Source organism: Mytilus galloprovincialis, chromosome 12 (genome assembly GCF_965363235.1).
Source record: "Mytilus galloprovincialis chromosome 12, xbMytGall1.hap1.1, whole genome shotgun sequence".
NCBI classification, from domain to species: domain Eukaryota; kingdom Metazoa; phylum Mollusca; class Bivalvia; order Mytilida; family Mytilidae; genus Mytilus; species Mytilus galloprovincialis.
Window position 1 is genome coordinate 24,296,335 of NC_134849.1, and position 264,076 is coordinate 24,560,410.

Consider the following 264,076-nt stretch of genomic DNA (forward strand, 5'->3'; position numbering starts at 1 on the left):
TAGCACTCACCAGTTTTCCTAAAAACCCAACTTCGGGCTGAAACAGTTGGCATTTCTTCGGTTTCAGCTTCAGGGTATACTGTCTAAATCTTTCAAATGCAGCCCTCAAATTAATGAGACCATCCTCGAAGTTGCAACCGAGAACCACGACATCATCAAGATAAACTAACACCTGTGTCCAAGTAAGTCCTCTTAAAACGAGTTGCATGGCCCGCTGAAATGTTGCTGGAGCGTTGCAAAGGCCCATTCCCATTCTGGTGTGCTCGAACAACCCATATCTTGTAATGAATGCTGTTTTCTTTCGGTCTTCTGGCTCAAGCTCAATCTGATAATAGCCACTGGCAAGGTCCAATGTACAGAACGTGGTAGTGCCTTGGAGTGAGTCCAAGCAATCCTCAATAATAGGAATAGGGAAGCAATCTTTTATTGTTCTGTCATTTAAAGCTCTGTAGTCAATGCACCAGCGCACGGTTCCATCTTTCTTTCTTACCAGCACTGGAGCTGAGGCCCATTCAGAAGATGATGGCTCAATTACACCTGCTTGTAACATCTTGTCAAGGTGTTGCTGTTCGAGATCTTGGAATCCAAGAGGTGTTCTTCGCATCCGGTGTTTAACTGGAGCGTGGTCTTTTGTATCTATTTTATGCCGGACAGCTGTAAGGCAACCGAGATCTAGGTCGTGCTGTGCAAATACATCCTGGTATTCGATTAATAACTTCTTGAGTTTTAACTTATCTTCTTGACTAATCACATGCTTTATAGAACGTTCATACAGGTCTGTTAAATGGGATGGCAACGTAGACGATTTTTCTTGGCTTAAACCTGGTGCCGTGGGCACCTGGGTTTGTGTTTCTACGATGCCACGACGGACATCTGGAGTTCGATTTTCACTTTCTTCCGAAGTCTCCTCCATTATACTGTCAATCTCTTCTAAATGACCTATCGGTGTACCCTTTTTAATACGTATGTAACGATTCCCATCATTACAGGGCAAGATTTGCCTTTTCCGACAACATGCGAAACTAAAACTCCACTAGCAAGGGAGCATGGCTCCAAAATAAACTCTTGTTCAGATCCTCTGTGTGTATCAATGCTAAGGATCATTTTTGAATTTGGCGGGACTGTGATTGTACGCTTAATACAGACTTGTTGAGAAGCACTATCATCAGATCCAGTAACGAATGATGCAGGTATAACTCTGTTGTTAACTGTAAGTGATGGAGTGCTGAGGTTTATGACTGCACCAAGCGTATCCAGGATATCTAGACCTAGAATGACATCATCTGTAAGTGGTGCCCTGCACACGTCCCATCTTATGTCTAACCCATCTATATTCAGGAGTGTGTTCCTAATGATCTTGCCAATGACTAGTTGCTCGCCCAAACCACGTAGCGTCACTGTTTCGGAACATTCTATATTCTCAGGTATTAATTTCTCGTTGACGAGTGTAATCATAGCTGCTGTATCAACAATCATACTTGCATTTTGTTGAAACACTGCTCCCCTAACTGCCAAACTTTTCCCAATCGTACGTCTTGTCGGGTGGTATTTTCCCTTGGCCATGTGATTTAAGAGTCGAGTGTTGGCCTACCGGCTCGACCCGTTGGCATTTAACGACTCAGTTGTTGGATTAGAGCTAGGATAAGCTCTGTCGCCAGGTGAAGGAGACCGTTGTTTAAAGTAGCCTGGATTTCTAGAATTTGGACGTGGCGATGGTGAACGTTGACGTTGAGGACTAAATGACCTCTGTTGAGGACTATATGACCTTTGTTGGGGACAATATGAACTTTGATTAGGAGGTGGTGTAGGTGATCGATACGCATTGTACTTAGGTGGTGTATATCTTTCCGGAGACCTACCGCGTGTATGTTGATCAGAAGAAAGCATCACCTCTGTCAATTTGGTCACAAGTTGAGTCAAGTTCCTTACTTCCTTTTCCAATGGACTATTAACAGTACTAGCACTTTCTTTGTCCTGTGATTTACCAGCGCTATCAGCAAATGAGACCTGTCTGTGAGCAAAATTTGGACTTCTAGATCCATAAATAGCCTTCTGATTTGCTATGGACGTTTTCATGATTTTCAACGCCTTATTGATGGACTCTGGCTTCCTTTCTATCACGTGACGGGCAGCCTCCTTGTCCTTGCAACCTCTGAGGAATGCCTCTGTGCCAATTTGATCAATGACAGAATTGTCACATTTATCATACCCATCCATTGCAATAAAATGGACCCGTTCAGCAAACTCCTCCAGTGTTTCACTGTCTTGCTGCCTCACATACTGCAACTGACGTATTGCTGATACAGGTTCGTCCTTTTTGCTGAAACGCTGTTTCAGTGCTTTCCTTAAAGCCATCATCGATGTTGACCTTTCTTGCATATTCTAAAGCCACATCAGCTAGACAGTCCAATAGTCGCAAACTTTCTTCCTATTTTCCCATTGTCTCCTTCCTGCTGTTCTTTCAAACTGATAGATAAAGGCTTCCCACGTAAGAAAACCTCTTCCTGTGAAAACTTGCATTTTAGGAAGCTGGGGACTTCTACTCCTGTCTCTCGCCCCAGAGTTTTCCTGCCATCTAGAGTACTCCCTATCAAGAGAGGAGTCTGACGAAGAGCTGTGACTTCTTTCCTTTTGCTTTTTAGTGCGTGATCTTGATGACCTGCTAGTGTCAATTTGCATTGGTGACGGGCCTCTCGATGCGACTGTTGTCATCACAGGGGTCATAAACGCAGGCGGAGGTTGTTGTATCATTGATCCTATATGAGGGTACAGAGCTGGTCTCTTCTGTACTAAAGACGCTGCATATGATTCGCTACTTGTAGGTGGTGCAACGTGTAAAGGTGTACTAATATTGATACCCTGAGATACATATGGCGTACCAACATAGGACGGTGCAAAAGTAGCCGTTGCTGGAGTTGTGTCATGTTGGGGTTTATATGCAGTGGATGCTCCTTCTATGTCTTTGAATGGATGCTGTGTTACCATACCTGAGGTTGTCCCGTGCAGAGCCGAGAGCCCTGGCACGCTTCCCTTGTCACTCAGTAGTGGCAACGAACCTTGTATATGATAAATCTCCTGCTCACTAACAAAAATTTCTGGCATACCTTTGCCCTGAGACTGTTGAAACAACACTGTGTTGTGCAGAGCCGAGGGCCCTAACACATTACCTTTGGCACTCGATACTGGAGTTGTACCTGCCTTAGATTCAGGCTGTGTAGTGTGATCAAATGACATAATTGGTGAGAGACCAAATGTTGGAGGCTTATTTTGCAGTAATGGAGTACTGGCAATATACGGAATAGCTTCAGATTTCTGTTTAACAGGAGTATCCATAGAAGGGAGCTTAACTTCCTTATTCCTCTTGTCAATCAAAGTGCTAACACTTGATGCCATCTGCTGAAATGAACCTGGGTGTTCAAATGCGCTCTTAAATTGCACAGTACTTGCCTCATCATTAGCAGCAGCCATCTTGTCTAGCCGTCTTCCCAAGGCATTAAACTTATCCGATGTTAACTCTTCCAAACGTTTACCGTTAGCATCAATCTTCTCGTCAATTCTCTGTTCTGACCGTTGCACTTGTTGGGATATTGCCACTATGTTTTCTGAACTGATTTTTGTTGCTTCTTTTTGTTCGGCTTGAATATTTAACAAACCGTGAAAAATCTGTTCAATGCGATCCTCACTTTGTTTCACTCTGTTTTCAGTCTCAACAGCTCTTATTGCATTTTCTTTTCTATCCGCCTGAAACTCTTGGTATAGCTGTTCCAATGACATTTTGGTATTTTCAGCTTGTTCTGTTAAAGTATTATCAGCTATATGTTCTTTTGTGAATATGTCATCGTGTATCAACTCCTCTGTTTCAATGTTTTCCTTCAGTTCATTATCATCCCCAATTCCTGACATGTTGTCTTTATTTCAAATTACAATATTCTTAAATATTTCAAATTACAATATTATGCAACTCAAAACAATATGACAATATGCACTGAGTAATTACTCAAGGCAAATAAATCTCAAAATCACAACTTTTATGTGCGACTCAAGACATAAACAATGCAGCTTTTTTATAAAAGCTACTACTTTTACAATTTCAAAAATGCAGGCAACAAAATAGGGCAGAACTGGAACAGAGACTCAGCTAACACACTGTACTTTATTATACGGTGTATAATATGTTGCTCATAAATATTTATGAGTGTATATACCTTCTTTAATATAAAATATCAGTCCAAGTTCAGTATAAAATATTATACGAAACCAATCTACTGAAATGAAGACTGTTTCCGGTTTGCGTCTGCGCAATGGAGTTTTGCAGACAAATGACTTCCGTGAAGAAGGACCTAATGGCGATAACCGGAAGTTCCTAACCTTATCTGATGAAAAATATAAAATATGAAGATTTCATACGTGCTAAACTGTAAAAATTTGATGAAATTTAATCTACAATCAATCTGATGTAAATTTATGGTAATGCGCACGTAATGAATTTACAAAAAATGAAGTATTAAAAGTTTTCAAATCTGCAAAGGCGCCCTCGTGGAGTCCGCCTCACTTGCTAAAAATGTATTCGTTCTTTGTCGTACGACGCCAATGTTGTGCCGATATGGTACAAATAAGTAAAGTGTATGTGTAATAAACAGAATACCTTTAATATCTGTAAATCTCTGTATATCTGATGAATCAGTAGACAGCAATATAATAATACATGTGGTTAATACAGTAAACGGAAGTAGAAACGGATCCTCGTGACGTCAGTCGTCCAGAGGTATTGCTTGGCATACTGTAAGATATGGACTGGTTCTTCTATGTATACATAAGCGGCACCACATCTGCATATGATAGAAAAAGAGGATTTTGTGGCAAATAAATCAAGATTTTTATAGAAAATCCACAGCCTTAAATACAGAGATTTTTGTTATAAAATTTGAAACATAAATTACTCACTTGATTTTCTATGATGTGCTAGTGTTTATTTTTTACAAAAAGTTCTAAGTAACCTGTAAATTCCAAAGCACCTCGTGCTGAGTCACTAAAGTCGAGCGCACCTTAAAAGGTGTACTTGATTTTAGCCATATTTATACTTGTCTTAACCAATAACTACATTTATAAACTTGTTTCAAGGAAATCAATGCTAGCACTGCATGCAATAATCCTATATCTATCAGTCATCAAATTGCCAAATATGAGAGTACAAGGATAAAGGCTGTGGATTTTCTATAAAAATCTTGATTTATTTGCCACAAAGTCCTCTTTTTCGATTAAATGCAATGGAACAGTAAAAAATAATGCTTTGCATCAAGTTTCCCCTTGGAATATGTACAAAATGGCCTATCTCTATTATTCATTATATCTGTAGTTTTGATACAATTGAAGTTTGAAAAGTTCGTACAAAAATGGCTACAGAAGGGTACATAAACCTTAATTAGAAGGATTGTTAACATGCGGGGTAGTCAATATGAACAACACAGATGCACCGTCCTTTTGATACAAGAGATCTTAGCTCCTATTCATTCCCTAGGATATGATATGTCAGGAGGGGGATGTAATTGCATGTTCCTTTAACATGAAATACAACAAGAAAGTGATAAGAATTGAGAAATCATAAACATTGGTTACAAAGTCAAGCTAAAATTATCTCTAATGGACGGAAGTGTTGGCTTTGGGTGGATTAAAAGAAATCTATTCATGGCGCAACAAAATGGGGTTTCTATTGCGTTACACCAGTGGAACACTACAAAATAGTTTGGTGAATATTCCTTTGTTCAACAAATTGACAATTTTACTGATTTTAAAAATTTTAACAATTTTGTCCAAATAAAGGCAACAGTATTATACCGTAACTCGTAAATCCATTGGACAAAAAACAAAATCGGGGTAACAAACTAAAACCGAGGGAAACGCATTAAATATAAGAGGAGAACAACGACACAACACTAATATGTAACACACACAGAAACGGACCAAGCATCAGACAAAATCCCACGAGAATAAAAAGAGAACACAAGAAAAGAAGCAAATACAGACATCGCAAATTCTATGCAGAAACTAATATCATTAAGCATAGGTGAACCAGAAGACTAATTGGTTTTTTCAAAGAAATTTGTCTTTTTATATTCAACACAGCATTTTTACATACATAAAATTGAGAAAGGAAATGGGGAATGTGTCAAATTATATTCTGCACATTATTCATCACACGTCTGTTTAGATAAAATCAATTCTAGTTAAAATACGTTTTGGTTTGGTTTTTTTTAGTTTTTTTATTCAAATAGCAGTTCTGTCAGTTGATAAAACTACAAGAATTGTCTAATGCAACGAAATTTTACAAGTATCACTCTTTGCTGCACAACAATGGATATCTCTGAAATTATAGACTTTGATCAATATCACTCCGATTTGATATATCTCGTATCAATAAAATTGGATCCATATGTTCAAGAGGATTAAATACACAAGAGGTCAGACGGAAAAAAATCGAGTCTGATGAGTAAGTTATTTCCTCCTTAAATAAAGGCAACAGTAGTTTACCGCTGTTCGAACTGTTCCCCATAACACCAAACAAAGTACGGACCCACGAGAGGCGTTCCTCTCCTTTAATTGACAAAAACACCAAAAAAAACATCAGATTTTAGTAAAGATTGTTCAAATATAAAATTCATTTATTATCTCGCATTTTCTGTGAAGCTTTTTTTTTTAACTTTTAGATGATTCAAGATAACTTAGTGTCAAGAGGAATATGAGTACAAAGAGAAAGAGTAAAAGAATCTCTTAAACGTTTTGATACACCATGTACACTAGGAAGTGTTAAAAGATGGTCTACGACAGTACACAGAAGGTACAGCGTATCAACTACTCATCATCTATTGCACATGGACGGACAAGTTGCATCATCTATTGCACATGGACGGACACGTGCAACTTATCAGGATTATTTTTTTTACACACATGCAAGTCTTGTAGAAATTTTTATATTCAAAGAGGCATTTAAATGCCATAACAATGTTATTATCAAGACTTTAATGACTTAGGCAGCAACCATTTGATTTTCTGGGGGCGGGGGGGGGGGGGGGGGCTATGGTTTTTTTTTGAAAAAAAAGTTTGTTTCCAGTTTTTGGAGAAAAAAATAATTTGTTTTTGATTCTGAGAAAAAAAAATTGTTTGCTTCACCCTCAGCTGCCACTATATGTAATGCTAAAATTGAAAGAAAATAATTGTTTTCGACTAGTCGCGAAAAAAAAAGTTTGCACAGAAAAAAAAACATAGCCCCCCCCCCCCCCCCCCCCAGAAAATCAAATGGTTGCTGCCTTACAAGATACTGATAGCTATTTCATTTACGCCTTTTTACAGTCTATTAACGTCTATTTTTCATAGTTTACTGCAACAGTTACAGATGTACGTTTTATCATTCATGCACAAAATATATTAATTAATCAAAAACTGAATAAAATGATGAGGGAAGACTTATCAAGTTAAAACCATCCGAAAGTAAGCTGCAATTCAGATAAAGAATTTGTATTGCAGAGCAGTATATCTTTTATTATTACCAAAGTCTATATAAAAAAAAGTAAAATCACAAAAATACTGAACTTACAGGATAATCAAATCGGAAAGTCCATAATCACATGGCAAAATCAAATAACAAAACACATAAAAGACGAATGGACAAGAACTGTCATATTCCCGACTTGCTACAGGCGTTTGCAAATATAGAAAATGGTGGATTAAAACCTGGTTTCATAGCGCTAACCTTCTCACTTTGATGACAGTCTCATCAAATTCCGTTATATTTACAATGATGAATGAACTGAACAGACATAATAAATAAAATAGTCAAAATATGGGTACAGCAGTCATCATCGTGCCGCAATTTTAAAAGGAACAATTTAACAGATGGGCCTTTTTCAAAAATGTGGATTTTCTTGTACATTCAATATTTCTAAAAAAGTGTAAATATTTTTATCCAATTTTTAGATACACCATTTAGTTTTTGGTGTGTGTAACAAGTTCCAGCAAATTCAGTATGAAATTTAGCTACAGAAATTGCTTCCAGTGGGTTTCAAAGTGTCCAAAAAACCCCAAAATTGCTTGTACGAAATTGAAAAACTAGTCTTTTTTAAATGCTGGTTTTAATACCCAGCGGAAATTATTATTTTTCTTTTGTTATTATGAATATATAGGTATCACTGCAGGTATGTAAACACACATACAGGAAATTATTAGATTTTATTAGCAATTTTTTTTACTTTTCATTTCGTACTTTAAAACATGTCAACTACATAACACAAATGAAATAATGTTGCCAATAAACAACTGATTATATCCCTTGTAACTAAGGAAGTGTTCTCTACTTACTCCTCATCCTCTGATGACGTGCTTAAAGTTACAGGATGACATCATTGATTCATTTCATTATAGATTAGTTTTGGTGAGTACGAATTACTCCGTAATATTATTCTATGTCAACTTTGTAACGGCAAAAACATTTATAAATTTCGGCATAAATATTTTTTTTATATAAATCATTCAAAGTCTATAATACTGACTCTAATTCAATAAAAAAAAAACATTTATCTGGTAGTATTAGGGTCAAGAAAAACATCCAAAAACCTCAAATAGGTCAACTACATAACGCAGTGAATCGTTATGTAGTTGACAAAAAGCGTTATGTAGTTGACAATGCTGAATTAAATTCACTTTAAAATATGTTTCTAAAAAGTGTTATTTTAACCATGTTAACTGTTTTGAAAAAAGTGTGATGATTTTAATGGAAATATATATCAAGCAAAATGTAAATATTATTAAAAAAAAATTAGGGACCGAAACTAAATCCGTTGTGTAGTTGACATATGTCCCATACTTGTTTCTATGTTATTTTTTAAAATATTTTTGTAGTAGCATTTAAGATTGCATATTTTTATTTCAGGTTGTATTGTTGTTAAACTATTCAATTCATATATTAAAGTTGAAAATTGAATATTTTTTTGTATTGTTATTTCACAACTGAAATATCCACATTTTTTGAAAATGACCCAGATCACAAAAACATCTATCTACAAACACATTCATTGATTCGCGTGTCTGACGTCAGAAAATTTTATACGTCACATATACTTGTAGTTCAATGTATATACAAACAATTTTAAAATTTCACATAGGCAATGTTAGCATACAGGGTTAAAATATCAAATGTATGTAAGAATATTGATTTCAGAAATAGGCCGAGATTTAAAATAGTCCAAAAGTTATATAGAATTTATAATAATCCACAAATGGTTCATTCCACTACGCGATTGAATAATTTTGACGTTTGTGGTTCAACGTATTTTGTAATTCATAGTAGAAGTAAATCATAATGACATAAAATAGAACAATATCATACTGACGGGATCTTTTAAAGAGGGTGGTAAAGGTTTTTTTTTTGTGCAACGTGATCGCCGTTATTTATTTCACGTTCAACGTGTTTTTACTTTTTTATTTGACGGTCAGTCGTGCAAGACAGGTCCCTCGTTCAACGTGTTCTGCTTATTTAATTAAACGTGCATCGATCGTGATTTCGCGGTATTTTTTCAAATAAAATCCACACTTGGCAGGGATCGTCCTGAAAAAAATAGATTTAATTTGATTTTTTAATCACGTGTTTTTAATAAAGCGGAAAGGCCTTTGATGTTGTTCCTTATCGATAGTGAAGCTTCCGATATACTTACTGGTTTCCAGTCTTGGTAAGCTATTCTATAAATTGGCCATCATATATAATGGCTCAATTACCAAACCAGTACAAAAGTTTCAAATGGCGGAAAATACAAATTCCGCCATCATTGAATGTGTCATATTTTATCAATGTCCTGAACGTTCAAACATAACATTAGCGAAAGACAAAAAGAGGATAAACGTCAACATTCTGAGGTAAATGAAGATGAAAATGCACAGCAGTCAGACTACGATTCATCTGATTCAGACGTAAGTGACATTGAAAGGGTAGAAACCACCAATCATGAAGAAAGTAATGACTTAAGTGACAGACCGGATTGTCTCACCTTTATGCTAGGATTTACATCACGAAATAGAAGATGTGTAAGAGTGTCGACAAAATTTGCCGATATGGACTAAACAAGCCATTATAAATACAATTATAGACTTGTTTATTTGGCCTTTCACATTGTTCATTTAAGAATTGAATGCTCTTTTTTGTAAATTTATTGGGGTGTAAAAGCGTTGACCGAAGTACATTTTGTATGAAGCTAAAATGTGCGCACGGTCAACGCTTTTACAACCCTATAAAGTTACAAAAAAAAGCATTCAATACTTATAATTACATTTTTACCTATATGATCATGAAAACCCGCCTTTTATCAAGTTTTTATTTCATTTACCTGCGCACTTTATTGTGGGACCTCGTGTCATCATGAATGAGAAGTTTTATTGAGTGATACAACTGCTTAAGGAATAACACATGATGTGCCGTTACCCAATCAGAATTACGTATTGTAATGAAACATACATCTAATGTAATTATTAAGTATTAAACTAAATCACACTGACATTGTTTTGTCTAAACGTATTAGTAACGGGCCATACATATTTATTTGTTCTATACTTTCGATTTGATTCAGTTTGCGATAAGTTCAAAATCGTTGTACCACTTGCTACTAGTCCTCTGGTATGAATATGTTGATGGATTGCTGTATTGCCATATATTTCTCTAGTTCATAACTGTAATATAAATTGAAAATTTAAAATAATAAAAGGACTAATGAGACCTGCATGGTATGAATTACTAGGGAATGCTGTGCATGGGATTAGGGATGTATTACAATTAACTTGTGCCTCTGTTGATTCTCTGTTCGTAAAGCCAACAAATATTTCCGCAAGATTTTTCTAAGAAACAACTTTACATAATGACTTTATATTAAGGTCAAATCTGATATTGTTTTTAACTTGTGAACACTTTTCGAATCTTCTTGATACAAACTTCCTCATTGCCGATTCTTTGATTTTTTTGGTTAAATGAAAAGAATGACTTTAAATAGGATCGACATCTTCACAGTGATGAGCTTTAGGGAGCTACCATTTGATTTTTATGGGGGGGCTAGGATGAAATTTGAAAAAAAATAGGCAGGACAGGAGTTTTGAGTAAAAAAAAAAGGCAGGATGAGACACTTTGCCAAAAAAAAAAGGCAGGATGACAATTTAGGTAAACAAAGTTAGGATAAACTAATAAAAAAAAAGGCAGGACCGAATAGAGTGAAAAATAAAAATGCAGGACAGAGATTACAACTAAAAAAAATGCAGGACAAAATTTTTCATCCTTTTTTCATTAATGGGTATACAAAATCGGGGATATCCAGTACAACAGAGAGTTTTCACATGCATTAAGACAGTGACTCAGTCACAAAAGGTTCACATCAAAGTCTTTATTTTTCGTGCAACGTTCATGACAGAAATTATTTTTTAGCGTTCAACGTGAATTGATGTCTTATTTTACGTTTTTTTTTCGTGCAAGAACTCCCCTCTCTTTACCACCCTCTTTAAAGTACAATCTAATTAGAGGGTGCACATTTGAATTACATGAACATGATTCAATATTAATAATGCATATACAAACACAACTATGCAAAAGGAACACCTCCTTACTTTTGATGCAGATTTCATTTCAAACTTAAAATGGAAATGATTCAGGATTTTTAAACTCAATTTGCCAGAAATTGGAAAAAAAAGTTTGTTTCCAGTTTTAAAAAAAAAAAAATAATTTGTTTTTGATTCTGAGAAAAAAAATGTTTGTTTCTCCCTTAGTGCCACTATATGTAATGCTAAAATTGAAAGAAAAAAATTGTTTTCGACTTGTCGCGAAAAAAAATAGATTGTTTTTCGGCGCAGGCGGAAAAAAAAATTTGTCCAGAAAAAAAAACCATAGCCCCCCCCCGAAAATCAAATGGTTGCTGCCTAATACACAGCTCTTCGTATGGTTTTCAACGTACTCATTTATTATTTCCTTCTTCATTTAAGTTTTTACAGAACTTTATCCACTTTTCAATCATCAGTTCCAATGAAACATCGTTTATCACGTTCATTTTATTTGTATAACGTCACCAATTTTCATGGACTCAAATCACAATTGATGCATTGAAAACATACGCTCAAGCTCGGACGACGTATGGTTGATATAAAATGTTTAATTTGGTGGGGGATTGTTTTGGTCGGTTTTACTAGAATGAAGATAACAATATTGTTTGTTAAGCTCCGATGGCATCAATTGGGGATTTGATGGTCGCAAATACCCATTTACTGGCTCCGACTTTTAGGAATTTCGGATCTTCAATGCTCTTCAACTTTGTACTTGTTTGGCTTTATAAATATTTTGATATGAGCGTCACTGATGAATCTAATGTAGACGAAACGCGCGTCTGGCGTACTAAATTATAATCCTGGTACCTTTGATAACTATTTACACCACTGGGTCGATGCCACTCTGTAGGACGTTTCGTCCCCGAGGGTATCACCAGCCCAGTAGTCAACACTTCGGTGTTTACATGAATATCAATAATGTGTTCATTTTTATAAATTTCCTGTTTACAAAACTTTGAATTTTTCGAAAAACTAAGTATTTTCTTATCCCAGGAATAGATGACCTTAGCCGTATTTGGCGCAACTTTTAGGAATTTCGGATCCTCAATGCTCTTCAACTTTGTACTTGCTTAGCTTTATCAATATTTTGATATGAGCGTCACTGACGAGTCTTATGTAGACGAAACGCGCGTCTGGCGTACTTAATAATAATCCTGGTACCTTTGATAACTATTTACACTACTGGGTCGATGCCACTGCTGGGGAACATTTCGTGCCCGAGGGTATCACCAGCCCAGTAGTCAACACATCGGTGTTGACATGAATATCAATAATGTGGTCATTTTTATAAATTTCCTGTTTACAAAACTTTGAATTTTTCGGAAAACTAAGGATTTTCTTATCCCAGGCATAGATTGATTACCTTAGCCGTATTTTACTTTTAGGAATTTCGGATCCTCAATGCTCTTCAACTTTGTCTTTGTTTGGCTTTAAAAATATTTTGATATGAGCGTCAAATGTATGCATAGAACTGAATCAAAAACTTATTGTTGATGAACTTTCAAAATTAAAAATAAAAAGATGTGATGTGATGTGATAGCCAATGAGACAACTATCCACCTGAAGCCCCAAACATATATGAAACAACTACAGATCTACTAATAACAGGCTCATCATAAGCGCATACAGAATGTAGCATTGTTAAATTAAAAATGCTTGTGAGCGATTTCCTCCGTTTTAAGAAGCAGCATTTCTTGTATTCCCTATTCCTTATTTTTAACTTAAAGATATGCTTTTTTCTACCTTTTGGTAAATTTTCTAATATCAACCATCACCCCCCAAAAAAATTAGAAATATAGGGGCACCCTTAGTATTCATTTGACCGGCAAGAAAATCCTCATTGCCAAAGTGGGTTGTCCTTTTTGCTTGTGAGGGATGTATAAGTACGCAGTCACGTCTATTAAAAACGGAGACGTTTAATCAAACGACTCTTAAAAATAGAATGCAACGCTCTGCGATCGTCAAAAACTATATGAAGGGTCTGAAATTGACCTGTTGCTAGAAAACAAAATTCTTTCCCAACTTATATCTCTGACGACCCATTTTACAATACATATCTAAAGTAATTAATTCTTGTCCTGAACATGAATAAAATATTTTCAACTGGACTTTAGCAACAAACAACTAATCAATCAATCTTGTAACTGCTGTAATAAAAGATATATATTTTTTATGTGACGCAATTAGTTTTTTTTTATAGAAGGGAAACTTTTTTCGAAAAACACAAAGTAGAGGCTCTCGAGAACCATATCCGTCAACTATTTCCTATGTTCTATAGTGGCGATGTACATTGGTCGACAGCTTCATTGGATTAAAAGAAGACATTTTAGGATGAGTGTGACGATTTGTTTTTAAAAGGTTTACAGATTTACAAAAAAATGTCTTCAACCCTTTATGCGTGTCAGTGTGCATTTATCTAAAAAAAAATTAAGTCTTAATGGTTCCTGATTGAATACACTCATTTTAAATTTTTCAACAAACTTGCCTACAATGTCGTCTAAGAAATCACGCCACAAAGAAAGAATCGCTGTCTCAGTTTAAAGGCATACGATACAGTTACAGGGGAGGTAATGACGTTGATAACGTAAATTGTTATTTTCGCGACGTCAAACTATAACTTGTCGGGAAAAGATTCAGTTTTCGACTGATTTTTATAATTCAAACTTATCTAACTTGTAAACGAGTTCAGGACCACTCTTTTATAAAATGCCATTTGGTTTGATTACGCGAGAAGATTATGTGTGCCAATTTCCATACCGTAAATAGTGCATTTTTTTTTAATTTGATAAATATGCAGCAAAAAATGTTGTTTTTTTACTACATTCATTATCATTTGATAAATATGAGTTATTTCTGAATAAATAATGTATAAATGTTTCGGATAGAATACAGAAATTACAAATTATTTAACAAAAAACAATTTGTGTTTGTCTTTTTTTCAAAAGAGAAAATACGGTCACAAATCCGAATTTTGAGCAAATACTATACAATTATCAAAATGTAAATACGGGATCAAAACTGTATTGTATGCCCTTAATGAACATAACTTCCTTCATTGGAAACACAATAGTGAAACAACTTCTAAAATGAATTCCTGTCCAGTGTTTTGTCCTCATCCAAGAATAGCAGCTCCCGAGACTCACAATTCTTTCCAACACACCTAATTTTCGGAGACCAGTTTTAAACCTGAAAAATAAAAGGCTATGAAATATATATATCACTAGGAAAATTAAAACAAACATGTCAGTTTGCAATATTTTATATATTCTACATTTTGTTCTAGATGAACTTTTCGTAGACTTTTAGTATAATAAATAAATAAATAAATTAGCACAAACTCATCAACAATAAATGGTTATGGCTCATGGTTGATCATATATAATAAGTATTGCAAATAATGACTAACCTTATATTAATATGTAATATTATAAACAGTGATTATGTTTTAGTGGTATTGACAATTTCATAGAGTTTGTTCTGCTTTGCGCAGGTTCAGACTGTCTGAAATGAAATATAGACAACCCGGGATAAATTGGATTTTTTTTTTATTTTCATATATTTTGTAGATCATGTGTACTATGTCAAGTAAGTAGATATAGTATGATTGCCAAATGAAATAACTATCAACCAAGGTTCAAATAAGTATAAATTAAGTGGATGTAAGCAATTTTAGGCAACCGTAATGAGAAAAATCAACACCGTATGGTCCGTATACACATGCCATACTCAGTATTTTTTAAACAAGTATTGATGTTATATTTGTTATTCTTGTGGGATTTTGTCTGATGCTTGGTCCGTTTCTGTGTGTGATACATTTTAGTGTTGTGTCGTTGTTCTCATCTTATATTTAATGTGTTTCCCTCGGATTTAGTTTGTTACCCCGATTTAGTTTTTTGTCCATGGATTTATGAGTTTTGAACAGCGGTATACTAATGTTGCCTTTATTTATTCTTTACCTTTCCCTCAAATGTGTCCGATTATCCCAAGCGCGTCCATATGACGTCAATGAACTGCTAAAATTTTAATATAAAAGGTCGCCAAAGCGTGTCATTTGCATTAACGCCTAAACATCTCCAATCCACCAAACGTTTTCAAAAACAAGCTTTTTATTTCTTTTACTGGACCTGTCATGCATCAAGTCGGCTATATATATTGTTACGATTAAGTGATCGTATTATTAAATTAATAGTACAAGTGTTCTCCATATTCTATAGTAGTAATTTTACGAGTCAGCTGTTTTTGTTTACGTTTTCGCATCGCTATTTTTACGATGGAATGTCACCTCGTACAGAATATTTACGGTTGGTTGGCAGGTATTTGTATTATCAATGATGAGTTAATGTGTTTACCTTATTTGCTCACCGATTTTCTTAATTTAATAACTTGTGTTTTAGTCGTAATCATCTAAATCCCAGCAGTGCCATAGTTTATTACTAGAGAAGCCATATTTATTTGTGTATTGGCGGCCTAATACACGAGATTGCCTGTGAACATAACAAGCGTTTTGATTGGTCGATCCATTGACCGGAAAATTATAAATAGAAGGTTGACGAAACGAACTTTAGAATTATTCACATCGTCTGCAAGAGCAGTCACATTTTTCGTAGCAATATATATATTTAGTAAACCTAAATCAGAATGTCCGAACCACAGTCAACCATAAGTATGGTACGCAGGTTTTAATTGTTTTGAAGAATTAAAGACTACTTTAATTAGTGAACCTATTTAACCTATTTTAGCCTACCCTATCAGGGAGGATTTATTTATTTAGGATACCGACGCGAGTAATGATTGTATGGGAGCAGTGCTATCCCAACTCCAGGATGAGTAGAAACACTTTAGTAAAACTTTCAGTAGATCTGAGAGAAAATATTGTTACCAGAAAAGAATTACTAGCTGTAGAAGCCTCTATTAAACATTTTCACCATTATTTATATGGTAAATACTTCAAGAAGTGACCATGGTGCATTAAGTTGGTTGTTTAATTTTAAGAATCTAGAAGGTCAGTTAGCTCGTTGGTTCGAGGTCCTGGCATCATATGATTTTAAAATTGAGCACAGAGCTGGAAGGTCCCGTAATAATGCAGACGCCCTAAGTAGACGTCCTTGCTATAACAAAGAATGTCCTCACTGTGCTAGAGCAGAAATAAATTATGAATTGGTTCCAACTCATAAAAACGTTTTAACGGTTGAAAAATGTAATGATAATGTCACTATGAATCTTGCAGAAATGTTCAAGATGTTAGTGTCAAACAATCAGTTACAACAACTAGTATTAGCGGTATAAATGAAGATTGGCCAAACATGACAAGTGACGAAACGTGCGACAAAGTAAAAAGTCTGTACTCCCTGTTCAGTCTAAGATAGTAGGAGTTTGTACCAGATATAAGGATTATGGTTGCAGTCAAAATGAGAAGGACGACCCAGTAAAAGAGATAAATTTTGAAAATGTTTCTGAATCTCAGTTATCTGATGATGTAATCAGTATAATTATCCAATGGAAAATAGATGAAGTTAAACCCATATGGGCAGATGTATCTTATATGAGTCCTGAAGTTAAATTTTATTGGTCAAGATTAAATTCTTTAATTCTTGTCAATGGATCATTTTATCCTCCCTCTGTCTTTGGAACAGAAGGAAGGAGCAGGACAAAGGGACAAAGAAACAGAGAACAGTGCTTATATAGAAAGTGGGAAAGCTATAATGGAAAACATTATGATATACATATTGTTCTTTAAAAGGTTCGTGTTGAACCAAGTACATAATGGTGTAAGAAAGACTTTATCAAAATTTAAACAGAGATATTTTTGGTATAAAATGAGACAGGATGTTAAATTTTGGTGTACCAAATGTGATAGTTGTGATTCTAAAAAAGCACCTTGTAAAAAACCTAAAGCCCCAATGAAGCAGTATCTTGTGGGTGCTCCTTGAGCAAGAATGGCTATTGACATTCTAGAACCTTTACCAATAAGTGTCAATAATAATCGCTATCTGATGGTAGTTCAGGATTATTTTTCAAAATAGACAGAAGCTATACCAATTCCTGACACTGAAGCAGTGACAGTGGCTAAGAAATTTGTGGAAAGAATAGTAACCATTTTAGGGGTTCCTCTTTCAATCCACTCAGACCAGGGGTCTAATTTTGAATCTAATGTGTTTAAAGAGATGTGTATTATTTTGGGTATCCATAAAACCCGTACAACACCATTCCGACCAAAATCGGATGGTATGGTTGAAAACTCGAATTCAACCATTGAGACGATGTTATCTGCTTTTGTAAGCAAACACCAGAGAGATTGGGACGAATATATTTATTTATTAATGTTGGCCTATCAGTCATCAGAACATGAGAGTTTGGGTACATCTCCATGTTCTATGTTATTTGGACGAGAAGTTAATCTTCCAGTAGATTTAATTCTGGGTAGACCAGAGACTGAAAAGTCACCTTTGTATTTAAAAACTGTTTATGCCCATGAATTATCCCAAAAATTGAAGGTAATTCATAAATTTGCACGAAATAAATTAAAGAGGGACGAAAGATACCAAAGGGACAGTAAAGCTCATAAATCTAAAACAAACTGACAACGCCATGGCTAAAAATGAAAAAGACAAACAGAAAAACAATAGTACACACTATTAAAACTGTCAAGCGACAGGATGAAAAGAAATTATGATGTTGGAACTAAGATGCAAACATTTGATGCAGGAGATCCAGTGTGGTTGCACAATCCTCGTCGTGTAAAAGGATTGTGTTCAAAGTTACAAAATAATTGGGAAGGCCCATATATTGTTGTAAATCAACTTAATGATGTAATATATAAAATACAGAAGGGACCAAAAACCAAACCTAAGGTGGTGCACCAAGATCGGTTGAAGCCCTATCTAGGGGGAAATGTTCCAATTTGGTTTAATTAGAGGTGTAAGGGGAAGTAAAACCCTTAAATTCCAGATATCTATCCAGTATAGTACAGTTTTAAATTTATTTATTTTATGAAAATATAAAAAAAATCCCAATAGTAAGCTTTTAAAGGAAATGTTCCTTTTTATAATTACAGGTCACAATGTATACTTGTGGTATCTGCAGTGATTTTACGTTTGATCAGTCTATAATCTGTAAGAGGCACATGACCGAGCAACACAGCGGGTTCGGCTGGAGATGCGAAGAATGAAGAGTCCTGGTGAGTCGCCGAGCAGCTCACAAGAAGTGTGAGGGAATTTTAAAACTTATAAATAGATCCACCATGACTTGCACCAAGGAGGGAGAAGATCAGTTCCTTCTGTTCCAAAGACAGAGGGATGATAAAATGATCACAGAGAAGGTTGATAAGAAAGAAAAGAAGGAATTACAGAAAAACAGCAAAAAGAGGTCACACAGGAAGGAGCTGGACCAAGGGACAAAGAAACAGAGAACAGTGCTGGGGAAATTGTATAAGAAGAAAATATGGTATTTGGAAATGTAGGAGAGAAAAAGAAGAGAACACCAGAGGAAGAAAGGGAGAAAGAGGAGAAAAGGAGAAGGAAGGAGGAAAAAGAAGTAGAGGAGAACAGAAAGAAGTCGGTAAAAAAAACAGAAGGAGGTACTTTCAAATTTATTGAAAGATATGGAAAACTCTTCAGTGGGAAGTATGGAGGAACATGAGGAAGTGTCACTATGTGATCCAGAGGAGAATGGTTTTTTTTTCATGATATTGTGGGTTTCACTTCGGCAGTGGAACCCATTTCTCCTCTGCCAAGTGATCCCTGCAATCCCAGCCCTGATCCGGTCATGCCATCTTTAGACGTCCCTGTTACAGCCTTCCCTATTATAACCATCCCTATTGATGCCCCCCTTGTAGAATCATCATCATTGGAAATACCACTCATCTCTACTAGTCTATGTCTTCCTATATCAACCCAACCTTGTCCTACATATTCCCCAACCCAAGAAATCCTCTCCCCGTCCGATCTACGACAAGCAGCCGCCATATACACCCCTATCTCAGTAAAGAAGTCGAAGCTAGAGCAGATGAACAAGAGCCATCAATCCCGTTTCTTCATAAATGTGGGCGGAACTAGGTTTGAAACTTCTGCTATTGCTATACAATCCTGCCCAGATTCCCTCTTTTCAGAGATGATAAAGGAAGATTCCATTGTGAAGCCTTATTTATTTGATGGACGCCACACATATTTTTTAGACAGAGATGCAAAACATTTTCACTTAATCCTTAATTATTTGAGGAACCAGGCCAAGATCCATTCAGATATGCTGCCTAGAGATGTACGCAGCTTGATGGAGTTATAGGTGGAGTGCAACTACTATGAGTTGCGACACCTGGAACTCGCTGTACAGAAGAAGATATTGGATTTACAGCAGTTAAGCTTGCTTTAAGAAGGAACATTGCGGGGTGGATTTCATTAAGACAATTTCGTTCATAGGATTATGTGAAAAACATTGGGGGGTGGATATTATGATATACCTGTGTGTTATTTAAATATCTCTTTTATGCATGGTGAGATTAGGTATTCCTAATACAGCTACAGTATTACCTTAGAAAAGCCCCATGATGTCTTTATGTCTGAGAAGTAATTTATCCTTTTCTTTTCTCAGGTTTTACTGTACAGTATTGGCTTATTTATTCACATATGGTAGAATGGTTTGTTAATTATGGATTTTGTATCCATTAATAGTGCTATTTGATATGTCATTATTTGACATAATTTGTTATGTTGAACTTTCATTACCCATTTACTGGTATGTGAATAGAGTGTATAGAATGAGCTTGTATTATAAGACAGGGTTGTCTTATTGGATTTTTGTTTTCGAGTTTTCATCCAACCAACCAATTTAATTAATGTATAGATAGTTTCTGTGCATTTGAGGACAAACGCCTGGTGGTTAGGGGGCTGTGTTACGATTTAGTGATCGTATTATCAAATTAATAGTACTCGTGTTCTTCATATTCTATAGTAGTAATTTTACGAGTCAGTTGTTTTTGTTTACGTTTTCGCATCGCTATTTTTACGATGGAATGTCACCTCGTACAGAATAATTACGGTTGGTTGGCAGGTATTTGTATTATAAATGATGAGGTAATGTGTTTACCTTACTTGCTTACTGTTTTTTCTTAATGTAATAACCGTAATCATCTAAATCCCAGCAGTGCCATAGTTTATTTACTAGAGAAGCCATATTTATTTGTGTATTGGCGGCCTAATACACGAGATTGCCTGTGAACATAACAAGCGTTTTGATTGGTCGATCCATTGACCGGAATATTATAAATAGAAGGTTGAAGAAACGATCTTTAGAATTCTCATCGTCTGCAAGAGCAGTCACATTTCTCGTAGCAATATATTTATTTAGTAAACCTAAATCAGAATGTCTGAACCACAGTCAACCATTAGTATGGTACGCAGGTTAGAATTGTTTTACGAAAAACTTAAACCTTCTAGCACATGGCTATTGTTTGTTTTGCAAAAGTCAACCTTCGACCTACGGGAAAGTCCCCTCAACCATCGTTCCACTTAGTCAACCTTCTATCGATGCAATAACATGAAAGAGGTTTTCTGGAAACCTACTTTCGTTTTAGGAAATAAGATATATGAATATTTTATTATAAACCAACCCTTTTAAGTATTTCATACTTTTGGAAATAGAAGGTTGAATTCAACCTTCTATAAAATCAACCTAGGGAAACAGTCAACCCTATAGAAATTTGAGGTCAACCTTCCTGACCTATATTAGGCTATAAATAAAGATTATTACGGCTAATTGTTTATAAATATGAATGTATGTTTTTATGATCAATTGTAAATATTGGATTATATAGATATTATATAAAATACCTATGAAATGTTACTTGACTTAGTTATTATTTCAACCATATACCAACTCAAAGGATCCATGCAAATTATGTACGATCGAGCCTCCTTATTCCATTTAACTTACCACTCGGTTTAAAGAGCGAAATCGTTACAATATATATATATTGGATGTACATGTAAGCAGCCATGATCAGTTACATTGTAGTTATTAAATCATATGCAACGTGTAATGAGAAAAAAGTAAAATCATAAAAATACTGAACTCCGAGGAAAATTTAAAACGAAAAAACCCTACTCAAAATGTCCCTTTCTCTTCGCATTAAAACCTTTGCAGCTATTCACTCTTTTGTGGTGCCATCAGATGTATGTTGGAGGGCAACATTATTTTTAATGATAACAAAACCTATCTATAGTATTTGTTGTTAGCATGATGTCGTTCAAATAATCTATGAAATATTTGGCACTGGACGTTATGTCTCTTGTTCGTGTTCGGGTCTTTAGTGAAGCACGAAGTTTAAAATTAAACTTTTAAAATACCAGAACTGTTAAAAAAAGTCTTTAAACGTTAACTTGTTCCATATTTTGACAGGACATTATGTTTTGTATATCAATATTCATTTCTTGTGTTGAATTTTTGATAAAAGTGGACCAAGTATAAATTCCTTAATGTATAACTTTCTTTTAGTAAAGGGTTTATGTTTTCAGTATTTAATCTAGCCCAATAAAGAACTGCTTGTGTTTTTATATATTTTTCTATTGGTTGTCTACCAAGTTCAGCTTTAACACTTAAATTAGCAGATGTTCTTTTAGTACCTATAATGAAAGACAAGAATACAATCATTTACCATAGCACCCCTTCGTCGTCAGTTATCAAAAGATGGATCGATACATTGAAGGCTGATATTGTGGTTTTGCGTGTAATTTTAGCTCATCTTACATTATACTTTCAATTGTAGCAATTGTTCTTTTGTAGTTTCTGATCGCATACCCATTTATATTATGGTTAGATTAATTTCTGCGATCTTGAAATAGATTTTGTATGCACCATATTTGCTTACTACAGAGAGTGAAGACGCAAATCGATATCACGTGTTGAATATGCAGGTTACCAAGTTACATTTCCTGCTAAAACTATATCAAAAGAGAAAGTAATAAAACAGCCATGTAGTAATATGATTTAAATTTTCCGTTTTGAATTTTCCTCGGAGTTCAGCGATTTTACTTTTCAGTATGGACCTCAAAGGCGCTTATTTCCGAAATGAGTCCATCGAGGCTGTTGTTTACACGTTGTGTGCCAAATCAGTCTTTATTCTACTGTGTTTGGTTCTTTATTGTTGGTTTATGATTATTTCTAAGGCTTTCTACCTTAGGAAAAGATTACCTGAGCTGTATTTGTCAAAGCTTATAGGAATTTTGGTCCTCAATGCTCTTTAACTTCATACTTTATTTGGCCTTTTGAGCTTTTTTGGATTCGAGTGTCACTGATGACTCTTTGGTAGATGAAACGCGAGTCTGGCGTATAAATACAAAATTTAATACTGGTATCTATGATGAGTTTATTTATAATAAAGTTGTGTTTATGACATTATTCCTCAACGTATTATATTTGTAATTACTTTTTAGTGTGCAGCACTTATGTCGTTGTTTTATGATGACTGTTATTTCTGATAAATATGTTATATTATGCAGATAAGAAAATATTTCTTGTGACAGTCCAAATTTCCCCGACCTTCATCCTTGTTGGCCTCTAAAACAGGCCCTACATAATGTATTCACTATAAATATGTTATCGTCCATAATGTGCGAGCAATATTTCGCACTTACCTATAAGCAACCAGCTGTCATCATCGTGCAATATTGGCGCGCCGCAAATTAAAAGTTTGTTGGATGTTTTGATGATCAAATGGAAGCATAATTGCGCTAAAATAACACACCGTTTTCATAATGCTTTAATCATGTGATTTTAATGGAAGATTATACCTTTCATCTGAGAACTAATTTCATAAATTGATTCTTTTGTTTTCTCTCTCTCTCTCTCTCTCGATGTTTTTATTTGGAATGCAGTGGCAAACTTTTGTAAACTTGTAAACTTTTTATTTCACTGAAGGCCTCACATGAGGCATAATAGTACAATAAATTTAACAAACAATGAATTTAACAAACAGTAGTAATGCATGAACTAACATATATACATATGAAGTAGGTGTATGCAGATGAAAGAGTAATATCCATATATTATCATTTAAATACAGACATAACAATTTTGCAAAATTTTGCCAATTCATTAAATTTGACAGGCTTACAGTATTTTTGTTTTTATATATATGATCAGATATAAACTTGAGTCTTTCTTGAGTAAAAAAGTTACAATTAAATATATAATGAAATTCATCACCCAGTACTTGCTTATTACAAAGATCACAAATTCCTTCAGCTCTATTGATACTAAAAAATCTACCAGCTTCAATTGGCAATTTATGGCTACCGCATCTAAATTTAATAAGATTATACATCAAGTCTGGTAGAAGTACATTGAGGTAATTCTCAAATTTAAAATCAGATTTATAAATACGGTAATTTATACACTTCGGTGAGTCATATACTTTTAATTTCAAAACTTCTACAAATTTTTCATGAAGAACTTGCTTAACATTTTTAGACAGGCTTATATTTCTTAATACAGATTGGTCATACCAATAATTTCCATAACCACATTCAATTAAAATATCTTTTATATATAATAACCATTTAGAATAGTACACATCACCTTCATTCAGTTTATGCAACATATCATACAATGTTCGAGATATTTTCTCTTTCTTGCCATTTAAAATTCGCTGCCAAAAAAACAACCATTCTAGCTTTAATACATATAGACATGGGTGTTCTACCAAGTTCGCCATATACAATATAGTTTGGCGTACATTTTTTAACCTTTAAAAGAGGGACGAAAGACACCTAAGGGACAGTCAAACTCATAAATCCAAAACAAACCGACAACGCCATGGCTAAAAATGAAAAAGACAAACAAACAACAGCACACACGACACAACATAGAAAACTAAAGAATAAACAACACGAACCCCACCTAAAAACTAGGGGTGAACTCAGGTGCTCCGGAAGGGTAAGCAGATCCTGCGTAATATATACTTGCAAAATTCTAAATGCAAAGACGCAATAATGTCATTATTTTCATAACCCTTTACTTCTGCACCATATAACAAAATAGGTGCCACCATTGCATCAAATAATTGTAACAAAATATCTATTGGCAAACTAAGCTTTCTCGCTTTACATAAAACATAGAACATAGCTTTTCTAGCTTGTTGTACAAGTCTAGCCTTATTTTTGTGAAAAGTACCTTTTCTAGAAAAAAAACTGTACCCAAATATAGAAAATCATCTGGTTCATTGTTATAGAACAATTGAGTGTTTTCACACTGTCTGTTTTTTGGAATATCACAATATTGGTTTTGGCTACATTAACACTAAGCTTCCATGTTTCACAATACAAATACATGGCATTTAATGCAGATTGTAATTCAGTAGCAGACTCAGCAAATATAACAGTATCATCAGCATATAATAACAAATACAATTTAAAGAAAACTTCAATATCATCATTATCAAATAATAAATGAGACATATTACATATATCAGAGAGACCATTATAACCATGTGACAAAAAATCTGTCAAATCATTTAGAAAAATTGAAAAGTTGCTACCAGATCCAACACAAGACTTAGCATTTTTATACAAGTTTTGTACAATAACAAGCATTTTACCGTCAATACCATTACGTAACAGTTTTTGCCATAATAATACCCTGTTTACAGAATCAAAAGCTTTTCGATAGTCTACAAAAGCACAGTAAAGTTTGTTTCCTTCTAAATAAATACATATCAATAAGGCATTTTAAGTTAAAAATATGGTCAACAGTACCATAGCCTTTCCGAAAACCGGCTTGCTCTTCACATAATAAACCCAAACATTCAAGGTAATAGAATAATCTGTTATTAAGAATACATGTAAATAGTTTTCCATAACAACTAAGTATAGTAATACCTCTATAATTGTCCGCACTTGCGAGGTCACCTTTGTTTTTGTATATTGGACATATAAAACCTCGAGACCAAGAATCTGGTACAATACCACTTTCAAAAATAATGTTAAAAATCTTGACATAAACCAGGCAATAATTTGACAGCTCCATGTTTCAAAAATTCACTTAGTATCATATTACTACAAGCTTTATCATTCTTTAATGTTTTTATAGCATCTACAACATCTTTTTCACTTATAGGCTCATTAATAACAGTATTATATTCTGTAACATTATCTGGTAAAACAAAATCAATATCATTTACAACATTGTTTAAATTTTTAAAATGTTCAAAAAATACATTCATAGCTACTTTTTGCTGGGTAGCTTTACCTTTTTCACAACCTTTATTTAGTAGTGACCAATATGATTTAGGATCTGAGGTACGCAGACCTCTGAGTTAACCTGCGGATCCAGTGGGTTCCGGGTGTCTTATCCCCCTTTCTTAAAGACTAACAATGCACTTGAAAGGGGACATATGGTTTGAACCCCTCTCCCTTTTTATCCTGATTTGGGAACCCCTAACCCCCTTTTTAAATGGAATGCATATAGACCCACCTTTTAAGTGCTACATGAAATTGAGTTGGAACATTATTACACACAGCTTTAAATGATGTTTGTATTACTGCCTAGTAACAAACATGACGACCTAAAACACCGTTTTCAGAAACACGCAATCTGTTTGTATACAATTCAACAAAAGTAAAGATAATTTTACTCTGTTATACTTTCATTTTTTAAATTTTAGCATAGTTTGAATGAACTATAATCCGTAAACATATTTTTTAAAGTTACGTAATTCACGGTCTAGTTCTTATCGTTACAAAATAAATGTTAACAAAATAGAAAATATCCATTAGGGAAAGACCCTTTAAACCGGTGGTAGACACACCCATTAATGATTATAAAGAACATGTAGTAGAAAGTAAAACAACAAAGAAATCCTTAGTACAATGAAAATTCAAAACAGAAAATCCCTTAATAAAAAGCTCAAACACATCAATCGTTACATGGAAAACAAAAGAGGGGCGAAAGATACCAAAGGGACAGTCAACTGTCATATTCCTGACTTGGTACAGGCATTTCGTTTACGTGTAGAAAATGGTGAATTGAACCTGACTTCGTGGCTAGCTTAACCTCTCACTTGTATGACCGTCGCGTAAAATTCCTAAGCTTTCTCATAATGTTCAAATTTCTGTAAAAAAAATCATCATGGGTTCCAGCATTAAAATCTGAACACGCCAGACGGACGCCTAATAATCATCAGTGTCGATCACATCAAAATGATATTGACCCTACAAATCTAATTGAATGTTTATAAACGCATTTCTGATGCGTAAAACTTTAAAAATCAACCAATCATTATAATAAAGCCAAATGAAGAAAAAAAAATGTATATTCCTTTTAATGGATGGTCCTTTCTTTAATAATCAGAATCCTATTTTTTCAATGGGTATCATTTTCAGCATGTAAAGAATACTTAAAATGATGACGGGAATAGAGATATAATCACTACATGTCTCCCAACCGACAGTAAAATTCGTCGTTCGGGATGTACAAGCACGCAGCTACGTCCGATCATAATGGGAACGCAAAATCTGATGCGTCGTTAAAGAGGGTCATATGCTGTATGCACATTTAGATCACTTCCAAAAAACTTTTTGAAGGTTTCGTAGGTGGCCTGTTGCATTGTAAAAATTCTGTCCCTATCCTATTAATCTCATTTCAAAGAAGTAGTCTAAATTTTTCAATTTTCATCCCGGATGGCCTTTATAAAGTACATACCTAATAAATATAAGAGATGTGGTAAGAGTGACAATGCAATGCTCAATCCAAGTCACATTTAATAATAAAAAAAAACAACATTAAAGGTCAAAGTACGGTTTTCAACACGAAGTCTTGGCTCACACCGAACAGCAAGCTATGAAGGGCCCCAAGAATTACTAGTGTAAAACCATTCTAACAGGAAAACAAACGGTCTTAGCAATAAAAAAGCGAGAAACACTAATGAACCACATCAACAAGCGACAACTACTAAACATCAGATTTCTGACTTTCGACAGGTATATTGCCTATTGAAATATCTTGAATTATGAAATATTTGCTACTAGACGTTCTGCAACCAACACTCAATTAATCATACATATAACATCTTCAAATGAACTACATTATAAAAAATAAATTAGAACTAGATAACACCTAGTGAATGGTTCTTATGCAAAGCCCTGATTCCTTTCACGGATTTGGCTATACTTTTTGGACCTTTTGGATTATAGCTCTTCATCTTTTATATAAGCTTTTGATTTCAAATATTTTGGCCACGAGCATCACTGAAGAGACATGTATTGTCGAAATGCGCATCTGGTGCAGGAATTGGTACCGTTAATTTTATTATCTTAACCGGTTGTATTATCGTGTAATTACTAACAAGGCAATCCAACACAATAGTATTTATAATACTTAATATTTTTAAGGACACTCAACCTATGCCAAGGTTATTTTACATATCATAATCAGTAAACATGTAAATTACTTACAGTCCATTGCCTTACCTTTAAAAAAAACCACTTAAATACATTTATGTGAATATTACTGTAAGTACCAAACTGGGAAATAACCTTTATAAAAAGGTTGTTGTCACCATTAATGTTTCGAGATAATTTAAAATTGTGGTTTATGAAATAATCTGTTTCGTATTCTCTCTCCCTATATGTAAATTTATTTCCAATATTCTCACATTTGTGATCAGACAAGAATTCGCAGGAAAAAAAGTATTGAGTGCAGAAAAAAGTAAAATTACAAAAATACTGAGATCCGAGGAAATTTAAAAACGGAAAGTCCCTAATCAAATGGCAAAATCAAAGGATAAAACACATCAAACGATTGGACAATAATTGTCATATTCCTGACTTGGTACAGGCATTTTCAAATGTAGAAAATGGTGGATTGAACCTGGTTTTATAGCGCTAAACCTCTCTTTTTTGTAATTATATTGCATTGTAACACACATTGCACATTACCAACACTTGTAAATGACAATGGTAAACGTTTCGCGGTTGCGTTAAATGATGAAAAGAGAAACCCTGCACCTTCAGATGTAATCAAACTTGTTGCTTTATCTTTATATCGTTTTTATGGCAAAAAGGGATATAGATGTCAACGAAGAAGTCAGATTTAGTTATAATGGAACATTTGAATGGAGGAATGAAGAGAAGGGTATTCGGAAGAAATCAATGGGATGGAGGAATCATACCAATCTACCTATGATATTCGAAACACTACCTAAAAATTAGGATCATAGGATCAGTTCAAAAACTTTAATTAATAGTTTTTGTCACTTGCATACTGGTCCGTGTACAGTGACATGCTTCTGTAGACTACATCGTTAAAAACTAGCATGTTAAACATCAGACACCGTCAATATTCATAGTTATCAAAAGTACCAGGATTATAATTTAGTACGTCAGACGCGCGTTTCGTCTACATAAGACTCATCAGTGACGCTCATATCAAAATAGTTACAAAGCCAAACAATACAAAGTTGAAGAGCATAGAGGATCATTGTTTTGAATATGTTTTTATTTTGCGCATTCAATAAATGTTTCAAAATAACATAACATTGGCAACTATTTGTAAAAACACATATTTGAATAACGGATGTTGATCTATATTCAGATGAGTCGATTTGTTTTTTTTTATTATTTTATGATATTAATTTGTTGATTTAAATATATTTTTCGGCATAAGCATTTTGATTACTTATTTAAAAACTTTTCAACAAAAAAAAAATCCACTGAAAACTTTCTTTTATTTAAGTTTGTTTGATAAATACTAACATTTTCCTCGCATTCGCATAATGTTTAAGTTATACGTTATATAAAACATGTTAAAAGAATAAGTTAATTTGAATATCTCTTCCTAGTCGGCGAATAAAATTGAAAAAGTAAATTAACAAAAAATGCCTCCAAGCAAAGTAGTATAGCAAGCTTAACCTCTCACTAGTATGACAGTCGCATAGAATTCATAATATTTTCAAACATGGATCTACAATCTGTCGACACCTGTATCTTGGCATTACACACAGTCATGTTTTTCTCGGACTGTTTATAACGTCTTTAAATCCATTGGATGCCGGATGTGTACGGATGGATAATTTAGTCTTGCATGCATGATTTGTTTTATTAGTTGTTAGTGGCTTTGAACTAGCTGTCTGTTGACTGCGAGTACTCTCATATCTGTATGTAGTGTCTTTTAGTTGTTGGGATGTACATGTAACTGCCCATGTCCACTTGTATTTATATCCATCTGATAAGTTAAGCCTTTTCCAACTGATTTCTATAGTTCATTCTTAAGTTGTACTGTTATACCACTGTCCCAGGTTAGGGGAGGGTTGGGATCCCGTTAACATGTTGAACCCCGCCACATTCTGTATGTATGTGCCTGTCCCAAGTCAGGAGCCTGTAATTCAGTGGTTGTCGTGTTAATGTGTTACATATTTGTTTTTCGTTAATTTTTTGTACATAGATTAAGCCGTGAGTTTTCTCGAATGGATTGTTTTTCAATGTCCTGTCAGGGCATTTTGTGGCTGGCTATGCGGTAAGGGCTTTGTTCATTGTGGAAGGCCGTACGATGACCTATAATTGTTAATTTCTGTGTCATTTTGGTCTCTTGTTGAGAGTTGTCTCATTGGCAATCATATCTCATCTTCTTTTTTCAGACATAATAAGTAAAAATGTCTAAATATTGGTGGTAAAACAATCAACATTGTGCAATGATTTTAATTGTTATTACTATAAAAAAAAAAAAAATACGTCAACAAAGAAACACAAAATCGCATATAGACAAAGCGCATAAGAGACAGTAAGGAGAAGACAAAAATGACCGTAGCCAATAATACAATGTTGGGATGAGGTATAAATACCGAGACACTTCAAAGGAATTTTGCTAAAAATAACTAAGTAGCAAAGACTATAGAATAAATCTATGATCGTTAACAATTTTGTACAATTTTCGGTGTTGATATGAATATCAATTATATGGTCAATTTTATAAATTTCCTGTTACGAAACTTTGAATTTTTCGAAAAACTTAAGGATTTTCATATCTCAGAAAAAAATTACCTTGGCGATATTAGGCACAACTTTTTGAAAATTTGGAATCTCAATGCTCTCCAACTTTATACTTGTTTGGCTTTATAAATATTTTGATCTGAGCGTCACTGATGAGTCTTATGTAGACGAAACGCTCGTCTGGCGTATTAAATTATAATCTTGGTACCTTTGATAACTATTATTACATTATTTTGGTGAAAATTTTCATTCGCAGTAAATATTGATCTGGCCTGAATTACATCTTTAGTTTATATCGTAGTCTCTTCAGTTGGAGGTTTAGCTAGCTATACAACCAGTTTTGTCCGACCAGACGTGACTACGTATTTATTCATCCTTCACTGTCAATGCGAGGCCTTTTCAGTTTAGTCTACATTGTCCGAAGAATACAGTAGAGGTTACCTTATTTCTTCGTAATATGTCTGTTCCAAATCTGTTTTTATACTCGTTATGTTGCATTGTGTTGGTTGTTAACGTTTTGATTTTGTCCGTTTATCATTTAGGCATCACTGGTTAGTCTTGTGTGGACGAAGCGCGAGTCTGTCTTATTAGATTTTTAACCCTTTACTTTTGCTCTCCAACTTAATACTTGTTTGGCTTTTTAAATATTTTGATCTGAGCGTCACTGATGAGTCTTATGTAGACGAAACGCGCGTCTGGCGTATTAAATTATAATTTTGGTACCTTTAATAATTATTGCAATTACTTTTAGCTCGGCAAAATGTCTTTAAAATTCATTATATGTAAACACTTTACTGTTAAAATGTTGTATTGTACATTTGTTTAAAGCCAGAGAGGACGAGAATGACATTTTCAGAGATCGCACTGTTTAATTTTGAACTTTTTAGATTTTACAGGAAACACTTTTAAAAATATTCTATTGCGTTTATAATAAAATTGTAAACAGATCTTATTTATAATATCTTAATATAAAGCTGCAACAAAATCGTGTGTCACTTGGGATTTGTATACGAGGACTTTAATGGGGAATTTTGTATTGGGGATTCCCCTGTTTATCAATAATTTATTCATGAAATGCACATTTATACCTTTATAAGGGTTTGAAGACATATATAAACAATACAATACAAATAGACACACAATACAGAAATTATAAAATATTAAACTTCATATATAGACTAGAGTATTAAAACTATTAATACGTATGCAAGTGTTGTGGTCCACTCCCCTCAGTGCAAATACTTTTTAATGAACGCGGAGTAAGCTGCACAATATCAATTAAATTAACGGTACCAATTTTCTTGCACCAGATGCGCATTTCGACAATACATGTCTCTTCAGTGATGCTCGATCGTGGTTAAAATATTTGAAATCCAAAGCTTATATAAAAGATGAAGAGCTAAAAAAAAGGTACAAAAAGTATAGTCAAATCCGTTAAGGAATGAGGATAGAAGTAATAGTAATCTATCTCTTTCGGACAATTTCAAGAATTCTGGAAATATATTATTTTATGTCTTTTTCAAGCTGATTACGTAAAGGTTTATCAATTTACAATTTTAAGAAAAAAAGTGGGTTTCATCTTCAAACTCATTTTTATTACTATATTATTTCAATTCTCTGTGAATTTTTTGTGAACTACTACATCAAATTGTGTCTTGATCACACACTTTTACTTCTTAAATGCATCATAAAATTCTATATTTTCTTCATTGACACTCTGAATGTCTTTCATAATTAATTGTGCAACATTCATTATTTCGGTTTCCTCTGATGCACCAAGAAAGTGAGCATTGCCCTTTAGATTGGAACAGACATATTACGAAGAAATAAGGTAACCTCTACTGTATTCTTCGGACAATGTAGACTAAACTGAAAAGGCCTCGCATTGACAGTGAAGGATGAATAACAAGTGAAACTGCGAGCTACTGCTCACTGATGATACCCCCGCCGCAAGTGGATAATATTAATAGTGTAAAAATATGCAAGTGTTCGGTAAACAGGAAGTTGTCAAGTGATGAATCTGAAAACGCATCACACGGTATAGCTGACTTATATAAATCCTGAAACCAAATTTCAGAAATCCTTGTATTGTAGTTCCTGAGAAAAATGTGACGAAAATTTTCAACTTGGCTATCAGTGTAAAATCATACAAGTGTTCGGTAAACAGGAAGTTGTCAAGTGATGAATCTGAAAACGCATCACACGGTATGGCTAACATATATAAATGTTGATACCAAATTACAGAAAGGGTGGATGTGTAGTTCCTGAGAAAAATGTGACGAAAATTTTCAACTTGGCTATCATGTGTAAAATCATACAAGTGTTCGGTAAACAGGAAGTTGTCAAGTGATGAATCTGAAAACGCATCACACGGTATGGCTAACATATATAAATGTTGATACCAAATTAAAGAAAGGGTGGATGTGTAGTTCCTGAGAAAAATGTGACGAAAGTTTCATGGGACGGACTGACTGATGGACGGACGGACTGATGGACGGACTGACGGACGGACTGACAGACAGAGGTAAAACAGTATACCCCCCCTTTTTTAAAGCGGGGGTATAAATACGTAGTCACGTCTGGTCGGACAAAACTGGTTGTATAGCTAGCTAAACCTCCAACTGAAGAGACTACGATATAAACTAAAGATGTAATTCAGGCCAGATCAATATTTACTGCGAATGAAAATTTTCACCAAAATAATGTAATAATAGTTATCAAAGGTACCAAGATAATAATTTAATACGCCAGACGAGCGTTTCGTCTACATAAGACTCATCAGTGACGCTCAGATCAAAATTGTGCCTATTAGATTGTGCCAATCTAATAATGGTAAACCTGCAAGATGCATTTGTATAAAATGCAATGCTAACCATCTTCTACTTTTGTTTGTTGATGTATCAACTAAAAACAAGTTGATGCGTACAGACAACACAGGCAAACTGGTCTCAAGGTTAACACAAGCTGTAAAATTCTCTTATTTCAGCTCTGTTTAAGATCCTCTGGAAATTCTGTAGGTTTGATTTATCTATAGTATTAAACGAGAAGACCTCATTTTGTGTGTCGCTTCTCTTCCTTCCACGATAAATTAATCATCATGTCTCTGTGTCATATAGGTAACATGCATAGTCGCATTTGTCATCCATTCTTATGATTATACAGTATGGGAGAAAAAAAAATAAAGGTGTCTGGATATTGGTTCCGTCATCAGACCAACTTTTCAGTCATAGACGAGACCTCCGGGTTTAAACTTACACATAAAGTCTACAAAGGAAGAAATTTTGTCGTTCAATGTTTAAACAAAACAATTTTATAATTTCACATGGGGAATGTTGGCATACAGGCTTAAAAATCAAAAGTATGTTAGAATTAATTTTAGAAATAGACCCGAGATTTAAAATTGTCCAGAAGTTCTTCAGAATTTCTAAGAATCCACAAATGGTCAATACCACTAAGCGATCAATGTAATTTTTTCGTTAGTCGTTCAACGTATTTTCTAATTTATAATAGAACAATAACATAATGACGGGATCTTTTAAAGTACTGTCACGTTATCAGAACCAATGAAACACAAAAAGTAGTTTAAACAAAACACACCAACAAAAGTGAAGGACAATGCAAACACGTTGACGGGATGTATAAGTACCGAGCCACGTCAAATGGATATAACAGAAAGCAATCCAAACATTTAAAGTAATATTAATAATAGAGCAAAGAAAAGACAATAAAACACGTTGTTAAGATGATGAACAACGTCAGTACACAGAATCGATACATCAAGACCATCATGTAATATTTGTGATGTTGAAACAGAAACTCGAAAATAATGGAATTTAACAGAAACAAAACATAACGAACTTTGGAAAAAAAGGAGAGGTCTTAAAAAAATACTTTTGATACCTTTTCTGAAATTCTCCAGACATAAAATTGATTACAAAAATTCATCCTACATCAGTTAATATACTTTTAACCAAGCTCTAAATGCTCGCGATTTCGCGGGTGTGATCTTAGTTATTTAATATCAGCTGGTTTCAAACAGGACACTATAATAATTTATAGCTTCTGCATTTTTCAAATAGAGATTAAAATGTATTCTTCAACATCTGTGTGATGTGACGCAATAATTATGGTCACCAAGACTTCAAAAACGGATGTCTGTAAGTTATCTCGGAACTCTTCAACCCTTCCATATACTGTATATAGGCCTTCTTGAATAAAATGAAATATCCTGTAACAAAGACATTTTGTTCATAGCTAGGCGTTTTGAAAAGAATGTCATATCTTCATTTTGGAGAATTAGAAGGGTGGACATTTTAATTGGACTGTTGGTGATGTCTGATCAATGACTTTGCAACATCTGGATGAGCAACAGATAATCTGACTACCTCATCAGTCATAATTACCTAGAAGGGAACATTTTCTGTGTCTGTATCTTTAGTTTCTAAATCTTATATTTATACAGGGTGTTCCTTTTTCGAGAATATGCACCATGGAATTCGTGCAAGAATTTGGTATAAAATTGTCTTAATTTACAAATTCTAAATAATATCTGGTTTTCCAGTTAAATATGATGTTATGTTTGAATGACCACAGAGATTACCTTAGCCGTATTTTGCACAACTTTTTAGATTTTGGATCCTCAATGCTCTTCAACGTTGTACTCGTTTGGCTTTATAACTATTTTGATATGAGCGTCATTGATGAGTCTTATGTAGACGAAACGCGCGTCTGGCGTACTAAATTATAATCCTGGTACCTTTAATAACTGACCCAAGTGTATAATTTGTATTGGCGCTGACCAAGAATTTCAACAGGAATTTGGGATGATGAATAAGGAACACAGACATTCACTTTTATATATATTGCCTCGGCAAGTCGCCCAACCATGAAACCCCTGTAATTGCCCGAATGGATCGGGTATTTGTTCCTTATCCTTTAAACGCAACACGACGAATTACTCTCCTGTTGTCAGATCCCAAGTATCCATGGTGCCACAAGTTGAACTGCCTGTATGCCGTATGCCTTTTCTCTCTGCTGTAATCGTCATCGTTCCCGACTCCAAAGACATTTTGACTATCGCTGGGCTAAACACTACCTGAGTTCTTAAAGTTTTCAATATAAAGTCAAATTTTTGCACTCTCTGTAACAAAGCTCAAGATAAGCTGCGTATTTGCGTGATCACGCAATACAAATAATAAAAAACTCAATGCAATTGCCCATTGCAGGGTTCAATAACCCAATTAATTCAAAGGAAAACCCAATTATATGCCAAAACCATGAGTTCTCAACCCTTTTATTGGCTACCATTTGCGTTATTTACCCTTATCTGTTTACAGTCATCGCGTAAACCATTTTTATAATATTTATAATTGGAAATTTCCTTTCGTTCTAAAAATAAATTCCTGCATCAAGTAGCTGAAATGGGTCCCTGTTAGAGTTTTCCGTTGCTCAATAGGTACACGTGTTTTTGAAAACATTTCGATCTTCTCGGCGTTCATCCAATTAGCGTGTTTCATGTTGTCATATTTCTTCGCATTGCTCGTGATTTATCATAGCATGCATTGAATTAAAACGAAAGTGAATGTCCGGTAAAAATATTGAATAGAAGCATGTTTTTTTCTGCTTCTTTTGAAAAGCTGAGGGAAAGTTATGATGATAACAAGACTCAGCCAGTGTTTTGAGGAAGCGTCCATCGAACACACAGGCGTGTGTGCGTACCTTAACGAGAACATTGCTTATAAAAACAGGGTTTCCTCAAAAATGAAATCAGTTGGAAAAAGTGAAAAGCCAAATCAATTATGACATGATAAAGCATCAGAAACCAAAAGTTCTGATAAAAGACAACTAAACCCAGATTTATGAAAATTGGAATAAAACAAAAACATTCAAGTATAATTAGAGTTTATATACTATTTTTTTTTTCATTTTACGGTCAATTAATGAATACACACACAGGCATGCACTGGTCTCAGAATTTATTATACAAAGGTATAAGACGAGTGCCTGTGAATACACATTTTTTACAGTTTACATGAGGAAAAACAAAACTGGCAGAAGGTTTGAAACGGAACACAAATTAAACCTACAATTGCTCCTCAGTGAATAAACCAAATAAAACAGCTAACAATAACCCTAACCCTAACCCTAAATCAAATAAAACAGCTGAACAAAGAAAGAAACATATTTAAGATGGAAAAAATCTGGGGTTGATATTGCCTAAACATTCAATATTGTGTTGATGAAAAAACACAATACATTAGGGAGCTTGGTGGTGAAAACCCCAATTTGATATTAACATGAGTGGTGAATTGGAATTGATAATGCAATTAAAAAACTTTATCACCCAATTGTATAAGAAAATGGTGGGTAAAAAAACCCAATTTGTGAATTCTTATCTGGAGCTCTGACTTTGTAAGCAGCAGCAGCAGTTATAAATGCTAATTGAACCTACACAATGTTGTAAAACTATATCAAAAAGCTCATGCAGAGAATTAATTTGGTAACGTAGATGTAACACTTATTGAATCTGCTGTACATGATTTGGGACATATATCCTAATGCATCTACCATACCGATCGCAGGTAAAAAGATGTGATAGTTCTGGTGATGATGTTCATTATTGTAAGCATAACCTCCTGAACCAAGGCCATTTTATAGATTTAAATGGAAGTTTACACAACATAATTCAATGCATAAAAAGGATTATCATTTGGAACACTTTCAAATAGCGACATTTCGAATCGACAATCCTCGGCTGAATCCGCTACTCTTCTATCGTTATATGAAGGTACGGAATCGGTCGATTTGTGACGAATGATTCAAGTGTACAGTATATTCAATTGGGTTTTTTTTTTAATTTTAACTTTAAAGTCATAAGAAACGATTGACCGGTGAAAAATAATGTTCTTCCAATTCTTGAACCAATGCATACAAACATCATAAACTTAGTCTTCTGTGCACGAATTTGTCATTTTTTTCGTGTAAATTTCGTATAATCGTCAATTTTTTTTTCAATCGGTCAGTGTTGTGAAAATATGGCAGGTAATTACAGTTCGTGTTTTGAAGCAGAAGTTTAACGATTGTCGCCTGTTTGTCAACAATCGACAAAAAATCAACATAAAAGCATGGAAATTGAGCACGTGTTTAACATGTAAATTCAGATAATAGTTTATTTTAAGGACTTCCATGCGTATTGTGATCACCGGATTTTTACGAGATCGGTCACACTGAGTTCACTTTGCATACGGAAAATATGTCGGGGGAAGCAATTAAAATAAAGTAAACTTCTTCTAAATATGAATAAATTTAAGAATTTTCTTCAGAAAAAAAGTATATGTACATAAGTTTTATAATGAAAACTATCCATTGAGTTATAAAAAAACATGCATTATTTTTTTTTTTTGTTTTTTTTTGTTTTGTTTTTTGTTTTTGTTTTGAGGTTTCTTATGACTTTAATATAACTCATTCTTACATAACTTTTATAAGAAAAAATAACACAATACAAGAACGTTGGAAAATTGTTGAATAAAGGTTATAAAAAGCATATATAAATGTCACAGATATGCATATCTATTTTTCGCTAAGGGAATGATCATTTAACATCCTTAAAAAATATTCTAATCCCCAATTTGATAAAATAAAAAAAATAAATTCTGAATCCATGTTTTTTCCTTAACCTTATAGTGTTTAATTTTTAAACAAAGTAAATTGATTGATAACGTTGAAAAACTAAATAGAATTGTTCAACTTCATTTTTGGTGAAGGATCACAATAACTAGTATGTTTTTTTTATGATTTTGTTTCCGAAATTAATGAGGGGCAGTCAAAGTCATAAATCGAAAATATACTGACAAAGCCATGACTAAAAATGAAAAAGACAAACAGACAAACAATAGTACACATGACACAACCTATCATGTATATGACGATTAAATTGGAAATCGTATAGACAACAATAGTACACATGACACAACCTATCATGTATATGACGATTAAATTGGAAATCGTATAGACAACAATAGTGCACATGACACAGCCTATCATATATATGACGATTAATTGGAAATCATATAGACAACAATAGTACACATGACACAACCTATCATGTATATGACGATTAAATTGGAAATCGTATAGACAACAATAGTACACATGACACAACCTATCATGTATATGACGATTAAATTAAAATCGTATAGACAACAATAGTGCACATGACACAACCTATCATATATATGACGATTAAATGGGAAATCGTATAGACAACAATAGTACACATGACACAACCTATCATGTATATGATGATTAAATGGGAAATCGTATAGACTGTCATATTTTTTTTTACAAACTGTGCATTATATCTTTAAATATTTTTTCTTGAATTCTGTGTGCCTGGTTGAATCAAATTATTATAGTTTATGAGTAAATATTCATTAATAAAGAAAGTCTTAATATATGTTTCTCTATTAAGTCCTAGGTAAAATGATATTCAAACTCCGACTGATTTATTCACTTTTCTTTTTGATGCACGAATAATAAAATCTTCAAAAAAAATAAAATCGTAAAATATCGTAAATAATTATGTCATTGATTATGCATGCACAATGCCTTTGAAATTGATAATATGTAAAGGCTATCCTGTTAAAACCTCATCGTATAATACATTTATGCACAATGTTCTCGACATTAATACAAAAAATATGTAATCGTATTATACCCAGTTGACAAGAAGACAGTTTCAAAGATCCGCACGATTGTAATAAAAGAGGGACGAAAGATACCAAAGGGACAGTCAAACTCATAAATCTTAAACAAACTGACAACGCCATGGCTAAAAATGAAAAAGACAAATAAACAACAGCACACACGACACAACATAGAAAACTAAAGAATAAACAACACGAACCCCACCGAAAAAACTAGGGGAGTTCTCAAAGCGGTTTAAGTTTTTTAAAGGAAACGTGTTTAAAATATTTCTTTTACGTTCCAAATATAAAATTGTATCATTCAGTTTACGTTATTTTATTGTATATTCTTTTATATCGCCGTAATAATAGAAGGTGTGTCACTGAGGAGTTGTATACAAGAAAGAATGAATGTTCGTACCATAAGACAGGAGAGGCAAAAGATACCAGAGGAACAGTCAAACTCATAGATCGAAAATAAACTGACAACGCCATGGCTTAAAAAAAAGACAAACAGACATATAATAGTACACAAAACACAACTAGCAAACTAAAGACTAAGCAACATAAACCCCACCAAAACTGTGGTGATCTCATGTGCTCCGGAAGGGTAAGCAGATCCTGCTTCACATGTGGCACCCGTCGTGTTGCTTATGTTATTACAAATCCGGTACATAGTCTCAAACAACATTTCAGGATTAGAATGATTTGCCCCGGAAAAATAAGCATTTCCTAATCTGTTCAATTCATTTACTAAACCAACTAGTACAAATGGAAGTTTTTTAACAACAAACAAGAAAGCAGAATTTTTTTTGGAGTGTTTTACGCTCAGTCTTATGCGCTCTTCTGTCACGTCTATCAGGAACTTGAAATAGATTTTTCAGTGTTTGAATTCACTAGTTTTATAACGTCGACAGAAGAAAGTTAAATGATGTAATGATAAATATAAGTTTTAAACGGAATTATAATTTTAAGATATAAATTGAAGCTGTATTTTTTTTTAAATTCCTCAAATTTGAGTTTTTTTATTTGTCTTCAACGGTTATAGAAATAATTTTGAACGTGAACGTAATGACTTGTCAATGACTTTTTTTTTCAAATGAAAGAAAAAAATATTTGTAAACATCAATGATTATGAAATGTGTAAACAGGTTAGAAATATAGGAAACAATATGATATAATCAAATAATTATGTATTATATTAAATCTCGAGAAAGAAATAATGTAATGTATTGTCTAGAAAAGGTTTTGAACAACTGAACATATCGATCCTTTTGATAACCAAAAGCAACCTGAAATTTTACGACTAAATAACATTCTAGTACCCGAGTACTATAATCATGCCTTTTCTTTGTACATACGACATTGAAATTTATTCCCATTCATTAAATAGTTTGACATTGGAAGCAAGTCACCCGTAACTTTAAAGTTTGCCCCCATTTACTTATAAAAAGTACCCAGTTAAAAACAGGTGAAGGTGTGTTTACAAGATTTAAAAAAAAAGTATTTCGCAATTTGGATGCAAAATTCAATTATATATATTACGCAGGATAAAAGGATTATGTATTAAATAGTGATAATTTGTGTATGACTTAACTCATTTTGTTGAAAATGGATAGACGCTCCCGATATGAGGTAAGTCTACTAATCTTTCCTTGGGTTTTGTCTGAGGTATAAATTCTTTATATTTTGTTCTTTGTCAGTGCAATTAAATCAGGTATGAAAGATAATAAATAAATGGTGCTTGCTGGCTTAAAAAAAATAATAAGAAACAGACCAAATATAAATAAATAAAAGAATAGAGCTGAATTATGTGTAGTGATTTTTAATATTTAAATATGTACATGTATATGTATAATCGATTCATCAAACAAAGCATTAATTATGTATTTTACCTCACGGACTCGTCATATTTTATCTACATATTAGCCTTATTACCAAAACCTGCAAGACGCTGACACAATTCCTTCATTTAGGTTTTGTAAGGGGTGTATTAAAATGTAATTGTTAATTTAATTATTCACAGTTTGTTCGTTTAAACGACATACAATGAAGATTTTAAAGCGAACAATTAGTAAATATAATGTCGGGGAAAAAACATGGCTTCTCAACTAGATGCACATAGCAATTTATGTTAATAAATGGTGTTGTATGAAATATTATTTCATACGCTAAAAAGGTCTCTTTTTGCATTTTATTGCTTGTTGTGTGTCTTTTTATTAGATACTTTATGTTCATGACGAGTAATGGGTAAAATTTTGACCTATTCCCTCAAAGTGATAAAAATACCTTGTAATAATTATCGTTCCCCAAAAAAAAACATAAACTTCTGCAAGTAAGGGTTGCAACACTTATCTTAAGATTAATGTAGGGTTAAACTTTATGGGCTAATATTTTTTTTAGAAAAAGGGAAAAAAATCTGAAATTGATAGCATTCTTGTTTTGAAGGATGACTTATAGGTTATATAGAAGAACACAAAAATGTGATATAAATGGGCGAAGGGAGAGAAGTGACAGTCCCAAATAAAATAAAAACCGCATGATTGTGAGGGAAATGTTTGTTTCTGGTCAAATTCTTACAATATGCAATCATACTCACCACTTTGCAATTTTGACCGTTGTACGCATTTTTAACTAGACCATGCATTAGAAAACGATTGTTAAAGTTGTGATCTCCAATTTTGACACCTTCCCTCAAATTTTGCAAATATTGTAGCTGTCTGAAATTTGGCCAGCATAACTTGTTTTTTTTTACAAATACAAATCATGAGTGAATATTCAAAAAATTGAAACTTGACCGATAATTCCAGATTTTTTGATTTTTTTTTTTTTTTTTTTTAATTGTCAGATGTGTTGCTTAACTTCTTCTTTTTAGTAATATACAATGGTTTGTACATGTATGTGTGGTACTGACTCTTCTACTATATCGGATGGCTCTAGCTCCTGTTGTAAATCAAGACTCGGAGAACCTTTTTTTCAAAAGTGCTCGTAAATGTAGACTAGATGTTTATTCTTTTTAATCAGCATGGGAGTGCTGATAAAATATATTAAATTCAAAGTGCTAGAACATTTGTTTCTGGATATTTTTATTTAATATAGAAATATGATAAAAAAAACCAGTAAAAATCACAAAAATATTGAACTTCAAAGAAAATTCAAAATGGAAAGTCCCTTATTAAATGACAAAAGCAAAAGCTCAAACACATCAAACGAATGGATAACTAAGTTTCATATTCCTGATTTGGTAAGGCATGCTTTTAAGTAGAAAATGGTGAATTAAACCTGGTTTTATAGCTAGCTTAACCTCTCACATGTAAAATTACCCATATTATGAATGCTGATTTCTTCTCTTTAATTCTTCCTTTTTTTTTATTAATCTGTGTGTTTCAATTATTTATTATGCATGTTCAATAGTTCATGTTTCTACATAACAAAACAAATATACATCAAAGTAAAAAGTCACAAAAAAATGTATTCCCGAATAAATCAGTATTTGTGATAAAATTATTGTCCAATTAAGTTTTCTTTAAAAATATATAGAAAGATATGGTCTATTAAACAGTGTGCTCATTTCCTGAGGTTTTGGAAGGGGGTTTACAGAATGGACTACTATGGGCAAAACATACAAACAATGAAGAAAAATGGACCAAACGAACAAAGAATAGTGAAAAATGGACCCAAAAAAAGAAATAATGAGGAGCTAAAATATAAAAAATAAAGTGCAAAAAGTACAAAGAAAAGAGAAAAATTGCACAATTAGTTAAAAATAACGAAATGAAGGACCCCCATAATATCTATATGTTTAACATAAATATGACGAAATAAGATAAGAAAATGGCTTTTTAATTTGAATTCCTCCATTTATGTATATTAACCTTTGTTAAGACACCTATGTATATATGGTCTTCAAAATTATAAAAAAAAAACTTAAACTTAAATTAAAAAGCCTATCAAAATCCTATCATTATCATTACCCTTTTTGCATGAGAATTGTTTTTGAAATTGGTCTTTAAACTTGTTTTTGAAGATCAGGCCTGTGTTTTAAAAGCTTTTGCAAAAAGAAATTATAAATCAATGTACTTTCACGTTTTTTAGCCCTATTATCTTATCTTGTTGGTCCATCGCACTTTGGCGTGATATACCATTGTACTTAAGAAAACAAAGAACCATCGTACTTTAGCGTAGACCATCACATTTTAGCTTGATCATCGCACTTTAGAGTCCTATATAATATATGTTTATGTGGGAAATGTTATCGTAAAAATTTAGCGAAAATATAACAAGAGTGCACACGCTGAAATGTCTCGCCTTCTATACTAATCATTGATATTATGTTGATAGTCCTAAGTATAAAGCTAAGCTTTAATACAACTGTCACATAAACTTAACATTAACAAAGATAACTAAACAAAGACCAATGAACCTTGAAAATGAGGTCAAGGTCAGATGAACCATGCCAGGCAGACATGTACAGCTAACAATGCTTCTATACAACATATATAGTTGACCTATTACTTATAGTTTATGAAAAATAGACCAAAACACAAAAACTTAACACTGTGCAATGAACCGTGAAAATGAGGTCACGGTCAAATAAAACCTGCGCGACTGACATAAAGATCATAAAATATTTCCATACACCAAATATAGATGACCTATGGCATATAGTATTAGATAAAAAGACCAAAACTCAAAAACTTAACTTTGACCACTGAACCATGAAAATGAGGTCAAGGTCACATGACATCTGCCCGCTAGATAGGTACACCTTACAATCATTCCATACAACAAATATAGTAGACCTATTGCATATAGTATGAGAAAAACAGACCAAAACACAAAAATTTAACTATAACCACTGAACCATGAAAATGAGGTCAAGGTCAGATGACACCTGCCAGTTGGACATGTACACCTTACAGTCCTTCCATACACCGAATGTACTAGCCCTATTGCTTGTAGTATCTGAGATATGGACTTAACCACCAAAACTTAACCTTGTTCACTGATCCATGAAATGAGGTCGAGGTAAAGTGAAAACTGTCTGACAGACATGAGGACTTTTCAAGGTACGCACATATCAAATATAGTTATCCTATTACTTATAATAAGAGAGAATTCAACATTACAAAAAATCTGAACTTTTTTTTCAAGTGGTCACTGAACCATGAAAATGAGGTCAAGGACATTGGACATGTGACTGACGGAAACTTCGTAACATGAGGCATCTATATACAAAGTATGAAGCATCCAGGTCTTCCACCTTCTAAAATATAAAGCTTTTAAGAAGTTAGCTAACACCGCCGCCGCCGCCGCCGCCGCCACCGCCGCCGCCGCCGGATCACTATCCCTATGTCGAGCTTTCTGCAACAAAAGTTGCAGGCTCGACAAAAAGTTAAGAAATGTAAATTGTGTGAGTAAAGAAGGTTGTTTGAACATGCCATACAATGATGGATAATAATTTAATGTTACAGTTAAATTTTACTTTACCAATGTATTAAATTTCTTTAAAAGGAATGCGATCCATTTCATCCTTTAAAAATCATATAATAAATTTCGATGTGAATTTTGTCAATTTATTGTGATTTTCAGTGTGAATTATTTACACAGTAATTGTATCGAAACATTCAGTTAATCTGTTTAATTTGTATTGACCAGAATATGTCATTTAAAAATTTAATGGCTTGTCTCGCATTTTTATAGTCTAGTGAAAACCTATTTAAGTTTAAAATATACAAAAGACTGTCCTTCACAGTTAACTATAGTTTACAAAACATCTATATACTAAACTTATAGGTATTATTGAGTAGTAACATAATATTTGCCACGGAACTTGTCGAAAAGTTTGCTTGCAATATTTAAAGTGTGTATTTCATTGATGAAAATATTGACCTTTACATTTTGTTTTTTTTTTAAATTGTATTAAATAAAGAAAATTAACCTGTTAATAAAATAAAAACTATTTTTTAAAGTAGGTATGAAGCTAACATATTCCCGTATTTCCTCTAAGCAAATATTTTCCCACTCTTTTTTAATGAAACTCTTACCCGGTATTTACTAGATATTCGAGGCAAGTTTATTGTACGCTCGATAATTAACACTGGTACATATTTACGCCTGTCCCAAGCTAGGAACCTCTAGCTTTTGCTAGTCTTGTGTACTTTATTTATTAATTTTGATCAATTTTGGTCATTTATATATTTCTGAGTTTAGTGTGGCTTCCTTTAGTCGGATCAGTGTGTCTGAACCATTTCTCGTTTCTATTCTCAATTCATATTATGCACCAACATGCATGCAAAAACCTTTATGTTGTCTAACATTGTACATGTCATTATGTATACTATACTATACTATTTAAGGTTTTTAATTATAACATGCATCTGTAACGCTGTATTATGTAAAAGGGCGTAGTTAATAAGATTTATTCATGATGACTTTCATAAGAACTTTAAATTATATAAAATTTGCTCACTGGGAAAACCGTCCAATTATTAAATATTTTAACACATGAATAAAGCTTATAAATGGTATTGACTGGAGTACTGTTATAATGGAAATTTGAGAATACTTCCGGGTTTTCTCGATTGAAATTTGAAAGAATCTGATAATAATAATACACGAATCACGTGATTTTTTTTGTCCATCAAGACTGGGACTATTATACTATAATAATTGTTAGTATAATAGTCCCAGATCAAGACAACTTTAAAATACTAGAATTAATCACAATTTTGCTACCGTTATAGTTGATATGCATATCGATTAATCCGATTAATTCACAAACCGAATAAAAATGTCATAAAATTATAACTTTAAACAGTTGTTTAATTTTCTTTCAATTTTTTACTTTCTTGGAAATCCTTTTTTTGATTTCGCCAGTGAAATCATCGTACTGGGGTTATAATATGTGACGAAAGTAGTTTTGGCAAAATGGCCAATCGAAGCGTAAACCAAGGAACGAAATTCGAATGGACCAATCACATAAAAGAATTTGAAGATATAAAAATCCTTTAAGGATTACAAAAAAAAATATGTGTGTATTAGGAATTGTTAAAACGCTATTTTTGTTTTATATACTTTAAGTCAAATGATCGATATTTAAAATGTGGAGTATTGAAATCTCAAAAAAATAGAATAACCCGGTCTCCCAATGCTCGTGTGCCTGTATCCATTTAATCCATTTGTGGACCCAGTAGTTACCAATGAAATAGAGAATGTAAATGAGGAATGTGTCAAGAGATAACCACCAGACCAAGAGCAGAAAACAGCCAGAGGACTCCTAGATGCATGATTTTTTCTTAATAATTGTTAGTGGATTTGCATTAGCTGTCAGTAACTACGAGTACTCTCAGATCATTACTAATTGTCTTTTTGGTGTTGGGATATACAAGTACCCGGCCCCGTCCACTCTGTGTTTTTGTTAGATATATTTCTATGTGTATCCATCTGATGAGTTATGTTTTTAACTGATTTTCAAAGTTCGTTCTTATGTTGTACAGTTACAACACTGTCCCAGGTTAGGAGTATGGTTTGGATCCCGCTAACATGTTTAACCCAGGCACATTCTGTATGTATGTGCCTGTCCCAAGTCAGGAGCCTGTAATTCAGTAGTTTTCGTTTGTTAATGAGTTATATATTTGTTTTGTTCATTTTTTTTAACATAAATTAGGCCGTTAGTTTTCTCGTTTGAATTGTTTTACATTTGCTATTTCGGGGTCTTTTATAGCTGACTATGTGGTATGGGCTTTGCTCATTGTTGAAGGCCTTACGGTGACCTCTAATCGTGAATTTTTGTGTCAATCGGTCGCTTGTGGACAGTTGTCTCATTGGCAATCATACCAAATTTATTTTTTATATCCATATCCAATAGGATTTCAACACAGCGAGAAAATTCCGCACCCGGAAACGGGCTTCAATTGACCCCTTAAAATACGTGTACTAAATCAATGAAAATGGAAGTCACACTAAACTTCAGTACATATGAATGAACTAAAATTTAAAAAAACAACATACAAGATTAACAAAAACCTAGTTTTTTGGTGGGGTTTGTGTTGCTTATTCTTTGGTTTTTATGTTGACGTATATTGTGTTCTACTGTTTGTCTTTTTCATTTTTATCCATGGAGTTGTCAGTTTATTTTCGATCTATGAGTTTCACTGTACCTTTGGTATCGTTCGTCCCTCTTTAAGAAACTTCAGTGGTTTTCCTATTGCATATCATAATGATTTTGTTGGTTGTTTAGATAATTTGTTTTTGATGAACTATCTTTGATAGTCATTACTAATTTAATAGTTATGCCCCGCCTCTTGGCGAAATGTGCATTACGTGTTACCATTGGCCGTCCATCGTTCTGTCCGTCTTTCCGTCCTTTATATAATCATTTTCACATAAATATAAGCAATCTTGAGTTAAGAACCAAAGAAATAGGCGTCGTTTGAAGATTTCTCGTTCCTATTCTGAAACATATTTGGGATTTACTCATTGCTGAAGGCCGTTCGCTGACATATGTTAAGCCTCGGTCACACCTTACCGGATAGCTCGAACGGACGCCTAACGGATAACTTTTTTTCAATCCGTTGATGTCCGTTAGACGTCCGTTCTTATCCGTTAGGCGTCCGTCCATATCCGTTGCGTGTCCGTTAAGCGTCCGTTTTATCCGTTGACGTCCGTTTTGTTCGGTGGAACATTTTGAGCATGTTCAAAACTTTGAATGGACGTCCAACGGATAAAATGTCCGTTGAACGTCCGTTAAGCGTCCGTTAGGCGTCCGTTTTGTACGGTACTCGTCCGTTTTGTATCCGTTACGTGTCCGTTATGCATCCGTTGGAGATCCGGTAGACCAATTCACCAACGAACGTCTACCGGACGCCTAACGGACGCCTAACGAATAAAACGGATGTGAAACGGACATTAACGGAAGGATAACGGATAAAACGGATGCCTACTGATAGTTTATTCTCATAAAACCATGCAAGTACAAAGGGTACAGAGAAGTTGAAAAATAATATACATCAAAAACATATATGCATTAGAAATGCATAAAATTCAAAAATACTAGATGTAAAACGGACAAATGCCAATTGAAATTTCGCGTCAGAAATGCCAATATATGGTATGTTAGATTTTCGTGAGTGTCATGACTATTTATTATTCGTTATGGATCTTGGAGTAAGAGCACGTCTTCGCTACCAAGCAGCTCTTATTCAGGCCAGACTCAACTTAAATGTAGCAAATATAACCCTTATAGCTGTCGAAAGGAGAAGACTAAGGAGATGGTGGACACGACCATGGCTTAGTCCTGAAAGACGACGCAGTTTTTGTCTATATGACCAACTCATGAAGAAACGTAAAATCAAATCGGATAAATTGTTCAATTTGTTTGGTACGTGTGACCTTGATAACTGTCCTACTGACCAGACTTTCCCAGAAGCAAATATTATAACATATATACTAGATACCATGTCCATCTGACGCGCCTTTAATTTTCAGATGGTTTATTTCTTTTAATTTTCAGATGGTTTATTGCCTTTAATTTTTAGATGGTTTATTGCCTTTAATTTTCAGATTATTTTGTTCATCCGTTTTATCCGTTACGCTTCCGTTAGGTGTCCGTTTTATCCGGTACTCGTCCGTTGGATGTACGTTCGACGTCCGTTCTGTCCGGTATGTATCCGTTTCACGTACGTTCAATGTTCGTTGTGTGTCCGTTAGGCATTCGTTACATGTCCGTTAGTACACCAACGGACTCCCAACGGATAAAAAATTTGTCAACGGATAACTTTTTTTTTATCCGTTAGGCGTCCGTTCGAGCTATCCGGTAAGGTGTGACCGAGGCTTTAAAAAAATATATACATAAAAATGATATCGATCTGTTTACACTATGTAATAACCGTACTGAAATTTATTGACGGTAAATATAATTTATAGACTGTAAATATATGTTTTTAAATATAATCATTCAAATTCTTTCAAGGTTGTCAATAAATGCACGACTTCTAAATCAAACAACACATGCAATGGACCGACTCAACAAAAATGTTTTGATTACTGAAAGGACACCATTCAATATTTTTTTAAATACAATATGATGTATGACTCGTTATTTAAAGATAGGAAAAATATGAATAAGGCCTTGAAATCAAATCCACGGTGACAATGACATTGACTTAATCACGTTAACATTGGTGTTTTTTTCTTTATCAAGCTACTGTTACCAGAGACATATATGCACGCTTCTGTTGTTACTTACCAAATGCAACATACTTTGAAAAATTCGAATATAAACAATATAATTGTTTTTTCCCCTTCGTGTATTTCAATTTCGCATGATAACAAAAAAAATGCAATAATAACGAGGATCGATTTGTTTTTCTTACACTGTGCAGTATTCCCTCGACTCTTATACAGCATTTTCATGTTAATGTCTTTTATAGATGAATATGTGATATACGTTTTATTCATTGTTGAAGGCCGTACGGTTGGACCTATAGTTGTCTTCTTGGTAGTTATACCACATTTTCTTGTTTTTATATCCAGAATAGTATAAAGTTTTCCCCCACATAGATAACGGCCGTATGTGTCGTTTGTGCCAATTTAGAGGGAAAAAATGAAACATTATTTTGTAATTGGCGCAACAAAAAATATTGAAGCATATAAAAACAACATCCATTTGAAGTAGACAACGGAACATCACCGTCAAAAAAAAGATAAAATCGTTTTGTTTATTACCGATTGTGTTATGGATGTCACCAAATGTAATTCTAATAGATTATTTTGGTGAAAATGAAATGACTGTAGACGACTACAGAAGAGACAAAATACATATATTGTACGTCTGTTAAAATTGAAGGAAGAAATACACAATGAACGACAGTTTCTCTTGATACATATACTTCAGCATGAGCATTGTTGTAAATAGTACAATCAAGATTATTCTATTGAAATGGACCTTTGTTGTTAGTCACGTTTGATAAATGATATGAAGACATATTTGTCTATACTCTTGAACTTTGTTACTTTAAATGACACATGAATTTTAAAGACTAGTAAATACTGGTAAAAATGTGACATCTACCCTAGCTGATACACTTCAAAACCAAAAAAAATATCTTGAGGGTTGAGTTGAGAATGGAAATGGGGAACGTGTCAAAGAGACAACATCCCGATCAAAGAGAAGACAACTCGTCTAGAGTGTTAAGTTTAGAATGGAAAAAGGGAACCAAAGAGGTAACAACCCGATCAAAGAGCCGAAAACTCATCAAATGCAAGTTGGGTATGGAAAAAGGGAACGTGACAAAGAAACAACCCGATCAAAGAGCAGATAACGGTCCAAGGACACCAACAGGTCTTCAACACAGCGAAAACATCCAGAAACCAGAGGCAAGCTTCAGCTGGCTCCTAAACAAATATGTACACTAGTTCAGTGTGACTGTTTAACTTACAGATGGAGACATTTTAAGGAAATGCCTGTACCAAGTCAGGAATATGACAGTTGTTATCCATTCTTTTGATGTGTTTGAGCTTTTGATTTTGCAACTTGATTTGGGACTTTTCTTTTTAAATTTTCCTCGGAGTTCAGTATTCAGTTTGTGACTTTACTTCTTATTATTTGAAATATTTAATACGACTGACGTATAAAAATCAGTTGAAATCGTTATAATCAACTTGACGATACAATTGTTCTGTCATGCCACGATTTTCTTTATTCGGTGATAATGAAAATTTGAGAATCACCGATGTACTTTAAATCATTTTTCGGAGAAATAAAAAAAAAAGCAATTAAAGTAACATTACCTACACGTACCCAGATGATTGTGAGGATGGGTTAGCTCAAGCACAATACTATACCATATGTAATTATATCCTTGTCTTACAAATAAGATATATATTAAGAACTGATTTTAAATTCCAAAAAATGCGTATTTATAAAGCTTATTTGAAATACTTCGCCGCAATATAGCCTTTTAAAACTGAGGCGACGTAAAGGGATTAAGTTTTTTCTTTGATCAATCAACCCTTTATTGATACATCTCGATCTGTGGAAATTACAACAGGTACAAATGTACATAAAACCATGTACACTAAAAACTATTACCGGAAAACTGAAAAATGTGCAAGGAAATACAATTTAATAAAAAAAAAATGAAACATCTTCTTCTGGGACTATTTTACTAAATTATAGTTCTAGTCTTCTACTTCTCTTTTATTTCCGCTATTACGCGGCCACTTGTAGTATTCCAATTTTTGGTGCGCATGTTAATATTTTACAAAAGACATATGCGAACATTCTACAGACAGTGAAGTAAAAAAAGGGTTATAACAAAATTCAAAGTGATAATCATGCTTTCATAGACTTTATTTGTTTTCGGCTGTACTTCCGATCCCACCCCTTTCCTTCCTTACAGACAACATCATTAACAACATTTACGTCATGCGCAGTACTAAAAGGCACAATTCTTGTCAGAATAAATTACAGAATTTCAATTTCAATTTTTATTTATAGCTATTATTAGTTGGGCTGTTAAGCCAAAACAGTAAGTGTTTACAAGACGATTTAAACGGATTAATGCAAAATCGTGTTGACTTACAGCAAAAGTAAAACAAAATAAACCACTCAAAATTTGAATAAATGAAGAATTTTGTTGATATAAAAACATAAAAAGGTACGCGGTAATAATAGTTTTATAGGTTGTATTTTATAACATTCTATTTATCATTTGGCTAATATGTCGTTTTATTATAGTTATGACAATTTACACTTACTTGAGCTATGACACAAACTACTTTATAAGTACTGGAAATTATTAGTTTATTACATCAAAAGGTGCATTTCAATTTTGTACTGTCGTGAAATAAAAGGTAAATAAATTCAGAATTTGCATCAGTACCGGTTTTTGATGGGATTCTTATTGCTCTATATATTTCTATATTGTGTATTGTGTACTTTTATTTGTCTGTTTTACTGTTTTTATTTTGAGCCATGGCGTTATCAGTTTATTTTCGACGTAGTTTGAATGTCCATCTGGTATCTTGCTTCCCTCTTTGTCAGGCCACGACTTTCTTAATTTGGCAAAAGTCTGAAAATCGAATGACAGATGTACTTCTAATTCTTTTTGGGGTAATGCAAAATCACTTCAACCTAGTTTGTAACATCTAAGTTACCCGGATTTAGCATAATCTACGTTATCAGATCTTTGTAGGGATGTTTTTGACCGTACACAACCATACATCAAGTGTAATATCAATTTTGTAGGTAGCAATTTTAAACTCCAATTACACTGTAGTCATACAAATGAGATCTATGTTAAGAACTTACTTCAATTTATTTTTAGAGCTTAATATATTTCTCAAGGTACCGAATCTGTACTATCATATGTGAATACTTGGGGTTCGTGTCAGATAAACAAGTCCACTAAAGACGAATTAAGGTTGCACGCCGTCTGTTTGGCTGTCTGGCCGTAAGGTCGGCAATACAGTTAGACGCACTTTCATTGATCTAACTATAAGTGTAGGTCAACCATCACGTAAACCTATTTTCGCGAGTATAAAAATATCGCGATATAATCGTCGCGAATATGTAAAACTTTGATTATTTCTTACTTAACTACATCAAGTAAATTTGAGAGTAGAAAGTGCTAAACGCGAAATAAAGTATCCGCGAAAATAAGTTGGTTTACAGTAAGTAGATATATATATATGTGTATATTTTGTATTGACATCAAATGAAACAATATTTTCATTATTCATTAATTTGATGAAAATTGAAATATATATTCATCACTCGACATATTATAGTAATCTAATTATGATAAACCATATGAAACATTTGATATAGGGTTCCTGGTTCTAAAAAGGTTCATAATTGCATGAAGAAAAATTCGAAAAAAACTTGCTAGTCTAGCTACAAAATATATACATAAACGAATGGTTTTTACACCACTCTCCCACCCCGGCAAATAAAAAGGCAAAAACAGACTTTGATTTAAGTGCCAGTCTTTGTAAGAATCAGGCAATTTAGGTAAAAATTAAAACATGATTAGAAAAAACCCACCGAGCTAATCATGCTATTTAATACTAACCATCCTCCTGAGTTAAAAAGTATTAGTCTTTCGTTTGTGTTTGTCTGGTAATATCAAATAACTTGATTAGAATGATAGCAAATTACAGAGTTATCTCCCCTTATTTGTTAATTTCTAGTGCATTTCAACCAAATTGTATCTTCTATTACCAGAACAGAAAATGGAAATGACTGTTATTTTTGTGCATAACTACATATTATGAACTTAAATTAATGTCAAATAGGGTGGGTTTTTTTGGTCATGTTTTCACCACTGCCTGATTCTTAGGCAGACTGGCACTTAATTCAACGACAACAATATTTGTATGGCCTTCGTCGGTAAAACTATAGCGTCAAACAGAAAGGTTTTAAGGGCGAGTAAATAGGATTATTGCTAAAGGTATATAAAAACACTCAAATCTGAATAAAATGTAGTTTTTTGTTGATAAACCATAAAAACGAATCATAGTACTACGTGGTAATAATGGTTTTATAGATTGTTTTCTGTACTATTCCGCTTAAGGATGTGGCTAACAACCGTTTTATAATGGGTATAAGAACTTAAAACTTTTTGGGGGTATAATATACTATTTAAAATGTACCGTTCATGTCTTAATTTTTGACCTCAGCAGGTGCATTTGCGAATAAGTTTAGTAAAAGTGCTATAATGATATACTACTCGAATTGTTTCTGTACTGGTTTAGGTGCGCTGTTGTCTGAATATTGTTAAATGAAGACCTGTTGGTGACCTTCTACTGTTGTCTGCTCTATGGTCGGGTTGTTGTCTCTTTGACACATTCCCCATTTCCATTCTCACTTTTGTTTTTTATACGTGTGTCATTTTATCAGATATCGTTTGTAAGAATGATCCTTATATCATCTTCGCTAGCCAAGAGTTAGAACCCACCCCACTTAGGGAGTGGGTCGTAACCCTTGGTTAGCGAAGATGCATTTTAAATAATACAGTAAAACGTGACATACATAAAAATTATCTAAAATTCCTCGATGAAGAAATAAGGTCTTTGTATCTAGACTAATGCTAATGTGGTTCCTAAGCAATTCGTGGCATGCTCGGTTTGCAGGTTTGATGTCGGTTTTGACTTTTGTTTTGAAATCGACCAAAATCAAATATGACGACTAAATTCTTACAAGTACTCGTATAGGTTAATCGACTGTAAATTTTCAATAACATATTTTTAGAATTTTTAATGTGAGTCGTGATTTAAACCACTTTATTTTTTAGTATCGCTTTATTATTTAATTTCTATAAATAAAGATTGTATACTGCAGCATATATATACATATACTAAGTGATTATAGCGAAGTAGATATAATTGTTTAATGTGAAACTAACGTTTTTTGTAAAAACTTGTTTGAATCTTGATAACATTATTATGAATTAATGGTATTAATAGGTTTCAATATTATTATTAGTTTAACTCCTCACATGCACCTGTCCTAGGTCATGAACCTTGTCAGTGGTGGTCTTTTGACATATTTTCATGTTGTTATTTTTTTTATTTATTTTTTTTTTGGGGGGGGGGATAAAGATAGTTTATAGTAAAATTGTAGCTGATGATATTATTGATTTATTTCAATTTCTTATCATGGCGGATAAAACCCTGACAGCCATATTATAAGGGCAGTGTGTATTGATCACTGGTTTTATTTTTATATGCTGTGTTAAAAACAGAAATATTTACCAGTCAATTTACTGCAAAACAAATATATACAATAACACACGCTATAAATCACTGGTCAGTGTAGAATTGGAATCAATTTAACAGAGACAACAAAATGACTGTCATCAGTACCAAAATCCTCAAAGAACTAATACCAAAATACTTATAGAACTAATACCAAAATCATTAAAGAACTAATACCAAAATCATTAAAGAACTAAATTAAATAGTATACCAAAATCATTAAAGAACTTATACCAAAATCATTAAAGAACTTATACCAAAATCATTAAAGAACTTATACCAAAATCATTAAAGACCAAATACCAAAATCCTTGAAGAACTAATACCAAAATACCAAAACCTTTAAAAGAGGGACGAAAGATAACAGAGTTACAGTCAAATTCATAAATCGAAAATAAACTGACAACACAATGGCTAAAAATGAAAAAGACATACAGAAAAACAATAGTACACATGACACAACATAGACAACTAAAGAATAAGCAACACGAACCCCATTTAAAGAACTAATACCAAAATCCTTAAAGAAATAATAAAAAAACAAGGGATAAGTATAGATTATCGGGTTTTCTATACATTGATATCGTAAAATATCAGTTGCGAGCCACAATGTGAATCTTTTTGGCGAGTGAGCGCAGCGAACGAGCTAAAAAGTTCCACATTGTGTCGAGCGGTTGGTATTTTACGATATATATACGAAGAAAACCCGATTATCTATTTATCGTATTACTGGTCTTTTCTATCTCCCTAAGACAGTTTTACGCTAGACGAATAAGCACGCTTGATAACGTCTCCTCTCGCATTGTGACGTCGCTGATAACTTCTCCTCTCAGATTGTGACGTCGATGATAATGTCTGGTCTCGTTTTGAAGCCTTGATACGAGAATTACGGAGCGACAGAGCAGGGTCATATTGGCGTAGGCTTTGTATTGGGGTCCTTGGGTTATGAGTTCAGCGTTTAGTTTTAGCTATTGCAAATTATTTTGTAATTTATAGTTATAACGGGTTTTATGTTTTTAATTTTTTTTATTTGCAATTATAAATTCTATTTATATTGTTTAGGAGGTCTCATCTCTCCTTTTTGGAATAGCTTCAAGACCAAAAATTACAAAATCATTAAAAGAACTAATACCAAAATCATTAAAGAACTAATACCAATATCGTTAAAAGAACTAATACCAAAATCATTAAAAGAACTAATACCAAAATCATTAAAGAACTAATACCAAAATCATTAAAAGAACTAATACCAAAATCATTAAAGAACTAGTACCAATATCGTTAAAAGAACTAATACCAAAATCATTAAAGAACTAATACCAATATCGTTAAAAGAACTAATACCAAAATCATTAAAAGAACTAATACCAAAATCATTAAAGAACTAATACCAAAATCATTAAAAGAACTAATACCAAAATCATTAAAGAACTATTATAAATACCAATATCGTTAAAAGAACTAATACCAAAATCATTAAAAGAACTTATACCAAAATAACTAAAGTAAAGAACTAAAAAAAAATTATTAAAGAACAAATAAAAAACCAAGGGATAATAAAACAACTTGGGACAGATACAATACACTTTATCGCTAATCCCGGCTGACCCGGCCGCTTGAACTTTTGACGCATACAACAATCACTTTTCCATTGTGGCGTCAGATATGTTGTATTGTGACGTCAAAATTTTACGGGAACCTGTGTGATATCCAGTAATGGCGGACAAATAGCGATAAGGTGTCTAGGGATTGAATTAGTTTTAAATTATCCTTTCCATGTAGAATTGTAAAGCAACAAAAGATACAGAAATTAGCACCAAATTATTGAGAAAAAAAAATTGAGTTACAAGACAAGAACAATCAAGTAAATCAAATCTCAATAAGGTCACGTGGCAAATTGTTCATATAAAAAAGAACATGTGGTATGATTGCCAATGAGACAACTATCCACAAAAGACCAACATGAAACAGACATCAACAACTATAGGTCACCGTACGGCCTTCAACAATGAGCAAAACCCATACCGCATAGTCAGCTATAAAAGACTCCGATAAGACAATGTAAAACAATTCAAACGAGAAAACTAACGGCCTTATTCATGTAAAAAAATGAATGTATGTATGTTCAGGACGATTTTAAGAAAGAAGACCATAGAACGTATGCGTTCAGCAATGTTCTGAAACTCAAAAATTGTTCTCCGTATTTAGAAGTACCATACACAGAAATTATACATTTTTAGAAAGTGTCTGTATGAGTTATAATTATACTTGATGACAGACAAGATTTTGACACATGAGCGGTCAATTTGAATAAGTAATGATTTAAGATAACAAATTTAGCGTATTGCTCTAAACTTCCGCGTTCTTTCGTCTCTTTAGGTATGTCAAATTACCGTAACATAATATATTAGGATGGATTTTCTTTCTTTAGATTTTAAAATAACAGGGACTTCGCTAGGGGTTATTTATTAAATCTATTTGTACATTACATACATGTATATACATATATGTACAGTAGTTGTCGTTTGTTTATGTAATTTATACCTGTTTCTCGTTTCTCGTTTTTTTTTTTACATAGATTAGACCGTTGGTTTTCCCGTTTGAATGGTTTTACACTTCTAGTAATTTCGGGGCCCTGTTTAGCTTAATTATTGTTCGGTGTGAGCCAGGGCTCCGTGTTTTTGAAGGTCGTACATTGACCTATATTGACTGGTTTACCTTTTAAATTGTTATTTGGATGGAGAGTTGTCTCATTGGCACTCATACCACATCTTCCTATATCTATATACATGAATTTTTTTTATATTAATTTTTTTTCTGTGTTTGTACTTGTCACAAGCATGTTCGAAGTTTATTTTGATTTTATTAGACATGTTTATTATAGTTTTCTGTTTTAATTGTATATTTTTATTTCTCTTCAGGGTTGGGCTTTGTAGGGGGTCCTTGTGTTATGAGTTCAGCGTTTAGTTTAAGCTGTTGCAAATGATTTAGTAATTAAAAGTAATTACTGTTTTGATTCTGACGTGAAAGTACGGGCGCTATAATTTATGACCTATATGAAAAATTTTTAAAGCAAAATGAGGTCTCATCTCGCCTTTTTGGAATAAAGACCAAAAATTAAAAATTAAATTTTGTTGACATAAAAAAGTTATATTACGGTATCACAAAGTAAGGTAAAATGCAATGAACGGAAAATTAATGCAAAGTTTGACATGGAAACTACCTGCCGACCTACCCTATATACAATATAGATTCGACTTACTATCGACTTTGAATAATATTGCACACAGCAACGATATTAATTTCAGGAAGACACAATTGTTCTTTATGACTACAGATATTAAGTAAATTGATAATCATTATGATGCAATGATTATTGGCCAAAACGAAGAACAACTTGATTTGACGTAATTGCTAGCAATAACGGATGGTACCCTTCCCAAATTGCCAGAGTAACGGCAGCTATTTTGACAATTTCAGTCAAAGAGCGCATGCACACATGCAAATTAACATTTTTGTAAAGTTTTATAAATTTTAGAGTATTTTGAAATTTTTGACATTTTTTCGGTTTTTATGGTAACAGTGGCCATTTTGGAAATTCCAGAGTCAAATGGGACATCTGCATATGCTTGTCAATATTTGTGTGAAGTTTCGTTCACTTTTGAGCACATTGATTTTTTAGACATTTTTGCTGTTTCCATGGTAACGGTGGCCATCTTGAAAGTGCCAACCCAAAAAAAGCAAATCTTCACATGGTGCTTAACATTATGGTATAGTTCCATCAACTTGGGTCCATTCAATTCTGAGATCCAGAGTTGACAAAAAAGTGTGGAAGAAAAAGACAAAAAAAAAGAAAAAGAAACGTAGAATAACAATACGTCACCCCAACTCCGTTGAGGGTGCCATAATTATTTAATATCTTATTTGCTTCACATAAAAATATTATCATTCAAAAGGTGTTTGTGAAATATCACATACTATTACATTCGTCAAGTGGAAGAATATTCCACAAGCATTTCTTAAATTAAAACGTAGAAGTGTTTGACCAATTTAAAGAATCCGTTTTACGTTTCAAGTAAATAAAGTGCACCTTTCAGTATGATTTTCTTTATGCTTTGTAAATTTCCTTTTCTTGTTTTGATTGTAGAAGAAGTGGGGCATTTTAACTCAAGTATCATTTAGGATCACTCGTCATTGTTAAGATTGAAATTAAGTCATTTTACCTTCCTTGTACTTATTTGAAAATCCATTGAATCAGATACAGTAAGTATCACTTAGGTACATTGAGGTCATTAGGCCGCCATTAGGTATTTCCATAGCAGCTACGTATCAGCAAATTTTTGGTATTTAGTCAACAAAATTGTAACCTGAACTTTGCTAATCGTTATATATCACGTACTCAACTGAAATGGTTTGACTCATGATATTGTTATTTGTTTGTCAAATGAAAAGAAAATCCATATATTTAAAAATGTATATAATTTGTTAATATATAATACATTTATATAGTAAATTATATTCTTCATTTGTTTGATTGAGTAAGAAACAAAAAAAGAACCAATGACATTGTGTGTTCTGATTTAGTGCTGAAGTGTGCATTGGAAATACCCCGAATAGATGACAAGCCTATACGATTATATGACATTAATCTTTCATAACATGTCATAATTTATTTCTTGGTACTACTATTACATGTACCCGCACGTTTAAAGTGCTGTTTTATTTCCTAATATCCATATACACCAATACCTGCACGTGCTTTGCTTGACAACGCTACACCGATGAGAAGTAATGGTTATATTTTGGTTTTAGCAATAAATGTTGATTTGAGCTTCACTGATTACTGAGTCGCTTGCATGCGAAATGGATCTGTGGCGTTCATTTTTTTTAAATCGTGGTATTTGTGATGAGTAAATGGATGTTTAGAGCTGGCATATATATGTTTCCATGTCAGGTCTATGAACATGTAAATAATGAAAAGTATGAACGAAACTGCATGTGTAACCTCTCGCTGAAAATTCCCCTTTTTTTGGACGAACAATAAATTTGAATGGGGACATATAGTTGGACCCCCCTTTTGTCCTGGGTGAAGACCCCCCCTTTTTTTAAATGGCTGGATCTGCCCCTGTATCTGATATCAATGTTTATATATTTCGCCTTAGTTATTTGGTTTAGGAAGAAATAACCCTGTTGTTGGGCTTTGGATTTATTTTTGGATATGTGCTATGGTCTTATCTTAAAAGATATTTCGCTACAAAATGTTTTATATAATTGGTGTTAATTGGGGAGGGGTAACTATCTTTAAGGGTTTATATATCCTATAATATCTACTTTTTGTTCATAGGTTTTAATATTAGTTATGTCATTCAGTATGATATAAATTAACTAAAAAAGACGAAAACAACAAAAAAAAAATGCACGAATACGATATATGTATACCTTAAAACCGCCGGAAAGACACACACGTATAAATTAAAAAAAAAACATACCTTTTAATCAAACATATCGTATACAGTTTGACTCATTTTTTAGAATCAAAATCATTCTTGCTGAAAAGACATATTGTATTTTGGCGCAAATGAAATGCCTATTGGCTCAAATGCAAAGCACAGAAAGGAGGAAATTTCAAACAAGTCTACGTGAACAATCTTTCTTAGATCTCAACGTATTATATATTTTTCAGCATCGACGAAACGGCAAAGACCAGTATCACCGTGATAACAATTCTTACGACAACCCAGGCTACCACAGGGAAGGCAATGATGGATATAGGCCAACTAATTATAGACAAAAAGACTATTTAAACCAAAATTTTAATGTTTGGGATCCTAAAACTTTCCCTCAACCACATCATGGATATCCAGCTAGTCATTACTTTATGGAAAATCAGAGAGCGGGTTCCGATCAGCCTCTTCACGGAAGTATATCTTCAGATTCAACATCAGAAACCAAGTCTCGGAAAGCTATAGCAATTGCTATAGGAATAGGACTTTTGATAGTTGTCGGCGGTGCAATAGCTGTAGCTGTTTATTTTACTAGTCTTAGTAAGTCTGAACAATTAATTTGTTGACTCTTAATGTGTATTATTTTGATTGATGTATTGTATTTCATTTACAAGCATTTTATTCGTCAAAAGAACTCTAACCTGTATCCGACTTTCAAAATATTTTAAAATATGTTATAGTGTAATGCAATACAGTAAAATAATGGCCAGTGTCTTGTTGGACAATGAATGACACACCTGATAAGGAAAATATCTCTAGATTTGCCGTACAACCGAGTTCCACCCATGCACACTTTTCATTTCATTAAGTCAAGAATATGCTATTAAATCACTCAATACATGTATTTACAAAAATAGTCGTTTGGCGTGTTTTTTTTTTTTTTATTGTTATGAATTGTACAGATCACGAATATACTTGAAAATTGGGATATTTTTTATATATCTGAGAGATTCTTTTATGAATTTGTGATTCATTTTTGTTAAAAGCACTTTTATATTTTACAACGGGTACGTTTAGACAAGTTTTAAGAATTAGGGACGGTTTGAGCATCAGACAAACGATAATATTTCTGTTTCCAACATAATGGAAACGTTTGAGTCTTCGAACTACAGCTTGATTATAAAAAAAAGAAGACGTGGTATGATTGTCATACCAATGACTCAACTCTTCACAAGAGACCAAATGACACAGACATTAACAACTATAGGTCACCATACGGTTATCAGCTTTAATAATGTTTTATTTGTATTTCTCATTTTACAGCTGATGTTCAGAGAACGACTGTCTCGACAATACCAACAACGACACCTGGTAAGTCAACAGACTGGTTCCTTGTTTAATGATTTGCTGGTTTAGTGCGGTTGACTGAGATTAAGGTATTTGTTGATTAGTTGGTTGGTGGGGAATTGAGATTGGTATATCTATTGATTGATTGGTTGTGCGAGAATTTGAGATAAGATATTTGTTTTTTGATTGTTTAGTAAGCAGTTGAGATTAGTATATCTATTATTTGATTGGTTGAGTGAGAAGTTGAGATTAGATATTTGTGTATTGATTGGTTAGTAAACAGTTGAGATTGGTATATCTATTGATTGATTGGTTGAGTGAGAAGTTGAGATAAGATATTTGTGTATTGATTGGTTAGTAAACAGTTGAGATTGGTATATCTATTGATTGATTGGTTGAGTTAGAAGTTGAGATAAGACATTTGTTTTTTGATTGGTTAGTAAACAGTTTAGATTGGCATATCTGTTGATTGATTGGTTGATTGAAAAGTTGAGATAAGATATTTGTGTATTGATTGGTTAGTAAACAGTTGAGATTGGTATAACTATTGATTGATTGATTCAGTGAAAAAGTGAGATAAAATATTTGTGTATTGATTGGTTAGTAAACAGTTTAGATTGGCATATCTATTGATTGATTGGTTGGTTGAGTGAAAAGTTGAGATACGTTATTTGTGTATTGATTGGTTATCAAACAGTTGAGATTGGTATATATATTGATTGATTGATTGGTTGATGATGAGTTCAATTAGATATATGGATTGATTGATTGGTTGCGCGAGATGTGGCATTCAGATTAGCATATATGCTGTTTGATAAGGTGGTAAAGAGTTGAGATTACGATATGTGTTGATTGATTGGTTAATGAAGAGTATGAAACATAATCATAGAATGATTGGTAAGTAAGGAGCTGAGATTTATATATCTTTTGATTGAATGGTTCCTGCGGAGTTAAGATTATGACATTTATTAATTGATTAATTGGTGAATAGTTGAGATAAACATTTCAATTGATTGATTGGTTGGTTGGTTGGTTGGTTGCCAAGAGGTTGAGATTAAGATATTTATTGATTAATTGGTTAGTAAGGAGTCAAGATTAAGATATGTGTTGATTAATTGGTTAGTGAGGAGTCAGGATTGAGATATCTATTGATTAATTGGTTAGTTAGGAGTCAAGTTAAGATATGTATTGATAAATAGGTTAGTGGGGAGTCAAGATTAAGATATTTATTGATTAATAGGTTAGTAAGGAGTTAAGATTAAGATATGTATTAATTAATTGGTTAGTGAGGAGTCAATATTAAGACATTATTGATTAATTGGTTAGTGATGAGTCAATATTAAGATATGCATTGATTAATCGGTTAGTGAGGAGTCAAGATTAAGATAATTATTGACTAATAGGTTAGTGAGGAGTCAGGATTAAGCAAGATTAAGATATTTATTGATTAATAGTTTAGTGAGGAGTCAGGATTAAGATATTTATTGATTAATAGTTTAGTAAGGAGTCAAGATTAAGATATTTATTGATTAATCGGTTAGTAAGGAGTCAAGATTAAGATATTTATTGATTAATTGATTAGTAAGGAGTCAAGATTAACATATTTATCATTTTCTTGGTTGCTTCTACAGGCGTTGAGAGTAACCTATTTATTGATTGATTGGCTAGTGGGGAGTTGAGTTTAATTAAACTAAACTATATTATTGATGATTGATTGATTGTTGGTTGGTTGATTGATTAACGTCCAGTGGCCTTAATTATTGAGTGTTGATGCTTGTTATGAAAAATATATGTCTCCTCTTATATTATTCACTCGTCGATTTTTTTAAAATAAATTAATACTACATTGAACTGTCTGCAGTTTGTTTTATATGTTTTATTTGTCCTATCAATGGTCATGGTGTCCTTTCTATAATATAAGTATACCTATCAATGGTCATGGTGTCCTTTCTATAATATAAGTATACCTATCAATGGTCATGGTGTCCTTTCTATGATATAAGTATACCTACTTATAATATGAAACGAGAGTAATAACACGACAACTGATGTGCATTTACGGATATAGAGGACTGAGGGAGCTGTCGGTTTACAAAGTGACATATAATGTCCGGCCGTTGGTTGATCATCCCCTGTGACTGCCAGTCATGCCTCAGTGATTTCCTATATAATTAAAAAATGTTCCCCAGAAAAGGGGGCACCCCCTGTACCCTTCTAAATCCGCCTCTGATCCTCACATATACCCTTTCCTCCAAAGAATTCGCATGTAACCTTTAATAATATTATGTCTATGTTATTCATTTTCAGTTTTTTTTCTTTTTTCTCAATTACCTCCTGATTTAGTAGAAACAAAAACCCGGTGATATATAGATGTGATATGATTTCCAATGAGACAACTGTCCATAAGAGACCAAAATGACACAGAAATTACTATAGGTCACCATACGGCCTTCAACAATGAGCCAGACACATACCGCATAGTCAGCTATAAAAGGCCCCGAAATGACAATGTAAAACAATTCAAACGAGAAAACTAACGGCCTTATTTATATAAAAAAATGAACGAAATGTATATTTTAGTCTGTGATCATAAATTGTTTGCTTTTTTTCAACAGTTCCACCTCAGGAGCTAAAGTTTCAAGGAAACATAACAATTGATAACAGCTGGGATGACGATTTAAAAAACTCTTCTTCGCCTGTTTACAAACAGAAAGCAGCAAATGTTTCAAGTATGGTGAGTACATACTCTTCGACTGTATCCAAATAGAAAGCAGCAAATGTTTCAAATATGATGAGGACATACTCTTCGTCTGTATACAAATAGAAAGCAGCAAATGTTTCAAATATGGTGAGTACATACTCTTCGCCTGTATACAAATAGAAAGCAGCAATTGTTTCGAATATGGTGAGTACATACTTTTCGCCTGTATACAAATAGAAAGCAGCAAATATTTCAAATATGGTGAGTATATACTCTTCGCCTGTATACAAATGGAAAGCAGCAAATGTTTCAAAAATTGTGAGTACATACTCTTCGCCTGTATACAAACAGAAAGCAGCAAATGTTTCAAATATGGTGAGTACATATCTTTAAACCTCAATTATGAATCCAAGATTCCATATTATCTCCAGAATCTACCATCATGGTTGTACGCAGGTTTCCTATATGTTTATTTTAGTTCTATTGGAGTCCTCACGGGATATTGATACTTTTTATCACGTGTGTTTGGCCAAATTATAGTCTAGACGCCAACTAATTAACTATCGAGTTGACCTCCGAAGACTGCCGACGGTCATGTAAGCAATTATAAACATATAGCTATAAAAAAAAAAGCAAACTTGTGCAATAGGATTTTTCTAGGTTAAAAAATATAGGGACGATTGATTCATAATATATATATGATGGATTATCACGTGAAATTACAGAATTTTTTCGTCTAGCAAATAATTATAACCCCTTATTGAAGTCCACCTATGAAATCTCAAACGACTAAATGTCGTTCTTAGGCTAAGTTTACACGTAATTCGAATTCGATTCGCATTAACTAATTCGAATTAGTTTAATTCGCATTTGAAACGTTTTACGTCCTAACGTCAATTCTAATTCGAATTCCAAACGACGTTAACTTTTAATTCGTATTAACAAAAATTGAATTCGAATCGAATGCAAATCGAATTCACTAATTGCGTTCACACACTCTTCTTTTTTTTTAGTAATGCGAATTCAACGTGCATTGCAATTCGAATTAGAATTTGACGTTAGGACGTAAAACGTTTTGAATGCGAATTAAACGAAACTTGAGCCGCACGGTGAAAAACACGAAATTTAGGTCACCTTCCGAAATTGGTTTGGAATTTATAAAAAGATTACTATACAAATCCTTGTTTCATCGTATACTGTATCCTTTATCATTTATGTAAGTCTTCATAAAACAAAAACTTCACAGACTGAACGAATACATAACTTAGGGGATCAAGTATTATTTTGGTCTGTGCGTTCGTCCATCTGTCTGTCTCTCTGTTCGTCTGTCTCTGATGTAGCATAGTCCAAATAAATATGACGTATATACAAAAAACAAAAAATGAGGAACAAATCATGGTAACAAATGATAAACAAATCGTATGATTTCTTTGTGATTTGAAAGTGATAAAATTTCACATTCAAATGAGCTAACAAATCACAATAACAAATCACGAACAAATTGCTTTCAATTCATAAGCAAATCATAAACAAATTGTCAAGAAATTGTTTTGAAATCATTAACAAATCAGAGGTTTTTGCTTTCCTACTTCAAGCAAATCAGAAACAAATTGTCAAGAAATTGTTTTGAAATCATTAACAAATCAGAGGTTTTTGCTTTCCTACTTCAAGCAAATCAGAAACAAATTGTCAAGAAATTGTTTTGAAATCATTAACAAATCAGAGGTTTTTGCTTTCCTTCTTCAAGCAAATCACAAACAAATTGTTTTCAAATCGTAAAGAAATTGTAAAGAAATTGTTATCAAATATTTAACAAATCAGAAGTAAATCATATTCCTACCTCAAGCAAATCATAAACAAATTGTTTTCAAATTATTAAGCAATTATAAACAAATTGTTATCAAATCTTTAACAAATCAGAAGTACATGTAAATCATATATTCCAATCCTACCTTAAGCAAATCATAAGCAAATCGTAAATGAATTGGCATCAATCAACAATTCACAGATTAAATCATTCACATCCAGATCAAACATATGTTCTTCCCCTGAAACCACTAAACTTTGAAGCGCAATTGTCTTCATTTTACCTGAAATAGCTTCTCCTCTAATTGTAAAAAGGAATACTATCATTGGTTGTGGTGGGGATGAATTGTTCACTCTGTTAGTTTCTCTTAGGGAGCTACCATTTGATTTTTATGGGGGGGCTAGGATGAAATTTGAAAAAAATAGGCAGGACAGGAGTTTTGAGTAAAAAAAAAGGCAGGATGAGACACTTTGCAAAAAAAAAAGGCAGGATGGCAATTAAGGTAAAAAAAGTCAGGATAAACTAATAAAAAAAAAGGCAGGACTGAATAGAGTGAAAAATAAAAAGGCAGGACAGAGATTACAACTAAAAAAAAAATGCAGGACAAAATTTTTCATCCTAGCCCCCCCATAAAAATCAAATGGTAGCTCCCTTACTTCTCTCCCGAATTTGACTATAACGAAATTTGAAAAAAAACATGGGCAACCACGTGTACTTAGTAGAATGATGTCGAATAGGTGATGGCTCTTAGTCTTGGTCCAAATCTGCTACATTGTAATATAGCTTTGCCCATTTTGCCCGGGACCTGGTCAGTAAACATCATGTTCAAAGAAAACATTAAACTTGCCAGTGTATTATGTCTGCTGGCTTTGGAAGCCAGTCTTTCAGTGAATGTTTCGATCTGTTTACTCATCTTTTACACATTTTTATTTTGAAAATTAATCATTATAGTACAAAATTATCATGTTTATAATGAGATACTGAAATGCACAGTTTCTAAATTTTAATGGTTAACGTTTAAATAGTATTAGTTGAATATGTGAAATTATAAATATAGAGATTCGATCCTTACCACCGTCATCTTTCATAGACTGAATAAAACTTCTCATCTTGCAACCTTCTTTGTTCAGTTAATATGGAACAGTATTTGAAATTTGAATTTGACCTCAACCGGAAGTTAGAGAGATAGATAAACAAAGAAAATTGGAATGCACTAACATTTTATATTTATTGAAGCAAATCATCAATGAATCACACCATGATAGCTAACAAAGTTAACAAATCATTTTCAAATCATTTCATATGATATTCTAAGTTATCAAATCAAAACGAAATCACACCATTCTAGCTTACAAAGTTAACAAATCTCTTTCAAATCATTTCATTCGATATTCTAAGTAAACAAATCATAAAGAAATCACACTAAAACAGAAACAAATTGCTTACAAATCATACAATAGAAAGAAATCGCAAAGAAATCAGTTTTAGGGAATTTGGAAAATCCAGATTTGTTTATGATTTGTTTAATGAATCGCAAGCAAATGGTACTAACAAATCGCAAAATCACGATTTGAAAGAGATTTGAATACGATTTGAAAGCAATTTGTTCATTTATTTTTCTGTTTGGGTATGTCTTGGAAGGCTATTTTGTGTTTTCCCTGAATTTTTGTTTAGTATCTGAATCTTATAATCTGTTTGGGTACAATTGAAGATTCCCTGGCCTATGTGCTTTAACAGTCGTGGGAAACATATGGTTCATTGAGAGGCATAAAGGGGGTATCTGCACAGAAGAATGGGGAAATAACATTGCCATTTCACGATGAACGAACAATTAAAAATGTTTGCACGTTGATCTTTTTACCCATGTTTCCTTATATACATGATATATATTTCACGAAACCTTTATCACGGTTGCACGTGAAATAAAAATGGCAAAACATGTTGCACAAAAATAACCCTTTACCACCCTCTTCATTGTTGAAATTGATTGAATGTGACTCGGTTATATCATGTTTAATGAGAATTAAATCAGCTATTCATAGATAGTTTATAAATATTAATGACTCAGCACAATGTTAAAGATCATCTGCTTTCATAATCAATTATTAAACAGCAACAAAACATCTCTTTACTTCATATACATGACATAGTTAGAATAATAGTTTCCTCTATAATCAAGTTTGATTTCTACTTGATAAACGTCAATAGGTATAGAGCAGGTTAAATTGAAAGGCTGTTGTAGATAGCTGCATTATTTTACAGTGTTGATTTACCCCAGGTGGCTTCCTGTCAATCAGACTATTTTAATTGACTTTGTTTAAAAATTATGTACATAGCTATAGACCCTTATAGTTTTGAAAGGACTATGGAACTACTGGATATATGTTTATCTTTCTCGAACACCTGAGATCACTTCCAGTTTTTGATATGTTTCTTGTTGGTCAGTCCTTAATTGCAGTGTTTTGTTGAATTATACAGTTTGTCTTTTATTTTTTTGCCATATACAGTACTACCAGTTTGTCTTTTATTTTTTTGCCATATACAGTACTACCAGTTTGTCTTTTATTTTTTTGCCATATACAAATGTACATGTACATGTAGTGTTCATTGTCAGTTTTTCTCTGCCAATGAGTGAGTTATGAATGACCCCTAGGTATCTTGACCACCTCTTGTTTAAGGTAAAACTTTTCACATATACATGTATGGAAATATTCAATTTTTAAAAAGTATTCCATTTAGTGGTTAGTATTTACAAAATGTATCACTACAATGTGTAATATCTTGAAATGATAAAAAAATGACACTGGTTTGTGTACAATTTCCAATATTTGGTTAACTAAGTCATATGTATTAAAGTGAAATAAGTTATTCTTATGTTTATTTCAGATAGACAAAGTCTACCAGTCTAGTGATCTGAAAGATATATATCTACGAAATGAGGTTGAAGGCTTCAGGTAATAGAATTAATTGTAATATATAAAATGCCAAACACATACTGCAGCATATAAACGTTGGAGAACTGAAATTGTGCTGTAGTATTTAGGACTTTTAGATCACTGTGTAGCCCATTACCACTGGATATAAAATGTTGGTACTCCTAAAGCAAAGAAACAATTATATAGCAAAAAAGTACCTACAAGTATTCCAATCCTTGTACAGTTTATCCGCTTTATTTATTAGAATTTCTCTGTGTAAAAAGTAGTATATTTTAAAATGCATTGTTGTTCAAGCTTACATGTGCCTTTGTTCAGTAAAACGTCAAATGAATAGTTGAAGGATAAATCAAGTATGAACTTGAACATGCTTTGTCATGTTTGTTGAACAGGTACGAACGGGGGTAACCACCCTATCTGATTTCTATTCTGACGATTTGAAGAAAGTGACAGCCAATTAAGGATCATAATCAGCACTAAAAAGTAGATTAGTGCGAATCACTATCCCAAAACTTTACCTGTCAGTAAAAAGTAGAATATATTGAAAATAGGAAGAATTTGACCTTTAACAACAAAGAAACTAAATTATCCTTCTTTTTCAGACAAGGTAGTACGGAGGCAATTATTGATATCATCTTCAAGAACCCTGCAGTAGTCAAGGAAGATGTTTCAATATCAACAGCAGCGCCACCTGTTGTGAAGCTAGATAACAAAAAAATTGCTGAAACATTTGTTGAAAGTGTTAAGAAGGGTGTTGTGGAAGAGTACAATGATGTGTTTGATATTGACACAAATTCAGTTTCATTTGCTGGTAATTATTTTCTTGCAGGGTTTCAAGTACTTTTTACTTTAAACTGTCTTGTCAGCCTTGTGGTAACTTGCTTGCCTGGACTGCCGAAGGTTGTTGGTGAAATCGACCTCTGTCAGGATAAAATAAAAGAGGGTAGAAATGCCCTTTACCGTCAGACATCAAACCATAATATTTGGTCAAATTGATTAAAATTTCACCTTGATTTGTCAAGATATCCTTCTGGGAGAATATATTTATCATCCTCAGATTGTCAATCTAACAACTGAAAATCTATTGCATTGAATCCCATGTCAATCTTTTCCAACAGGATATAAAAAAAAAATGTTCCCAAACTATTATTCGGGATAGTCGGTTTTGCCACTTTATAAATTACAGTCTTGCAAACTAAAATAATTGATCTGACCATTCACATGTGACTTAATGGCTTAGATATGTAAAGTTTAATATTAGCTTAGGTATGGCCCACATATTTTTGAAGCCATTTTAAATGACAATTAAGCACAAACATTCGAAACAAAATGTATTTCATTTACAAGTATAAATAATCAGTGATGCCATTATTTTTCAAAAGAGTAGTTCTCAATAAGATCAATTTTATATTTAAACAAGACAGCAATATTGTAATTGGAAACCAATTAGTCTACTATCATTTTGGTACTAGAAACTTCATACTATTGAGCTATACTTGAGTAGTCTACTAATAGGCCTTTTCAGAATCTAAAGAACTATAGGTAATCTCATTGTTCATACACCAAATTGAAAATAATGTAACGCCATTGGTCAAATTTTCATTGTTTAGAAAGTTTTAAACCAATCACATCATTTTGGTGTACACTTGAAAATATTACCAAGAATGCATTAGATTCTGAAACTGCAAATTGTTGACAGCTCTTATATTCAATGATAATTGCATCAGTTACCTGGTAAAATAAATGTATATTTGTTTTTATTACTTCAGATGTCACACCACCAGCCACTACAACATCACAAACAACCACAGCACCAACTACAAAAACACCAACTACTACTTCACAAACTACTACAGTACCAACTACTACTACACCAGCTACTACAGTACCAACTACTACATCAACTACTACAGTACCAACTACTACAGTACCAACTACTACGCCAACTACAACAGAACCAACTACTACACCAACTACTACTGTGCCAACTACTACACCAACTACTACAATACCAACTACTACAGTGCCAACTACTACAGTACCAACTACTACGCCAACTACAACAGAGCCAACTACTACACCAACTACTACAGTACCAACTACTACACCAACTACTACAGTACCAACTACTACAGTACCAACTACAACAGTACCAACTACTACACCAACTACTACAGTACCAACTACTACACCAACTACTACAGTACCAACTACTACACCAACTACTACAGTACCAACTACTACACCAACTACTAAAGTACCAACTACTACACCAACTACTACACCAACTACTACAGTACCAACTACTACAGTACCAACCACCACAATACCAACAACCACACCAACTACTATTCCCATAGAATCTCTTGTTGTGTTCTATATACAAGTTCTGATGAGAAACATGACCTGGATTCCTGCCTACAATGTCACTGGTTCAGCAGAGTATCAAAGCATACTTCAGACTGTTAACCAGGTAATTTGGATTTATCTCAGTAGATTTTGTATCTGTACTCAATATCTCATTTGTTTATTATGACAAATTTCTGACTTATGATTTTTAAATGGCACGTCCAGGAACTCTGTGTTTTCACTTTTTGTCTCACCCTGACAATGACAGAATCAAAAAGCGAGACATAGGTATGCTGTTTCTGGATTTTATTGGCAGTGTCAACAATGTTTAAGTTTCTAATTTTCTAATCTTGTTTGGTCCTGTTCCTTTAGTCATGGTTCATTGACTTTGAATATTTATCCTTATATACAGAAATAAAAAGATGTGATTTGAGTGCCACTGAGACAACTCTTCATCTAAGTCACAATTTGTAAAAAGTAAACCATAAAAGGTCAAAGTACAGCCCTCAACACAGAGCCTTGGCTAATACTGAACAGCAAGCTATAAAGGAACTCAAAAATGACTAGTTTTAAACCATTCGAACAGGAAAACCGAGGATATATATAAGAAACAAGAAACACTTATGAACCACATCAACAAACAACACTTTTGGAACAACAGGTTTCTGACTTAGGACAGTTGCAAACAAGGGCAACAGGTTTAAACGTTTTAACAGGCACCAACCTTCACCATAACCTGAATGTAACTTCACAACATAGAAAGACACAATTTAAAATATCAATTGAAATTACATGATTATATCTTAGAAGATCGATACATGACTATAAGTTAGAAAAGGACTCATATATAATTTGTCCATGATGGTTATTAATTTAATACATGTTATTCTGTTCTGTAGATGGAGGCCAACCTGAGACAACAAATGTTATCTATGGACAGCTCACCATCAATGTCTGACACATCACCAATAGCAGAAATCCTGTATCGACTTGTTTTCACAGGTGCCCGGTAAGTATTTCTACTATAAGAGAGGTGGAAATGTAGTTATTAAATTGAGAATAGAAATGGGGAATGTGTCAACGAGACAACAACCCGACCAAAGAGCAAATAACAGCTGAAGGCCACCAATGGGTCTTCAATGCAGTGAGAAAATCTCACACCTAGAGGCGTGCTTTAGCTTGCCCTTAAACAAAAATGTATACTAGGGCCACACCAATTTGATTCCTTGTTCGACGGACCCGCCCGACCTATTTTTTTCAAAACAGATTTTTAAATTTTTTTTTATCTTCCCGCATACGGAAATGTAATCATGTCCATTTCCCGCACCGTTTTTTTGTAAATATTATAAAAAAGATATCAACATTTGTTTTTAAAATCAGTCTAACCTGTATATAATGATTTTAAACATAAAAGCACCCCACCACACTGTAAATATCTGTGAGAATATCTGTTTCCGCATGAAACCTATGGAGTGCTCCGATATAAATTTATAACAGCGGAAATACCTGTAAAGAACAAAAACTTGGTTTCTTTCCTCCTTACTTATATTCCCTATCAAAAAATGTTCGTTGTTAGAATAAAGTACAAAGAACTTCTGAAGGATTTGCCTTCAACTGTAATTATATTGTATGCTGGCGAAACAAAACTATCCATAGCCGCTGCATGTTTATGCACCTGTCCTGATTGATTCAGGGGCCTGTCGTTCAGCAGTAATCGTTTGTTGATGTTGTTCATTGACATTTTCCTGTTTGGATATATTAATTAGATCTTTGGTTTTCCTGTTCGAATTGTGTACGCTAATAATTTTGGGGTCCTTTATAGCTTGCTGTTTGGTCTGTATCAAAGCCCTGTGTAAAAGGCTGTACTTTGACCTGTGTTTGTTATTATCAGGTTGAGAACAACCCTCCCTCAGACAAGGGGTAATTTTACTGATGTAGAAAAGAAAATAGAAATACCAAGGATTTGTATACAGTCAAACCTGATTAAACCGGACCCTGAATAAACCGGTTTCCTGTCCATTCCGGCCGAAAATGAAAGTCCCATGTTTTCCTCTTCAAAGTCTTTGTTAAAATACCCTTAGTATACCGGACCCTGTGTATTCCGAATTCCGGTCTAATTATGAAGTCCCAGTACTCTTAATTACATTAATTATTACCTGTCAAAACCGGTTTGTCTAATTAATTTCAATGATCGATATGCAATCAAAACATATTTGTTTATACAATATGGCTTTTTAGGATAATCAATTAGTCAGGTGTTAAACTGTGAACTTACAATTGTACAGGAGTGAGCTGTATTATTTATTAAAACATTATAAACGTGTCAGTTAAACGAAAAAAAAACACCGAATATATCTTGGATTGAACTTACGTTGTAACTTGGATAAACAAATTTAAATCGCAGAGTAAGAAATTTTCATCGTGATTTCGAAATCCTCGATTCCCTGTTGTGAACCCCTAAACACATGACCTTGATAATGAAAAACACCCAGATGACAACAATCAATGGGTATTGTACACTGTACGACAACGTTTCGATAGTGATGAATATTACGTTTGATATATTCTGGCTTTTTAATCGGCCATTTTAACATTTCAAATTAATAATCATGGAAGTAAATCGAAACTCTCGTCTCACAATCCAAACAACGCGAGCATTAGGATGCAAAGGCAAACAATGAAAAACGAAGTGAAAGTATTTTAATTTATCAGATATAATTCACAATCAGAGAGAACTTTTACAGGCAAAATATCGGACGTCACAAGTACTTAACTTCCGGTCAAAACGGAAACCTGAATAAACCGGCTCATTGTCCAAACCGGCCCTCTTTCATAGTCCCGTAGTCGGCCGGTTTATACAGGTTTTACTGTAGTTCTTCTATACAAAACCTTTGAAAACTTAGAATTTTGTACTCAAAAAGAGGAGAGTTACATCATATTTTAAACAACTTTTTCTAAACATGCTAAACAGCTAAAAAAGGGGTCCACTTATTTTGAATAATGTTAAACTGTTAAAGTAAATGTGTTAATTTAACATGCCATTGGTTAAAGTCCAGAAATATTACAAAATTCTTGGACATGTTTTGACCATTTAATACCAGATAGATATATAGTTCTTTGAGAAAATATGAGCCCTTTTGTACAAACAAATATATTATAACTTATATTGATCCCTCATAAAACATGAAAAAAGGATATTTATAACATTAAGGGGTTGCCCCCAAACTGATTATGACTTGGATGGAAAATTGTCTCATTGTCAGTCACACATACATAGACCAGATTTAATTATTTCTTGGTGAACAGGGAAAAAATACTTCAAAAATTAAAGAAATGTCAAATTACAAGTGATAAATCAAGTTTTGATATTGTCAAAACCTACTATTTTATGTTTACAAAAAAAAAATTATAATCGCTCGCCTTTACTTTTCAAGCTTCGCCTCAAAAATTTGCAAATTAAATATTTTTTTATTAAAATTTTCAAATCGCTCGCTCGCCCCAAATTTTGGAGTCCAAAAATTCATGGAACAAGAAATTAAATTGGTGTGGCCTAGTTCAGTGATAGTGGATGTCATACTTAACCCTGAAATATATAAAAGAAACTAAAATTAAAAATCAAACAAGACCAACAAAGGCTAGAGGCTCCTGACTAAGACTATATATATAAATACATTGTAGCTATGAAAAGTTCTTTTATATATACTGAATCTTATTTTAAAAAAATGAATAAACTATGAAAAGATTTTTTTACAATAGAAAAGTCAGCAACTGTCTAGGTTGCACTTCTGTAAATATAGCCAGTTAAAATGGTCACATAAGAACTCCTGCTAAAACTGTCCCACTTTTATTTTGAAGGTTCCAAAAAAATTATATCCTTGATTGAAAAGTTCATATGCATTTCCATATTTATCAAATGTCAAAACATAGGGCTGTGTGGCATATTTTCATATCCAGAACTTTCAAGAGTTTATAAACTTATTCTGTAAAAATCTGTACTACCCCTCCGTTCACTAATTGGGTCTTCCTCAAAATTCAATGTGTCCGATTTCCTTGTGTATTTATACATTTATACTGGTAACATTCCCAAGTTATGTCTCCATGAGGGTTGCAAGATAGAGATCATATCTGGGAACCAGTGCATAAACGAAACAACATATCTATGAAAAGTGTGTATCTCCCAAAAAGAGGTATGGTTTGTGAAACAGCTATTTTTACAAAGTGCAACCAATATAGTTACATTCAGTTGTTAATGAAAGATAGCAAACAAAGCCTTACAGTAGTCTTTGCTACCCAAAGGGTTATGATCCAGCCACTAGAAGGGGGCAGTGATAACCATTAGTGACTAGCAAAGATGCCTTACAATGAGACTTATCATTTAAGAATTAATATGTGGCCAAAAGAAAGCTAAATTGTTTGATGTTGCACCTAAAAAGCAGCGTACCCCAAAAAATGATGGCACAAATACATGCTTTTATGTCATTTTCTTGTCTAAAACATTTAACTTATTTTGTTGGCCAAAAAAAAATATCTACTTACCCAACTGGACAAGGCAAGGGTAAAGCAGTCAGCAACATCAAACAAATAATTCCTTAAGGCTGTGGCCTAACTTGCCTAATGCTCTCATACCTGTCAACCTCTGAAAATGAAAAGTCAGGTCATGACCTGCATTGAGAAAAAAAATCTCAGGTCATAACGCGTACGACTTTTTGCGGGCTCAATTGAAGAACAAAAATATGTTTACATATAATTTATATAGTCAATATGTATATGAAACAGTTAGAACATGTATACAAGTTTATTTCAGACTATTGTTATATTCCATAGTAGCAGACTTGGCATTCTTTAAAAGAACTGCACTTGGTTTCAGTTCATAGCAATGCAAATGTGTATTCATTTTACAAGAAAGAAGAGCACACAGTATATCCTTATTAAGATCAGCCCTACACTCTGTAGCTATTTTCTTTACTAAAGAAAATGCCCTCTCACTGTCTGCATTGCTGTTTGGCAAAACCAGTAATGTTTTAGCAAGTTTTGACAAAACAAAAAATCTTGGCTTGTTTTCAACTACCACTTTGTTATTTTCAACTGAAAGGGCCCTCTTTACTATTTGGGTGGTTTTAGTTTTTCCACAGGAATAACCTGAAGCTATTTCACAGCTCAGGTAAACAGTCCTACATTTTGACTTTTGGTTACATTGAAAAAGACCGATAAAACCGAAGGTCGCATTACTTCTAAATACCGGAAACAATTCCGGTCAGAAATCCGGGTGAAACGGGTAATGTTAGAAATTCCCGGGACCCGCCGGGTAAAGAAAAACTCCCGGGTGAGAGGTGAAAATAACGGGTGTCACCCGCAAAAAACGGGTGAGTTGACAGGTATGTGCTCTAAATAATTGAATTAAAGTCTTATATTAAAATGATTTTTTTTTATATTTCAGTCCATTGAATACAAATGTTGAAATAATGTTCAATCTGGAGTTCAAAGGTCGTTATGCTAAGAAATCAGATGGTTCTCAAATGATGTTGGACTGGTTGACCATTAAAGACATTTTATCAGCTGGTCTAAAAATAGATCGAGATGATTGCATCATCACAGGTTTGTTTTATGTGTATAATAAATTCAATAGGTACTATAATCAAAATTTGATAAATGGGTTTTAAATGGTAAGTTAATGAAATACAATTATACTTAGAAGCATTTTTTCAAAACTATGGAAAACTTTACATTTTAAGTTTTAAGTCATTTACTCCAATTTGTTATGTTTATCAAAAGGCTCAATAAAGACATGCTATGAAATTAAAATGAAAGTCATACTTTTACAAGCTGAAAGACATAGATTTCTTTCTTCCATTGTGATATTTAAAAAAAACCTTTTTATTTGAATAAACATGTATTTGCTATTTTTAAATTACTTTTGCTTTTTTTCAGATTTAACACCAATGTCAACAACAATTACAGCTGTCAAGGATTCACCAACCAATACGACAACAGCAACACTCAAAACAACATCTTCTCAACCACATAACATGTCTTCAACAACCAAATCTGGCAATTTTGTTACACCAACTACAACAGCTTTGCCAAACACAAACATAACACATTCGCAATCACACAACATGTCCTCAACAACCAAATTCGGCAACTTTTCACCAACAGCCATGCCAAACACAACACATTGGCAATCACACAACATGTCCACAACAACCAAATCTGGCAACTTTTCACCAACAGCCATGCCAAACACAACACATTGGCAACCACATAACATGTCCACAACAACCAAATCTGGCAACTTTTCACCAACAGCATTGCCAAACACAACACATTGGCAACCACATAACATTTCTACAACAACCTCCAGCTCTGTTCCCAATGGGACGGTGATTTTCTTTGTCCAACTTAGGATGATTAATATGAGCTGGACCCCTGCCTATAATGATACTGGTTCACCTGAGTATCAAATGTTAATGTTGGAAATACAACAGGTATTATCAATATTATACACAATATAATGCTAAATTGTTCAATGATATTTGAAACAAATGCAAAAATCATGGCAACTTGTACCACCACTTAGATAATAAATATTTGCTTTTATAAATTGTTAATTGGGTGGAGAGTTGTCTCATTGGCACTCATACCACATCTTCCTTTATCTATTAAAAAGGAGTAATAAAGATCCTTTGAATAAGGATGAGAACAACAGACCACATAGACCACTGACTCCACTGAATAAAATAAAAACAAGGGTTGAAAACAACTAACAACACATGGTTTAGAAAGCCTGACTTCTTTTCCACTTTTCATCATAATAACATCCCAATAAAAAAAAACCGAGATGTAGTATGGTTGCAAATAAGACAACTCTCCACAAAAGACCAAATGTCACAGAAATAACGACAGGTCACCATAAGGCCTTCAATGAGCACAACCCATACCTCAAAGTAAGCTTTAGTATGTAGACCTAGTTATATTTTAATCAGCATAGTTACATGTATTTCAATCTCAAAGTTTTAAAATTCCTTGTTTTTAAAAGTTATCAAACATACTTATGTTGTTATTTTCTTATTAAATTTTCTTTTCAATTTTAGATGGAAGTTAAAATGCAGCAATACATGTCATCAATGGATAATTCAACAACCATGTCTAGGTCTTTGTCCAGTTCTATGCCTGTGTCACAGATATATGAAGGTTTTCACTTTCATAAAATCAGGTATTGCACATGTAGACTACACTGTAAATTCTGTAAATATTGTGTTTATTTATTATTGCCATTTTGTCATCATGGACTAAAATGTGATTTTAATTTTTGCAGCATTGAGAAAAATCTCGTTTAATTTATATAAAAAAAATTGAGTGAAAAAGCAAATTTTTATTATTGCGAATATAACCCTATCCTATTTTTCGCAATTATAAAAATAATTCCTGAATTTACAGTAGTCCTTTTCTTGTTTCACAGATTTATGAGATAACAGTTTTGTTTTATCACATATTGGGACATCAATTGGTAATTTTCGTATTAAATAATTGAATAACTGGAGAAGTGCCAGTAAAGGTATTTCAAACCATAAAATTGAAAGTTAATTCTCATTAATGCATTCCTGTCAACTGACCTATAAATTGGCCCCTATAAATTTACTAGCTTACCTAATTTTTGTCTAGTGGTAATTACGTCAATGATATTTGGTATGCAGTTGTATTGGGTTATAAAATTCATTAAAAAAATTGAAGTTCATGCTTTCCCTCAGTTTCTGTTTGTTACAGGATTTGAATTTTGGTAAACAACTAGTACTGTAGTCTAAATTTACTAAGTTTTTTTCATTTATTTTGCAGTGAATTCTATGGTAATGTTATGATAATGTTTAACCTAGTATTTAGAGCTCGTCACGCTATGATGCCAGATGGTTCTATGATGACGATGGACAGCAACATGGTTGGAAATATTTTATCAGATGTAATTCATTTAAACCGAAGTCATATGCATATTAAAGGTAAGTGCATCTTAATTTTGCCAAAAATGTTTTGCTACCTACACTGTTTGTATTTATGACTTTTCCTGTTGCTGAGATTCAGGTAAACTTCAGTTAATATTTTGTACCTATTGTAGATTTAATGTATTTTTTGGGGTTTTTAAAAGCTTTTTTAAAAGTTGAAACTATTCATTTCCATTAATTCCTTCAGAATCAACAAATGCACAACAAATGTATTATGCATAGTAGTGCACAAAATGTGGTGAGCTGCGTCCCTTCATTATGGGCTAGTAAGGAATCTGTCTGGCATTGTTTACCTTTTTCAATCTTTGATTTAGCTCATATATCAGGTTTACTTTTGTCCATACAAAATAATATTATTGAACAATTTAGCATTATTTCACTTGTGTAAAAGAGTACTCATTACATTTTTAAGTGTATGCATTGCATTGCCTGTTGAGATGCCTAAACTATTGATAGAGAAAACAGTAAACCTTATTTAATAATGATAAATTTTATAAAGTAATTGACCACCACCAAATTTAAATTTATTTTCAAAGATTCGTCAAATTTCCTTATCCAATACTTTGATTAAAAAATTATCATCAACTAGCTAAAAAGTAAATGGCTAAAATACCAAACTCCATGGAAAATTCTAAATCGAAAGTTCTTTATCCATGTTATCAAATGGCAAAATTAAAAGCTCAATAACTAAACAAAAATGTGCTCAATTTAATGTTTTTGTAATATTTGATTTTTATAGATTTGATGTCTGAACCAGAGAGTACTACACATCCAAGTGCTGGAGATAACACCACTACAATGGCTCCACCAAGTAATACAACAATACAATCAGGTATTTACTGTACTGGGATAGTACTTGTACACCATTCTGCAATTTTTCTCCATAATACTCCACATTCTTCAAACCCCATTTACAAGTGCTGGCAGTAATACCACTACAATGCCTAACCCAAGTACCACAACACCATCATCACAAATTTAATAGTACTTTTACACCATAGGGTAGTAGTTTTTGTGAATAAAAGTTGTTCATCAGAATCATCCATTTAAATTGCAAAAAATATCCTTTGATATTTTGATTTAAATCCTGAAAGTAAAACTATGTACTCTGAAACTCCCAAATCAATAGAACTAAAAATTAACAAAGAAACTTAAACACCAATTTTATGGATATTTTTTCCACTGCATTGAGAAAGTTTCAATATATCTAGCTGCAATTGAGAAAGTAGAATTTTCAAATTGAATTAGTAGGCAGACATTTTTGACCTACAATAACATTTTCCCAGTTATTTGTTTAATTATTTTACTGAGGAGTGTATTAAAAAATTTGATCTGACAGTTTCCTTGTATCATGTCATTTAGATTGGTAAGAGTAAAACTCATGGGGAAATATCTGAAGGTTGTATGAGAATAACACGGCAAAACTTATGTTTTACTTTATAAATTGGAGTAAAATCCTTCAATCAAATTCTGAAAGCAGTTCTTAAATAAAGTAAAATGTTGATGTTATTATTAGTACTGTAGATTCATTTATTTTCGTGAGAACCAATTTTCCTGCATTAAGGAAAACTTGCATATTCGTGAATATTTATTTTTGCGGTTTTGCCGAAGTCTGCATACAAGCCTTTAGAAAACTTGCTATTTGTTGAACTTTTAATTTCATGGATCACCTGTATCCACAAAGTCCATGAAAAATTGGTATCCAATGAAAAATAATGAATCCACAGTATATTAATAAAGTGTTTTTTACTTCCTAAATTTGTCTTTGAAATAATCTTTTTTCCACAAAAAACATCAATTTTGAGAAAATATCCAAATTAGAAGATTGTTATCAATCCAAGTCTTATAAGCTTTCGCGCATGTTGATTTGACAAACATGCCTGCGAAATTTAATAACTCTTTGTATCAACACTTGCCCAATTGTACCACAATTTCGTGGGCATCTTCTAGAATTTAAAAAAATAAAATGTTATATTTGTTAATATTTGTGATATATTACAGCTGTTTGTATAGAGGCTACATCAGATTACCATAACTACATCTGTAAACCATTTGGCTTTAACTTAACATCATATCCTAACTTTGTGGGCCACCAATCAGAAGCAGAGGCTGGCAACATAGCATCAATCTTACTTAATTACCTGAACTGTACAGTAAATTCAAGCCCTGTACCAGTATATGTAATGATGTGCTCAGTTTTAACTCCCTCCTGTGAAGGAGGAAGAGTTATACCACCATGTTCAGAGCCATGCTTTGGTAAGTTCATATCTATAGCAATAACATAGGAATTTTCTTAACATGGAAATTAAGTTCTGATATTTATTTTCATGGATATTTGATTACATGGGTTTTCCTAAGTGTGCATATAGGCATAAAAAGTTATAGAAAATTGAAAAAAAAAATCTTAGATTTTGTTCTGGATGTGATGCTGTTTTTTCTTGTAACAATATTTATGACAAATGCCATGAATTCATTTATTTCAATGGATATTTGATTTCAAGGTTTCTACAAAGTGTGCATACAAGCCTATAGGCAAATTTAAAAAAAAAGAATGTTTTCCTAGATAATGTTCTGGATGTAATGCTGTAAATAAATATTCCTCCTTACAATTTTTATGATTAACCAGTTTTATACAAAATTTGTTTGAAGAACACTAGACCTCTGGAATAAAACTTCTAGAATCTGAATTCAAAATATTGTGCATGCTTTGTTATATCCTAATTGTTAAAAATAGCCAAAAAGTGCAGTTTTCACCCATCTGATTACAATTCATATACTGTGGTTTATTTTCTGTTCTGGTAATTATTACATCAGCCAATGAAACTTCAGCCTTCAACTTTTGAAGTTGTGTATCAATTAGACAAAACCAGAGGATCCCGAAGGACTTTATAACAGAACCTGTTAAGTTCCTTGTAAGCTTCGATGGCTTAGACACAGATTTGAATTTTAATCAGATTGAATTATCATTATCTTTAAAACATCGCAAAATTTTTGAATGTTCAGAATTGAAGTTTGCAAATTAAATGACAATAACTTTTGTTTTCAGAAGTAGCCATGGCTTGTGGATTACAGAATATACCAGGACTAGAAAATGTCCTTCAAATGTGTGGCTCATTTCCTTCCTACTATAGCAGTCAACAATGTATACATTATTTAGATCGAATTCCATCTAGTAAGTTTATGAGTGATGTAGTATTTTGTATAGGACTATTTCAGCAGAAAAAATATATGTGGGGTTTGAAGGCTCTTTAACTATTATTGTATGGGTTTGGGGATGGCAGAAAGATTAAACTTTGTGGTTATGTATGCAAATTGAAATGAAATTGTATGATTGATTTTAAAATTTTGGCGTACTTAATTATAATCCTGGTACCTTTGATAACTAGTAACGCTTTTTTTTAGCACCGCATTTAGATTATTTTGTGTTGGCCAGTTTTTATTGATAGAGCAAGACGCAGTGCCTTTAGAAAACCACAGACCTTCAATAGGAAAACTAACAGTCCTAGTCAATTAAGATTGGAGTGGAGTGTGCATGCACAAGCTGTGTTGGAACTCATCATCTCAGTGTTGACTGGCTAATAACTATTTAGCCCACTCTGCCACCGAGGCCCCTGAAATTTTATGGGTAGCGGCCATAAAAAGGTGCCTTCCAACCTCTGAAACTCATATATAATTGTGACCTGACGAATTTGGGGTATAAACATTGAAATAACACATCGTCCTTTAGATTTTGAAACAACCAATGTTTACATGCTCAATCTCACAACATATACTTGATATAATATTCTTTATGTGCCTTTCCCAAGTCAGGCGCCAGTAGTTCAGTGATTGTATGTTGATTGATTCATGTCACGCATATTTGTTTTTATACAACCGCAAAAATTATTGAAAATTTTTTGGTCATATATTGATATCACGTTAGCGTCGTTGGTGTTGTCGTTGTTGTCCAAAGACATTTGGTTTTCGCACTCTAACTTTAGTAAAAGTAAACAGAAATCTATGAAATTTAAACACAAGGTTTATGACCATAAAAGAAAGGTTGAGATTGATTTTGGGTGTTTTGGTCCCAACAGTTTAGGAATTAGGGGCCAAAATTGGTCCACATTGAGGTCTAAAGGGTCTAAAATTGAACATTACATTTTATTTGATTTCATCAAAAATTGAATTCTTGGGGTTCTATGATATGCTGAATCTAACCATGTATTTAGATTTTGGATATTGGACCATAATAGGTAAATGTCCATTTTAAAAATTTTAAGTTTTTAAGTTTAAGTTCTTAGACCACATTCATTCTGTGTCAGAAACCTATGTTGTGTCAAGTATTTAATCACAATCCAAATTCAGAGCTGTATCAAGCTTAAATGTTGTGTCCATACTTGCCTGAACTGTTCAGGGTTCGACCTCTGCGGTCGTATAAAGATGCCCCCTGTGGAGCATCTGGTTGTAAATTGTTTTGTTATAAATTAGGCCATTAGTTTTCTCAATCGAATTGTTTCATATTTTTCATTTGAGGGCCTTTTATAACCGACTGTACTGTATCAGTTTTTCTCATTGTTGAAGGCTGAACAGATGCCTATAATTGCTTACATCCACTTCATTAGAGTATTGACAATGATCCTCTCACATCTTCATATTTTTATAATTAAATGGAATATCATTTTATATTTCCAGCACCTGTGCCAACAATAAGTAATGCAACTACACCATCCACTGGGAATGGTAAGTCGATCTTTCCTAGGTTTTAGCTATACTTGCGAGAAGCTGGAATATAACTGATTTTATACTGCATCTAGTTGTGTTTATTTCCTAAATATAGTAACACAGTTATATTTTGTGCAATGTCAATTTCATCATGGACAACTTTTTCCACAATCAGAGGTTCATTAAGGGATTATTATAAGTTTGAAATTGAATTTACAATTTAAATAGCTATCAATTTATTAATTTAAGTTGCAGTATAAAAACAATATTAGGTCAATGTCAGAAAAATATAAACTTTTTTGTATTCTGCACAAAACTGGGGAAGGGCTTGGTACAACCTCTCCCTTCTCTAATTTCTCGGCCTTTTAAAAAAAAGTTTATATTTTTCTGACATCAACCTGATATTGTATATTTCAACAAAATATGTTTAATAATGCTATATTGTTAGTTTTATATTAAAAAAAGTGTGCTCAGAAAAACGAATTTGCGATAAGAATGGAATCACACATAGCTATATATGTTGTGTACAAGTTGCGATTTTGTACAGGTTATAACTTTTACAAAAATATTGTACATGTTATAACTTTTATAATGTAAAAATACAAGTTATAACATGTACAAAAATACGTCGTACATGTTATAACCTGTACAAAATATTGCTTAAAAATGGTTTTAACTTGTACAAATTTGAAAAATAAAGATGTTTCTATTATTGCGACAGATGTTATTAACCTCAATAATTTTTCATAACTTTTTTTATTATTCATTCATGCTAGTGTGTTTTGTCCTTCTCTGATACAGTTAATGTCCAGGGGTCTGTATGGCAAAGCATTCCTAAAACCTTCTTAGGACATGTCTTATGATCCTCTTATGACCATCTATGGACATATCTCAGACCTCGTCTTAAAGCTGTCTGAGGAATACTTTGTGAATCCAACTTAGGAGTAAGATATGTCATAAGACCATCATAAGACTAAGACAGCTTTGAGAAACAAATGCATATATTTAATTATTTTCTGTACCTTTTAAAACACACATTCAGTCAACAAATACCATAGATCCAAAGATATTCATAACGAAGCGTGGTCCAATGAACACAATTTCAGCTCTCTCTAGCTTTTACAGAGTAAGCATGTGAGACATTACTTTAGTTTGTGCATGCTATAAAATGAGAGGGAGGAATATTAAGCAAAATGTTAGGGCATTGTTCCCTAAAAATTTCGGATGAATTTGATAACTAGTATCTAATGTATTGTCATCAATGAATATTTAAAGAGAATGTATGCGTTTAGTAAATAAAAGAGAAAAAAAATGAATTCTTTTATAAATAGTGTCGCACTGATGTAAGCCATGATGGACTGCATAAAACATACAATTACATGAAAACACATTATATAGGTAAAGAAAGATGTGGTATGACAACATAAGTCATGAAGCATACATTTTTGAAACTTTGTGGTCATTTTATTCTAAAGAAAAAAGCACAATCTGGACTCTTGATTGTTGTTCTTTATTCATTAATAAATTTAAATGTTTGTTTACTTTATTTAGATTTATCTTAATTTTTAGCTCACCTGGCCCAAAGGGCCAAGTGAGCTTTTCCCATCACTTTGCATCCGTCGTCGTCGTTAACTTTTACAAAAATCTTCTCCTCTGAAACTACTGGGCCAAATTAAACCAAACTTGGCCACAATCATCATTGGGGTATCTAATTTAAAAAATATGTCCGGTGACCCGGCCAACCAACCAAGATGGCCGCCATGTCTAAAAATAGAACATAGGGGTAAAATGCAGCTTTTGGCTTATAACTCGAAAACCAAAGCATTTAGAGCAAATCTGACAGGGTAAAATTGTTTATCAGGTCAAGATCTATCTGCCCTGATATTTTCAGATAAATCGGACAACCTGTTGTTGGGTTGCTGCCCCTGAATCGGTAATTTTAAGGAAATTTTGCAGTTTTTGGTTATTATCTTGAATATTATCATAGATAGAGATAAACTGTAAATAGAGAATATCATATGGCTTATTCAATATCACATTTGTCTCAACCCGAGACACCAATATAATCCCAAGAGCTCTGCTCGAGGGATTATATTGGTTGAGGGTTGATATGGTGTGTGATATTGAAAAAGTCATATCATATACACTTTATTATATACATATACTTCACTGAGATTTATTTGTGTGACATGACGTCATACTGATAAGGAGGTTTGAAATGACGTCATACAGATTATATGTTTGACATGACGTCATACAGATTAGGGGTTTGATAAAGCCTTTGCAACAGTGACTGCAATCGATGACGTGACGTCATACAGATTAAAGGTGTGATAAAGCCTTTGCAACCGTGCTGATATAGATATCATCATGGGTGGCTGATACAGCACGCTTGCCAATGATTGTATTACACATACAATTTATCTGTATTTACTACTAAGTATATAATAAACAGCAATAATGTTCAGCAAAGTAAGATTTACAAATAAGTAAACATAACCGAAATGGTCAATTGACCCCTTAAGGAGTTATTGTCCTTTACAGTCAATTTTTAACAATTTTCATAAAATTTGTTAATTTTATTAACATTTTCCACTGAAACTACTGGACCAAGTTCATTATAGATAGAGATAATTGTAAGCAGCAAGACTGTTTAGTAAAGTAAGATGTACAAACACATCACCATCACCAAAACACAGTTTTGTCATGAATCCATCTGCTTCCTTTGTTTAATATTCACATAGACCAAGGTGAGCGACACAGGCTCTTTAGAGCCTCTAGTTGTACAAGTTAAAACCATTTTTAGCCAATATTTTGTACATGTTGTAACATGTACAAGGTACTTTTGTACATGTTATAACTTGTATTTTTGCATTATACAAGTTATAACATGTACACTATTTTTGTACATGTTATAACCTGTACAAAATTGCAACATGTACATGACATATACATTTATATAGTGTTAATACACTGCAGATCATATAGAAACACACTAGCTTTAATTTATTATACATGTATATAGTGTTAACACACAGCACCGGAAACACACTGGTGTTAACACACAGTATATCTTGCACAAACACTTAGTTCATAGGATATTTCTGAATTTGGCTCTTTTTGGCCCTGAATATACAATTTAAGTTTTATTTTTCAATATAAAGATTGTTTCACTTTTACAAATACAAATTTGAGAAAGTAAAATACATTTTTTTATGTGTTCTTGAAATTTTGATTTTTTTGTCAATGGGACAAAATAAATTTAAATATTAATTTTTTTTTTGTCAAAATATTATGAAAAATAAAAGAGCCAAATCTATTTGAGTCACTATGTTGGGTAACCTCTTTATTAACACAGATGAGACTGTTAATTAAGCATATGTAATTTTGTTTTATTACAGTTTCATGTGACGAAAATCATTATGCCTCGTATGGCTGGATAGAGACACCAAATTACCCAAACAATTATCCTAATAACCAGAGACATAGCTACTGTATACAGAGTCCATTGTGGCTACCAATAACATTGCAGTTTGTTGATTTTGATGTAGAGAATGCAAATGGCTGTATATACGATTCTGTGACAGTAAGTGTGTTAAGGATGTACTTAGGTAAAATTAAATAAATCAAGAATTTAAAATTGATACTATAAGCTGGAAGAGTATTAGTTAGGGATCAAAATAAGCTAGAAATATTGATAGGTCATGTGGCTCCTTTTCAAGATATTCGATTTATAAAATATGACGGAAAATGCTGACTCAGACTTTTATTTTATATTTGCTTTGGTATTATTTTGGTCTCAAATGAATAGAAAGAAAATCAAGAATCTGCTTAAATTTTGCTAATGACCTTGTATGAACTATTAAGTCCTATATTAAAAGATAATTAGGTGTTATGGGGCAAAATATTTCACCTTGTATTGTAAGAAAAACAAAAAAGGAGTCAGAACATCTGAGACAAATTCCAAAACCTCACTTAAGTATATCCTTATGAAATATTAATGGTTTTTATAATACCCCTTATTACTATTTTTCCGCCATTACTGGATATCACACAGGTTCCTGTAAAATTTTGACGTCACAATACAAAATATTTGACGCCACAATGGAAAAGTGATTGTTGTATGCGTCAAAAGTTCAAGCGGCCGGGTCAGCTGGGATTAGCGATAAGGTGTATGAACTGTATGATGACCAATAGTTCTGTGTCAGTTTGTCTTTTGTGGAGAGTTGTTTCATAGGCAATCCTAGTGACCCGATCTTTTTTTTATATATATACTATATACATGTAGTTATTTTAATACATTATCAATAATACTGATAATATCTTAAAAAATAAGGTTCTTGCCACCACAGAAAAAGTTGACCTTAAATCATTTGGCTATTTTTTTAAGGTCCTTTTTGGTCATATAGCTACTTACTGTTCTAAACATTTATACATATATATGAAAAGATTTGGTATGAGTGCCAATGACACAACTCCTGGCCCCATCAAAATCACAATTTGTAAAAGTAAACCATTATAGGTCAAAGTATAGTCTTCAACAAGGAGCCTTGGCTCACACCGAAGAACAGCAAGCTATAAAAACTTTTTACAGCTCAAAAATATCTGTGAACTATTCAATTTGAAAAGGGCTCCCAAAAGTGTAGAACCATTCAAACTGAAAAAAACAAATTTCTATTCTATATAAAAAATATAACTGAATTCCATATATCATGTATATGTCAATGTTGAATGTAGAAAAGTGCATCAGAGGCATGCAAGTTCCAATGTAGTGTGATACATTTATTTTTGTCATTACCTATTTTTCGTGAATTGTGGAAAAATAGTATTTTCCTTGAAATTTGAATTTATGGATTTGCAAAAGTTTGTTTACCAGCCTATAGAAAATATATACTTTATTATAAAAATAAGCAGATGTGGTATGTTTGCCAATTCAATGAGACAACCTTCCACTAAAGTTCAAATAAAATGGATGTTAACCAATGGAGGCAACCATACAGCCTTCCACGAGAAAAATCCATACCATATAGTCAGCTATAATTATAAATGGCCCCTGAACATGAAAAATATGAAACTTCAATTGCGAAGGACACGTAACCATAACATAAGAGAAGTATTTTTATGGTCTATTTTTGATAGATTGATAGATAGATATATATATAGTTATTCTCATAAAACCATGCATTAGTACAAAGGTTACAGAGAAGTTAAAGAATAATATGCATAAAAATAAAAATGCAATGAAAATGCATAAAAAAATTCGGATGAGATAACATATATATATACTTATACAGTCAATTAGTTGAAAATCAATTACAGTTACTTCATTGATATGATGTTCACCTGAAAATATTAAACTATTTGTATTTAATGAAGAGAACACAATTTTGATTAATATTCTATTTATAGATTTATGATGGGTCGTCATCAGGTGGTACACAGCTAGCCAGGTACTGTGGAAGTTCCATACCAAGCCCTGTTACAGCTTCTTCTGGACAGATGTTTATTGAATTCACTTCAGACAGTTCAGATGTTGAAAAAGGTTTTCAAGCGGTCTTTTCAGATGCATCAAGTATGTGGCAATATTAATTTTATCATTAGAAGTCAGGTTGTCAAAGTATATTTTATTTGTTCCACCTACATGACCTAGCAGATGTTCCATTAGAAACTTTGTTATAAACCAAGTTATAATATCTCATACCATTATTTCCATTAGGAACATAGACTGTCATATCTATTCTAGAGGAAATGATATTCCAGAATACTTTTCCATTTGGAACTTACATTATGAAGGAACTTAATTCTATTTCCTGACAGGTCAAGGGATAAATTAAGCCTTTTTCATCATGACTTTGACTAAAGACATTTTGTCAAATGTAAAGATTATGATTTATACTTAACTTTGCGAACAATAAGGATCTTGTTTAATTCTCTTCATGCTAAAATTAGCATGCTAGATAAGTATTTATAGAGGTCCTAAACGGGGTATGTGTACAGACAAAAGGTAAAGAGAACGATTAGTCTATTATTTTAAAAGATTAAATTATAATTCCTCGCCTAATGCCTTTAATTAAATAAAATGTGACATTGATTATTTCGATGTCTGAAAAAGCTGCATACAGATACATGGTTCAAATATTAGACTGCATGCTGTTTCTTATTATTGAGATACTCACCTAGTCGCATATTATAAACCTTGTAATATTTTTTGGGGGAAAGACAGCTTCAATCCGTCAATCCCCTATGGGGTTGACCAGAGTGACATTCCCTCACATCATTCATTTTGTTTTTATAGTGTGGAAAACCCCCCCAACAAATCTTACTGAGATTGATGAGAAGGAAACACACAAATGAATAGATTGACTATAAACACTTTTCTACACATTTCCCTTCTGTTTCTAGCGAAATTATTGTATTTTGAGCTCTCTTTTACACTATTTACGTTTCTTTTACAATCCGGAAAAATCAGTATGACGAGATATTCTAAATATATCCAACCTACATTATATTTTATAATGACGTCATTGTTGGAATGCCACACTATGCAGAAGCAGGGATATCCTTCACTGGTTATTTAAATCATTCTCAGAGTTCATGCACTAATTATAAATTGTTATTTGTTAAATTAAACATAATTATGTTTGCTGTAGATGATTCAAACATCAACATGCAATACTTTAATTTGTAGGTCAACAACTTTCAAAGTAAACAAAGTTCGTGGAGATACATGAGATTGGGGAGAGAAACGATTTTTTTCATTTTTTTCTGTAAAATTCTGTTTTGTGAATCTTCCTCCAAATCAGGAGCACCTCAATTGATGAGTAATTATCCACTAAAATAAAACTAGAAAATGTGACATTTAGTATATGATAAGTAGTCTTCCATGAAAACTAAATTGTGTGTACCAACAAATAAATCATTGTAATGGTAAAAAAAAAAAATTAAAAAAAAGTTGCATTTTATAGTTTAAACCTATTTATTCATGAAATTTACAAATATTTCAAAATGTAGGATCTTGAAACAAGCTTCACACAGTTTACATCAATCATATTATTTTTTATTAGTACCTGTATCCCTGTGATGAGAGTTGTAACTGGGAACTTTATCAATGGAAATTTAAAATTAAATGGATTTTTCAGTCCTAACTTTCTTAAGAAAAAAATTAAAAATCTTAGAGTAATGTCACAAAAAATGGAAAATGGCCTAGCCTGCAGTTCAGTGGTACACAATTAAGATTTCAGAAAAAATTGTAGTGGTTGTTAAATGACAGAAATCAGTTGAATTTTACATAATTAACTATCAACTTTAATCGAATGTTTAGATTTAGAAGATGCAGATCTCTTGGTCCAAATTGAATCTTAAAATAAGGAAACAAAATTAGATTAAACAACAACAATGGACTTCAATATTGTCAACCTTTCTACATGTTCTAGCTGTTCTTTTTTTCATTCTTTATATGAAGACTATCAAAAGATACCCCCCCCCCAAAAAAAAAAAAGAGAGACAAGGGCTGCCTTTCTCCTCAGAGCTATTTAGCTCTTTGATTAATTTACACTATCTATGATAAACAAACACTAAAGAAGTTCCTGAGATGAAGCCATGATAAATTCACTGTTTAGATCAGATTTGCGACTTGAGTGTACAAAATCATTAAGGAAGCAACTATCTTCTACATAAGTCAAACATTATTCATTGGATATCCTCATTCATATTATTGTTTTGGAAATACGGAAATTTGATCAGAAAAGGCTTCAAAGTATAATTTATATGCTAAATTTTAAAACTTTTAAGACAAGCATTCTGCTGCCATTTAACCAAATCACTAATTTCAGATTTTATTTTCAGTTCAAACCAACATGACAACACCTTGGACACCAACAAACACTACAGCAGAGCCTGGTAAGGTTAATCACAACTATTGTGGATAAAGCCATATTACTTTTATATTTTGTAAACCAAAATTCTTAAATAAAACCATGAACTCTTAAACACTCTTGTCAATAGAACTAGAAATTCACAAATAATGGAGATTAAACACCAAATTTATACATATTTTTCAACTGCATCAAGAAAGCAGAATTTTCAAATTGAATACTGTAAATTTAAATAGAAATAATTATTATTGCATGTATTTATTATTGCAATTTTTGTCATTTAAGACTAAAATGCAATTTTAATTATTGCGATATTGAGAAAAATCCTGTTTAATTCATATAAAAATTTTGAAAATGCATGTTTAAATTATTGGGATTATAACCATATATTATAATAAATACATCGCAATAATTTCTGAATTTACAGTAGTTCACAGATATTTTTGAGCTGTTAAAACATTTTCATAGTAATTATATGTTATAATTCTAGAGTATAGATAGAAATTTGACTTGACAGTTTAATTGTATAAAGATGTCATTGGGTCGGTTACAGTAAACTCAATGGGCAATTAACTGAAGGTCATAGGAGAAGAACAATTTGTAAAACTTATATTTTTGTTTTATGAATTAGAGACAATCTTACAATTAATTTCTGATAGAGAATCCTCCACCCAATAAAACTGACAGCCACAAAATAGCCCATAAGTGGCGCTTAAAAGTGGCGTTAAACACCAACAATCAATCAACCATCAAATTCTAATATATAGCAGTGCTTAAATATTTAAAAAAAAAAAGATTATTTTAGTGTTGATGTTGTTATATTCAAAGTAATTTCTATTTCTGACATGGCAACTAGTGCTTAAATATTTCAAAAAACTAAAATTAATTGATTTTATTGTTGATGTTGTAATTAGTAATGTTTTATGATGTATTTACAGATATTTGTATAGAAGCAACGTCACCGTACCACAACTCCATTTGTAAACCATTTGGTTTTAACTTAACATCATATCCAAACTACCTTGGGCACCAGTCAGAAGCCGAAGCTGCACAATTTGCAATGTCATTGCTTACTTCAGCCAACTTTAACTGTACAGCTGATATACCAGAATATGTAATGATGTGTGCAGTTTTAACTCCCTCCTGTGAAGGAGGAAGAGTTATACCACCATGTTTAGAGCCTTGCATGAGTAAGATTATATTTATAACAATTACATTTTTGAAGGTCTCATGGTTGTATTTTAAATCACCTCATATGTGGAAGGTTCTGGGTTTATTTCCTAACTTTGTTAAATCAAAGACTTTAAAATTGGTATTTGGTGCTTCATTCTTTGAGGAGGGGTTCTGATCCCGAAATACTAGGCTTAAAAACACGAAATCCTGAGGTCCCGAATTTAAATAAATTTAAATCCTGACATCCCAGAATTCGAAAATAAAAATTCATGGATCCCAAAAGGGTCAATTCTGAAATCCAGAGCTTAAAAACACCCTATCCCAGAGTCCCCAACAAAGGTCCAATCCCCCTTCTTCTTTCAATAAGCACATAGCAAAAAGGATTAAGAGCAAAACTGGGCAGTTTAGAATCAGAATGAAGTGTCCAGATAAGGTGACAGGTTTTGATTGCCATTATCACCACCTGACAAAGCTGTGTCATTTAAATTTTTTCGATGCATTTGGTTATCAATCAGGTGAATTAAACAAATGACACTAATTTAAAGATTTCTTATAATGCTCCATTATTGATCCCTGAAAACTGATACTTTAAGGTAACCATGGTAACAGTACCCGTAATATGATTTTTTTATGAATAAATTTTTATCCTGACACTGCACTGACTTTTTGCAATATGGTGTGGATACTGTTGTAAAATGAGATTTGACTCAGAAAAATGAATTATTGTCGTTTGTTTATGTGTTACATATTTGTTTTTTGTTCATTTTTTGTACATAAATAAGGCCGTTTGTTTTCTTGTTTGAATTGTTTAACATTATCATTTCGGGGCCTTTTATAGCTGACTATGCTGCATATTTGCTTTGCTCATTGTTGAAGGCCATACGGTAACCTATAGTTGTTAATTTCTGTGTCTTTTTGGTCTCTTGTGAAGAGTTGTCTCATTGGCAATCATACCACATCTTGTTTTTTTTATATCTGAAATGCAAATCTTTTTTGATTTTTTTATGAATGTGATGCTTTAATTACTCCTTTAATAGACTCCATAACAATATTGCTTATTAACCAAGTTGTTATAAGAAATTTGTCATAAGACAGGAGACTATTGGACCTCTGAATAAAACTTGTAAATACAGCAGTGTTTGGATAAATGTGTTACTGAAATAGTACTAGTTGAACATGGACAAAAATTTTAATTAAAAACATTGCAAATATATTATAATTCACTGTATTCAAGAATGCAAATTAAATGGCAATCATTTTAATGTTTTAGATGTGGCCTATGGTTGTGGATTACAGAATATTCCGGGACTAGAAAATATCACTCAACTGTGTAGCTCATTTCCTTCCTACTATAGTGGTCAACAATGTATACATTACTTTGATCTTACTTCTACGAGTAAGTGCATGGCGAGAAGCAAGATTTCATATTCTGTAAAAGCAGAAATTTTTGTGGAGGATTTAATTTCATTTATTTCAGGGAAAAAATATATCTACAAAATTAAAAACCCCACAAAAATTTAACCTACATATAATATCACTTCTATTTACTGGAAACCATGAAATTAAATTCCCATGAAATCTTATATAGAGACAAAACCATGAAATTTTAATCCCACGAAAATTAATGTTTCTACAGTATTAAGAAGTGATTGTTTTATCTCCCTCCTGTGAAGAAGAAATAAATGTTACATACATTTTATCACTGCAAAAAATGTGATAGACAACAATCTAATATATAAATGACAAAACATGAAAGTTTGGGAAATATTAATTTAAATATTTGTTAATCTAAAAAATGAAAACTGATTTTTCATAAACAAGGTGGCTTTTTGGATCTGTGAGACAACGAATCTCCTCTTTTCTGATACTTTAACGTAAAAGTGCCTGTATTCTTATTGCCCTTGGAACACACAGTTGGTTCAAAACATTCTAAATAATGGTAATTCAACAAATAACTTGAAGTTAATTTCATTTTGAAGTACAACTAAAATACCCATAGTTCTTTTGGAATCTGAAATAGCCAATTAAAATGTTGTTCTTTATTTCCAGCACCAGTGCCAACTGCAAGTAACACAACTACACCATCCAATGGTAAGTTAATGTACTATAATATTGTGGATTTTATTCCAATTTTGGTGGATAGAGGAAAGAATGCATTCTGTGGATATTTGATTTAATGGTTTAGCTAAATTTGCATAAAGCACTATTGAAAATTTCAACTTGTTTAAATGACAGAATTATAATCGCAATAATTTCAAATCAGATTTTGAAATTTTTAATATGAATTAAACAGGATTTTTCTCAAAGTGCAAAAATTAGAATCGCATTTAAGTCTAAAATGACAAAATCTCAATAGTTAATGCAGGCAATAATTTTCTGAATTTACAATGTTCAAACAAATAATTTTAAATTTGTTATAACAAACATATGTTCTGTTTAAAGTTATTAATTTTTGTCAACGCATGCTATACTTGTTTCCTGGCGTTATAGTCAAATGGAAATATTTAGCTGTTTCACTGAATTTTTGCAAAAAAAATTTGTGCTAATTGTTATTACACGCTAATATATAAATTTATATAGTCAAATAGACATAAATTTACTTTCAAAGTCATATTCTATTCAGTACTGATTTTTTGACTTTCACCATTATTATTTTCTTTTACACATGCTATTTAAACTTCTGGTTTTAACACTAAATTCTAAAAAAAAAAAAATAAAAAATGTGTGATTTTGACTTATTTTAACAAACAAGAAGTGTTTCTTGAGTCATTTACAAGCAGTTACAACTTCTGTTTGATGATGGAAATAGTTTTTTCCATGCAAATATTGCAAACGACCACACATGATTTGAAATTACCAGAGTGTCATTAGACTTTTTCTAATAATTACAAAAAGTAATTTTACCCTAGAAATTTCATGGTGAGAAGGGAGACAATATCTAGTGCAAACTATACAATCCCTAATGTGGTAAGCTTGATTATAATCTTAATTTGAAATGCTTTTCTAGAAAAAGGGGCCATATTGGGTTCTTATCAAGCTGTATGCTAGGATCAGTGATCAAGGTTAAGTTTTCATGATTAAATATGATATGTTAAATAAGCAGATGAAACTGTTCAGAATTTGCATTCTTCTTGTTTTACAGTTTCCTGTGATGAAAGACGTATTGGCTCCTATGGCTGGATAGAGTCACCAAATTACCCCAACAATTATCCAAATTCAGTGACTTGTAGCTATTTCATTATGAGTCGAAGGCTGTTACCACTTACCTTGCATTTTGTTGATTTTGAAGTAGAGGCTTCAAGCAGTGGCTGTAATTATGATCATGTGACTGTAAGTGTATATATTTTACGAAATGTGTTGGGTTTATTACAGGAATAAACTCCTTTTTTCAAGGAATTTATTGGTGTATAAACTCGACCAATTCACTCACAAACAAATAAAAGTCAGAAGTTCTAAATTGTGAACAGTAATAATTTATTTATTTTTGTGGGTATAAGAAAAAAAATAATGGTACTTTCCTGGAAATTTGAGTTTGTGGAATTGCAAAAGTTTTTTTATGAGCCAAAAGAAAATTTGTTAGTATTAGTTTTTTTTTTTATTGTTATTGATGCGCAACCAACCAACCAACATGTTCTTCAATGCTATAAATAATATGTAAGGGTTAATTATTATTCATTGTTTAATCTGGTGTGATCAAAACTGATCTTTAATGTTGAAAGTTTATATGGTAAATATCATTCTAAAACTGAACATTAAAGATCAATTTAGATATTGAAAAGTTGATACAATGTTCAATGTACAACAGTCTTTATTGGATTGTTAATAAAATAGATAAAAATCTGCTAAAAGTGGTAAATTGCAAAATAATTGGTATATCAAAAACAAAACTGGTTCACAATACATTGAACAAGTTTTATGTTCTATTACTGAACAATTACATTTCTATTCATGGTTTGCCTGAAAATAATAAACTATTAAGATATATTATTTTATATTTTAGAGCACTCAATTTTTATTAAGTAATTCTATTTATAGATTTATGATGGGGCATCATCAAATGGTACACAGCTAGCCAGGTATTGTGGAAGTTTCATACCGAACCCTGTTACAGCTTCTTCTGGACTGATGTTTATTGAATTCTATTCTGACTATGTAGTTCCTAAACGAGGATTTCAAGCAGTCTTTCAAGATGCATCAAGTATAATTGCAATATTATCATTATATCCTCATTTTTAGCGCACCTGGCCAAAAGGGCCAAATGAGCTTTTCTCACCACATTACATATTACAGAAATATACGTTTTACAGTATGCTGGAGGCATGGATTTACTTTTTAGCTCACTTGCCCCGAAGGGCCAAGTGAGCTTTTCCCATCACTTTACGTCCGGCCTCTGTTGTCCCGCGTCCTTCGTCTGTCATCCATCGTTGTTCACTTTTACAAAAATCTTCTCCTCTGAAACTACTGGCCCAAATTTAACCAAACTTAGCCACAATCATCATTGGGGTATCTAGTTTTAAAAATGTGTCCGGTGACACAGCCACCAACCAAGATGGCTGCCATGGCTAAAATAGAACATAGGGGGTAAAATGCAGTTTTTGACTTATAACTCATTTAATTTGGCTCATTTAATTCTCATAAAATTTTAACAAAATATTTACCTTGACCCTTTGAAATTTTTTTTCAAAATTTAAAAAATCTTGAACCAATTGGTGTCTGATAAAAATTTGATTGGATATATAGTAGTTTGACAAACACTAATATAATTTTGATCATTGAGAAGCTTGATATTTCCTTAACAAAACAACATGATTGAAACGTTTAGCTGATTTTACCGAGTTTTCTCCCTGTAGTGTTAGGTACCACCTTAAAATTTAGAATGATTCACAAACTCCTTTTGAAATGGCAGAAAAGAGTCTTACTTCGATTCTTCAAAACAATTTGTTGTACTTATAAGAGGGTACAAATGCACTTTACCGTTAGGCATCAAATAGTCATTTTTAACTACCGTTAAATCAAATTGGTTAAAATTTTACCATGATTTGTAAGAATATCTTTATCGTGATTTTATCAGAGATTTCAAATAACTATTGTTACTGTTATTGTTGGATAAAATTTAAGGTGATTCTTCAAAATCAGTCGATTTTTTTATCGTCTAAAATAAAGTGTAAAGAATACTTTTGCAATTTGTTGCTTGTATGGAGAGTTGTCTAATTTGCACTCCAACCTCATCTTCTTATATCTTTGTTAATCGTCATGCACCAAACATTACTGTTAATGTCATTTGTCAAGAATTTTTACCATAACTTGTCATGAAATTTCCCCCATTATGATCCTCTTATAAGATCCACTGTCCACATTAAAATCATGGAAGATAACTCTCTTAATTTTCTTTAATTGCCTTATATGAATTTTATATCAATATGCCAACATGATTTGCAAAGCAGAAGTAAGCTATATATTTTTCACATGTTTATTGATAATTCAATAAAAATTAAAAGATAGATTCTCAGACGTTAATGCTGACATCATACTATAACACTGATACCAAATTTTTATTTTCAGTTCAAACCAATTTTACAACACCATGGCGACCAACAGGTCACACCAATTACACAACACCTTGGACACCAACCACCACTTCACCAGGAGGTAAGATTAATCAAAACTACCATTGATTTATTTATTTTCATTGAACCAATTTTTTTGTGATTTTGCAAATTGTGCATACCAGATTATTGGAAGTGATTATTTCTGTCACTATTTTAATTCATGGTACACCTACACTCATAAAATCCACTCAACTTAGTATCATTTGAATTATAATGACTCAGTAGTATCAAGACATTTTATTGCTGAAAAATAAGTCTTAAGGTGGTACCCAACACTTTCACTAAAATTAATTTGGCTCGTTTAATTTTCATAAAATTTTTACAAAGTATTTACTTTGACCCTTTAACAAAAATTGAAAAAAATTGAAAAAAATTGAACCAAGCGTTTTATCAGAAAAATTACACTGGTTATATAGCAGTTTGACAAACTCTTATTTTGATCATTGAGAAGCTTTATATTGCCTTCAAAATGCAACGTAATTAAAACGTTTAGCTGATATTATAGAGTCATCTCCCTGTAGTGTTAGGTACCACCTTAACAATGAAAAGAGAAATCATTATGACAGCTATCCCCATCCTCATACACACACATTCTACTCAGACACCTAAAAATTTTGCATGTTTAAAACAATACAAAGGATGTTCAGGGCTTTCAATAAGTTTAGAAGTAGGAGGATAAAACCAAAAAATAGGAGTCCCATCAATGCGGACGGCAAAGCCGACCGCGGCGACGAGCTTGCTCGTCGAACCTAAGGTCGGGGGTCTTTTTTTTAAAATGGTGCAAAATCCTGCATTCGGGGAGTCTCCTGGACCCTGTTTCAGTCCTCTCAAAACATAATTTTTTTAATGAAGATAATGTAAATGTTTAATTGATTAAAATTTGTAGCATGGTTGGATTTTCTGTAAATATTGATTACATTTATATATGCATTTGATCCAGACTTCAACTTAAAGCTTGTATTTGAAGTTGTTTGAGAATAGCAATGACATGGTGATAATATAGGGAAAGATCATATTTATTCATTAATAAAATTTTATTATACTTGAACTTCTTGAGTTGATTTGTATTGATTTTCATTTCAGGTATAAAGGGTGAAAAACTGAAAAGTATCAATTCTTCATCTTATGTTTTACTGCCTAATATTACCAAAATTTTTAATACAAAGCCAACATAGTTATAAAGGAACATGTCCATGTAGTTCACTCTATGTAATAGGATTTGAATCTAAAACAAACGTGGGTCAGTGGCTGTACGTTGTTTATATTGGCGTTTGTTTGTTTTTTATTTTAACATTGTGAAAATATACAGTGTTCTCCTTTGAATAAGTTGTATTTCCATTCAATATTTATAAAGCACCTAGTTTTTGTATTTTTCTAATCCATTGACTGATGTCACTTTGTTTTCGTTTACTCATTTTCGTACACGCCTATTAATTACACCAATCGTAGGTCGTTTAAGAAAACCAGTTGTAAATCGACCAATCAGGAGTCTGTTTACAGACGGTGTTCGGGTGCCTTCTGCTGGTATCTACTTTCAGTAGTTTTCGCCTTACTCTCCTTGTTGATAGCGATCCCAGCATAGGCGTTCGTGACTACTCAGGTCACTTCACGTAGATAGGGAAAGGTTATAAATATCAACTACACTTTATCGGAAATCCCCGGTTTGTGTCAACAGCGTAAATTTCCCCTTCAGTCATTTTTATTGATTTTTTAATTTTACAATTTTGAGCAAAGTAGGCGGCGGATTTCCTTCAAGTAGACGACGAAAATCGCCGCCTACCGCCTTCTATTGAAAGCCCTGATGTTATTTTCATTTTAAATATTAGTAGTTCTTTTGCAGGAATAACTAATCTGTCATAACTGACGTTTAATTTAGAATCTCCTTCCTTGCATTTGACTCCAGTCTTAATTGACTATCGATTGCTAGTTTTCCTGTTGAAGGTTGTGGTTCTCTCCAGAAACACTTGCTTCCTCCAACAATAAAAAAAGGTCTGCCACTTTAAAGTTAAACTTTGTGTAGAACATCAGTATCTTTGAAATTAACACCATCAATAATGGCATAATTGGCATCCATGAAATTAAGGGTTCTATTGCCTCTATTTTTCCATTAAACTCAGGATTTTGTAAAGACGAAATGTCTTGAATTTCCATCATAAATTCGGAATGACACCCCTCCTACTTCTTTATAGATATAAGTATAAAAAAGTAGATATGGAATGATTATACCAATGAGACAACTCTCCACAAGAGACCAGATGACACAGAAATTAACAGCTGTAGGTCACTGTACAGCCTTCAACAATGAGAAAAGCCCATACAGCATAGTCAGCTAAAACATGCCCCAAAATCACAAATGTAAGGCAATTTAAACTAGAAAACTAATGGCTAACTTAGGTACAACAAAATGAACAAAAAATAAATATGAATCAAAGTACTGAAGTGCTGAACATCGGATGACCACATGTTCTTGTGGATGGTCAAAAGCACTCGTCACAGAAAAAAATCACATCTCTATACCTGAAAATGAGGTTAATGTACAGAGATTTTTTTTTCTGAGACAAGTTCATGCCTGGATGATGAATAAATGATAGGTAATTCAACCTCAACGTAATATAGGGTTATTGCATGAATATTGGGAAATATTGTCCCGAGTAGAATTTTATATTGCACGAGCTTGCGAGTGCAATATATGTTCTACGAGGGACAATATTCCCCAAAATTCATGCAATAACCCTTTTATTGTCTAGCAATATAATATTTAAAAGTAAAAATTGGTTTAAACTAAGATTTTGTCATTGATGACATCATGAATTTTGAAGATTTATTGGACTAGTGCAATATTAGAATTTATTGCACGCTAACTATGGTTACTTTCTGTTAGAAATATTATATTGCTATACAATAATAACTATTATTGTAGTGATACAAATCAGTAAACACTGGTTTGTTGTTTTATATTATATTAATATAACAGTTACATGTAATATGATTTTCATCCATTTGTATATCATTCTATTCTCCTATTCTAATAATTGTGCAGTTCAAGTGCATGGTGGACACTCTTCTTTAAAAATTAGATTTCAAAGGTTCTTGAGATATTCTTCTGCATACTTTAACACAATTTTTCTGTACATGTGCATGGATATTATCAATGATTTTTCGCTTATATTTATAAATCTAACGACAAAACATTTTCATATTATTAAACTATGTTCTACACAAAAATATTTTTATCAGTATTCATTGAAGAGATGTATTTATAACAAACAATAAGGAAAGTTAGTTAAACTAGTCAATACATGTATCCGTGTATTAATCATGCTTATAGATTCTGATTGGTAACAAACTCAAAATGAAAGTTACCTGTGCAAATTTAGGAGATGGCAATACATCAGAATGACCTCAAGGTCATCTCGATGTAAAAAGTGGTGTTTGATGAATAAAGTCTGTTTAATTGTTGTAGCATGTGGTGGATATTTCACTGGACTTACAGGAATTTTAGCATCACCAAATTATCCTGGAAACTATCCAAATTCCCAGAGTTGTTATTACTTTATTACGGCACCAATTGGTTACACAGTACAGTTGACCTTCACCCATTTCTATACAGAAAGCTGCTGTGATTATGTGTATGTAAGTATTACAATGCTGAAACAAGAGCTAAATGGTATTAAACTGCCAATGGGTCAATTGCGTTTTACATCCCACTGGTTTATGAAGAAGATGGTATATGGTAATGGGAGTTTGTGTTCTTAGAACCCATTTTTATCTGTGCTACATACATCATTGTAATTTTAACGAAGAATTATCATTATGCTTATCCTATTTTATAGGTATTTGATGGACCAATTTAACTAATACATGTAATAGTGATTTGTGATACATTAGTGTAAATTTGGTTGAAGAATTATATATGCTTATATATGCTATTTTTGTGATTTTACTTTTTACCCTATTTTATAGGTATTTGATGGACTAACTAATAGTGATTTGTTATTAGTCTCCTTGAGAGGAAATTTGATTGGACAAAGAGTAGTAGAGTCAACAGCCAATAAGATGATGGTATACTTCTATACTGATGGCAGTGTTGTTTATAATGGTTTCAGGGCTATTTACACAACAGACATTGAGAGTAAGTTAACCTGAATACAATCATTGTATTCCGCTTATCTATGATTACTTATCATTAAAACCTGAATGCACAGACAAAGAAAAATTAAATAATTTTTTAAGTTTTCATTTTTATGCCCCACCTACGATAGTAGAGGGGCATTATGTTTTCTGGTCTGTGCCTCCGTCCGTCTGTGCGTCCGTGCGTCCGTTCGTCTGTTCAGGTTAAAGTTTTGGTCAAGGTAGTTTTTGATGAAGCTGAAGTCCAATCAACTTGAAACTTAGTACACTTGTTGCTTATGATATCATCTTTCTAATTTTAAAGCCAAATTAGACTTTTGACGCCAATTTCACGGTCCACTGAACATAGAAAATGAAAGTGGGAGTTTCAGGTTAAAGTTTTTGGTCAAGGTAGTTTTTGATGAAGCTGAAGTCCAATCAACTTGAAACTTAGTACACTTGTTGCTTATGATATCATCTTTCTAATTTTAAAGTCAAATTAGACTTTTGACCCCAATTTCACGGTCCACTGAACATAGAAAATGAAAGTGGGAGTTTCAGGTTAAAGTTTTTGGTCAAGGTAGTTTTTGATGAAGCTGAAGTCCAATCAACTTGAAACTTAGTACACTTGTTGCTTATGATATCATCTTTCTAATTTTAAAGCCAAATTAGACTTTTGACCCCAATTTCACGGTCCACTTAACATAGAAAATGAAAGGGGGGAGTTTCAGGTTAAAGTTTTTGGTCAAGGTAGTTTTTGATGAAGCTGAAGTCCAATCAACTTGAAACTTAGTACACTTGTTGCTTATGATATCATCTTTCTAATTTTAAAGTCAAATTAGACTTTTGACCCCAATTTCACGGTCCACTGAACATAGAAAATGAAAGTGGGAGTTTCAGGTTAAAGTTTTTGGTCAAGGTAGTTTTTGATGAAGCTGAAGTCCAATCAACTTGAAACTTAGTACACTTGTTGCTTATGATATCATCTTTCTAATTTTAAAGCCAAATTAGACTTTTGACCCCAATTTCACGGTCCACTTAACATAGAAAATGAAAGGGGGGAGTTTCAGGTTAAAGTTTTTGGTCAAGGTAGTTTTTGATGAAGCTGAAGTCCAATCAACTTGAAACTTAGTACACTTGTTGCTTATGACATGATCTTTCTAATTTTAAAGCCAAATTAGACTTTTGACCCCAATTTCACGGTTCACTAAACATAGAAAATGAAAGTGGGAGTTTCAGGTTAAAGTTTTTGGTCAAGGTAGTTTTTGATGAAATTGAAGTCCAATCAACTTGAAACTTAGTACAGATGTTCCCTATAGTATAATCTTTCTAATTTTAATGTCAAATTAGATTATTACCCAATTTTTACAGTCCATGGAACATGGAAAAGGATAGTGCAAGTGGGGCATCCGTGTACTTTGGACACATTCTTTTTTACCATGAGTCCTATTTATAATTATTTTTATTAAAATTGCATGTTACATTTCTTTATTCGAGCGTCACTGACAAGTCTTTTGTAGAGGAAACACACGTCTGGCGTAATTATAAAATTTTTATCCTGGTATTTACCTAGTATGAGTTTATATGCTTTTGGATTTAATAAAATTTTCAAAGGTGAAATTGTTCTGAAGAGCACTCATTTTTTTTGGAGGAACCTCAGACAAACTACAAGAATAGGTAGTGACTGATTTGTTGTTTACTTTCAGATTGTCCTATAGACCATGTACAATGCTCTATGAATGCATCAGATTGTGTATCTGTGTATAAACTGTGTAATGGTTACCAAGATTGTGCTAATGGATTTGACGAACAGCATTGTCTAAACTGTAAGTTATTTTATAGATATGAGGACCTGGATGGGGTTTATAACAAAATAGAAAGTAATGGGACTAGATTACATAAAAATGGGGGGGGGGGGGGGGGGGAGGGTGCTGATAGAGAATGATATAAGATATAGAAAATGATGGATACAAAAATATTATGAAAAGAGAAAAATTACCCAGGGTTTAAGCTAGGATTTTGAGGGCTTAAGTCACTTTTGCGCGCTATTAAAATCAACCTTATTTTGTGTAAAAGCAAGGGACCAATGATGTATATTACTAGCTTCATCTTTTGACTTTGTCAGATTTTAAGGGATTGAGGCAGATAGGCACCAGCATGATTGGCAGTTATTGTATGATTTGACTGTATTGGCCATTATTAAGAAAGATTCTGACATGGAATCCAGAAATTTAGTTCACAAGTTCTCTTCAGTTCGTTCCAGGGGTCATTCCTGATCAACAAAAGTTGGATTCTAATTTTTTTAAACAAGGAATCACCAGAGACATAGCATAAATTAACTTACAATGATTATTTCACTGCATAATCATTATCCATATAAAAGGTCTAAATCGATATTTGGAAATCATTTCCATCAAGTTGGAAATGTATAAAATCCTTTTTGGAACTATAATAATGACTGAAAGGAGCTTGTAAACAAATCAACAATAGATCACATTCACTACTTTCGGTTTTAAAATGAAACGAAAACGGGAAGTGACACGTGGATAATAAATTCAAAACGAGTCCGGATTCATCAGGAAATTATCATTTTTTTATTTAAATTCCTTTAGTAAGAGATATATATTTGTCTCTCTCGTTTAATTGATTCTAAATGATTTCGTATTTTACGTTTTTTAAAGTCTATAAATAGTCACAGGAATACTTTCACGCATGCGTAGAACACAATACAGGAAGCACCTGTTTAACTCGTGAAAGTTTTGAATAAACACATTAAAGTTCTTTATTTTAAATGGAAATTGTCGAAAGTTTTTGATGACAATTTAAATCAAATATGATGAAATGCCTTCGAATGACGAATCTACGACAAATGAACTTCAGATTGTGATCGTTTGAGAAATATTGAAATTCAAATGCGAACTATCCGGGTTGTTACATTTTTGATTAATTGACGAAACTATGCTCCTGGTTGCTGAAATGAAATGCCGACTGACTGATTTTCCTGGGGAAATAATTATGATGGTCATTCAATTATGGGGTTTATAATAATTAACGGATTAGTGACTCATCCAATGGCGATAAGCGGATTAGTTATAATCACAACTTGTAACACCTGTTAAAAATGTTAATTACCTGGAGGTCATAAACTTGTCAAAAACATGAAGCCAGGTAGATTTATAGTTTTTATTGCGAAATTTTTTTTACACTTTCAAAACTAAAGTGACGAAATTGATTTGAAATACTTTCGTCAATGAGAAAACCCTTTCGTAAAATACGAAAGTGACGAGCGCTATCAAAATCACTGAAATTACCATTAAGATTGGAGGACTCCTTATATGAGTTATTACCCTTGTTTTTGTTTATTATAAGTAAACTATACAGTATGGGTTTTTCTCATTGTTGAATGGATGCCTTCAAAAATATTTAACGATATAGAAATGAAGACCCCTCATTTAGACCCTCAGATGTGGTATTAATAAAAGAGGAAGTGTTGTATATGTAAATGAAACAGAAATCCAACAACAACACTACAAGAACCATTATAGAGATTTAGATTTTAGAGGTTAAATATTGTCATCAATAATTGACAAATTTCTTTTAACAAATGTGCCTGACCCTAATGGGTAGTCAAGGTTGATAATACTTTTCACATTTGTCAGACGTTTTCCTGTTTCTGATGCCGTATGACCTTGAGTGGTGTATGCTCATATGCTCAGCATGGCAAAGCATTCTTGCTAGTTTTTTCCAGAGCTGTTTTGACATATCCGATAAAGAGAATTATTTTATAAAAGATATTGGAAATGTTTGTGTTGAGAATTATTGTGCAAATAATTGGAAAGTATCATTGGGTGATGTCCACATTCCATCTTTTAGACCTCTGTGTTTATTTACTTTTGATTCATTATTATTTGTTGGATATATAAAAAAGAAGATGTGGTATGATTGCCAATGTGACAAAAGACCAAAATGACACAGACATTAACAACTATAGGTCACCGTACATCCTTCAACATAGATGCCAACCATTACGATTTTTCCGTAGTTTTTCCTATTTTGCGATAAAAACTACGCTATTACGGTCAAAGTCGAATAGTTACGGATTCCCAATCATTGACGTTCAATTTTGTAAAACGCGGATTTTTATCATTACTTTTCCGTCCTGGTCCAGTATTTAGGAAACGCCAATGTAATGCTTCCGGTTTCTCGGGAGTTATCAACCTATTGTTGGGTAACTAACTGACTTCCGAAGAGGCAAACTTGCATTTTATTAAGTAGCTTTCCCCCTTTCTCTACTTCTCCTTGACAAAACAAAAATGTTTGAGTCGAGAAAATCTGAACAATCAATGAATGGAATACATACTACAGACAACATGTTAAATGACAAATTTTAGTGTACATCACTTTGCAACCACTCGTCAGTAATTTTAATTGGTAAATGCACGTTTATGAATGATTACTGAAAACTTTTCAAAAATACGGAAAATTTGATAGTTTGTTACTGATTGTGTCAAAAGGGGGTTGGCATCTATGCTTCAACAATGAGAAAAGCCCATACCGCATTGTCAGCTATAAAAGGCCCCGATAAGACAATGTAAAACAATTCAAACGAGAAAACCAACGGCCTTATTTATGTAAAAAAATGAACGAAAAACAAATATGTAACACATAAACAAACGACAACCACTGAATATACAGGCTTCTGACTTGGGACAGGGAATTTTGGGTCCTCAATGCTCTTCAACTTTGTATTTGTTTGGCTTTTTAACTATTTTGATCTGAGCGTCACTGATGAGTCTTGTGTAGACGAAACGCGCGTCTGGCGTATAAAATTATAATCCTGGTACTTTTGATAACTAACTACATACATAAATAATGTTAGCGGTATCCCAACCCTCCCCCTAACCTGGGACAGTGGTATAACAGTACAACATAAGAACGAACTATAAAAATCAGTTGAAAAAGGCTTTTTTTGTGGGTACAAGGTAATCCTGAATTTCAATGTTCAACGAACTACAAATTTCATAGACGTGTAATCGTGTATGCAGACTTTTGCAAGACCACTAAATTTAATATCATCGAAAGCATAATTTTTTTTTCAATCCACGAAAATTGGTACCCACGAAAATAAATAAATAATTCTACAGTAAGTTAATTACCAAGACAGATAATGGTCAATTATTTAATGTAATACTGTAATAATGTTTTTAGATACAACACTGACTAGTACCCAAAGTACACCATCAGCCAACGCTACCACCATAACAACCACACTGCTGCCACACAATGCCACTTATACGACTAGAATACCTACTACTCCTGTCGCTAGTAACATAGGTAAGGTAATCTAATAAAAACATAGAGTACTCCTGTATATCAAATTATCTACTGTAAATTCAGCAAAGCAAATAAAGCAAAGAACCTGACCCATTGTGTACTCTTTATTTCACAATCCAAGATGGCAGTATACAGTTAATCTACTGTGGATTCATTATTGTTTGTTGGATACCAATTTTTGTGGGTTTAGTGAGTACAGGTCAACCACAAAATTTGTGGCACAAATTCAAATGTTCACCAATTTACAAATTTTATATAGGCCTTGTTTGCATAGACTAGCAAATTCATGAACTTTAATGTCCACAATAATGTAACTTTTCCTCAACTATGAAAAATTGATACCCACAAAAAATAAATGAATCCACAGTTATCTACCTTAAACTGAGTTTGTTTAGGAAGAAATCAGATTTCATTATATCCTTTTCAAAAATTTACATTAGTTTAGCAAGGAAAAAACGTAAATATTTGGTCCATTTTAATAATTGCACTTTCACAAGTCTAGAAGAGATACTTAATACATAATTTGTCGTAAAAATTATTTTTTGTAGAATTGCGGCTTGTTAATGGATCTAACTGTTTGGAAGGAAGAGTAGAAATAAAAATAAATGGAGTATGGGGAACTATATCTACATATAATGCACCATTTACTACAAGAGAAGCTAGTGTCATCTGCAGAGTGTTAGGATTCAGGTGAGAGTTATAGATTTACTATCTGGGAGGCTGGTGTCATCTTTAATTTTTATATTAGGCGAGGCTAGCATAACAGTTGGTTTCATGTGAGGTTTTACTTTCCTACAGGCTGGTGTCATCTATAAAACTTGGTGTCAGGGGAGACAAGTGCAATCTGTCATCTAATAAATATTGGTTTTATGGCGTAATGGGAGAGCTCACCGTTAGAAGAGCAGGCTTCATCTATAAACAAATATGTTCTGGACACAATTTCCTACCTATTCTTCCTTTCATTTCTATTTTGTTAAAAAAAAAAATTGAGCCTTGGTGGCTGAGTGTTTTAAGTAGGTTGTGTATTTCACTCTAATCTTAATTGACTAGTACTGCCAGTTTTCCTGCAATTTATGTTGTGTTTCTTTCAAGCATCCAAGCTTCCTCCATAGATATATAACTGGCAGTTATTTTAAAGCCACTGGGCTCAAAGTGGCATTAAATACAAACGTCAATCAATAAACAAAGGTACTAATCAGCAAATTTTCATTTTAGCGGAGAAGGTGCAATACCATATCAGTATGGATATTTTGGACAAGCAGATAGCACAGTACCTGTATGGTATACCTATTTGTATTGTACTGGTTCTGAATCAAGGCTGGAGCAATGTTCAAAACAAAAATATTCTGTTCTTAGCCATGCCTATGATGTGGGCGTCAGATGCCTAGCAGGTACGTCTACATGCATACACAAAATAATATGGATTCAATTTTTAGCTCATCGGGGCCCCTTCGGGCCCCATGTGAGCTTATGCCATCACTTGGCGTCCGTCGTTTGTCGTCGTCGTTTGTCGTCGTCGTTGTCTGTCGTCGTAAACTATTTCAAAAATCTTCTCCTCTGAAACTATTGGGCCAAATACCTTCAAACTTTAACTAAATGGTTCTTAGGGAACCTAGTTTATAAATTGTATCCGAAAGTTTTGATCCATTGACAAACATGGCCACCATGGCTAAAAATAGAACATATGGGTCAAATGCAGTTTTTGGCTTATATCTCAAAAACTAAAGCTATTAAAGCAAATCTGACATGGGGTAAAATTGTTCAATTGGTCAAGATCTATCAGCCCTGAAATTTTCAGACGAATCGACCAACCCATTGTTGGGTTGCTGCTACTAAATTGGTAGTTTTAAGGAAATTTTGCAGTTTTTTGTTATTATCTTGAATATTATTATAGATAGATATAAACTGTAAACAGCATTAATGTTCAGCAAAGTAAGATCTACAAAAAAGGTAATATGACCAAAATTGTCAATTGACCCCTTAAGGAGTTATTGCCCTTTTAAGACCATTTTACACAATTTGTTCATCAAGTTTGCTAACATTTAAAAATCTTCTCCTGAAACTGCTAGGCCAAATACCTTCAAACTTTAACTAAATGTTCCTTAAGGTATCTAGTTTATAAATTGTATCCGAAGTTTTGATCCATCGACAACCATGGCAGCCATGGCTAAAAATAGAACATAGGGGTAAATGCAGTTTTTGGCCTATATCTCAAAAACTAAAGCTTTTAGAGCAAATCTGACATGGGCTTATACTGTTCAATAGATCAAAATGTATCAGCCCCTGAAATTTTCAGATGAAACGAACAACCCATTGTTGGGTTGCTGCCACTGAATTGGTAGTTTAACGAAATTTTGCAGTTTTTTGTTATTATTTTGAATATCATTATAGATAGATATAAACTGTAAGCAGCAATAATGTTCAGCAAAGTAAGATCTACAAAAAAGTTAAATTACCAAAATTGTCAATTGACCCCTTAAGGAGTTATTGCCCTTAAAAGACAATTTCACAAAATTTGTTCATCAAGTTTGTGAACATTTAAAAATCTTCTCCTCTGAAATACAGGTGAGCGATTCAGGCTCTTGAGAGCCTCTTGTTTGTGGATATGATTACTGTGGATTCATTATAATTCGTTGGATACCAATTTATGTGGGTTTTATGGGTACAGATGAACCATGATTTTAAATGTTTAATGAATTACAAATATTTTATAGGTTGTATGCAGACATTGGTAAAACCACGAAATCAAGTATCCACAAAAAAAGCAAGCTTTCCTCAATTCATGAAAATTTGAGCCCATGAAAATAAATGAAACCACAGTATCATGAATTTAGGGAAAATAATACTGTCTTGAATGCTTTGTCTTTGGGGCTTTGAATAAAACTATATTAACGGATCAGTAGAAAATGAAATTAGGTTTTTTGGTATTCCATAAATAATGATGAATGCACAGTATTATGGCACGATGTATCGGGATAAGTCAAGGTCATTTAGTAACTAAAAATAGAGCTAAATTTGTGAAAAGGTTTTCTGGATACTAAACCAAAGTCTACATATGGGAATGCAACCTTATACTTGCATTATAAATGGTTACATTTAACAATAGAAAGATCCCTATTGATTTTAGATTAATAAGGTCAAGGTCATAGTGACTAAATTAGACTGAACTTTGTGCAAAAAAGTGGTATCTGGATACCAAATCAATTACTACATATGGGATTGCAACTTGGATATATGGTCACATAAAATAAAAGGAAGATCCTGATTAATTGTAAGGTCACTATGTCTAAGGTCCAGGTTGTATTGACTAAAATTAGATTTTGATAAAAATTGTAGTTTTGTGAATATTTGATTTTTAGTTTTGCCATAATCTGCATATAAGCCTATAGTAAATTTGTACCTACCTGAACATTTTAATTCATTGGTTTTTTTTACCCATGAAATTCAATCATGGGTTGTGCAAAATTATCAGCTTATGTAAGGATTATACAATGAAAAAGCATGTTTGTGTAAATAGTAGGAAAACTTAATAAAGATAGAATTCTAAAATAAGATATGAGAAAATAAATTTTATAATGTGTTTTGAGTAAATAAAATTATCAAGGATTATCTCCCTCTTTTTTGTGCTACATATATAATAAAACAGATAGATAAACTTTACATTCCAGCTTAAGTTTTATAAAACTAAATTGTCTGAGTGATCTCCCCTTAAAAAATCAAAAGTTTTAAAATTTTGAATTGATGCAAATTTTTATGCCCCACATAATTTTTTTCGGTCTGTGTGTCCGTTTGTCCGTCGTACTGTTGGCCCGTCTGTCCTGCCTCAGGTTAAAGTTTTTGGTCAAGGTAGTTTTTGATGAAGTTGAAGTCCAATCTTGAAACGTAGTACACATGTACCCTATGATATGATCTTTCTAGTTTTAATGCCAAATTAGAGTTTTGACCCCAATTTCACGGTCCACTGAACAGAGAAAATGATAGTGTGAGTGGGGCATCCGTGTACTATGGACACATTCTTATTCTTTTTTGGTTAAAAAAGATGCTGCCATAAGAGAAAATCATAAATATTGAAATGGAAAGGCTAACAAACAATTAAATTATATTTCTGCATCACATTTGCTAATTTTAGTAAATATCTAGACCAATCATTTGCAGCCATTTGCAATCAAAAAATGAATTGAAAACCCTCATTAACCTGAAGGGGTGCAATTTACTAATATTCATATAGATTTTTATAATATATAAGTTATATTTTTTTCAGGTATATCTGAGTACTATTGTTCATTCAACTCTGATTGTATGTTCTTGTCAGCTTCATCATCGTCATCAGTGCACTGGTTAAGGCGTTCTGTAAGTATCATCAAGTAGAGTTTTGAAACTAGAAAAATGTTATAAATAGTATTAACTGATTGATTGCTGGTTAATCCCCAGAAACAATCTATTTGTCTGGTAGCGGCACTCATTAAGTGCAGGAAGTCCTGTTTTTGATGCCAAGTGAAGTCAAACTAAAGACAGCTTCTTTTCTAATAGCACAATACATTTGAATATTTTAGAAAAATTAAAATAAAATGTATTGTGCATCATTGATTCTGTAATCTTAATTGCTATACAACAGAATAAGAAAATTTGACGTATAGTCTCTCAAGAGATAAATCAATAGAGTTGCTGTCCCTTTTCAGTCAAATTAAAGAAAAAAATGAAAAAAAATATTGAGAAAAAAATGAAAGAAAAATGTTGATAAAAATGTTGATAAAAAAAAGCTGTTTATTTAATCTTAAGATCAGAGATGTTTTGACATATTCCATTTTTTAAATTTTTATGCATTTATGAAGAAACATATGTATGTTTGTAATATTTCAGGGTTGTACACCATCCACTGCTACTGGTCCCTGCACTGGTCATGATGGTAGCAGTTCAAATTATTATATATTTCTAGAAACCAGTAGTGGGTCAACTGGTATGACAGCTTCACTGAACACAAATGTTACCTTTGATTGTAAGATTTATTTAAGATTGCAACCCTTCCACTTTTAATACCTTTATCAAAAGCAAGATGCACTTATAAAAGAACACACAAAGACTTCTATAGCCAACTAAGCAGTATGACTTTTGCAGTACAGTGACCTATATTTATTATAGTTGTTTCATTTGCAATCATACCACATCTTCCAACTATCATATATACAATAAAGACCTGTACAGGAAAAGCACTAACTCTAAAGATAACTGTATAATAGATTCCAACAGCACTTGATAAATAACAAATTATACACAATTACTAAATTATTTTTCTTAAAAGAATTTGTATGATTTTTCTGATTTATTTGCAGCAACTCCGAGATGCCTTTCTTTCTATTACCACATGTATGGTTCTACTATAAATGAGCTTCAAGTTAAAGTTAGAAGTAGTACTGATTGGAGTGGGACTGTTGTTTGGTCTAAGAAGTACGATCAGGGAAACATTTGGCATTCTGCCAGTATTGATATTCAAGCTGTTTCATCATTACAGGTATATAGGCTTGAATACTATTTACTATAATTCTTATATGATTTGCATATCTATAAATACTTGAATTGGATTGGTCAATTAGAATTTTTCTCAAAGTTTACACTTCGATAAACCATGTTTCCGAAACTACTTTTGTAATCTATTCATGCGCGATACACAAGCTTGCAGTGATCCCGGGATTTTCAGCAAATTGAGATTTAAAATCAATTGCATAACAGTTGTGACTATTCTAGTGCATATATAACAAAAAAAGAAATAAATTTATTGCACTTAAGCTTCGAAAATGTACAAAAATTAGATGTAATAAAATTCCGCGAAATTTCATGAAGGATTTGGCGAATTTACGTCATGGCAAAACACGACGTCATACGAGTGGAAAATTTCAAGGGAAATATTATTTCGTTACATGTACGCTTCAAATTCGGATAAAATTTAATTAAAATGAAGTTTTTGAGGTAGGTGCTATTTCATTTAAGATTCCGTTGTATTTATCGGACATTTATGGTTTTTAGAAAGTCAAGATGGCGGCGTACTCCTTAGCTACGACTTGCCATTGTGTTTTTGATGGTAAATATAGTAGCCGTCAACCAAATAATGTAAATTAATAATGGCGTATGTTCGGCTGAAGAATTATAAGGATTTAACACATTTTTTCTAGAGGTTATTGATGTGTAAACCGGGTCTCTTACTCACAAACTTTACATAAAAGTCCTACGGACTTTTATTCAGTTTGTGAGTTAATCGCCCCGGTTTACACAACAATAACCTCTAGAAAAAATGTGTTTAATCCTATAGTAAATTCAAAAATTATTGTGTTCATTCATTATTGCGATTTTTTAATATTGAAGAAAAATGTGAGATTAATTATTGCGATTTCAGGAAAACATGTCAGTATCCATTTTTACAACACCAAATTTAGGAGGTGTTGGTTTCTGCAGTTCCTTTTTATCTTTATTAGAAATTTAATTATATAATATATTTGATATGTTTTGTTTTTTTCAGATTCAGTTTGTTGGAATAAAGGGTTCATCATACACAGGAGATATAGCTCTGGATGAAATTAAACTTATGAGGGGAACATGTAGTATGTATTAACTCTAGGTTTTTTTACAAAAAATCTTAGTGTAAAAATTTTAGTGTAAAAATCTAAGTGTAAAAATCTTAGTGTTCAAAATCTCAGTGTAAAAATCTTAGTGTTCAAAATCTGAGTGTAAAAATCTTAGTGTAAAAATCAAAGTGTTCAAAATCTTAGTGTAAAAATCTAAGTGTTAAAAATTTTAGTGTAAAAATACTCATAAGTCATACACATTTCAGTATAATTTATGATCAATTTAAATTATAAGATTTTTTGTGAAAAGAGTCACAGAACCATATGGTGTTAGAGATTAACAAAGAAGTTGATTTTTTACATCTGTCAATGATTAAGTTTTTCACCAAATATCTTAAGGGTAAGATCACTCAAACGCTGAAGAGACTTTATAATTTGGTCACTTTGTAGGGTAGAAATTTTACAATTTCTTGAGCTAGCATGTTCAGTTTTATTTTACATTAAAGATGAGGGACCCATATGAGTCTTTATTATCAATAAGTTGATATTATATTGTTTAATAACTCAATACAGATAAATTTATAATCCTAACAAAAAAATATTTTCATAAAACATGCAAATTAGTACACTGCAAAATACAGAAGTTAATAGGTAATACTGATTTTAAATTCTGATTAATTACAAAAATATTTTTACAGATTCCGAATCAGACTTTGTATGCCCAGCAGATGAAGAAGAACCAGGGGTCAACTGTACTTTTAGTAATAAACAGGCATGCAACTATACCATAGAAAGTATTAAAGGGAATACAACCTGGCAGTTTAAAAGTTTCTCTTCTTCAGGACAGAATCTACCTTCTTCTGATGTTAGTGGCAACCCTATTGGTAAGTACGAGAGATTCTCTCTAGAAATATAAATCAGACTGAGTATATAGCTGAGCAATAACAGTATGAAATTACACAAAAATTGAGTAATAACATAAAATAATGACTCAACTCGGCAATGACAGTATTGAATATAAAAAAGAAGAAATGGTATGGCTTCAACAATGAGCAAAGCCCATGGTAACATTAATTTTTGACACTGAAATATTTTTTGAAAATCAATTCAAGTAGAGTATTTAATCCATTAGAATAAAAAATGGAAATAAGCAAATTCTTCAGGCAAAAAGTTAAGTAGAATCCGTATACTGGTATCATATAAGAAAAATATTAAAAGATAATAGCTGTTTCAATTCATCACTTTTACTAATATATATATGGCACTCACACCACATCTTCCTTATATCTATATATATATATTTTTTTATTTTTTATATTTTTTAGATAGATAGATAGATAGATAGATTTTTTTTGATTTAAAGTACAGCTTGGTACATTTACATGAAAGACAATATATTACAATTTTATACATATGCAGTCAATAAGCATTTATATTTTTGTTTTTATGTATAGGATATTTCTACTACCAGAATAAAAATGGAAATGAAGGAGATTCAGCCAGACTCCTGTCACCAAAATTTACGTCTTCGTCCATGTCAACATTACAATTTTACGCCTACTTTGGTGGCAGCGATGTAGGTTCTCTCCAAGTTTCCACAGTAAATGGCAATGGTCAGAGATCTTTACTATGGAAAAGAGAGGGGGAACAAGATGAAGGATGGCTTATGTCCTGTGTACCCATTGCACAAGAAGGAGATCTGTCACTAGAGTTTGTAGCATTTCGGAGCAGCGGCGATGATGCAGCGATTGCTGTTGATAATGTGACAGTGTCAGATGAACCATGTCATGGTAAGATTATATCCATAAACTATCGGCATATTATGGCATATTTTTTTTACAAAAATGGCATAAAGCATTCTGGTTATATTTTGGCTCAGTTTAATTCAAACGATTGCACAACTTTTAAAATGCAATGTAATGGGTGGTTAATTTTTCAAATGCACATTTTTGTGCTGTGATTTTATGTCGAAAACATCTTGATGTATAATTTTTACTAATTCATTTTATTAATTTTTGCATCCATCATAAGTCTTCAATTTTTTAAATCACTCCTAGAAAACCTTGTTAACTACTTTATAGAAGTCACAATGTAAAATATTTTTGAAAAACCATAAATAAATTTGTGGTTACTTTTACCCATGAAATTATAGCATGTTTTAATTATAATTTACAGTTGGAATATCCGAAGATAAATGTCGATTTGACCAGCCATTAATCTGTGGATACAGTGTAAACTGTACTTGTACACTACCATCACACACTTATAAGTGGATCAGACATAGTGGACCAACAATGTCTAAACAGACTGGACCAGACTCAGGCAGTGAAGGTACTGTATAGCTTTAATCACAATACAGTAGAAACATTAATTTGTAGAAGGGTGAAAAATTTGTGGTTTTGTCTCTATATCAGATTTTTTAGGGATTTAGTTGTGTGGTTTCCGTTAAATGGAAGTGAAATTATATGAACTTCAAGGTTAAATTTATGTGGAGGTTTCAATTTCATGGATATATTCTTTCCACAAAAAAAAAAACAACAAAATTGGCAAATCCTCCACTGCTTTTACAGAAGTTATAAGTTAAAGATGTTAACATTATGTTAGAAAATTAAAAGGCTTATCAGAATCATTTTCTGTTAGTTCTCTTCCCAGGGATTTTTCAACTCAATTACCTGAGCTATAATCCATTGCATAACAAATTTTTAAATTTTGAATGAATTTTTATTTTTGAAAGATGAAAAATTTTGTATATTTCAGGATATTATATGTATGCTGAAGCAACATATGGTATACTTGGGGATGCAACAGCCTTAACCTTCCCAGAATTCAAAGCAACAGGAAGTCAGAAACTTCAGTTTAAATATCATATGTATGGTAATGATACAGGCACATTATTGGTACAAGCCAAAGATAAGGGAGATAATTCTCTTACAACAGTCTGGACTTTAACTGGTCCCCAGTTGGATGATTGGAAACAGGTTTGCATGCCACTTACTATACCAGCTGGCAAAGATGTAGAATTAACTTTTGTAGCAGTCCATGGAGATGGTCCCCTTGGTGACATTGCTATAGATGATGTTCTAGTAACAGAGGAAGATTGTCCTCGTAAGTTTGTTTTCAAATTATTTTTAAAGACCTTTTCTTGTCAAACTAGCTGTGAATAAATAGTCCTTGATAAAATTGATTTTTATGCCCACCCTACGGTACCACCTACGACAGTAGAGGTGCATTATGTTTTCTGGTCTGTGCGTCCATTCGTCCGTCTGTTCGTTCGTCCATCTGTTTGTTCGTCCGTCTGTCCTGTTTCAGGTTAAAGTTTTTGGTCAAGGTAGTTTTTGATGAAGTTGAAGTCCATTGAACATGGAAAATGATATTGCGAGTGGGGCATTCGTGTACTGGGGACACATTCTTGTTTTTTATACTTTAAAAAAAAAACTATGGTATTAGCTGCATCAGATAGAAATTGACCTTATGCAAATGAGTATAAATACATGTGTTAACTTATTTTGGGTTGAAAAACTCACCTGGCAAAGTCTGTAACTTTTATGAAATTTTGTTGATAAAAAAAACAATTTTACGATTAATAAAAAAACAGCAAAAGAGACTAAAGTTAATCTTATATGTCGTATTTGAATGTTCCAAAGACTTGTAAATGTACATATCTATACTTTTAAATGAGTAGATTTTATTTTGTGTGTCACTTCTCTTCCTTTCTTAATAAATTGATTATTATGACTCCTATAGGTACCATATATAGTCTATTTGTCATCCTTGCTTATGGTTATTCAGTTTGGGTTATTTTGGTAGAAAAACAAAAATAATGACGTCTGGATATTGTTTCCGCCACTGGACAGACTTTTAAGTCATGATGAGACTTACGTTCTGGGCTGTTTTACCTATACTAATTCTTAACACAGATACTCAAAACCTATGATTATCAATATCAGAATGTTGAAAGATAGCTTGAATCTGTTCGTATGGAAATCTTAAAATTTAAAAAACACTTAATATTAGCTTGGAAAAAAACACCTTTTTGCTCAAAGAAATATCATTCATTAAATATTGGAGGACATTTAAAATTAAGTGATTTTTATGAAAATTTGTTGATTTGACTAGACTTAATTTAGATTTTTCATAAATAGAATGAGTTGTCTTTGTAATGAAAGTATGTTTAATAAATGGACAAATATACATTTTCTTTATGTAATTTCAGATCTTGCGTCATGTGACTTTTCCTATGGATCATGTGGTTATCTTGTTACCTGGAATGATTACAATGTGAAGTGGGTCAGAGGTCAAGTTAATGGTGTTCCAAATAATGCCATTGCAGGTAAAATATAACAATGTTTTGGTTGTTAAAACAGACTTATATGTAAAAAATAAATGTGAAAATATCTACTTTTTCCGAAATATGTTCATGTTTTCACATAAGAAAAGATTCAACTTTGACCTATTTTGCTGACAATTTGTATTTACATTATTTTCTTATTGCAAAGGGTGGTTAAATATACTGCTGGAAAATATGAGTTGGATTTTAGTGTATAGGGACAAAGTGAATAAGTTAACAAGCATACTAAATTAATACTCTTTCCAAAATTGTATTTAACATTGGAAAAATTAGACTTTTAAAATTTTTTATTTATTTCAGGAAGTTACTTTTATGCTACAAGTGACAGTTCAAAAGAAGGTAGTCAGACTTATCTTTTCACAAAATTTTTCAAAGCTTATGGTACAGAGAGTGTTACATTTGACTATTTGAACTCGCGTTATACAAAATTTGAAGTTGGATGGATTAGTGAATCTGGTAATACTACAATGAGAAGCATAGAATATAGTGACATCAATATTTTATGGACCACAACTAGTCAAGCTGATCAGTGGACAAAGAAATGTATAAGTTTGGGTGTCGTGACCGGGAATATAGCAATAGTATATGTACATACAAGTACTGTTTGGAACACTCAGATAACTGCTGTGGATAATGTTGAAGTATCAACAGGTGGTTGTAATGGTAAGTTTTGAGCTAGCAACAATCATCAGTTCAATGTTAAACTGTTATAAATAATTTAATATTTAACATAATTATTTAATTTTAAATACAAGTGCTGATCATTAATTTATGAATTGCATACATGAACATGAAGAAATTGACTAAATGCCATATATATGTTATAAGTGAAAATCAAAGCATTGTATATTTCAAATCAGCCTTATTTACCTATTTACAATCACTCATCTAATGTTTTTTTATTGTAGATGGTATTTATGAATCTGTATGTGGATTTGATCCCTCTGATTTGTGTGGATATGATATCATCACACCAGATAACTGTCCCACAGTATATACATACAGATGGACTGTTAACAACACTAATGGTGGTAAGTATGAATCATGGTAAATATCTGTTTAAAAAAAGATTCTTCCTTTTCAGAATCTGAAGGACTATGGGTAATCTCATTGATCCTACACCAAAATGAAAGTTAGGTCATTTGTTGAATTTCCATTGTTTATCACGTTTTAAACCAATCACAACCTTTTGATGTTTGCTTTTAGAAATATAACCCAGAATGCATTAGATTCTGAAACGTGAATTGTTGTACTCTTTAAAGTACTTGTCACTTGAAGCTCAGTCAGATCTTTTTAAGGGTCAGGGACAGAAGACTTGATGATAGATAGTTGGTGTGTGATTGTTTGCTGATGAAATGTATTGAAATTATAATGAGTTACAAGATTTGCATTTATTATTGTTTATGTTGATGTTTGAGGAGTTTGTGGAAAGCTCTGACAAAAAAACCAATGTATATCAAAAAGGATAATATTTGGATTACCAATGAGATAACTATTTATGATTTGATTTCAGATAATGTTTTGGTTGCCAATGGATCACTAGGAGAGGAAGGGGATACAGCAGTGGTAGAATTTCCCAGTATCACCATATCATCTATGATGTACCTACATTTCAAATATATAATAAGCAATTGGAACAGTGCTCAAAACCTGATGTATTCCATCAGTAAAGATGGAGATTTTACTTCAGTTATGACAATGAGGCCAATACTAGCTGCATGGCAGTCATACTGTGGTAGTGTACCATCTCCAGGGGAGGTAACTCTGAGATTTAAGGCTGACAAAACTCAAATGAATAACCATACTGATGTATATATTGATGATGTTGTGTTGTCAGCTAAAACCTGTCCAGGTAAGTTATTACTGTAAATTGGGTTATTTTCTGGTTAGATTTTGCTCAGAGTTTGTGCCTTAGATGGGACAGCCGAAAATCTTTGCTATGTTCATTATTCATTTTTATGGTCTTTAACAATGAAATTAAAATCCTCCTGAAGAGTAATTTTCACAGATAAAGGTCTATATAAGACACATGTTTAAATTGAAGTCTAGGTAATAGTTTGATATAAATTTTAACAAATACAAAAGCACACAACTAAAAGTGTCAGGTGATGCTTTATAGTTTCACATGTATTGACAACAGTCCGTCACAGACCTTCTTCAGAGACACAGAATCATCACCAGTCGTTAAAATTCTATGAGTTTACTAAAACTAGCCTCAATTTTGGTCAAGTTGAGCGAATGGAATTTACAAAAGAATCAACTTTTTACAATGTTTGACATAAAAGGGATGTGAAATACATGAAAACAATTTATTTACTTCGAGGTAGACAAATTAGATTGAATGTGGAGGCCCAAGTTGATAGGAATGTATTTATATAAACTTATAAAAATATTTACAGTTAAATCTTTGTCCTGTGATTTTGATGACTCTGCCGTATGTGGATACTACATGTCTGATGCCTGGAAGAGAAAAGAACATAACAACAGGATGGGAGGTAAGATTGATAGGGGGTCTCATTGGGGGTTCTAATTTTGATGACTCTGCCGTATGTGGATACTACATGTCTGATGCCTGGAAGAGAAAAGAACATGACAACAGAATGGGAGGTAAGCTTGATAGGGGGTCTCATTGGGGGGTTCTGATTTTGATGACTCTGCCGTATGTGGATACTACATGTCTGATGCCTGGAAGAGAAAAGAACATGACAACAGGATGGGAGGTAAGATTGATAGGGGGTCTCATTGGGGGGTTCTGATTTTGATGACTCTGCCGTATGTGGATACTACATGTCTGATGCCTGGAAGAGAAAAGAACATAACAACAGAATGGGAGGTAAGATTGATAGGGGGTCTCATTGGGGGGTTCTGATTTTGATGACTCTGCCGTATGTGGATACTACATGTCTGATGCCTGGAAGAGAAAAGAACATGACAACAGAATGGGAGGTAAGCTTGATAGGGGGTCTCATTGGGGGGTTCTGATTTTGATGACTCTGCCGTATGTGGATACTACATGTCTGATGCCTGGAAGAGAAAAGAACATGACAACAGGATGGGAGGTAAGATTGATAGGGGGTCTCATTGGGGGGTTCTGATTTTGATGACTCTGCCGTATGTGGATACTACATGTCTGATGCCTGGAAGAGAAAAGAACATGACAACAGAATGGGAGGTAAGCTTGATAGGGGGTCTCATTGGGGGGTTCTGATTTTGATGACTCTGCCGTATGTGGATACTACATGTCTGATGCCTGGAAGAGAAAAGAACATGACAACAGGATGGGAGGTAAGATTGATAGGGGGTCTCATTGGGGGGTTCTGATTTTGATGACTCTGCCGTATGTGGATACTACATGTCTGATGCCTGGAAGAGAAAAGAACATGACAACGGGATGGGAGGTAAGATTGATAGGGGGTCTCATTGGGGGGTTCTGATTTTGATGACTCTGCCGTATGTGGATACTACATGTCTGATGCGTGGAAGAGAAAAGAACATGACAACAGGATGGGAGGTAAGATTGATAGGGGGTCTCATTGGGGGGTTCTGATTTTGATGACTCTGCCGTATGTGGATACTACATGTCTGATGCCTGGAAGAGAAAAGAACATAACAACAGGATGGGAGGTAAGATTGATAGGGGGTCTCATTGGGGGTTCTAATTTTGATGACTCTGCCGTATGTGGATACTACATGTCTGATGCCTGGAAGAGAAAAGAACATGACAACAGGATGGGAGGTAAGATTGATAGGGGGTCTCATTGGGGGGTTCTGATTTTGATGACTCTGCCGTATGTGGATACTACATGTCTGATGCCTGGAAGAGAAAAGAACATAACAACAGGATGGGAGGTAAGATTGATATAGGCTTTATGCAAATTATACGCCTGTCTAAATATAGAGAATACTGATGACGATTCATTTATTTTCGTGGGTACCGATTTATTGGATTAAGCAAAACTTACAAGTTTGTTGAATTCTTCATACAGTCCTAAGGAAAATATGTTATTTGTTTGACATTTAAAGGAGAAGGTTCACGAAGGGTTAAAATCGGCCCTGATTTTTTTGTGTTTTTTAAATCGGGCCAAGAAATTACAAATTTCACTCAAAAATACTTTGAAATACATAGATAATGTATACACAGTAGACTATTTAGTGATATTATTCAGTTAAAAAGTGACTGGTATATGAAATAGATTATTTTCTAATTACCAACTTTAGACTCCAGAGTTTACATTTTTTCTGCAGGTTACCTACTCTTTGGTAGGACATCCTGGTACTTGGTCAACTGTGATCAATTTCAAGAAGTAAAATCAAGCTTACAATTTGTACAATTTTGAGGGAAAAATTTCTGTTCTATTTTTTCTATGCATGATAAAATCTTAAAAAAACCAGTAAACTTTCTTGAATATCTTTTATTTATTTGGTTTAAATCGAAAAAGATAAAACTCTTTAACATATATATTACAGATTTTTACATGTCAGTCACAGCCACCAGTTACACGAGATCTTTGTTAGTTTCACCAAACCACCTCGACTCGAGTAATACCCAGTGTTTACAGTTTAATTACACGTTCACAGGGAGTTCAATTGCTCATCTTATATTGTTACTCAATAGAGAAAACTCAGAATCTACTAGAGTCATCTTACAAGGAACCAGTACATGGAAGAGCTTCCGGTACCAGATAGAGGAACAGTTTGATTTCATTAATTTTGAGTTAGCTCCCTTTTCAATGAGTTCTTCCCGTATTGAAACAGCTGGAGTTGATAATATATTTATTTCACCAGGAATTTGTCCCCCTATTGGTGAGTTGTATTGAAAATTGATAAGAAAAGTTATTTCCTCAAACACAAACATCATAATAATTTGTTTAATTGAGCTCAGGTTGCCAGCTAGCTTTTCTATTTTAATCTTTGATTGCAGATAATTCAATTTTTTTTAGAGCATTTATTATTGTGATTTATAATTGAAAATGCTGCATAAAAATATGAAATATGAAATGCTGTCTTCCCTTGGGAACAGTTCAGAATGGTGAACAATCAATTTTTTCATGTAAATTTCACAAAATCCTATTTAAGAGCCCATTTTAACATCACAATTTTGCAATCGTGACAAGGGATCAAAATTGTGTAAGATGGCAGGTATAGAATGATATATGATATACAAATTCTTTGGTCAAAATATTCTCTTCTACACCTGGGCTCATTTAGCATCAAATAGCAAATAAACAAAACAATGTCTTGAAAATCTGACTAAAGAAAACATAATCATATATTTTTACAGTTTGTGATGCTGATGAACATAGATGTGCTTCTAACCTCCAATGTATCCCACAATCCTCTGTTTGTGATGGTATTAAAAATTGTAACGATGGAAGTGACGAAAAATCTTGTGGTGAGTGTTATTTCTTTTTAGAACATCCTTTTGAATGACCAGGTTGTACTTATACGTCTCGAACATGATAGTAAGAGTTGTCAAGAACAGTAGTTCCTTAAATAATTATATTGATTTATCTGCATCAATATATCAAAGAGTGGAAAAAAATTAACCTTTATTTTGTGATTATTTTAATAATTCTAGCAAATCAATTTTCAGCACCAATATTTTACATTGTTCAAGACTTTAGGTTTTCAATTTTTAAAAATCCAAGCACCTTGCTATAGCTGGTTTGATAACGATGTGGTATAGATGTTATAAAAAAAGATAGCAACATTAGGACATGGCAGTTATCTCCCCTGAAACTAAATTATCTCCCCTTGAATATTTTTTCCTAATTAATTTTTTTTGATTTCAGATTCCTCCATCTCGTGTGATTTTGAGTCTGCTAGAGCTTGTGAATACAACATAACAGGCAATTATATCATCAGGGTCAATGATTCAAGTAAGTAGGAATAAAAGAAGAAATTGTTTACCCTAGAGATGCACTCAATTTTCCTTTAACCCTTAGACTGCTGCATTCATTTCTATTGTACTTTTGTGTATTGCTGAATAAAATTTTAATCACTGATGAAATAAACATGTTCACTTACAATTGCTGTATCTTTGTAAATATTGAATATTCATCAATAAAAGTTATATAAAAAAGTATTGTTAGATTCTGTATTTTTTATTTATTTTATTTTTGTGTGAGTCTCTGGTCATTTTTTACCTGTACAGGTGCAAATAGAGGTAAACAAAGGTAAACTTATTTTTTTCATGTTTTATTAACGAATCCATCAATGTAAAAGTATCCATGACTTCAGAATTGAACCAATATAGTTAAAAATCTCTTTTAAGAACTAGTTCCATTGTGATTATCAGATAAAAAAAAGTTTCTTCTCGGACCAACAGCCTTTTTTATGCAAATATTTTCCGGTATTTTTCGCCGACTTTTACTTCCATGTACAAATATATTCATACGACAAGTTCATTGTTATAGCTTTCATCAATAAATAATCTTGACAAACGTAATGTTCGGATCTATTGATGTCAGTCAATATTGATTCACATTTGAAAGGCGAAATGATAAACATCGCAAATCCTGTTTCATGTCATCCATTTTGAACAAGGTCTGGTTCTCGCTTTAAAAGTCTTCTGTTCGCAGTTTTGATAGAATGTTTCTATTTCCATCTATTATATCTTCTGTTCTAGTCCAAATCCTTTTCAATCGACCGCCGCTGTTAAATCGTTATCATTGAAATACTTCTGAACGTGTTGGCCATTTCTCCAAATAATATCCGCCATTTTGTCACTTTTTTCATCAAAAATTTTCACTTTCGGTTTTATCGTTATACCTGATTTAAAGTCAAGAGACACTCGAAAGAACGCAGATTTTTAACCAATCAGAATCCATACAAGTCGAAACTGCCGCAATCTCATGAATATTGGCTCCGCCCATTCCATGGTAACTGTGTAAACAAACGAGGTACGGAAACGACTATAGTCGCGCGTAGCAGTAGCGGACTGCTTTATCGGAACGACAATAGTCGCGTGTAGCAGTCTAAGGGTTAAGTGTAGTTAAGGATGTTTGCTACTACATGTATAATATTCAAAATAACAAGCCTTTTTAAACATTGTTATAGAATTGATTAGTTTAAAGTGTGCACTAGAACAAATATTACGTTTTTTCCTAATGATTAATTTCTAAATTCCATTTGAAGCGGAAGTAAATCATGAAAAAACTATGATGACATCATGCCATGGTCAAATGACAAAATTATGTCTATGAGCTGATAGAAAAAAACACTGTCAGCCAATCAAAAAAAGCGTTATATCCAAAATTAAATTATATAGTTGTAAAGATATTAGTACATATTGCTTTTGAACAAAAAAAAAATCAAATGGTTAATCAAATTTGGTTAATGGTCCACAGAAAATGAATTCATCATGACTGCCTTAATAATATATTATTGAAGGAAATCAAAAGTGAAGTAAAATAATGAAACATGATTTATAATAAAAAATAATTTGTATACAGCATTTACAGAAATAATTATATATATATATATCTAAATGGTTGTGCAAGTAAAATGTCTAACATGTATAGGTCAGACAGACAATAAAGAAACTGAAGCCATAGGTTGATATGTCTTAACAAGTGTTTAGATAATACAAAAATGTAAAATGTTATCCCTATTTGAATTATTTCTAAACATGAGTTCATTTATATCAATCTCACATATCTGGACATTTTTCAAAGATTGCAAAAATAAATGCATGTAAAAACTTCTGAATGTACAGTAATCAAACTAGGTTTATAAAATAATGAAAGAATTTAACCTATCCTTATTTATATTTTCAGGTGGCAATCATCACATATATATCTCCATGGCTGGCTTCCACTTACTACGCTCGCCAATGGAATATATTCCTACCTTGTCTTGTTTGTCATTCTTGACCCAGTCCTATCCTTTTACCAATGGTCACTTGAGAGTGGCACTCCAAGATACAGATGGTCTCGTCACACCATTGTATACAATCAATAGCATGATTGGAAGTGCATTTTGGGTAAAGTACAAGACTACTGTTCCAAGTGGAAATTTCAGTGTGATATTTGAGACATTTTTCCCGTCCAATAATTATGGAGGTTTACGAATTGATGATATTGTTTTACAGCCAGGGGAATGCATAGAAGGTCAGTTAATAGGTTCTTTCAAAAAAAAATTCCAAATAAGTATTTTGACTATGATTTCATGGTTAACAGATTCTGGTTCAACAAGGTAGTTTAAAATGAAATTGATATATTTAAAAAAATGTGGTAACATAATAATAATAATAATGATTGCCAATGAGACAACTCCACAAGAGACCAAATGACACAGAAATTAACAACTATAGGTCACTGTACAGCCTTCAACAATGAGTAAAGCCCATACCGCATAATCAGCTATTAAAGGCCCCAAAATAACAAATGTAAAACAATTCAAACAAGAAAATTTGACTCTTAGTACATGTATATATGATGTTCATTATGGTGTGAGCCTTTAAAATTATGTGCTGTATTAGTGTTTAAACTGATTTTATTATTCCCTGAACATGGGGATAAAATGAGAAGTCACCATTGGGCAATCAAATACTTAATGTCTAATAATAGCAGACAACAACAAAGAAAAAAAGGAAAAACAAGAATAACAAAAAATATTGCACAGAAAACTAAATATTGAGCAACACAAAGTGTTGAAAATCTGATAGAGTGACCGTAGCATGGTTTCCCAGAGGACATATACTCATGTTTTATTATTTTTGAAATGACATGATTTTGCAAAGTATAAAAAGTTGCAATTTTTGTAATGCTCACATGCAGCCTGAAATAAGTTAGCTATATTTGTATAATTGCAGGTTGTGGAGATGGATATTTTAACTGCTCCATGGATGACCTTTGTATACCTGAGGAGAATGTATGTGATAGACAGTGGGCATGCTCTGATGGACAGGATGAACAAAACTGTGGTAAGATAGCAGATTTGTAAGGAATATTTAGTAGGGATGACAAGCTTTTGGGGTAAGAAATGTAGGAGGTTGAAAAAAGTGATTTTAGAAATATTGTTCCTTATTATTTTCTTTAGATTCAGATTTGCAAGTTGAATATTTTGCACTCATTCTTTACAAAACTTGTTTAACTGTAAAATAAAGCTATAATGTTGTTTCTTACATCATTTTTATGATATTTTTTTTACTTTGATTTTTTTTTTTAATTATTGTTTTAAACATGTCCTTTATTTCATTACATAAAAAGTATTGTAATTTATTTTACTTATTTATTAATCATTACACAGTATTTCTGACATTAAAATTAAGTTTCATGATTTAAAAAAGAAAAGTTTAATTAACTGATTTATATGAAATTCATTTTGAAAATATAGAGATATTTTATCTACAGACCAAGACCAACAGTAACTTAAATCATTTGATCTTTTTTTTCAGACTATAGTATAAGTTGTACTTTTGAAGAAGAACACATGTGTGAATATGATATTGGTTCATGGACAAAGAGATCCAGTGTTATTGATCCAGACTTTTATCTGGAGGATCACACCTTTCACAATTCTTCTCATACAGGTAAATTTAGATCTAATTAAAGATATGTGGTATGATTGCCAATGAGACAGCTCTACATTACCATTCTGGAACATCCTAAATGATACTGAATTGAGTCCAGAAGGATAAAAAGAACTATCTTTAAAAAAGTTATCTGACGTATTTAAATTTGAGTATATGTTTAAAACTATCATTTCGATAACCTTCAGAAGCACAAAGATACCATTTAAATAACGTTTTCTCTGTTTGTGTTCAGTATTCTCGGTCCTTGTATCTTTCTGTTTACATTCACCAAAACCCAGCAGAAATCTCACACGTTCTAAAAGTCATGTACGTTTGTACAACAAAGTTTACATTAAAAATTATATAATTGTCCAGAATAAACAGCTGTCACAGATGCAAAGAGCTATTGGAGAAACAATTATTCTAATAAAAATATAAATTTTGTAAGATCTAGTTCAAATATTAATAGTTTTTTACTTGCTTTCCATCACCATATAATTAACGAGACGTTTTTTCAAACACAACCAAATCACCCACCATGACAGCATTTTGTCCAATCACAGAAAGGATTTTCGAGCATGCGTATTCTGTTGCCATAGTTAAGCGTCCTTAAGTTCAAAGGGCACAAACCGAAACTATACCGACTACATCCGAAAAAAGTTAGGGGGGGGGGGGGGAACAAATGTGGTTATGGCCTTATGGGAAAACTTACTAAATGCTTTTGTAGGGTAGTTGGCTATTACAAATCACCATTTCATTAATCACAGTTTCTGGTAAAATAGTGTCAAAGTATGTTAAATCATTTTTGTTTTTATATTTAGACTAAAGAATTCGAAAAACATAAGGTACTTGATAAAAAAGCATGCCTCTGGGTGCAGGATTTTTCGGCTTTGAAGACCCATGGGTGACCTTTTTGTTGTTGTCTGCTCTTTGATCAGGTTGTTGTCTCTTTGACATAATTCCCACTTCCATTCTCAATTTTAGTTTAACAAAAATATCAAAACTTTATAAGTATGTGTGACTTTTTTTAGGATCCTTTATGTACACTGGAGATTTGGATGGATTATATGAAGACAAAGAAATGAATTCTCCCTACCTCCAAACTAATAATCCAATGTGTGTAGAATTTTTCTATATTGTTTTCCGACCTCATGAATATTCATCAGCAATTTTGACAGTTCATCAGAACACTTCTAACATGAACAATGAAGTGTTTTCATTGGTTGAATATCGGACAGATGTTAACCTTCAATGGCAGAGAGGTCAATTTCCTGTAGCTGCTGGTGTGTTTAGTTTGAGGTTTACCGCTGAAGGTCATAGGTCAGTGGTAGCTATTGACGATGTTCTGTTATATAATGGAAGCTGTTCAGGTTAGTAATAATTTGTATTTTATATCAACATGAATCTAAATTCTAAAATGCAACATAGTTTGTAATGTTCATTTTGATTGGATAACATCACCAATTCTTATGTCATCAATTTACTATCGATGCCATGAAAATGTACGCCCAAGCGCAAACAAAGTACGACAGATTTTAAATGATTTGACGTGATATGGGTATAACAATATTGTGTTTTTAGCTCCAACAGCATCAGAAAACTCAATTTACAACCTTCACATCTAGGCCCGTAGCCAGAAATTTCAAAGGGGGGGGGGTTCGTTGGACTCATGAACTCGACTTTAACAGTCACAATTTGAACAAAACCTTGACTTTAACAGTGCTTATTTAATTTCAAGGGGGGGTTTGTCCGAACCCCCTAACCCCCCCCTGGCTACGGGTATGACATCACCAATTGATGCCGCCTGAGCTTAAAATACAATACAGTTATGTCCTAAGTGAAGCTACATGTTTGGTCAGAATTGGCCTTATAATCTCAAGTACAGTCAAACCTGTTATTAAGTATAAATGTATTTTTCTTAGGTCAATCTCTTCTTGTCCCTCTATTGTAATGCTTTAATAGGCTGATAAATATAAGCAGTTGGAACTAAATAAGAATTATCACACTTATCAGCTTATGATTTGAAATGATATTTGTATTAAATATGGTATCTGTTGGTCCTAGAGCATGCTTTTTTCTTTTAATGTAATAAAGAAGTTGGTTTTTTTTTCTGCACTTTTGGTAATTTTATCTATGTTTTTGAAGTTTGAGCATTTTAATTTTTTTGACAATTTTATAATGATTTTGAAAAGTTGCATTATTTTATTTATTGATAATGTTAAATGCAGAGGTAGATGTCACAACTCCATATGCATGGCAGTGGCAGACCACAGAAGAAACGACTGCTGAATATCATCCTGGACAAACTATGGATTTACAACCAGAAAATAGACCAACTACTGATTTTGAACCAGGAAATGGACCAACTGCTGAATCTGAGCCAGAAAACGGACCAACTGCTGAATCTGAACCAGAACATGGACCAACCGCTGAATCTGAGCTAAGAAGTGGACCAACTGCTGAATCTGAACCAGAAAATGGACCAACCGCTGAATCTGAACCAGAATATGGACCAACTGCTGAATCTGAGCCAGAAAATGGACCAACTGCAGAATCTGAGCCAGAAAATGGACCAACTTCTGAATCTGAGCAAGAAAATGGACCAACTTCTGAATCTGAGCCAGAGAATGGACCAACTGATTCAGAACTCACGACATATGCTGAACCAGAAAATAGACCCACTGATTCAGAATTCACTACTTTACTACCAGAAAATGGACCAACAACAGAATTTGGAACAACATCAATGCCAAGATCACCATTTAATGGTAAGTGACATAAAAATTAAAACAACCAATTGTATTGAAAAACTAAAATATATACTTTTATTGTCAATATTGAAATACCAAAAATGTTTACTTTGAATGCAAGTATGTTGATTTATTACCTTTAAAACTTTCTAAGCATTAGATTCAGCATATCAATCCTGCCATGTGCATGTCTTTAGTGTGACATGAAATACACAATTTATATATAGATATAGGAAGATGTGGTATGAGTGCCAACGAGACAACTCTCCATCCAAGTCACAATTTAATAAAGTAGACCATTATAGGTCAAGGCACAGTCTTCAACACAGAGCCTTGCCTAACAACTAACAGCAAGCTATATGAAGGGCCCCAAAAATTACTAGTGTAAAACCATTCAAACGGGAAAACAAACGGTCTAATCTATATAAAAAATGAGAAACGATAAACACTTATGAAGTACATAAACAGACGACAACTACTGTACATCAGATTCCTAGATGGTCTAGTGAATTTACAGTATAACCTCATATTGACTTGTATCTTTAAGATGTATGTCTCAACCATAGCACTTACATATGTTCTAGTGAATTGACAGTAAAACCTCATACTAACCTAAAATCTTTCAGATGGATGCATTAACCTTAACACATATATTTTCTAGTGAATTTACAGTAAAACCTTATACTGACTTATTTTTTAGAGGTTACCCTTTCAGTTGGATGTCTTAACCATAACACATACATATGTTCTAGTGAATTTACAGTAAAACCTTATACTAACTTATCTCTCAGATGTTGCCCTTTCAGTTGGATGTCTTAACCATAACTCATATATATGTTTAAGTGAATTTACAGTAAAACCTCATATCTTTCAGATGGATGTATTAGCCATAACACATACATATGTTCTGATTATTTTGGAATGAATTTTACATCATTTCCAAATGTCTTTGGTCAGAATGAATACTATGAAGCAAGAAACCAATGGTATTCTTGGGCAAGAATCCCCTCTAATACCTGTACTGCAGTGTACTCACACACAATGTGTGCTTTGTCACTTCCCACCTGTCAGAATGGTACCACTCAACAGATCTGTAGACAAAGTTGCCTGGGTATGTAGTAAGGATGTTTGCCACTATGTTTCAAAACAACAAGCTTTTTAAAAAGTAAAATCACAAAAATACTGAACTCCGCTGAAAATTCAAAACAGAAACTCCCTAAGAGATAGTCATAAAATGATAGTATATTGATAAAGGAACTAAAAAAGCAGAATTTTGAAGGGTTTGTGTGCTTATTTCCAGGAGCTCTAAGCCATTGAAAATTTGGTAGGAAATGAGTCTCTAGATTGGATTTTTTGAACTATTAACATTGGCCGCTTTTTCTCTTTTAAAACCTATGTAAAAATGACTAGGATTTTATAAGATTTTACAAATATGTCTTTTTAAACTGTATGAAATAAATTTTTTAAAAGAAAAGTAGGGGTCAGTTGACAAAAAGTTTTAAAGGCAATAAAGCATGGATAAAACCAGAGGATTGCAGATTTGAAATTTAACGGAAGATACAATAAATTACCAAAAACCGTTAACAGGAATAACTTACAATACAGATATGTCTACTCTTGTATATGCAATTTGTCTGCCTTTACATGAAACCATAAAAGTTCCTACAAACTAATGCATCACAATTCAAAACATTGGTCAATAAACACATGCTATATTGATTTTATTAGTAACATAGTGTGCTAGTGACGTAATACAATATGTATGGGGTCAGTAAATTCCTTATGGGGTGATAGTGAAATGAGCCCTGCCTACTAACCCAATATGGAACCCTACTAACCTAATATGAAATATACACAGTTGAATTTAACCAATCATATTCCTAGGTAAGATAAGATTTTTTATCTATTTTTTGTCATGGATGTTTTATTAACTATATTTTACAGATGCCTTCCACATATTACATTTTGGAGTATGTAGTCACCACAATTTATTGAACAACTACGATCTGGTTTACTTCTGTAATCTGTTACGTGATGATGAGGATTGTATAAAGTTACCAGGTAAGTTACATCGGATATTCATATTAATATCCTTTTCATATTGGATACAAATTTTATTAAGTCTGATGCAGACATTTTGTAGTCAAAGCGTTCCAACTGAGGTACTACACAGGCGTCAAATGGCGTCAATATGGAGTAAAGGGGGTGGCATCAAAAAGCTTCATTACGGAGAAAAGGGTTTTTAAAGCAGGATGTTGGAATACTCAGGTGTTGGATTAGGCAGATTACACTGTACTGTTATGTTGTTCTGTTGCACCACTGCCCCAGGTTAGGAGCACCTACAAACATGTTTAAAATAGCCACATTCTTTATGTGCCTGTCCCAAGTCAGGGGGCTGAAATTCACTGGTTGTTATTAGTTCATGTCTGTCATATTTGTGTTTTGTAATTTTTTTTGTTATTAATTTGGCTGTTATTTTTCTTGTTCTATTTGTTTTACATTTTACAATTGTGAGTGAATATTCTTTTTTTTCAGAAATGCAATTTAAAATATTTAGAAGAAAACATTTTGTTGTCAAATTTAAGCATAAATTTTCATTACAATATTGATGCACACAAATTGAATTCCTTAATATTTTTTATACTAAAATTTTGTTTAGAGTGTAATATTGATTTTATTTCAGACTATGTTGGAAATAGTAGTACAGTAACTAGTCAATCAACAAATTATTCCACTAGTACAACCCCTAGAACTACTCCTTATGGAACAAGTAAGTATTGACAAGCTATTAAACCAAGAGTTCAAAATGGTGAAGTTGAAATCATCCCTTTGTACAGATGCCACCACGAGTCGGTTGAAAGTTGTGGAATATCCATTTCACAGATGATATCTGATATGTTCTTTATGTGGTAACTACAATCCTCTTCCCTATTCATAAATGTGACCTACCGAATGAGACAATTTACCGAGTTAGTTATAATATGAGCAACACGACAGGTGCCACATGTGAAGCAGGATCTGCCTACCCTTCCAGAGCACCTGAGATCATCCCCAGTTTTGGTGGGGTTTGTGTTGCTTAGTCTTTAGTTTTCAATGTTGTGTCTTATGAACTATTATTTGTCTCTGTCTTTTTCTTTTTTTTGCCATATATGCATGACGTTGTCAGTTAATTTTTCGATCTATGAGTTTGACTGTCCCTATGGTATCTTTCGCCCTTTTTTTTTTTTTTTTTTTTAAACTCTGTCATCTAATTTAAACAAGAAATTGATGTAGGACAGATTTAACTAAACTTTGAAAATAAGAACTGGTATTCCACTAAAATGATATTATTTATTAATTAACATATTCATTTAAAAAAATATAGATCACAACTTATCACTGTATGCTTATAATCATAAAACACAGACCAAGTTAGAATGTGGGTGGTATCACTTTTACAGTTCTCTAAGTATGTCCCTTTAAAACGTTACATGCAAGCAGGGGCATCATCTACATTGTATTGTCCTATGAACACATTCTCCATTTATTTTTATAGAATGTGCACAAAAATATTTACAATGATGTATTGATTCTTATTTTGTTTGTATTTTATAGCCAAAATATCCCATATGGATGTACTACCAACAACTAATACCACTTCCGGTATTCAAGGGATCGTGGAAATTGTTATCAACGAACAGTTTGGTTATGTGTACTGTTATGAGACAACATACTGTCCGTCTCTAGTCTGTCAGTATCTAGGATATGCGTAAGTCCAATTGGCCACTTCACAGTTATTGCAGCTATATTGAATAAAGGGCAGTTTTTGGATATAGAGGAAAATATTAAGAAAGTATGGAGAATGTTATGCATGTTTTTTTTAACAGCTGTTCTGTTTCCTGTGTTTTTCAAAGCACTTTCACCTCCATTATGGAAATTTCTCCCCTGATCAATATATATGGCTGCAATAACCATTTAAGGGCCTATTACCAATATTATTAAATGACTTAATATATTGTTACAACTTTTTTTTCATTGATATTGCAAACCAAATGAAACTTTTTTACAGAGTCATAGCCTATTGGTGAATCTATTTAAACAATAGTCAGTTCTATTGTCCCATTTTAGTAAACACAATAGCTATTGTACTCTGTATAGTTTAATCACTTTGAAAGTCTTTTAACTCTTTCAGCACTATGGCCTGGTTTAATGGAAAATCCATCTTCCATAAACACTATAGCCAGCTAAACCGGGCTTCGCATGTTACCTTTTTATAACTGAGATGTCCATTGGTCAGTCATTTGGAAAACTCCTCTAAATTAACATACTAGCGTAATATATATTCATTTGAGTTTCCCTGGCTTTTCCCCTACCTTACACCTGAAATAAACAAAATATTGCTCTATTTTTAGCAATGAAAATTTTTGGAAATTTTGTATACAAAATGGCAGATAACGATAGTAAAAACAAACTGTCGGGTTACGAAATAAACAGTGAATAAACTACACCGAGAACAATAGCTATTTATTCAATAGGGACAATAGAACTGACAAAAGTTTAAATAGATTGACCAGTAGGAGACGACTCCATGGAAATGAATCAGGCCATTGGTTGTATCATTTGAATAGTTTCACTATTTGACATGTCAGGGCTTTTTATAGCTTTCTATAGCATATGGGTTTTGCTAACTGTTGAAGGCAGTATTGTGACTTCTAGTTGCTTACATCCATGTCATTTAGGCTCTGATGGATTATTGTCTCATTGACAATACTACCACTTCTTTATTTTACACTGAGTAATTTTCTATTTTTAGGGCTGGATTAGTAACAGGGAGCTATACTGAATACGATCTTCCAAAACAGATTGTACAATGTTCATCAACATCAAAGCATCTGTCTGACTGTACCATTTATCCTTCCACTAATTATTATCTAAGTGTAGTAAGATGTGGTAAGTCTATAAATTGTGTTCTAAATTATTTTCAAAACAAATGGTGTATAAATTAAGGATAGATTGCTGAAATATCTATCACCATGTTCTAATTTAGTTTCTCAATCTGAGGATACATCTCCTTAAGGATTGGACAGGATGCAAAGGAAGTTAACAGAATGTTGTCTTACAATATGATTTTATCACCAAGTTTTATAACAATCTAATTGTAAAACAAAAATCATGCATCCATTACCTAAAAGCAATTTATTTTCACAGATACTTTATTTCGCTTTTAGCCCTTTCTAGTCCACTTCATGGCGATTTGATTTTGTGATTTTCAAATATATTTGATGTAGTTAAATAGGAAAGATCAAAGTTTTACATATTTGCTTCGATTTATATTCGCGATATTTTTCTTCACACGAAAATAAGATGGTTTACAGTATCGAGTTGTAATAAAGACTTACAGAAAATTAATGTCCATGTCACAAGGAACAATAAATTAAAACAAAGCTTACTTTCTGCTCTTTTACCATTTGCATAACCCACCAAATAATCCAATTCAATCATGTACAGAAACACTTGAAATAAAACCCTGCAAACAAAATTCATGTCAATAACTTTTTACCATGGGCATTGAATAATGACACAAACATTTGGTAATAGAAATACAGGACAGACAAAAACAGGCAAAGAAACAGGTGCTAGGAGCTATAGTAAACTTGCAGTGCGGTGTGAGTTTTTGCTTCATGTTCCATGTTGAAGGTCTTTCAGTGACTGAGATGAAGAACAGCAATAAAAGCGCTGTTCCTTTGCTTTTTGTGTATTTTTTGCTGTGCATGCACTAATTTTGTGTCATGATTGAATACCCATATCCTTTCTTATCTATTAAAGAAATTATCATATTTTTATATTGATGTTCTAGTTGGTGCTGTTCAGACTAGTGCAATAGACTGTAAATTTGGTTATTACAATCAGGGAACCTGTTCCTACACGGTCAACAATGTCGGCACTGGATGGTCGCATCAAAATTATGGTATGTGTTTTTTTTCTTTTTTTCTTTTTTATATACATATAAAATTGAGAATGGAAATAGGGAATATGTCAAAAGACAACAACCCGACCAAAGCAGAAAACAACCAAAGGCAATCAATATGGGTCTTCAACACAGCAAGAAAATCCAGCACCTGGAGGCTGGCTTCAGCTGGCCCCTAAACAAAAATGTAAAATGTATACTTTATTGTAACACAGTCAACCCTGTTCGTCACAGTTTCATATAATTACTCGCCAAAATGTAATACTACAAATATATTAAGGAATGAGTGTATATATATATATACATACTATTTATGTTATATGAATTTAAGGTGCAATTACTATTAAAGTACACCACCTACCAAAACCAATAACAACAGCAACAAGATACTAAGATTGTTTTATTTTATAGTAGATTCAAGAGCTATGAATCATTTCCTATGAAAACTGTAAATTCAGAAATTATTGTGAGGTTTTTGTTATTGCAAATAATGTGACTGGTGAGTAATGCTATTTAACACATACAGTTAACTCTCGTTGTCTCGAACTCGGTTGACTCGAAATTTCGGATGAGTCGAAGTTTTCACGTGGTCCCGAACTTTATTCCATACAAAAGTATGTAATTCGACTCCTGATGAGTCAAAATTGGATGAGTCGAAATTTCGGTTGAGTCGAACTAAATTTACGGTCCCAAGTTTAACAAAGCATTCAAAATTCATTTTTTATCTCGAACTAATAAACATATGTCAAAACATGACCTCCGGGATTTAAATGGATTGAAGAGTTAATCTGACAATACACGTGTAATTAAATTTCCGGTCACTGACCACTGTGTTGATTTATGACATGAGTGTTTACCTAAGATTATCTTTTATAGAATTTTGATAAATAATTAGTGATACGTTGTTAATGTTCATGAAAAAGTATTTAAAATGTTTACAAAACAATTAATTTGTGATTTACACTAATGAGCTTGGGTGTGTATAAAGTGAGGATTATGGCTTCCGTTAATTATCACCTAAAAACTTCTCAAACGGCGTCTTTAATCGTGTTATATTTTCTTTTGAAAAGAAAGAGTGAAATAAAACATAATGAATAGAAATCAAAATTTTCTTAAATCTCTTGTATCCGAGAATAAACAATTTTGTCAGCTATAACCGACCTGAATAACAAAACTGTCGATTGGAAATCACTCTCTTGGAAAAGCCATAGGATTTTTTTAATTGAAACAATTGAATAAGTACAAATAATGTGACATACAAATACATCGATCTGATACTAGAATATCGATCCCATAGCCATATTCACCCGGATTTATTTTAGCTTTACCAAGCTAAGCAAGAGTTGTGTCCCTTAGATTGTCGAACTTCCGGTGTTCGTTTGAGTTGAACTATGTGTATCTCGAAATATTTCTCTGGTCCGGCTGACTTCGACATAACGAGAGTCAACTGTATATAAAAATGAAGATGTGGTATGTATGCAGATATTTACAAAAAATCACAATAAATAATCTTGCATTTATGTCCTTTCTTCAAAAATCGCTATCGTCCTGAACATGCATGAAATATTTGCCACTGGACGTTAATCAACCAACAATCAATCAAAAATCGCAATAATTTCTGAATTTACAGTGACAGATGATGTTGGGTATACAAAAGAAATATAAGAGTCAATTACATTCATAATCAATAGTCCAGTCTAAACACAACCATATAAATCCTTTCCAATGCATAATTCAACTCAATCAAAGTGTACTTTCCGTGGGGATGTATATGTTAGGGGCATATATTGACAATTTCTATTGTAGGCATATATGTTTACTTCATACATAATATAAAAAAAGAAGATGTGGTATGAATATTGCCAATGAGACAACTCTCCACAAGAGACCAAAATGACACAGAAATTAACAACTAAAGCAAAGCCCATACTGCATAGTCAGCTATAAAAGGCCCCGAAATGACAATGTAAAACAATTGACCACGCGCTAATTTATGTACAAAAAATGAACGAAAAACAAACATGCAACACAGAAATAAGCATTTTATAATAACAACAGTCTCAAGTTTTTGAATATGCATTTTTTTCCATACATAAAAGTAATATTTTAGACAAGTTCTTAGAAAATTTCTATAAATCACAAAATGCTTCAGAAAACTTAACATTGAGCTAAGTGGAAGGTGAATTTAGATGCTTTGGAAAAAAGGTATGCAATTCCTGTTCCACTTATGGCACACGCCGTTTTGCTCATAGCAAAGATAGAAATATAAATCATATAAAAACATTGTTCGGAGGGTTTCTTCAGATTTACAAGTTGCTAAATGATAAAGAAAATACTATTTGTTTATTCCACAGCTTATGCCTTATATTCTTATTCTGGAAGTGTTTCATCGGAATTAATATCCAACATGTTCACAACGCCATCTAGTGGAAGTGTATTCCTAAATTTGACAATTGTAAATCCGGCTGTACAGTTACATGTCCAACTTAAAACATCGGATATGACCTACGACCTTGGATATGCAGAACACGGAGATACAAGTGCTTGTTTTGATTTACCACCATCATTAGTAAATGGTAACTTGGTTATAACAGGAAAACTTACTTATCCTCTTTCTGCTGGAAGTTATGCATATGTTTATGAGATCAAGGTTCACAAGCAAGAGATATGTCCAAGTGAGTTATTTTCATTGATTTTATATACAACAGGCTATTATTTGAACTTGCAATTATTTTTAATTATGGAATTTGCTTGATTTTTTCTTATTGAAATTTTTAATAAATTCCATGCTTATTCTGTACTGAAATGTTCTGTGCTGTACAACACTTTCTATTACAAAGAAAATAGTATATTTTCAATAAAATTGAGAATGAAAATGGGGAATGTGCCAAAGAGACAACAACCCGACCATAGAAAAAAAAACAAAAAAAAAAACCAACAGCAGAAGGTCACCAACAGGTCTTCAATGTAGCAAAAAATTCCCGCACCCGGAGGCGTCCTTCAGCTGGCCCCTAAACAAATATATACTAGTTCAGTGATAATGAACGCCATACTAATTTCCAAATTGTACACAAGAAACTGAAATTAAAATAATACAAGACTAACAAAGGCCAGAGGCTCCTGACTTGGGACAGGCGCAAAAATGCGGCAGGGTTAAACATAATTGTGAGATCTCAACCCTCCCCCTATACCTCTAGCCAGTGTAGAAAAGTAAACGCATAACAATACGCACATTAAAATTCAGTTCAAGAGAAGTCTGAGTCTGATGTCAGAAGATGTAACCAAAGAAAATAAACAAAATGACAATAATACATAAATAACAACAGACTACTAGCAGTTAACTGACATGCCAGCTCCAGACTTCAATTAAACTGACTGAAAGATAGAATGTACTGTGCCGCGCACAACACTATCTAACCAAAATACATTGTATGGAAAGTGTTATTAACCACTCAAAAGATTATAATACCAAATAAACATAGAATTTATCAAAAAAATTTAAACACAAGAAATTATGCAAATTCCATAATTAAAAATAATTCCAAGTTCAAATAATAGCCTGTTATACTTTATTTATTGAAATTTTACTTGTCTTAAATCGACCTTATGCAAATGAATATCAATACATCAGTTAACTTATTTAACGTAAGGGTACCCAAATTGCACCGAGTACCCAAATTGCACCTATTTAGAAAAAATAGCAACGGAAATCTTACAAGATTTCCTAGAGACTAAACAATTTGTATTTTTATGATTTTATACTATGCACGTTTTTCAACATAGGTAAACATATTTAGATATACACAAAACGTTCACAGTATTATCAACATATCGTCTGTTTACTGAAAAAGCAAAATGTACAAAAACGTCACCATGCGACGTCATCAAAAAGTCATATTTTCAAAATTAGCAAATACAATATATTATGAGTATCCATTTCGTAAAATATGAAGATTAAGCATGAACTAATATCCAATTGTTCAAAATATTTGAAGAAATTAAACAAAAGCTCGGTTATTAGACTTTTGACGATGTGAATTTAAGCATGGATGCAATTTGGGTACTCCTCATTACAGAATCATGGATAGTTTGGAGGTTGATTCAAACCCATTTTTTTATGACTTAATATGGATTAAAAATTAAATTGGTGTACCTATACAATAAAGAAGAATAGGGCTACAAAATAAACACAGTATGGACATTTTTTTCTTGATCATAAAAAGACGTAGGTGAAAAAACTGTCAAAATGGGTGCAATTTGGGTACCGTCACGTTAGGGTTGAACAAATTTCTATGCAAAGTCTGTAACTGCTTGAAAATTGATGCGATATATATGAAATAAGAACCTATACAAAACATACCAACAAGTATCTTTTATTTTGTATTTGAATGTTACGAAATCAATCAAAGTCTTTTTAATGTATATGTATATATTCACTTGCATAAGGTCGATTTTTATCTGATGCAGCTTTGTGTTCCTTTAGCACAAATAATCATATTAGATGTGAGGCAAGACTCTGTGTTAAAGGCAATACTTTGACCTATAACGGTTTACTTTTACACATTGTGGCTTGGATGGAGAGCTGTCTTATTGGCAATCATGCCACAGCTTCTTATATCTATGTATTTTAAAAAGACTAAGTTCTGTAAGGGATATATTTGGCTTGATTATTCAAATGTTTCAAGATAAAGAATGTTTAAGTTCATAAAAACACTTGTGATTAGTTAAATAGAATGTATTTTTGTCAAAGTTTTATTTGAAAGCATTGATTTTAATATTCAATGTACTGGTAGGTAAAAAATTGAGATTTACCTATAGTGGAAAATCAAAATGAGTGCTACATTTATTAGTGACATCTTGAATAAAAAATTTCACAAAAAGACATGCTCCCTATTTAGTAACTGTATTAGATATGATTCATTGTGATATTGGTCAATAAGTTCAATTTGAAATTTAAGTAAGAAATAGGGGCATTGTATTACTCGATTTATTTCACTTGACTGGGTGGAGTTTAACCAGTTCGCTCATAATAAACCAGTCCATCTATAGATAGGTGTTTTAGGATAAACTCATCAATGAAGTGTCCAGTCATTGTTTTGTAAATTCCTTTAATGACACTGCTGGTGATTAGAAATCAGTAATAATTATTATGGCAATCATCCTTATCACACACATCTTCAAATAGACTGTCCTTGTGCAAATTAAAATGTAAGTTTAAACATATTTATTTATAGTGGATTGGGAAACAAGTTTTGCAACTTATATTAATCCTTTCCACTTTGCGAATGCGAGTGCTGCCTTGTAGCGGCATAAGCCTACTCTTTTTCGAAATCTACAAGGGTGTCTTTAACGTGCAAGAGATATGGCTCTCTCTTAACACAGGTCAGCCATTTATCGTCCCCTTCCGATGGACTATCATTGTTTCCTCAAGACCATACTCGCAGATGGTGTCAAGGGAGAGCCGGAAATTGAGTTGCTGAAATTTTCATCCCAAACGGGAATCGAACCAGGAACCTTAAGCTCCGCCCAATCAGTTGAAATAACATTGGTAATATAATCAATGTAATCAACATGATTCAAAAGTAACAAATTATAATTAATTAGGATATCAATAAAGTTTAAAACTTGGAATTTCGTAAACTGCATTAAAATGACTTTAACATAAAATGGAGATTTGACAAATATTGATGTGAACTGTTGACCCAGTACCAGGATGTTTTAACACAGAATAGGTAACCTGTTGGAAAATTAAAAATTCAAGAGTCAAAATTAGGTTATATGAAAATGGGAGTTTTGAATTTTATGACATAATGACATAAATCGTGTTGCATTTTCCTCAAAATTGATAGTATATCACATTGCAAAAATTACTGAATTTGCAGTATAATATATGAAAACTGACACATATAAAATAAGAAACCAAATGTTTATATGTATATATTTTTTTAATTTACAGAGCCTTTCCCCTATAGTATATGTGAATTTGATAAAAAGTGTCCATGGGATATAGAATGCTCCACCAGAATAGCTGATCCAATACCATTCCAATGGACATGGGCAGGTTTTAACACTTCTTTGTCAGGTAATTTTTAATATTTTAGGTAATATATGTTAAGATAATATGATACTAAACCCCTAACGGGAGGGATTGTGCTTGATTTTCATATGATGTAGACATAATCTTTCAATCAGTTTAATTAAGGTCTGGAGCTGGCATGTCAGTTACTGCTAGTAGCATTTATTTATCATTGTCATTTTACTTAGTTTCTTTCGTTACCTATTCTGACATTGGACTTATACTTTCTTTGATTTTCTTGCTGTGTTGAAGACCCCATTGGTGGCCTTTGGCAGTTATTTGCTCTTTGGTCGGATTGTTATCTCCTAGACATATTCCCCATTTCAATTCTCAATTTATTATATTATGTAAAAACAATTAAGACACCTCTGTTCTTAAGAAGCATGCAAAAAGAGAATCTTAGTTAACTGATGTTGTACACTTTAATTTATGCACTGTCATATTTTGAGGATGAATCACATTATTTACTTACTTGCAAAGTCTTCCGATACACTTATTTTAGTCTGCTTAGTTCTAGGATCTTCTAGTGCTCTGTAAAATAAAAGTTTATCAGTGGGCACAGTTTCCAGATTTACCAATTTGAACAAACTCATCATAGATACCAGGATTAAAATTTTATATTTACGCCAGACGCGCGTTTCGTCTACAAAAGACTCATCAGTGAGGCTCGAATAAAAAAATGTTTAACAGGCCAAATAAAGATGTAATTGAAGAGCATTGAGAACTTTGATGATTCTTTATTTTGTGCTAAGTCTTTTCTATCCTATTTTGATATTACTGTTTTCAAATTCACTTATTCTTATTGCTTTTTTTACACTTTGTTGTAACAAATTCTTTTTTTACCCCACCTAGATGCTGGTAAATATCTAACAGCAGATGCATCATTTGGAAGACATGGTGACAAGGCCAAATTTACATTGCCACTCAATGCCACAACCAGCCACAATCTGAAATTAAAATATAGAAATACTGGCAGCAGAAATGATAGCTCTAGTGGATCTTTACAGGTATTTGAGAATTTGATTTGATTTGATTTTTTTACTTTTTTTTAACGCCACTTTTAAGCACCGCCTTTGGGCTATTTTATGGTCACCCGTTTTTATTGGTGGTTGAAGCAGGATGATCAAGTGCCTGGAGAAAGACTTTTTATGCCCCCATCATAGCAGAGGGGGCATTAAGAGTTACTCTTGATTGTCTGTACATACATACCAAAGTGGAATTCCATTCTCTTACTTACCTTAACCTTAACCAAATGTTATGAGACTTATACATAATGCTTCTTACCACAAAATACAGATCAAGTTTAAATTTTGGGTGTGTCACTTGAATTGTTATGGAGTTATGCTCCTTTACAAATGCAAAAATTGCTGAATTTTTTGTTTCCCCTCTTTAACTTAAGCCTTGTCCCTTTATAACTTTATATTGGTTATGTCCCTTTATCACTTTATATTATATATTCCAAATAATCATGTTTATTTTATTCAAGGTGAATTTGATCCACAATGGAGTAACACAACAAATATTCATGTTTATTTTATTCAAGGTGAATTTGAACCATAATAGAGTAACAAAAAAAGTATTCATCAAAGATATTGTTTATTTATTCAAGGTAAATTTGAACCACAATGGAGTAACAAAACAAATATTCATGAAAGATAATCTGGACACCTATGGATCATGGGAATCAGCTTGTGTGCCAATGTCAGAGTTCACCACAGGGGAGATAATCAATGGTCAAGTGGAATTTGTTGCCACTAGAGGGAGCTCATATGCTAATGATATAGCAGTAGATGATGTTGAACTGTTAGGAACTGAATGTCCACGTAAGATTGTACTTCTGTTGTTGTAACTACAATCCTGATCCCTTTTCCCTGAATGTGACCCACTGATTCTAATCAGGGAAAAATAAAAACTTTTGTCCTTTGAATTGATGCTGTGAGTTAAACAGGTTAAAAAAAGTCATTTTAATCTCTTTTGTTCTTTGAATCGGTCCTGTGAGTTAAGCAGGTTAAAAACAGTCATTTTAATCCCTTTTGTTCTTTGAATCGATCCTGTGAATTAAACAGGTTAAAAACAGTCATTTTAATTTCTTCTGTTCTTTGAATCGGTCCTGTGAGTTAAGCAGGTTAAAAACAGTCATTTTAATTTCTTCTGTTCTTTGAATCGGTCCTGTGAGTTAAGCAGGTTAAAAACAGTCATTTTAATTTCTTCTGTTCTTTGAATCGGTCCTGTGAGTTAAACAGGTTAAAAACAGTCATTTTAATCTCTTTTGTTCTTTGAATTGATCCTGTCAGCTAAACAGGTTTAAAAACAGACATTTTGGTGTGATGTAAAAAAAGCCTCATAATAATAAAAAAGGATCTGTAGGTTTTTCAGTTGCAATTTTTAACTCTGCAATTTCTTTAATCGGTACATTGTATAGCGTTTGCACATAGGTCATACACAATACATGTGGATTTAAGTAGAGGTATATTGTAACATCCATTATTATGTACATCTCAGAGTCTGCGCTAAGTACAGATATATTAAGAATTTTATCACGGTTTTGGTTACAAAGCGAAAGAAGCCACATCATATTAGAATATTCTATTAAACCCTTTGAGACCCTCTTTTTTAACAAAGATCTTCCTATTGTAGATTTTGCTTCATGTGATTTCCAATCGGCCACATTCTGTCATTACAACAGATTGTCAGAGTCACGTTTTGCTTGGAATTGGGGAACATACAATCTGATACAACTCTATTCTTCTATGGCACAGTATGTACCAAGGGTAGATCATACTGAAGGTACCAGTTCAGGTAAGTTTTTACTTGATCCCTTATTCGAGAATTATATAATTAAACGATTTGTAAAAGTGTCAAAATATAAGTATGAATTCATAAAGTATTGATTTAAAAAAAAAAAAAATTGGAAGTTAGCAGTATAAAAAATGTATGTTGTCTTTATATACATATACAGATAAAATCAGTAAAATGTCATTAATAGGAAACTTGTTGTTCATGTAGGTCCTTTGTAACTAAGACAACCAATGTAATCATGATATAATCTTTTACATTTTTGCAATTGCTTTAATATCTCGTGGCAGAATGTTTGCCTCAGGTTATAAAGTAGGTTGTGAGTTCAATATCTGGCCAGCTTAAACCAAAGACTTGATACCTGTTGTTTTTCACAATGATGCGAGTATTTAGGAGTAAGGGCAAAGACTGGTCTCCTTGGTGACTGAGTCCGATGTCGGATGATATTTCTTCCTGCAGACTGTTACCTTGTGCACTAGAAGTGAGACTCTATTATTGTATCTTCACTTAGGGTTGTTTCAAATAAAGATACTTTAGACCAGGGAAGGCAATATGAATTTTCCAAATTATTCTCAAATATGCCCCTTTATAACTTTATATGCATCGGTCAGTCCAATTTGAGTTGGGGCATTTGTGTCCTCAACCACATTGCTGCCATTCTTAATATATTTTAATATATAAATGTATGATTTCCTTATTCTTGTAGGAGGTTACATGTATACTTCAACATGTTTGCCCAACATATATGAAGGAAACCTTGCCCATCTTACCACTGTTCCATTTGAGGTGCAGCCGTCTAAACCAATGAAGGCGTCATTCTACTACCACATGAATGGAGTCAACATGGGAACATTCCAAGTTTCTGTAAACCAGCACGGTACTGTTCTCCAAACGTCTTTGGTATTTTCCATGGCTGGAAGTCAGAGTGACGAATGGTATTATTCCTGTGTAAATCTACCGGCCGGTAATGCATCTGTGACATTTTCCGCTGTTTTGGGTGACGGATGTGATTCTGTGTTCGCTCTTGATGATGTTGTGATCTCTGACGGAATGTGTCAAGGTAAGTGTCACAATTGGCCTTTTCAGAATCTAACGGACTATGGGTAATCTCATTGTTCATACCCCAAAATGAAAATAATGTCACATGATTGGTTTAATTTCTGTTGTTTGTGATGTTTTTAAACCAATCACAATGTTTTGGTGTACACTTTTGAAAATATTTCCCAGAAGTTGGCACAATGCAATTGATTCTCAAATGGCGAATTTTTCTGATGAATGATTATCATTACAATGATAACTTCTTAAACCATAGAAAGGTTTTAATTCCATATATGGTTAGGTATTATATCTATATCTATTATTACTTAATTATATTGTAAATTCAGAAATTATTGCAAGGTTTCTATTAGTGTAAATAATGCCACTGGTTCAGTTTTGCAATAATAAGAACTTGCTTTCTGATATTTGCAACATACATCTTTATGCAGTTTTTTTTTGTGTAATCGCAATAGTTAATCTCACATTTTTATCCATTTGTCAAGTTTTAAATAATAAAGGCAGACAATAATTTCTAAATTTACAGTATTCAAATCAGCTGTTAAAGAATGGTTACAGGTCACTTATGCCTACTTTTAAATTTTGAGAAAAAAATTGTGTGTACATATATTTGAATATATTTGCAGAACGATTGGATGAAGTTACATGTAACTTTGAGGGGACCAACACTTGTCAGTACTCCTCCAATTGTACTATAGGATCTAAATACCAATGGTCCAGACAACAAAGTAAGACTCCATCAGATAACACTGGACCATATGGTGATGCTTATGGAAATCTTGCAGGTAATTTATGCTTTATGTTATAATTTAATTTGGGATGTAACGCGTTTTCTGATTGGCTGACGTTATTTTGTTATCAGCCCATAGACCTAATTTAGTCATGAGACCGTGACGTCATCAACATGTTTTTCATGGTTTTCTACGGTTTAAAATGGAATTTAGAATTAAACTATAAGAAATGACTAATATTTTTTCTGTCTATTCGAAATAACATAAAAAATGTGGTGCACACTGTTAAATAACCCGCTAAGCGTGTTATTCAGTGTGCACCAAATTTTTTCTGTTATTTCTTCATAGACAGAAAAAATATTACAGTCATTCCTTAAATAATAAATTTGGTGATGTCTTTGTTAATTCATTTATTTCAGTTTCTCCATGGTCCACTCTTATAGTTTTTTTTTTCGCCATTCCTTTTTATCACAGTGCCAATATGACTGAGGAATAATAAGTCTAAGATAAAATTGCTTAAATTATGTGGTACTGTTTGCTTGTGTATTCACCTCATAAAGTGTGCTACTTACTTTTTCAGAATGAAATGAAGTTAACAACATGAACAATTAGGAAATGAATGGGTTTAACATTATGCAATATAGCTACCATTAGATATACTTTTGAAAGTCTCTAAATTCCCAACAATAAAGAACACATAGCATGCTTCTACTCGATCCCATGTCATACAGAGAAATATTAACTATAGATTCATTTATCTTCATGGGTACCAATGTAGTTTGGGAAAAACAAGCAAATGAAGTTTCTTTAGTGGGAAACTGGCTTGAAATGTCTACTTTTAACTGTTCATGAGTACAAATTTATAAGAAATGTATAAACAGATTGTAAGCAAATTAATCATAGTTTATCTGAGATATTCATACTTTTCATCTTTTTATCAGTCATAAATTACCAAGAGATATTTTTGTATTTGTCATTATCATTCACAGAGGGATAATTTCAAAGTTTGTTTTTCAATTACAGGACATTTTATGTATGTTGAGAGTTCCCATGGGAATCCAGGCGATACAACCTACTTATCCTTCCCATCATTCACCAGTAATAACCCCAGTAGTTTATATTTCTCCTACCACATGTTAGGAGATGATATCGGCACTTTAGACATCATGTCACATGACACAGCTACCTCTACTGTTACCCAGCTGTGGACAAAGACAGGGCAGCAGGATATGGCTTGGATTAAAGGGTGTGTCACCTTACCACCTGACACTGAACAAAATATATATTTTGTGGCAACAAAAGCTTCAGGATTTAAAGGAGATATAGCTGTAGATAATATTTTTGTTATGGATGGTAGTTGCCCAGGTGATAATTAAAAGTTATTTTTCTATTAAATGTGACTTACACTTTTGGGTATTTAGCTGAATTCACTCTAAATAACACTCCGAATAACCTTCTGGCATTATGCAACATCACTTTTTAATTATGAGGTCAAATGTTTTTAGATTGCAACATTTTGTGGGAAATTGTTTAATTATGTAATTACTTTAAGTAAAAAATATGTTACTATTGCCAATTTGAGATAAATTATTTACCTGAGAACAATGGATGTAGATTTGAGGTCATTAAAATATACAGCCTTCAACAATGACCAAATCCAAACATTATAGTCAGCTATATAAAAGAACCCAACATTTCAATCTTTGATCCTTGATTTAAACAAACTGTTCCCTGTATAATTTCTGTGTACATATATTTATTTTTTATTTTGTAGGGACCAGTGTACCATGTGATTTTGAGGATAAGACATTTCTATGTGGTTACAGAAATAACACCAATCTGTTAAGTGATAGTGGTTGGACGTCAGCATCACATGACTCAGACAATATGGTTGCAGTAGCTAGTTCAGATACTGGTATGTTCTACTTATTGACCTTTAAAGCTTTACCTTTATTTTACTCTCTGATCATTACTAAATAATACATATGGATCAGTAGCATGCCATAATTTTATATAGATGAAAATCAATAAAAATACATTTTTTTCCTAAATTCATGAATATTTGTATCCACAAAATTAAATGATTCCACAAAAGATTTTAACATGTTTTTGTTTTTTGTAGGACGGTTTTTATATTGTAATTCAAGTAACTTCCAAGACAGCTGCAGTGTGTTATCGCCAATGCTATCGGTAACAGAGAAATCCTGTATAACTTTTGATTACTATACTAAGTTTCTGGCAGGATATAATGCTTCATTATCTATATATATGATGTCATACCGTTTTGGGAACATTGTTTGGACCCCAGCATGGAGTATGAGAAGAGACTCAGGCAGTTGGAATCATGGACAGCTTGAATATACAGGAAATTTAACAGATGCCTCTCTAATCATTAACATGCATCTTGGACAGGCCGGAATTGATAATATTGTTATTGTACCAGGAGATTGTCAAGAGATAAGTATGTGTAATTTTATTTTAACTATATTTAATAGAAATAAGAAGATGTGATATGAGTGTCAATGAGACAACTCTTCATCCAAGTCACAATGTTTAAAAAGTTAACAGTCATAGGTCAAAGTACAGCCTTCAACACATACAGAGCCTTGGCTCACACTGAAGTCAATTACAAGTCTATATTATTAGAAATTCTATATACAAAACTTCATAGACAATGTCATTTAGATTTTGTAATTTCCTACCCTGCCTATGATAGAAAAGGGCATTATGTTTTATATGGTCTGTACATCTGCCCATCTCTATCTATCCATCTGTTAATTGTTCATTCATTTCACATAAGGTATAAGTTTTTTGATTAGGTATTAAAACAAGAAGATTTAGTATGGTTGCCAATGGGACAACTCTCCAGCTGAGACCAAATGGTGTAGAAGTAAGCAACCATAGTTCACAGAAATGCCTTTAACAAAATGCAAATCCAATACCGCATTGCTAGCTAAAAATATGCGAAACCATTCAGACAAGAAAACTAACTGCCTACTTTATACACAAAGCAATAAAGATAAAACAAATATGATGAACAGCAACAAACATCATCCGCTGAATTACAGGTTCCTGACTTGGGACAGGCAAAAAAAGAAAGCAGGGTTATACATGTTTGCAGATGCTCAACCCTCCCTCTAACTTGAATATGAGAGGACTTACAGTTTCTGAAAGCTAGTTCAAAGCCAATTACAGCTAATAAAATGTCATTTACAGTGAAACCTGTTTAAACCAAACTTCTTAAGGACTTAAAATTTTGTTTGGTTTTCACAGATTTTGGTTTAATCAGGTTAACCTGCAATAACATTTGATAGGACTGAACTTAAGAACATGCTTGGTTCAAGACACATAGAGGTTTATGTAAGATTCAGTTAAGACAGGTTTCACTGTATAATAATGTTCTATTTTTCGGCATATCCAGGACAGTTTTGTTGTGGTTTATGTAAAATTTGGTTTAGACATGTTTCACTGATTGATAATTTTAATTTTTTTTTAGAATGTCCAGGACAGTTTAGATAGGTTTCACTGTAAGATAATTATTTATTTTTTTAGCATGTCCAGGACAGTTTAGATAGGTTTTCACTGTATAATAATAAAATATTTTTCAGCATGTCCAGGACAGTTTAGATAGGTTTCAGTGTATATTTTTTTTATTTTTCAGCATGTCCAGGAGAGTTTATAGATAGGTTTCACTGTATAATTTTTTTATTTTTCAGCATGTCCAGGAAAGTTTATAGATAGGTTTCACTGTATTATAATGTTTTATTTTTCAGCATGTCCAGGACAGTTTAGTTGTGGTTATTATTGTATAGATTTGAGTAAAGTTTGTGATCTTAATTTTGACTGCGATGATCATTCTGATGAGACAACATTGTGTGGTAAGCTGTTTATTAAGATTCAACTTAAAATATTTCTAAATATGTTACACTTGATTGGGGGAGCAGGACCTTTTTCCGGACATCGCGATCAGGTGTTTTTTATGCTCTGGATTTCGGGATTCACCTTTTCAGGTTCTTTGATTTCCTTTTTTGAATTTCGGGATTACCGGATTTTTTCTTAAATTCGGGACCTGGGGATTTCATGTTTTTAAGCCCAGGATTTCTGGATCAGGACCCCTCGGAACCCCCCCCCCCCCCTTAATTTCTTGATTCATTTTGATCAAAAGTTATTTCCCTTTTGTCACCATGTTGGAGATCTAAGCTAGAGCTCATTAACTTGCAGATTATTGAAAGAAGAAAGATAATTGTCTAAAATCATTAAAGAAACAGATTTTACCACTGAATAATTGTGCAATACAATATTGCACTAATAAAATAAAAATATTTATATATTTGGAAAATATTTATATATTTGGAAAATATTTATATATTTGGAAAATAATTATATTTGGAAAATATTTTCATATATAATACTACTGGAGAAATAGTAATGTTATTATTGTTAAAAACAAATTTACTGGTATAAATTAAAGAGACTCAATAATATAATATTTTTTACTTATTATTCATTAAAATAATGAATACTCTTTGTGATCTGATGAAAGTTCATCCACCCATATTTAATTAATTTGAGTGTCTCCCATCCCCCTTTTTTTGCCTTATAAATTAAGGCACAGGCCTAAATGTTTGTAATATCTAATGGATGCCAGAATTAATACATTCCTAAATATAAGATGTTTCTCGTTACAGAGAGAAGTATAAGCTGCGACTTTGAAGATAAGTTCCGGTGTGGATATTACAGTAGTTATGACGTGATGGAGTCCAAACAAGTTATCTATCAAGAGATGATCTATGATCATACTTATGGCAATAAATCAGGTGAGAGATTTGAGATATATAGATTCCCACACTGCAACAAGTATATTACGATATTTCTCCACTTGAGACAGTTAAATTTGATGTTTTAAAGCGTGAGGCTTGCCGAGCTTTTTAAATAATTAAAATTTAACAGTCGAGAGTGGAGAAATATTGTTATTCACGAGTTAAAGGGTTGGAATCACCTTGACGTCACAATAGGAAAATTCAGAAGAAAACAAAACATTTTGACGTCATAATCAAATTTCAACTAATCATTTCCCGAGAACAGATATTTCACTATAGTGAGAAGAAATATTTTTCTCACACCAATCAAGAAATGTGAAAATAGCACCAAAATTAGAGAAAAATGGGGTCATATTGGGTGAGAAAAGGGAGATAACTGGGTTCATACGGCAATAATTTGGGTGAGAAAGGGGAGATCACTGTGGTCGAGAGAGCAGAGACAACTCTGGTTGAGATAATTATAGAAAGTTCATTGAAACTGTGGTAAAAGAATAAACTTAAAGAAATTAGACAATTGAAAGCTGCCAAATACACATTATTATTAAAGTAAAAACTTATACGAAATTGAATAAAATGTATGCAACCATGTTTGGTTTGAGTTTTCTCCTATATATATATAAATTATCTGAAAAAAAGGTTTCTCCTATATATAAATTATCTGAAAAATTGAACTGCCTTTAAATATCAACTCATCAAAAGTTGAAATTTCAATTTTTTTTTTATTTTCAGGCACATTTTATGGAATGGTCAGTTATGCTGGCAGCAGTTTCAGCTTCAGTTCTCCAGCAGAAGAAGTTACAGTCCCCTCTTGTCTCTCACTATATTATATAGGTCATGTAAATTTATTTGAATTTGAGGTCAGATACCTTGACCTTGGGATCATATCCAGAAATAGAACATTTAACAGCACAATGTTTAACAATACAATGTCTGTTTATTTGACCTTGACAACTTTGTCCAATGTTTGGAAACCAACTCAGGTAAGAGTTTGCTCCCTTGGTTAATGTGATACTGTAGATTCAGAAATTATTGCGTGCATTTATTATTGCAATTTTGTAATTTTAGACTTAAGAGCGATTTTAATTTTTACGATTTTGAAAAAAATCCTGTTTAGTTCATATAAAATATTTTAAAATGTGAGTTTAAATTATTGCGTTTACAAATCTGTTGCATTTTTTCGCAATAATAAAAACCTCGAAATAATTTCTGAATTTACAGTAAGCTTATATTGGAAGTACATTTTTTATTAGAATATCTGTAAAAAAAAATTTAAAAGACAAAGAAGCTGTGTTTTTTTTTAATTGCAAATCATTGCTTTAACGTATAGGAATATTATTATGGAAACTTTCCATTTTAAAAAGATAATAAGTTTGAATAGGATGATATTGAGTTCAAAGGTTGAAACAAAAACTCTTGATGCGGTCTTAAACTTGTATTTTATTTTATTGGAAGACATTTATAACCCACAATATCTTTTGTTTTCATGATATAAACCTTATGTATAATTGATATACAAATTTTACAAGGCTTTTGGTCCTATCAAGAGTTTACCTCAAATATTTTATTTACAGATGCCCATTGCTCCCGGAAGGATGGAAATCAACTTTCGTTTATATGATTATGCCTATGATGTTAAATACTTTGGAATAGATGATGTAAAAATAACCCCTGGAGATTGTCCTCCGTTGGGTAAGTTTGGAATAGATAATTATACATTGGCCTCTGATCAGTATTGACATTGATCTATGTATAGTGATGACATTGACCTCTGTATAGTAATAGCATTGACCTCTGTATAGTGATGACATTGACCTCTGTATAGTGATGACATTGACCTCTGTATAGTGATGACATTGACCTCTATATAGTGATGACCTTGACCTCTGTATAGTGATGACATTGACCTATATATAGCAATGACATTAATCTCTATATAGTGATGACATTGACCTTTTTATATGAATGATGTTGACCTTTATATAGTGATGACATTGTTCTAGTTTGGAGTAAAGATAGAATTATGTCCACACTGAAAAGTGTTATAACCAGCCAGTACATTTGGAATATATATTCATACATTTGCCTCAGTTTAGTGATGACATTGACCTCTGCATAGTGATGGCATTGACCTCTATATATAGTGATGACATTGACCTCTGTATAGTGATGACATTGACCTCTGTATAGTGATGACATTGAACTCTTTGTATAGTGATGGCATTGACCTATGTATAACTATTAACTATTAACTGGAATGAGTGTCGTAATATCATCAACGACTCACTCCGCGCCTACTGTTTGAAATGGGTAAAACGGGAAAAAGCTGACAAAAAATCTTTGGACTCTTTTATTAATTCAGTAATGAAGATAGTTGATATTCGAATACAACATTTTAAAGAACATTTTACCCTCAACAAAAACTATAAAAACCCTATTTCGCGTATCAAAAATAAACTAACAGAACTAGCCAAGGAATTTGTTTTTGTCCCGGCTGATAAAGCTGCTAATAATATCATTATTGTTTGACGTAAATTTTATATAGAGGTTCTGCAAAAGGAAATCACGAATTCACCAACATTCCAACTGACTTCATTTTCAGAAAACGACATCTGTAACAAACATAAACTTTTAGCTACTTCTTTACAAGCAGAACCAAACACAATGAAAGTCCCAACTATGTACTGGCTTCCGAAGCTGCACAAAAAACCTTACAAATATAGATTTATTTCATCTTCCAGCCATTGTTCAACTACTAAATTGTCTGTTTTACTTACTAGTACACTTGGTACAATAAAAAACCTGATAATAAATTGTTCAAATAAGGCCTTTGAAAATAGTGGAATTAATTACTTTTGGAGTGTCAAAAACTCGTTGGAAGTACTTGATAAATTGCATGCATATATTGGTGATTTTGAATCTGTTCAAAGTTTTGATTTTTCTACCCTATATACCACTTTGCCTCATATTCTTATTAAGAAAAAATTCACCTCCCTAATTAACTGGGCATTTAAAAAGTCGGAATGCGAGTACATATGTTCAAACTCTTTTAGATCATTTTTTAGTAGCAATAAACAAAAGAACTATGTCAATTGGACATGCTTTGATACTATTTATGCACTTGAATTTTTACTTGATAACATTTTTGTTCGCTTTGGAGATTCCGTATATCGTCAAGTTATTGGAATTCCAATGGGGACTAACTGTGCACCACTTATTGCGGACCTGTTTTTGTATTGTTATGAGTTACAATTTATGACTAAAATTAGCAAAGACCCATCAAAACAACATTTGATACAAAAATTTAACAATACTTTTAGATATTTGGATGATATATTGGCTCTAAATAATGACGACTTCAGTATGTATACTAAAGAAATTTATCCTGTAGAACTTACTTTAAATAAAGCTAATGATAACAATGACCACTGCCCTTTCCTCGATCTTGATATCTATATCATAAACGGGAAGCTTAATACAAAAATTTATGATAAAAGAGATGATTTTTCATTTCCTATTGTTAATTATCCATTTTTAGATGGTGACGTTCCCTTGTCACCATCTTATGGTGTTTATATATCTCAACTTGTACGATTCGCTCGTGTATGTAACAATGTATTAGATTTTAGCGAGAGAAATTTATGTATTACTGAAAAATTATTACACCAGGGTTTTCGATATCACAAACTGGTCAAAACATTTACTAAATTTTATCACCGGTATAAGGAAATAATTCGTAAATATAACTCAACATGCAGACATCTTATACGTTCAGGTATTTCACATCCAAAATTTTATGGAAATATTCTTTATAAAGCACAAAAATGTCAGTATTCTCCTCAGAAACTAACAAAACCTTTAAATAGACTTATTAAAAGGGGATATAGTTACGATACTGTTGTCAGGTCATTAAAGATTGCATATTTTGGCTTTAACATTGATTCACTGATAGGGTCTTTGCATCGGAACTAAACACATTTACTTCTAAAAAAACAGTTGTTGGCATGACACGGGTTATGTTCTTCTCATATATTTTATGATAGTATGATACTAAACCCCTAACGGGAGGGATTGTACCTGATATTCATATGATGAAGACATAATCTTTCAATCAGTTTAATTGAGGTCTGGAGCTGGCATGTCAGTTAACTGCTAGTAGTCTGTTGTTATTTATGTATTATTGTCATCTTATTTATTTTCTTTTGTTACATCTTTTGACATCAGACTCGGACTTCTCTTGAACTGAATTTTAATGTGCGTATTGTTATTCTTTTACTTTTCTACATTGGCTAGAGGTATAGGGGGAGGGTTGAGATCTCATAAACATGTTTAACCCCGCCGCAATTTTGCGCCTGTCCCAAGTCAGGAGCCTCTGGCCTTTGTTAGTCTTGTATGATTTTAAATTTTAGTTTCTTGTGTATAATTCGGAGTTTAGTATGACGTCCATTATCACTGTACTATTATGCATATTTTAGGGGCCAGCTGAAGGACACCTACGGGTGCGGGAATTCTCGCTACATTGAAGACCCATTGGTTGCCTTCGGCTGTTGTTTGCTCTATGGTCGGGTGGTTGTCGCTTTGACATATTCACCATTTCCTTTCTCAATTTTATAGTGATGATATTGACCTCTGTATATATACTGTAAATTCAGAAATTATTGTGAGGTTTTAATTATTGCTACAAATGCGACAGAGTTGTAAATGCAATAATTTAAACTCACATTTCGAAATATTATATCTGAATTAAACAAGATTTTCTCAAAATCATCAAAAAATTAAAATCGAATTTAAGTCTAAAATGGCAAAATTGCAATAATAAGTGCACACAATAATTTCTGAATTTACAGTAGTGATGACATTGACCTCTGTTTAGTGATGATATTGACCTCATTGACCTCTGTATAGTGATGATATTAACCTCTGTATAGTGATGATATTGACCTCTATATAGTGATGACATTGACCTCTATATAGTGATGACATTGACCTCTGTTTAGTGATAATATCAACCTCTACATTTTAAGATTGGAGTGAAAAGTAAAGTTATATTCACAATAAAAATTGTTATCTATCCTGTAATTTTTTAAAAGATATTCATATATTGGCCCTTGTTGCAAATTCAGTGTGTTACATATGTTCTGATGATTTTTATGTTCATTTGACCTTGGGAGAGTCTTATCTGCTGTTTTTATTTACGAAATATTTATTTTTATTTATATTTTTAAAGAAATATTTTATTATAAAAAAATTAAATGTGACTATGCGGTATGGGCTTTGCTCATTGTTGAAGGCCGTACGGTGACCTATAGTTGTTAATGTCTGTGTCATTTTGGTCTTTTGTGGATAGTTGTCTCATTGACAATAATACCACATCTTCTTTTTTAAAGTTTTACAGTATTGCATTTACAGATGATATATTTTATTTAGTATAATGACAAATTTGTTTCTTTCTCTTTCTTTGCAGTTTGTCCAACTGGTCTGTCACCCTGCCATAAAGATGGTATATGTATTGAGGAGAAGATAGAATGTGATAAGATTTCCCAGTGTCCCTCTGGTGAAGATGAGGCAGACTGCCGTAAGTTGATTTGAATTTCCTTTTGATACCCAACTTAGGGGCATTTTGTTTTTTCTGCCTATGTGTTCGTTTGTTCATCTGTCCGTCTGCCCTGCTTCAGATTAAAGTTTTTGGTCAAGGTAGTGTTTGATAAAGTTAAAGTCCAATCAATTTGAAACTTAGTACACATGTTCCCTATATAAGGATCTTTTTAATTCAAATGCCAAATTAGAGTTTTGACCCTGATTTCACAGTCCAGTGAACATCCTTACAGTACTGTAAACATATTTTTATTAATTCCTCTAACAAGTCATACTTGTCTCTACAAATGCTAAATTTTTGGACCTTAAATTAAAGGAGCATATGATTTCTGGTAAATTTGATAAAGTCACAGCAATAGTATGTAGGTCTTCTTTATTATTTTTAATAAAAATGAGAATTATAATGGGGAATATGTCAAAGAGTCAACAACTCCACCAAAGAGCTGAAAATGGCCCAAGGCCACCAATGGATCTTAAAATTTGACACTTGTAACATAAATTGTCATGGTAACCAAGTTATATAATATTTACCATTTTAGCCATTAGCATAAGTTGTGATTTTGAGCAGCCTTACGGATGTGGATATCATTTTGGTAGCTATATTTGGAGAGATGCTTTTGTTCACCATTTACCAGCAGCTGATCACACCATGGGTGCTGATAATCACACAGGTAATAAGATATAGACGATTTAAAATACTGCAAAATTTTAAAATTATTGCCATGTTTTCATTATTATGAAAATGCGACAGAGTAATAATCACAATAATTTAAAGTCGCATTTTGAAATTTTTTGTTATGAATTAAACAAGATTTTTCTCAATAACACAAAAATTTATTTCACATTTTTGCCCAAATTGACAAAATCGCAATAACAGTATATAATTTCAAAATTTGGAATCATTATTTGTATATGTGTTCTTAAATGACTTAAGACATTTATCTACATTTTCCATTTTCTTTTCCCCCAATTATTTTATTTTAACACCCCATTGTTCTTTATTTTCTATTTTTTGTCAAGCCTTCGACTTTAGTTGAAGACGCAAGACGTAGCAATCCTACATTCCATCGTCCTTGTTGTTGGCGGTGGCATCCACAAATATTTACTCTGTGGTTAAAGTTTTTGAAATTTTAATAACTTTCTTAAACTATCTTGGATTTCTACCAAACTTGGACAGAAGCTTGTTTATGATTATAAGATAGTATCCAGAAGTAAATTTTGTGAAGAAAAAAATAGATTCTTTTCCCGTATTTTACTTATAAATGGACTTAGTTTTTCTACCAGTTAACATTACATACAGTCTGCAGTTAAAGTTTTTGTAACATTTATTTGATTCATAAACTATCCTGGATTTTTACCAAACTTGGACAGAAGATTCTTACAAACAAAAGATAGTATCTAGAGGAAAATTTTATCGATTTTTTTCCTCATTTTTGTTGAGCCTGATATTAACACCAAAAGTCGGCTAGATACTCAGTTCCGTGGAACCCTTAAGATTATTTTACCCTAATTGTCTATTCAAACCCCAATCGAAACCAAACACTTAAATAGAGTGTTATTTGATAAATTGAAAATGCGCAGATTTATTTTCATATTTTAAATATAATATTCACCTGAAAAAAGGTCGGTCGCAATTTATCTTAGCGTTTACACTTAAAGAAAGATCGATCTCTTTAAAACCACCTCTGGATCGATTTTTCCCATCTACATTAGCTCACCATTATTTATAGTTGAGTGAGGGAAATTTGAGCATACCTACTATTAAAAGGTTCTTGTTTAATCTTGTTTAAGATTCGTCAATGGCTATGATATGACAGATATTTATTATTTTTTTCAGGTCACTACATGTTTTTCACATCTGACAGTAGACAAACAGCAACCTTGACCTCTCCCCCTTATCTGACCACACCAGGAGGATGTGTAAAATTCTATTACAACATGGAAGGGGGCGTGTCAGCAGAATTGAAAGTTTATACAAAAAAATATGGCGTAAGGCAGTTGGTATTCTATGCCAATGGAATCTATGTGGAGACTGATGATTGGTTGGAAGGATCTTTTGAACTACCTGTAGGGGAGACAACTATCGAGTTTGTTGCCTATGGAGACACTTCCTTTTTGGCACCCGCCATTGTTGCTATTGATGATGTAACCTTGATGGAAGGACAGAGTTGTCCAAATCCTAGTAAGCATAAATTAGATATTTGATTGACTTTCAGATTCACTTGTGTTGATATGTCAACAATTTCCAAAAGTAGAATCTGTGAATAAAAGAGGTTTTTTTTAAGTAGTGGAGCCAATTGTCTTCTGTGGAATGGGTTAGGCACTGGTTATTTTTCCAGGACGAACAATTTTTTTTCAACTTACAGTAATATAAAAAAAACTTTTTTTTTCAAAAACATACAGATATAAGGAAGATTTTAGAAACTTAATGAAGACTTGAAGTTAGTAATTAGCTGCTTCTCCCCTAGTCTCAATGCATTTAGGAGTTAAAAGCAAAGACTGGTTGACTTGGATTATTAAAAATACCTACTGTATATGTATCTGTATATTCTTGTTTTAATTTCAATGACCTTTAATGGGCAGAAATAAATACAATCTTGACGAAATGGGTCTTAATTAGGCCAGCTGAAGCGCATCTCCATATTTGGAATTTTCTCACTGTGTTAAAAACTATTGGTTGCTTTGGGCTGTTTTTTGCTCTTTTGTTGTAGTTGTTGTCTCTTTGCATTTGGCACATTCACCGTTTCCTTTCCCAATTTTAATTGTGATTGAAAAATGTTATGTATGATGACATTTAATACTGGTATGGCAAATGTATATTATTTCAATTTTAGGCTGTGCAAACAGTATGAATACATTTTCATGTAAGAGTTCAGGAGTATGTATCCCAGAATTCCTTGTTAGAGATGGCTACCAGGATTGTTTGGATGGATCAGATGAAGGTAAATTTATTTTTTAAATCAGTTTGATAATTAGATATTCAATTTTACATGTTGAGAGATAAGACAGTCTGTTATTTTTTTTAATGTAATTACATTATTATTATGTCCCTGTCATGGGGGAGGGTGCATTATAGTCCAGTCAATCTTGCATAAATTTGACCCTTACCTTGAAGTAATTGCAACAGAAGATTTTTTAATTTTAATCTTAACATTATACCCCAAATATACACAGAAAAAAAGTCCAACAAAATCTAACTAGAGGAAAACTAAAAAAAAAGACTTTAAAATTCCTATGAAGATTTGCATTGGAATGGGAGATAACTCAGCAATAAAGGAAGAAATATCAATAAACATTGATAAAAAATTATAACTTCACCACTTCTATTCAACAGATTGTATTGATTCTTGATATTTAAGCCGTCTTTAGAGTAATAAAAAAACTCTAAAGGTGTTTTCATATCTGTTATCAAGCAACATCTTAAATTTCATAATTCATTAGTTGACCATTTTTTAAATTTTTCTACATGTCAAGGTAAAGAATCTCAAATTGAATAAAACTAATTAAGCATATATTCTTCTTTTTATGGTTTAAAGTTTCTTAAACAAGGTAGATGCTGATAAATTATAATTTACAGATATGAGCAATACCTAATTTTCACATTATTTTTTCAAAATGGTCACACAAAGCAATAAATTTGCAATTTCTTTAAATAAAAAAAATATAAAAATATCCATAACAATTCAGTTTTGTACATTTCATAAGCAGAAAATTATATAATATAGTCACAAACTTATAACCCCATCAAAGTATCATATTTTTTATGAATTCAAGAAAATCAACAAAAAAAGACAACAACAAATTTTTGCAGAGTTATCTCCCTTTCCAATGTTAATTTCCATAGGAAATTAAAAATGCTGATTTTAAGTTCTCCTGAAGTTAGATTATGGAACTTTTTTCTGTGTATAAATTTCGGGCTAAATATCATAGATTAGAACTAGCACATTATCTGTTGCAATTAGTTTGAGGTTCAAACTTAGTTTGACTGGACTATTAAGGTTGACCCTTGTCTGGCCAAACATCAATATCTGTACATCCAATATTGGTTTCTGTTCTCTAACTTTAGTTTCCATTAACCAAATGTTCTGAAACTCACACAGAAGTCTTACATCAGGTTCAAATTTGGGTAGCATTACTTTCATTGTTCTGGATTTATGTCCAATTATAACATAATATACAAGCAGGGGCATCATCTCTGTCTCATTGACACATTCTCCATTTATTAATATAAAACACTTCAAAACAGATATACTTGTCTACTGCTTTCTTTCATCTTTTTATTTGTCTCTCCTTCCAAGATACCTTTGAGGATATGATTTTCAGCAAATGTACTTCACAATGAATTGACCTTTGAGATATAGAAATTTAAAGATAAATTGTAGAGGCAGGAAACAAGTCTATTCAATATTGGTATTGTTTTAGTTAGTTTTTCATTAGTAGTTCATTGATAGTGACCATTACTCTTTCTACACTAGAGATGTGAGTTTGCAACTTCCTTTGGACAGGTGTGTTTCAACTCTGATCGTCATATACTAGGATTGCCAGATTTTCTGTTGATTATTGATGTATCACTCTGGGAATTCTCGCTACTTCCATCTATAAAATTTTGCCACCATGAAATAGCTGAGTGTACTGAAAGTGAAATAGATAAGAACAACCAATCAATCTTCTCCTATCCTCTACTTAACATGTAGTGTATGAAAATAAGAAATCAATATGACTTTTTATTACTTTTTTAATTTTAGTTTTGAGAATTGACCCAGACAACAATTTAAATTCTACAAACTCCACAGGAAACTCCACAAGTAAGTATACTTATAATAATTTATAAAAATTTAATAAGATTGAGAAAAATTATGTAAAGACTACAAAACTATGCTTTTATGGTCCTCATTTTATCCTAGTCTACAGGTAATAGGATTCTCCCACTTTTGCCAGAATTATTTCTCAATTCTGAGCAATTTTAAAATTGCTATGAAAATTCACAGAAATCATGTATAGGGTGGATAAATGCATTCAGCCTTTATAGATAATTGTAGGTTATTAAAAGCGAATGAAAAAGAGTTTCTTATTTTTGATTGGTTATTGAACTCCTTTTTGTGATGTTTGATTTTTTTTAAATGATGGAAAAAGGCTTTTTAGGAGTTTTACCTCATATTTAGCATGGGCATTGATATTATTTGGGTCTTTAATTGTAAGAAAAGAAATCTGCTTAGAATGTTTATTCCTGGCCTATTATGTGCTATTAAAAAGTCTTCTAGGAAAAGAAAAGTTGGTGATTTGGTGCAAAATATTTTACCATGTATCATCAGGAAAAAGGAGTCTAAACGTCTGACAAAAATTCCTAAACTTTGAAAACTACATCCTTAAGGTGGTACCTAACACTACAGGGAGATAACTCTGTAAAGTCAGCTAAACGTTTTAATTATGTTGTGTTGTAAAAGGAATATTAAGCTTCTCAATGATCAGAATTGGTGTTGGTCAAATTGCTATATAACCAGTGTAATTTTTCAGACAAAACGGTTGTTTCAAAATTTTTGTTATAGGGTCAAAGTCAATAATTTGACAAAATTAAATGAAAATTAAACGAGCCAAATTATTTTTAGTGAAAGTGTTGGGTACCACCTTAAGCTGCGTCATTGTTGATATTTTGCATACTGTAAACCGTCTAATTTTCACCAGCAACTTGTCTTGCAACATTCAAGATTAGAAAAACTATAAAAAGTCATAAAAATTTTAAACTTGGATCTTCCCTTATAATATTAGTAAAGCTTAAGACAGTAAGAAAATCCTGAAATAATATCAATACAAAATTGCCTTGAATTTTAGGATTTAACATGTAAGTGGTCAGTCTCTATATGACCTCTAGTTTCAATAGCCTTTGAACTGACCAGTAACAAGAAAATATTTTTTTTCAAGCTATTTTTCTTTTAATTGAATTAAATTTCAAATAATATAGAATTATTTTATATTATAGATGTGTTGAGTGCGTGTACATTTGAAATAGCAACAGAACCATTTTGTCTCTTCTCCAATCATCAGGGTCAAGACAATGCTGACTGGATAAGACTTCAAGTATGTACATTTGTTAACTTAAGTTTCCATTTTTATTAATCTTAGGTTACTTTTTATGCCCCATTTATGGCCTTTATGTTTTCTGGTCTGTGCGTTGTTTGTCCATCTGCCTGTGCGTTCGTTTGTTCGTTCTACTGTTTGTCCGTTCGTCTGTCCCGCTTCAGGTTAAAGTTTTTGGTCGAGGTAGTTATTGATGAAGTTGAAGTCCAATCAACTTGAAACTTAGTACACATGAATTTTATGATATGATCTTTCTAATTTTAATGCCAAATTAGAGATTTTACCCCATTTTCACGGACCACTGAACATAGAAAATGATAGTGCGGATGGGGCATTCGTGTTCTATTGACACATACTTGTTTTCTTAGCATTCTTAACTATATTGATGCAACTTATCCACACGTCTTTTCAACAGCCATTGTTTTATGACATGAGGGAAGCATTGACGGATCCGGGGGGGGGGGGGGGGGGATGAGGGGGTTGGAACCCCCCTTTTTTGCCAATCAATGCATTTGAATGGGAGCATATAGTTGGAACCCCCTTTTTCAAATGGCTGGATCCGCCCCTGGGAAGTGAAATTATCAGATTCATTTCACATGTGAAAGAATGTTTACAGTTTCTATTTCATTCAGAAATCATGGTAATTCATTGCAACCAATGTAATAAAAAATGACAAATCAAAAAGTTGGCCTGATAATTTAGATAGTAGATGATGTTACAACTTCAACTGATGTTTAGCTTAGTCTATTATAATAGTGGCCCTATGCTTATAAGGCCTTATCATTTACTGGAAATATAAAAAAGAAGATGTGGTTTGATTGCCAATGAGACAACTCTCCACAAGACACCACATGACACAGTATAACAGCTTTATGTCACTATATGGCCTTCAACAATGTACCAAGCCCATACCATATAGTCATCTATAAAAGGCCCTAAAATGACTGAAAAAACAATAGAAAAAGAAAACTAATCACTTAATTAATGTGCCAAAAAATTAACGAAAAACAAATACTTAACACAGCAACATATGACTACCATTTAATTACATGCTCTTGTTATATTTGTATAACAGGGTCCAACAGGTTCAACAGCCACAGGACCAGATAGCGCTGTCATGGGTAGTTACTACATGTATATAGAAACCAGTAGCATGGGACTTGGGGACTATGCCAACTTGACATCAAGTTATTTAAATCCAGGTATGTTCATTACATTTGTCAGATGACACAGTTATCGTCCTTTAGTTTTTGTTGTCTGTGAATATAGTCCCTAGTGTGAACAGTGTATAACTTGCGAAAATTGGTAAAGTGTTCTATAATTTTGATATTATTTTGATTCTGTGTTTTTGCCAATGTCTACATACAAGCATATGGATAAATTATAGTTCTTGATCATTTTTATTAACCAGATTTTTGTGACAAAAATGTCGGTTATTGATTTGGGGATGTACGGCGGGCGGGCGGTCGGGCGGGCGGCAATCAAATGTTGTCCGTGCATTAACTCATGAACCGTTCAACCAAAGCTTTTAAAATTTTAATATGTTGTTAGTGACAACTAAATGAAGGTCAAGTTCAATAATGGCGATTTTGACTTTTACCGTTCAGGAGTTATGGTTCTTGAAAGATTGAAAAATGGAGTTTCTAGTCGTGTCCGTGCATTTACACATGAACTGTTCTACCTAAGCTTCCCAAATTTTAATATGTTGTTACTGATGACAAAATGGAGGTCAAGTTCAATAATGGCGATTTTGACTTTTACCGTTCAGGAGTTATGGTTCTTGAAAGATTGAAAAATGGAGTTTCCAGTTGTGTCCGTGCATTTACGCATGAACTGTTCTACCTAAGCTTCCCAAATTTTAATATGTTGTTACTGATGAAAAAATGGAGGTCAAGTTCAATAATGACGATTTTGACTTTTACCGTTCAGGAGTTACGGTTCTTGAAAGATTGAAAAATGGTGTTTCCAGTCGTGTCCGTGCATTTACGCATGAACTGTTTTACCAAAGCTTCCCAAATTTTAATATGTTGTTACTGATGACAAAATAGAGGTCAAGTTCAATAATGACGATTTTGACTTTTACCGTTCAGGAGTTATGGTTCTTGAAAGATTGAAAAATGGCGTTTCCATTCGCGTTGTTGCATTTACTCATGAACCATTCAATCTAAGCTTTTCAAATTTTAAGATGTTGATACTGATGACAAAATGGAGGTCAAATTTGATATTGACGATTTTCACTTTCACCATTCATCAGTAATGGTTCTTGTGATATTGCCAGGACACAAATAAATATTAATAAATCCGGTTTGCTGTCGTTGTGACAGCCTCTTGTTCATGATTCAGCTATAACATGAATAACCTTGAAATCCGTAAGTATTAATATCAAAGGAATACTGTGAAAGTACTTTTTATTCTCGGGGTACCAATTTTCGTTGTTTTCGTGGATGACTTTATCCACGTATTTAAGTGTCCAACGAAATAAAACAACCATTGTCCAAATCAAGACATGGAAAGATCCCCATGAAGGTTTGACTACTGATATGATCTAGAGAATATTTTAAACAACCTCGAATCTGAGAACTGCATGCAGAATTATACCCATTTAATCTTTAGTAACCTAAACTGTACAACTTTGATCTTTTAATTCTCATAAAAAAAAAAATTTCGATAAAAGTCAGATTTCCAGTATTAATATGCTAGTATGATAAAGTGTTCATTTTATATCCTCGTGGTTCTCGTACATATTGAAATAATAATTTCATACTGGGCTTGATTTTGATAAGAATTATTTGACAATTCAAGATACGTTTATAGCATTTGTTTATGATAAATAATGTATTTTATTTGAGTGTCACACATTGATTGATACAGTACATATATACAAATAAATTTAAGTAATATCTTTAAAATTCGATCAATGCCCAGCCAAACAGTTGACTTATGAGACTCTTTAAAAACATACATGTACATATTTACAATAAAACTGCATTGCTTTCAAAAATACAATTAAATATATATAGAATGTTAATAATAATTATATGAAATACACTTTAAGGGCTCTTATTTAAAAAGTGTTCAGTTGTCTTTTAAAGTAGACATAAATATAATAAAAATATAAATAGGTGACATGTTTATGGCCTAATTAACACCTTTAATGGTCCTTAATCTGTTGATCACTTTATTTTGGGTTAATTAGTGTTGTCACTACGATTAACACAGGTCAATGTTTACTTTGCAATTTCCTTCAATCCAGAAAATGTGTAACCCTCGTTTCTAAAGGCTTTAATTTTTCAATTTTTTTTTTTAGAAAACTAATATCCACGAATTTAAAAACCCACGAACATGTAAATATTGCTAAAAACACGAAAGTTGATACCCACGAATTAAAGTACTTTCACAGTAAGAATAAATCCACAATACTTGCAAAGATAGTATAAGTTATATGGTTCGCTACTGACCCCTATGAATCCATAGAACAAATTTATTGCATACAGGACTTTTCATGCTGTGTTTTGTAGAAAATTAAACAAAGATACAACAATATCAATAGATGATGTCCCCATTTACATTAGACTCAACGTCATGAATTTCATTTGAAATTGACTAACACACTACGGATCCATAGTGTCGCCATTTAACAGCATTAAACAAATCAGAATGTCATAATTTACCCGCCGTGCAATAACAAATAATTAAGTACCCTAAATATTTGTTTTACAGATACACAGATGTGTTTATCATTTTATTACCACATGTATGGTGCTACTATCGGAAGATTAAATGTGATACTTTCAACACCATTGTCAAATCAGACAATGTATACCAGGTCTGGCTCACAGGGAAATCAATGGTATTTCCAGAAGCTGTATATTCAACCTGGAGCTCACTTAAAGGTATATTAAATTCATTACTGTAAATTCTGTATTATAATGATGAGTTTGTTAGTGTAAAGAATGTGAATCACTATAAAAAAAAACTTGCATTTTGATATGTGATATATATTTCTGTTTTCAGAGGGTGGTAAAGGGAGGGTGCTTGCACGGAAAAAACGTGAAATAAGACATAATTTCACGTTGAACGTGAAATAATTTCTTTCATGAACGTTGCACGAAAAATAAAGACTTTGAGGTGTGAACCTTTTGTAACTGAATCACTGTCTTCTTGTATATATAAACTCTCTGTTTAATTGATATTCCCGATTTAGTATACACATTTATGATATAAATGGTTTACGGCTTTTAAAAAAGTATTTCTTGACGATCCCTTCCAAGTGTTTGAATTTTATTTGAAAAATACTGAGCACGCAAAATAAGCATTTAAAAATCACGATGCACGTAAAATTAAATAAGCAGAACACGTAGAACGAGGCACCTGTCTTGCACAACTGAATGTCAAATAAAAAAGTAAAAACACTTTGAACGTGAAATAAAAAACGGCAATCACGTTGCACGAAAGTAACCCTTTACAACCCTCTATTCATATTTAATTGAAATCACTATAATGAATCTGGCTTTCAAATGATAATAATAATGTTTCTGAAATACACTTGCATTTTTGCTCATTCCTTAAAAATTGATAAAATCATAGATCACTGTAAAAGAGAGGCAAATGAAACTAAAAGGACTTTCAAACTCATAAGTTGAAAACATACTGACAATGCGATGGAAAATACAAAAAACTTGGAGCAATCCCAGGTGCTAGAGAAGCGTAAGTAGATCCTGCTCCACATGGGTAACTCATGTTATTTCATAGTTTGTTTCTATGTGTGTAATATTTTTACGTTGTGTTTCCGTTGTGTCGTTTGTTTTCTCCTATATTTGATTGTGAATTCACATTACTATAAGACGTGTCACGGTACTTTTCTATCCCAAATTCATGTATTTGGTTTTGATGTGATATTGGTTATTCTCATCGGATTTTGTCTAATGCTTAGTCCGTTGCTGTGTGTGTTACATTTTAATGTTGTGTCGTTGTTCTCCTCTAATATTTAATACGTTTCCCTCAGTTTTAGTTTGTTACCCCGATTTTGTTTTTTGTCCATAGATTTATGAGTTTTGAATAGCGGTATACTACTGTTGCCTTTATTCATGCTTATTACTACAAATTTTGTTTATGAAATTGAATAGGGAAGAACATATAATTAACAAAAAATTAAGACCTTTCAAAAGGGAATTATATAAAATGTCAGGCTTCAAAATTATCCTTTGTATTCTTTAGTCATTTTATAAAATATGTAAGATTTTCAGAGTGCCAATCCAAGCCTTCTTAATCAAATAAAAATGTTAGGTTTGGAAGTGACTCCTTTTTTTAAAGGAGGACTATACCAGGAAAACAAGATGGACAAGATGGACAATGAATTATTGGTTGGGTGGCACTTTGTAATGGCCATTACCCATACAATAGGGTACCATTATCCATACAATAGGGTTTTACTTTGCAAACATAACAACACATATATGAACTTTGTGACCAACCGCTACCCATACAAAAATAATTCACCCACTTATTTTATGACCCCATATATATAATTTTTTTTTATATTACAGATTATTTTTAGTGGTATAGGTGGAAGTAGTTACAATGGAGATATAGCGTTGGATCATATCATGTTGTTTTCTGGTGAATGTGGTAGGTTCATATGATCTTCATTGATAAGGCCCTCTTTTTAAGAGCCCTAAAATTTATACTTTGTCAGTCCAACAAATTTTGTAATAGCCCCTCATCCAAAATGTGTAAGAAATCAATTGAAATGTGCACAGCTGTTGTACATTATATGTAGATTTTTATTTTATTATTTTGTGGTTAAAATTGCAAGACAGATATCAGAATTATTTTGGAAATTTTTGAGAAAAAAATATCATTATTTTAAGAAATCCTTTTGGTAAACGTCGAAACTAAAAAAAAGTATGGATAAATTGTTGATGAAATGATTTTTTTTCCCTAACATGTTGTTCGAAATTATTTTTGTTGAATCGACAGATTTATTTAGGGAAAAACTTAATTTTAGTTTAAAAATTCAATGCAAACTGACTTAAAGATATGGTATCCTACTATTATTTCACAGTTGCATAGCAATGGAGAGCAAGATACCATATGTTTAGGCAAAAATAAAACAAACCGACCAAGTCTTTTTAAATAAATCCTTCAATTTTTGCAAATTGATATTCATGAAAATAAAATGGTAACAGGTATACATATTGTTTTTCTTCTTCAGATAATTCCACGGTTATAGATGTCAACAATGATTTGAATCCATCAGTACATTTGGTTGGTGGACAAACCCAGGCTTCAGGTCGCTTGGAAATAAAACCAACTTCTTCTGGTGTATATTCCCCAGTCTGTGCAAATTATTGGGATTCAGATGACAGCAACGTGACTTGTCGTCAGCTAGGTTACAAGTGAGTAAGATTACAAACTACATACATCTGATCTTCAACAAAGGAAATAAAGTGGTTTCCTATTTGGGTATAATACTGCATCAAAATCAGAATCAGAGGTCAAGGTCACCTCTGATAAAATTACAGAACTTGCAGACACTATAAAATTTATGTAGATCCTAATCACAATTGGATTAATGACAATAACTGATGAGCCATACTTGATTCAAGGTCAAAGGTGAGGGACAAATTACATTGCATTACCCAACTCATCAGACTTTATTCAATATTTCCCACACTGCAACCAATCAAAAAATAAAATAACAGATTGCATTAATTTTAATTTAATTAGATAGTGTAATCACTTAATTTCATTTTTGCAAATATTTTCTATTTTTAGTAATTCAAGAACGCACAAGAAATCAGAATATGGTAAAGGAAGAACTGAGAGAACAGGGTTTGGTTACCAGTTTTTCTGTGATGGCTCAGAAACTGATCTCACAGAATGTGCCCATGGAATAGTTTCCTGCACATTAAGCTATTCAGATATAGTGGCTATTGACTGCTCTAATACAGGTATGTTTAAGTTGTACCTTGACCTATAATGGTTTACTTTTATAAATTGTTACTTGGATGATGAGTTGTCTTATTTGCATTCATACCACATCTATTTTAGTCTATTGAGCATGCTAACATTTAGTGTGGTTTTATTAGCGCTGGTGACTGCTCTATTACAGGTATTTGATAATGATGATCTTGATCTTCTCCTTTGATGATGTGCTTCTTGGTGGTCAAACAGTGATTAATTAAACAATTTCTAAATTAATATTAAACATTACAGTAAATAAAGGAAGTATATAAAAAAAGAAGAGGTGGTATGATTGCCAATGAGACAACTCTCCACAAGAGACCAAAAGACACATTAAGGTCATTATAAATTCTTGGTTTTGTTCATTTGAGATTGGAAAGATGTTTACCAAAGACATTTGTCAAATATTACCTGCTAGTAAAAAACCAAGTCATCTAAACTTAAAGTATTGACTAAAATCAGAAAGTAATGGGACAACACAAAACCAATATACAGATCTGTTATGAAGGTCACCTCTGCTAGATGAAAACCTGTCTTGTCCGCTTGTCACTCTCTTCCTATCCTGCTGTATAAGAATTTTGATCCTCAATTCAGTAACTTTTTGTGGTCCTTAGGTGTACAGGTTTAACTGTATAAGTCATTATATTGTGCTAAATAATTGGTAAGTGTCCAATTTTTTTAATATATAACATTAATTGTCAATAACATATTATACATTAAACAAAAGAATGTTTGAAGAAGAATGAAAAATAAAAAAAATATGTTATCTTTACAGAATGTTTTGAGAATGAGTTTAGTTGTGGTGACTCTGATTCTACATGTATATCTATGGATCTCTTGTGTAATGGAAATGTAGATTGTCCAAACTCAGCTGATGAACAAAACTGTGGTATGTATTTGAGTATAAATGTATGTAATGTGATTTCTCATGTGATATAAACACACCAATGACCAAACACCTGGCCTCACGGTCATAAAACTTTCGAGCATGATTTTTGTACTCAGATTCGAAAATCAACCAATCAAATTGCTGGATTTTATGTTTTGAGCATGATTTTTGTGCTCTGAGCACTGAGCAAAGTTTTATGCCTTCAAGACCTGAATTCAATAGGCTTGACTTCAATCGCTATTTTTCTGTCAAGGTATTTTGTTTAAAATAACATTGTATTCATAAATTATCGTTGGTCATCTAAACAAGATTGAATTTCTTGCTTGAGCTGGTAGGGCGAAAATGAGAAAAGCAATTGAGTTGAGATGACCAGTGATAATCTGTTTATCGCTATTTTACCCATGGCGACGTTGTTAATGCATGCGCCCTCATGGAAAATTGGTGGCTGAATATAGTCTGAATTATTTCTGAATTATATCTGAATAATCGTCTGAATAGGTCTGAATGTTGTATTTGTGTCTATTTCTGAATATTGACTGGATTTCGGACTATTCAGCCAGTATTCAGAAACAGAAATATTCAGAAACTAAGAAATATTCAGAAAATTTTTGGTTTAAATGATGCTGTATTTAAGAAATATTCAGCCATTTTTAAGACATATTCAGCAATATTCAGAAATCTTCAGCCAATATTCTTCCAATCTTCAGCCATACTAAGAAATATTCAGACATATTAAGAAATATTCAGACATATTAAGAAATATTCATATATATTCAGAAATATTCAACCATATTAAGAACTATTCAGACAAATTCATCCAATCTTCAGCCTTATTAAGACATATTCAGCCATCATAAGATAGCATGAAATGGAATCAAAACCCCATTGTAACTGATTTGATCTTCCAATTAAGCCCAAGGTTTATCACTTCTTCTAAGAAACACAAAATATAGTGAGTGCTTTGATCATAGATTGATCTGATCATATTCAAATATTTAAATAGATAACATTCTTAACATCCTATCCATGAAAAAAATGGCCTGCATGGTTTGCATAAGAATAAAAACAGTAACTATGGTCAGCTTAAATCTCACTCACAAACTGATTAAGTAACTAATATAAAAATTATGTGTCAGATATAAACTTCTCTTCCTTTCTGTTAAAACTTGCTGTCTCTGTACTTCCAACTTGAATTGCTGAATAAAGGTATTAAAATGGAGTCTGCATAAAATCTGTTTCATATCATTGCTGGCAGCTCATATTTAATCCCCTAAAAGTACAAAAATATCCACAAAGAATCAATTGTTCTTGAGGTTATGAAGCAATAAATTCAATAGAAACATTATTGCATTATGCATATGTACTGTATCTTACATTGGAAGCCTAAACTCAAATTAAAACCCCCCTTTTTATCCCTTGAAGATAAAACTGGTGACTTATAGTTTTCACTAAGTTTGTTCACCCAATTTAATTTCTACATTAAATGTAGAAAGTGGTAATGCATTTTTAAAGTTATTGACTGCAGATTAACCTACAGAACTTTACTATTTGTTTTATGAATGTGACAACAATATATATATATTCATTACATTAATTGTCTGTCAAAACTTTCTGATGTTTTCTCAGATTTAAATCCTAAATGTTTTATAATAGTGCCTCAACAAATTGCATTTTATAATAATTACAATTATCATATGTTAAATCAAAATACTTATCTGAAAACATTTGCGTTTGGATTCTTCATTTTGTTTATCCAGCGTAATCTTTGATGACGTATGCCAGTGCGTTTCAGTCAAGGTGTCAATCTCGCCCCATATCATATCGGCCCGAAATTGATTCGTCCCGTAACGGTGTTTCAGTGAAACTTCTCCAAACAGGCCGCCGGTCAGGTCATAAATTACGGCTGATTTGCAGGGTTTGCTGGTTAGTTGAAATTTAAAATTTTGAAGAGTAACTTCCCCTTAATATGGGTGTTTGAGAAATATTTAAAAATGTATTTGATCTTATTCAAATATACGTTTTCCTTTGTGAATTTTAGTTTTGTGAAAAATTTCTATCGTAAAATACTGCTACAACTGGTATTTCATCTTATTTATTTTTTTTATTTTGCAGGAATAAAAAATAAAAAATACCATACACTAACGATTTTTCCCTAATAATTAGTTGAAATTTGTAAACAGCACCATAACACTGCAAAATGCCGTAAATCACCTTTGTACAACATTGAGATAAAGAAAAGAAATTGACAAGCTGAACAGTACTCACTGTTTGACCGGACTATCTTTATATTACATAACAATTTTATTACTGATATTAAATGACAAGGCCTGTTTTATGAGGTTGAATTATTATGATTTTTAATTATTCAAATACAAAAATGCCACTAGTATCCGATTGAAAGGAATCATATAGCCAGTTTTATAAGGTTAAATGACCATTTAATGTCCGGGGGTTGAAGTCCTAAAACTTTGCTCAGTGCTCGGAGCACAAAAATCATGCTCGAAACACAAAATCCAGTATTTTGATTGGTCGATTCTTGAGTCTGAGTACAAAAATCGTACTCGAAAGTTTTATGACCGCAAGGCCAGGTCTCCTTGATTTAGCCGGTATGGTGGGAGAACTGTATTTAGAGAAGTTTTAATGTATAAGAAACATGAATTCCTGGTGTTGCACTAAAAACATTTTCCCACTGAATGGTTATTTTATTGTCGGCAAAAGGTGTCAAAGCTAAAATTATATAGCCTTTCAAAACGTCATAATTATTTGGACTAGGTACAAATGAATTGTACTGATAATAACTGTTAGAATTTAATATAAGTACCTTTTCTACCAAAATTAATAACCATGCACCAGTATATCCAATATCTTAATGATAATAAAGCAATACTGCTTTAATTTTCAAAAACGCAATATTTTAAAGTGCACAAGTGTTTGTTCAGTTTTCATCACTAAATGATCAAACTACTCATGAGTTTTTTATTATGTACACTTGGTTTTCCAAAGTATTTCATAGTTATATACAATGGGTTTAAACTGATGACTGTAACTGCATTCACGGTCATCTCAAAATGTTAGATGAAAAATAGGGGGGATAGGACCTTTATCAGGACTCCGGGATTGGGGTGTTTTTAAGCTCAGGATTTCGGATTGACTCTTTCGGGATCAGGGAATACTTTTTTAAGAATTTCGGGACATCGGGACTTCAGGATTTCGTTTTTTAAGTCCGGGTTTCGGGATTAGGACCCCTCCTATCCCACCTCAAAAATAAGGTCAGTAGCTGTATTGCCTTGGGAAAACATTGTAAGATTCTTGCACTTTTATGTAGATGAGCCGGATGAAGGATTTCAAATTTTTTGTAATCAGGGAAATTAATTCTTGCTGTTATTTATACATTTTCAAAATATTTTATTTTATGTAGTTTTGTTGGTGAAACTTTTTCACATAACATTCAGACTTTTAAAGAATTATTTTTTATGTTTCCATTTATGTGTTAAAATTAAATAACTCAGTGTAATTCAGACATTTAATTCAGATCTATGACTTATTTCTAGTTTTCTGAATTTTGTCTAACTTCTGAATGATTTAGAAAAATTCAGACAATATTCAGATCTATGAGATTATAATTTACTTATTTTCAGTTTTCTGACTTTTGTCTGACGTAACTTCTGAATGATTTTAAAAAATTCAGACAATATTCAGATCTATATATATTAGAATTTACTTATTTCCAATTTTCTGAATTTTGTCTGACATAATATCTGAATGATTAAGAATAATTCAGACAATATTCAGATATTTAGGGGTGTATTTAATTAATTTTTGGTTTCTGAATTGATCTTACTGGTGTTTCTTAATAATTCAGACAAATAAGACAGTATTCAGAAGTTCTGAATATGTCTGAAACTTTTTCTGACTAAATAAGAAGCATTCAGACAAAATTCAGAACTATAAGACAATATTCAGACACCATCAATAAACAGGTCAGACAGGATTCAGACACCTGATTTGTTCTAAGACACATTTCAGCCAAAATTCAGAAAATTTCAGCCACATTCAGCTAATATTCAGATATTATGGTTCATGAGGGCGTGCACCCTTAGTTTCTAGCAATAATTTTTCATATCACTGTGCTCAGAAAGGAAATTATTAGTCTTTAAGATCAAAGAAAATTTCATAAAATAGCAATAATGTGGTTTCATCTGTAATAAAAGAACTCCTATGCACAAACACCCGAATTCAAAAGGCTTTATTCAAATCTTTATCTTATTGTCAAGGTATTTGGTTTTAGATTACATTGTATTACCTTATACTAAGATCTGTTGGCTTAAGATGAACCTGACATTTTTTATAAGCAATGAGTAGTATTATATTATTTGAAAAAAGTGTTAAACAGAATTTATCTATAATTTTAGTGTGTAACCTGTATAATTATGTGCAAATACGATTCATAAATAAATAAATAATAATAATCTGATAAAGAGTAAAACTCCTACTGAAATCCATTCTGGGGTGTTCAGCAGCAGATAAATAAAGCTAAAGTTTAATTTAGATACTTATATATAAAATTCTCCTTTCTATTTTTCAGCAAACTGTGGTAGTAATGAGTTTGAATGCAGTAACCATGAATGTGTACCTTTAATGGAACGTTGTGATGGAGTGCCACAGTGCTCAGATAAATCAGATGAATTTAGATGTGGTATGTGTACATATATAGAATATGAGGCTGAGGTATCTTGTCAATGATTTTTCATGTGAAGAGTTTTTATAATTATTAAAAACCTGATATAGTTGCTCTTTTTCGCATTAATGAAAACATTGCATTACTTTCCTGAATTTACAGTACTTATTTTAGTCATTCTCTTTTTATTTTGCAGTAAAACGACAAGACAATGGTCAAGTCTCAGTATATACAGATGGTTCATGGACGACATTGTGTTATTTAAATGATCAGACACTAGCAGAATATCTCTGTAGCATCACTGGATATGGGTATGTAAAACACACACATATACACACACATACACACACATATCAATAAACACAGATGGTTCATGGACGACATTGTGTTATTTAAATGATCAGACACTAGCAGAATATCTCTGTAGCATCACTGGATATGGGTATGTAAAACACACACACACACATATATATCAGTAAATACATCTGAATGGCATGTGGTCATCATGTTAGTTAAACATCACTATCACTGCAATTAGTTTAATTTACCAAACATTAATGTGTTGAATTCATTGTACATGACACTCTAAGAAAGACACTATATAAACTAGAATAATAAAGTCTAATCAAGGGAATATAGCAAATGTAATTGAAAGGGTCTTTGAAAAATTAAATTATTTGGCATGCTTATTGATACAACAATTAAAATATCTCAGAAACAACTATTTGGGGTTACCCTTGTTTGTAAATATGTTTTTGATTAATTCTGACCTAAAAAAAAATCAATAGACCTCTTTCCAGTTTGTCCGTCACCGAAAAAAACTTCATGATGTCATTTACCAGCTAGAGGGCATCGCTTGTATCCCTGCAATATAAACCTTCATCAAGCGTCTTCGTGATCGTCATTGTGCAGGATAAACTAGAAATAATATTTGTTCTGTAGGTACTTATTCACAATTCCCTAATGACAGCAGTGCTGAAAGACAATTATGAGAGTTCAATTTGCCTGAAAAATTCGTGCAATATATCTTTATAGTTTTCCAACCACTCGCTCAACATTAAAACGGAAGTGACGACGCCCCTAAACACACAAATGATGTTCACCAAAACCAAAGTTTTTGATGATAATGCATCGAACTCTAAAGTTGTCTATTGAGAGCTGTTCTATCAACTTTTTTACAAAGGTTATCTGTAGTGAAACCTGAACTTTAAAAATTTCAGATTAGGAGTTATGTTTTAAAAGTATTTAATTGTGAATATCTTTGTAAGGGAATGCTGGCCTTGCGACCATAAAACTTTGTTGTACGATAATCATATTCATACTCAGAAATCAACCAATCAAAATACTGGAATTGGTGTTTCAATAACAAATTTAGTTCTCTTCAGTACAGAGTAAAGTTTTAAGACTGAGTACCCAGATACATAATCTATATTCTAATGATAAGGAATCTTACTTAAATCTATTGAGGTTTATAGTCAGTGTTAATTTCTACATTTGTTTTATTTTCAGACCATACAGTAGTTACTCTGCAGGAGCCTCAATAACTGATGGGTTTCTGGCACAGTCTGCCTCTAATCCTACTGGTATCATCACTAACTATGTGTTAAACCCTCAAATGTAAGTATCTAATGTGGATATATTATTATTTGTTTCATACTAGTTTTGGGCAACATGGTAGCTACAGGAAGATCACAAATCTAAATGTTATGTTCAACAGATTAATGAACGGTACAGTGACCTATAGTTGTTAATTTCTGTGTTATTTTGGTCTCTCGTGGAGAGTTGTTTCATTGGTAAGCATACCACATCTTCTTTTTTTATAATGATTTCATAAGAGATTTCATACTCTTTGTTGTCACGATTTATTGCGGTTAATCTTAGACCATGCTTAATTTCCCAAAATAGAACAATGTGTCAATGGAAAACAAATCACAAAGACAGCTAGCTTCTAATGTTCTCTTGAATTTGAGAATCAGTAAATTTAAGAATTCAGTTGGTGTTAAAACATTAATTTCTAATTGTATACCTTCATTACTTTGGTTCAAATGAGTAGTGAGGGGGGGGGATAGGGTCCTGATCCCGAAATCCCGGGCTCAAAAATACGAATCCGGAAAAAAGAATTCCTGGATCCCAAAGGATCAATCTCGAAATCCCGAGCTTAAAAACACCCGATCCTGGAGTCCTGATAAAGGTCCTATCCCCCTCAGTAGTACCAGTGAAACAGCACTGTTATTAATGAAAATTTATATCTCTTTGCAGGTCTTGTAGTGCCTTATCACTTCAGTGTGGAGACATAGGTGAGTAGAAAACCCTTTCAAAAACAATTGGGAAATTAGCTGTGTTGCATAAAAATTAACATTATGTAAGTGAACATATACATGTACATGAATAAGACTTTAATTGATTTTGGAACATTCAAAACAAAACAAAAGATAACTTCTAGTCCATTTTGAAGATGCTCTTGCAACAGTTTAACTTTCAAACTGATACAGACTTTCTTTAGATTTTTTTTTAACACGAAATAGGTTATTTGATGTATTGTAATTATGTATTTGCATAAGGTCGATTTCTACATGGTGAGTTCAAATTATTATGATTTCCAAATAGATATTCAAAGTTGATTATTTGTCTAAGATTTTATGGTTGCTTCACCAACCAACAGGAAATTCAAAAACGGAAACAAATACTGCTGGTTAAATTAGTTATGCTTCAATGGTTTTGCATGTAACCATAGATGGTATTTGATTCAATTTTTATAGAAGGGATAGCCATTAATATTCTGACATGTGTAAAAAAAACAAAATCCTCAGTGTTTTAGTTCATGGGAATATTTGATTCTGACATGTGTAAGAATGAAATCATCAGTGTTAAACTTTTCGTACTTGTGAATCTCACAATGGCAGGTTATTATAGTGTTTAAAATAGTCAATGCCATACATCATAAAAAACCAGGTCAAGTTTGATATTGATATTGATGGTTTTGATATTTCTAGCTCAAGAGTTATTCCCCCCTATTTACCTTAAAATTTAGATTATTTTGTTTTCCTAGTGATAATTAAAGTCCTGTTTGAACAAATTTGTTTTTTCATTTTAACACAATGTTATGAAACATTATAATATACAGGACACGTTTAATTTGAATATGTGCATTTACTTTTGAAGAGTTTGAGCAAGCAGAGTCTCTGTTATCACTATAGATCCCCTAATTTCTAGTAAGATCTGTCAAGATACATTGTAGGTCAATTACCATTAGTGACCATACTTAAGAAATGGAATTGAAAATCTAGGTTTAAAATTGATTTGATTTTTAGGGAAATAACATAAAATTCAACAGTGTACTATGCAGTAGAATATTCACACAACTATTTTATAGTTATAGGACATATTATTTCCCCTGATATGGCCTAGTAGAGCTGCCATTTGATATTTTTTTTTTAAAGGCAGGACAGGAGTTTTGAGTAAAAAAAAAACCCTCAGGATGAGACACTTTGCAAGAAAAAAGTTAGGATGACAATTTAATAAAAAAAAATGCAGGACAAAATTGTCATCCTTGCCACCCCCTCTTTTCTACATAAAAATCAAATGGTAGCTCCCTAAAGCAATCACCAATCAGTTAATCATGTAAGTGCCCTTTTATACTGAGCAGTGTAAATAATTCCCTTACGTTTGTATTTGTATTACAGAATGTGGAGTACCCTCCGTTTCCTCAACCTCCGTTGGATCCTATGTACTCTTTGGAAATGATGCCACACCAGGAGAGTGGCCATGGCAAGCTCTGTTTTATATGGATGGAAGTTCTGGATGTGGAGCCACGTTAATCGACCCATACTATGCCATTACTGCAGCTCATTGTGTGGAGTAAGTTTAACTCTGTAGCGGGTTATTTAGCAGGGTGTAAATTTTTGCTTATTTTTGCGGATAGAAAATAATTGCCATAATAAATTCTACCAATTTAAGAGTGTACATGCAAAGATAATAATTTGGAATCCATCAAAATAAAAATTTAAAAATTTGCAGTATGATGTTTCATTGGCCCCCGAAGCCAAGTTAAAAGGTTATGAGTTTGAGATTAAGATAATAAAAGTAAAAATAATTGTAAATGGACTAAGAAGTACAAACTATATATATATGGGACTTCATGTAATTGTTGCATAATGTTGTTGCCAAGAACACAAATGTCACATCATTTAAAGTTATGATCAAAACCAAAAAAATGTTTTATTTCTTAAAGTTGTCTTTTAACTTTTTTTTCAAATTTGTATTTTCAGAAGTTGGAGCAGTTATATGATTCATGTAGGTGAAGTAAAAGAATCAGAAATGCAAGGAGCAAGTGATGACGGACAAAGATTATATGTAGCCCAGGTATGGTCTCACCCAGATTACCGGGGATCCAGTAATAGTTACCTGTCAGACATTGCCATTGTTAGACTGTCACAGCCAGCTAATTATAATGCCTATGTAAGACCTGCCTGTCTTGCCACAGAAGTCAAAGAAAGTTTTGATAACTGTTATGTCACTGGCTGGGGATATAGAGAAGACATACATCTTGGTTGTAAGTTGGATTTTTTTTACCGTAGTCCCTGAGAACAAAAGACTATGTGGTATGGACTTTGTTTATTGTTGAAAGCTGTACAGTGACCTATATTTCTAATTTCTCTGTCAGTTGGTCTCTCCTGGAGAGTTGTTTTATTTGCAATCATATATGCATACCAATTCTTTTTTATAATTGTGATTTGGATTCATTTATTTTTGTTGATAGAAGAAAAGAAAAAAAAATCCCTAGTCTACGTACAAGTTTATATCAAATGTGTTCTTTGTTTAACATTTATATTTGTGATTTACATAATCACCCCTTTTGTTTAACTTCAGTGCTTTTGAATGGAACATATGTTAGGAACACAGCCCCCTAAAACATCCCCCCTTTTATCTAGAGTTTGAAGCCTCTTTTAAAAAAGGCTGAATTCGCCCTGACTAAAAGAAATACATATCCAAACATTATAAGTACATTTGTAATACCAAACTATACTAGACATTCTGTCATAAACATACTTAACCACAGTAATGTGTATAGGAATAATAGAAAGATTAAGAGATTTTAAAATATCTTTGAAGGAAAAAAAATTGATTTTCCCTTAAAGAACTTGTGTGTTGGCTATTATTATGCAGTGTTTTGGATTCATCATTTGAAAATTAAAAGATGGCATGGAAGTTACTTTTGATAAAGAAGTTTTTGTGATGTTTATTGTGGGGTTAATTCCAATGTCATCATTGTTTTTTGTTTTATACATTTATAAGAAACAAGATTTTGTTTTTAATAATTATATATTTTTTTTTTCATAGCTCCAGTGCCAGACCATCTACAAGAAGTTAGGGTAGACATAAATGTAGATGTAGATAGATGTAACAAGAGTATTCAGGCTAACCTACTTATTAATGTACCAGTGACTGGTATCTGTGTAGAGAACAAAAACCCATACTCCCCATCCTGTCATGTAAGTACCTCCTTAGTCCTACTTGCATCTGTAGAAAACAAAAATCTTTACTTTTCAATTGATTTTTCTTGTTTGTCATTCCAGAGTTATGGTACTTGGATGAGGTATTTATAACCCTATGAGTATTCTCCACAAATGTGTCTGGAACCCACACTTCTCCTCCAACTTCTTTGTCAATATTTCTTAGTATTAACTATCTATATCAAGTGTACTTCTAAAGTGGTGATTGTGTGGTAGGATGAAAACAATTGGCGACATTTCCTAGTATTATTGTTCAACCATCTTATCCCCTTCTCCAACTAATACTGATTAAAGTCTGCTTTTGTTTTAGCAAAATGTATAAAACAAGGACGACTAATCACATAAATCACAATACAAAGTATTATTGAAGTCACAGAACTAATTTCCTACTTATACCGTATAGCAGGTTATTTTCGTGGGTGTAAAAATTCACGATTTTCATTGAATAAGGTATAAGAAATATTTTGGCAGTTATTATTTTGGCGGATTCAAAACTTTTATCAATACCTTTGCATGTGCACTTTTAAATTAGCAGAATTTATTTTGGCGATTTTGTTCTATCTGCGAAAATAAGCGAAAATTTACACCTCACGAAAATATCCCGCTATACGGTATCACTTTATGCAAGTGCATGTATACATGAGTTAACAGATGTATTGATATTCATTTGCATAAGGTCAATTTCTATCCAGTGCAGCTCATTAGTATAACTGCAAATATATAAATATATTTATAATTTGATGCCAGATATTTTTATTCCAGGGTGATTCTGGTGGTCCTTTAGTATGTCAAAATGAATATGGACGCTGGGAGTTGGTGGGTGTAACCAGCTTTGGGAAGCCTTATTGTCGTGGAGACCAAATCCCAGCTATCTATCAGAGTGTACCCTATCATATAGACTGGATTATGGAAAAGACAGGTAAAGTTGTTAATAGAATCACTGAATTCATTATTATTCATAGGATAACAATTTCATGGATTTCATGAGTACACATTTTTCTATATGAATTTAAGCAGACTTTGGTCAACCATAAAATCAAATATTGATGAAAATGCAAGTTTTAATTTTTATTTAAGATGCTAAAATGTATATATTTTATTAGAATAACAAGAATATAGACAGTTTATTTGTGCACATGTGTCAAACATATATATTGTGCTAATTAGAACACGGCTTTGTTTACTAAGTGTAATAAGGACGTCCTATTAAAATCCCACATCTAAATTAATTGACTTTTTATCTTTTTTAGGTATACAAATAAATATGGCAAATAGACCAACACCTCCACCTATACCTGATCAACCATAGGAGCCTGGATTGACGGAGATCCACCAGAGACCTGATCTTCCATATAGGATCCTGATGGCTGATTGACAATATTTTATAATTTCTTAAACCAAAGATCAGTTTGCTGTTTCTTGCAATCAAATATTTTACATGAATGTACCATTCTAATTTTTGTATTTAAAAGACATAAAATTTTGACTAGAATGAACACTGATATATATTGTTGCTTTTTCATGAAATTCTGACAGTGCCATTGTTCCTTCTAAGTTAATTATGTATATATGTACTGATATATATTTTTTTACCATTTTTATGAAATTGAATACTATTTATTATTATTTGTTTTGGTACCAGTTTGCTTGGAGATAAAATGTTAACCAATTTTCAGTAGAATTGTATGCCGACTTTGGAAACTCAACAAAATAAAATATCCATGGAAATCTAATGTTTTCTCAATCCACAAAACTGGTAAAAAACTGGTACCCAAGAAAATGAATGAGTCAGCAGCTTCATAATTGACTTCTTAAGGTTATCAAAAAGATCAACTTTCATTTTTATACATATATCTATATAACTTTATTTTTAAAAGGACATTTTGAGGAATTTAGCCCAGCAGTTATATAAAATTACAAAATTTTTTTTAACAATTAAATCATGTTTATTGCACTAAATGCTGTTTAACAATTTACAAATTATTTTACACATTTCTGGTTAGATACTCAAATTGTTTTATGTGGTTGGGTTTCTGTCTCATTGACGTTTACAGCTCCACAGGAATTTTTAATTCATTTACTTATTTTGCAATAAAGTGTTGAAAATTAGCATATTTTTTTTTATTGAAAAAACATTTTAAAATGATGACAATTTAAAAAAAAATATAAGTTCTTTTGAAAAATATATATATATATAACTCCTAGACAAAAAAAAAAATTGTCAAGGAAATTCATGTTTTAAAACTCATTCCCAAGTATATGCTTTTTATATTGTTGATACAGATTTTTTAATTTTGAAATAAATTGGGAGGCATCATTATGTAGGAAAGGGCTTATATTTTTACTATCTCAAATGATTATGGAAGGAATACAAAATCTAAATTTGATTTCTATAGACACAAATTTTATTTAAACCAGTTTGAATACATTTAGAATAAGAGAAATATATGTATACTTTATATGTAATCAAGTCTTGTAATTATATATATATTAATATAATTTGTTCAATAATATATTTACAAAGACAGTATACCAAACTTTTGTGCACTATGCATGGAAATCAAACATCAATCAACCAATAAAGTTTTTGTTTACCTTATCTGGCTTTTTTCCATGACTGAGAAATATATTGATACATATTGATTATACATTTGAAAGAGCATATACTGTGGATTCATTAATATTCGTTCGATACCAATTTTTGAGAATTCCATGGGTAAGAGAGAACCACGAATTTAGATGTTCAATGAATAACACATTTTCTAAAGGAATGAATGCACACAACTAAGAAATTAAATATCCACAATTATTCCATATTGATAAAATATTAGTAGGTTTTTCTATATGAATGGGATTTTGAATAAATAAGCATATTCACCTGCAGAAAAGGATTGTCACCGCGCAAAACGTCGCGTGCTTTTACGTGTATAATTTTGGTAAAAAAACGTTTGATGTACAATTGTTTTTGGTAAATATTTTCCATTACATTCATTTCTCTCGAAATATGGAATAAAACATTTACTGTCTTTTGATGAGGTAAATATGTGGTTTAATTGACTTTTGAAAAACTGATATTCACTTCGGCCGTTGGCCTTAGTGAATATCAGTTTTTCAAAAGTCAATAAAACCACACATTTACCTCATCAAAAGACAGTAATTGTATAATATGCAAGTTTTCCTCAAACCACGAAAGTTGGTATCCACGAAAATAAATGACTCCACAGTATTGGCTGCATATGCAGGTGGTCATGTCTTGAAACCTCAATCAATCAAACTTAATGTACCTCATTTATGTATTTTAACCTTGTACATCATATGATTTGACATGCATTCCTTGTTTTACATTTATTGTTATGTATACTGGGCTGGTCCCAGGGTGTTTTCATTTTTTATAGTGTGTGAAAATTTTATATTACAGTTATAATCCAAATATATATTTTAATTAAAAAAAAAGGCATATCCATAACAATCTTATTTTTATGCCCAACCTAGGGGCATTATGTTTTTCTGACTGTGTTTTCGTTTGTTTGTTTGCTCGTCTGTCAATCTGACCTGGCTACATGGTGAAGTGTTTGGTCAAGGTAGTTTTTAAAGGCAGTGCTTTAAGGCCTGACTTTCAAGTCATGAGGTTCATCTTTTCATACGCAATCTATGCAGGGGTCTTTTGGCCAGAAATAGATCCGGAAATGTTCGAATTTCTCCTCTTCTTTTTATGGTATGACATGGTTTTTGTTTCTTTCATTTACATTGGGGACTAAAGAAACGATCAGTGTGTATTGTTCGTTTTATAGAACTTGTTATTAATGTGTATTTTGCATTATAAGCAGTCAACCTGACTACAAACTATCATTATTTGTATTCCGTGTGGAAATAGGTCGGGTCAATTTCGAGTGTTATCTGACATCTAAAGATTTTTTAATTAGTTCAGACGTTGATATAACAATGAAAAGTCGACTGAACATGATTAATATTGCATCTTCTATAATTCAAAGCGGAATTCGGTTTATAAAGGAGAAACCGTAAAGCGTTTTCAATTTCGGTATTAGTTATGTACTCCGTTCCGGGTATTAGCTATTTGATATATCTGATGTGTAACATTACGATCAGGTACCAGCCAATCTACGTGTGTATGTGTACATGATTTCCCGCCAAAATGACCGACTTACAGCTATGGAAAAATAGTCCATAAACGTTCCGTATAATGATATGCAAATTCATAATTAATCGTAACTTTTTTTATCTTTATATAATAAATATAACAAAATGGATTCCACAAAATTGAAAATAGCATTATTTTACGAGGATTTCTAATATTTTTTTCACTTCCGGGCGCAGTAATACGTATGTTTTGAAGAAGCTCGAAGAAATTGACAAAGTGAATTGAGAAGGAAACGGATAGATATACGTCCTTGCTATCAGGTAAAACAATTTAAATGTACAGAAAAAACACATTTTACTTCCCACAAACAGTACACTTAAACACGGGTTGTATGTACGTATCTTTTCTAGTGTTTTCTTGTCCTTATTAAAGTTCATTTGTTGATGTTTAAATATTTTTGAACGACTGAACACAGGAGTGAATGAATGCAACAATTATATATACTGAAGACTTGGGCTGTACAATGATAGTGTACGTATATCATACTGATAATTATTCTAGCAGTAATTATGTTAATTTAGGATGTAATGACAGGAATTCATGAGCTATGCCTCAGGCTTTCTGAAAAAATATCAATGACAATGTAAACAGGAACAAAACATTGACACGAATAATGCTCTCTTCTATGTTATAGTTATTTAGGTATGTGTGTTGCACAAGTTTCAAAAAAACTTAAGTTATAAAACTTTTTTTCAGGGCACAAACCCACTTTAAAGGGAAACTTCGCAAAAAAATCAAAAATTGATATTATGTTCATTCTGTATAAAAATGCTCAAATTCATAGATATTAAAGTTTTATTCCGCTAGATAAACGATCACCATCGATTTTAAATTTAGAGTATCAATTCTCTGCATTCGGCCATTTTGTCTTCTTTCTCGATTATTAACAACGATATGTCTATAAACCACAAAGGAACAAAACGACAGTAAGTAACTGGTGTAGTCGTAATTGCGTGTCGATATCTTGTCACTTGTCACTCGTACGGTTGTTTTATCCGACTAACTAACTTGATACGGAAAATATTCTTATTTTTTTTTAATTACCATGGTCTGTTGTTTTTAAACTGTTAATATTGGAATTAGGTAAAAAGTCAAAGTTGAAATCATAAATAGTGTTCCGTGAAAATTGTTTTCGAAAATCTAATTTGTTCATAATTCTTTAAAGTAATAAACTTTTTTCAAATAAATTCTGATCTTCCCTCATCTGATCACCAGCATGGCCAAAGGTATTACTTCCAAAGGTATTGTGAGGGGTGTGAGGTGACACGTCCAGGTATTCAAGCGATTTCCTGTCGGGCTTGCAAGTCCATGCATCGTTTCACTTCTGCAGGTATTGATCGGTGATAACTTATAACTTTCCATTTTGAACTATCAGATGTATAATATACAAGTCTGTCTTACTTGTTATTACTAAACTCATACGCTTGTTTATAAATAGCATATCTGGTGTAAAGAATATTATTCATAAAAATGTAAATAATACCCCAAAAAATAAGATTTGATGAAATTAAAATCTATTTAAATATTTTTTCCAAGGGTGAATTTGGGAAAATGTAATATATACTCGTTGTCAATAGTGAAGGACAGAGTGGAACATACCAGAAGTACTGATTTAAAAAATGAACGCACTTGTCGACGATTCGTTTATACGACTGGGTAGAAAGTTACGGAACTAAAGCGCAATTTAAAATATATACATGTATACATTAAACATAAGAAAAAAATATATATTTTGAATAAACTGGGGTAAAAGTTTTGTAAATAGACTAGTCCACGTATGCCAACAGTATGTAATCATCGAATGTCGATAGACTATTGTATACCAAAAGAAGAAGGAGAAGAGAACCAATTTGATTTAAATACAGGTCGATGTATAACTTGCTTTGGTTCATCGAAGTTGTGGACATAGTAAAATCACAGATTTATATTCAATAAGATTGTTCCCGAACAAAGGAAGGAATTCGTCATCACAATTGTTATATATGCCACTGGACGGACACAAATTATAAAAATAAATTGCTTGTCCGCTAAATAGGGGTATTCTTGTCAGATAAAAGACTTTTAGTTATATTAAAAAAAAAATAGGGAAATATGACATTAAATTGGTTCTGTCTTTTTTTTTAAACATCGTTTAAAAGATGTGTGTCTAAGGTGAACGCCACAAGAACCCTGTAATACTAGTACGAGAGTATAGCATGTAAACATTCCTTCTCAATAATATGGTTGTATTGGAAATCTTTTCATACAGATTGACAACTCATGGTCCGATATGCATGTAATATTTGCCACATGACGCCCATAGTTCTTTCTACCATCATCATCTTATTCTTTAATATTGCTGTTAACATCGATGGTTCACACCCAAACAAAATGGGAGTGATGTACCTTCAGAGCTTCTCCGTGTTATAACTTGTGAATCTTAATATATAGACGAAATTTCGGTATTGAAATGAATCTACATCTAACAAATAGGATGTTTAAATAACGATTTTGAGTAATACCCTAACGAACCAATATAAACGTGTGGCAAGATATAACCATGATTGAAGGAATTTAGTTTTTGTCAGACGCAAGAACTCATCACTATCATAAACGTATACGTATATATGCATGCAGTTTCAAATATCAAGAACAAGCGGTCGACGTCGATAGTCCGTTTTCTAACTGTTAATTTCAGAGTTATACATGCCACTTGTTCATTCTTCGAAGCCTTCATATTCCCCGTCCAACCATTGGAACTCTTTCTGGTTGTGTTGACTATATATGCTTGTATGGTTATTCTGTCGTTTATCTGTACTGAGACTACTATAATACAGTTATAGTAGTCTCAGATCTGTACAACTGGTTGCATTTCCTCTCCTTTCCCAACAAACAAACTAACGAAACGCTACTAGTCTGCTTTCTCTGGAGCTCATCCTCAATGGCGCTTATACGTCAGGAAACTTACATGTATACTAATAATGATTGTTTCAAGAATAACGATGTAGGGACGAACTATTCTAATTTCGTCAATATCAGTTATGCATGACTAAAATATAAGTTTTATTACAACAACTGTATTTGGTCTCGAATGTATGTTAACTAATTAATGTGTGTTTATAGACTAGCTCAAATCCTCATCCAAATAATATAATCTATGTGTAATAATCGTTTCTTACCACACCGAGATTTAATGCCAAGCGGTAGACATATTTTAGGTACTTATTAAGTGATTAAATGAACAATATTATTGATAACAATAATTAATCAAAGATTAAAAAACAACAGTAGTTTTTCTTTATTTGTACGTATTATATTCCGCTTCGGTAGAGTTATCTTCAAATAGTTTCAGATATTAATTAATACATGGGTTTCAAAAGTCTAAATGTAAGTATTCTCGTACATTTTTTTGCCTAATAAAGACAATCAAAATGCTTTGGTAAAGCTATTTCTAATTTCTAAGTTCCCCTTTTTTATGAGACATAAATCAAGGACAAGAGGTGTATATTATTTCATTCTGACACATGAATTAAGTTTCCCGTCTTTAACCGAAAATTGTTTATTTCTTAGTAAATTAATTTATTTGAATTCAAATAAATAATAGCACCAAATATAATTAAATAATTCCACGGCAATCTATTTTCATTTGTCACCAACTTGAATATGTATTTTAAATGTGTGTATTAAATGCTCCCTTGTTTTATAATCCACTGATCCGAATAGACAGTCACACCTGGCAAGGTGTGCCCTAGAGTCGTGGTTAAATACCGAAGTGCAAATAACAATTTATCTTTCAACAAGCCATCTACGAGTTTTACCACAGAACCGTGAATACACACATCGTATAAACCTAGTCATAGCAGAGACAGTAAAAGGTCAATAAGAGTACACCAACATATTGTCTTTACAGATTATTGTACTTTAATTTGTTCACCTTATCAGTCCGGAAATGCATTAATTAAAAATAAATTTATAACATTTTGTGTTGTCTAAAAAATTAATTTGAATATATACGTTTAACATAGACAATTTATCTCATGAATATGTACAATTGCACGTCTGTGCGTTTTATCTTCTTATTATCGGCTGGTTATTAGATAAAGCAGAAGTCATCAACGCGCTTACGATTACGTTAAAATATGATTAAAAACCAAGACTTTTAATGATTGTATTTTAAATCCCGGCATGCAAAAACCAGGAGAAAACGTCACGACCTACAGGAAGTTGTTAATATTTTTTCATTGATTATTGAATTTCTCCTTTATTACTGCAAGTATAGCGATAAAACTTTGTGAATATATATATATTATGTTATAATGAACATATTTAAACCATAAGTAAAAAATCGCGAATTTTCCCTTTAAAGAGACTTGTCTACTGCCATACCCATCCTATTTTCATGCACCATTTGCAAGCAAGAGACTGAATGGTTTGCAAAATTAAAAATCAGGACGGTGTCCAATTAAACCAAAAGAACTAAACTGGATGAATATTGTTGGAGAAATCTAGAGGAAAGTTTTGATTTGTGAAATTGGTTTTCCTGAAAAGTTATTCATCCTAGCCTGCAGAAAGGAACTATAACTGTCCACCACCAACTGACGAGCTAATGTTGAGCTTCACATATGGAATTACTCAAATACCATCAATGTCTATGTTTTCAGCACAGATTTCACAAGTTATGACACAGCTGTGCTTTTTTTTTATACCTGTTAAAGAGTTGTATACTAAATTTTATTTTTTTATCAATAAATATATCTTGTGTCATTTAAGAACTTGTATTTTGCCAAAAGATGCATACTAGTGAATGAAAGTGGTGCAGTTCATTTTGCTTTGGTATATAGAATTGAATTACAATTGTTCATGTTATTGGAATGCATATAAAAATAAGGAGATGTGGTACAATGTATATACATGATATTTAGTGAGTTTATCAAGCAAAAGTGAATAAGAAATAGGTATAAGCAGTTACAGGTACTACTGTACAATCTCAAACAATGAGAAAAACTCATACCGTAAAGAGAATTTCATATTTACAAGTAAGTTTTGTTTTTGCGTTGAATAATTTTCTTCTATTGTTTTAATTGCAAATATGGGAAGTGGTTAAAATGCTAATGAGACAGCTGTTATGGCCACAGAGCCTTAATTGAAAACTTCTTTTTCATTCATACCGGTAGATTTTGCCTGGAGTTAGAAACATATCTGCCAACTTTTCAAAATGCACATGCGGGTTTTACGTGAAAGATGGTTCATATAGTCATACAAAACCTTCAAGGGGGCCTCCAAATGGAAGCAGGACAAGTCGCCCCACTGGCTAATCGCCCACTTTTAAAAACACCGCCACAAACTGATTTATCAAATCGCCCCACATGTGAAATTGGTTAAATCATGTTAAATATTACTCCTGCCAACCCGCCCTACTTATAAAAAAAAAACGGTAATATTTAGATTAATATATATATATATAATTAAAAATAAAAACTCGCACCACTTTAATGAAAACTAATCTACACAGAATACAAACAAACCGAAAATTTATTTAATTACTGTTATTGATATACTGAAATTATAATTCTAAAAAAAAATGTATTGTTGAAGAATAACTAAGTTTTGAAGCTTAGTTATTTGCATAACAATTGAAAAGAAACCTGTTAATTGTATCATAATGCAATATAAGGAATTTAACTTATATTCAACGGGATAACATCTTTTTCCATAAGTGGGGAGAGTTGGCATTACTAAATTCATCCTGGTTAATAATATATATATCTAGATTTCACCGATTTCCATTAGGTAGGACCAGTTAGCAGGAGTAATATTAACGGAATTTAACTTATATACAACGGGATAACATCTTTTTACATGAGTGGGGCGAGTTGGCATTAGTAAATTCTTCCTGGTTAATAATATATTTATCTAGATATTATCGTTTTCTATTAGGTGGGGCAAGTTGGCAGGAGTAATATTAAGGGATATAACACATTTCACAAGTGGGGCGATTTGGTTATCCAGGTTGGGGCAGGTTTTTTTTTAAAGTGGGGCGAGTTAGTGAAAAAGTGGGGCTATTTGCTAATGGGGCGATTTGTCATGGATTCCCTTCAAATATATTCTAATGTGGTTTTTGGCTTCTTTGTGCATAAACAAGCTCATTGCCATTGTTGAATTAATTGTTTTCTTTAAAATAGTCGACAAAATTGCTCTTACAAAATTTCCATTTGGGAGCCTCGAGCTCGATGGGGGAAATACTCTGCAAATACTGACAGTTGGCAGGTATGGTCATCAAAAAAGTTGATGTGTTACTATGTACATCTACCATTATGTTACTTGATGTTCTTGCTATACACACAGTACAGAGACTAGTCAATCTTTGTGAACTATTTTTTTATGGGAATCATAGAATATGCGTATACAATCAATAATTAAAAATAGTCTATTTATATTGAAAAGGAAAAGTTCTTATATGTCTAAAGAAGAGGGACGAAAGACACCAAAGGGACAGTCAAACTCATAAATTTAAAGCAAACTGACAAGGCCATGGCTAAAAATGCATTTCATGGCGAGGCACAGAAAATATACTGTAAACAGTAGACTATAGATATAGGTGAACTAGGTACAAAAGAACTCTAAATCTTAAATTCTACAAACCACCTCTGTTCTATGGAAGATAATGATATAACTGGACTAGAAATACACACAACCTGTAATTAACTGCCTTTACAGCGCTTTCGCGCTTTGATTGATGTAGTTGAAGTCCAATCAACTTTAAACTTAGTACACATGTTCCCTATGATATGATCTTTCTAATTTCAATGCCAAAGTAGAGTTTTGACCCCAATTTCACAGTCCACTGAACATAGAAAATGATAGTGCAAGTGAGGTATCCCTGTACTATGGAAACATTCTTGTTTATTTATTGATATTTAGTGAATATGCATAAAATAATCAAATAATGACTACTCATATCTGAATGTTTTTCCAAATTTATACAAATTTCAGAATACACATAGATTGATTCAAAAAAGGGGAAATAAACAAGGTCAATGGATTCTATTATAAGATGGAATTGAGAATGGAAATTGGCAATGTGTCAAAGAAACAACAACCCGACCAAAGAGCAGCAAACAGCTCAAGGCCAACAATGGGTCTTCAACACAGCGACTGGCACTTTAACAACAATGTTGGGGAAACATGTGTTGTGAGAACTCAACACTCCCCTGTACCTCTAGTTAATGTAGAATGTACAGTAAAACTCAGTTTAAAAGCAGCCTGAGTTTGATGTCAGAATATGTAACAGGAGAAACTAAGCAAAATTACAATGATACACAAATTAACAAAGGACTACTAGCAGCAACTTACATGCCAGCTCCAAACCTCATTTTAACTAATTAAAAAATTATGTCTTCAACTTGTGAAAATCAAGCACAATCCTTCCTTTAGGGGTTTAGTATCATACATAATTGGTTTCCAATTGGACCCTCTGCACTTTGCATTTCATCTACATTTTTGACAATTCTAAGAACTTTTATGCCCCACCTATGATAGTAGAGGGGTATTATGTTTTCTGGTCTGTGCGTCCGTTCGTTCGTCCGTCTGTCCCGCTTCAGGTTAAAGTTTTTGGTCAAGTTAGTTTTTGATGAAGTTGAAGTCCAATCAACTTGAAACTTAGAACACATGTGCCCTATGATATGATCTTACTAATTTTAATGCCAAATTAGAGTTTTGACCCCAATTTCGCGGTTCACTGAACATAGAAAATGATAGTGCAAATTTCAGGTTAACGTTTTTGGTCAAGGTAGTTTTTGATGAAGTTGAAATCCAATCAACTTGAAACTTAGTATACATGTTCTCTATGATATGATCTTTCTAATTTAAATGCCATATCAGAGTTATTACCCCAATTTCACGGTCCACTAAACACAGAAAATGATAGTGCGAGTGGGGCATCTGTGTACTATGGACACATTCTTGTTTATGTATGTTTTCCTCCTCAAACGATATATCATTGCAATCGAAAAATAGTTGTTCAAATGAATCGAAATCTTTTTAAGAATGTAATTTATTTACTGAAGTGTATTAATTGCAAGTTCTCCGTGATGTCTTCTTCTATTGTGCATATACAGAAGTCGGTTAAAGAAGAACTTGACAAATAAATGTAAATGCAAAAATTATTACAGCAAAATGCATTGAATGTTTAGAAACTTTGGTTAGCTTGATTGTAAGCTTTAGTCATTATTAGGTGAGATAAACTACTCTCCTATAAGAGAAGACTAGATGACCAATCTATCTGTCTGGACTAGCCAATAACAATCAAAACCAAGGAGTAAACAAAGACTCACAAAACCAAAGGACATTTACATTAACAGTTATAAATAATAATTAAGAAACAACACGAACTCCACAAAAAACCGGGAGTGAAATCAGGTGCTCCGGAAGGGTAAGCATTTCCTGCACCGTATACGGCACCCGTCGTGTTATTTCTTTGTTCAGTTCGGTAATGATGGAAGGTTCTTATGACTAAGGAAGAATATCAGATATAATTTCTGACACACTCGTCATAATGGCCAATCAGCTCATGATGGCGACCGTAAAATTTCTTGAGTGATGACCTTAATTTGATTGGTTCATAGCCCTGTCTTAGCAACTTTTGAGAAAGCAGTATTCCTCGTTCAACAAAATCAACGTACTTTGAGCTAGCTCTACAGTAACGTATCAATTGAGACACATATACTCCATATGCTGGTGCCGCTGGGATGTTGCTACACAGAAATGGAAAGTTGACTATAGGAAAAATTAAAATCATCGCGTTTGTCATAAATTTTGGTATTTAAGAAACAACACAAACTCCACAAAAACCGGGAGTGTAATCAGGTGCTCCGGAAGGGTAAGCATTTCCTGCACCTTATACGGCACCCATCGTGTTATTTATTTGTTCAGTTCGGTAATGATGGAAGGTTCTTATGACTGAGGAAGAATATCAGATATGATTTCTGACACACTTTTGTCATAATGGCCAATCAGCTCATGATGGCGACCATAAAATACTAGGTTTCTCAGACAGGAGGGTAGTATACCTAACCTAATAATGACTTCAAGGTTCAGCTAATACGCAAGCTACCCAAGAATTCTATCATTACCTACCCACTCAATGCGTTCTGATGTAAATCACATTTAAATGACCTGTGAATAAGCAGGGTTAGAATTTACTGCAATATATGTCCAAACCGTCATGCATAGATAGTGTAGAAGTAAGTCGATCTTCCTCGGAATCTGGAATAAGGAAAACTTGATTACATCGATTCTATGATTTTTTTCTAAGATATAATACTCTTTCTCTATTTTTATGCCCCATTTATGGGCATAATGTTTTCTGGTCTGTGCGTCAGTTAGTTCGTCCGTCTATTCGTTCGTTTTTTTCAGTTTTTGGTCGAGGTAGTTTTTGATGAAGTTGAAGTCCAATCAACTTGAAACTTAGTAAACATGTTCCCTATGATATGATCTTTCCAATTTTAATAGCAGATTAGAGATTTTACCCCATTTTCACGGTCCACTGAACATAGAAAATGATAGTGCGGATGGGGCATCCGTGTACTTGGGACACATTCTTGTTTGTGTGCTATTTTCACATTTCTTGAGCGGTACGAGAAAAATATTTCTACTCACAAATGAAATATCTGTTCTCGGCAAATGATTATAGTCGAAATTTTATTACGATGTCATAATCTCTTGGTTTCTTCTGAATTTTCCTGTTGTGACATGATGAAAAAAGGCGACCATCTCCGACGACGTCACATATAAAGAACACAATTTCTAAAAATGTTTGAAAAAGAATGATTAAATCCATACTCCCCATCCTGTCATGTAAGTAATAGAGAGGTGAAATATGATAAAGGGTCTGACAGTGTTCTCCCCAGATATTTCATTTAGCATCCTGGTAAACAGGGGAAATTGAAGTACCATCTTGTATCTAAAAATTAAAGCATCACATCAATAACATAATCTATAAGATAATTACTTCAGATAGCATCACTTTCAAGAATTATAGCATCACATTTAAGATTATAGCTTTACTTTTTATATTATAGCATCACATTTTAGATTATAGCATCACATTACCATGATGCTAAAAGGCCCTAGGAGAACACTGGGTCATTAAAACTCACTAGTTGAAAATAAAATGACAACATCATGGCTAAAAAAGGAAAAGAATAACAGACAAACAATAGTACAAAAAACACAACATAGAAAGCTAAAAACTGAGCCTAGGAAGGGTTGGCAGATCCTACTCCACATTTGACATCTGTCTTGTTGCACAAGAGCTAGTTCATACCAGGTAAGTAGTCTAATTTGGTAGGTCACATTCCGGAAAAGGGTAAGCGGATTTAGTTACGACATTAGGAGCAAGTCCATTATAATCTGTAAAATGGATATTCCATAAGTGTCAACTAACTGGTGATGGTGTCTGTAAAACTTTACAAGGGGATGATTTTTACTTCACCACTTTGAAATTTTGCATAAATAGCTTTCTTGTGAGCAGCTGAACCCTCTATCAAGGAAATTATGATAGGCAATACTGTTATATCGTATCCTGCCCTTCTTTTTTCATTTTCAACAGTTTTGTACTATTGTTGCAAAAGAGAAGTGGACGAGTTATGTTGTTGAACATAATATGAACATATGCAAATTATTTTTTTTCGAAAATTATAAAAGATTATTTTGGTAAAAGCTTTTAGACAATTACTTTTGTTCCCAAGAAATCTCTAATTTGTATTTATGTGTCTTTGACGTTTATGTGCATATTTCCATGTTACAAATTTGGAAAAACAATTTGCTATAAAAAAAAATTGTTAGCATTTTTATAAAAATTGCTATTCAAAATCTGTTTCCTATATCAAAATATATTCTCCTGCCATTATATGTTTAAATCTGTTATCCTAATGCTAGCAAGTTAAACGTTTTCTCAACTTCCTTATCTATTGAAAGCAGATGTCAATTTTTAGAAACATTTATATCTACATAAGAAAATGCATGTACAAAGTCAGGAATATGTCAGTTGTTATCCATTCATTTGATGTGTTTGAGCTTTGATTTTGTCCTTTGATTAGGGACTTTATACTTTTTGAATTTTCTACAGAGTTCAGTATTTATTTAATATTACTTTTTATAAAAACAAAACAAGCAAGTCAACCAATGAAAACTGACTAATATTGTTGCTTTTCCATGAAATTCTGACAATGCCATTGTTTCTTCTAAGTTAATTATGTATATATGTACTACTAGACTTTTTTTTATCATTTTTATGAAATTGAATACTGTATATTTATTATAATTTTTTGGGGTATCAATTTTTGTGGATATAGATTAATCATGAATAACAATGTTCAACAATTGCTAATTTTCTATAGAATTGTATGCCAAAATTAGCAAAATAACAAAATCAAATATCTACATCAATATAATATTTCCCCAATGAAATTTGGTACCCAAGAATATGAAGAAATCAGCAGCTTCATATTAGATGTCAAATACTCATTAGGTTATTAAGAGGATCAGCATTCATTTTTGTATGTATATATTTTTATTTCAAAAGAAATAATAAAAATTTTGTTTCAGAATTCAGCCCATAAATTATATAAAAGTTTACTGGTTTAAGATCATACTGTATCCAGTTTTGTTGAAAATAAAAGCATATTTTTTTAGGAAAAAAAGCTTTAGAAAATGTTGATTAGTGAAATGAAAAATCATTATTTAGAATAATATGTCCCAACCAAAAAGATTATTTCATCAAGGAAATTCATGAAAGATATTCCAAAAATATACTTTTTTTATGTTTGAAACACATTTGGTGCAGTCTGCTAAGGATATTTTTGGAGGAAAAGGGCTAAGATGTAAATTTTTACATTTACTATCTCAAATGATTCAGTGAAGGATTGCAATTTCAGAATTTTGATTATCAGGCACAAATTTTATCAATTTTTTTTAAAACCAGTTTAAAAACATATAGAATAAGAGAAATGTACTCCATATGTAATCTAGTCTTGTTTTATATATTTTATTAATTTATTAATTAAGGTTTTAGCATACACAGATTCCCAAATACAAGGTATAGTTTTTTTGCGCTATGCAACATAAAGCTAACATCAATCAATCAACCAATAAAGTTTTTGTTTACCTTATCTGACTTTTTTTCATGACTGAGAAATATATTGATACATATTGTTTATATTTGAAAGAGCATATACTGTGGATTCATTTATTTTCATGGGTACCAATTTTCGTTGATAAAGGAAAACTTGTATGTTAGTGGATATTTCATTTCGTGGTTTTGCCCAGGTCTGCATACAAGTCTATAGAAAATTTTCATTTGTTGAACATTTAATTTCGTGGTTTACCTGTTCCCACGAAATCCACGAAAATTGGTATCCACCGAATATAAATTACTCTACAGTATTGGCTGCATATGCAGGTGGTTATGTCTTGAAACCTCAATCAATCAAACTTAATGTACCTCATTTATGTATTTTAACCTTATACATTATATGATTCGACATGCATTTTTTGTTATATCATTTACTGTTATGTATACTGGGCTGGTCCCAGTTTGTTCTCATTTTTTTTATAGTGTGTGAAATTTTTATATTACAGTTATAATCTAAATATATATTTTAATACAAAAGCATATCCATACATCAATCTTCTTTTTCATTTTGTGTAGTAAGACTGTATAGAGGTACTGAGAAATTGGCAAAAAATAGAAACAACACTATGAATTTATAATGGATGGATCAGAAGTGTTTTCTTGATTTAGCGTCATTAGGAACGCTCATAGGTCGAATATTTGAAACCCAATAATGTATAAGAACCAGAACAGTTAAAGAGCTATACGACCTAAAACCACTTTATAAAATAAGGGAAACCTTTCTTTATTTTTTAGCTCAACTGGTCTTAAAGGCCAAGTGAACTTTTCTCATCAGTCAACTGGTCTTAAAGGCCAAGTGAGCTTTTCTCAACAGTCAACTGGTCTTAAAGGCCAAGTGAGCTTTTCTCACCACTCAACTGGTCTTAAAGGCCAAGTGATCTTTTTTTATCAGTCAACTGGTCTTAAAGGCAAAGTGAGCTTTTCTAACCACTCAACTGGTCTTAAATTTTTTATAGGAGTTGATTTCCCTAAAATAAATTTTATTGATTTTTAGCTCACCTGGCCCAAAAGGGTAAGTGATCTTTTCTCATCACTTGGCGTCCGTCGTCTGTCGTCCGTCGTCGTTAAGTTTTAACAAAAATCTTCTCCTCAGAAACTGCTTGGCCAAATTTAACCAAACTTGGCCACACTCATTATTAGGGTATCTAGTTTAAAAAATGTGTCCAGTGACCAAGCCAACAAACCAAGATGGCCGCCATGGCTAAAAATAGAACATAGGGGTATAATGTAGATTTTGGCTTATATCTCTGAAACAAAACCATTTAGAGCAAATCTGACATGGTGCAACATTATTTATCAGGTCAAGATCTGTCTGCCCTGAAATTTTCAGATGAATCGGACAACCTGTTAATGGGTTGCTGCCCCTGAATTGGAAATTTTAAGGAAATTTTGCTGTTTTTGGTTATTATCTTGAATATTATTATAGATAGAGATAAACTGTAGACAGCAATAATGTTCAGCAAAGTAAGATCTAAAAAAAAAGTCAACATGACCAAAATTGTCAGTTGACCCCTCAAAAAGTTATTACCCTTAATAGTCATCTTTTGACATTTTTTTGTAAATATTTGTAATCTTTTACAAATATCTTCTCGTCTGATACTACTTGGCCAAATTTAACCATACTTGGCCTCAATCATCTTTAGGGTATCTAGTTTAAAATTGTGTCCAAATGACCCTACTTGTGAACCAAGATGGTCGACATAGCTAAAAAAAAGTACATAGGGTAAAATGCAGTTTTTGGCTAAAATCTCAGAAACCAAAGTATTTAGAGCAAATCTGACAAAATAAAATTGTTCTCTAGGTCAAGGGTTACTTGCCCTGAAATTTGCAGACCAATCAGGCAACCCGTTGTTGTGTTGCTGCCCCTGAATTGGTAATTTTAAGAAAAAAATTGCAGCTTTTTGGTTATTATCTTGAATATTATTATGGATAGAGATAAACTGTAAGCAGCAATAATGTACAGCAAAGTAAAACCTACAAATAAGTCAAACATAATGAAAAAAGGTTAATTGACCTCTTAAGTAGTTATTGCCCTTCATAGTAAATATTTTTACAATTTTCATAAATTTTGTAAATTTTTACAAAAGATTTTAACTACTGGGATAGATTCATAGGTTCATTAGATAGAGTTAATTGTAAGCAGCAAGAACTTTCAGTAAGGTGTGATCTACAAACTCATTACCATCACCAAAACACAATTTTGTCATGAATCGATCTGTGTCCTTCGTTTATGATATGCACATAGACCAAGGTGAGCGACACAGGCTCTTTAGAGCCTCTAGTTTAAAAAAATGTTTGCCTGATATCTGAAATGTCTTGCAGATAGAGAGAAACTTTATATACCAAAACTATCAACAAGACAAAACTTTGGAATATAATCCTATAAAAATTGAAAAATCTCTCAATAGTAGTGCATCAGTAAATTGTTTGCCTTCTTCTAGGATTGCAGTACATAATTAAGCTATGTTTATTACAGCACAAATGACTTATTAACATGCAACAGGGCACTCTATTTCATAGCTCCCATCACGTTCCTGTATTTCATTTGATATAATAATCGAAAACAATAATCTTTTATTCGTAAGCAATACAACTTATAGAATATAAATATTACAAATATTCAATTACATCAGTGAAATATATTTATATTTGAACAATTAGTCAAATAATCATACAAGTAAGTATACCCATATAACAGTACAGCTGAGTATGATAAAATATAACACATACATGTATTAAGCATTTATAATGAGGAAATTAATTACGTGCCTTCTTGGCCAGAAATAAAAACTTCCCTAAACTGTTAAGTTCCTTTACATTATGAACAGATAGCAGTTGTATGAGTTTTAAATTCGGAGGTTTTCTCCAATACTATTGTTTGATAAATTTCTTTCGGAGTTCATTATACTTTTTACATACTATAATAAAATTATATTCATCTTCAATTATTTGTTTATCCCTCATATTACAGTCTCAGATGTCTCTCAATATTACAAAATCGACCAGTTTCTATATTCAAACAGTGAGCAGATATGCAGTATTTACAAATAAATGGTTTATAAATATAATTTACAGCATCATCTAAATAAAATTGTAACATGTTGGGGTCAAAGACATATCTATACAACATACATTTTGGCGAATCTTCAAAAAATGAGTTCATTTCACTATGAAAGCTACCCTTTACTCTATCTTTGAATTCAATTAAAAACAAATCCACATTTTTTACACCCTGATATAACTGTTCCGGACCATATGAGTATTTGAACCATACGCGTATGGTCATGCCCATATGCGTATACTCATATGGTCCGGCCGTCCGCGTATGGTCGGACCATATGAGATTATACCCGTTTGGTTATTAACGGGCCGGACCATCTGAGTATTTGGACTATATAGGTATTTTTTCAAATATGCATTAGAAAGATTTCAATAATACAATCATAAACTTTATTTTTATTTGGTTGATCTTTTTATTATTAAAATATAATAAAATTACCTCTTTTAATGTTTGACAACTAAAAGGGTCATACCTTATGAAGAGTTAAAAAGTAGTTACCCCGACCATACGCGTACGGTCGGACCGTAAAAGTATATACCCATATGGTCATGACCATACGCGTATGGTCCAAATACTCACATGGTCCGGAAAATAACCATACATCCTGGAACCCATACATGTATAGTATGTCTCTAATTCGACAGGCCCAATCATATTTGTCGTTTGGTTTTGTATTACATCTCTCGAGCATTTCTTCATAACAACATTTAAGAATACAGTTATCAGTACATAATAACTTAAACCAATATTTTAACATTCGACAATATCTTTCTATAAACATAGGGTATCGTCCCAACTCACTATAAACCATATAATTAACAATAGATGCTTTCACCTTTGATATACGTCTTAAAAATTTCATTTGAACTTGTTCGATATTATCACATTTGTGATTTCCCCAAACTTCACAACTATAATTCAAAATACTTGCTACATACGTGTCAAACAATGACAGCATAGTTTCAAAATTAAATCAGTCATCCTGCAATTTACTATACAATCTAAATAATGCTTATGACCTTGGTTTGCTAATGATTTTTTGGTATATGTAAAATAACCATTATATCTAAATAATACCAGATATACAAATTCATCACACATATCTATTGAATTTCCATTTAAATACCATCTCTCATTTAATTTATCTTGACCTCTGTTTCTGAATACCAACAATTTTTGTTTTAAAACAATTAATAAATAAATTGTACTTATTAGAATAGACATTTAAACAATTAATCATCTTTTGTAAATCTTCAATATTTTCACTGAAAAACATACAGAAGACTTTTTCAACACATTTAAAGACTAGACAGGGTGAATCTCTTCTTAAAAATCTTTCCAAATTTGACATGCAAAATAAGAAGAAGAAAAAAATGAAAAACAAATACTACAAATTAATGCGTCCGGAGCCCTTTTCTGTATTAACCTTCACCAGAAGCATCCAAAGCTGATTACACCAATCCGAGGATTTACAAGAACTGATATAGTTATACTATACATGATTGCTTATGATATTGAAATATCCTTCCATGACACAAATAGTATATATATGCACCAAAAAAAAAAATGCAACAGAACAGCACTTTTATTGTTGTTCTTCATCTCAAAGTCACAGTGACCCCTTCAACGTTGCGAAAAGAAACTCTCATCTCACTTCAAGTTTAAGACTGCAGAGGTCGCATGCAGGCCTAGGGTTAAATTTTTTTCGTTTAAGCAGTTCTACGGGGCGCCGAATGGGACTCTTGTGGTTTTGTACAAAATTCAATTCTGTCATAACAAAATCAATTTTGTCTTACAAAACTATGTGATACAAACTTGTTTTATGAGAACTTCAATTTTGCGATGAAAAAATTAACTTTTGTAGACCAAATTCATATTTGTGAAGACAAAATTCATATTTGTGAAGACAAAATTCATTTTTGTAGAAACAATCCATTTTTGTAGACAAAATCCATTTTTGTAGACAAAATTCATTTTTGTAGACAAATTTCATTTTTGTAGGCAAATTTCAATTTGGTCATGACAAAATTCATTTTTGTCAGGATAAAATTCATTTTTTTCATGACAAAATTCATTTTTTTCATGACAAAATTCAATTTTTTCATGACAAAATTCAATTTAGTCAAATAGGTATGCAAATATAAAATTGACTGTGACAAAAATTGACTTTTGTGTTAAATTTTCACTTCTGTTTAACAAAACTCAATTTTGTCAACACAAAAATAAACATAAAATTAAAAGAGGGACGAAAGATACCAAAGGGACAGTCAAACTCATTAATCTAAAACAATCTGACAACGCCATGGTTAAAAAATGAAAAAGACAAACAAACAACAGCACACATGACACAACATAGAAAACTAAAGAATAAACAACACGAACCCCACCAAAAAACTCGGGGTGATCTCAGGTGCTCCGGAAGGGTAAACAGATCCTGCTCCACATGAGGCACCCGTCGTGTTGCTTATATGATAACAAATCCGGTAAATGGTCTAATTCGGTAGGTCACATTCATGAAAGGGAAGGGGATTGTAGTTACGACGTAAGGAACATATCCGATATCATTTGTGAAACGGTTATTCCATAATGGTCAACCAACTCGTGATGGCGTCCGTAAAATTTACGAAGGGATGATTTCAACTTCACCATTTGGAACTCTTGGTTTAATAGCTTCCTTGTGAGCAGCAACCCTCTATCAAGAAAATCATGATAGGAAATGCAAGCACGGGAATATCGTATCAATTGGGAGATATATACCCCGTATGCAGGTGCTGCTGGAATGTTGCTACTTAGAAATGGAAAGTTCACAATTGGAAAGCTGAAATCATCTCTTTTGTCGTAAAGTTTTGTTTTCAACCGACCCTCATTGTTAATTTCTAGATGTAAGTCAAGATATGAGGCCGACTTAACTGTATCATTCTGTAGTATCCTTTATCTCTAGCTCGATTGGATAGATGCGTTCCACATAGTCACCAAATTTTGAATTATTTAGTGAAAGAACATCATCTATTTAGCGAAAAGTAGAATTAAACTTTGCCATGACAAAAATGAATTTTGTCTACAACAATGAAGTTTGTGTCCAAAAAATGAATTTTGTGTCAAAAAAATGAATTTTGTCTACAAAATTGAATTTTGTCATTACAAAATTGAATTTTGTGTCACAAAAGTCAATTTTGTCAACACAAAAAAAACCATAATATTGAATTTTGTCATGACAAAAATGTGTTTATTTTTGTGTAGACAAAACTGACTTTTGTGACACAAAATTGACTTTTGTGGCACAAAATTAACTTTGTGTTAAATTTTCACTTCTGTTTAACAAAACTCAATTTTGTCTACACAAAAATAAACACAAAATTGAATTTTGTGACAAAATCTCAGTTTTGTATGCAAATTAGTTCACAGAATCCAAACTTAACTAATTTGCATACAAAATTGACTTTTGTCTCCCAATTTTCAAATTAGGTAACAAAAGTAAAGTCTGTGTTACAAAAATGAATTTTGTCATGACAAAACTAACTTTTGTCCACTGTAATTTTGTTAAACTGAACTCATTTTTGTTGAACAAAACTCACTATTGTCCGTACAAAATAGAATTTCGAGTACAAAACCACAAGAGTCCTATTCGGCGCCCGTAAGTTCATCATATACAACATTTTTTATATAAAACACAGTAAAATCTGAAGACATTAAGATAGTATGATTGTTCATCACAGTATAGAAGAAAGAAATTAATTTAAATAATAAACGACAGTAAAAACTCAAAAGTAGAATAAACTCTATATATTTTAAACTATTATTGGAGGAAAAATCTCGGATATTCATTTTGGTTATCTCCCATTCGTCAGTAAAAACTAATTTTGTGTAAACTTTTATGAATTTAATATTTGTGTATCAATCAATGCAACTTACATTGTGTTATAAGGCTTTGAGATAGTAATATAGATCTTAACACATACAAACATATTTTCTGTCAACTTTGCTTTGTGTAACTGTGGAAATAAGGAAAAATAGAAGAAGAAAAAAAAGCAGTCAAGCTTGTTAATCAGTGGAAGAAGATAATGAATGAATACTTTTTTTGCAAGAAGCATATACATGCTATGGCAAACGAAAATATATATACAATATATGATAAACAAAAAACAGCAGAGAACAGTAGTTACAGAGTAAACAATAATATTATGACAATATGGAATACTAGACTAGTAAAGGATCTTTCAGTAATAACTTATTGCTTCTTTAAACACGCCTTACGTTGCTGAGTGCAGAAATTATGTAGGGTTATTCCTCTTTAAATATTTTTTGTTTGCTCAACTTAGTTTATTTGAGGGAATATGATTTATCAGCAGATACGACTTTCGCTATTTTGATTTGATTGTATTAATATTCATCTCTTGTCGATATATCATTAGTTTTATCATCATTGTGTTGCGTTGGTACTCCAGTTTCTAGTAACTTTTTGTCATATATTCATCATTTATTTTTAGAACACTACTATAAACATTTAATTACCTTATACGCTCTGAATATTTTATATTGTTTGAATGTTTAATTTATAAACAATAGAACAACAAACATTTTCTTAAAACGAGCACTGCTAGGTAAACTAGATTTTTTTCTCACAAAATCAGCGATCCAAAAGTATGACGGTTGACACGAAATCAACTGTTAACGATTTTTTAAATTATTTTTGTACGATAATCATATATCGTAATTTAATGTTCATGATCCTTTTTACAAACAACTTTTAGACTTTTCATTTTTATTTTGAAATTACTAGTAATTGAAAGCAGTTAGTATTTTAAAGATGATGAAAAAAGGGAAAATTTGATTCTTTACAAATGATTTAACTATATTATTCGAAAACATCACTACAAGAATCTATAATAAGTAATATAGTGACTTTATGTGTAAATAATTATTGACTTTTGATACAAAAAATATAAATGATAAAACATATCATCTTATTCAATAACCTTACCTAAATAAATAAAAGTCACTTCCAAATCTTTACTTTAGAAATGATGTTTTGATTCACGGACATGTAATGTTATTGCAGGTTAAAGAAGTCTTTGGAGTTTCAAGACCTGAAAATATGCCTTATTACATCTTTTGTAAATATCATAAAGGTACCGAACGGATATTCAAACTCATCAATGACGGAAGGTCCCGAAGGTATATTCAAACTCATAAGTCGAAAACAGATTGACATCGCCATGTCAAATAGAAAATATACAACGATGACATGAAAGTGAATGGTTCAAGTATATTTTTTTTCAAATACTTTCAATAAACATGCTTGCTGTTTAACTAAAATTGGATGTTGGCGATTAATCTAGTAGCATATTTTGTCTTCTTAAAGGTAAAGAAAGGAATGAGGGAAAATGACACTTTTTGTGTTAAACGATAAGTGTCTAAAAAGACAAGGAAATTTGGTTGTGAAAACGATACGCTTGGAATTTTAAAAAGATGGTTTGAATTCTGGGTAGTCTAGATTGTTTGTCGTTGGCATACACGAAGTCATTACTAAAACATCCTTATAGTGAACAGTAATACAAACACGGGACTGGAAGTATATTCTTCGAGTGTGTTAATGGAATGAGTTAAAGTGCAGTAAACTATCAGTGGTTGGATATGTGTGAGGTCTTCCATTAGTTTTGTCCTCGAATGTTCGTGAACGATTAAAATGAAAACGCGATTAATTGATGTACGATTAAGTTTCAGACGTATTTGATAAAGCGGAAACACAGGATGAAGTTTTTTTAAGAATTTGGGCAGACTATTTACATCCTAAAGCTTGGGCTGGTTTCGTGTAAATAGGAGAGAATTAGATATGCAGTCTAAAAGCGGGTAAAATCCACTGTAAGTCTGTTGCATATTTTTGTTACCCTTGTGCGCATAATTTTTTCTCCAGATCCTTTCATGACTTTTAAAGATTTATTTAATTTTTATTTTTGTATTTTACTCCTGCAAATAATCAGGTAGTAGTAATTTGGCAGTGAGTTGTTTCATTGAGGACATATTTTTGACAGAAAAAAGATGGCTAGTGATTGCAAAAAAAACCCGAACATAATAAAATCCTCAGTTCACCAAAAGGTATTGCAAAACAATATGATTTGTGTGGATAAATAATCTCGGTAGATTAACTCTAAAGAATCGTTGGTTGCAAGTGCTTTAAAATTTGAATTCCAATAAACAAGTGTATGTTGAATTTTGATCAAATACAATGTAGATTGAAAATTTGATAAATATACCAACATAAAACGTCCGGTGACTTATTCAAATTCAATTCAAAAGTTAATTATTCCAATATGTTTTTAAATTACTAAATTGACATTTTTTTTTATCTGCACGAAAAATGCACAAATGCACAATTTACATATCAGAAATACAATAAGGCACTTATTGTCTAATAATGAATTTATTATTTTATGTATTTAAATCTAAAATTTCCATTCAAATACATGACAATCGACAAATGCTTTGAAGAAGAATTACATGGTAGAATTATTTAAAATAGAATATAACATAATACGCCAATCTTAATGAAGTTTGAAAATAGAATTCATTTATCCAAATTTTCGAGTTTATGTTTTCTTTATTAAATTTATCTTGTGTGATGAGATACACATATAACATGTATAATGGCGTAACTTTATTCCATATTGATTTATTTAGAAATTTGCGGGCAATTATTGAAAACAACTTTGGGTAAAGGTTATATCTTTTTAAATATGGTCACATCAAACGACTACATCATTTTTTCCTTATATTAATCAATGATAATTGAGTGACAGTCAGATCGGTATTGAAAAAAGTAAAATCACAAAAATACCAAATTCCGAGGAAAATTCAATTCAAAAAGTACCTAATCAAATGGCAAAATCAAAAGCTCAAACAAACCAAACGAATGAATGAATGAATAACAACTGTCACTTTCCTGACTTGGCACGTGTACTTTTTATTGTTGAAATTCGTGGATTTAATCTGGTTCGAAAGACACAATAGGTAACAAGATGTCACAAATAGGTATACAACAGCAACACGAACCTCACCAAAAACTTGGGTTAATCTCAGGTGCTTAGGAAGGGTACGCAGATCCTGCTCCACATGTGGCACCCGTCGTGTTGCTCATGTTATTACAAAGCCTGTAAATAGTATAATTCGGTAGGTCACATTGAACCTCTGAAAATTACATAAAAACTACAGAAATGTTAATTTTTTCAAAGTTAAACACATCTAATTTTACTCAAAAGATACCTTTTCCTCATTCATTTTGGAATTTCTCACCTATACTTAACATACGTTTTGTATAATCAGAGAAGGTAAGATGATTAATGTCATTTACCAAAATTCGTAAAATATGTTATTTGTTAATAAGTTTTTATTATGATATCAATATTTTTCTATTAAAAATCTTTTCTTATTGAACTTTTTTGTTGATTTGATATTACGTGTCTTTTTTTTTTTGCAATACTCGTCATATTGATTTTAAAAAATGCTGAAAGCCAATGTTCACCCCAATTAGAGAAGAATATGTGTGTATCGGGGGTGCTAATTAAAGTAAATCATTCATTAAACTTAAGGAGGTTCATATAACTATGTAATTTATGAACTAGCATGTGGTAGGATTTGTTTTGTCAAATGTTTTTTTATCAGATTTGTTTAACTGTATGTATATTTCGATTTTCTGGACAAATAAACATTACATCATTTAAATTATCTATTTTATGTCGAATGTTGTGCGTTATTCATAATTATTAAAAGTTTTTATACAAGGTAGACAAAAAAGGTTGTTGGAAATAAATGAAGAGACACGCGAAAAAAGTCAAAGAAACATTCAAACAAATGTTACAAATGGCTAAAAAGAATAAAAGACAGAAAAACAACAGAACACAAAACACAACATAGAAAATGTGTTATGAAATTGAAAACTTATCACTGATAATTCATTTGTAGATGAAACGAGAGTCTGGCGTACACAATCTTAATCCTGGTATAGCTGTTAAGATAATGTCCTGTAACTATTGCGATTGAATATTTGTAAACAAAATGTATCTACTCTAAAATAATTGGTAATATACAATACTAGTATTTAAATTAACATAAGCATTTTAGAAAATTGTTTGTGTGAGAAAATATATTTTCGTAATCATATGAAGTAATCGTTGTAAATGTGTTTATATTGTTCTAAATATATAAGTTATTTTGTTTGAGAAATTTGGTAAAGTATTATTAACAATTCATCGAGAACAATCCAGATGTTTTCGGAAAATGTTATTTATCACATGTTACGAACTTCCTGGTTTGGTTCCACGACCTGTGTACATATACTATAAATAGTGTTAACCTAATTGTCCAAATACTGGTATACATTCGTCAATTTAAATTTTAGTTTAAAAAGGGAGGGAGGATTAGAACTATTAAAATACGATTGCAAGATAAACATCTTTCTCAAAACACTTCATTGAAAAATTAAAATACTGACAAAAATTAATATATCTCATAAAATCATTTGATTGAATTTAAAACAAGCGATAAGGAATGTTTGTTTGCACTTGATGAAGTCTATGTATTCATCATGTTTATAGATCGGTTAAAAACCCAACACGAATATTATGTAATGGATAGCAATACATCGTAATGCCTTCCCTGTCACCCGCTGTAAAAGGACAGAAGATACCCAGGAAAAAAGAAATAAAACGACGAGAAACTGACAAATATGCATAAAAACAAAAAAGAACAAACAAAGACGATGATCAGACAAACATTTTATAAACACCATGTAGAAAGATGTGGCTGGTGATTCCAATATTTCTCTCTGTTTCGAACCTGCTCCAATTTTGATTATCCTCTATTATTTGATATTTTCAACAGAATATGAAAAAAAGCTGTGATATGATTGCGTATGAGGCAACTCTCCACAAGAAACCAAAATGACATTAAAATTAACAACAAAATGTCACTCGACGACCTTCAACAATGAATAAAGTCCATAACGCATTGACAGATATGGAAGGCATCGAAATGACATATCTTAAATAATTTAAACGAGAAAACTAACGGCCTAATCAGTGTACAAAATAATTAACGAAAAACAAATATGTTACACAACAAAAAACAACAACCACTGAATTACAGGCTTCTGACTTAGGACAGGTTCACACAGAATATGGTGGGATTAAATTCGTTTGAAGGCGTCAACTCTGTCCCTAATCTGAGACAGTTGTGTACGCTAGAAACAGTATTATAAACATTTCATTCTTTTATACGCTCTGTATATTTTATATTATTTGAAAGTATAATTTATAAACAATATAATAACAAACATTTTCTAAAAGCGAGCGCTACTAGGTAAACTAGTTTTTTTCCACAATATTCGCGATCCGAAAGTATGAAAGTTGAAACGAGATCCACTGAAGACGATTGTTTATTACTTTTGTACGATACATCATATAATGTAATTTAAGACATCTTATTTACAAACAACCTTTAGACTTTTGATTTGAATTTTGAAAAAAAAAGGAAAATAGTTAATGATTTGCACCTGACCTTTCTTCTATAAAAATGGAAACCGTTGATAAAGTTGATAATTTTATTCTTACAAATTAAATAACTTTAATTTGGAAAGTTCTCTACAAGAATCTGTAAAAGTAATATAGTGACATTATACGTTTATTTTAATTGAATCTTGTGACAAAACATATAAAATTGATGATAAAAAATAAATTTTATCCAATAACCTAAGTTAAATAAATTAATAAAATTCACAACTAAATCGTTCCTTTCGAAATGGCGTTTTGTTTCACGGTATCTTTTAGAAAGCTGATATTTATTAATAAACAAAAATGTATACATAAACCGGAGATTTTTAGAAGAAGATGAAAAATGAGACACGCGAAATAAGCCAAAGTGACATTCAAAATAATAAGTTACAAATGTCAACACTAATGGCTAAAAAAGAAAGAAAGACAGACAAACAACAGTACACAAAACACAAAATAGAAAATGTGTTATGAAATTGAAAATTGAAAATGAAACTAGAATCTGGTGTACACAATTTTAATCCTGGTATAGCTGATAAAATAATGTCCTGTAACTATTGTGATTGAATATTTGTAAAAATAAATATATCTACTCTAAAATATTTGGTAAAATATAATTGGTAAATTAGCATATGCATTTTGGAAAAATTATATGAAGTAAGTGTGTAAAAGTGTGTATATTGTTCTGAAAACATATAAACAACTTTGTTTATGAATTTTAGTAAGGTATTGTTAACAATCCATCGAGAATAATCCAGAGGTTTTCGGAAAATGGTATTTAACAAATGTATCGATCGAACTTCCACAAATTGTGGCCCTATTTATACTGTAAATAGTGTTTACTGAATTAAAAATTGTCCAAAAATGGTATACATTCGTCAATTTAAATTTTAGTTTATAAAAGAGAGGGAGAATCAGAACTCATAAGCGAATGAAAGATAAATGTCTGTCTCAAAACACTTCATTGAAGAAATAAAAGACTGACAAAAATGGACCGCACTAAAGACTAGATGTTTTTGAAAAGCTTCCCTTTATAGCAGTGGACTTAAAGTATACCACCAGTTAGAATTTTCATGTTGTTGCACCATCGTTTTAATACAAAAAATATATTGTACAAATATTCATCTCTAATTTGTTAAAATTTGTCATCCATGTAAAATATTGGTACCTTTCAAGTTTCTACTTACTTTTTTGGCAAATATTCAGTTCATTTAAAACAGTAGTGTACACCTTTTATTATATTTTCTCTTTTTACGTTCTAAAAAAGTTGTATTGTTTAAATGTTTAATCAATGGGCATAACAATGCCAACATTTAAAAAAAAACAGGCGGTACTTGATAATTAAACACAATTTTTCAAAAAAAAACATTAAAAAAAGTATGACAGTTAAAATTTGACGATTTTATGTTCACTTGTGTTCGATACATTATGGATCGTAATATAAATTAAGATCTTTCAACAACCATATAATATATCTTTGATGTGAATTATAATGTAAACAGCTATTTATTTGGCACCGGAAATTTCTAATATGAAAGTGATTAAATGTGTAAACCATATGAAAAAAAATCATGTGTTGCTTTTATTCATTACATTCTATACATGTATAATAGCTTAGTGACTTTGCTAGTATGCCATAATTGGCAATTACAGAAATGTCACACTCAGCCGATCTTGATTACAAAAAGTTACTTCAAAATCTTTTCTATCGAAATGGCAAGTTGTTTTATTGTATCTTTTTATTAGCTGATGTTTATGTAAACCAGAGGATTTTTCAATCTAACCACAAATGATAATATGTTGTTTGAAGGTAAAGATAATATATTTGAGTTTCAAAAGCTGAAATAATTGCCGCACCTCAACTTTGAAGATACAAAAGAGTTATTCAATTTTATACGTCAAAAACAATATGACACCACCATGGCAAAAAAAAAAAAAAATACGATGAAAAATTATGATAAGTAGATAGTGTTTGAAGTAATTTTGTCATATACTATCGACAATCATTCTTGCCGTTTAACTGAAATTGATTCTTTTAATATTTATTCATGCAAAAACATTATTTTTCCACCTTCTTTGTCTTTTTGAAGTTATTTTTCCACCTTCTTTGTCTTTTTGAAGTTAAAGAAAGGAGACGAAGAAAACCTTGTTTTGAGTTGAAAGTAGTATATCGTATCGAAAAAAAAAACAAATTCACACAAAGCTTTTAGAGAAGAAAATGTGTGTATCGGAGGTGCTTATTAAAGTAAACCATTCCTTAAACTTAAAGAGGTTCGTAAACTAAAATAATGAACTGACAAGTTGTAGGATTTTTTTGTCAAAAATAAAATATTAGATTTGTTTGATTGAATAGATAAAGGAAGATGTGGTATGAGTGCCAATGAGACAACTCTTTATCAAAGTCACAATTTATAAATACCATTAAAGGTCAGAGTACGGTCTTCAACACGCATCATTGGCTCACACCGAACAGCAAGCTATTAAGGGCCCCAACAATTTCTAGTGTTAAACAATTCAAACTGGAAAACCTACGGTCTAATCTATATTGAAAAACGAGAAACACATAAGAACCACATCAACAAACTATAACTACTGAACATCAGATTCCTGACTTTGGACAGGTGCAAACAATTGCAGCGGGTTTAAACGTTTTAATGATACCAAACTTTACCCTTATCTGAAACAATATAGTAACTTCACAACATAGAAAGACACATTATAAAATATCAATCCCAGCTTAATTCAATAAAAAAACATATTATGGTGACTTGAGTAACACCGGTATCTATCATTCAGATTAAAATTCTACCTTGACAGGTAAGTTTGTATTTAGCCTATAAAACACTTATTTAGCCTTGAGAATTGAAAGGTCAGTTTATCCCATTCATACAATAGAAGTTGATAAATTTGGCTTCATGCCATTTACCTTGTCCAAAATTTAGGTCACTTTATTGTTATTGTGATATTTTTAAAGTACAAAAGAATCCTATATTCTGACCAATACTTAAAGCTTTGTGCATCTTGATTTAATTGTTAAAAATCTGTTAATTTTGAATTTTTGAGGTTATTTACAGCATTTTAATTGCATATTTCTTTACAATACATGGTACGGTAGGTTTTTTCAGATATAAAAAAAAGTATCTGCTTGACTTTAGAGAAATAGTCTATGCTTGCAGATTATCTATTACACTGTCATGTTTTTTTGTTTACACCAAATCTGACAGATTATTATTTAGTTGAAAAATATTTTAAATGAGAGCTGAAGTTTTTTCTATCTTTAAATGTGCATTGAAGAATACAACTATCATAATGTGAACAAGAATGAAGAAAACATCTTGGACCCACAAAAAACATCATCAACCAGGATATAAAATTCCAAATATTAATTTATTATACTAATATCACTTGAAATCTCAAGCCACTGTTTTGCATGTTAGCAATGTAGGTCATGTCCCAACAGAAAATCAATAAAAATGACAGTGCAATGTACTCTTAGCACAAACACATAAGGTCACTGTGAAATAGACATATAGGGCAAGAAACAGTCAGTTATACCAAACCAGTTTGACTAGATGTGTCCTATATTTATTTGACAATGTAAACGACATGAGGACCTGCATGTTTTTTTTTTATGTCTGTATTCTTTAAATTTTTAGGCATTTTTCTTTTAATAGCCTTAAAAATAACTCTCATTCTGTAAAATTCTCTTGAAAATTATTTTACTATTTAGTCTTTCTGTTACAAGATTATTTATCAATTCTGTACATTGATCATTATACTATCAGTGATCATCAATATTGCATTACAGTTACCTAAGTTACCTTTTTATTTTGCACAGTTATTCTTTAGACATTTGCACCGAATTAAATTATTCTCTATTCTTTATTTTGTTGTTCATTTTCTCTATTCTCTATTTATTTGTTGCTATTACATGTATTCTCTATTCTGTAAACCCCATTCTGACCCTTATAGGTAAACTTCTATTGTATGAATTGGATGAACTGACCTTTCAATTCTCAAGGCTAAATAAGTATTTTATAGGCTAAATACAAACTTACCTGTCAAGGTAGAATTGTAATCTGAGTGGTACCGGGATACTCAAGTCACCATAACACAAGTAACATAGTATACTCTGAACGAATAAACTTGATCTATGATACTAATGTGGTGTTCGTCTTGGGGAAGACTATTTCCCTTGAAAGGACCTGACCTGGACTTATATATTAAAAGGACTTAGGCACAAGTACTGTAATTACCTCTTACTCGGGCGTTGTAATTACTCTGTCTTCGAAGTCACGTCTAGTGTCGTTGATTATTAGCTGAAGAGGGCGCTGCAGGCGTGCGCAGGCTTACAATTAATACACTGGCCTGGTTTTCAAGTCCTGGGTAGTACAGCTTCCAGACAGGAAGCGGAGGCTAAAGCCAAAACCCAAAATCCGTTACACTCACTTTCCTGGTGGCTCATTTGAATGTGACAGTGAGTTCTGCCATGGCTGGCAGCAACTCCATCCTCACGGACCTTGTAAGTTCCGCTCCCAGGTAGGTCAGTACGATCTTCTGGTCTTCCAAGTCAAACAACTCTCTGGCCTGAGACACAGCGCTAGTGACAGACGTCACCACGACTTGCTTTCTATTGTTTTGGAACACTAGAACCACCAAGGATTCACTGGAATTGGTTGCCACTGTCACTGACTCCACCACTGGTGTAGTGACCCTCTTTTTTTCCACTGGTGGGGTGACCCTTTCTTCCTTTTCCTGGGGTGCTGACTGAACTTCTGGGGTTACTGGTTGGTCAGCGACAGAGCTTGCCTGAACAGTAGGCTCCTGGATTTGAACACTGTTTGAGGACTGAGCCACAACGGGCTATGCCATCTGGCAGAATCTCCAGTTGGTCTGACATAAGATGTCATATGAGGGACCATTGTTTCCCTGGTACTCGTCCAGAGCGACGTAGGCTCTATGTGCCCGCAGGGGTGCACGTGGCATGTCCAGGCCTTGAATCTTACATCCCCTGGGGATGTCTGCTTTCTGATGTAGCCAAGAGACGAACTCGACAGAGGTGATATCTTCTCGGCCGGTAAGCCATCTGGCCAACAGTATCACCATGTGGACCCGGAACCGGTGGAATCCTTGGTCCGCCATCACTTCCCTGCTGAAGTTTGACTCAAACATTGGGGATACATGGTCCGCCAATGCATGTTTTTGTAAGTGCCTTGTGATGACTGGACATCCTGGAACTGGACAGGCTACGTCCCTGTCGCTCACCCTCCAGGTCCTTTCCTTAAAACCGCTTTATGGGCTGTCCAAACCTGACTTTCCCTGCCCTTCCATGCGGCAGGTATCTCCCTCTAGAAACTCATGGAGTCTGTGCTGGCAGGCACTGGAGCTGACTGCTCCTCCATGTGAGCTACAGGCACTTCTGTCTCCTCCGGAGTAACCAGTGTCTCTTCTGAGATGGCAAGTTTCTCCATACCATCAACCAGAACAGGTACCTCCTGTTCTCCTGAGACACTTATCTCTTCTGCTACTGTAGCTGACTGCTCCACAGCCTCGACCACTAATTCCGGTGGCACCTCATCCTTTGTGTCCTCTGGAGTACACTGTACTCGAACAGGTACTTCCTGTCCCCCTGACACACTTACTTCTAATATTGCTGGTACCTCCAGCAATACTGTGGGAGGCGTCCGTATCCAGGAGGAAATAGTCCTTGTTGTTATGCAAAGTTAGTACTGGTGCAGATAACAAGTTGTCTTTTAACGTCTGGAATGCAAGTTGACGTTCATGGTTACATGAAAACAAATTTTTTCCTGTCACTTCATATAGTGGAGCAGATATTTTGGTATAGTCCTTGATAAATGAACGGTGGTAGTTCACAAAGTCCCAGGAGTTGTTCAACTTCCTTTGTGCAAGTAGGCACCACCCAACCACTAACTGGTTGCAAATGTTGCTGATCTATTTGAAGGCCCTAGTTACTAACACTCCTGCCTTAAAATTCTACCCTTGTTCTGAACAAAGCACACTTTTTAGGCTTTAATCTAAGTCCATAATCTCGAAATCTGGCAAATACATTTTGTAGGTAAGTGAGATGTTCATCAAAAGATGGTCCTCAAACTAATATGTCATCAAGGAGGGCCAAAACAGTTTTCCCCGTTAAACCTCTGAGGATAAGGTTCATCACTCTGGTATAGGTACCTGGTGCGTTCAAAGTCCAAACGCCATCTTGACGCACTCAAACAACCCATATTTGGTAACAAATGCTGTCTTCTTACGGTCCTCTGGCTTGATCTTTATTTGCCAATACGCGCTATTAGCATCCAGTTTGAAGTACCATATGTTACCAGCCAAAGTATCCAGACATTTGCCTGGGCAACGGAAATAAATCACGTGATTTGACTGAGTTGAGCCTTCGAAAATCTATGCACCAGCGTACCCCGCCATCTTTCATCCTGATTAGCACTGGTGCCGAAGCCCATTCTGATGTTGAAGGTTGTATAACTCCAGCATCTAATATTTTCTTGAGGTGCGCCTCCTCCTCTTGAACAAAACAAGCTGGTGTTCTCCGCATACGGAGCTGAATAGGTCTGGCATCGCCAGTATCAATTGCATGTTCTACATGACTAAAATTACCAAGTTCAAACTCTGTTTTTGTAAAGACATCAATGTACGTGTAAAGAGTTCTCAGTTTTGATTTCTGATCTATTGTCAAATCCTGACTGGATGTAGTAAAGAGTTCTTGAATGTGATCTGGTAGATTCTCCTGTTGGGGCGGTGAACCTTTTTGACTGTTACCCTGTTTACTGGTTGAACAAGTACCAACACTGAGCTCTTGAGGATCGTCCATAGATTCAATTACTGTCACAGCATGTGCCTCAGCTACTTCTATTCCACCCTGGAGTCAGACAGGGTTGTCCGTCACATTCATAAAACAAACAACTGGACTTTGTCCTTTAGCACAAACTGATCTGGGAATCAAGAGTGTAGTTTTCGAGTTTGGTTCTATCACAAAATCATTGTCCTGTACTGGTACTGTACAATTCATTCGCATTACTGAATTAGGTGGGACTACTACCGAGTTTGGTATTGTAATTCTTCTGACTGAGGGTTGAGCAGATGGTGTCTCTCCTCCTGAGACTAGCTTAATCGTCTTGTCGTTGATAGACATGTATCCTTGACCAATGTTGAGTATTACATTATTACTAACTAAGAAGTCATGGCCCAGGAGCATCTCATAGTCAATTGGAGCGATATATAAGTGGTGACTAAAAAGTAAGACCTCTATCCTAAAGAGAGTAGGATTAGTAATTCTGCAGGTTATCTGCATGTCTCAGCCAGCACCATGCATAAGTGTCTCTTTAACGACATTAATGTTTTCTTTCAGAGAATCAAAAACTTTGTCCTGCATTATGGTAACCTCTGAGCCGGTATCAATCAATGCAGTCACTAGCTTATCCTGGACTTGTACCTTCACTCTCAAGAGTTGAGCAGTCCCAATTGTTCCTACCACAGTAAACCCATTAGATGGTCCCTCGGTAACTTTGGCCTCTGGCACATTCATCGTAACTGAGTTGCGTGCTGTTTGATTGTTCTGTGTGGACGGTTGCCTGCAAGGTGAATTATTTAACTTTGGGCAATCTCTTTTATAATGTCCCTGTTCATGACAATAGAAACATGCCCCATCTGGAGTCTGTGTCCTTATTATAACCACCTCTTCTATCTTGACCACGTCCACGAGAGGTATTATCTGTCCTATAGTCCCGACTGGGCAAAGTATCAATAGATCTGTTAGATTGTCGCATTTCCTCCGTAAGTGTAGCCATTGAGGATAGTAGGCTTTGCATCTGTTGCATGCTCTGTTGTTGCTATGATCGTTGTTGACGAAGCTGCGGCTCCATTTGAGACACTCGTGTGTCTATGGCGGATTTGGACGAGCCTACCCCGTGCACTGATGGTGTGTCACTAACTTACGCTGTTGGTATTGGAGCTGACGCCTGTTTTACTTCAGGTGTTTTTCCTTGATCAATGTGGGCTTGCACAGCCTTTTTTTAATGTTGAAACCACTTTATTTTATGAATTGCATTTTCAATCGATATTGGTTTAAATCCACATGCGTCAATCGATATTGGTTTAAATCCACATGCGTCAATCGATATTGGTTTAAATCCACATGCGTCAATCGATATTGGTTTAAATCCACATGCGTTTTATCCAGTCTCTGGGTAGTTGCAACCTTGACAAAATTTCATTACTGCTGGGTTTGTCATGTACTCTTCAGAGAGGTCTTTGAAAGATTGTGTTGCCAGAGATAATACACGATCCGCCCAATCCTCCAGAGATTCCTCTTTCTTTTGGGTAATAGTCTGAAACTGTATCTGTGAAGTTTCTTGTGGTTCTTGAAAGTCAAAGCGTTTCACCGTTTTGGTCACTACTGCACTAAAAGCAATGTATTTGTTAGATTCCAGCAGGACTGTATAAAAATCACTAGCTTTGTCCTCCAAGAACCACAAAAGCTGTTCTCGTTTTTGTTTGTCCTTCCAACCTGCAGCCTCAGCGTACCCGGTGTACTTTGTGTAAAATGCCTTCCAGTAACCTTTTCCTGTGTACTTAAGGTTCTTGGGCACTGAAAAGAAAAAATTCTTATCCTGTTTCATTGGAGCTGGCTTCGTTCTATGACGGTTGCTTGAGGAATGGTGACCATCCGTGTCTGACTTCCTATTTACGTGCTTCTTGCCTGAACTCTTGTGGTGTGGCGATGAGTGATCACTAACTTCCTCTTCAACAGGCGAAACATGTCTGCTTGATATACTATGTCTAGAATGTGTTTTGTTGCTTCTACATACTCTTGTGACGACTCTTACCGTACACTACCCCTGATGTAGTACTAGATGAATCAGAATCACTATTAGAGCAGCTTGTAACGCTAGATTTACTACTTTGATCCTGAAACTGAGCCTGTGGTTGGTTGTTGTACAACTGTTGTTGTTGTTGAGCTTGTGGTTGGTTGTTGTACAACTGTTGTTGTTGTTGTTGTGGGTACACTGGCAAGTGTGGAGCTGCGCCATAATACCCTGATTGAGCTGTTCCCTGTGCAAGATTTTGTGTTGTTGAAGGCTGATGAGGACTCCCCTGCTGGTATGGTACATTTCCAAATGGCTGTTGAGTCTGATGTACAGGTGCAGTCACATTGTGGAGATGTTGAACCGGTTGTTGTCTGTAAACTTCCTGTTGGTAATGTATGGCCTGTGGCGGCTGCCCCTGCTGACCCATTGTGTTGTTGATAGGGTGTTGAAACCCTGACTGGATGCTGTTAGGTTGGTGTTGACCTGCTCTGTTAACAAATTATTGTTCCGGTGGAATTTGGCTGCTGATATGTGGTATATTGACAGGATGGCTGATCGGTAGTTGATGTTGTTGATTATCAATCACCCTGCTGTAACTTTTTCGTCCTGCTGTATAGTTTTGTTGACTGTAGTTGACCTGTTGACCTGGGACAGGGTGGTTGATTGGCCCTGTTGACGGTCGGTGGAGGTTATTGACGAGGTTCCCTTTCCCTGACTGGTGGAGTAGACCTATGTGCAGGTAAAGGGTTTGACCTGTTGATGGTGGGTTGAGGTGGTTGTTGACCTGTAGCCCTGTGGTTATCTGGTTGATTGACAATAGTTGGAGGTGACTTATTGAAACCTGGTTGAGTAGGCAATTGTCTGTTAAGCACATATGTGCCCTGTGAATGATGTGGTATGTTGCTTATGGTATGCCGGGTTGATTGTTGAATTGGCTGTTAAACAAGTTGGTTGTGTGTTGGTGACCAAGTAGTTGAATGGCTCTAGTATTTGATCGAGAGTAGTTGTCAGTTTGTTCAACAGAGAGTTGAACAGCTTGTTGTCTTTGTTGGTTATGGTTAAAGATACGCTCAACAGGGAGTTGAACAGCTTGTCGACGTTGTTGGTTGAAGTTGACGGTATGTTCAAAGGCAGTTGAACAACTGGCTGACGTTGTTGGTTGAAGTTGACGGTTATGTTCAACAGGCAGTTGACCCGTTGGTTGTGGCGGTTGAATATAGTTGACTGAATTATCTAACGATCTACTGTTTTGATTTCTTGTTCGCCTATTCTGGCTGTAGATGTCCTGTTCAATTGGCGGTTGACTTTTTTGAAACCTGTCGTTGAGGTGGGGGTTCTCGAAATCTTGCTTTCATAGCAGTTGACGACTCGTACACCGTACAATTTTCACCCACTAACCTTGGTTGCTGGTTCCATTGAACTTCCATCATAGTGTCTCTATTATCATGCTGCATACCCACAGACTGATTGTTTTCCTGACACCTAACAGCCTGATCTAGACTTGGTGGATCTGGGGCAATATGCGCAATTGTTTCTCCATAGGCCGTAATGGTAACGTTTTCTTCTGTTGCTCAGCCCATATCGTAAACTTGTATATGTATGATGGCTTGTTTCGAAGCTGAGACATTTTTACATATGTGGTTAAATTTTCGGGGTACGAAGTGTGATTCATTTTTCCGTAATTTAGCAAACCCCGAGTATCCTTTTGCGATGTGGCTCCTCATGGTAAAAAATCCCATTTTTAACACAATAAGTTCTTTGAAATTTTAATACTTTGAACACATTTAATAGCTCCATGGTTTTTACCCATCTATTCTGTGTTCCCTTACTTTCTAAATTAACACTAATGGTTCAGCTCAGTCATTTGTTTATCATAGAAATGTGTCAAATATCACTACACAGAGATTTTTTGTTTACACGTGACTTTTGTGTTCCTCATTTCAAGGCGCATTAGGGGTATTGTCCCATATTGAAATCCATAGTTCTTTTTTTTCCAAATATTTTTAGGTGATCTTCATCAGTATGACATTCTGAATAAATCTGTGTATTTTTGTCCATTTCTGAAAAAAAATAAAGTCGTTTCAGCACTATATGGCAATGACACTTTTATCGCTATATTCATTTATTTTTAATACAACGTGTATGTATAATTAATTTCTTCCAGTATACCTTTACTAGTCAAAACAAGGACAAAACTTCTGATGATAACCTTAAATTACAATCCACAGACCCTATTAAAGCATTCCATAACATTTTCTTGTGTCTAAAAGTGCATTTTGACAGAAAAATTATGCAAAAATGTAGATTTCATAAAAAAACCCACCAAAATAACTATTCTTACTAGTGGACATCTGGTATATAATACTGTGGAAACCCCTCAAAACTACTGGACAAGTCATTCTTATCATGTAATTAGAGTGCAATGAAGTGCAAATTTTCAAAACTTGTCCATTCACATAATTCTATTTGAGAAAAAAAGGCTTTTTACATGTATTTCAGTGAAAACCCTTTATCAGTGAGAAATCCACATGAGGTATTAAAGGAAACATTGTGACATCACACGTATTATGGCGTTATTAAATAACGACAGATCAAAACAGTGCTAAATAGAGTTTGCAGTGTTACATGAGAATCAGTTGCCGCAAGATTTAACTCGAAATGTTGAGTCGAAAAGATCAGTAACCAAGCCTTTTCATTTAATATCAAGACCATAGCAACAGTTTTCATATAAGCATATTTCTAACATACCGACTGTAATTTCATTTGCACAAATACCATAAATGAATAATTTAGAGCTTACCTAATAAATCAAAATGCTTACCAGTTATTCAGGACTTTTTAAAACCTTTAGTTTGCCATCTCATGTTTAAAAGTAATGATATGTCTGGAACTGAAATAAGACAAAAAAATTTACTCAGGCTGTGTTATCATTTAATTTAAGTACATAAGTATTATTGAGAGAGAAAAATCTAATTCTTGAAAGTTTTATTACAAAGAAAGAAAAATGCTTCTCCCTTGTGGCTTAGCCACCTTCATTTAAACTGTTTATATTAGAAGCAATGAGTAGTAGCTAACTAGCTTAATACATGTATTTGAATAGCAATATTGTTTTCAAGAGGGTTTGACCCTCCCCCTTTTTCACTGAGAAATGACAATATCTTGTGTTTTGCTCGTGTGCATTAACAATAGTAATTCATGATTTTCTTAATACATGTACATGGTTTTTTTCTGTTTATTTGCATATGATATCTACTGACCAGGGTCAAATCATTGGATAAAAGCACGTGATGATGTATCTCACTTTACTCGTGTGAAGTGTGTTATCTCCCTTGATTATCAGCTATTCCTGTAGACCAGAGTGATAATTACATAACAAAGACTATTTTGTGTCATGTTTACTTACAATTTATTTATATTACATGTAAGTTTTTTCATGCCTTTTTCAATTGAATAAACAATTCCTTTCGGATCTCTCGGGGGTAAACAAAGTTATGATTATGCCTAAAAAAAGTGTTCAGCCCCGTGCCAGTAATGCATTTTAAAAGCGAAAATATCATTGAATTTTTGCTGTTCTTTATCAATAATATTTATCTTAAATCATTTATGATGACTAGATATAAATAAAAAATTTTCTAACCATCATTTTCACAATTTTCTGTGGTGTACAAGGTGAAATTATCTTAAGATATCTCTGGATCTTTTATTAGAAGATGGGGCAATATGCGCAATTGTTTCTCCATAGCCGTAATGGTAACGTTTTCTTCTGTTGCTCAGCCCATATCGTAAACTTGTATATGTATGATGGCTTGTTTCGAAGCTGAGACATTTTTACATATGTGGTTAAATTTTCGGGGTACGAAGTGTGATTCATTTTTCCGTAATTTAGCAAACCCCGAGTATCCTTTTGCGATGTGGCTCCTCATGGTAAAAAATCCCATTTTTAACACAATAAGTTCTTAGAAATTTTAATACTTTGAACACATAGCTCCATGGTTTTTACCCATTTATTCTGTGTTCCCTTACTTTCTAAATTAACACTAATGGTTCAGCTCAGTCATTTGTTTATCATAGAAATGTGTCAAATATCACTACACAGAGATTTTTTGTTTACACGTGACTTTTGTGTTCCTCATTTCAAGGCGCATTAGGGGTATTGTCCCATCTGGCTTATCTGATGGTTCATATTCGACATAATGTGATCCGTATCCGGGGCCAATTATTTCAGGTTGTAATGTTCGGCTGGGAAGTAGTGATTCCTCACTACAGGACAGATTATCGTCTAAAATTCTGCAACGGTCCATTTCCGGGGTAAGATATTCATTTTCTTCATTGCATGAGGGCATGGATCTTATCGACGTGCGATTAACCTGCGAGTTCCACACTGTATTCATGGCAATCTCAGAGTCAGAAAATACCGGTTGATTTAAAGTAGGTTTTTTGTAGATTTCACCCACTGGACAGGTGCATGTGTGGAACCGTGTTGGTCTATCCACCTCTGTGTATCGGTCTTAAGTTCCTGGAAATGAGCAATTTCCCGTCTAATAGTACCAGGGATAAAAGGTGTAGACTCAAAATTTGCTGCCCCTCCCACGTGTGATTTTACATTAGTATCTGTCTCAGTCTTGTGACTCGTGTGGCTGACCTTGATACCTGACATCAACATTGTCCATGTCATTCAATTCACACGGGGAAAAATCAATCATATCTGACAGCAGGGACATTTTATTTCTCATATATGGTATTTGGGCCAATATTTCTAGAGTAATTGTTATGCCATTATTTCTCATTACTATAATTCTATGAACGGTAGCCGTACCAATACCAGGTACATGTAGGAGAACAGACTCCGGACTGGAGTTTATTTTAATTTTAAACCCACTCATTGTGCTCAATATTGACCTATATTCAGTGATACTTTCACTATAATTAAATGACAAGACAATAACAAAATAATAAACAAGTCTTTATTGATTTAAATCCCGTTTACAAATAGCAAAAATGTGTATTGCATACGTAAACAAATCATGGAAATCACTTCCGGTATTGATATCAAGTATCGCTGTTACCTGGTACCACGAAATCACGCGAGACTCAATCTGAAAAAATCAATAACTTGAACAAAGTTTGATAACTTTCACAGATAATGACAAACTTATCATACAACGCTTTTCTTTTGAGCCTAATCCAACTTGCAAAGTCACAGAATAGCCAAATAAATTCTGCCAATCACGCTTGATTGCACCTGGTCATAATCCCCTGACCAAAATGGCTAACTAGGTCACACCATGTGCGTTCGAACCACTCGCAACTACCAATAATGTGGTGTTCGTCTTGGGGAAAGACTATTTCCCTTAAAAGGACCCGACCTGGACTTTATATATAAGAAGGACTTAGGCTTAAATACTGTAATTATCTCTTACTCGGGCGTTGTAATTACTGTGTCTTCGTAGTCACGTCTAGTGTCGTTGACCATTAGCTGACGAGGGCGCTGCAGGCGTGCAAAGGCTCCGACATCCGCTGTATCCATCCAGAGGCCAATTAGAGTCAGTTGTCTACTCTTAGCAGAGAGAATGGTGTCAGTTGTCTACTCTTAGCAGGGAGAATGGTGTCAGTTGTCTACTCCTAGCAGGGAGAACCCGGGGCTTAGAGTAAAGATACAACAATACAATGAAAATACAAAATCATTAAAATAAGGGCTGAATAATTGTAAGTAACAATATCAAACCGCTGTGAAATGTTAAATTTTTTTCAGAAAAAAAACAGTAAGCTTGGACGAAAATCCGCTATTTGCAATAATTTTATAACCAACTGAATGGAAATTATTTTGTTGTTAGGTATACATGTACAGTTCAAATGGAGAAAGGAAATGTTTTGACAAAATAAATAATTTGGACGTTTATAGTTCTAAGAAGTGAAAATATATAGTAATTCCAAACACTTATAAAAGCTTATAGATAGACGAGATACAACACTGAATAAGTAAACGTTAAGTTTACAAAGAAGCATTTCAAAAAGTATCAACAAGTGAAATGGCCAAGAACGTACGATTTGAGAGTACTCGCAGTTTCTGACAGCTAATTAAAAAGCCCAAAACAATTAATAATAAACAAAAATCATGCACCAGAGACTTTAATAAAATAAAACATATCCCAGGGATTTAGTATCTAACGTCATAGACAGTAAAAAAATACGTGACTTTGCAATGCCAACAAAAATGTATCGACAGTTGGGAGTTGACCTCTTTATAGATAGAAATAAACGTGGATGTGCCTTCATACATCCCGTTTGAAAAGAATACAAATTTACATATGTGTTAATTTTTTTATGACAAAATCGATATTTGTGTCAATGTTAACTATATTCAAAGATCCAATTACAACATTGGTAAGATAACCTTTGCTAATAAGTTTGTTAAAAGAATGAATGAGCTTAGTGATTTCCGCGCTTTTAGTACAATATTACCATACAATTTAGGATGTGAAATACCGTCTTTTAATCAGTTTTCTAAAAGTACAGCCTAATTAACTAATCAAATCTTTGAATATACGAAAGAAAATAGTAAAAGTAATTTATGGAAATGAAATCCCTGAATTAATGATTTACCAGTGATGCATTGATTACATTCGTTAAAAGTATGACATCGCTAGACACACTGGCACAACGAACGAGTTGGACATATGAACACCGTATGATGGAGACAAAGGAACATGACCGTCTTAAAAAGGAAAATTAACAAAAGGGAATGGAAAATGGTCTCTTTTGTCGTAAATTTTAGTATTGAGTTTTTCATAGAAATTGAAATCTCTTAATCTAGAAAAGGACAACTACTGCTGTTTATGTTAAATTTGAATGTATAGTTTGAATTTCTTGACAAATAAACACAACATCATTTGATTTATATGTTTGTTTTCTGTCGAATGTTGTGCGTTTATCATTATTATTAACATTTTTTATACAAGGTACTAAATAAAAAAGGATTGTTGGAAAAAATTTAGGAGACACGCGAAATATGCAAGTGTGACATTTGAACTTAACTGATAAATTAAAAAAGTCAACACTGTGGTTAAAAAAGAAATAAAAGACAAACGTAAACAATACTCAACAAAGAAAATCTGTTATGAAATTGAAAACGTATCAATGATAATTCATTTGTAAATGAAACGAGAGTCTGACGTTCACAATATTAATCCTGGTACAGCTGATAAGACAATGTCATATATCTATTGTGAATATTTAAAAACAAAATTATCTACTCAAAAATGTGTTGGTGCTATATAATAGTTAAATTAACATATGTATTTTTGAAACTGTTTATGTGAGAATCATATTTTCGTAATTATATGAAGTTTTCATTGTTATCAAATATCTATATTGTTCTTAAAACATATAAGCAATTTTGTTTATGAATTTTAGTAAAGTATTGTTAACAATAATAATCCAGAGGTTTTCGGAAAATGGTATTTAACATATGTTACGAACTTCCTGATTTAGTTCCACGAATTGTATAACTCGTTATACTTTAAATAGTGTTAACATAATTTAAAAACTGTCCAAACAAAGTTATACATTCGTCAATTCAAATATTTGTTTAAAAAAGACGGGGAGAATCAAAACTTATAAGTCGACTAGAGATTAAAAAAATTGAAAAAATGAAAACCGACGTAAAAACAAATAACTGACATTAATAACATTTTATTAAAAAAAAAGACTGACCAAAATGAACCGTAACAAAATTGTAATGCTTTTGTAAAGCTTCCTTTTGTAGCAGTGGACTTGAAAATACCATCCGCTTCAACTTTCATGGTGTTGCACCATCCTTTTAATATTTTGTTCTCATTGCACACATATTCATCTCGTAACAATATGTTGACATTTGTCATCCTTGTAGAGCATTGGTACATGTACCCCTTTAAGTTTCTATTAATATCTTTGGCAAATATTCAGTATTAAGTTAAAAACGTTATCGGAAACCTTTTATTACATTTTTCCATTATACGCTCTAAAAACTCTATATTGTTTAAATGTTAAATCTATGGGCATTGTAATGACAACATTTTCAAAAAACGGGCGCTACTAGATAATTTAAACCAATTTAAAAAAAAAACAACCTTAAACACAATATGCGATTTTATATTCACTTCTGTTCGATTGCAATAGACAGTTAGGATGTTTTGACAACCATCTAACAGAATTTTAATGTGAATTTTTATGAAAATCAGCTATTTTTTGCACCTGCTATTTCTAATCTGAAAGTGATTCAATGTGTAAACCAGCGATGCTTTTATTCATTTAAAAAATAATTTAATCATTATTTGTTTATTTCAGTGCAAAGAATCTATTACATGTATAATAGCTTAATGAATTTGGAAGTATGCCATAATTGATAACTTAACAAAATATATAATATGCCAAAATCAGTCAATCTTGATTAAGAAAGCTGATATTTACTGATATATATCAGTTCAAATAAACATTTAAATCCCGAATAACACTTCTTGTCGAATAATCAATGCTATTATCTTGTGTATTTATACCCGGAGTTAAGAAGCAGTAGCCAAAAGAAGTCATTGCTAAATGTTAGCTTGCTGGTGGATTTAAGCAAACATATATCATTATCTGCATATATCCTGCTATAAATTTTGCGTGTACTTACACACTTGTGTACTAAAAAATGTCAAGAGTGTCGAGTTCATCACAGTGACATGTATACATTTTTTAGTTACTACTACCCTCTAGCCTAGACTAGGTCGATATGGTATGAATAGTTCAGTTAAATCAAGCATTTAGTTATATGTCATCAACAGGCCACAGCTTGAATTATTGTTGTAATAACTTAATTATATACAAATATTACACTATGTTACTATCAACTGACTATGGATTTAAGAATTAATAAATATATATATCTGTATATATACTAATTTTGAACTATTATTTTTTTAAATTATTGTATCGATCATCGACACAACTATGAGTATACGTAATATTTTTATTGTTATTGTTTCTTTGTACAGCCATTTGATTTTGTTATGTCAATGCTATGTAGCATGGTGGAACTAGTATTTACTTTTTGTTGAGTTGTAGCACAATGTTGGGAAGATCAGATAGAAAGTGAAAAGTGCGACCTTGCTCGGCCACAGAACAGGGCCAAGGGTTGTAACAGTTGGACCAGAGACATAGACAACAAGGACACACCAGTTTTTACAGATGGGTCACCAGACTGGACTGGATTCACGACTCATCACGCCACTAACACAACTCCTTTGGTCACATACATTATTTTGTATATTGGATCATCATCAGACGTTATTTATGCAAACCCCTAGAGCTCTGCATTAGTATGTTCCAGTTGAGAATTTATCAGGTAAACGTCAGATTTACTAATTAAAAGCAGTATATTACTTTTAAGTTAAACCCCTGATGTACATGTGATTCTAACATATAACAAACATATATATGAAGATTAAGACAACTTTTTTTCTAATCTTTTGGGAAAAGCCTCAGTCACACCTTACCGGATAGCACGAACGGACGCCTAACGGATGTAAATAAAAGTTGTCCGATGACAAAATTGTTATCCGTTGGGAGTCCGTTCATGTACTGACCGAATAAAGCGGACGTGTAACGGATGCATAACGGACGATATGCAACGTACGAGAAACGGACACGTACCGGACAGAACGGATGTGGAACGTACGTCCAACGGACGAGTACCGCATATAACGGACACATAACGGAAGCGTACCGGATAAAACGGATGAACAAGATATACGGAAAAATCAAAGGCGACAATAATAATAATACATGTAAATCGCATATATATATATTCTAAATGTTTCTGTGTAACTGGTTCTGGTTTATTCTTCAAAATTCCACCAAAGGGCAGTGCCTGGCCTGAATAAGAACTGCTTGATTGTGAAGATGTGCCTATACTCTAAGATCGATTATGAATAATAAGAATTCATGAACCTTAAGAAATCTGACATACCAATAATTGGCATTTCTGACGCGAAATTTTCAATTTGCATTTATCCGTTTCAGATCCGTTCATCATCCGTTTTATCCGTTATACGTCCGGTAGAAGTCCGTTTCTCATCCGTTCAACATCCGTTGGTGATTTTATCTTCCAGACCTCGAACGGATGTATAACGGACACGTAACGGATACAAAACGGAAACGAAACGGACGAGTACCGTCCAAAACGGACGCCTAACGGACGTTCAACGGACATTTTATCCGTTGGACGTCAGTTCAAAGTTTTGAACATGCTCAAAATTTTCCACCGGACAGAACGGACGCCGACGGATAAAACGTACGCTTAACGGACATACAACGGATATGGACGGACGTCTAACGGAATGAACGGATTGAAAAAAAGTTATCCGTTAGGCGTCCGTTCGAGATATCCGGTAAGGTGTGACCGAGGCTTAAATAGATTTAAAAGATTTGTGTAATGTTTATATCTCAGTTTCTAAACTTAAAATCCACAAAATATTGCTGAATGTGTTACTTTTACAAATTTATATGGGCATAAAATGATGGGATGCCGCATCATGTGTTAGAAATAAAAAACAATTCGTAAATATGAGGTTACAATTATATATTATTATATAAATATATTATATGTGAAACTTTTAAATGTTGTTTTGTATATTATCACAATTGGAATAGAGAACGCTATCGATTTGTATAATATTATTTATCTTGTTGAATAATCTAAATATTAAAAATCAGATATGCATGTACCGAATGAATACAGATGTTGCAATAAAGTACCACAATTTCAAGGACAAAATTTATAGAAGTGTATATTTATTGATCACTATTTTAGGACAGACTGCAAATATTTCTGTTTGCCCAAACCCTACCAACCAGTCAGGTGTGTGGGAAATTTAAGGACGTCAAGTTGGTTACTTATTCCTTATTCCTTATTCGTTACTTATTCCTTATTCCTTATTCGTTACTTATTCCTTATTCCCTATTCGTTACTTATTCCTTATTCCTTATTCATTACTTATTCGATTTTTAATATCCTCCCCCTTTTTAATTGTTTATATTCTTATCTCTGGTAAAAGTTCTGAATTTGTTGAGGTAAAATGACCTTTTTATTACCTATTTATATGTGTTTCTACTCAACCGATCCTGTTACTATATGTTCGATACTTATTTGTTCCTTATTTGATGTTTATACGTTCTATTTTTTAACTGCTTTATATTCGTCTGAAGATGGTTCTTGGTTCGAAGTGGTAAAATCACCGTTTTAGCGCTTGTATAAGAAAGGAGATGTGGTATGATTGCCAATGAGACAACTCCCAACAACCAAAATGACACAGAAATTAACAACTATAGGTCACGACACGGCCTTCAACAATGAGCAAAGCCCATACCGCATAGTCAGCTATAAAAGGCCCAGACATGACAATGTAAAACTATTCAAACAACAAAACTAACGGCCTTATTTCATATACAAAAAAATAAACAAAAAACAAATATGTAACACAAAAACAAACGACAACCACTTAATTTCGGGCTCTTGACTAGGGACAGGCACATACTTACATAATGTGGCGGCGTTAAACATGTTAGCAGGGTGTACATCGTTTCGGACCTATAAAAAAGAAGATGTGGTATGATTGCCAATGAGACAACTGTCCACAAGAGACCAAAATGACGCACACATTAACAACTATAGGTCACGATACGGCCTTCAACAATGAGCAAAGCCCATACCGCATAGTCAGCTTTAAAAGGCCCAGACATGACAATGGAAAACAATTCAAACAACAAAACTAACGGCCTTATTTCCTATACAAAAAAATAAACGAAAAACAAATATGTAACACAAAAACAAACGACAACCACTTAATTTCGGGCTTTTGACTAGGGACAGGCACATACTTACATAATGTGGCGGGTTTAAACATGTTAGCAGGATGTACATCGTTTCGGAGCTATAAAAATGAAGATGTGGTATGATTGCCAATGAGACAACTGTCCATAAGAGACCAAAATGACACACACATTAACAACTATAGGTCATTGTACGGCGTTCAACAATGAGCAAAGCCCATACAGCATAGTCAGCTATAAAAGGCCCCGATAAGACAATGTAAAACAATTAAAACGAGAAAACTAACGGCCTTATTTATATAAAAAATGAACGAAAAGCAAATATGAAACATATAAACAAACGATAACCACTGAATTACAGGCTCCTGACTTGATACAGGCACATGCATAAATAATGTGGCGAGATTACACATGTTAGCGGGATCCCAACCCTCTCCTAAGCTGGGACAGTGGTATAATAGTACAACATAAGAACGAACTATACAAATCAGTTGAAAAAGGCTTAACTCATCAGATGGACAAAAATACCAGTGGACGTGGCCGGGTACTTATACATCCCGACACAAAAAGACTCAATGTAGACTATTACCTTGTTTAATTCGTTCAATTACTCGCTTATAATTCGCTTATAATACATGTATTATACGTTGCACATGTAAAAAAATGATTTTCAATTGTTTTCTTGTCTCTGGTGGTAGATTTGGGTTCTTAGAGGTGATATAACCCTATATGCGCATATGTAGCCGTTTCAGCGCTCGGCTGATACCCTGTTACTTATTCGTTCCTTATTCGCTTATAATATGTTTGTTATATGTTGCACCTTTTAGAAAAGGATTTTCAATTGTGTTCATGTCTCTGTTGGTAACAATGTGTTCTTAGAGATGAAATGACCCTATTAGCGCGTATGTACCCGTTCCTGCGCTCGGATAATACCATGTTACTTATTCGTTACTTATTCCTTTATAGTACGTTTGTTATACGTTGCAACTTGAAATAAATCGTTTTTCAATTGTGTTCATGTCTCTGGTGGTAATAATGTGTTCTTAGAGATGAAATAACATTATAAGCGCGTATGTACCCGTTCCAGCGCTCGGTTAATACCCTGTTACTTATTCGCTTATAATACGTGTGTTATACGTTGCACCTTTTAGAAAAGGATTTTCAATTGTATTCATGTCTCTGGGGGTAACCATGTGTTCTTAGAGATTAAATAACCCTATTAGAGCGTATGTACCCGTTCCAGTGCTCGGTAAATACTCTGTTACTTATTCGTTACTTATTCGCTTATAATACGTTTGTTATACGTGTCACCTTTTATAAAAGGATTTTCAATTGTGTTCATGTCTCTGGTGGTAACAATGTGTTCTTAGATATAAAATAACCCTATAAGCGTGTATGTACCTGTTCCATCGCTCGGTTAATACCCTGTTACTTATTCATTACTTATTCGTTTATAATACGTTTGTTATACGTTGCACCTTTTAGAAAAGGATTTTCAATTGTGTTCATGTCTCTGTTGGTAACAATGTGTTCTTAGAGATGAAATGACCCTATTAGCGCGTATGTACCCGTTCCTGCGCTCGGATAATACCATGTTACTTATTCGTTACTTATTCCTTTATAGTACGTTTGTTATACGTTGCAACTTGAAATAAATCGTTTTTCAATTGTGTTCATGTCTCTGGTGGTAATAATGTGTTCTTAGAGATGAAATAACATTATAAGCGCGTATGTACCCGTTCCAGCGCTCGGTTAATACCCTGTTACTTATTCGCTTATAATACGTGTGTTATACGTTGCACCTTTTAGAAAAGGATTTTCAATTGTATTCATGTCTCTGGGGGTAACCATGTGTTCTTAGAGATTAAATAACCCTATTAGAGCGTATGTACCCGTTCCAGTGCTCGGTAAATACTCTGTTACTTATTCGTTACTTATTCGCTTATAATACGTTTGTTATACGTGTCACCTTTTATAAAAGGATTTTCAATTGTGTTCATGTCTCTGGTGGTAACAATGTGTTCTTAGATATAAAATAACCCTATAAGCGTGTATGTACCTGTTCCATCGCTCGGTTAATACCCTGTTACTTATTCATTACTTATTCGTTTATAATACGTTTGTTATACGTTGCACCTTTTAGAAAAGGATTTTCAATTGTGTTCATTTTTCTGGTGGTAATTATGCGTTCTTAGATATAAATTAACCCTATTAGCGCGTATGTACCCGTTCCAGCATTCGGTTAATACCCTGTTACTTATTCGTTCCTTATTCGCTTTTGATACGCGGGGTTTACGTTGCACCTTGAAATAAATTGATTTTGAATAATGTTCATGTCTCTGGTGGTAACAATGTGTTCATAGAGATGAAATAACCCTATTAGCGCGTTTGTACCCGTTCCAACGCTCGGATAATACCCTGTTACTTATTCGTTCCTTATTCGCTTATAACACGTGTGTTATACGTTGCACCTTTCAAAAAAGAGATCTTTAAATTTTTTATTTTCTCTGGTGGTAGTTTTTGGTTCTAAGGGATGAAATAACCCTATTAACGCGTATGTGCCCGTTTCAGCGATCGACTGATACCCTGTTATTTATTCTTTCCTTATTCGCTCATAATACGTGCGTTATAGAATGCAACTGTTAAAAATAGATTTTTAATTTGTGTATTGTCTCTGGTAATAACTATCGTCTCTTACTTGTAGAAACAAACCCTACTAGTGCGTATGTACCCGTATCAGCGCTCGATTGATACCCTGTTTATCTTTTCTTGCTCTTCACAAGTGACCATTTTTTTGTTAAAAGACATGCCAAAAACAAGCTGAAATAAATGTTTTTTTAGTTCTTTCCCACTTTTAAAACCACAACAGAATGATTTAGACTTAGAACCATGTTTGTTCCGGCTTTGGCAGGTAGCTGGTAGCTGTGGTGCTAATTTTGTTGTGGGAGTGCTGCTCAGAGACAGTGCTGCTTCATCATAGCCACCATAATTGTAGAACTGAACATACTAGTCTTGTAGTCAGAACCACTAAGTCTGGTGGACAAATGGGCCATAGAACCTAGATAAGACTACACCAGAGTAATTTTAAATTTGGATGTTGCCTGTTATACATACTGAATGGTAGTTATAGACCATGTGGTGCTTAGTTCATTTTTTATAGTGCTCAAACTATACTTCATGATCGGCATCATTTTAGGACTTGACATCGTAATCCTAAAGTCCAGACCACTGAAACTGGTTTATAATGGCCCATAGAAACCATAAACGACCACAACAGGTCAAGTTTGATCCAGAACCTTGTTTGTTGGTTGTATTGAAAGATAGCAGCAGCCTGTGTTGTTAAAAAAAAATTGAAGTGCTTATAAGCATATGAGATAGGGGTAATCTCCAACTTGCAGACCGGACCAAATGGTTGTGTTTATCAGATCATATCATCAAACAAGTTAATTAGACCCTGGTTCTCTATTTGAGACCTTTTTGGAGATAGCTGCAGTCCGTGGTGCTTAATAATTAGTCATTGTTATGCTTATAAATATATGAGATGGGTGGACATCTTCAAGTCGCCAGTATACCAATGGGTTATGCTTATCGGATAAGATTTCAACCAAGTGGTTGACATCCAGAGCCTTGCATTCAAGGCCGAATGGAAGATAATTGCAGTTCATGGTGCTTATTCCCGGGTGTCAATCGATTTATCGAGATAATTGATCGTGAAAGAATAGCTAACGGTGGTCAAGCATTCCCTTGAAACCGTTCATTTGTTTGTGAAAACTTGGAATTCTGTCAATTTTTCTTCAAAATTAATCGTAAAAGGTCAGGCAACGCATTATTTTGATCGTGAAAGACATTTGCGTGACCAGACTTAACAATTAGAAAATAAAATTTTGTTTACCAATTTATATTCTTCATTTTATGGAAGCGTGCAACTATTCTACTCAGAATGATCATTCAATCTTTCATTTTTTTAATCTAAATTCAACCCTTTACCTCGAGAGTTATAACAATATCTAAAATCGTGTCTAGATATGCAGTTGATTTCCAAAAAAAGGACCTCTTCGAGTGTTAGTCATCTATATATGTATCTTTTCATACATATAAGTAAAAAATCATTAATATCTATGCACACGCATAACGATAACTCTGCATAGGAGATTAAACATTTTTTGCGGGCCTTCTCAAATCCAATCGATTAGAAAAATCAAATTATTACGGAAGTAGTGGAATAGAATTATATACAAATGTATGAAAATTGTATATACATGGAACTATAATATACAAATATTAATATAATATATTACTATAATAAACCAAAGTATACTGGTGTGTATCACTACAATATAATACTCATTACGATGAGGTATAATTCCCTGTTATTAATTTATCATCCACGCTTTCAGAAAAAAAATATATATGTACATTTACCTGACTTTCAGATATAGAGATGGGATTTTATTTACTGGAACAAGTGCTTGTCGGACCATCCACAAGAACTTGCGGTTATCTGATGTTTAGTATTTCAGCACTTTGATTTACTTTGTACAACTATAGAATTATTTTCCATTTGATCGTATTCCTCTTGTCGTGGTACGGTATGTATTCATTCAGCTTCATTTTTTTTTTATCGTTCTTTATTTGGGTTGGTCCTGCAATGCGATAAGGACGCTTACTAATTTATATAGCGTAGTTTCCTTTGTGATCTTTTGTTTATCTTTTTACTTATATTTTATATTTTTATGAACTTTATCTGATTAGCGTATATATGTCATTATGAGAAGATTCTCTTGCTGACCCCCTTAAATGCCAAGTTTACAGAAATATCTTTCTTTGCCAAACATTTAAGCTGGTGCGCACATAGACATTAAAAAAACTGGTGTGCGCATAACTTTCAAAATCTAGTGCGCTCCACTTTTGAATTGGTGCACACGAGTTTGAAAGTTGTGCTCGCGAATTTGAAAGTCATATGAACAAGTTTGAAAGGCATGTGCACAAGTTTGAAAGATATGTGCACAAAATTTTGAATGTCATGTTTGAAAGTTGTGCTCGCGAATTTGAAAGTCATATGAACAAGTTTGAAAGGCATGTGCACAAGTTTGAAAGATATGTGCACACAAGTTTGAAAGATATGTGCACACAAGTTTGAAAGTCATGTTTGAAAGTTGTGCTCGCCAATTTGAAATTCATATGAACAAGTTTGAAAGGCATGTGCACAAGTTTGAAAGATATGTGCACACAAGTTTGAAAGTCATGTGCACAAGTTTGAAAGTCATGAACACAAGTTTGAAAGTCATGTGCGCCAGTTCTTAAAGTTTCACATCATCTACGAAAGTCGTGCGCACTAATATGAAAATCCTGCGCACAATTTTTATAGTGATGCGCAACAGTTTGAAGTCATGAAATCCAGTTTAAAATCATGTGCAGCAGATCTTGAAGGTCGCAAACAGTATTATGGAAAGTCGTGAGCACGTGTTTGAAAGTTATGCGCGCCAGTTTGAAAATCATGCACACAAGATCTAAAGTTGTGCGCATGAGTTTTCAATCTGGTGCGCGCAAGATTTAATATCCGGCAAACTTACATATACTGTACTGTACCGGCTGTATAATTAACTACATAAAGGTTTTTTTTTTGCTGGCGTATTTGTTTGAATCGATTGTTAGCATGTTTGTTCGGTGCGAGCCAAGACTCCGTGCTGACGGCCAAACTTAAATGATTCATTTTACTTTTAGGAATTGGACTAAGATGGAGAGTTGTCTCATTGGCACTCATGCCACATCTTCTAATTATGGAACGCCACAGCTGTCTCATGTGGAATTCTGATATTACTTTATGTTGTTTTATTATAACTTAATGATATTTTGTCTTTACTTAATATGGTTTTGACATTACGTAATGATGTTTTAATTTAACTCAATATGGAATAGTCATTACTAAATGATATTTCGATATTACACGATATGGTTTCGTATTGACTTGATATAGTTTTGTCATTACTCAATATGGTTTTGTCTTTACTCGATGTTGTTTCACCATTATTCAATATTGTTGTGTCATTAGTCAATGTGGTTTTAACATTTCTTGATGTGTATGTAACTTAACGTAATGTAGTTGTTTCATTACATGATGTGGTTTTGTTATTTCGTTATAATGATTTGTCTATTCTTTATATGGTTTTAACAGCACGTAATGACGATTTTACACTACTTGATGTGTTTGCTTCATTATTTGATGTGGTCTTGTCATTCTTTGATGTGGTCCTGTCATTCTTTGATGTGGTTATCCCATTACTTGATGAGGTAAAACCACGTGACCAATTCGGTCTTATTTTTTAACAGATTTCAATATGTCGTTTGTTTAATGTGCTTTGGATGGGTATCGCCAAAGTTAAAGTTCAAATTAAAGTTCTAGTGATTGTTCATAGTTATTTGGTATGAAAAAGGGGAACGGCAGACAATAATAATAAAAAAAAAATCAAAATTGTTTACAGTATTTCAGACATAATTTGGATATCCCCAAACCACTTGGTCCTGTTACATTTGTATTTCATCCGAAGTTCTCAAATAGAAGCAGTATTATAATAAATTTGTAAAATATTCCACGGAACGCTGTGTCTCGCCTGATATTGCTGCTTTCAGTGTAATAGCGTAATGTTGATCATCTGTACATTCATCGGTAAAAACAAATGTTTTTCTGTAGATGTTTTTTCTTGATATTGAGGAACAACTCCTATACAAGTTTTAAAACACTTCATGGAGGTTATAAATTTATCATGTCAAAACAGTTTAATTCGGTTTTATTTACCTAAAAAAAGTGTATCGTTTTCAACAATGAGCAAAATCCATACCTCATAGTAAGCTATAAAAGGTCCCGAAATGACGCCACTATCGACGACGTTGTTGTGTCTCACTGCCGCTACATTGATGTCGCAGGCTCGACAAAAATCAAAAGACTAATACTTTATTGTTAACAAATGAAACAATTCAAACCAACTCACACTTTAGTAACAGGAAAATCGGGGGAGGGGCTCGGACTAAGCGACAAAGCATCAATGCTATAAAATAAGAATTCTCCGATTTTTTTTTTTGCGTGAATGATCATTTGAACATATATACGAAAATCAATCTTTTATTTTTAATCAATTGATTTCTCTGATCTACCTCGCACTAATTGAAAAATAAACTTTTTGGAATATCTTTCACATGTGACGACGAACATGTTCAAGTTGTCGTAAACAAAATACCGTCATCTTTTACTCGAATATGAACTACCAACTAAAACCAAATCACTCAGTTTGTAAATTCGCGAATAACACAATGGGTGCCACACGTTGCACAGAATCTCTTTACCTTTCTGGGGAACCCGAGATCACCCCGATGGATTTAAATTACCCAGTAACACCGATCTATTGAGTCAGCCAATTGAAACTGTTTTTTAAGCCACCGCAACTGAAAGTTGGGGCATAGTGTTTAACCTCTGTCCGTCCGTCCGTCTGTCCGTCCCATTATTGGTATATAGTTATTCCGCATAACTCTCCAACAGTTTGAATCCTAGGAAGTTTTCTCTTTACTGTCTGTTTGTACATATATTGAAGGTGTGCTGCATGTGGTCAGGGTTTAATTTTTATTTATATTTGCTCATTTGGGAGAAAGTTGAACTTTGTCATTTTTGGAGAAATTTACTTGCATAAGTAAGGCGTTTCCAGACAACTCCTCTTACAGTTTGAATGCTAGGAATTTATCACTCTACTAGCTGTTTGTACATGTATTGAAGGTGTGCATGTGGTCAGGGTTTTTTCTTTTTATTATTTTTCCTCTTTTGGGAGAAAAAATGAACTTTGTCCTTTTTGGGGTATAAGCGGTTAAATGAGTGGAGTGCGGGGGCATCACTTTGTCTAATTTACATTTTTTTCTCGTGTTGTGCTTTTACACTACTGTAACAGGCCGATGTTAGGTTATGATTTATCGCTCACATACATGTTAAACTCCGCCACGTGCATTTTCTTCATGTACCTGCTTCAAATCAGGAGCATGAAGTTCAATTGTTGTCGTTGTATACATATGTGTTATATTTGTTTTTTTTGTAAACTAGACGGTTAGTTTTTTCGTTTGATTTTTTTTTCACATACAATGTAGTGCATAGTGGCCTTTTGTAGCTGACTATATATATGATTTCTTATATCCACTGCATTTAAACTCTTGTGGATAGTTGTCTCATTGGCAATCACACCACATCTAACAGTACTTTATTTCAACTCCTATGTTGCGTTTTGTATACTGTAACATTGTTTAATTAGTACGCATACCCCGGAGCCGTCTTTTCTGAAGCCCGAGCAAAAGCTCTTGTTCCGCGATAGAAAATTTAATTACGACCTCAAAAAGACATATAAAAATAGCTCGAATATCAACTCGAAATCTTAATTAATCTAAATGAGACTTAAATTCGAATCTTACTCAAACTCTACCTCAAGAAGTGACTCAAATTCAAAGTTGTAACTAGAACTCTGCCTTTAAATGTGATCCAAACTCGAAATCTAACTCAAAACTCAATGCTAACAAGAACTTTAATTCTAAGCATGACTTGAATTCGAAAACTAACTCAAAGTTTAACTCAAACAGGAACCCGAACTTTGATTCGAATGAACTTATTCGATGGATGGCCACACACATTTAAGGCACATGCAACATTGAAATCTATCTTAAAATCGAACAGGTTTTTCTGAATTGGTCACGTGGTTTTACCTCATCAAGTAATGGGATAACCACATCAAAGAATGACAAGACCACATCAAATAATGAAACAAAGTAGTGTAAAATCGTCAAATTTTGAAACATCATTACGTAATGTTAAAACCATATACAAAATAGACAAATCATCATTACGAAATAACAAATCCACATCATGTAATGAAACAACTACATTACGTTAAGTTACATACACATCAAGAAATGTTAAAACCACATTGACTAATGACACAACCATATTGAATAATGGTGAAACCACATCGAGTAAAGACACAACCATATTGAGTAATGACAAAACTATATCAAGTCAATACGAAACCATATCGTGTATGACTATTCCATATTGAGTTATATTAAAACATCATTACGTAATGTCAAAACCATATTAAGTAAAGACAAAATATCATTAAGTTATAATAAAACAACATAAAGTAATATCAGAATTCCACATGAGACAGCTGTGGCGTTCCATATGTAATATCTATTGAACGTTAAATAAAGTTGGAGTGTATTTCTGCGATGCATGCTGCTAGGTTCCATATATGGCAACGTAAAACAATTTAGTATGTTAGTGTTGATCCCCCAATTTGACAATATTATGGAATATTGCAAGTGGACATATACACAAGCCAAAGAAAACCAGATTTAACCCACAATTTGTTTAGAAAAATGCCTGTGCCAAATCAGGAATATGACAGTTGTTTATCTGCTCCTTTTTTTAACAATTTCTTTTATCAAATTTTACAAACATCAGCAAGGATTTTCGTTTTATAGATATGAATATGCATAAAAACTAATGGGCGTCAAATGAGACGAATCACAGTTTGTTTTTTTGTGTTTAGGTCTGTTTTTCTTATACTGTATGCAATAGGTTTACTATATTTGGCGTATGGAATAATTGTAAGGTGGACATGTCTAGCTAGCATTTATAGTGAAACTATTCGGTGTGGTTTAGTGTGATATAATCAATCAATCAAATTTAATGGTACCAATTGAACCGTTAAAGCCCTATTCACAAACAAAAGTTAAGCGGAATAAGTCATGTTAATCCAATCTGTTGATATACTAGTTGAAACAATATTTTGTTCAAATAAATTGAATTGGATTGGGCAACAGGCATAGCCTATATAAGCCCCTCCACAATATACTGATTACAGGCATAAACAATCGGTAATAATAAAGAAAGATTCGTTATCATGGATTATTTTTTAAAGTTAAGTATAAGCAACAACAGATCTTTCAAGAGCCTTTTCACGATCATTCAAATACAGTACCCGATATTTCACGATCCGAATATATTTTTTTAGAAATATTACCGTTTTTGTAAAGTTTATGAATAAACTGAATCAGAATAACTTTCAGAACTATTATAGTAATATTGAACAATATTTATAAGGGAAAAATAGTTTATGTATTTGAAATTTGAAAAAAAATAATAACTTATTTACATTCTTATTTCTCTGAAATTTTGAAGAGAACTTTTGTAGTTTTATCAAGCCTTTGACTTTTGTCGCAGATAGCGTGACATAATGAAGTGATCCAGCTGCGGCGGATTTAGCTGACTTCTTTAAAGCTTAATATTTTAGAAGGTGGAAGACCTTGATGCTTCATACTTTATATATAGATGTCTCATGTAACTAAGTTTCCGTCTGTCACATGTCCATTGTCATTAACCTCAAGTTCATGGTTCAGTGACTACTTAAAAAAACATTTAATTTTGTTGTAGAGTTAATTTATCTCTTATAAAGATAAATAGGATCACTATATTTGGTATGTGCGTATCTTGCAATGTCCTCATGCCCGTCAGGCAGTTTATACATGATAATTTCATAGATCAGCGAACAACGTTGAGTTTTGGTGGTCAAGTCCATATCTCAAACTGTAAGCAATAGGTCTAGTAAATTCGGTGCAAGGGATGGGTGTAAGAAGTACATGTGCAACTGGCAGGTGTTGTCTAACCTTGACCTCATTTTCATGGTTCAGTGGTTATAGTTAAGTTTTTGTTTGTTTTTTGGTCTGTTTTTCTTATACTGTATGCAATAGGTTTTCTATATCTGGTGTATGGAATGATTGTAAGGTGCACATGTCTAGCTAGCAGGTGTCATCTGACTTTGACCTAATTTTCATGGTCCAGTGGTCAAAGTTTTTGAAATTTGGTTGTTTTTTTATAACACTATATGCAATAGATCAACTATATTTGGTGTATGGAAATGTTTTAGGATGTGCATGTCAGTCTGACAGCTTTTTTTATGCATGGTTCATAGCTGGAGAGTTTTCTTGGTTTGGTCTGTCTCATAGAAACTATAAACAATAGGTCAACTATACTTAGTGTATCAATGAATGATTGTAAGGTGTACATGTATTTCTTGTTTGGTTTATATAACCGTGACCTCATTTTCTTGGATCAAGTTAAGTTTATGTGATAGCCGAAGTAAAGGTTTATATTTAGGATAATCAACTTAATATCAAGGATTATTAAAGAAGGCAAGACATTTCAGCGTGTGCACTCTTGTGTAAATACTTTTATGTCTTGACTTTTCTCGGATACTAATCAGAATGTTGAATACAAAAAAGAAAATGTGGCATGATTGCCAATGAGACAACTCTCCACAAGAGACTAAAATGACACAGAAATATACAACTATAGGTCATCGTACAGCCTTTAACAATGAGCAAAGCCCATACCCCATAGTAAGCTATAAATGGCCCCGAAATGACAATATGAAACAATTCACACTAGAAAAATAACGGTCTAATTTGACAGACAGTTTTATTTCCAGTATTTTTCACAATTCATTAAATAAGATTATTTACTAACGGAGCATAATATTCATTCACGATCCTAATTGTATACCAAATCATTGACGATCTGATTGCAATTCTTGACCATCGTTAATTATTTCTTCTCGATCATTTATTCCAATAAACAGAATGACACTCGTGATTCCTACATTTGTTATATTATTTATATATTTTCTCCTGGAAAGCATTATAAATAAAGTTTCATGCAATCACAAACTCACAAGTTAAACAGTGAAAAAGTAACGAAAAAGTAACAGGGTATTAGTCGAGCGCTGCAACGGGAACATACGCGCAAACAGGGTTATATACCTTTAAGAACTCAAAATTACCACCAGTAACAAGAAAAACAAATGAAAATCTCTTTTTCAAAAGGTGCAACGTAAAGCACACGTATTATAAGCGAATAAGGAACGAATAAGTAACAGGATATAAGTCGAGCGCTGAAACTGGTAAATACGCTCTGATAGGGTTATTTCACCTTTAAGAACACATAGTCACCACCAGAGACATGAGCACAATTGAAAATCGATTTATTTCAAGGTGAAACATATACCCTAAGTATTGAAAGCGAATAAGGAACGAATAAGTTACAGGGTATTATCCGAGCGCTGGAACGGGTACATACGCGCTAATAGGGTTATTTCATCTCTAAGAATACATAGTTACCACCAGAGACGTGAACACAATTGAAAAACGATTTATTTCATGGTGTAACGTATACCCCGCGTATTAAAAGCAAATAAAGAACGAATAAGTAATAGGGTATTATCCGAGCGCTGGAACGGGTACATACGCGCTAATATGGTCATTGAATTTCTAAGACCATATTATTACCACCAGAGACTGGAACACAATTGAAAATCCTTTTCTAAAAGGTGCAACGTATAACAAACGTATTATAAGCGAATAAGTAACAGGGTATTAACCGAGCGCTGGAACGGATACATACGCGCTAATATGGTCATTTCATCTCTAAGAACACAAAATTTCCACCAGACACATGAACACAATTGCAAATCCTTTTCTAAAAGGTGCAACGTATAACAATCGTATTATAAGCGAATAAGTAACAGGGTATTATCCGAGCGCTGGAACAGGTACATGCGCGCGAATAGGGTTATTTTATCTCTAAGAACACATTTTTACTACCAGAGACATGAACACAATTGAAAAACGATTTATTTCAAGGTGAAACGTTTAACAAACGTTTTATACGCAAATAAGTCATGATAAAGTAACAAGTTATTAACCGAGCGCTGGAACGGGTACATGCGTGCTAAAAGGGTTATTTCATCTCTAAGAACACATTATTACCACCAGAGACATTAACACAATTGAAAATCCTTTTCTAAAAGGTGCAACGCATAACAAACGTTTTATAAGCGAATAAGTAACTAATAAGTAATAGGGAATTATCCGAGCGCTGGAACGGATACATACGCGCTAATATGGTCATTTCATCTCTAAGATCACATTATTACCACCGGAGACATGAACACAATTGAAAATCTTTTATAAAAGGTGCAACATATAACAAGCGTATTATAAGCGAATAAGTAACGAATAAGTTACAGGGTATTAACCGAGCGCTGGAACGGGTACATACGCGCTAATAGGGTTATTTCATCTCTAAGAAAACATTATTACCGCCAGAGACATGAACACAATTAAAAAACGATTTATTTCAAGGTGCAACGTATAACAAACGTTTTATAAGCGAATAAGTAACGAATAAGTAACAGGGTATTACCCGAGCGCTGGAACGAGTACATACGCGCTATTATGGTTATTTCATCTCTAAGAACACATTATTTCCACCATAGACATCAATACAATTGAAAATCCTTTTATAAAAGGTTCAAAATATAACAAACGTATTATAAGTTAATACGAAACGAATAAGTAACAGGGTATTAACCGAGCGCTGGAACGGGTACATACGCACTAATAGGGTTATTTCGTCTCTAAGAACACACTATTAGCACCAGAGACATGAACACAATTGAAAAACGATTTATTTCAAGGCGCAACGTATAACAAACGTATTATCAGCGAATAAGTAACGAATAAGTAACAGGGTATTACCCGAGCGCTGGAACAGGTTCATACGCGCCAATATGGTTATTTCATCTCTAAGAACACATTATAACCACTATAGACATCAACACAATTGAAAATCCTTTTACAAAAGATGCAACATATAACAGACGTATTATAAGCCCATAAGTAACGAATAAGGAACAGGGTATTATCAGGGCGCTGGAACGGGTACTTACGCGCTAATATGGTCAGTTCATCTCTAAGAACACAGTATTACCACCAGACACCTGAACACAATTGAAAATCCTTTTCTAAAAGGTACAACGTATAACAAACGTATTATAAGCGAATAAGTAACGAATAAGGAACAGGTTATTATCCGAGCGCTGGAACGGGTACATACGTGCTACTATGGTTTTTCATCTCTATAAACACATTGTTACCACCAGAGACATGAACACAATTGAAAAACGATTTATTTCAAGATGGAACGTATACCCCACGATTTAAAAGCGAATTAGGAACGAATAAGTTACATGGTATTATCCAAGCGCTCGAACGGAAACATACACGCTAATAGGGTCATTTCATCTCTAGGAACACATAATTACCACCAGACACATGACCACAATTGAAAATCCTTTTATAAAAGGTGCAACGTATAACAAACGTATTATAAGGGAATAAGAAACGAATAAGTAACAGAGTATTAACCGAGCGCTGGAACGGGTACATACGCACTAATATGGTTATATCATCTCTAAGAACACATTATTACCACCAGAGACATGAACACAATTGAAAAACAATTTATTTCAAGGCGCAACGTATAACAAACGTATTATAAGCGAAAAAGTAACAGGGTATTATCCGAGCGCTGGAACGAGTACATGCGCGCTAATAGGGTTATTTCATCTCTAAGAACACATTGTTACCACCAGAGCCATGAACACAATAAAAAAAACGATTTATTTCAAGGTGCAACGTGTAACAAACGTATTATAAGCGAAAAAGTAACGAATAGAAACAGGGTATTATATCAGCCCTGGAACGGGTACATACGCGCTAATAGGGTTATTTCATCTCTAAGAAAACATTATTAACGCCAGAGACATGAACACAATTAAAAAACGATTTATTTCAAGGTGCAACGTATAACAAACGTTTTATAAGCGAATAAGTAACGAATAAGTAACAGGGTATTACCCGAGCGCTGGAACGGGTACATATGCACTAATAGGGTTATTTCGTCTCTAAGAACACACTATTAGCACCAGAGACATGAACACAATTAAAAAACGATTTATTTCAAGGCGCAACGTATAACAAACGTATTATAAGCGAATAAGTAACGAATAAGTAACAGGGTATTACCCGAGCGCTGGAACAGGTTCATACGCGCCAATATGGTTATTTCATCTCTAAGAACACATTATAACCACTATAGACATCAACACAATTGAAAATCCTTTTACAAAAGATGCAACATATAACAGACGTATTATAAGCCCATAAGTAACGAATAAGGAACAGGGTATTATCAGGGCGCTGGAACGGGTACTTACGCGCTAATATGGTCAGTTCATCTCTAAGAACACAGTATTACCACCAGACACCTGAACACAATTGAAAATCCTTTTCTAAAAGGTACAACGTATAACAAACGTATTATAAGCGAATAAGTAACGAATAAGGAACAGGTTATTATCCGAGCGCTGGAACGGGTACATACGTGCTACTATGGTTTTTCATCTCTATAAACACATTGTTACCACCAGAGACATGAACACAATTGAAAAACGATTTATTTCAAGATGGAACGTATACCCCACGTATTAAAAGCGAATTAGGAACGAATAAGTTACATGGTATTATCCAAGCGCTCGAACGGAAACATACACGCTAATAGGGTCATTTCATCTCTAGGAACACATAATTACCACCAGACACATGACCACAATTGAAAATCCTTTTATAAAAGGTGCAACGTATAACAAACGTATTATAAGGGAATAAGAAACGAATAAGTAACAGAGTATTAACCGAGCGCTGGAACGGCTACATACGCACTAATATGGTTATATCATCTCTAAGAACACATTATTACCACCAGAGACATGAACACAATTGAAAAACGATTTATTTCAAGGCGCAACGTATAACAAACGTATTATAAGCGAATAAGTAACAGGGTATTATCCGAGCGCTGGAACGAGTACATGCGCGCTAATAGGGTTATTTCATCTCTAAGAACACATTGTTACCACCAGAGCCATGAACACAATAAAAAAACGATTTATTTCAAGGTGCAACGTGTAACAAACGTATTATAAGCGAAAAAGTAACGAATAGAAACAGGGTATTATATCAGCCCTGGAACGGGTACATACGCGCTAATAGGGTTATTTCATCTCTAAGAAAACATTATTACCGCCAGAGACATGAACACAATTAAAAAACGATTTATTTCAAGGTGCAACGTATAACAAACGTTTTATAAGCGAATAAGTAACGAATAAGTAACAGGGTATTACCCGAGCGCTGGAACGAGTACATACGCGCTATTATGGTTATTTCATCTCTAAGAACACATTATTACCACCATAGACATCAATACAATTGAAAATCCTTTTATAAAAGGTTCAAAATATAACAAATGTATTATAAGTTAATACGAAACGAATAAGTAACAGGGTATTAACCGAGCGCTGGAACGGGTACATACGCACTAATAGGGTTATTTCGTCTCTAAGAACACACTATTAGCACCAGAGACATGAACACAATTGAAAAACGATTTATTTCAAGGCGCAACGTATAACAAACGTATTATAAGCGAATAAGTAACGAATAAGTAACAGGGTATTACCCGAGCGCTGGAACAGGTTCATACGCGCCAATATGGTTATTTCATCTCTAAGAACACATTATAACCACTATAGACATCAACACAATTGAAAATCCTTTTACAAAAGATGCAACATATAACAGACGTATTATAAGCCCATAAGTAACGAATAAGGAACAGGGTATTATCAGGGCGCTGGAACGGGTACTTACGCGCTAATATGGTCAGTTCATCTCTAAGAACACAGTATTACCACCAGACACCTGAACACAATTGAAAATCCTTTTCTAAAAGGTACAACGTATAACAAACGTATTATAAGCGAATAAGTAACGAATAAGGAACAGATTATTATCCGAGCGCTGGAACGGGTACATACGTGCTACTAGGGTTTTTCATCTCTATAAACACATTGTTACCACTAGAGACATGAACACAATTGAAAAACGATTTATTTCAAGATGGAACGTATACCCCACGTATTAAAAGCGAATTAGGAACGAATAAGTTACATGGTATTATCCAAGCGCTCGAACGGAAACATACACGCTAATAGGGTCATTTCATCTCTAGGAACACATAATTACCACCAGACACATGACCACAATTGAAAATCCTTTTATAAAAGGTGCAACGTATAACAAACGTATTATAAGGGAATAAGAAACGAATAAGTAACAGGGTATTAACCGAGCGCTGGAACGGGTACATACGCACTAATAGGGTTATTACATCTCTAAGAACACATAATTAGCACCAGAGACATGAAGACAATTGAAAAACGATTTATTTCAAGGCGCAACGTAAAACAAACGTATTATAAGCGAATAAGTAACGAATAAGTAAAAGGGTATTACCCGAGCGCTGGAACGGGTACATACGTGATAATATGGTCATTTCATCTCTAAGAATACGTAGAATAACTTATTACCACCAGAGACATGAACACAATTGAAAAACGATTTATTTCAAGTTGCAACGTATACCCCGAGTATTAAAAACGAAAAAGGAACGAATAAGTAACAGAGTATTATACGAGCGCTCTAACGGGTACATGCGCGCTAAAAGGATCGTTTCATCTCTTAGAACACATTCTAAAAGGTGCAACATATAACAAAATTATTATAAACGAATAAGTAACGAATAAGTGACAGGGTATTATCTGAGCGCTGGAATGAGTACATGCGCGCTAATAGGGTTATTTCATCTCTAAGAACAAATTATTACCACCAGAGACATGAACACAATAGAAAAACGATTTATTTCAAGGTGCAACGTATAACAAACGTATTATAAGCGAATAAGTAACGAATAGAAACAGGGTATTATATGAGCCCTGGAACGGGAACATACGCGCTAATAAGGTTATTTCATCTCTAAGAACACATAATTACCACCAGAGACATGAACACAATTGAAAAACGATTTATTTCAAGGCGCAACGTAAAACAAACGTTTTATAAGCGAATAAGTAACGAATAAGTAACAGGGTATTACCCGAGCGCTGGAACGGGTACATACGTGCTAATATGGTCATTTCATCTCTAAGAATACATAGAATACATTGTTACCACCAGAGACATGAACACAATTGAAAAACGATTTATTTCAAGTTGCAACGTATACCCCGAGTATTAAAAACGAAAAAGGAACGAATAAGTAACAGGGTATTATACGAGCGCTCGAACGGGTACATGCGCGCTAATAGGATCGTTTTATCTCTAAGAACACATTGTTACCACCAGAGACATGAACATAATTGAAAATCCTTTTCTGAAAGGTGCAAAATATAACAAACGTATTATAAGCGAATAAGTAACAAATAAGGAACAGGTTACTATCCGAGCGCTGGAACGGGTACATAAGCGCTAATAGGGTCATTTCATCTCTAAGAACACAGTATTACCACCAGAGACATGATTACAATTGAAAATCTTTTTCTAAAAGGTGCAATTAGTATGGCGTTCATTATCACTGAACTAGTATATATTTGTTTCGGGGCCAGCTGAAGGACGCCTCCGGGTGCGGGAATTTCTCGCTACATTGAAGACCTATTGGTGACCTTCTGATGTTGTTTTTTTCAATGGTCGGGTTGTTGTCTCTTTGGCACATTCCCCATTTCCATTCTCAATTTAACATATAACAAACGTTTTATAAGCGAATAAGTAACAGGGTATTAACCGAGCGCTGGAACGGGTACATACGCGCTAATAGGGTTATTTCATCTCTGAGAACACATTATTGCCACCAGAGACATGAACACAATTGAAAAACGATTTATTTCAAGTTGCAACGTATACCCCGAGTATTAAAAACGAAAAAGGAACAAATAAGTAACAGAGTATTATACGAGCGCTCTAACGGGTACATGCGCGCTAATAGGATCGTTTCATCTCTTAGAACACATTGTTACCACCAGAGACATGAATATAATTGAAAATCCTTTTCAAAAAGGTGCAACATATAACAAACGTATTATAAGCGAATAAGTAACGAATAAGTAACAGGGTATTATCCGAGCACTGGAACGAGTACATGCGCGCTAATAGGGTTATTTCATCTCTAAGAATAAATTATTACCACCAGAGACATGAACACAATAGAAAAACGATTTATTTCAAGGTGCAACGTATAACAAACGTATTATAAGCGAATAAGTAACGAATAGAAACAGGGTATTATATGAGCCCTGGAACGGGTACATACGCGCTAATAAGGTTATTTCATCTCTAAGAACACATTATTACCACCAGAGACATGCACACAATTGAAAAACGATTTATTTCAAGGCGCAACGTAAAACAAACGTTTTATAAGCGAATAAGTAACGAATAAGTAACAGGGTATTAACCGAGCGCTGGAACGGGTACATACGCACTAAAAGGGTTATTTCATCTGTAAGAACACATTATTAGCACCAGAGACATGAACATAATTAAAAAGCCTTTTCTAAGAGGTGCAACGAATAACAAACGTATTATATTAAGCGAATAAGTAACAAATAAGGAACAGGTTATTATCCAAGCGCAGGAACGGGTACATACGGGCTAATAGGGTTTTTTCATCTCTAAGAACAAATTATTATTACCAGAGACATAAACAATTGAAAATCCTTTTCTAAAAGGTTCAACGTATAACAAACGTATTTTAACTGAATAAGGAACGAATAAGTAACAGGGTATCAGTCGAGCGCTGAAACAGCTTCATACGCGCTTATAGAGTTATTTCACCTCTAAAAACCCAAATCGTTTGTTTTTGTGTTACATATTTGTTTTTCGTTTATTTTTTTGTATATGAAATAAGGCCGTTAGTTTTTTTAATTGTTTTACATTGTAATGTCTGGGCCTTTTATAGCTGACTATGCGGTTTGGGCTTTGCTCATTGTTGAAGGCCGTACCGTGACCTATAGTTGTTAATTTTTGTGTCATTTTGGTCTATTGTGGGAGTTGTCTCATTGGCAATCATACCTCATCTTCTTTTTTATAAAAGGGCTAAAACGGTGATTTCACCCCTTCGAACCAAGAACCATCTTCAAACATACGAATATAAAGCAGTTAAAAGGTAGAACGTATAAAAATCAAATAAGGAACAAATAAGTATTGAACATAAAGTAAAAGGATCGGTTGAGCACAAACACAAAAAGGTCATTTTACCTCAACAAATTTAGAACTATTACCAAAGATAAGAATATAAACAATTAAAAAGGGGTTAGGATATTAAAAATCGAATAAGTAACAAATAAGGAATAAATAACGAATAAGGAATAGGGAATAAGTAACGAATATGTTACGAATAAGGAATAAGTAACGAATAAGGAATAAGGAATAAGTAACCAACTTGACGTCCATGGGAAATTTTCATTATGTTTTTTGATTTTAAAGGTAAATAGGGGCAAAAATGGTTCTATCTTGTAAACAACTTTTAAAATGAGACTATAACAAAGTTTTGTGTAATTTGTCAGTCGCAGTTAAACGGATATATACATGTATGTACATGTAATATTAGCAAAACTAGTACAAATTAAGTAATTATTTACAGCTTGTCTTGCAGGCTGCTCCAAACCAGTTAAAAATCCTTAGTATTTAGGTGTCAACAACAGCTTTAATTTATATATATACTAGAAAGTATTGTAATCTTCATCCTTGGAGATTCTAGGAGTTGCTCAATTTATGAGTATCGTACTCTGTACGTTTAGATGCCAGTTTGTTAATTCAGGCTGGAGGCATTATGAAGAACTTTTCGTTTGCATAAAACGATTGGCCCTACTGATTGCTTGGCTACAGTTGATTCCAAATTATGGTTGATATCTATTAATGAAAATTATAGTACAGGTTAAATTTCAGTTATCATGAACGCTGGGTCTAATTTGAAATGTTATGCTTTTAATTATGAGGGTACCTAGATGTTGTTAAGCAGTTTGTTTGTGTTTTGTTTTTTTGTATAACACAGGTAATCCTTTATAACTTTTTGGATGTCCTAACAGGAAACTTTTACCAAGTTAACTTTGCATAATCTAGGCCTTCTTGTCATAATCCAAGTCACCTAGACCTCTAATGGAGATAAGTTTTCATTTGGGCAACCTGGTTCAAACTCAAGACGAGAGAGAGAGAGAGTGATTGCTGCTGTTATACTAAATGTTTGTTTCTTCTTACATGGATTTAGACTCTAGTATACGGTCCTCAGAGTCATTCTTTTAAATTTGCATTTGCCTGAGTTGATCCGTTATTCTTGCCTTGTATTTATGGGCAGTTTACATTATAAGAATTTCACTTCTACATAGACATCTTACACATTCAGGTATTTACCGTCCAATCTTTTATGGTAATATACTTTACAACGGACAAATGTCAGCATTTACCTCAAAAGCTAACAAAACATAAAAGCAAACTTATATAAAGAAGGGATACTGTTGCCTGCATATATAATGGCTTATTTTGGCTTCAATATTGATTCACTTGCACGTCTTTACATCGGACTAAAACTCCTTTATTTTCAAATCAGTTGCGGGTATGATAAGGGATATGTTCCTTTAACATATTTTATGATGATATGATACTAAACCCCCATGAAGGGATGGTGCTAAAAATATTTCATATAATGAAGACACAGTAAAATTGAGGTTTGGAGCTGGCATGTCGGTAACTGTTGTAGTCCGTTGTTGATTTATGTAATATCGTCATTTTCAATTTTTGTTTTGTTTGATTTGTTACCTATTCTGATATTGGACTCGGACTTCTTTAAACTGTGTGATTTTTACTGTACGTATTGCTGTGCGTTTGTTTCTTCTTCATTTGGTTGAGATTTTAAAAACTTGTTTAACCCCTCGGCATTTTAATACCTGTTTCAAGTCTGGAGCCTCTGGCCTATGTTAGCTTGGTATGAACTTTTATTTTAGTTTAAAGTTTAGTATGACATTCATTGTCACTGATCTGGTACAAATTTTTCATTATGGCTTTAGCCATTTCTGGTTTTTAGATGGATCGCTTCAGATGCTTGGTCCCAACTGCAGATGTTTATCCTGCTATAACCCCAAGGGAATTTATTACTGTTATTTCAGACCTTTAGTAAGCGTTTAATTGTAAGTTCCACAGCACCCAGTACATACAGATGTATCAGAGAGGACAGTCTTTCTTTTTTTCATGAGGTCGGATCTCTAGTTGTTTTAATGAATACATTTCCTATCTCTCTCTATGAATTGTTAAGGTATTGCTTACTTGAACATTTTGTATCTCTCTCAACAAAAATTGTGACATTACTAATTTATAATTTAACCATGTTACCAGATGTGTCAAAAATTGAGGTTTGAGTTTTTAAGAAGGTATTAAACACTCCAGGCCTTTACATTTACCACAATCAGAGTCATGCTTAAGTCTAGCAATATTTCCTTATATTGTGTTGGTTAAACTTGGTATGAATTCAGTGTATTTGAAGCTGTCCTTTCAATTGTTTTTAGAGGATTATTAAAAGGCTTGGAAATCCAATGCTGACAACTTAATACAGGGTTTTACAGAAAAATTATTATTTTTCTCGATTTATTATGCTTTAAATTGTATTCGTATTACTATGTAACATATACTTCCATGTAGCTATTTGCCGTACAAGAATTGTAGGAGATCTTATTAGCTTTAATGTTTGAATGGTAGAATCCTCAATAGTAAGTATGTTTTTGTAGCAGACTGACATCCTCCAGATTGGGTTGACTTAGGTCTAGGCACGGAACTGAATTTTTGTGGTGGCAAATTTGTCAAGCATGTTAAAAGTTAACTCAGAACAATGAAACTAGGAGGATCCACCATATTTTTTAATAAAACATGTAGCAGGTAACGACACAGGCAGTTCTTGAGTGGGTTTTTGCACAATGAGATGAAGAACAGAATCAGATGGATAATGCGGTTCATCTTTCTTAAGTAAAGATAGTCTCAAATTTGACCAATGCAAAACATGGACTGGTGCTGCTATAGAATATACAACTAATTATTGCCTTAAAAATTAGCTGTCAAGGTTGCTACATAAAATATTATGATTTTCGATCAGACCAGAAATTTTTCAACTGGATGTTTTTCACTTGTCACCCTTAACATGGTTATGAAATGACTTGTTAAACATCTTGAATATTATTTGTTGATATACTATAATATACTATATTTTATGATATACAAATACAATCAACTATCTTATGGTTTGGTGTAGTTTTGGTTAGTATTTTTATCTGTGTAGGTAAATATGTTTTTGAACAGTAATTCACAAACCATCATCTAGATTATTTAACATATATATGTATCAAGTTATACTTTAAATAAAAATATCTATCCATCTATCTAGATTATTTAACATATATATGTACCAAGTTGGACTTTAAATAAAAATATCTATTTATCTATCTGTAGTTATCTCGTATCTGGTTCACAGCTTTGCAGCAAACCGCCCTTTTTATGGCCGATGACAGAGTCTCTGTTTTCCTCCGTCAATGTGTCAGAATTCGCTGCATAGAACCTATATCTACATATACATATACATCTATGGTCTATCTATCTATATATATATATATATATTCATATGAATCTATCATATTATGAATAAAACCTGTGGCCAGATATCGCCAAACCATATATGTATTTTGTTTTAATGGCACCATCGATCGATCTGACATAATGGATAAATAAGTCTTATTACCTGTATTTACCTGAGTTTATCTGTCATATAAATGCGCGAAAACGTAATGATTGTTGCGCGCAAATATAATAGTAATGCGCGCAAACGGAATGCAAATATTTTAACATAACAACTAATTTCAACAGTAAAAACAAATAAAAAAACATTGTCAAATTTGAAAGAGAAGTGTACGAGTTGTCCTACGCTTCAGACTTGACATTCACTAAACATGCATGCTGAAATTGACATCGTTGAATTTGTAACACAATCATACACATTCAAGTTTTGAAATCGATAATTGTCGTAGAAAAGACTGCTGTTCATCTGTGTATCTTATCAGAAAATTGGTGTAATTCTTATTGCTCTAAAGAAATGTTTGAAAAAACAGAACGTATAAAAGTAATCGTTAAGTCGCATAAGGTCAAACAATACGTCATTTGAATGAGACTGCAATACACATTCTGAGGTCACGCAGGTTCATACAATACTCAGTCCGGCAGTGGGCGGCGCTTTAAAGTGATATCTGAATAGTATACAGATACAGCATAGCGATATCTGTAAGGCTGTATCTGTAGAGTAGGACACCCTATTGCAGGATAAATAAAATTAACAATTTTTCTTTTAAACAATATGTGTCATTTCTGCATCATTTTTTTTTTATCTAAGTACAATCTGAAGAATATAATTGTTAATTATAAAAGTTTGACATTGGGTTACATTTCAGAGCCTGAAAATGTAGATGACCAATGTTTTATGCATTTGGTGATGTCTTTGGTTTAAAAAAAAACCAATTACCAATCCAATATTGCGTGATGCCTAATTCCTGTATATAACGTATTAATATAGTGTTTAGTATTAATACAACAGGTTTCATATGTGGAACAGAAACTTCATAACTTTCCTGAGCTCATGAGATCACCTCCGGTTTGGTTTGGTTCGTTTCTGTCAGTGTGTAATTTTCTAGATTTTCTTTTGGTCTTTATCGTATTTTTGCTATAGCGTTGTCAGTTTTGTTAACATTAAGTATCGTTGACCTCTCATTGTTTAAAACACAATACTTAGTTTAAAACAATATCTTCCATATTTCATTATTCCATATATCTATATAAAATAATAATTTTAAACGTAAAATCAGTTTTGTTAATATTTTTATATAAGCAGTTTTAAGTATTTATTATGAAATGAACATACAATAGCGTAAAACTAAGGTTGATTTTGTCCATGCATGGTTATTGAGACATGCAGCTAATTATTCAATTATAGAAAATGCTGTTTTTTCAAATGTATAGCAAAATTCCATTGAATTAAAACAAAATTTAAATACAGGAATTATTTTTAATTTTTGCGAAGAATTGTCTGCAACAATAACACAAAATAACAATTTGATGTCTTGTAAAATTATTTGAATATTGAAAAAGAAGATGTGGTATGATTGCCATTGAGACAACTCTCAACAAGAGACCGAAATGACACAGAAATTAACAACTATAGGTCACTGTACGGCCTTCAAGAATGAGCGAATCCCATTCTAGAAAGTCAGATATAAAAGGCCCGAAATAACAATGTAAAAAATTCAAACGAGAAAACTAACAGCCTAATTTATGTACAAAAAATGAACGAATAACAAATATGCAAAACATAAACAAGTGACAACCACTGAATTACAGGCTCCTAACTTGGGATAGGCATTTATGGAGAATGTGGTGGGTTAAACATGATAGCGGGATTCCAACCCTGCCCTAACCTGGGACAGTGATGTAACAGTACAACATAAGAACCAACTATAAAATATGTTGTTGATTAATTTTTAATATATTTTTCCGAAAACGCCTATATATATATATATATATATCTATATATATCGAATCCCGGCGAGGAAAGAACAAAACATTTACTAACGAAAATTTACAGATCTTACATTGTTGGGCAGATGTTTAAACGAAACAGAATGTATTTTCACTGCTGGTGATCCAATGGATAAAATCTATTGTAGAGTTGTCACTGGTTCACAGGTTCTTATAATGTAATTATTTCTGTGACTGCATCTTATTAATTTGTAGGATCCTTTACCATAGATATTCAGCTGATCTGTAACATTTCCATCTTCATGCCTTATATATCATGTTCTGTGTTACGACGCTAGATTAACACTGACGAGGAAAAATAACACCCGGCCACAGAAAGCTCTTTTAGTAAGAGCCTAGGTGGTCGAGTGGTCTAGCGCGTCGATCCTAATGCAATGCAATTTGGTGCTACGATATCTCAGTAGCATGAGTTCGAATACAGGTTGGGCATGTTATACAATAAATTAAAATTCTGGATTTGTAAGTCATGTCTGCATTTACATGAATTATTTCTCCACTTTTAAATTTGTTTGATTTACCCGTTTCAAGATAGTTATAGTTATCTTTACAACAAATTCCACATCTTGGATCTCTACATGTTTTCAATGAAAAAATTCAACTTTCCATTCAAATTTCGCTCTTGTAAGAATTCTTTATATTTTTTAATAATTTTCCTACTCCTCTCGCTTTCCATTAAAAATAGACATAATATATGTGTTTTTAAGCGTGCAAAGATGTTATATTATTATTTTATACACAATAATTTTTTTAATTGTCAGCAATCTAACTCAACAGTTTTTATATACCGTATGGGATAATGATTCTTATTTTTGCTATGTTCCGTACAATAATTTCACCGCGAAATTGCTAACATATCACTGTCCATTTAAATTTCAATTCAACGTGCAAAGATGTGAAATGTGAAATATCAACATGGCGAAAATTTACATACACCTTACATCTCGAAAAAAACACGACTGCCAAATTTCCAGATATACATTAATATATGTTTAAATCTAAATGTGATAATCACAACAAAAACAAAAAACGTATTCTATAATCAATACCATCAGTTACCGTAGCAGACGTTTTATGTTAAAACTGCAAATCGTGCCTTTTGTTATAAAAAGGGAATGATGTGGGCTATGTATGTGGATTCGTTCTTTTCTGAACGTGATTATAAATGTTTAAGGTTAGTACATACTTTTGCCTAAAAACTCCTAACGTTGCTAAAAATGCGTGTCATGAATAATTGAATTAAATGTACAACACGGGGTGCGTTTATAAATTCTACCATGGCGGTCAGCCATCTTTCAATGATAAACAAAATGTTATTAAAAATATATTTACCTTAGGATCATTTATCTTTTGTTTTTATTTTACGTGTGACGCATCGGTACTCATAAGAACTGATGTACTGTGTTGGCAAATATTCCATTATTATTAAAAACAGTATAGTTCACATTAAGGGTTATGTGAACTATATTGTTTTCAATAATTATTGAATATTTGCCAATATAGTACATCCGAACGTATCGAGTACTGATGCGTCACACGTAAAATAAAACAAAAGATAAATGATCCCGAGATAAATAGCTGTTCAATAACATGTCGTTTATTGTTGAAAGATGGTTGCATCCCGTGTTGCAAATTAAATTCAAATATTCATGACACACATTTTAAGCAACGTTAGGAGTTTTTTTGCTTAATAATGTACTAACCGTAAGCATTTAAAATCACGTTCAGAAAAGAACGAATCCACATACATAGCCAACATCATTTCTTTTTTTATAACAAAAGGCACGATTTGCAGTTTTAACATAAAACGTCTGCTACGGTAACTGATGGTATTAATTATAGAATACGTTTTTTGTTTTTGTTGCGATAGTCACATCTACATTTAAACATAAATTACTGTATTTCCGGATATTTGGCAGTCGTGTTTTATTCGAAATCTAAGGTGAATGTAAATTTTAGCCGATTTGATATTAGATATTCAACGAGGATTTGTTTTCTCTCAATCGATTTATGACTTTTGAACAGTGGTATACTACTATTGCCTTTATTTGCTCATTGCATTAAAAAGGACTGTGACATGTGAGCGTGTGGTTCTTTGCGCTGTAAAATTATAGTACGGAACATAGCTAAAAGTATACACCTTTCCAAAAATATCCGTTGACATTATTTTATAGAACTATTAGCCTTGTATATATAGTTACATCTATATATTGTTATAAAGACATATAAGTAATTTTGTTTTGGAAAATCAGTGAACTATTGTTAGCAATATATATATCTGCACATGTGGACTTTATTATAAATTTACTGTTTGCAATTCTGTAAATTATTAAAAACTAACGATTTTCTTATCTAAGGCAGATATTACCTTAGCCGTATTTGACACAACTTTTTAGAATTTTTGGTCCTCAATGCTATTCAACTTTGTTCTTCTTTTGGCTTTCTTATTTTTTTTATCTGAGTGTCAGTGATGATTGATATATAGACGAAAAGCAGGTCTAGCATATCAAATTATAAGCTTGGTACCTTTGATAACATATTGGGTAACGAATTTTAAATGGCATTAATTCCACATCTCCCTATTTTTGTATAGTAGTTCATCAAAATATCAACGAATTCTTTTTTCTTTTACTTTTGTGTCAGGATCTCTCATGCGCTGGTTATATGTTTTCGGTTACCTTTTATGTGTTTCGTCTGAATATGAATTGTAAAGCTTTGCCTGAAATGTCTGATCAAATTCGTATCAAATAACAGAAAAAGAAGACACCTTGGAACAGCACCAGACGATTCAAGTTTTTTGATGAAAATTATTTGTTGATATTCTATAATATACTATATTTTATGATATACAAATACAATCAACTATCTTATGGTTTGGTGTAGTTTTGGTTAGTATTTTTATCTGTGTAGGTAAATATGTTTTTGAACAGTAGTTCACAAAACATCATCTAGATTATTTAACATATATATGTATCAAGTTGTACTTTAAATAAAAATATCTATCTATCTATCTAGATTATTTAACATATATATGTACCAAGGGGGACTTTAAATAAAATATCTATCTATCTATCTGTAGTTATCTCATATCTGGTTCACAGCTTTGCAGCGAACCGCCCTTTTTATGGCGGTTGACAGAGTCTCTGTTTCCCTCCGTCAATGTGGCAGAATTCGCTGTATAGAATCTTAATGTTAACTATGAAATTTTAGATTTTTGGATAATACAGACTACACTTATTTATCCCACGGTGTTTTCTAAATTTAAAGCACCAGTGTATCCCTCGGTGCATCTTTACATTTTCATATATATTTATCTATCTATCTATCTATCTTGTTGCCATTTTATCTTCGGGTAACCAACCATATATCTATCTACATATACATATACATCTATGGTCTATCCATCTATCTATCTATATTATATATCATATGAATCTATCATATTATGAATAAAAGCTGTGGCCAGATATCGCCAAACCATATATGTATTTTGTTTTAATGGCACCATCTGAGATAAGGAAATTTAAGTAAATAGACTTAAATTCAGTTATCGCTGGGGCCATTGGCGGATTGTGTTTCATGTTTTAGATTTACCCAATATGAGTGACGTTATATTCTGTGACGTCATTTAGTCCTTTTTAGAATTTCATCGCAGCAAGCAAGCTGTTTCAATTTCGTAAGCGGTAAAATTGAAAACCCGTCCTTTCACTCCTTTTTTTGTACGAGATACTGCTCTTTTGTATTTATTTTTCAGGTTTGTGTCGGTGACAGTGGTGATACAGATTTGACTGATGATGTTAACTTGTTTGCTGTTGAAAAAAGTGACTTTTATTTGAACTTTGAGTATCATAAATAGATTCCCGTAAATGGCAGACTTTACTGCATAGAATCTTAATGTTAACTATGAAATTTTAGGTTTTTGGATAATACAGACTACACTTGTGTATCCCACAATGTTTTCTAAATTTAAAGCACTAGTGTATCCCACGGTGCATCTTTACATTTTCATATATATCTATCTATCTATCTATCTGGTTGCCATATTATATTCGGGTAACCGATCATATATCTATCTACATATACATATACATCTATGGTCTATCTATCTATCTATATATATATTCATATGCATCTATTATATTATGAATAAAAGCTGTGGCTAGATATCGCCAAACCATATATGTATTTTGTTTTAATGGCACCATCGATCTGAGATATATGTAAGGCTGTATCTGTATAGTAGGACACCCTATTGCAGGATAAATAAAATTAACAATTTTTCTTTTAAACAATATGTGTCATTTCTGCATCATTTCTTTTTTTATCTAAGTACAATCTGAAGAATATAATTGTTAATTATAAAAGTTTGACATTGGGTTACATTTCAGAGCCTGAAAATGTAGATGACCAATGTTTATGCATTTGGTGATGTCTTTGGTTTAAAAAACCAATTACCAATCCAATATTGCGTGATGCCTAATTCCTGTATATAACGTATTAATATAGTGTTTAGTGGTAATACAACAGGTTTCATATGTGGAACAGAAACTTCATAACTTTCCTGAGCTCATGAGATTACATCCGGTTTGGCTTGGTTCGTTTCGGTCGGTGTGTAATTTTCTAGGTTTTCTATTGTTCTTTACCGTATTTTTGCTATAGCGTTGTCAGTTTTGTTAACCTTAAGTATCGTTGACCTCTCATTGTTTAAAATACAATACTTAGTTTTAAACAATATCTTCCATATTATATTATTCCATATATCTATATAAAATAATAATTTTAAATGTAAAATCAGTTTTGTTAATCTTTTTATATAAGCAGTTTTAAGTATTTATTATGAAATGAACATACAATAGCGTAAAACTAAGGTTGATTTTGTCCATGCATGGTTATTTAGACATGTAGCTAATTATTCAATTATAGAAAATGTTGTTTTGTCAAATGTATAGCTTATTAGATATGACATATCTTATGATTTATACAGTATAGAATCTCTAAAAAATAGGAACCATACAATACATACTTTTTAACATAACAGATGTTAGTTCTCGTCTTTTCGGAATGTTTATTTCGATTCTTATATATTCCTTGTGTGCTAAAGCTGAGGAAGTAAGATTTCAAAAAGATGCCAGGGGGACAGTCAAACTCATAGATCGAAAACAAACTGACAACACAACGGGTAAAAGTGAAAGAGCAACACAGACAAATAATAGTGACGTTACGCATAATATTGGTGCCATTCGGCGTTACACGACGTTCCTAATAAAACGACGATTTTGAATGTGATCCACGGAAAGTTTCAAACGTTGACCTTATATTCTACTCATGTGAAAATGCCGCTTAAAGTACAGAGATTTTCAAAGTTGCTTCATTATATGGTTTTATTTTTTCAAGCCGGTGCAAACGCAACATTCCATTGAATTAAAACAAAATTTTAAATACATGAATAATTTTTAATTTTTGCGAAGAATTGTCTGCAACAATAACACAAAATAACAATTTGATGTCTTGTAAAATTATTTGAATATTGAAAAAGAAGATGTGGTATGATTGCCATTAAGACAACTCTCAACAAGAGACCTAAATGACACAGAAATTAACAACTATAGGTCACTGTACGGCCTTCAAGAATGAGCAAATCCCATTCTGGAAAGTCAGCTATAAAAGGCCCGAAATAACAATGTAAAAAATTCAAACGAGAAAACTAACAGCCTAATTTATGTACAAAAAATGAACGAATAACAAATATGCAACACATAAACAAGTGACAACCACTGAATTACAGGCTCCTAACTTGGGACAGGCATTTATAGAGAATGTGGTGGGTTAAACATGTTAGCGGGATTCCAACCCTGCCCTAACCTGGGACAGTGATGTAACAGTACAAAATAAGAACCAACTATAAAATATGTTGTTGATTAATTTTTAATATATTTTTCCGAAAACGTCTTTATATATATCTCTATATATATCGAATCCCGGCGAGGAAAGAACAAAACATTTGCTAACGAAAATTTACAGATCTTACAATGTTGGGCTGATGTTTAGACGAAACAGAATGTATTTTCACTGCTGGTGATCCAATGGATAAAATCTATTGTAGAGTTGTCACTGGTTCACACATTCTTATAATTTGATTATTTCTGTGACTGCATCTTACATTTTTTGTAGGATCCTTTACCATAGATATTCAGCTGATCTGTAACAATTCCATCTTCATGCCTTATATATCATGTACTGTGTTACGACGCTAGATTAACACTGAGGAGGAAAAATAACACCC

General features: G+C 32.9%; 1 protein-coding gene and 2 long non-coding RNA genes across 3 annotated transcripts; 2 read left to right on the plus strand and 1 right to left on the minus strand.

Moving 5' to 3' along the window:
- The first annotated feature begins 40,750 nt into the window (after positions 1-40,750).
- On the plus strand, positions 40,751-184,925 carry LOC143054810 (MAM and LDL-receptor class A domain-containing protein 2-like). The gene is made up of 93 exons (XM_076227869.1): positions 40,751-40,915; positions 60,726-61,086; positions 61,810-61,857; positions 64,449-64,567; positions 69,228-69,295; positions 69,877-70,085; positions 71,044-71,747; positions 72,523-72,632; positions 77,061-77,218; positions 77,552-78,108; positions 78,715-78,836; positions 79,457-79,614; positions 80,357-80,449; positions 81,619-81,873; positions 82,664-82,789; positions 84,289-84,336; positions 87,720-87,904; positions 89,728-89,890; positions 92,164-92,217; positions 93,131-93,382; positions 94,636-94,761; positions 95,415-95,456; positions 96,508-96,695; positions 97,401-97,563; positions 98,928-99,014; positions 102,438-102,607; positions 102,938-103,106; positions 104,791-104,910; positions 108,293-108,418; positions 108,967-109,108; positions 109,634-109,809; positions 112,680-112,768; positions 113,279-113,414; positions 113,749-113,927; positions 114,930-115,011; positions 115,674-115,859; positions 116,430-116,765; positions 117,151-117,306; positions 117,733-118,080; positions 119,189-119,305; positions 119,624-119,986; positions 120,232-120,354; positions 120,837-121,175; positions 121,723-121,818; positions 123,791-124,126; positions 124,605-124,715; positions 125,116-125,202; positions 127,102-127,434; positions 128,139-128,249; positions 128,724-128,858; positions 129,872-130,210; positions 131,069-131,608; positions 132,465-132,701; positions 133,535-133,651; positions 134,274-134,360; positions 135,185-135,338; positions 136,383-136,519; positions 137,427-137,537; positions 139,892-140,212; positions 143,494-143,619; positions 144,466-144,620; positions 145,223-145,436; positions 146,251-146,412; positions 147,116-147,469; positions 148,092-148,250; positions 149,220-149,561; positions 149,971-150,111; positions 150,319-150,657; positions 151,970-152,074; positions 152,885-153,013; positions 153,746-153,996; positions 154,588-154,705; positions 158,478-158,588; positions 159,148-159,279; positions 160,446-160,790; positions 161,443-161,550; positions 163,354-163,413; positions 164,586-164,683; positions 165,759-165,885; positions 168,404-168,576; positions 170,230-170,311; positions 170,898-171,081; positions 171,461-171,636; positions 172,425-172,538; positions 177,124-177,234; positions 177,413-177,527; positions 178,726-178,833; positions 179,476-179,513; positions 180,900-181,074; positions 181,485-181,768; positions 182,557-182,708; positions 183,492-183,648; positions 183,980-184,925. The coding sequence occupies exons 1-93, from the start codon at positions 40,892-40,894 to the stop codon at positions 184,036-184,038; spliced, it is 16,533 nt and encodes a 5,510-aa protein (XP_076083984.1). The 5' UTR covers positions 40,751-40,891; the 3' UTR covers positions 184,039-184,925.
- A 1,866-nt stretch (positions 184,926-186,791) lies between these two features.
- LOC143053877 (uncharacterized) lies at positions 186,792-187,700 on the plus strand. Its single transcript, XR_012971492.1, has 2 exons — positions 186,792-187,148; positions 187,585-187,700. It is a non-coding gene; the product is annotated as an uncharacterized LOC143053877 (long non-coding RNA).
- A 34,317-nt stretch (positions 187,701-222,017) lies between these two features.
- LOC143054812 (uncharacterized) lies at positions 222,018-224,474 on the minus strand. The gene is made up of 3 exons (XR_012971827.1): positions 224,141-224,474; positions 223,325-223,393; positions 222,018-222,563 (listed from the first exon to the last, which is right to left on the minus strand). It is a non-coding gene; the product is annotated as an uncharacterized LOC143054812 (long non-coding RNA).
- Positions 224,475-264,076: the final 39,602 nt, after the last annotated feature.

Bases quoted from the DNA above. Each gene is read 5' to 3' on its own strand.
- LOC143054810 (XM_076227869.1), top strand. From the start codon at position 40,892: ATGGATAGACGCTCCCGATATGAG. The intron at 82,790-84,288 runs GTAAGTTTATGA...TTATATTTCCAG, and splicing joins TTTAGATCGAATTCCATCTA to CACCTGTGCCAACAATAAGT. The intron at 103,107-104,790 runs GTAAGTTAACCT...GTTTACTTTCAG, and splicing joins TTACACAACAGACATTGAGA to ATTGTCCTATAGACCATGTA.